Source organism: Heptranchias perlo, chromosome 9 (assembly GCF_035084215.1).
Source record: "Heptranchias perlo isolate sHepPer1 chromosome 9, sHepPer1.hap1, whole genome shotgun sequence".
Classification (NCBI taxonomy): Eukaryota; Metazoa; Chordata; class Chondrichthyes; order Hexanchiformes; family Hexanchidae; genus Heptranchias; species Heptranchias perlo.
In genome coordinates this window covers 56,937,114-57,225,471 of record NC_090333.1, presented here as the reverse complement: position 1 = coordinate 57,225,471, position 288,358 = coordinate 56,937,114, and the positions used below count along the sequence as shown (strand labels likewise).

The window sequence follows — 288,358 nt, the reverse complement described above, 5'->3', positions numbered from 1 at the left end:
TGGATGGATGGATGGATGGAAAAGTCTTCATGGTTAAGGACTATTAGTTTGTAGACTGTAGTTACTTGATGAAGTAAATGCTGACAGTTGAAACATTCAAAAAGAGCAATAGAACAATTCTTCATTCAGCAACTACAGTACAATAGGTTTGGGGTAGGAGAGAGATGTAAGTTAATCAATGTGGCACATCCAAATTATGGGAAGACGTGAATGGCCTTTTCTTGCTCTTGCCAGTATTCAGCCGGTAGTAGTAGCAGTTTACCTGGGTACTTCTCAGTGACTTTCTGCAATCGATATTGTTTGTAATCAGCACTTGTTAAATCTACTTCACAGCCCATCACTTCGTAAAGCTTCAGCTGCTTCACAAACTCATCATTTATCCTACAACACAAAATATAGAAACCTTTTAACTTTCCCATTAAAATATTATAACTAGTTAAAATAGTGGCATGGAATCAGAATCAACTCAAAAATGACTTACATGACATCAGGTTTAACAGCCTGGAGTTTACTGTACGCCTCTTCAAAGGTCAGGCCATCGGTTTTCATAATAAAAGCAGTTACTACAGCAGCACTCCTACTGACTCCTGCATGACTGAGAATTCATATTGGAGAAAAAAAGTTTTACAATAGGTTACAAATGGCTAATAAAAGCCAGCAAAGACATTCCCTCCCAACAAAGACTAAATGTTCAAAGGTTTGATTCTAACCCTGTCTTAAGTTGCTGCATCTAATTAAAACTAAATTAGGATAAAACTGCAAACAGCCAATAGAATCTGCTTCCTGGTGCCCTTAGTCTACTGTAGTAATTATTTTGCACCATTGAATTCTGGTTTCAACTAATATACAATAGAAACTTGATTATCTTCCCCTGGTGGATAATGGTAATTGGCAGATAATCCAGTGTCCCCACAATATGATCTAACAGGTAGAGCAACACCTCAGGCATGGGAATAAAGTGCTATACCAATATTGATGAAGAAGATGCAATATAGATAAAAGAAATATTAGCAGACTGTATAACAAGATGACATCTCTCTCATTTTTGTCCTAAAAAAAAGTCCTGGCAGATAATCAGAGCAAAGATAATGAGATAGGCTGTAGATCTGCCACAGATTACAAGTTTAGGCAAGGGAGGGTGGTGACAGCTGACAGTACTGCCAACCATCCGAGGCCTCCAACCTATGACAACTCAGCCTCTGCCCTTTTTGCTTTTAATTATTAATCAGATAGATTAGATACATAACAGAATGACATTTATCAATAAGGACCTTGGTTCCGGTTTGTATACAGATCCTGAGGGCTTTTTAAAAGAAACTACAATGCATTGTGACTTTCTGTCATCTATACTGGATATCTGTCAGTGAGCTGGAAGATAGTTGTCCAATGCAAGGGATTTAGATGACATAATAGAACTGGACAGTAGTTTGTTCACTGTGGAAAAAAACTGAAACTATTACTGGGATCAATCCACAGCAACCATCCTTTATAATTTGTAACACCAATGTCTATTCTGAAAATTGTGAATTTAGTTTTCTATTTTAATACATAAGGTAACTGCAGCCATGTTGTTTGTAGTGCTTTCATTAAAGTAGTGTCATAGATCCTTGCAGAAACTCATATTTGGTAGATGCCATTTTGGCTAAGGGTGGGTGCTATTACAACAGGCTAGCAATGCAATTGTTAACCTGTCTGTAAGGTTCTTACTGTGATATTGGGAAAGACCTCCTGACAAAAACCTCAAACTGTGAATGCCCAACATCAGTCAAAAAGGCTAAATCCGCAGTATAAACTGAAAACATGCTGGAGCGCTCTGAGATCTATACAAAAAAAAAATCACAAGTGTTATAATCATAATAACTCAACCCAAATATTCGTGAGGCGCACACTCAGCACCATTTGCTGATTTATTTTTAAGCTTTCTGATAACTACTCCAAAGATGAATTTCGAAATTAAATATAAAATCCAAAATAAAACATATAAAATGCAGTTATGAATTGCAATTCTAAGTGACAAGCAGTTACTTTCTATTAGGTGCAGGGAGCAATTCATCTCTTTGTACCGATGGGCAACTCATGGAAAGTACAACTCCAGTCACCTCAATGAAGTTCTTTGCGGGAACAGGTGCCAACGTCTTTAGCAACATACTTTGTGACTGCAGTTATACGTGTTTATTATACCTAAAGGAGTTCATTCTTTCTTTCTTAAGTTGTTTCACTTAAAAGTAAATGTGTTCCTTCTAAGGATGTTTTGGTTTAAACTTGGGAAGTTTTCTAATTCTGAACGTTGTGTTTTTTTGACACGTATTTGCTTGTAGCAGATTTCACCCAAATTTTAGTTCCAGATTCAAAAGTATAAAACCAGAAAGCCAGCTGCTAGTTATGAAAAATGAACCCAGCAGTGGAAGCACAATCCTCCAACACTAACACAGGCTGCTACATAAACTCGGATATCCTGCATTTTGCCTTATGTTGTTGTAGGAGCCACACTGCACTGGAAGCACCTATTATATAAGCGGTGACTGTACCAATGGACCAGCACGGCAGCACCGGCTGCAGTCAGCGCCTCCTGCACAAACCGCACGCATTCATCCAGAAAGCTCAGTAGGTCGGTGCAGGGCTCGTCCAGCGCCTGCACGAATTTCGTGTGACGGTCCCCCAGAGGCGGGGGCTCCTGCGAGTCCACGGTAAGCACATGGAAGATACCGGAGTCCGAGAGGCTCTGGGTATCGGCCAAATCACTGGCCGCACCGATATACAGGCCGCTCCGCACTAAGATCATTTCCCCAGCAACAGCCTCCAGGCCCACCGGCGTGCCGACGAAGATTGAACGTACGTAGCATGATACATTACGCACGCTGACGCAGAGCCTCTATTGGTTTGATGGACCGAAGCACGAGCGCCAGCTTCAGAGCACGCGCTGGCAGTAACGGGCCGGGCGCGATCCAGTGTGCGCGCGTCGGCAGTAACCGGGGGCGAGCGCGGGTTGGCAGTAACTGTCTGGGCGCGAGCCCGAGTGCGCGAGTTGGCAGTAACTGTCTGGGCGCGAGCCCGAGTGCGCGGGTTGGCAGTAACTGTCTGGGCGCGAGCCCGAGTGCGCGGGTTGGCAGTAACTGTCTGGGCGCGAGCCCGAGTGCGCGGGTTGGCAGTAACTGTCTGGGCGCGAGCCCGAGTGCGCGGGTTGGCAGTAACTGGGCGCGAGCCCGAGTGCGCGGGTTGGCAGTAACTGGGCGCGAGCCCGAGTGCGCAGGTTGGCAGTAACTGTCTGGGCGCGAGCCCGAGTGCGCGGGTTGGCAGTAACTGTCTGGGCGCGAGCCCGAGTGCGCGGGTTGGCAGTAACTGGGCGCGAGCCCGAGTGCGCGGGTTGGCAGTAACTGGGCGCGAGCCCGAGTGCGCGGGTTGGCAGTAACTGGGCGCGAGCCCGAGTGCGCGAGTTGGCAGTAACTGTCTGGGCGCGAGCCCGAGTGCGCGGGTTGGCAGTAACTGTCTGGGCGCGAGCCCGAGTGCGCGAGTTGGCAGTAACTGTCTGGGCGCGAGCCCGAGTGCGCGGGTTGGCAGTAACTGTCTGGGCGCGAGCCCGAGTGCGCGGGTTGGCAGTAACTGTCTGGGCGCGAGCCCCCGGCAGTTTTACGCTGCGTTTCTAAACCCCTGTTGTGCAGGCCAGTGGACTGGCAAATTGACTGATGTGGATTCAGGAAGAGAAGCCGAGACCTGTTGGGCATTTCTGCAATAAAAGGTCCACGATCCGGATTGTCAGCATAAAACTGACAGGGTTTGAGAAATCCTTGTTTATCTTGTTCGGGATGGGAGTGGGGCATAGAATCATAGAATCTTACAGCACCGAAGGAGGCCATTCGGCCCGTTGTGCTTGTGCCAGCTCTTTGAAAGAGCTGTCCAATTTAGTCCCACACCCAGCTTTTTCCCCATAACCTTGCAAATTAGTCCTCTTCAAGTATATGTCCAATTGACTTTTGACAGTTCCTATGGATTCTGCTTCCTTTCGGGTAGTATGTTCCATGTCTTAACAACCCTCTATATGAAAAAAACTCCTTATTTCCCCTCTAGTTCTTTTGCCAATTATTTTAAATCTATTACCTCTCTACTGACCCATATGCCACTGGAAACAGTTTCTCCCTATTTGCTCTATCAAAACTGACATCAAGGCAGCATTTGACCGAGTGTGGCACCAAGGAGCCCTAGTAAATTTGAAGTCAATGGGAATCAGGGGGAAAACTCTCCAGTGGCTGGAGTCATACCTAGCACAAAGGAAGATGGTAGTGGTTGTTGGAGGCCAATCATCTCAGCCCCAGGGCATTGCTGCAGGAGTTCCTCAGGGCAGTGTCCTAGGCCCAACCATCTTCAGCTGCTTCATCAATGACCTTCCCCTCCATCATAAGGTCAGAAATGAGGATGTTCGCTGATGACTGCACAGTGTTCAGTTCCATTCGCAACCCCTCAGATAATGAAGCAGTCCGAGCCTGCATGCAGCAAGACCTGGACAACATCCAGGCTTGGGCTCATAAGTGGCAAGTAACATTCGCGCCAGATAAGTGCCAGGCAATGACCATCTCCAACAAGAGAGAGTCTAACCACCTCCCCTTGACATTCAACGGCATTACCATCGCCGAATCCCCCACCATCAACATCCTGGGGGTCACCATTGACCAGAAACTTAATTGGACCAGCCATATAAATACTGTGGCTATGAGAGCAGGTCAGAGGCTGGGTATTCTGCGGCGAGTGACTCACCTCCTGACTCCCCAAAGCCTTTCCACCATCTACAAGGCACAAGTCAGGAGTGTGATGGAATACTCTCCACTTGCCTGGATGAGTGCAGCTCCAACAACACTCAAGAAGCTCGACACCATCCAAGATAAAGCAGCCCGCTTGATTGGCACCCCATCCACCACCCTAAACATTCACTCCCTTCACCACCAGCGCACTGTGGCTGCAGTGTGTACCATCCACAGGATGCACTGCAGCAACTCGCCAAGGCTTCTTCGACAGCACCTCCCAAACCCGCGACCTCTACCACCTAGAAGGACAAGGGCAGCAGGCGCATGGGAACAACACCACCTGCACATTCCCCTCCAAGTCACACACCATCCCGACTTGGAAATATATCGCTGTTCCTTCATTGGCGCTGGGTCAAAATCCTGGAACTCCCTTCCTAACAGCACTGTGGGAGAACCGTCACCACACGGACTGCAGCGGTTCAAGAAGGCGGCTCACCACCACCTTCTCGAGGGCAATTAGGGATGGGCAATAAATGCCGGCCTTGCCAGCGACGCCCACATCCCATGAACGAATAAAAAAAAAACCCTTCCATGATTTTGAATACCTCGATTAGGTCTCCATTTAACCTTCTCTGCTCCAAGGAGAACAATCCCAGCTTCTCCAACCTCTCCACATAACTGAAGTCCCTCATCTCTGGTATCATCGTGGTAAACCTCCTCTGTACCCTCTCCAAGGCCTTGGGATCCTTCCTAAAGTGCCCAGAGTTGTATACAATACCCCAACTGAGGTCTAACCAGTGAATTGTAAAGATTTAGCTTGACTTCCTTGTTTTTGTATTTAACGCCTTTATTTACAAAGCCAAGTATTCCATATGCTTTCTTATCCACATATCAACTTGCCCTACCACCTTCAAAGATTTATGAATAAGAACATAAGAAATAGGAGCAGGAGTAGGCCAATCGGCCCCTCGAGCCTGCTCCGCCATTCAATAAGATCATGGCTGATCTGATCCTAAACTCAAATCTAAATTCATGTCCAATTTCCTGCCCAATCCCCGTAACCCCTAATTCTCTTTACTTCTAGGAAACTGTCTATTTCTGTTTTAACTTTATTTAATGATGTAGCTTCCACAGCTTCCTGGGGCAGCAAATTCCACAGACCTACTACCCTCTGAGTGAAGAAGTTTCTCCTCATCTCAGTTTTGAAAGAGCAGCCCCTTATTCTAAGATTATGCCCCCTAGTTCTAGTTTCACCCATCCTTGGGAACATCATTACTGCATCCACCCGATCAAGCCCCTTCACAATCTTATATGTTTCAATAAGATCGCCTCTCATTCTTCTGAACTCCAATGAGTAGAGTCCCAATCGACTGAACCTCTCCTCATATGTCCGCCCCCTCATCCCCAAGTGAACCTTCTTTGTACTGCCTCGAGAGCAAGTATGTCTTTTCTTAAGTATGGACACCAAAACTGTATGCAGTATTCCGGGTGCGGTCTCACCAATACCTTATATAACTGCAGCAATACCTCCCTGTTTTTATATTCTATCCCCCTAGCAATAAAAGCCAACATTCCGTTGGCCTTCTTGATCACCTGCTGCACCTGCATACTAACTTTTTGATCTTCTTGCACTGGGACCCCCAGATCCCTTTGTACTGCAGTACTTTCCAGTTTCTCGCCATTAAGATAATAACTTGCTCTCTGATTTTTCCTGCCAAAGTGCATAACCTCACATTTTCCAATATTGTATTGCATCTGCCAAATCTCCGCCCACTCACCCAGCCTGCCTACATCCCCCTGTAGGTTTTTTATGTCCTCCTCACTCTCCACTTTCCCTCCCATCTTTGTATCATCTGCAAACTTTGATATGTTACACTCGGTCCCCTCCTCCAAATCGTTAATATAGATTGTAAAGAGTTGGGGACCCAGCACCGACCCCTGCGGAACACCACTGGCTACTGGTTGCCAGTCCGAGAATGAACCATTTATCCCAACTCTCTGCTTCCTGTTAGATAACCAATCCTCCACCCATGCCAGAATATTACCCCCAATCCAGTGATTCTTTATCTTGAGCAATAATCTTTTATGTGGCACCTTGTCGAATGCCTTCTGGAAGTCTAAATACACTACGTCCACTGGTTCCCCTTTATCCACCTTGTACGTTATGTCCTCAAAGAACTCAAGCAAATTTGTCAGACATGACTTCCCCTTCGTAAAGCCATGCTGACTTTGTCCTATTAAATTATATTTATCCAAATGTTCTACTACTGTCTCCTTAATAATAGATTCCAAAATTTTACCCACCACAGATGTTAGGCTAACTGGTCTATAATTTCCAGCCTTCTGCCTACTACCCTTTTTAAATAAGGGTGTTACATTGGCAGTTTTCCAATCTGCCGAGACCTTTGCCGAGTCCAGAGAATTTTGGAAAATTATTACCAAAGCATCCACAATCCCAACTGCCACTTCCCTCAAGACCCTAGGATGTAAGCCATCAGGTCCAGGGGATTTATCCGCCTTAAGTCCCATTAATTTACTGAGTACCAATTCCTTAGTGATTTTAATCGTATTTAGCTCCTCCCTCCCCAGAGCCCCCTGTTTGTCCAGTGTTGGGATATTCTTAGTGTCCTCTACCGTAAAGACTGAAACAAAATATTTGTTCAGCATTTTTGCCATCTCCATGTTTCCCACCACTAATTTCCTGGTCTCATCCTCTAAGGGACCTATGTTTGCCTTAGCTACCCTTTTTCTTTTTATATAACTAGAAACTCTTGCTATCTGTTTTTATATTTTTTGCTAGTTTATTTTCATAATCTATCTTCCCTTTCTTAATCAATCCTTTAGTTACTTTTTGCTGTCTTTTGAAGACTTCCCAATCTTCTATCCTCCCACTAAGTTTGGCTACCTTATGTGTCCTTGTTTTTAGTCGGATACTATCCTTAATTTCTTTACTTAGCCACGGATGGCTGTCATTTCTTTTACACCCTTTTTTCCTCAGTGGAATATATATTTTTTGAAAGTTGTAAAATAACTCCTTGAATGAACACCACTGCTCATGTACCGTCTTACCCTTTAATCTATTTTCCCAGTCCAGTTTAATCAATTCAGCTCTCATACCATCATAGTCTCCTTTATTCAAGCTCAGTACGCTTGTTTGAGAACCAACCTTCTCACCCTCTAATTGGATATGGAATGTAACCATGTTATGGTCACTCATTCCAAGGGGATCCTTAACTAGGACATTATTAATTAATCCTGGCTCATTACACAGGACCAGGTCCAAGGCTGCTTGCCCCCTTGTAGGATCAGTTACATACTGCTCAAGAAATCCATCCCTAATACACTCAATAAACTCTTCCTCATGGCTGCCCTGCCCTATTTGATTTGTCCAGTTAATATGATAGTTAAAATCCCCCATAATTATAGCTGTTCCCTTATTACATGCCCAGACTATTTCCTGATTAATACTTCTTCCAGCAGAGTTGCAACTATTAGGAGGCCTATATACTACGCCCACTAGTGTTTTTTCCCCTTATTATTCCTTATCTCTACCCAAACTGTTTCATTATCCTGATCCTTTGTCCCAATATCATTTCTCTGTATTACAGTGATTCCTTCCTTTATTAACATAGCCACCCCACCTCCCCTTCCTTCCTGCCTGTCCTTCCTGATTGTTAAATACCCTGGCATATTTAATTCCCAGTCGTTGTCACTCTGCAGCCATGTTTCTGTAATGGCCACAAGATCATACCCATATGTAGTTATTTGTGCCGTTAACTCGTCCATTTTGTTACGAATGCTACGTGCATTCAGATAAAGAACTTTCAAATATGCACCCCCAGGTCCCTTTGCTCTTGCACCCCCCTCAAAATAGTACCATTTAGATTATACTGCCTCTCCATGTTGTTCCTCCCATAGTGCATCATTTCACACTTATCCGCATTAAATTGCATCTGCCATGTGTCTGCCCATTTCACCAGCCTGTCTATGTCCTCCTGAAGTCTGCTTCTACCCTCCTCATTATTTTCTACATTGCCAAGTTTTGTATCATCCACAAACTTTGAAATTGTTCTCCCTATACTCAACTCCAGATCATTTATATATACCACCGTCCCTTTAATCCTATGTGCTATTTTCCGAATAAGTCTGTTATGTGGTACTTTATCAAATGCCTATTGAAGGACCATATATACAACATCTACTACACTACCTTCATCAACCATCTCTGTTACTTCATCAAAGAACTCTCTCAGGTTAATCAGACATAATTTGCCTTTAACAAATCCGTGCTCGTTGTACCTTATTAACCCATGCTTCTCCAAATGAGAATTAATTTTGTCCTTGATAATGTTCTCTAGAAGTTTTCCCACCACTGGCATTAGACTGATTGGCCTGTAGTTACCAGATTGAATTTTTTGAGCCGGTAACAAGGAGGGTCGATGAGGGTAACGCGTTTGATGTAGTGTACATGGATTTTAGCAAGGCTTTTGACAAGATCCCACATGGCAGACTGGTCAAAAAAGTAAAAGCCCATGGGATCCAAGGGAAAGTGGCAAGTTGGATCCAAATTGGCTCAGTGGCCGTTTGACACTAATGTTTGACAGGTGTTTTTGCAACTGGAAGGCTGTTTCCGGTAAGGTTCAGCAAGGCTCAGTACTAGGTACCTTGCTTTTTGTGGTATGTATTAATAATTTGGACTTGAATAGGGGGGGCTTGATCAAGAAGTTTGCAGACAATACAAAAATTGGCCGTGTGGTTGATAGTGAGGAGGAAAGCTGTAGACTGCAGGAAGATATCAATGGACTGGTCAGGTGGGCAGAAAAGTGGCAAGTGGAATTCATTCCAGAGAAGTGTGAGGTAATGCATTTTGGGAGGGCAAACAAGGCAAGAGAGTACACAATAAATGGGAGGATACTGAGAAGTGTAGAGGAATAAAGGGATCTTGGAGTGCATGTCCACAGATCCCTGAAGATAGCAGGACAGGTGGATAAGGTGGTTAAAAAGGCATATGGGATACTTTATTAGCTGAGGCATAGAATATAAGAGCAGGGAGGTTATGCTAGAACTGTATAAAACATTCGTTAGGCCGCATCTTGAGTACTGCGTACAGTTCGGGTCACCACGTTACAGGAAAGATGTGATTGCACTAGAGAGGGTACAGAGAAGATTTACGAGGATGTTGCCAGGGCTGGAGAATTTTACCCATGGGGAAAGATTGGATAGGCTGGGGCTGTTTTCTTTGGAACAAAGGAGGTTGGGGGGAGATTTAATTGAGGTATATAAAATTATGACGGGACTAGATAGAGTGGATCAGAAGGACCTATTTCCCATAGCAGAAGGGTCAGTGACCAGGGGGCATACATTTAAAGTAATTGGTAGAAGGATTAGAGGGGAGCTGAGGAGAATTTTTTTCACCCAGAGGGTGGTGGGGGTCTGGAACTCACTGCCTGAAAGGGTGGTAGAGGCAGGAACCCTCAACTCATTTAAAAAGTACTTGGATGTGTTCTTGAAGTTCAGTAACCTACAGGGCTACGGACCAAATGCTGGAAAGTAGGTTTAAGCTGGATAGCTCTTTTTCGGCTGGCACGGACATGATGGGCCAAATGGCCTCCTTCTATGCTGTAATTTTCTATGATTTATCTGTCTCCCCTTTTTTGAATAGGGGTATAACATTTGCAGCCCTCCTTACCAAATAAGCATAGCATCAACCTGATATAATTTTAATCCACCACTATTATTACCATAGGACAGATCCAAAAGGATTGGGTCAAAAACAATTCTTAAATGCAAGTGGGAGTGTCAGGGCTAGGATCAAACATAAAAAAAGGATGCCGAGTCAAAGAAGGAGATGTTGGGAGGGGTGACCGAAAGCTTGGCCAAAGAGGTGGGTTTTAAGGAGGATCTTAAAGAAAGAGAGAGAGGTTTAGGGAGCGAATCCTGAGCATGGGGCCGAGATAGCTGAAGGCATGAACGTCAACGAGGGGTGAAGGGATGGGGAGATGCATAAGAGGCCAGAGTCAGGAATGGAAAGTTTGGGGTGGGGGTTGCAGGGTTGGAAGAGGCTACAGAGATAGGGAGGGGTGAGGCTACAAAGGAATTTAAACACAAGGATGAGAATTTTAAAGTTGAGGTTAGAGGATCGGGAGCCAATGTAGGTCAGCAAGGATAGGATTGAAACATAGAAACATAGAAAATAGGAGCAGGAGTAGGCCATTCAGCCCTTCGAGCCTGCTCCGCCATTCAATATGATCATGGCCGATCCTCTATCTCAATACCATATTCCCTCTTTCTCCCCATAATCCTTGATGCCTTTTGTGTCTGGAAATCTATCTAGCTCCTTCTTAAATATATTCAGTGACTTGGCCTCCACAGCCTTCTGTGGTAGAGAATTCCACAGTTTCACTACCCTCTGAGTAAAGAAATTTCTCCTCATCTCAGTCCTAAATGTCCTTCCCCGTATCCTGAGACTGTGACCCCTCGTTCTGGACCCCCCAGCCAGGGGAAACATCCTCCCTGCATCCAGTGTGTCTAGCCGTGTCAGAATTTTATATGTTTCAATGAGATCCCCTCTCATTCTTCTAAACTCGAGTGAGTGCAGGCCGAGTCGACCCAATTTCTTCTCATACAACAGTCCTGCCATCGCAGGAATCAGCCTGGTGAACCTTCGCTGCACTCCATCTATGGCGATCGGCGAGTGCGATAGATTCCAGGCACCAGAGTTTTGGATGAGTTGAAGTTTACGGAGGGAAGAGGAGGAGGAGAGTCTGGCCAGGAGATAAGTGGAATAGTCAAGTTTAGAGGTGACAAAGGCATAGATGAGGGCTTGAGTAGCAAATGAGCTGAGGTAGGAAAGGAGACGGGTTATGTTATGGAGGTGCAATTAGGCAGTCTTTGTGACAGAGGAGATATGGGGTCAGAAGCTTAGCTTGGGATCGAATAGGACATGGAGATTGTGTGCAGTCTGGTTCAGCCTGAGACTAGCCGGGGAGGGGGATGGAATTGGTGGTAAAGGTACAGAGTTTGTGGCAGGGGCTGAAGACAATGGGCAGCATTTTAGCACCCGCTATCGGGTGCGTTCCTGGCGGGGGGTCCCCGAAAATCGTGAAATCCCTGGGCGGGACTGGAGCCCACCTCGAACCCGCGCACTTCCGGGTTCCCCGCTGACGCGCGGCATGCGTGCACAGCCCCCGCTGGTGGGAATCCCGCAGGCAATTAAAGCCAGCGGGATGCCACTTGAAAGTATTTATTTGGCTTGTTCAGGTCATTAACTGACCTGATTAAGGGATTATGTGAGGAGGGGTGGGATTTTAGAGCAACCTGGGACTGTTTCCCACACTGGGGGAAACACTCCCAGTTCAAATGGACCTGTTGCAGCCATCAGCCTGTGGCAGCTGCAAAGGTCCATTTGACAGGTGGGGTGGGGGTGGGGGGGAGACCCTCACCCATTGCAGGAGGCCACTCTGTCACTTGGGACAAAGTTTGGCCTCCACCACCCTCCTCCTGACAATCAAAGTCACCAACTTGCACACTTACCCCGGTGTCCAGACACATGTACCTACCTTGCGGACCCCCTCAGATGTACATCTTCCGGATGGGGGCCGCCGTAGCTGCAGTCATGACCTCCTCGGAGGGCGAACAGCATCACCAGCCTCGCCATCCACACCGTCCACCTCTGACACGTGGAGCTCCACAACACAGTGCTGTGACACATCCACATGCACAGCAGGAGGGAGGGCTACCGCAGAGAGAGATGCGTCGCAGAGGGCACTACCCTCGCCACAGGGTCCACAGACCGAGGCTCAGCTTCCTGGACCTCTCTGAGCAGCAGTGCACACGGAGGCTCAGAGTCACTCGACATGTAGTCGTGGACATCTGCAGCCTCCTTCATGCCAAGCTGCTCCTGGCTGGCCCGAGCACCATCTTCTTACCTGTCGCTGTCAAAGTCACCACTGCCCTCAACAACCTCCCCTCGGCATCGCCGACGTCTCTCAGCCGTCTGCACAAAAGAGCCCTGCAAATACACCCACACCCACTCTGCAGTGACACAATGGGTGGCATCAGTTGTGGGTCTTCATAGTGATCCTCAGGAAAGGGCATTATTGCACAGACCAGACAAGATTCGCGAAGACATGGCAGTAGTGGCGCCAATATAATATGTAATGTGAGTTGGTCAGAAATTCAATATAAGTAACAACCATGACAAACCCTCAAACACCCTTGTGCATCCCCTTCATGCTCACGACACGTTTGCCTTACGCTGCCTACTGCACATATGTGATGCATGCCCTGTGGCTGCAGCACAGGTAGTGGCAGGTTGAGTGAGGCTGGGCGTGAAAGAGATGCATGAGAGGGTGAGTACGAGATAGAGCCATGAGATTGTATGAGGATTGGGTTGAGTGGTAGTGGCGGGATGAGTACTGGCGAGGTGAGTAGGTGCAGGTGAGGATGAGGTTTGAGTGGGTGTGAGGGGTGATGTGACAGAGTAGTGTTGGCTGTGCAGAAGGAGATGTGGGTTGGGGGCGGTGATGTGGCAGACAGAGTGTAGGGGAAAGAGCAAGTGTACTCACTGTGGCTGACCTACTGACGTCATTGGAGCACTGTATGCAGGTGGGCGATATGTTGGTGGTACTGGTGACCTCCTCTGCCACCTCGAGCCAGGCCTTCCTGGTGGCAGAGGCAGGCCGCTTCCTCCCGCCCGCCGGGAGGAAGATCTCTGTCCTCCCCCTCCTCCTCACCCCATGTATTGATACCTGGATTGAGGCATCATTAAACTGGGAGCAGCCTTTCCCCTGGGCTGCTCTATGCTGTGATTTTTTCTGTTTGTTGCAGCATCTGTCAGTGCAGGACTGCCGCTTTAAATAGAGCTCCTCCAGCTGACTGACCTTACTGCGCATGCGCAGTCCGCCCGACGCGCAGATCAGCAGTGGGGAACCCAGAAGACCAGGTAAGCGAATCCAATTAGTGGATTGTATGCTACAATCGCGCGGGGAGCTGACTAATTTCACCGGGCGCGTTACCCACAGAACCCGCAGCCCTGGTAACATCGGGCCCGATATCTTTGGTCTTCCCAATGTTTAGTCATCTATTGTGCTCTGTTACATTGGAGATTGCATTTGTTGCACCACTACACTTTCTGAGCATGGCGGAAGTAGTCTCTTAAAGGGGCACCCCTCCTAACATCGCCTTCTTTGATGCGTTGATTTCATTATCAGCTATAATTTTGGATTTACTGGACCGATTTCAAATTTTTATTTTGATGGGCACACTCAAGTTGAGGAGATGATTAATTTATGAAATTGAAAAATTCATACTGACTTAGTAGTGGGAGCTGTTCTGAAAGGGGGGTGGCGGGGCCATGGAATATTAAAGGGTCTGCATCTAACTATACTACAGTAGCATGTCACTTATAATGCACTAATTGGGCCTGACCTCCTCACGGTTGTTGCAACAATGTGGTTAATAAGTACTCTTCCAAAATTGCTCTGGGTAGTGGCAAATTGATATAAATTGGGATTTTTTTTTTGTGATGCTTAATTAAGTTGAGAGATATCAGCACAAGAGAACTGAAAACATTCCATTTTAGACACCCACCTTCATCGTCGAGAACTTCTGGGTCAGGCATAGCACAGTTAGATTATAAGTAAACCTTCTCCTAAATTGGCTCAATCCCAACCTCAGAAAAGCACTTCCTACTGCGCTGTTATGGTATTTTTCATTTCCATTTCCCACACCAACTGTCCTGGGACTTCTGTGGTTAAGTTGCCGAAGTGTCATTCTCTTTGGTTCAGTAGGGTGAATTTTCCTCTTTATTTTGCCTGGAGAACACTGATTTCCCAGACACATGAAGAGGGAAAAGAGTGGAAACCCATTACATCAGGTTTCTGCCCCCAGTGCGCTGCCCCGGGGTATTGTGCGCTATCCATGATAGGCAGTACTGGGTCTGAAGTAGATGCAGGCCCAGCTTAAATATATAAATGAGGTGGGAGGGGGCATTCACAGCCTCCCACCTTGCCTTCTTAATCGCACAACCATTAGGCACCTGAGGAGAAGGACACCTGAAGAAAGCTGGTGCTTGGGCTTATGCCTGGAACCCCGCAGGGATGAAGGGTCTGTGAGGGATCCCAGGGGCTTCATGGAGATCAAAGAGGAGCCATCAAGAAATATTTTTAAGTTAACCTCCTCCCCCAGGATGATCTGTGGCCTCGAGGCAGCCAGACAGCCCCAATGCCAATGGCCAGGAGTCCATGAAAATGGTCCAGGACAGGAACATCTTAGGATCCTTCTGCAGATGCAGTGCGCTTCCCACATGCTGCACCTGTCAGGAGCCCAGAAATGAAAATTTACTCTACTTTCTGCCTGTAGAGCAAGGGAAGAGAAGACAATTGACTCCAGTAATGTGTTATCATTTATTTAAAAAGCATGTATGGAGAAAAGAACAGTGGAAATCAGGATCATACTTTCACAGGTATGACACCACAGTGACAAAGTGACAGCTGTGTGGGATAATCTTTCTAGGCAAAAAACACAATAGTCAATACTTTTTAATTGAAAACATTGCAATCATCATAAGTAAATGTGATGATAAATATCTCCACTGAACAGGTCATAACCAACTTGTTATTTTGTCACCTGTAATTCAAACTGGATGTAGAATTTCTTGCTAATTTAAAGCACAGTGTTTCCTGATAAACCTACAACAGGCACACCACAATCATGAATAAATGTTCACACTGCATTAAGGACAAGGATCATACATTCAATATTTACACTCACAGCAATACTGGTACAAAAACTGACCTAAAAGAGAGCATCACCCCCAGCATATGTTTACCCACCTGCGTATGCAAAATTTACTACATATCAAATTAGAACAATTACCAAGGAAGGAATTCAGGCTGCAGTCTAATCTTAGGGCTTAGCTAACTGAACTTCTGACCCCTCAATTAGATTTTAGCCCATAACTCGCTCCAAGATACCCATTATTCACCATATATATAAACCATCTGAACCATTTGGAGAGGCAGGGACTGATTAGGAACAGTCAGCATGGTTTTGTGAGAGGAAAATTATGTCTCACAAATTTGATTGAGTTTTTTGAAGGGGTAACCAAGAAGATAGATGAGGGCTGTGCAGTAGACGTGGTCTACATGGACTTTAGCAAAGCCTTTGACAAGGTACCGCATGGTAGGTTGTTACATAAGGTTAAATCTCACGGGATCCAAGGTGAGGTAGCCAATTGGATACAAAATTGGATTGACGGCAGAAGACAGAGGGTGGTTGTAGAGGGTTGTTTTTCAAACTGGAGGCCTGTGACCAGCGGTGTGCCTCAGGGATCGGTGCTGGGTCCGCTGTTATTTGTTATTTATATTAATGATTTGGATGAGAATTTAGGAGGCATGGTTAGTAAGTTTGCAGATGACACCAAGATTGGTGGCATTGTGGACAGTGAAGAAGGTTGTCTAGGATTGCAACGGGATCTTGATAAATTGGGCCAGTGGGCCGATGAATGGCAGATGGAGTTTAATTTAGATAAATGTGAGGTGATGCATTTTGGTAGATCAAATCGGGCCAGGACCTACTCCGTTAATGGTAGGGCATTGGGGAGAGTTATAGAACAAAGAGATCTAGGAGTACAGGTTCATAGCTCCTTGAATGTGGAGTCACAGGTGGATAGGGTGGTGAAGAAGGCATTCAGCATGCTTGGTTTCATTGGTCAGAACACTGAATACAGGAGTTGGGATGTCTTGTTGAAGTTGTACAAGACATTAGTAAGGCCACACTTGGAATACTGTGTACAGTTCTGGTCACCCTATTATAGAAAGGATATTATTAAACTAGAAAGAGTGCAGAAAAGATTTACTAGGATGCTACCGGGACTTGATGGTTTGACTTATAGGGAGAGGTTGGATAGGCTGAGACTTTTTTCCCTGGAGAGTAGGAGGTTTCGGGGTGATCTTATAGAAGTCTATAAAATAATGAGGGGCATAGATAAGGTCGATAGTCAAAATCTTTTCCCAAAGGTAGGGGAGTCTATAACGAGGGGGCATAGATTTAAGGTGAGAGGGGAGAGATACAAAAGGGTCCAGAGGGGCAATTTTTTCACTCAAAGGGTGGTGAGTGTCTGGAACGAGCTGCCAGAGGCAGTAGTAGAGGCGGGTACAATTTTGTCTTTTAAAAAGCATTTGGACAGTTACATGGGTAAGATGGGTATAGAGGGATATGGGCCAAGTGCAGGCAATTGGGACTAGCTTAGTGGTATAAACTGGACGACATGGACATGTTGGGCCGAAGGGCCTGTTTCCATGTTGTAAACTTCTATGATTCTATGATTCTATTTGATAGAATTAGAACATAAAAGTTTTAGAAACATGAAAGGCCAATAGGCCTGACAAGCTTACCACTTTTTAAAATACCTCAGCCCAACCTACCTGCGCTTCCATCTCAGCACATCCCTCAATCCCCCTTTTTTACAAAAATCTATCCAATTGCTCAAGTCAATTTAATGGCCTTCCTTGGTAAATGTTTTGTGGTGACATCTCAATATAAACCATCACAAGCCTTTCAAATAGATCATTGCTTTGTTATCATTCCCTGGTGTCCATTATTCTCTCTCTGGCATTTCTCTTTCACAACGACACCAATGATAAATTCTTATTCTAAAGTCCATCTAGCCGCTGCTCTGTCACAGGGTCCAGTGGCATGATGAAGACCCATGTCTGTTACAACAGTGATGCTTTTTATCCCGCTCTTGCATCATCCCTAGGCTGGTCCATCAAGAGCCGGTTATGCGCAGTTGACCCCACCACCCAACATGGGAGCACATCTGGGCCAAAACTTACCAGTTAATGTTGCAAATAATCAAAACACATTGGCCCGGAATTTGCTCTGAGTGGCAAATGAACAACACCCTCTGCTCATTAGATTTAAACTTGCCCACAAACGATCCACGGGCTTTAGTGTGGGAACTTCCTGTAATCGTGAGCTGCAAAAAGTGCAGCATCCTCTCCCGGGCATCTGTGAGCAGTGTGAACAGGGAAAGGATCTCTCTATCCCCTCAACCAATCAGATTGAAGCATCCTTGACAAGCCGCGCAGAGTCAGAACCAGGAAGAGGAAGCTACAACAATTAATTCAATGTAAAATCAGTTTGAGAAAGCAAAATAAAGAGAGGGTAAGAAATATTGAATTAAAAGACAGAGATAAAAGGGACAGAAGTAAAAAGTTAAAAAATAAAAATTACATTTTAAAAAAAAATCTCCAACAACAATTAAAATCAGCAGGAATGTGACTCCACATTTTTAAAAGTTAATTTTCAGTGCCAGAGAGGTTATTTGGCAGTCATTAAGACTTACGATGCCATTAAAAGTTAGTTTAGACCTAGAAAACCTAGTGTATCTTTTTCTGTGTTGATTAGTTAGTTTCCAGCTGGGCAGAGCAGCAACTTCATGCTGGTCCATTCATTTCGCCGGTGAGCTGTCCTTCCCATGCAGCTTTCAAATGAGCAAGGAATCGGGTAGAGCAACTTCCGATTTGCACGTTTGACTGCGCATGTGCACTCGTCGGAAGTTGCTCTTCCATTTGTCCTTAAATAACGGTGAGCGCTATCTGTTATTTTCAGAATCATAGAATGGTTTCAGCACAGAAGGAGGCTATTTGGCCCATCAAGCCCATGCCGGCTCTTTGTAAGAGCAATCCAGTTAGTCCCATTCCCCCGCTCTTTCCCCATGGCCCTGCAAATTCTTTCCTTTCAAGTATTTATCCAATTCCTTCTTGAAAGCCACAATTGAATCTGCTTCCACCACCCTCTCAGGCAGCGCATTCCAGATCATAACCACTCGCTGCGTAAAAAGGTTTTTCCTCACGTCGCCTTTGGTTCTTTTGCCAATCACCTTAAATCTGCGTCCTCTGGTTCTCAACCTTTCCGCCAATTATTTTCTTTATCTAAACCCTTCATGATTTTGAACACTTCTATCAAATCTCCTCTCAACCTTCTCTGCTCTAAGGAGAACAACCCCAGCTTCTCCAGTCCATCCATGTAACTGAAGTCCCTCATCCCTTTTCTCCCATTTTTGGAGTAAATTCTGGGCCATTGTTTAGCTGAACCAGAATGGAAAGAATTGCCCACTTATGCTGCATCTCTCACATTGTGACTGATTATCTGGGCCGGTTTAAAATACTACACCCCAGCAACAGAAGAAAACAAAATAAGAAAGACTTGCATTTACACTGCGCCTTTCATGACCTCAGGATGCTCCAAAGTGCTTTACAACCAATGAAGTACTTTTTGAAGTGTAGTCCTGTTGTAATGTAGGAAACATATTGTAACATTTGGCTCACGACACATTGGTTGTTCACTAGTACAAATCTATCGCTGAACTACAAGATGTTGACATAACAAAGGGCTTTGGTTAAGCTCTTAAACTGTGAATGTGTAGCTGAGGCATTGTCTGTACCCCATCATTTATGTAACTGCCTTGCATGCACCTGTTGTTTAGGTAATCTGTAATGATACAAGATTTTTTTTAACCACAGTTCAACAAAGTAGGGTTTGTGCAGTGGAATGTTCGCTTACTGTGATGCACTCATGAGTGAAAGTTGATGATAGAATAAGCCATGAAAATGAAAAGGTTTGGCCGTGTGGCTGTTTTGGTCATTTGAAATGACAGTGGCTCCTTAAATGCACCATTAACTGAATTTTAATTGATCAAGGGAATTACATGGTTATTCCATCCGCTGTATATATTGTAAACATCTTATTGCAAACTTTGCTTGGGAAGCCTGAAACCATTGATTCTGTTAGAATGGTTTAACATCTCATGAACTCTGATAAAAAAAATTTAAAAGAAAAAGAAAGAAGAATCTGTTAAGTGTGAAGGTAATACCCTGAGCACCTTGCTGTTCAAATGTACAGAAATCAACAACAAATTACATTTTTATATGCTCTCTGCTTACAGACACATCTCAGACCACTTTGCAGAGTCGTGGGCAATAAATGAACAATGTGCAGGAGGGAGAAGAGGAAGAAATGGGCCTACTACAGGGGGCAAAACCATGATCGAAGAGAAGCATTTTTAAGATGGCTCTTGAAGGCAGGGAGAAAGGTGACAGAGGAGGTGCTGAAGGATGGAGCTCCAGGGGGCAGGGACATAGTGGCTAAAGAAGAAGCTACTGATGGTCAAGCGGAGGAAGTGGGGAATGAGAAACAGGCCGGCGTTGGAGGAGTGGAGGGTGCATTCAGGGACACAGAGCTGGAGATCAGCAGAAGTAAGGAGGGACAAGGTTAAGGGGGATTTGGTGAAGTTGATTCTCTGGGACACAAAGCACCAGTGGACCTTGGCAAAGATAGAGGTAATGAGGATGTGGCTTTTGTACTAGTGAGAATTTGAGAAACATCATTATGGATGAATTGTAGCTTATTGATGATAGAAGGAGTAAGTTGGAGCTGTGGATTATGGTTTCAGCAAGGATGGTGGGGAAGGTGGGGGGAGACAAGCAATGTCACAAAGATGAAAGAAAGCGGTCAGATATAAGCGGTCAGGGATGAGCAGAATGACAAGATTCTGCATTTCTGGTCTTAGTCCAAGATGACCGTTGGGCAGATTGATGGAAAAGAAGCTGATGGTAAATGGGTGTTTGTGGGAGCTAAAGGGGTTGCCTTTGGTTTTGCTGACATTTAGCTGGAGGAAGTTTTAGCTCATTCAGTTCTTAATGTTGGAGGGGCAGTTGGAGAAAGTGGCAAGACCCCTGGGGGCAATGGAGGAAGCAAGGAGGTAGAGCTGTGTTTTGTTGGCATATTAAAAAAGTTGGCTCGCAACATAAAATCAACCAATTGAACAGAGCCAAAAATCCAGTCTAAACTGTTGGTTTGCCCCCCTCCTCCACTGTCAGGTTAACACGTTACAGAGTATAGTTATGAAGTACATGCTCGAGGTACAACACACCATCCATTCATTTGCCATCCTATTTCTTTTTTGTATTTGTACTGATGGTAATTGTCCTATTCATGTGGATCCTGTTGAGAAAAAAAGATTTACCACAAAATTATACTCGGGTTTCAAACCTAAAGAAGTTGGCTTCTAAGGAGTTATTCTATGATTTGGTGCTCCCATTGGGGAGTGGCACTCACAGGGAATCACCCCCCGTCTACCCCACAGGAAGGTGCACCCGCAGGTACTAATGGTACCCTTTCATTTACGTTCATATTATTACATCGCTTTCTAACTATCTAAAGAGCATGGTTTATGTACAAGGCAAGAGTATATGCCATAAATCCACAAGGTGAATGAGCTGAAGGATGGAGTTCCAGGGGGCAGCAACATAGTGGCTGAAGAAGAATCCTGTAATAGATGAACAAACATTGCTGTCTCCCCCTGCCCCCCCAACACCTATGTATCAGGTGTGGGAGAACCTCCATTGAAACTTTGAGCCCTTCCTAAAATGTTCACTCAACCTGTTGGGTTCAGAGGGGCAGAACATTGGTCACAGATCCTACACTTCTTCACCAGCACACTGTCAACTAGTCAGATCACTGAATTGTAATCGATGATCAGAGATAACAGTCATGATTTGTTGCAGATAATCTAGCCCTTTCCAATACCGTACAGAGATTTCCAGAACTGGAAAGGATGTCAATCCCTGTTTATACCACCAGAGCCATTCATTGTTCTAGTATCAAGTGGAAGAGAGTTTAAACTATGGTGTATTAACAAATGAGAGGGGGGGTGGTGGATGTCTTTACACTGAAAGTGCTCTCCCAAACTTTCCCAGTCACAGCATTGCAATTGGCCCTGGACTAGGGAGGAGAGAAATCAGCAGGATTCTTGCTCCTGGACACTATCCTGTGACCCTGCTTAAGAGTGACTTCAAGTTGGGTGGCTGTGAATGTAGACAGTGTCAGCAGAGTTTTCACCGACCGACCGACAGAGATGAGCCCACTCCTGTCCTCACTGGCTCTCCACATTGGCTGTCGACACATGTACATTTTACTGAGTTTCAGGTCTGACAGTCATTAAACAAATGTAAGGAATCTTACAACACCAGGTTATAGTCCAACAGTTTTATTTGAAAATCACAAGCTTCGGAGGCTTTCTCCTTCGTCAGGTGACTCACGAAGGCTATAAGGCTATATTGTATGAATTATACATGATATTTAAGGGACCCTTTTAAATTTACATTCATTACATTCCAGCCTTCTCATTAATTACTTGGTTTAATTTTAATTATCTGGGTTTAAAAAGATCATGCCTTTGAGAGAATGAATAACTACAGACAATAGATTACTGAAATCAGAATGGTAAATAAGAACCCCAAGATGCCAGGTCCCCAGCGATCCGAGGTAGGGCTGTAATTTTCAATTTATTACTTTTCTAAACAGTGGCAGGCCGATTTTCCTCATCACAGTGCTTGGGGAATGCTCAATTCTTAAGTGCTGTGGAGAAGAAAAAAAGGGTGGAGACATGTGACATCAGGTCCTCCTCCCCCACTACACTAGTTTCTAGTGAAGAGATACAAGGGCTGATTTTCCTCTCCCTAAATGAAGCAGAAGGGGGCATTCCTGGTATTCCCTCCACAATTTCTTCTATATCCATCAATGAGATTCCCAAACACAGGGCACTCCAAAAAAAAACTGGCGGTGGTGCTTATGCTGGGATCCTCCTCAGAGCTGAGGGGGCCCTGGGAGCAACTTGAAGACGACAAGGACCAGCTTAGTAATTTTTCTTCTTCGTCCAGCAGGATCTTTGGGCCTTGGAGTCTTCTGGCTGCTGCTGAAGAGCATCAACCAGACGGCCTCTCGAGCCCGCAGCAGTACTCGTTTCCACCTCTGGTTCCCAGTGCAAGTACCAGACCAACAGCAGACAGCATCTTCTGCAGAGCAAAAAGCGTTCTCATCCTCCTTCAGAAATGTTCCGCTTTTAAGATTGGTTACATACTATAGTTTCTACTTAAACAGTACAGTATGTTGATGATGTTTATAGTCTTACCTGCAGGAGCATTGCTGAACGCCGGATTCTCAAACATATCTCCCGTGCCTTCAGTACTGGAAGACAAATATAGCGGTTTAATTCCATAATAGTTGACCTTGCATGGTGTTGCTCATTAAAAAAAATTAGAATTGAGTACGCCTCAGGAATCAACACTTCTGATTGGACTTGTTCAGAAATTGAGACCATTTGTTCAAGTGCTCAGGCCTTGACCAGCCCCAAGGCTTCAATTTAGAACTTAATTTTTTATGGTGTTTACAGTTAATTCAATGTACTTTGTTAAATTCATTTGGAATTTTAAATAATTAGAGTTATTTCAACTTGAGTATTTTCAGTATTAGCGTGGAAGTGTTTGTTGGTTCGTCCCTAGACCAAGGTCTTTTTTCTCTGTTGTGTTTGGCTCTTCTGTTACATTTTCCAATTATAATTGCAACGACATTCGACAAATACCATAGAGGAGCCTAACATAATGGAGAGGACCAGCTTCAGGCTGAGGCAGGCCATAAATAGGTCAGAGCTTGGGAATTCGTTTCAGCAGGATAGGAAGAGGCTAGGAAAGATTCAGGCTAGGCATGCTTAGCCTGGTTGGTTGGAAAACAGTTTGTGCAGGTGAATAAGCAGGTGGGCTGGGAAGCATTTGGGGCTAATGTGTAAGCTGATTGGTCATTCAGGATCGGCTCTTTTCATACAATTCTGGTCGTTTTTCATTGAAAGTTGCCTGTTTCTTTTCACATTCAATTGGTATGTTTCCTACCTAATCAGGTGCAAATGTCACATATATTTTCATTATCAAGTGTAATGTCTGAGATGTGACAAAAATGGTGATGCCTGGAGTGTTATGGATAAAATGCACACTACGTTTATATACACGCTAGCAAATCTCCCATGGCATTGCTCATCGTGAGTTGTAGGATATGCTTTTTTTCCCATGTAACGTACGAGGGTCTCTTCCATATGCCTCTGCAATTAGCAATTCCTCATCCTCGGCGATTTCAATCTGATCTATGTTCCCCTTGCTCCTCTGAATTCTGCTCCTTCCTGTTCTCTCCTTCCACATATATTCTCCTACCCATATTCATGGCCATCCCCTCAATCTGCTTGGTTTTCATTCAGTTTTTTCCCTAGTTAACAGCCTGCCTGAGATCAGGAAACTGTCCAATGGAGCTGCAAGACTCTCCTACTCCATCTGCTGGTTTTGTGTTGTATCAATAGGGCATCTACAATAATACAACAGCTTCGAATTGAACCACAGCTTAAAAAATGTTTATTGGGGACTGAATGGCTCAGTAGGTCAGTGCACTGTCTCTTTACTCCAAAACCTGTGTTTGAATCCAGTCCGTAGAGATGTGATGAAAGTCTCCTCTCTACTGGCTAGAAGGGTTATACGTGAAATACTTTTGAGCAGCCTCAGCCCAATTGGCAGAGGGCACGGACCCACAGCATAAACCTGACACTAATTGACATTTTTACTCAGAAAGGCTACAGGCTTAGTTCATATGGGCAAAATATTACTATGGCGTAGTAAGTGGTGCTCTTCCAAAACTGGGGAGAAGGCACTTTTTGGATAGAGTAAAAGGAGCTGTACCTTGAAGCCACTGAGCAGTATTTGTCCAGGGAACTTGGCAATGACACTGGGCACCCAAAATAAAAAAAGTGTTCCATTTCTCAGGTTAACATTCCCACTTTGATAAGCACAAAGATTCACAGAAAATGTAACATTTATTTTGAAGTTAGGAGAAAATACAGAGAAATTGAAGTTACCTGTGAGGGTTTAGTTCTTTTGTATCATCTTCTGAAAACAATTGAAAACATGCGGAATATTAAGGTTTATAGTCAGCTCATAGAAAAATAAACTATTCAACTCTTGGACAGCTGTCAGACCTAGTTACCTTGTTTTTTCAGTTTCTTTCTAATCCAGGCCACAATCATACCAATGGTAACAGCAAGTACGACAGCTGCTCCAATTCCACCTATGTAAGTCAGAAAACTCATTGTGGGGGGCAATCCGCCAAGTACTAAACAGAAAAAGGGAATTAGTCTGTCACCATGGTATAACTGGTAACCTCTGTCACATCATTAGATTGAATATCTATGCGTTACTATTGTTACAGAGCCTGATAGTGCTGCACCAGCAAAATTTAAAATACTACATTTGTAAGTTATTGCTCTCTGTTCATACTACGTTCATTTGTTTCACATCAATGTAACATAACACTTCAATGCTCCTGTGCAGTGTGCTATATAGGGACAGGTTGCATGTTTGTGTCCGTGATTTGTACATGGTGCAGTGTTTGTCCTTGCCAGTGTTATTGTGAAGAGGAAGCGAGAACTTTATAAAGATTGGTGGTTTAAAACATTTATTGATAAAATATTCTAGTTTATTGGTTTTTGGAAACCTCCCACCTTACCACTAGCTATTTCTTAATCCCAAAGCTAATGTTGATGATGCCACTTGACCTTGGAAGTGTAAAATGATTAATTAAATTAACTCACAAACACATGATATCAATGTCAGGAGTTTGAAACTGAAACACACCATTGGAATTATTGACGAAATGATCATGGGGAAGATGCCAGCATTCAGCCTTGATGAGAGTGGTACAAAGGAGGATTTCCCTCGTCAAGGCAGAAAGCTCCCCCTCACCAAAACCAGAGACTCAAGGGACCACATAGAAAGAAATTTTGTGGCATCAGAAGAAGTGTCAAGATAAATGTACTCACTGAGGCATACATGCATACTCAAGCTGTGGTCCCAGTGTAACTATCAATTTGCTGGACCTTCTGAAAGAGCAGCTACAGAAGGTTCCTCAATGTATTATCCCCTTGATGTTACAGACCTTCATTCTACAGAGCCTGTAAGGCACATTGAAATGAGGACACAAGATTTCTATGCACAGAGCACTTCACATGACACCCGGAAAAGAGAACAGACAAATGAGCAGTTTGCAAATTACTGGGAGAAGTCTGGGCCATAGGGTGGGGGAGGGGGGCCCTCAATGCACAGCGTGCTACTTCCATTACTCATTCACAAACAAAACACGCCAGAAATGTGCGCTCTTTACAGGCCAAGGCTGCCCACAACCTTCGGGAGCAAATGCGGGCAAGAAGTTGGCCAGCCATCCTGAAGGTGGCACTGGCCCTATGTGGTTCAAAAGCTGTGGAGAGTTTGGAGTCAAGGTGGCACCATCCAGCAAGCATCCTTCAATTGTTGTGATCTTTCATATAGTTACAGCATTGCCCAATCCTCAAGACAGGGTGTGCATGTGCATGTTTGCGTGAATCATTAAAGTTGTATCACCTTACCTTATTTTACTAGAATCACAAAATTAGGGCACACAAGTAAGTGTTAGCAGTGAATGTGGGCAGATTATTTGATTGTGGAAGGCATCACAATAAGCCCAACCCTGTACTTACATGATGTGTGTACTTTCTAGTTGGGGGTCTGTAGATAGCTGTCGGGAGTGAAAACTGGAGTCCAAGGGACTGAGGTGAATTGTAGCACCTCTCCTCAACCCTAACTGGAATTAGCTGAGCACAAATCAGGGATCTAACCTGGGACCTTTCTGGTCTATTGGGGTCAGCATAACATTGAGCTGTTCATTTACTAACAGAGCCACCCTCTCTCACTTTATATTTCTTTCTCTCCTGTAGTCCATCTCTCAACAGATCAACATATAAAACCTGTTCTGGACTATTACATAAATGACATGTTGCATTCTTATATTAATTCTCAAAGGAGTATTCAAATGGCTTTAGATCACTGTGAATAACTAGATTTTCTAAATAGTACCGTTACAAGATGGAATCTCCTGTGTCCATTGTCCAGATTCATTGCACTGGAGTCTCACAGGTCCTTCCAACATAAAGCCCTTGATGCAGTCAAAGTCACATAGTGAGCTGAAGCTGAAGTTCCCAAGAGGATGTGAACAGTTCATGATCACTGGCCGATAAATATTCAGTTCCTGACATTTCACCACTGTGTTGGATTTCAAAGAGCAGTATCATTAAGGCTCAGTACATCACTGGCCAATAATTATTGATAGAGTCAATGTTTTTTAACATTTACTATATTGCAAAAAGAATTTGGCAGAAATCAACAATATAAAATATAGTCAATATAAATAACCTTAAACTTAAAAATCTCTTCTGTATATATTTGTATTAAACATCCTTTTTTTAAAAAAAGAAGCCATCAGGGTAAATTCTATGCTCGCAACAGAGAACTGCTTGAACAGAGCACTGGCTGGAGATGGGGCTACAGCAGTGTAGTGCCAATTCTCCAATGCACATTCAGGAGTGAAGTTAGGAAACACTTCTTCACACAAAGGGTGGTAGAAGTGTGGAACTCTCTCCCACAAAAAGCAATAGATGCTAGCTCATTTAATAATTTCAAATCTGAGATCGATAGATTTTTTTCTAGCCAAGGGTATTAAGGGATAAGGGGGGAAAAAAATTCAATAGGGCCTAATATTGGGCGTAGGTAGCGTGATCCGCTATTAACCCATGCCCAATGGCCAAGAATTTCGTCCTGCCACAGTACTCACCTGCAAGCTGTATTCAAATCCAGGCCTTGCACGTGGATTCGATGCAATTTGCACTTTCCACTAGCAGGGGGAGCCTGAATCTCTTAAAGAGAGGATATCTCTTAAAATCTCTTAAAGGTAGACGGTACCTGTTATTTGCTAAAAATAACAGTCTGCTGTCTGCACGGAGTCTGAACGGAGATCAGATATCACACATGTAAAAGATGCAGGTCCCATCCCTTTGTTTACATTGAAACATTGAATAAAGGTTGCACACTACTAAATCCCATATCCTCCAATCTACATGCCAGACCTCACCAATCTGCCGATCTGAGTTTGTACCACGCCTTCAAGAGTATGTGCACCAAGGTTCTCTGATGATGCACTAGAGGCCTTGGTGCAAGAGGTGGACAGAAGGAGGGACATCCTATATCCACCGGGGTGAGGGGGGGGAGGGCGCAAAAGACCCTCCAGACATATGCCCAAAAGGCAGTGGGAGGCAGTAGAGGAGAACATGGATGCAATGCAGGAACAAATTCAATGCTTTGACACAAGTGGTCAAGGTGAGTGAGGTAAACTGTCAAGTGGCGTCTCCTACCAACTGCACCACTGCTCCCTTTAAGAGATTCAGGCCCTCCATCACTGCCCCCCATTATTCACATACCAACAAACTCTTTCCATCAGTACTCAACTCTTCCAATCAGATGCTTTCCTCTCACCCTTACACATTACCACTGTTGCAAGCTGCCTACTCACAACTCACAGGCCACACACACTGGCAGCTATTCAACCATGACAGGCATATCACCCAGACACACGTCCCACTTTCTTGCAGGAGAAGGTGGCGCATATCAGGAGACAGCAAGTGGCAGTGGCATTTAGCTCCTCGAGCCTGTTTCGCCATTCAATGAGATCATAGCAGACCTGTGACCTAACTCCATATACCTGCCTTAGCCCCATATCCCTTAATACCCTTAGTTCACAGAAATCTATCAATCTCAGATTTAGAATTCACAATTGAGCTAGCATCAACTGCCGTTTACAGAAGACCATTCCAAACTTCTCCCACCCTTTGTGTGTGGAAGCATTTCCTAAATTCACTCCTGCAATTCCTCGCTCCAAATGTTAGGTTATGTCCCCGCGTCCTAGTATTCAAGTATAGGAGAACTCCAAAAACAGTTGGCAGCCAGAAGCAATAATCCAGCCACTAACCTGTAAATCCTGCATGGTCCCTTTAAATAGTGCCGGGAGGGGTTCCTCCAGACACTCTAAGACACGTTCAGATGGTCAGGGTTAAGACTGTGCTTTGAGTTGAGCGTCAAGTGCTAAAATGGTGTCTATCCCTTTAAATCAGCACTGCACACTGATTGTATCCATTTTCTCCTTACTTTACATGCAGCCGGCATTCGATATTTGTGTATGCGCTAACTCCTATACCAAGATGGCGTCCATCACACGTCACGCTGGAAACGTGCATGCGCAGCCAAGACGTCATCTTGGCACTTCGAGAGGCTGCATAGCTGGTGCTACATGGCCCAATTTAGTGCCCATGGAGTCAAGGCAGGTAAATGGAGTTAGATCAGCCATGATCTAATTGAATAGCAGAACAGGCTGGAGGGGCTGAATGTCTACTCCAGTTCCTATGTTCAAACATGGCTTCCTGTCGAGAGTGCAGAAGTGCCAAATTTACTCTATTGTATCGTAATTAGAAAATGTATTAGCATCAACGTTTTCCACATCACAAAGGTACTCAATCAGAAATCATTTCTTTTTTAATAATCTTTGGGTTAGATTTTGCTGACACAAATTCACTGCCTGGTTTTTGAGAGGGCTTCATCAGTTGGTTGGTAATGGCTAATTCATGGTAGTGCTGGCATTAATGCTGGTGCTATTCAGTTGTTACAAAAAGGACAGATTAGGGTAACTGGTTTGATTCCCAGTCTGTAATGAGTTAGCTGAGGCAGCAATGGGAAGCTTCAGTTGGCCTCAGTGCTCCTGGCCGGTGGTGGTGGGGGGGGGGGGGCGGGGGCGAGGAGGAGTAAAGCAGTCGAGATTGCTGTCCAGTGGTTTCAGCTGGAAACTACATGTGTAGTTGTTGGGTGATAACAGGATGGGATGGGCTGTTATGCCCCACATCAACTGGGTTCCTGACACTCACTATCTAGGTTCACACATAAAGAACCGGCAATCTACCAGCTCCCAGTTTACTAGTTTTGAAAAGTCCACAGAGATGAGGAAAGCTAAGGTTAGCCTTGACTGCACACCAGTGATATTTAAAACAGGAAAAAAAAAATAGGTCCTTCCCCTGCGTGTAGTTAGAGGCTTGCCACAGCAAAGCAGGACTTAAGTCATGCATCAAAACAGCATTCAGGAAAGGAGATATTCAATAAAGAAACCTGCTTTGCTGAAACTCAGCCTTCACTTATTGGTTTAACGCTACTTCCCATCTTCTCAGTGCCAGTGGCTACATTTATGCCCCGAGCGCTACCACTGTGCTGCTGGGGAGTCATTCAAATATTCCATTCTGTTGATTTTTGTCAGTAGTAGAAGACAGACCAAGTGGTAACAATTACCACTGGTAATAATCCATAAACAAAGGAAAACTCCAAGCCTTATTTTTTTTGTCCAAGTTAATTTACTTTCTTTGCGCTTTCTTTGCCAAGTGCAATTCCCCAACTGACGGGGCTGACAAATAATCTACTCTTAGGCCTTTGCCCGTGCCACTCTTGGGACAGCCAGCAGGAAATAAGAGAAAACAGGCAAGGGTCAAAAGCTGTCAAATCTTCCCCCTCTCCCTTGGGGAAATGCCATGTCTCAATTCACATGCAGCTCTAGTGGCAAAATCTTGAGGGCAAGTTGGTTACCTGCCCTCTCAACTGGACACTGGTGCACAGAGGAACATAAAAGGAGGAAATTTTAATGATTAAAGAGCAAAAGAACCAAATAACCAAATACTTCAGTATTAAATGATTTTAAGTAATCATGTACCTATGCAACCTGGCATCTCATTTGTCCACCTTCCTGAAGCTGTACACTCAAGCCCATCTGTTCCATTCAAAATGAAGCCCTCCACACAGCCAAGGTCACATGCCGAGTGGTAACTAAACTCTCCAATAGGATGGGAGCAGCTCATGATGCCATGGTTCGGAGTCTTCAATATGTTGCATTTCACAGCTGGAATAATGGAGATTTTTTTTTAATTACTGAATTACATTCCTTCACTCCCACCTGTTGATAATGTCAGCCATTACTAGGGAAGGTCTAAGTGCCATAATGTTTCCGTGTCAACATTCTGCAGAGCCAACAGGCCAAACCCAACCTAAAGACTTCACATTGATTTTCTATCTAATTCATTCAATTAAAGAAAAAAATAATAAGCTTGAACCAAATATTCTTGTTTCATTAAAAAGAAAATTATTGGATAAGTAATACCTTCTTCAATTCAACATAAGTATTTTTGGAACAGGAAAAATCCATTAGGTCCAAGAGGCTTGTCCATTTTTATACATCCGGCCAACCTACCTATAATCTCACCATATCACTCAATTATTTCTATCTTCAGAAATACATCTAATGTTTTCTTAAACCCATTTATACTGTTCACTTCAGTGGCCTTCTGCGGTAGTTTATTCTACAACTATCACCCCTTTGGGTGAAAATGTTCCTCCTGACTTTTCTCATTTTTAATTCCTGCATCCTAGTATTTGAACTCTTCCCGATAGTGAACAATTTTCCTGGTCGCCTTTGTGAATTCCCTCCATAATCTTGAACATTTCAGTTAGGTCACCTTGAATCTTTGCTTTTCAAAGAAAACATACTATATTTCTTTAACTTTTCCTCTTTAACTTAAATTCCTGATACTCTTATACATCTTTACTGCTCACCTCTTTAACCTCTCAAGGGCAATAATGTTCTGGCTGAAGATAATTGCTTTAATAAGAATATTTTTAAAACTTGAGATAACAAAGTTTTTAATTTAAAAGAAAATACTATTCTTACAATTTGCCTATTTTGTTTTCTATCGTTTTTCACTCTTAATAAGATCCCAACTGCCACCTTTACAACTGTTCTGATAGTTGGGATGATGGACTGGTCTTTACCACAAACCCCTCCAGCACTACCAGTATACTACCTTGTGGCTGGTCAAACAGAAAGAAGGAAAGAACTTGCATTTATAAAGCACCTTTCACATCCTCAGAATGTCCCATGCACTTCACAGCCAATTAATTACTTTTAAAGTTTAGTCACTGCTGTTATGTAGCTGCAGCCAATTTGCAGCAAGATCCCACAGACAGCAGTGAGATAAATGACCAGTTAACCTGTTTTGGTGGTGTTGGAAGTGCACTTTCACATGGTGCACCCTCTGTAACAAAAGGTGACAGCAGTTTACTAGTTTCTTTATTGCCCAGTATATTAACAGTAACTACAATTGGACAGAGCGCTGTTATCTCAATGGTTCTGCTGTCAGCATGTAACAGTTTTCATGCACTTTCTCATTCACATTTTTCCTGTCTCCTTTCCTCCATCTATCCAGCAACAGAGCTTCCAATGACACCCAGTACAGCACATCCAGCAGCCTATTCCCAATTAATGAAAAAAGGTTATCTGAATACAAACAACAGATTGAGATTTTAAAGCACAGCTCTCTATGTCGAGAGTCCAATGATTAACCAGAGCAAAGGGGCAGTCCTTGCAAGGCATATGTTTAAAATTATATCTTTATTAAGTACAACGACATTGACGAGAAAAAATATCAGCCACCAAATGTGTAGTGTAAAGTGTTTTCCTCTGCTGCTAATGTGAGTGGAAAAGTTGGGAGATCATTTTATATTCTCATTAACTTTCATCCACATTAACAACTTTCACTCACATTAACAACTGCGAGAAAATATAGCCTGAATCGTAATTCCTCGCAGGCGAATAATGGCTTTTTCCAGCCCAGCGCGTTCCTTTGTTCTTATTCAACAGAACAAATTGCTCAAAGGGCCCAACACTTGATGGATGTTGCAGCATTGGTGTACATTCTACCTTTACAGCTGGGGGTCAGGGCTGTCCACTGTCCGTTAGCTCGACATTGAAGCCTGTCTAACCCATGCAGTACAAATCCTTCAGCACATTTGAAGCCACATGTTGAGTTGTAATGGAAATCTCCAATGGGATGGGAGCAAGCCATCATTCCTTGTTCAGGCTGTGTTAATTTCTGACAGCTTACAGCTGAAACACACGTTTCAAATTTTAAGATGAGCATGTTTAGATATAAAACATATATTCTCTAAAGTAAGGTATAGCTTCAAATATTGTAGAACAGCTTTACGTATGATTTAAAAATGTAATGTTCCTCAGTACCTTTACAGCTAGGGGGCAGTGCTGTCCATTGCCGATTGGCTTGACACTGAAGCATGTCTGACCCTTGCAGTACAAATCCCTCATTGCAGCTAAAGTGACAAGTTGAGTTGTAACTGAAGTCTCTGATGGGATGGGCGCAGTTCACTGCCCCTCGTTCAGGCTGTATCAGCGTCTGACAGTTTATAACTGAAATACAAGATTAGAACTTAAAATTAGTACTTTGAAAGATGGCATATACTATATATTTTCTCAACTTTAAATATTGCAGCTTTTATTGAAAGTTTTGCATATCTGTAACTGAAGTCTCCAATGGGATTGGAGCAGTTTATTGCCCCTCTTTCAGGCTGTGTCAGTGTCTGACAGCTTACAGCTGAAGTACGAGTTTGAATTTCAATGTACATTTGTAAAGGTGAAACACAGCATATCTCTTTTATGTGTATAAATAGCTTACATTATTATAGAAATTAAACCAGTTTTTGACTGAAGAGTTCAGCACAAATCACAAATGTGTGTTCATTTGATGCAATACCTTTACAAGTGGGGGTCTGTGCTGTCCATTGTCCAGAAGCTCCACACTCTAGTCTGTCTGATCCCGTTAATATAAACCCTTCAGCGCAGCTAAAATCACACAATGAGTTGTAACTGAAGTCTCCATTGCGATGGGAGCAGTTAAAGGTTCCTCTGTCTGGACTCCTCAGCACGTCACACTTCATGGCTGGAATATTAGTGACAATATTCACGTTGGTTCTATTTATACAAGACTGGAATTTCAAAGTGTATTTTGAAACGTGAGACACAGCATATGCATGTGTGTAAGGATATATAACTTACAACACTGTGGAGATGAAGCCAGCTTTTACTGAAGAGTTTAAAACCAAATTGATAAATAAGCATTAATTTAGTGAGTGACAGCTTTATCAATTGAGGTTTTTACTGTTCATTGCTAGAGTTTATCCACTTCCCTTAAAATAAAGCCTGCAGTGCAGCTGATGTCTTATGTTGAGCTGTAATTGAAGTCTCCAATGAGATGAGAGCAATTCATTGGCCCTCTTTCAGGCTGTGTCAGTGTCTCACAGTTTATAGCTGAAATATAAGTTCTTAGTTTCATGAAAGAGATGTGAATGTTTTGAAAGCTGTACAGGTTTTCCAATGCTCATAGCTCTGCAGGAATGCAGACAGGTTTTGGGGAATTGTTGCTTTATTACACCATTTTAATATTTGATAGTTCACCTAATGTTCCTCAGTACCTTTACAGCTGGGAGTGTCTGCAGTCTACTGCCCATTGACTTGACACTGAAGCCTGTCTGATCCGTTCAGTGCAAACCCTTCAGCACAGTTAAAATCACATGTTGAACTGTAACTGAAGTCTCCAATGGGATTGGAGCAGTTTATTGCCCCTCTTTCAGGCTGTGTCAGTGTCTAACAGCTTACAGCCGAAGTATGAGTTTGAATTTCAATGTACATTTGTAAAGGTGAAACACAGCATATCTCTTTTATGTGTATAAATAGCTTACATTATTATAGAAATTAAACCAGTTTTTGACTGAAGAGTTCAGCGCAAATCACAAATGTGTGTTCACTTGATGCAATACCTTTACAAGTGGGGGTCTGTGCTGTCCATTGTCCAGAAGCTCCACACTCTAGTCTGTCTGATCCCGTTAATATAAATCCTTCAGCGCAGCTAAAATCACACAATGAGTTGTAACTGAAGTCTCCATTGCGATGGGAGCAGTTAAAGGTTCCTCTGTCTGGACTCCTCAGCACGTCACACTTCATGGCTGGAATATTAGTGACAATATTCACGTTGGTTCTATTTATGCACAAGCGGCAAAGACGAATAGTCAAGTGGAAACTAGAATGTCGCCTGATTTTTCTGGATTGCCCCTAACTCACAAAATCATGTCATATGGTGGAAGTGGCAGAATTTATCTCATCTTGTGATTGGCAGCCATGTGCCTGACTTCATGGCATTCTGCATCTTCACATTCTCTAAAATACAAAACTCCGGTAAAGAACATCTCATTAGTAATTGGTCTGTTCATATTGGGAAAAATTGTGTACTCCCAGCCTGTGATTTTCTGTCCATTAACTTTAATGGATTGAAAATTACAGGCTGTAAGTGTGCAGTTTCCCGATATCCATTCCCCAGTGAGCGCAGAAGAATTTTTAACCCTATGCATCAGCAACATCATAAACACAGTGAGAAGATAACCTCTAATTAAATCATCAACCCTTTCTTTTAGAGTGGTTTTACAATTTTGCTGGAAATAGTGAACATGGGAAATTTTCACTGGGAAAGGAGAAGGGAAGCAATTAGAATGGAGCAGCTCCATTTCCCAGTTCAATCCCCTCGATTCCCCATTTTAACGCAGCTGGTTTTGGCAGCAGACGAGACGTCAGGCGTCAGCTTCATAATAAATGCAAGTTGGAGTCCTATGATGTACATGGGTCCCCGATGACATTTTAGTCCGCGCCCGAGCAGGTAAAGCTGTCAGGAAGCCAGCGAGGCCCTCTAATGTAAGTTAAAATACTTTCCATAGTGGGGCCAGGAGAAAGGTCCGGGCCTCTGCTGCCCCAGGTCCGCCCGCCACAACACCCCTCTCCCAGACTTACCTTGCTGCCAGCAGCTTCTCGGTGCCAGTGGGCAGACTTTTGGCAGCATGATCGTCGTTCCCCACACCCCCTCTCCCCCTGCCGACCAACTGCCACTTTCTGCCTGAAATGGGCGAGCAGCCGACTTCGGCATTCAAACGAGGCCCAGCAGTTGTAATCTGCTGAGCCTCTGAGGAAGACTCCTGTGTGGGATTGATGTCTGCTCCCGCTGGCTTCCTGCTGGGAGTTAAAATCGGCTCTAACATTTCCGATGTCAACAACACCCAGAGGAAATCTTCCACCAACATGGTCATTAGAGAGGAAAAGTAAATATAAGGGTGAACCATTCATTATTAGCATGTAGGGTACTTATCCATAGGCAGCTCTGAGTCAAATATGCTTTAAACAACAGGCTGTGCACCACTGCTCATCAATGTTAAGCATGATGTGGCAGCATCTCACATGGTCTTATGTGTTTGTTGTATGTCAATTAAAAAAACACTCATCAACAACTCCCTGGCAGCACCGTATTACTGAGCTCTAAGTAGAAGTGGATCTACCTGAGTTATTTAAGCAGCTACATGGCTAAGTGGATTCGCAGCATCACTGGCAACACAAAAACAACTGATTACTCACAGCTTGAATGTCACAAACGTGGGTGCTAACCCTTCCTGATGCCTGGGGAAGGTTCATGCATTGCTACTACGTGCAAGTATGCTGAGCATTCAGCTTATTTGCAGTTGGAAAAATTGATGGCTATTGCTGGCAACATTTATATTTCCCATTGTTAGCGCTGCTGCCTCTGGAGGAGCTAAAAGAAACCATCTTTAAAGGAGGGTTCTCTGCGCCGCAGAAGGCAGTCGCATCCCCAATTTACTTTACAGAGATATTTATGGAGTCAGAATGCTGTCTGCAGCAGTACTGTGAGACAAAGGGGCCAGTAATTTATCTTCTTCATTTCTCCAATCGAGAACATGAAAAAAATCAGGGCCAAGAAAAGATCATTTGGCCCATTAAGGTTGATCCCTCGAGTGCCCCAACTCTTATTATTTAATCTAGCCTCATTTTAAAAGTCCCCAAGGTAACCTCTGCTACTATTCTTTCCTCACTACCTCCTTCCCCAACAGATGATTTCAATTGTTTATCTTTGAGAAAAAAAGTTCTTCCTAATATCTTGACTTAGTTGGTTGCACTCTTGCCTCTGGGTCACAAGGTATAGCTTCAAGTCCAACACCAGGACTTAAGTGTATAATCCATACTGACATTCAATTGTAGTAACGAAGCAGTGCTACATTGTTGGAGGTGCTAACCTTTGGAATGGCACATTAAACTGATACATATCTGCCCTTTGAAATGGACATTAAGAATCCTATGGCACTATTGAAAAAGATCAGGAATTCTTGTCGTGTCCTGGTCAACATTCTTTCCTCAATTAATACCATCTAACAACAGATTAACTAGTTATACCCCGATTGGTGTCTACAGGACATTACGTGTGCAGAATCTTCTAGGTTTGCCCATGTAACAACAGTCAAAAAGCAATGCATTGAATGATGGCTGTCAGATGCTTTGGCATCTAGATACAAGTATTATCTATATGTCCCACTTCATTATTTTCAAACAATAAATTGTTGTGATTCTTGATGATTGAGGGGATGGAGCGTTTGGATTATAAGGGATGATTTTATAAATTGGGCACGTTCTTCTTGGAAAAGAGAAGGTTGAGAGGTGATATGATTGCTGTTTTTAAGATTCTAAAGAGACTAGATCATTTAGACCACGACAAGCTGTTTCACCTTGTCCAGAATAGTAGAACCAGAGAACACAGCCTGCGCTTGAAGGAGGGTAAATTCAAAACTAATCTGCAGAAACATTATTTCAGTGAGTGAGTGGTAAATCTATGGAACAGGCTCCCTAGGAAGATGGTGGAAGCAGATAGTGTTGATTCATTCAAATGCAAAGTAGACACATTTCTTTCAAAAAATAATATTTTGAGATATAGTATATGATTAATTTGAGACATGACATATGGTAAGGGTAGCAAGCTTGGGAGGAACAGATAACTTTGGACCTATGGTTCCCAAAGCTTTCCACAACTGGGGTTTTCCTCACCCCATGTCTGGGTCTGTTGTAGACTAATTGATAGAGATTGTTTGACATGATTAGTCAACTACTACATTACTGTTGTATTCAGCAACTTCAGGTAGAATACAAACTAGATGGACCTTGGTCTTTTTCTTAATCTAGCAATTCCTAGGTTCTTATGTTTTTACTATATTCCAGTCTATAAGCCTCAGCGATGTTTCATGGATTTTTTTTTTATTCGTTCATGGGATGTGGGTGTCGCTGGCGAGGCCGGCATTTATTGCGCATCCCTAATTGCCCTTGAAAGGTGGTGGTGAGCCGCCTTCTTGAACCGCTGCAGTCCGTGTGGTGAAGGTTCTCCCACAGTACTGTTAGGAAGGGAGTTCCAGGATTTCGACCCAGCGACGATGAAGAAATGGCGATATATTTCCAAGTCAGGATGGTGTGTGACTTGGAGGGGAACATGCAGGTGGTGTTGTTCCCATGTGCTGGCTGCTCTTGTCCTTCTAGGTGGTAGAGGTCGCGGGTTTGGGAGGTGCTGTCGAAGAAGCCTTGGCAAGTTGCTGCAGTGCATTCTCTAGATGGTACACACTGCAGCCACAGTGCGCCGGTGAAGGGAGTGAATGTTTCGGATGGTAGATGGGGTGCCAATCAAGCAGGCTGCTTTGTCCTGGATGGTGTCGAGCTTCTTGAGTGTTGTTGGAGCTGCACTCATCCAAGCAAGTGGAGAGTATTCCATCACACTCCTGACTTGTGCCTTGTAGATGGTGGAAAGGCTTTGGGGAGTCAGGATGTGAGTCACTCACCACAGAATACCCAGCCTCTGACCTGCTCTTGTAGCCACAGTATTTATATGGCTGGTCCAGTTAAGTTTCTGGTCAATGGTGACCCCCAGGATGGGGGTCACCATTGACCAGAAACTTAACTGGACCAAGGTCCATCTAGTTTGTATTCTACCTGGTGGGGGATTCGGCGATGGTAATGCCGTTGAATGTCAAGGGGATGTGGTTAGATTCTCTCTTGTTGGAGATGGTCATTGCCTGGCACTTGTCTGGCGCAAATGTTACTTGCCACTTATGAGCCCAAGCCTGGATGTTGTCCAGGTCCTGCAGCATGCGGGCTCAGACTGGTTGCGAATGGAACTGAACACTGTGCAATCATCAGCGAACATCCCCATTTCTGACCTTATGATGGAGGGAAGGTCATTGATGAAGCAGCTGAAGATGGTTGGGCCTAGGACCCTGCCCTGAGGAACTCCTGCAACAATGCCCTGGGGCTGAGATGATTGGCCTCCAACAACCACTACCATCTTCCTTTGTGCTGGGTATGACTCCAGCCACTGGAGAGTTTTCCCCCTGATTCCCATTGACTTCAATTTTACTAGGGCTCCTTGGTGCCACACTCGGTCAAATGCTGCCTTGATGTCAAGGGCAGTCACTCTCACCTCAACTAACTACAGCTGTTTTAATTTACACCTTAATCAAGGAAGTAATCTCCAGTAACTGGGACATAACAGGACCGATGGCAGAAATACAACAAAAATCACTGCTTCTCAATATATAGGGGTACACAAGGGATAACATATCATATTTGTATATGTGTTAGCAATAATTTAGTAACAAATTTGTAACAAATTTTACTTCCATTTCTTCTAAATTTGAGTGACATTTCTGCATTATAGTTGAAGGATAATAACTGTTGATAGATAAAATTACATAGAATGTACAGTACAGAAACAGGCTATTGGGCTCAAAGATTTATGCCAGCGTTTATGCTCCACACGAGCCTCCTCCTACCTTACTTCACCTCACCCTATCAACATATCCTTTGATTCCATTCTCCCTCGTGTTTATCTAGCTTCCCCATAAATGTGTCTATGCTATTCACCTCAACTACTCCATGTGGTAGCAGGTTCCACATTCTAACCTCTGAATAAAGAAGTTTCTCCTGAATTCCTTATTGGATTTATTAGTGACTATCTTATATTTATGGCCCCCAAGTTTTGGACTCCCCCACAAGTGGAAACATCTTCTCCACATCTACCCTATCGAACCTCTTCATAATTTTAAAGACCTTAATCAGGTCAACCCTCAGCTTTCTCTTTTCTAGAGAAAAGAGCCACAATGTACTTTACACCAATAGCAGCCTGAACTTCCATGGCAGGACTGCAAACGAATGAGAACCACCTAAAAAGGTAGCTTCCCAGTAGCAATATAAACAGTGCCACCTCCAGTGTGGGCAGCCATCTTTTTTGGTAACCAGTGGCTGAGTGGCTCAGCCTGACCAGACTGTGCAATAATGCAGGTATGTTTGACCAGATAATTATGTCGCAAATTATGACTTATAAACAACAGCGCATGTTCCAATACTAAGAAATTTGCAGTGTAAATGGGACTTATTCTACAGCACCGATAACCTCAGACAATTCTGCACTCCCGAAGCAGTTCTGGAACATAAATAGGCCATAACGCTGCACGGTACCTTCACAGGAGGGTACTTGTGTTGTCCATTGTCCAGAAGCTCCACACTGAACTCGGTCTGGTCCATTTAATCTAAATCCCTCTTCACAGCTGAAGTCACATGTTGAGTTGTAACTGAAGGGTCGAAAGGGATGAGAGCAGTTTATTGTCCCTTGCTCAGGATTCTCCAGTATTGTGCATTTTTCAGCTGAAACAATAATTTTGTGATTTTGGTATGCATTCAAACAACTTTGACATGTAAACTCAGCTTTAACCTTATAAGTTTCTATCCTAAAACACCTTAGGTCACCACCAATGTCTAGGAAATGAGGATTGACCCCCACCCATAGTTGTTCTAAATACATTGGGGGTAATTTTGACTTTGGGCGATAGCGTAATACAGGTGATATCGGACCAGCCGCCCGTTTTACAGCTCTCCTGATTTTGACTTCAATGAAAATGAAAATGGGGAGAGATGTATAATGGACGACTGATCCAAAATCACCCGTTTTACATTATCATCCAAAGTTAAAATTACCCCCATTGAGTTGATATTGTCATTAGCCATTTCACTTGGCTCAGTGTCAGAGTCAGAATGTTGTGGGTTCAAGCCCCATTCCAGAGACTTGAGCAATTATCTAGGCTGATGAGGGAGTGCTGTATTTTGGATGAAACGTCAAATCAAGGCCCTGTCTGCCCTCTCAGTGTAAAGGATATAAAGGATCCCTTGGCACTTTTTGAAGAAGAGCAAGGGAGTTCTCCCGGTGCCCTGGTTAACATATATCTCTCAACCAACACCATAAAAACAGATTATCTGGTCATTGATCTCATTGCTGTCTGTGGGAATTTGCAGTGGAAGCTCTATTGCTGGGTGGAAGCAGGAAAGGAGACAGAAAAATATGAATGGGAAAATGCATAAAAACTGTTATGTGCTGACAGCAGAACCATTGGGATAACAGGGCTCTGTCCAATTGTAGTTACTGTTGTAATATACTGGGCAGTAAAGAAACCAGTAAACTGCTCTCACTTTGTGGTACAGAGGGTGCACCATGCGAAAGTGCCCTTCCAACACCACCAAAACAGGCTAACTGGTCATTTATCTCACTGCTGTCTGTGGGGCCTTGCTCTACGTAAATTGGTTGCAGGATTTGCCTACAGAACAGCGGTGATTAAACTTCAAAGGTAATTCATTGGCTGTGAAGCACTTTAGGACATCCTGAGGTTGTGAAATGCTCTATATAAATACAAGATTTTTCCTTCTTCTTTTCATACAGGATCCATAAATAAAATGATAGCTTTAGTGGTACAGTTTGTCACATTTTCCCTGGAGTTGAACAATAAAATAGTGCTGCTTATTGCTTTAGCACATATTGATCTAAAATTGTAAAAGTAATCAAATGCAAAGAGGGACTTTAATTATTAGTGTTAATTGCAAATAAAAAATATATGGCCAATTGTCTCAAATATAGGAAGTAAGCTATTGATCAGATCATAAGCAGGAATCTCCACATTAGCTATGACAGTAAATATTCTGTGACTACCCAATGGTTCAATAAGGTTACACAATGAATAACTAAGCCTCTAGATCAGGAACACTCCAGGTTCCATTCCCAGCTTGAGCTGAGTTAGCTGATCTCAACCAAGGCGATGGCTGGGGTGCTACAGTTGGTCTCTGTGCTCCTGAATTAGTGAGCAAAGTTGGGGGAGGGAAATTTGCCACTATCCTGGAAGTAGCATAGAAACATAGAAAATAGGAGCAGGAGTAGGCCACTCAGCCCCTCGAGCCTACTCTGCCACTCAATATGATCATGGCCGATCCTCTATCTCAATACCATATTCCCGCTCTCTCCCCATACCCCGTGATGCCTTTTGGGTCTAGAAATCTACCTAGCTCCTTCTTAAATTTATTCAGTGACTTGGCCTCCACAGCCTTCTGTGGTAGAGAATTCCACAGGTGAAGAAATTTCTCCTCATCTCAGTCCTAAATGGCCTACCCCATATCCTGAGACTGTGACCCCTCGTTCTGGACCCCCCAGCTAAGGGAAACATTCTTCCTGCATCCAGTCTGTCTAGCCCTGTCAGAATTTTATATATTTCAATGAGATCCCCTCTCATTCTTCTAAACTCGAGTGAATACAGGCTGAGTCGACCCAATCTCTCCTCATATGACAGTCCTGCCATCCCAGGAATCAGTCTGGTGAACCTTCGCTGCACTCCCTCCAAGGCAAGTGTATCCTTTCTTAGGTAAGGAGACCAAAACTGCACACAATACTCCAGGTGTGGTCTCACCAAGGCCCTCTATAACTGCAGTAAGATATCCTTGCTCCTGTACTCAAATCCTCTTGCAATGAAGGCCAACATACCATTTGCCTTCCTTAACTGCTCGCTGCACCTGCATGTTTGCTTTCAGTGACTGGTGTACAAGGGCACCCAGATCCCTTTGTACATCAACATTTCCCAATCTATCACCATTTAAATAATACTCTGCCTTTCTGTTTTTCCGTCCGAAGTGGATAATTTCACATTTATCCACGTTATACTGCATCTGCCATGTATTTGCCCACTCACTCAACTTGTCTAAATCGCCTTGAAGTCTCTTTGCATCCTCCTCACAACTCACAATCCCACCTAGTTTTGTGTCATCATCAAACTTGGAAATATTACATTTGGTTCCCTCATCCAAATCATTGATATATATTGTGAATAGCTGGGGCCCAAGCACTGATCCCTGCAGTACCCCACTAGTCACTGCCTGCCACCCCAAAAAAGATCCATTTATTCCTACTCTCTGTTTCCTGTCTATTAACCAATTTTCAATTCATGCCAGTACATTACCCCCAATCCCATGTGCTTTAATTTTGCACACTAACCTCTTATGTGGGACTTCATCAAAGGCCTTCTGAAAATCCAAATAAACCACATCCACTGGTTCTCTCTTAGCTATTGTACCAGTTACCTCCTCAAAAAACTCCAGTAGGTTTGTCAAACATGATTTCCCTTTCATAAATCCATGTTGACTTTGTCTAATCCCGTTGATATTTTCTATGTGTCCTGTTATCGGATCCTTTATAATAGACTCTAGCATTTTCCCTACTACTGATGTTAGGCTAACCAGTCTTTTCTGTCTCTCTCCTTTTTTAAATAGTGGGGTTACATTTGCCACCCTCCAGTCTGCAGGAACTGTTCCATAATCTATAGAATTTTGGAAGATGACAACTAATGCATCCACTATTACCATGGCTACCTCTTTTAGTACTCTGGGATGCAGATTATCAGGCCCTGGGGACTTATTGGCTTTCAGTCCCATTAATTTCTCCAGCTCTATTTTTTTACTAATACTAATTTCCTTTAATTCCTCCTTCTTACTGGACCCTTGGTCCCTAGCATTTCTGGGAAGTTATTTGTGTCCTCTTCTGTGAAGACAGAACCAAAGTATTTGTTTAATTGCTCTGCCATTTCCTTGTTCCCCATTGTAAATTCTCCCGTTTCTGACTAAGAGACCTACATTTGTCTTCACTTATCTTTTTCTTTTTACATACTTGTAGCATGTGTGTAGATGCTGGGAAATGACAGGATTAGTCTGTGATAAACTCTCTCTGTTGAACAGCTCACTGACTAGACTCACACATGAGGAATGGCCACTTGGGTAAGGTATCAGAAGGCTACCAACAACCATAGAACTGTACCCCAGTATGAATCTGTGCCTTTAAAAGAAAAGGGGAAAACACGGGTAGAACTGTTGTCTTCATATTTCAGCGTAGCAACTACTATTAATTAAAAAAAGTGTCATTTTAGATTTTATGATACCTTCACAGGTAGGGACCTGAGCTGTCCATTGTCTAGAGGCTTGACACTGAAGACTGCCCGATCCATACAGTACAAACCCCTCTGTGCAGTTGAAGACACATGTTGAGTAGTAACTGAAGTCTCCAAAGGGATTTCTGCAGTTCATGATACCTCGTTTAGGAATCTTCAATAACTCGCATTGAACAACTAAAACATGAATTCACATATATTGTGTAAAACTGATAAATGAAATCCATTGTACATAAAACATTTTTGAGAGATACTGCAATTGCAATTGTTTGTACTTTAACTCATTTATATGAAGACATCAGGAGCCAGTTCCACTGATAGCTCAGTTCATAAATATATCCTGTGGTGTAGTTCAGGGCCAGACAGACCAGAAGGATTCTAGGCTGAATTCCTATTCTATGCTGTTAGCTGATCTCAGCTGCAGCACCATTTGAACCATTACAATTGATGTCAGCCTCCCTGGACTAGGGAGGGGAAAAGAATCAGCCAGGATTCCGATTCTTGTTCACTATCCTGTGACACCTACTGGGAGGAGCATCTGTGGGACTATCAGGTGAGGATAGGGTCAGATTTGGTCATCATGCCGCCCATGGAAAATATCCTATCGACATTAACAGTCTAGGCTCATAGATGAACAATGGCAATTTGAATGAGATACCAGAGGGCTGTCATCACCATAGAAATTGTATCCCAGCAAAAGACAGGGAGAAACCTGGGGGAAGATTCCTCAGGAGACATGAATCTATGCTAGTTAGCAACAAATGATCAGCAGGACTGACAGGTCACATAACTGCTATAACCAAAGGTCAAAATTAATGTTCAAATGTTTGTCTGATTCATTGCTCCAATACAAAAGCTTTACATTTTAAAACTTGTCCATGGAGAGAACACGTGCTCCTCCTGCGACAGCTGCAACTGGCAGTCCTCCCCATTCAAGTCCCAACGCTTGCACTGCAACCTAGTGGATTTACACTTTGTAATATTGTTACATGAAAATGTACAATTAATGCACTGATGAGATTTTAATCTCATTTGTATAGTGATTCTGCTGTCAGTTTCACGAATAGTCCCTCATTTTAAATGTAGAGAACTGATTAACAATACTTTGAGGAAGGGAAGTTTATTTTAAACTTTCATTTATCATGGGGTATTTTTTAGTATTTTTCTTTCCTTTTTCCTTGTCCACCTGGCCTGACACCTTCCCGCTGAAGGGACGGATGGATGGATAGCTATTAAATCTGCCATCAATGCCTATTGTAGCCCACCACCAGGAGGTGGCAGGAGCCGACCAAATGACCCTTTCCTCTCTGCTCCCATCTCCCTCCCCCCCCACCCCACCTCACACACACATGTTGGGCAACGCCACATTCAGGTCAGGAAAAGAGGCCAATTTTCTTTTTAAGAACTAATAATCATAACTAATGCTGCTAACATTCAGTTATTTATTATACCTTTGCAGGTGGGAATCTTTGCTGTCCATTGTCCAGAAGCTTCACACTGGAGTCTGTCCGACCCCTGTAAGATAAACCCATCCTTGCAGACAAAGTCACATGTTGAGCTGTAACTAAAAGGTCTAAAGGGGTCAGAACAGTTCATGAGGTGGCTGTGAGGAATCTTCAGTTCACCGCATTCTACAGCTGCAATAAGAAGTTTTCAGGTGTTATTACGTACTGTGTAAGTAAGTCAAACGATTCCCTTAAGTTATGATATTGAATTTTCTATCAGGCTGCATTGGTCCAGCCTTGCAAACAAGGACAATACTTTTAAAGTCAATGTGCTGGGAGACAGGGAAACCGTATAGGTCAGTGAGGTAATGGTTATGGGCGAATAAGACTTAGTGTGGGATAGGATATGAATGGCTGAATTTTGGAGTTGGAGGATGGTAGGCCAGCAAGGAAGACATTTGAGAAATTAAGTCTAGTTTCACTTGTGGTAGAGCTGAAGGAGGGGTGGAGGTGGTTAATGTTGCTGAGATGATAGTAAGTGGTGTAGATGATGGGTAGGATGTGAGATGTGAAACTCAGTTCTGAGTCAAACAGAACGCCAAGGTTTCCCACAGTCAGTTTCAACTTGACCAAGTAGCCAGGGAGGGGGGTAGAATCAGTGGCAAAAGAGCACAGTTTACGGCGGAGTCCAAAAATTATGGCTTCAGTCTTCCCGCCGTTCAGTTGAAAAAAATTATGACTCATTCATGGTTTAACGTCAGGCAGGCAGCCTGACAGCACAACACTTGTCATGGGGTTGAAGTGGTGGAAAGGTAGAGCTCGGTGTCATTAACAGACATGTGGGAAGCCGATCTCATGCAGCAGATTAAGTCAATTTTCAGCTACACCACCCTTCACCCCACCATTGGCAGCCATGCCTTTAGCCACCTAGGTCTTACTCTCTGGAATTCTCTCCCTAAATCCATCCAGCTCTCAAACTCAATCTTTTCCTTTAAGACCTTCGTTTAAACCCATGTCTTTAACTAAGCTTTTGGATACCCCTCCTAATCTCTGTCTTGTCATCCATTTTCCTTATGCCTCTGTGAGGCACCGTGGGACTTATTTTTAACACTATACATGCTTGTGATTTTGTGAACAACACACAGATACAGAAATGGGCTCAGCTGTGAAACTCACACAGAAGAATAGCCTGCCATTACTCAATGTTTGGGTTCAAACATGAAGAAACAGCCACTTGGACAAGATACTCGAGTGCTGCTGGTGGGAAAAATAAAGACCCAAAATGGATTAAAAGCAAATACACTCAGATGTCAATAAACATGTTATGCATTTCCAGCACTTTGTGTTTTCTCTTTTTATTTCAGATTTCCGATATTCCCATGTTTTCTTTTTGTCCCTCAATCAGATAACTGTGTTGTAACCACTCCCAGGTATCCATTATTGTCTGTACCATCTACAGACAGATCATTAGTAAAACAGTCGACTCGCACTGTACCTTCACATGTTGGCTTTTGCGCTGTCCACTGTCCAGAAACTTTGCACTGGAGCCTGCTCAGTCCACTTAATGCAAACCCTTCTCTACAGCTAAAGTCACATGTGGAGTTGTAATGGAAGTCTGCGATGGGATGGATGCAACTCATGTTGCCATAGTCAGGGACTGTCAAGGTTTCACATATTTGGACTGCAAGAAATTTAACAGAAGGATATTAAGGAAGTTGTTACCTTGAAAAATGGCAAAATAACAATTCGTTCCCATTTTAGGGTAGTTAAAATGGCCGGATTATAAAATAAAGGCATACCTTTGCAGAAGGGGGTCCGCTCTGTCCATTCACCAGAAGCTAGACACTGGACCCTGTCTGATCCATGCAGTACATACCCTTCTCTACAGCCAAAAGTGCAGGTTGAGTTGTAACTGAAGCGTCCAAGTGGATGGGAACAGTTCATGACATCCTTATTAGGAATCTCCAACGGTCTACAACGCATAGCTGAAATTTATATGCAGATATCAAGTGGTGCTGACACACAAAATTAAATGTAAGAACTAGCTTTCATTTCAAGAGTTCTTATTAAAGAGGGAATTGAGGTCCCTTTGGACTTCTAGTGAATGTTGTGCATCTCAAGGTGAGGAATATCAGTACTGGGGAATGGAACACTTTCTAGTTTTCAAATCAGCATCAAGGATTCCCAGCTCAGGTGTATACAGCTTTGTTGTGGGGTAAAGTTCTCTCTGCTCTGCCCCAACAATGTGCCTTAACACAGAAAATATTCCACGATAAGCTACCCAGAGGATGACTAGGCTACACCATTGCACTCTTATATGGCCACCTGTCATTTACATTCAGCAATGTCTATTGATAGTACACTGCAGTAAAGACTGTCCTAGAGTAAAGCATATTTGGAATATGAACCTGTACTGTACCTTTGCACACTGGAAGGGGTGCAGTCCAATCTGCAAAAGCTGAACATCGGAGCCTCCTTTCCTCACGTATTTGAAATCCTTCTACACAGCTAAAGTCGCACATTGAGTTGTAACTGAAATTTCCATAAGGGTGGGAACAGTTCATAAGGCCTCTGTCAGGAGTCTCCAGTCCAAGACATTTAATAACTGAAAATAATATCAAGATAAGTTATTTGGGAAACTATATAGGGATTAGAAAAAGTTATGGAGAGCAACATATATTTAGATCTTTAAATGTATATCAAAGATATGTTTTTCTTTTTAAAATGTTTTAGCTATTTCATACAGACATATCTTACAATAGCAGAAAAGTAAAAACAGAGAATGCTGGATATACACAGCTGATCAGTCACCATCTGTAAAGAGAAATTACAGCTTAATATTTTGGGTGTTCAGTTCTGAGGAAGGGTGGTATACATGAAATATTAACCTGTCTTTTCTCGTTACAGATTCTGACTGACCCACTGTATATTTCCAGCATTGTCTGTTTTTATTTCAGATTTCTAGCATCTGCAGTTTTTAAAATTTGTTTTATTTGTACAAGAAAATATTATTATGGAATGGTTCAATATGGAAACAATAACTTCAACCCCCAAAATAGATCAATCAAAAGGGAATAAATCAAAAAGAGAAGGAAAGGGGGAGTTGCACAAAAGGAAAGAACACTGTAGTACTTGTAGTTATATGTAATCCAAAATCTGTGCCATGTACTGTACAGGTGCAGACCAGCTCTGGTGCAGCCTGACTTGCCTGATATTGCCCTTTTGATCCTCCTCTTCTGCCAAAAAGCTAGATATAGAGAATTTCCAATGGCAAGCCCATTGTGGCATTATGGGTGCACCATAGCAATAAGCACAAAGGCTCTGCAAAGTACTTCATTGGCTGCAGAGTGCTTTGGGGCATCCTGAGGTCGTGAAAGGCGTTATCTAAAGGCAAGCCTTTCTTTCATTTTCTTCAAAAACCTCAGCAGCAGCTGGGACAAAACAAAGAAACAGGAGAAAAGCTTCAGCCAGGGCATGATAATGTGCAATCCTATTACTGGTCTCTTTCCACTAATTTTCATACGGAGCTAAGATCTAGCAGCCCCAAATCCACAGTTTATAAGGTGAATAAAAGAAACAGCATTGAAATGGTGGAAATGATGAAAAAAATCTACAAATAATTTTATTTACAAATGTGCTTATTTACATATGCCTGACCACAAGCTGATGAGGGCTTCCTGCACCAATTAAACTCCAGATCACTTCATAGTGCACCACATACAAGCCAGCTGTTTCATTTTGTAATTTCTGCCAATTGTGCTCTTATGTCAGATATTTGCAGTTCTGTATTTGAGCATTCTGTTCTTAACCTTACTGTGTGCATTTTATGTTTTTTTTTAAAACCTGTTTATGTCTTCTTTCAAGCATAACAGTTGTATTAAGGGCTCACCATTTTCACAACTGCCTCCATAGAATCCTTCACTGCAGTCACACTTATGATCACCAATAGTTTCCACACATTCTCCATGGCCACTGCAAGAATCAGGATTGCATGAAGCTGTCAAAAGATTATGTAAAGATAGATTTTTGGTATTTACTTTATGCAACAAAACATTACTAAATGCTAAAGTAAACTTTAGTGCTCAGTTTATCACAGCATCAGAAGGTAATTATGGATGAGGAAGGCCATTCGGCTCATCTTAGTTCAGAATGGACCTAAAGCTCCCCCCCACAACTGCAGCATTAAACTGGGTTTTAAATGATTCCAGGGTTTTTGCCCCATTGTTCTCTCTGGAAGTCCATTCCATGTGTTCATCATTCTTTGTGTAAAGAACTTCCTGAAATTAGTCCTAAATTTGCCTTTTACTGTTTTGAATCTGTATGTTCATATGCTACTCTTGCAAATTAATTTAAAGTAATTTTCTGTAATTACCTTATCCATACCATTTATTATCTTATATACCTCAATAAGATCACCTCTCAGGTGCCTCCTTTCTAGAATGAAAAAGCCCAAGTTTCTCCAGTCTTTCCTCATAACCTGGATCATTAACATTAGGGATCAGCCTTCTGGCTTTCGCTGCACTGCCTCCAATGTCTGAATGTCTCCTTTATAATAAAATCTCTGCTGCAACAAGCATTGCTAACGGCTTAGAGATAAAGATAAAGGTAAACTTTGTTGGGAATCAGAAAAATCAAAACACAAAATGCTGGGAATGCACAGCACCTGGAAAAGAAAGATAGAAAAACATTGCAGGTGGGGCCCTTCATCAGAACAATTTCATAGGAGGTGATTTTTTTGTTTTAAAGTCAAACAAACTGCACTGAGTTTTGGTTGTGATAGAGCCAGCTACCAGCACCGTTAATCACATGAACGATATCCCTGTTTTACTCAACCCTATGTATATCAGAGTGTTTCTGCCAGAAAGGCAACGTCTGTAGGGTGTTCACATGACTCAACACATGTGGGTACAGTAGCATAGTGGTTATGTTACCAGACTAGTAATCCGGAGACCTGAATCAATAATCTGGAGTCATGAGTTCAATCCCGCCACGGCAGCTGGGGAATTTAAATGCAATTAATTAAATAAAATCTGGAATTAAAAAAAACTAGTATCAGTAATGGTGGCCATGAAATGACAGGATTGTTGTAAAAATCCATCTGGTTCACCAATATCCATTAGGAAAGGAAACCTGCCATCTGTACCCCGTCTGGCCCAGAGCAATGTGGTTGATTCTTAATCGCCCTCTGAAATGGCCTAGTCAAGCCACTCAGTTGTACAATCTCGCTACAGAAAGTCACAATAAGAATAAAACCAGACGGACCATTAGGCACTGGACACGACAAAGGCAAACCAAGCCCAGTCGAACTTGCAAAGTCCTCCTCACTAATATCTGGGGACTTGTGCCAAAATTGGGAGAGCTGTCCCACAGACTAGTCAAGCAACAGCCTGACATAGCCATACTCACAGAATCATACCTTTCAGCCAACGTCCCAGACTCTTCCATCACCATCCCTGGGTATGTCCTGACCCACCGGCAGGACAGACCCACCAGAGGTGGCAGTACAGTGATATACAGTCAGGAGGGAGTGGTCCTGGGAGTCCTCAACATTGACTCCGGACCCTGTGAAATCTCATGGCATCAGGTCAAACATGGGCAAGGAAATCTCCTGCTGATTACCACCTACCACCCTCCGTCAGCTGATGAATCAGTCCTTATCCATGTTGAGCACCACTTGGAGGAAACACTGAGGGTAGCAAGGGCACAGAATGTACTCTGGGTGGGGGACTTCAGTGTCCATCACCATGAGTGGCTCGGTAACACCACTACTGGCTGAGCCCTGAAGGACATAGCTGCCAGACTGGGCCTGTGGCAGGTGGTGAGTGAACCAACATGAGGGAAAAACCTACTTGACCATGTGCTCACCAATCTACCTGTAACAGATGCATCTGTCCATGACAGTATTGGTAGGACTGACCACCGCACAGTCCTTGTGGAGACGAAGTTCAGTCTTCACACTGAGGACACCATCCAACGTGTTGTGTGGCACTATCACCATGCTAAATGGGATAGATTCAGAACAGATCTAGCAGCTTAAAACTGGGCATCAATGAGGCTCTGTGGGCCATCAGCAGCAGCAGGATTGTATTCCAGCACCATCTGTAACCTCATGGCCCAGAATATTCCTCACTCTACCATTACCATACAAGCCAGGGGATCAACCCTGGTTCAATGAGGAGTGTAGAAGAGCATGCCAGGAGCACTTTATGATGGAGGAAGATCATTGATGAAGCAGCTGAAGATGGTTGGGCCTAGGACACTGCCCTGAGGAACTCCTGCAGTAATGTCCTGGGGCTGAGATGATTGGCCTCCAACAACCACTACCATCTTCCTTTGTGCTAGGTATGACTCCAGCCACGTAACTGGACCAGCCACATAAATACTGTGGCTATAAGAGCAGGTCAGAGGCTGGGTATTCTGCAGTGAGTGCCTCACCTCCTGACTCCCCAAAGCCTTTCCACCATCTACAAGGCACAAGTCAGGAATGTGATGGAATACTCTTCACTTGCCTGGATGAGTGCAGCTGCAACAACACTCAAGAAGCTCGACACCATCCAGGACAAATCAGCCCGCTTGATTGGCACCCCATCCACCATCCTAAACATTCACTCCCTTCACCATCGGCACACAGTGGCTGCAGTGTGTACCATCCACAGGACACACTGCAGCAACTCGCCAAGGCTTCTTCGACAGCATCTCCAAAACCTGCGACCTCTATCACCTAGAAGAACAAGGGCAGCAGGCACATGGGAACAACACCACCTGCACGTTCCCCTCCAAGTCACACTCCATCCCGACTTAGAAATATATCGCCGTTCCTTTATCGTCGCTGGGTCAAAATCCTGGAACTCCCTACCTAACAGCACTGGGGGAGAACCTTCACCACACGGACTGCAGCGGTTCAAGAAGTCGGCTCACCACCACCTTCTCAAGGGCAATTAGGGATGGGCAATAAATGCTGGCCTTGCCAGTGATGCCCACATCCCATAAACGAATAAAAAAGAACTTTCAAAAGCCAAGTAAGACAAATCAAGGTCTCGCATTATCTACCTTTTTCATGATATTTTGATGAAGTGTCCCACTGAAACAATAACCTTTTTTTTTTAAGAATTTGACTGACCCACTGTGCATGTCTGGCATTTCTGTTTTTATTTCAGATTTCCAACATTTATGCTTATTCTTTTCACCTCATCAAGCTCAGCTCAGTTGGTAGCACTGTTGCCTCTGGGTCAGAAGTTGTGGGTTCAAGTCTCACTGCAGACCCAAGTATATAATTTAGGCCAGTGCTTCTGTGCAGTGCTGAAAGACTGCTGCAGCGTCAGGGCTGCTCCGTTTTCGGATGAGTTGTTAAATTAGGCCCTGTCTGCATATTCAGGTGCATGATAAAGATCCCGAGGCAACATTCGAAGAAGAGCAAAGAGTTAGCCCGTTGTTCTGAGCAACATTCCTCCCTTAACCAACACCCCCTTCAAATCTCATAGATGAATTGATCCTCGGAGGAATCTTATACCATCATTCATTTGCTGTTTGTGGGAATTTGCTGTGTACAAATTGGCTGCTGTGTTTTCTCACATAACAATAATGACTGCACTTCAAACATAACCCACTGGTTGTAAAGCCCTTTGGGATGTCTTGAGAAAGTGATAAGGAGCTAGATCTATAAATGCAAGTTCTTTCTTATTACTTAATAATTTTTAACGTTACCTTGGAAACACAGTGGCCTTTTCTTTCTACGGCAGGGTTCATCATTCCATTTTCCTGAATTCACAAGTCTCTTTATATACATTTCCACACAGTCTTCATTGTTCTTTCCATTGTTGGGTTCATTAGGAGCCCAGTTCATAGCAAAATCGTCTAATGTCCGATTCGTTCCAATCCAGGTCCAGATATTGTTTATTTTCCTCAAACCAATCCAGACGTGTGTTTTTGCTTTTGGCAAATATTTACTCAGGTGCTCATTTTCTTCTTTATTCTGTATCGCCACCATGTCAGTGTAGTCATTTTGACAGTACCGTCTTGCCTTGGCCCATGTCATGGTAATATTGGAATAATGGTATATCCAGCCATGAGCTCCTTCTAACATCAGTATTTCTGAAAAGGAAAAAAGCCTGGGTTTTTATGTGTCATAATACTTATTTAGGAATCGTGACTATTTATAGCGTTGCTTATTGCATGAAGTACTCTGGAGGGAAGTGAAAAGATTTAGTCCCTTCATTTTAAAGCAAAGACAAACTAAAACCCAGTGGATGAACAAAAGTTGGCAGGACATTTAGCCTGTGGTTACAGTCTGTCATATGGCAAGCTAAGAGGTGATGAACTATAGGAAGCAGGTCAAATATTATTTGAACAGCACCTTACTTTTAGGTAGCAACAGCGCTGCGGCACACTCTGCACCATAAACTGGCAGAATGTAGGTTTGTGCCTGTGATTCCCCACATAGAGCAACTGACTTTATCCATTCCATTGTAGGAGAAAGACTGACTCAAGACCAGGCACTTCCTTACAGGGAGGAAGAAAAAATTGGAAGGCAAGCTACCGTAGGTTGCAGTTGTGCACTGTTACCAATTCAGCTCTGCCACAGATATCTACTCAGGTTCAATGGTGCCCTTGAAGTCAATGGAAATAAAAATGTGGAGAGATGTAAAACGGGCTGTGGATACGCTATCACCTGTTTTACACTCTTGCACAAAGTCAAAATTACCCCCATAGAGAATAAAGTGCAGAGTACAGAGGACTGCTTGTTAGATAAACGTTATCAGAAGATGATTATCAGGGCAGGGCTGTTTGTCATGTTCAGAAAGTGTTATCAATCCATCTACTTACAGGCGTATGAAACCTGATGATCCCTTCTACGAGCTAATTAAACAAGTAACACATTGACAGTGTTGCTGCCTGTGTCAGGCCAGACATTTAGTAGGTAACTGGGGATTATCTGAAGAATCTGGGATGTCATTAGTAGAATAAAGAGTTTGTTGTGACCTTTACAGTAGGACTGTTATTGAAATTCCAAAATAAACAGCTGGGGCACGATTTTAAAATGAAAGTGCGGGTGTGTTGGGGGCAGGGGGCAAAGAAAATCGGGATTGTCTGGAGCGGGAAGGAATCCCGGCTCCAACCCGCCGAAAAATGCACACGACCCAGAGTCATCTGGGCCTGCGCACCATTCCCAAACCCAGAAGTCCGGCGGGACGATATTTAAAGCAGCAATTCAAATACTTAAAGTACTTGAAATGTGGATAAATGCAATTAAAAATGGTGGCAAGCGATTTCAACGCTGCCTCAACGTGTTTCCCGTGGCATGGAAAGTAGTCGAGTTTTAGCCAGCAGCCATTTGGACATTTAAATACCTGTTTGACAGATGGGGATAAAAGGTGAGTTACTGCAGCAGGGCACTCAGTTCTCTCAGACAAACTTTTGGCTGGGAGATCTTTGTGTTCACACTCAGAATTGTTCTGTTTACACATATTTACCTACTTTTTGGACCCCCTCAAACTGACACCATCAGGATGGGGGTGCTCAATGGCTGCATTCACAAGTACATCCGAGAAGGAGGAACATCACCACCCTCGCCAGGCATGGTGTGCACTTCTGCCACTTGCAGCTCCGCAACACAGTGGAGTGTTGCAGGCACCTGCACAAGAGCACAGAGGGGAACAACAGAGAGACCGACGTCGCAGGAGGCACTACCCTCGCCAGAGGGTCTACAGACCGAGGCTGAGCTTCTTGGATCTCTCTGAGGAGCAACAGCTGCAGCCTCTTTCACGCCGAGCTGCTTCCAGCTGGGCCTAGCGGCATCTCATTCCCCCTCACAGTTAAAGTGACCACTGCCCTCAACTTCTTCGCCTCCGGATCATTCCAGGGTGCCACTGGGGACATTGTCGGTCTCTCAGTCGTCTGCCCACAAGTGCATAAGGCAGGTCACCACGGGTGGTTTGTTTCGCAGGACCTCGCAATATGTCAACTTCCCCATGGATGACCTCAGCCAGACAGAGAGGGCAATGGGTTTCCACTCTGTGGCTGGCTTCCCACGGGTACATGGTGCAATCAATTGCACGCATATAGCAATCCAAGCACCTCCACACGAACCAGGACTGTTCATCAACAGAAATGGGTATGACTCTCAGCTCGTTCGTGACCACCGCAGAAGATTCCTTCACGTGTGTGCCAGATTCTCTGGCAGCTGCCATGTTTCATTCATTCTGAGGGAATCCAACATCCCGGCCCTCTTCCACGCACCAAACATCCTTAAGGGCTGGCTCCTCGGAGACAAGGGATACCCCCTGCACAAGTGGCTCATGACACCTCTGAGGAACCCCATCAGCGAGGAACAGAATTGATACAATGACAGTCATATCACCACCAGGTCTGTCACTGATTATGCAATAGGACTGCTGAAGATGCGATTTCGGTGCTTGATTCAGTCTGGGGGAACGCTTCAATACGTACTATCAAGAGTGGGTCAAATTATAGTCGTCTGTTGTGTCCTGAACAACATGCGCAACAGAGAGGGTTACTGGTTGGTGAGGCCCCATGCCTTCATCCAGCATCCACATCTGCCATGAACATTGAGGAGCAGCAGGAGGAGTAGGAACAGGAGGAGGAGGAGGAGGAGGAGGAACCCATCGGCAGAGCAGCGGCTCACCTGGCTGCTCGTGGGGCCAGGGAGTCACTAATATTTGAGCGATTCTCATAAGGAGATCACAAAGTGAGAATAGTCGAGTCCTCAGACCACCTGGAAAGAGCAGTGCCAACACCATCCCCCTCCCCCGCCTCGCACACAAAACAGGCCTGCAACTACACATACGCCCACTGTAAAGTCAACCACTGTGTGGCATCAAGTCTCGCCATTCATAATGAAGCACATGAAAGGGCACTATCACAAAAGGTAGTCAAGAATGGGCAAGACGTGGCAGTAGTGGTGAGAATGATAACATTTAATGTGACTTTAACAGAAACCAAACATAAATGAAAAACATGACAGTCTGTCAGACACCCTTGTGCATACTCTCTGTGATCACTAAACCTTCGCCTTTCTCTTCCTACTACTTCTACGTGGTGCATTCCCTGTGGCTGCAGCAGAGCTAGTGGCAGATTGCTCATCTTCATGCCGTGATGGCTTAGATGCTTTCAGCCTACGCCCTCTTGGTTTTGGAGCCGGTGAGGGCCCCTCCAAAGATTGCTCCACCTGCACCTGTGCAGGGGCAGACCCAACGACCTGGAGAGGAGGCAGCATTGCAGGTACTGGTTGAAAGGGGGGCAACGGGTGAGACGTGGGAACGCTTTGAGTGGCGTCCCCACTTCCATGTCCCCTTTCGCCATCATCCCTCTCCTGGGCCAGACCCACATCACTGCTACCATCCTGCTGGAGAACAGTTTGGAGGATATGTATGATGCCTTGGAAGCCCAGTTGTAAAGTTTCTGTCTGCCTATTTAAGGCGGCAGAATGTTGTTCACCCTGAGTCTGAACGGCCGTCGTTTGGGCCTGAATGGGCTTATTTGTGAGCCGTGCTTGAAGGTCAATGGAGGCTAGCCTTCTCTCCATCGCAGACATTCCCGCACGTCCCTGTGCAACCATTCCACTAATGCAGGAGTTGGACTCCTCCATCCTCTGGGCTATTGTGGAGAGTGTGCATGGCACCTGTTCGAGTACCTCACAAATGTGCTGCTGTCCCTCAATCATTCTCCTTTCAAAGGATGGCCCCCTGGGTTCAGCATCTGCGTCCAGCTGAGCAGAGCCTGGAGAGGAGTGTGGCCACCGACGCGGACTCTCCACAGCTGCCCCTGTCACCAGTGTCTGCTCGTGCCCACTTGTGTGTGGTGACTCACCAGGTGCCAACCCAATTAACAGACGACTAGGACCCACCAAGGTGTGAGTATCTGCGCTGGTGGATGGCTCGCTATGATGTGATGTTGCACCCTCAGAGGCCGGGAGCTCCTCTGAGGAATCGCCCTTCCTATCACTGCAGTTGAAGGGCCTGGAAGAGAACAGAAGGCAATGTTAAACATCATCACAGATGTGTCATGTTGCAATGAGCATCCTGAGGTGTTCAACATGGCAAGCATTACTAACATCAATTCATCTTGTGTGTGATGAATGTTAAAGTTGTGTCACCAGACATTTGTGGGGTGCCAGTCTCGGCGTCCCCGATGGACAGGCACTCGAGGGTACGGCTGATCTCCAGGGCCTCCTCCTCCACGTCTGTGGGGACCACTATTTGTTGAGGCCCCCCTCCAGTTCTTGCCCTCTCCCGTGCATTTTGCTCTCCTCCTACAAGAGGAGAAAGTACAGACGTGTGAGTGAGAGAGGGTGAAATGGTCAGCTGATAAATGCATTGCTTTGGGTGAGGCTGACCATGAAAAAGATGCATCAGAGGGTAACTATCAGACAGAGACATCACATTGGATCAGGATTGGGGTGAGTGGTCGTAGTGGGTTCACACATGAGGAGGTGAGGAAGTGCTCAGGAAGTGAAGGTAAGTTGAGGATGAGCTTTAAGTGGGTGTGAGGAGTGATGTGATGGAGTAGTCTTGGCATTGCACAATGATGTGGGGGGGGAGGTGGTGTTGTGCACCACGGAATGCAGGAGACTTGGAAATATATTGCCGTACCTTCATTGTCGCTGGGTCAAAATCCTGGAACTCCCTTCCTAACAGCACTGTGGGAGAACCTTCACCACACGGACTGCAGCGGTTCAAGAAGGCGGCTCACCACAACCTTCTCAAGGGCAATTAGGGATGGGCAATAAATGCCGGCCTCGCCAGCGACGCCCACATCCCATGAACGAATAAAAAAAAAGAATCAGTAAGTGTACTCACTTTTGCTGACCTAGTTAGGTCATTGAAACGCTTCCTGCACTAGACTCAAGTGCGGCAGATGTTGCTCCTGCTGGTGACCTCTCTGCCACCTCGAGCCAGGCCTTCTTGGTGGCAGAGGCAGGGCGCTTCCTCCTGTCGGCTGGGTAAAATAATTCCCTCCTCCTCCTCCTCACCCTGGCCAGCAGCACCTCAAGTGAGGCGTCACTGAACCTTGAGGCTTGGCTTGCCCCTCTGCTGCTCCATTCTGTCTCCTCGCTTCTTGTTTCAGCAAAAGCCATTGTATCATTGGCCCTTTAAATCCAGACGCTCTAGCTGACAGCAGGTCATGCGGGTGTGCAGTCCGCCCACTATACAGCTTTCGGACGGCAAACCCGGAAACAAGGTTAATGGCCACCAATTAAGTCACGATCGCGTGGGGAACGGTAAGTTTTTATTATTCGGGCTACCTGAGCGCCCATTATTTACAGGTTTTTCAGGAGCTTTCCAGCTTCCAGCTAGACCATGAAAGCTCTGGCCTGAAATTCGATGATGCCGTGCCTAATGAAGGCTTTAAACTAAATAATGGGGGCGAGGGTTCAAGTAAGAGAAGATGTGACAAATTAAAGAAAGAAAACAAGGTAAGTGAGCAAGGTAGCAATAAGGGAAATGATAATCAGAGAGTAGCAGGAAGGGACAGAGCATGCAAACTTAAGAGTGCACCAGCAGATAAGGCAAAAATAGTAAAAAGTTGGCACTAAAGGCTTTGCATCTGAATGTATGTAGCATTCGTAACAAAATAGGTGAATTGACAGCTCAAATAGAAATAAATATGTACGATCTGATAGCCATTACAGAGACATGGAGCAAGATGACAAAGGCTGGAACCTGAATATTCAAGGATACTTGACATTTCGGAAGGACAGGAAGCTAGGAAAAGGTGGAGGGGTAGTTCTGTTATTAAGGATGACATGAGTATAATAGAGAGAAATGACCTTAGTTCTAAAGACCAAGATGTAGAATCAGTTTGGGTAGAGATAAGAAATAGTAAAGGCAAGAAGTCACTTGTGGGAGTAGTTTATAGGCCCCCTAACAGTAACCACACTGTAGGACAGGGTATACAGGAAGAAATAATGGGGGCTTGTGAGAAAGGAACAGCAATAATCATGGGTGATTTTAATCTACATCTAATAATGGAGAATAAGGAAATGGCGGATGAATTGAACAGATATTTTGCATTTGTCTTCACTGTAGAGGATACAAATAACATGCCAGAAATAATTGTGAATCAAGAGGTGAAAGGGAGGGAGGAACTTAAAACATTTACAATCACCACGGAAAGGGTTTTGAAAAAATTATTGGAACTAAAAGCTGACAAGTCCCCAAGCTGACGGACTTCAATCTAGGGTCTTAAATGAAGCAGCTGCAGAGATAGTAGATGCACTGGTATTAATTTTCCAAAATTCCCTAGATTCTGGAAGGGTCCCATCAGATTGGAAAATAGCGAATGTAACTCCTCTATTCAAGAAAGGAGGGAGACAGAAAGCAGGAAACTACAGGCCAGTTAGCTTAACTTCTGTCATAGGGAAAATGCTAGAATCTATTTTTAAGGAGGTTATAGCAGAGCACTTAGAAAATCTCAATGCAATCAGGCAAAGTCAACACAGCTTTGTGAAGGGGAAATCGTGTTTGACTAATTTATTAGAGTTCTTTGAGGAAGTAACAAGCAACATGGATAAAGGGGATCCTGTAGATGTGGTGTACTTGGATTCCCAGAAGGCTTTTGACAAGGTGCCACATCAAAGGCTACTACACAAAATAAGAGCTCAAGGTGTAGGGGGTAACATATTAGCATGGATAAAGGATTGGTTAGCTAACAGGAAACAGAGAGTAGACATAAATGGGTCATTTTCAGGTTGGCAAGATGTAACGAGTGGAGTGCCACAGGGATCACTGCTTGGGCCTCAACTATTTACAATCTATATCAACGACTTGGATGAAGGGACCGAATGTATGGTCACTAAATTTGCTGATGACACAAAGGTAGGTAGGAAAGTAAGTTGTGAAGAGGACATAAGGAGTCTGCAAAGGGATATAGAGAGGTTAAGTGAGTGGGCAAAAATTTAGCAGAGTGGGAAAATGTGAACTTGTCCACTTTGGCAGGAGGAATAGAAAAGCAGTATATTATTTAAATGGAGAGAGGTTGCAGAATTCTGAGGTACAGAGGGAGCTGGGTGTCCTAGTACATGAATCACAAAAAGTTAGTATGCAGGTACAGCAAGTGATTAGGAAGGCAAATGGAATGTTGTCATTTATTGCAAGGGGAATGGAATATAAAAGTAGAGATGTTTTGTTGCAGTTGTACAGGGCATTGGTGAGACCACATCTAGAATACTGTGTTCAGTTTTGGTCTCCTTATTTAAGAAAGGACATAATTGCTTTGGAGGTGGTTCAGAGAAGGTTCACTCGACTGATTCCTGGGATGAGGGGATTATCTTATGAGGAAAGGTTGGACAAGTTGGGCCTGTATACATTGGAGTTTAGAAGAATGAGAGGTGATCATATTGAAACATATAAGATCCTGAGGGGACTTGAAGGGTTCGATGCTGAGAGGATGTTTCCCCTTGTGGGAGAGAGTAGAACTAGGGGCCACAGTTTAAAAATAAGGGTCTCCAATATAAGACGGAGATGAGGAGAAATTTTTTCTCTCAGAGGGTCGTGAGTCTGTGGAACTCCCTTCCCCAGAGAGCGGTGGAGGCAGGGTCATTGAATATTTTTAAGGCTGAGTTAGATAGATTCCTGATTAACAAGGGAGTCAAAGGTTATAGTAGGTAGACGGGAAAGTAGGGTTGAGGTCACAATCAGATCAGCCATGATCTTATCAAATAGCAGAGCAGGCTCGAGGGGCCGAAAGGCCCACTCCTGCTCTTAATTTGTACCTTTGTATGTATTTTCAGGCATTAAACAGATGCCTAAGCCTCTGATATGGCAGGCAGGAAGTGTACCCTCGTTACAAGCTATATATAGGCTCTTTATATATGCAAAAAAGGAGTCTCATGGCTGTTTGAGGCCCCCTCTGCAATACTGGTTTGCTCTGAGGCAGCCGGCGCTGGCTGCATCCAGGAAAACCTAATCTATGTGTGGCCTAACAGGCAATTCTTAAAGGGACCGCTGCAGACTGGCACCAAAAAGGTATGTTTGTTAAAAATACTTACCTGAATGCAGCCCGATCTTCAAGGCTTCTTATCCAGTAAGCTGCCTGAGGATGCTCATTAAATGGCGGAACCAGCTTGCTGGTTCGATGATAATGAGGTCAAAGGCCCAATGTTAGCTGTGCCTCGGGCCTGTCCATTCAGGCCGGCGCTACATACCGCCCAAAACTGGATTATACCCCTTTCTTCTATCTTTACCGTGACTCAACACTCCCTCTGCTGGTCTTTATTTGCATCACACATACATAACAGTAGCTAACCCTGCAGAAACTATCATAGCTGGACAATTCCAACAAGGGGAGCAGAAGTCAGAGTTAGGTTCTGTCTCAGCAGTGGCTCCGCAACAAATTCCACCTCCACAATTCAGTTCCCCGCCAAAATCTCCCTTAAAAGTTTAAATGCTTTGCGTGCCCCGATACATATATCCCCTCCCTCCAAATACAGTCGTATGGTGAGGACCACTCTTCTCACCCTCAACTCCTCTGATCCACTCAACTCAACTTTTATGTCCTCGCTTCTGAGCTCGGCCATGTGGCAAGATACCAGTCCAAGACTCGGCATTCCTGCTGTCCCTGACCTTGCTTCTCTCGGGCCCACCTGACTGAGTCCATATGTCTGCTCCGTGACTCCCCATTCTTTTCTGCAGAGCAAGAACTGCCTGATCCCAGATTTTGAGGGAGTCAAAAAAAATCTTAAGGTACATGGTTTAAAAAAAACTGGTGGTTTCTTTTCGGGTTATATTGTGCCAATTTACTTAAATTGCAGGATTATATTCATTAAAATAATTTGCTTCTTTAAAAAATCTTCTGGCAATGTAGGATTCAATTTCATTATTAACTTTTGCCATTAAATTCAGATTGTAAGGGTGGATTTTATGAATTCACATTCCCAACATGTGAAGCACATTTTGCAAATTTAAGTGCAAATGTCAACGGACCCACAAGAATTTGCTCATTTTATTTAAAGGAAAGAATATGTAATGGTTTTATTTTGGAGTGGGGACAGAGAGAGAGAGAGAGAGAGAGAGCAACTCTGTTTAGGAGGGAGAAGACGACCTTGTTGAGGGGGTGGGGTGGGGTGGGGGGGTGGAAAGAGGCCGAGATCTTGTTGAAGGGGGGATGAGAAAGAGAGAGACTCTGCTAAAAGGGGGCTTAGAGAAGGACTGTTGATGAAGTAAATGGGAGAGATCCTGTTAATGGGGATGGGGAAAAGTGAGAAACAATGTTGGAGGGAATACAATTAAGAAAAGTAAACATTGTGCTGGAACTCTGACTGATGGCTTTACAAAATCTGAATTATGTACCAAAAATGAAGTGCTTTCTCTTGAAATCAATTGTTAGAGCAGGAAAATAGTCCTTACAGCGTCACAATGTAGCGAACCAGTCAAATAAAGGATAGAGGAAGTGCAATCTTACCATAGGTCACCACAGCTAAAGCCAACAATCTGAACATGTTTCCCTGTACCAGTGGGCATCGTCTGTATGGACAGTTCATGTCATCATGAGATACCTGTATGTGACAGAATAGATCAAATGGCATCAATTTTAAAAAGAATCTACGCAAGAATAAAACCCATTATTGCAAAAATCCCGATGACAGCCACATCCTAGTTGCTAAATAAAATTGTGCAAGTAAGGCAGACCCAGCAGTTGGCTTTACAAATACTGAGCTATGCTGTATATGATAGATTGTCTGGCTGGTGATTTATTGTTTCTATAACACTCACTATTTTTCCCACTCATTTTCTCCTCTCCTTTTACAAAGGCTTATACCAGGGTACGGTACTGCTGTGCCACAAGCCCTTCACTACCTTGCCCAAATCATCATTCCTCTTAGGTGAGTCCTAGTGAACTATTTGAGGAGGGGAGGAAGGGGAGAGAGGATATCAGAGCCACACCTGACCCTGTTCTCATCCAACACCCATACACTCAACCTGCAAAGGTGAAAATCAGGGACATTTTACTGTGCCTTGCTTCATGAATATTAAAATTGCCTAATAGTTATACTTTTGTACTATTATTTTATGTGCTTCTAATGAATTTAATACATTGTTATAGTTTCTACAATTACAAATATAAAATAAGGGAGCTTCAGTTTGCCATGCAATTAATCTGTTTCCAATGTGTTTGGACAGCACCAAGAGCAGTGGTCCTGCTGACAATGTGCAAGTCTCATTAAGATCCCCAGAAATTATTTAAACTAGGGGGCCTCCTATAACATGACAAGCGCATATTAAGAATGCACCCGTCCTTACTCCGGGGCCTGCATTTACTGGCCCAGACATTCATTCCTGGGCAAGTCCATGGATGCATGTCTTCACAAAGGAGCTGCCGCCGAGCGATGACACTTCCTAGAGGCCGACTTGCAGATTACTTGTACCACAAGGATTACTCTTCCTGTGGCCATGAAGATCAAGGGTAGCAATCTCCTTGTGGTACAAGTTCTATTAAAGTTTAAATTCACCAGATCCTTCAAAGCCACCAACTATGGCATGTGCCAAATAAGTCAGTCAGCTGTCCACAAGATGCATCAAGTGACAGGCCTTATTTGCAAGAGAAAATACATTTATTATTTTCCCTGTGGAAAGGAAGCATCAGCTTTACAGGGCACAGAACTCTTATTAGGGGTTCCCAAGAAAACAAAGGACAGCACCTATTTCTGACCGGCCATCACCTGGTGACATGACGACTGCTGTCATCCGGGGAGAGTGCCCTGAGTTTCAAACAGAGAAATCCTTCCTATCAGGCAACAGCATGTCCGCTTTGCCAGCTATCAAACATGTGGTCAGGTGCTGCTCTGCTCTATCACTCACACACAGACTCTGTTTCGAGTCTCTACATTGGGTTTCCCCTCAGTTTATTTTTGTCCAGCAACTCTTCCCGCCCCACAGCCCGGGCAGAGGTTGACAAATATTTCAAATCGATTTTGAGCCTTTATAAAAGTTGGAACAAAATTAGCCCTCATTCGTACCCATTTATCATTGAGTGGGCACATCCCTCTAAATCTGCGCTGTTAAACAGATTTTCCACTTGTCCCATTAAGCTAGCTGCTAGTTCAAGGCTAAAGTTGTGCTGAGAACTTATGATAATTATTCGAATGACCTGACCTTGTAAAATTGCATGCAGTTAGCTCAATGCACTGTGAGCTAGCTCATTCCCAGCACATATTTCGCAGCGAGTAAAATTGGGGGCTTAGATATTTTTAAAATGAGCTATACCCGTCATTTGTGTCTAATTATAATACGCCCGCCCAAATATGGTCCAATAACCATTCTGGTAGAAAATACTAGAAGTGGCAGGTAGCAGGGAGCCAGCTGAACAGCTCCTGGCCAATTTTCTTCCCCTGCCCATCTAAGCTACACCAGCAGGTAAAGGGAGTTGAGGTACAGATCAACCATAATCTAATTAAATGGCAGAATTGGCTCGAGGAGCTTGATGGCCTACTGCTGTTCCCATGCTCCTATCCACTTGCATTTGCACTTTCAGTGATTATGGGTTCGAAATTTGTCCGCATAGCGCCCATTGTGCAGGCACGATGCAGCCTCCCGAAATTCCAAAATGGCGTCCGGAATGCGCGCACATGCTTCTAGCGTGACATGCGCTGGACGCCATCTTGGTAAAGGGGTTTGCACAGTCGCAGATAATGAATGCCGGCAGCATGTAAAGTAGGGAGAATATGCATTCGATCAGTAGGCAATGCTGATTTAAAGGGATAGATACAATTTTGGCACTCAATGCTCCAGCCAACAACCAGCTGAACATGCCCTAGACGGCCTGGAGGACCCCCAGCCAATGCCATTTAAAGGGACCATGCGAGATTTACAGGTTAGTTGCTAGATTATTGTTTATGGCTGCTGATGCATTTGTAACTGTTTTTGGAGGTCTCCTAGACTTGAATACTAGGACTGGGGGACATAGCCTAACACTTAGAGCCAGGATTTGCAGGAGTGAATTTAGGAAATGCTTCTACACGCAAGGGGTGATAGAAGTTTGGAACACTCTTCTTCAAACGGCAGTTGATGCTAGCTCAATTGTGAATTTTCAATCTGAGATTGATAGATTTCTGCGAACCAAGGGTATTAAGGGAAATGGGGCTAAAGCGGGTATATAGAGTTAGGTCACAGGTCAACCATGATCTCATTGAATGGCGGAACCGGCTCGAGGGGCTAAATGCCACTGCCACTTTCTGCCGTCTGTTATGCGCCACCTTCTCCTACAAGAAAGCGAGAAGTGTGCCAGAGAGTGTCCTGCAGGCTGTTAGGGTGATGTGCCTGTCATGGTTGAATAGCTGCCAGTGTGTGTGGCCTGTGAGTTGTGGGGTTTGTGGCTTGCAACATTGGTAATGTGTAAGGGTCTGATTGGAAGAGTTGAGTACTGATTGAAAGAGTTTGTTGGTAGGTGGGTGATGGGGGGTGTAGTGCGTGGAGCAGTGGATGCAGCTAGTGGTGTAGTTGACCTCAATCACCTTGACCACTCGTGTCAAAGCATTGAACGTCTTCCTGCACTGCATCCATGTTTGTGGTGCTGTGCGCCTGGCATTGACTGCGTCCCCTACTGCCTCTTAAATATATGGGCTGGAGGGCCTCTTGCCCTCCCCGCCACCCCCCCCCCCCCCCCCACCGTGGATATAGGATGCCCCACCTGCTGTTCACCTCTTGCACCAAGGCCTCTAGTACATCAGCAGAGAACCTTGATGCACGCACTCTCACAGGCCTGGTACAAACTCAGATCGGCAGATTGGTGAGGTCTGGCATGCAGATTGGAGGATGTGGGATTTAGTAGTGCGCAACCTTTATTCAATGTTTTAACATAACTTAATAGTTTGTAAACATAGGGATGGGACCTACATCTGTGCAATGTCTGATCTCCGTTCAGACTCCGTGCGGACCCATATCTTATTTTTTGCAAATAAGAGGTGCAGGCTGCCTTTAAGAGGTGCAGCCAGCCTTTAAGAGGTGTGAGAAAATCACACGATATTTGGGCTCCCCCCGCTGGTGAGAAGTGCAAACTTGGCGAGAGCATCACAGCTAGGCATGACTGCTGCACTTCTATCAGGTAAGTGACCAGGCAACATATGTCGTGCTGCCTGCATCGGAACCACCAGGTGCGGGTTAATCACGCACCGCGATGCCCGCGCCTGGATTTGGGGGTTAACCAATTTAACCCCCTAAGTATTTAGACCCCTGTTCATCTGCAACCTTCAGCGTCTTTCGATTGAGTATACTTCCACTCCTTGTTCCACCCACAACATATTTAATTTAATTCCCCATTAATTTTTATCTGCCACTTGTCTGCCCATTCCACCATCCTGTCTTATATCTTCCTGAAGTCTTTTACTGTCCTCCTTTTGTGCCATCAGCAAATTTTGAAGTTATGTTCCCTAAAACAAGTCCAAATCCAAATCACCTGCATATGCTGAGAACAAGAACGGACCCAGCACTGAACCTTCTCCAATCTAAGCACGACCCTAACTCTTTATTTTCTGTCAACCACCTTTGTGTCGATGCTACAACATTTCCTATTATACCATATACTTGAAGTTTCCTAAGCATCTTATGAGGCACTTTATAAAATGCTTTCTGAAAATCTACATACACTATTACGTCTACTTCATTCCCCTCACTTATCCAATTGGTCACTTCTTCAAAAAGCTCTATTAAATGCTTTAAACACAATTTGCTTTTAACAAATTTATGCTGGCTATCCTTGAATGGATTTCTAAATGTTCACTAATTTTATCTCGAATAATGGGTTCTAAGAGTTTGCCCACGAATGATGTTAGACTAAATGATCTATAATTACTTGATTTATCCTCTCTCCCTTCTTGATCAAGGATGTTGCATTGCCTACTCTCCAGTCCAACAGCACAATTTGCAGACTTAAGGAGTAACTTTAGCACAAAAATGAATTATTAAGCATCGCTGCTAACATTGCTTAGTTTTTGCTATTTCTGTGAACCTGGTGGATATTGATGACTTCATCAGTTGGGGGAGCTATGTGGACCAATCATGTGAGGAAACTGAATTAATATGGAATAGCTACAGCATGCAAACTAATTCAACTGTCTCACACTGTCAAGTTCAGTTCAGTCCAATGACACCATCAGCATTCATCTTTCTTCAATGTAAATTTTTTTTTCTCCTCATCCAGTCGCATGCCATACCCTCGCCAAAAAGGTGGGCAGGTTTCCTGTTGCCAGGCACTGCCAATTTTACTGGGAAGAGTTGCTGGGAAGTTCACAAAAGTGATCTAGGATGTCAATGTCATTTGGCAGACATGATGGACGTGCTCTCCAAAATGGGGTTTGGGGAGGGAATTCGCAATTGGATCCAACTGCTCTACACAGACATCAGTAGCGCAGTTTCAATCAACCGGTGGGAATCAGAAAGCTTTCCGATCAAATCTGGAGTCAGGCAGGGCTGTCCTCTCTCCGTCTTGTTTGTGTGTTGCATCAAATCCTTTACCGAGTCCATCAGGAGGGATGTGGGCATAAGAGGGGTGACGATCCCAGGCAGCGGAGGCACTCAGGTCAAGGCCTCCCTGTACATGGACGACGTCGCCGTCTTTTGCTCGGATCAGCTGTCGGTCCGCAGATTGATGAGCATCTGCGACCAGTTTGAACTGGCCTCAGGGGCCAGGGTAAATCATACCAAGAGCGAGGCCATGTTCTTTGGGAACTGGACCGACCGATCCTTTGTCCCCTTCACCATCAGGTCAGATTACCTGAAAGTGCTGGGGATCTGGTTCGGGGGGGCCGGGGCGTGCACCAAAAACTAGGAGGAGTGGATTGCCAAGGTGAAGCAGAAACTGGGACTGTGGGATCGACGATCCTTCTCGATCGTGGGCAAGAGCCTGGTCATCAGGTGCGAGGTGCTTCCGGTGTTGCTGTACGTGGTGCAGGTCTGGCCCATACCTCGCTCCTGCACCACAACAGTCACCCGAGCCATCTTCCACTTTATCTGGAGATCAAAAATGGACCATGGCCACAGGGACACGATGTACAAATCTCCAGAGAAAGGGGGGAAAGGCATGCTCAACTTGGCCCTCATCCTGATGGCCACCTTTGTGTGCGGCTGCATTAAGCTGTGCCGAGACCCTCGGTACGCAAACACAAAGTGTCACTACATGCTGAGGTTCTACCTGTCCCCGGTGTTGAGAAGGATGGGCCTGGCCATGCTGCCACGGAACGCTCCATCCAGTTGGACCGTTCCGACTTTTCCACGACCTGTCCTTCGTGGAAAAGTTTGTGCAAAAAAACACCTTTGACCACAAGGCAATCAGCAAGTGGTTCGCATGTAATGTCCTCGAGACCCTGCGGGAAAAGGAGATGGTGGATCCCGTCGGTTGGTTCCCCGAGCAGACGGTCAATGTCATTTGGCAGAATGCCTCATCGCCAGAGCTTTCAAACAAGCACCAAGACCTAGCTTGGCTGGTGGTGAGAAGGGCCCTTCCCGTCAGATCCTTCATGCACTCCCGGAGTCTCAGCGCCACCGCGCACTGTCCCAGAGGATGCTGTGGTGGAGACGAGACCGTCACCTATCTCCTTCTGGAATGTGCCTTTGCAAAGAAGGTCTGGAGAGGATACAGTGGTATCTGTCCAGGTTCGTAACACAGGACTCTGTGCTCTACGGGCTTTGCAAGTACATAGTTAGCTTTCACATGTACCCTGATGACATCCAACTGCATCTCTCTACCATCGCAGTAGGCTCCAACGTTTTACTCTTTTTCAACATCAAATGCTGGATGACTTGATTTCCTTCAGCTCAATGTTGGAAAAACTGAAGTCATCCTCTTCAGTTCACACCAGTAACTGCATGGCTCTAACTCCAGATCCATCAGCCTGCTGGGCTGCTTGCTCAGGCTGAACCAGTCAGTGCTCAGCTTCTGTGTTCAGCTCAACCTCGATCTGGTCTGCTTACTCCAGAACTAATTAGTTTACAAGATTACATTTTCCCACCTCTGGAATATTGCCCATTTCAGTTGACTGCCTCTCTGCCTCTGCTGCTTAATCTACGCCCTTCATTACCTTGAAGATTGATTTCTCAAATGTTCTCCTTAGTCTCCCCTCCTCTACCCTTCACAAACTTAAATTAATACAGAACTCTGAGGCTGAAGTTCTTTCTCACATAAAGCCCTGCATTCCCATCAGACTTGTCCTTGTTAAGCTCCAATGGCTCCCTGTCCTCCAGTGCATTAACTTCAATGTCTCAGTCTTCAAATCCTGTCATTGTCTCACCCCACATTATCCAACTGATCTTCTCCACTTTGCACCCTCCATTCCCCAAACTCGGGATTATTGCTTGTCCTCTGTTTTCCTGGCTCCACCATTAATAGCCAATGTTTCAGTGACTACACCCCAGCTCTTTTGGAATACTCTCCCAAAACCATGTCATCTTGCTACCTTTCTCCTTTCTTTCAAAAACTTACAAAGGAACCTTTCCCTTGGACCCTACTTTTGACTGCCCCCATTAACTTTCCCATCTCCTGTTTGCCATCCTCCTCTCTCCATTATAAGGAATCATTCTTCAATGTTGTGATCTATGTAAATACAAGTTATTGCTGGTCCAATATGTTACGCCACTATGATGCCTGGTAATCACTCTATAAACAACATTCAAAAAAATCTGCATGATTTTAAAATACCTTACTCATTAATCTTCTCTTAGACTGATCATAGACTTACACTAAATACAATGTGAATACGTACGATCAGTTGTACCGATAATTAAATGCCTTTGAAATTGACAAATTAACTTAGTTACACTATCAAATATACCACAATTTGCCAAAAGGAAAGATATTACTAATGCAGTAAATTGTTCATCTATATCATATGTAATGTAAATACAGCACTAGGACCAGTGTATTTTGTTTTTGATGTTTTTTTGTTTTATCAATGTATATTCAGTTACAGTTCATTTCCTTTGACAAATTCATGAGTTACCAGTGTTTTTACCACCCGTCTCGCTTCAGTCTCTCTCTTAAAACCAGTAGAATAAAACTGCACTAGGCAATTGTTGTATGAGTTTCCCTCTAGTGTAAGAAGAGCCAGAGAACTTTACTCACCATCTTCGTTAAGTGAGAGAATCCTCAGACTTGTGTTTGTCACTGCTCTCAGCTTTGGTGTTACCCAACTTCTGCGCGTAGTTCTGTAACAGCAGGAAAATAAAGTAGAACTTATCGTGCTGGATTTCCTGAAGAGCTGTTGATTAGGAACTCGCCCACTTCTGTTTCTTGTCTGACAAATCTCCTGTGTATATGGATTACTGAAGCTGAATTTATACAACCCCTATCCATCTATTCAATGCTGGAAGAAATTCACCAAACTCTCCAGGGCAGAAAAGGTAACAGGAGGCAATCACAAAAAAGAAAGACTTGCATTTATATAGTGCCTTTTATGACCTCAGGGCTTCCCAAAGCACTTTGCAGCCAATGAAGCACTTTTTGAAATGTAATCACTGTTGTAATGTAGGAAACTTGGCAGCCAATTTGCGCACAGCGAGGACTCACAAACCGCAATATGGTAATGACCAGATAATCTGTTTTAGTGATGTTGGTTGAGGGATAAATATTGGCCAGGACACCAGGAGAACTCCCCTGCTCTTCTTTGAAATAGTGCCATGGGATCTTTTAAGTCCACCTGAGAGGGCCTCAGCTTGATGTCTCATCTGAAAGACTACACCTCTGATACTGAGGGAGTGCTGCACTACTGCACTAGAGTGTCAGCCTGGATTTTGTGCTCAAGTCTCTGGAGTGGGACTATGAATCCACAACCTCTGACTCAGAGGCAAGAGTGCTACCAACTGAGCCACAGCTGATTACCTTGCAACAATGCACTATAAAAAGCATGTTTCCCAATTGAATCCACCTTGCCCTCACTCAATTCAACACCCTCTGCAATTTACCACCTGCGTGCAGGAGGTGCCAACCTTCCCTTCATACTCCCTTGCTGCTCCTGCAGGTGTTCCTTTACTCATAGCCAAACACATTGGGAAGCTGTGGAAGACTCAGACAATCGATTATTAATTGCATAATTTTCCACTTTTTGCTCACTAGACAGTGCTTCCAGTACCGGGTTCGCACTTTTTCTGCAGGGGCTGAGAAGTCAGTTATTTTGGGGTGCTGAAATTGCCCCATAACCAAACACGCAACCAATCAACCATTGATGGCTCAGGTGAGTGAGAGTTGTGAGTGTAGCTTGCCTGAGATTGTTTTGACAATTGTGCAAACGGAACAATAGGAGACAAGCACAGGCAGTGGGAAAAGGGTATTCACAGAGAAAATGAGGAAGACAATGTGGCAACAGTGATGGCAATAGAAGGAGGATGGACACAGCAACACTGGTGACTTCTGTCCCTTTTGATAAGGGAGGAACATATTGCTGTCCAGTGTATTGTGAACAGCCCTTGAAAATACACAGCTATGAAGCAGATGGGACTAGGCCGGGAAAACTCACCACAGTGCAGTGCCAATATTGTGTCTTGTAATTGCTACCAGGGATAGCACTGAGATTTTTTTTTTAAATGAACTTTCATGGCTCAAAGTTGGTCTAGAAAGCCACCCAACCTTTTTCCAGAATGTAAGCCATATCTATTCTCCACAGCACCAACTCACAATATATTTGTGTGTAGTCCACTCATACTTTGTCGCAACATATTCATACATGCCAACTGCGTTTTATGCAAACAAGTCAGTGTTTCTGAGGCACAGTCTTGTGAAGCATTGCTGAGGAATCACAGTGAAGCAGCCCCTCTGGATCTTCTGACAGGGAGGTACGATAACAACCGGCAGAGGGCAGGAGGCCATCTAAGCGGCAGTCTGGCATCTATTCTTGTAGCAGAGGAACAAGAAAAGGTCAAAGAGAGACCCCACTGGTTCCCAAGACCCAGTATGCAACGATAAACTTAAAAAACTTTTTAAAATACATTTTTTTTAAACTTATAGAAACATTAAAAAATTTTCAAAAACATAAATATAAATTAAAATAAACACATAATAAACTTGTCTGCAGATTGCTCCAGATTCCTTCTTGTTTGTGGAATGACTCTGGCTGTCACAAGTAGGCACCAACGTGTGTTCTGCAGTCCCTGAGAGGGTAGGGAGGGAACTTGGGCCCTGAGCAAACGACCCTTCCAGTCATTTGCATATGGCCAGGTAGGGATGCAGGGAGCAAATAAATACACCCCAGCAGGGGTGGAGGAAAATCTCCCAAGCAGCGTTTTAGGGCAAGAATCTGGGGGCAGGTCACCTTTTTTTTATTCGTTCGTGGGATGTGGGCGTCGCTGGCGAGGCCAGCATTTATTGCCCATCCCTAATTGCCCTTGAGAAGGTGGTGGTGAGCCGCCTTCTTGAACCGCTGCAGTCCATGTGGTGAAGGTTCTCCCACAGTGCTGTTAGGTAGGGAGTTCCAGGATTTTGACCCAGCGACGATGAAGGAACGACGATATATTTCCAAGTCGGGATGGTGTGTGACTTGGAGGGGAACGTGCAGGTGGTGGTGTTCCTGTTGCTCCGATTTCGCTAGATGTTCGAAAGATCGAACAAATAGGTTAGCAACCTTTCCTTTTAGGGTTCAAATGTAAGTTTGGGCTGAACAACCACACTGGCAACAGATTTTGTGTACAAAGATTTATCTTTAATAAATGCTTAACAAACACCGTTCATAGTTTAAAGTACAATTCCAAAATATAAGACTCACAACTTATATTGATATTACCCGGTTTGGTCCGAGGTGATCAATCTCTGTCCAAACTTCTATGGAGGGTTTCTGTCCCCAGGTCCCTGCTGTCAAGTGTTGCTCCTAGGTTCTCGCTGCTATCTGGGGTTTTTCCTCCTGGTTTATACTATCCTATAGTCTGTCCCATCTCCTTGATTAGACATTTGTTCCCTTTTCCTGCGCCCTGATGATTAGTTTATCCTATTCTACAACCTGTCCCATCTCCTTGATTAGTTTACATCTTACTTCATCCATTGACCCATTGTTTGTTAACTGGTATCTGACAAGGTTACCTATGAGCCCTCTGTTTCAGAACATTACTGAACCTCTGCATCATTTATCCACTATCCCTTACACATGGTGACTCCTTCATTTTATTTCAGTTTTACACTACTTCTTCCATTTCCACATTCCCATGTGCCTGCTGCCCTTCTCCTTCTTGGTGGTAGAGGTCGTGGGTTTGGGAGGTGCTGTTGAAGAAGCCTTGGCGAGTTGCTGCAGTGCATCCTCTAGATGGTACACACTGCAGCCACAGTGCGCCGGTGGTGAAGGGAGTGAATGTTTAGGGTGGTGGATGGGGTGCCAATCAAGCGGGCTGCTTTATCTTGGATGGTATCGAGTGTCTTGAGTGTTGTTGGAGCTGCACTCATCCAGGCAAGTGGAGAGTATTCCATCACACTCCTGACTTGTGCCTTGTAGATGGTGGAAAGGCATTGGGGAGTCAGGAGGTGAGTCACTCGCTGCAGAATACCCAGCCTCTGACCTGCTCTTGTAGCCACAGTATTTATGTGGCTGGTCCAGTTAAGTTTCTGGTCAATGGTGACCGCCAGGATGTTGATGGTGGGGGATTCTGCGATGGTAATGCCGTTGAATGTCAAGGGGAGATGGTTAGACTCTCTCTTGTTGCCTGGCACTTGTCTGACGCGAATGTTACTTGCCACTTATCAGCCCAAGCCTAAATGTTGTCCAGATCTTGCTATATGTGGGCATGGACTGCTTCATTATCTGAGGGGTTGCGAATGGAACTGAACACTGTGCAATCATCAGCGAACATCCCCATTTCTGACCTTATGATGGAGGGAAGGTCATTGATGAAGCAGCTGAAGATGGTTGGGCCTAGGACACTACCTTGTGGAACCCCTGCAGCAATGTCCTGGGACTGAGATGATTGGCCTCCAACAACCACTGCCATCTTCCTATTTGCTAGGGATGACTCCAGCCACTGGAGAGTTTTCCCCCGATTTCCGCATTGACTTCAATTTTACTAGGGCTCCTTCATGCCATACTCGGTCAAATGCTGCCTTGATGTCATGGGCAGTCACTCTCACCTCACCTCTGGAATTCAGCTCTTTTGCCCATGTTTGGACCAAGGCTGGAGCCGAGTGGTCCTGGCAGAACCCAAATTGAGCATTGGCGGGCAGGGTATTGGTGAGTAAGTGTCGCTTAATAGCACTGTCGACGCCACCTTCCATCACTTTTCTGATGATTGAGAGTAGACTGATGGGGCGGTAATTGGCCAGATTGGATTTGTCCTGTTTTTTGTGGACAGGACATACCTGGGCAATTTTGTCATGTAGATGTCAGTTTTGTAGCTGTACTGGAACAGCTTGGCTAGAGGCGCATCTAGTTCTGGAGCACAAGTCTTCATCACTACAGCCGGGATGTTATCGGGGCCCATAGCCTTTGCTGTATCCAGTGCACTCAGCTCTTTCTTGATATCACGTGGAGGGAATCGAATTGGCTGAAGACTGGCGTCTGTGATGGTGGGGATATCGGGAGGAGGCTGAGATGGATCATCCACTCGACACTTCTGGCTGAAGATGGATGCAAACGCTTCAGCCTTGTCTTTTGCACTCACGTGCCGGACTCTGCCGTCATTGAGGATGGGGATGTTTACAGAGCCTCCTCCTCCCGTTAGTTGTTTAATTGTCCACCACCATTCACGACTGGATGTGACAGGACTGCAGAGCTTTGATCTGATCCGTTGGTTGTGGAATCGCTTAGCTCTGTCTATGGCATGCTGCTTCCGCCATTTAGCATGCATGTAGTCCTGAGTTGTAGCTTCACCAGGTTGGCACCTCATTTTTAGGTATGCCTGGTGCTGCTCCTGGCATGCTCTTCTACACTCCTCATTGAACCAGGGTTGATTCCCTGGCTTGTTGGTAATGGTAGAGTGAGGAATATGCCGGGCTGTGAGGTTACAGATTGTGCTGGAATACAATTCTGCTGCTGCTGATGGCCCACAGTGCCTCATGGATGCCCAGTTTTGAGCTGCCAGATCTGTTTTGAATCTATCCCATTTAGCACGGTGGTAGTGCCACACAACACGTTGGATGGTATCCTCAGTGCGAAGACGGGACTTCGTCTCCACAAGGACTCTCCTACCAATACTGTCATGGACAGATGCATTTGCGACAGGTAGATTGGTGAGGACGAGGTCAAGTAGGTTTTTCCCTCGTGTTGGTTTGCTCACCATCTGCCGCAGGCCCAGTCTGGCAGCTATATCCTTCAGGACTCGGCCAGCTCGGTCAGTAGTGGTGCTACCGAGCCACTCTTGGTGATGGACATTGAAGTCCCCCACCCAGAGTACATTCTGTGCCCTTGCTACCCTCAGTGCTTCCTCCAAGTGGTGCTCAACATGGAGGAGGACTAATTCATCAGCTGAGAGAAGGCAGTAGGTGGTAATCAGCAGGAGCTGGCTCCATTATAAAATTGTACACATTCTTTGTTGCCATTAAGAACTGGCATTTCCTGAACAGACCTGGAGGTGGGCAATCCCACATGATGGAACAGGGTAGATGTCTGCTATAGGTTTGAAGGAGAGTCCATGACTAAGCTGGTGGTCCAGCAGGTGCGGGAGGTAATTAGACAATCAACGGCAGCTGATCAGGTGGGACAAGTGAGACCCAGCACAGCTTCACCTGGAATTGTCAGACTTGTCATGACTGTAGTATACCTCCTCCAGGATCTAATCCTGGCAGGCAAACATTATGCGACATACTTTGTGATGGAGGCAAGTGTGGCAAAACTGGTTGGATTTCTGACATGATATCATCCCACCACAGTGGCGCCTCTTCCAGGTTTGCTTTGAGTGGGGGAGGTTGCCAACTCTAGTTGGACATATTCCTGGAGGTGACATCACATGACCTCCTGTCTCCAATCGCCCTGCCCTCACACTCCTGCCATTGGTTGCCCAATATGGCCATCCTCGCGATACACCGTCTTCCCACACCAATTGGAAAGCAAATAGCCTCTTTATTACCCAATTGGATGATTCTTGACCATCAGTCAAACAGCCTTTTCCCATGTCGATATTTATAGAACTAGTAAACAAAAGTGTTCAATTTTTTTTAATGCCCCTATGATTTTTCTCCTGCGTTGTTTGCAGCAGTGCCCTGGAGATTAGTCTTTAATTCCTGGAGACTCCAGGGCAATCCTGGAGGGGTGGCAACCTTAATGTGGGGCGGGGGGAGGCGGGTGGCGATGGAAGAAGCGCCTGCCCCCATTTCTGGCGGAATTTCGTTAGATGATAAGAAAGGGGAATCGACCAGGTAGAACCAAGTCCTGCCCAAGTTTCTGGCACGCCTGCCCTATTTACACTGAAAATGCATCCCCCTGTAGGACCAAGAATTTCAGGGCCTGTGCATCCATTATAGTGCTCTTGCTGCTGATATAATTATCTGCTTGGCAGTGGCACTTTATTAGTCTGTCCAGTGGTTTCTATTGTGGCCCTTAGCGGTGCAAAATGCGACTTCTCAATTTCCACACCTGAAGGTAAGCAGCAGATTAGAAAAATTACTTTCTCACAAATATAAAGACGCTTTTAAAGCAGGCTACAGAATAGAAACCTTTTAATATGAATCTTGAATTACCTCCCTAACCTCATATACTGATTCGATTGACATTTTTCTGTGGTTTCAGTAATGAGCAGCCTTTCATCCTGTTAAATGCTTTCATGTATCACCAAGCTCCATCATCAAAGGGCTGACAGTTGGTGAGCTCTTTACTTGTTGAAGAATATTTCTCTCACTACCATAGCACCCACCACCCTAAGTCAGCAGATAGTTTACTGTCTTAGGGGAGTATTTTGTTTATGTGTGATGCTCCCTACTTTGTACTCACAACTACATTTTTATTCAAGTTATTAAATGGAGAAAAATAAAACTCTTTAGTTCTTCCAAGTTTTGCCTTCTTCCTATCATTGCAAATCATTTACCTACTGTTCACAACACAAAGGTATAGAGCCTTCCTTTTTTGTCATGCCTAATTTTTGTGTAGCCATTTCTAACTCTTGAAAGCCAGAAGGAGCAGACTCAGCACACAGCTAGGGATTGCATGCCTTGACATCCCATTTAAAGTATCTGTTTCATACAAATGATGGGATAATTATGCAATCCCACTGGCAGAAGAGAGTCTCATGCTTTCAGGGAATGCAGGCCGTACAATCGGGTACAATGTCGTAGCCCCATCTCTGGCCCGCAATCCTTGCGAGCGCAACTCTGTGCAGGAGGTGCTGAATTACCCTTAATTTTTCCTTCTGTTTGCTGATGTTAGGGAAAAGTTGGTATGAATATAAAGTGCATTTCTCTGCTTTCGCAGTGACTTTTTTGCTAACATTACACAAAAATTCTCAGATATTTTAAACAGATCTGTTTGTGGATGAGTTTCCATCAATTCTATCTGAACAGGATCTCCAAGTAAAGAGATCTTTTTATTACTATTTTGATGCCCGAGAGAAGCTAACGGACGTATCACAGAAACAGAAGGCAACAACCCAAGATCATCCATCTGCGTCTAGAATTTTGTATTGCTTACTTCAGTGCCAAACTACATCTGCTTCAATGTGAACTGAAACAACAACTCTTTTTGAATTGTTTCTTTAAAAAAATTCTTGCTGATTTTCACCCTTTCCTGCCTGAAGGTGTTGACTTCTTGCTGTCTAATTTATGTGTGGCCTTTTCTAATTCTTGAAAGCCAGAAGAAGGAACAGACTCAGCACACAGCTGGAGGTTGCATTATGTGGTATTCCATTTAACAATCTGTTTTATACTAAATGATGGGGTGTCTGGAGTAATTCCGCGATCCCAGCGCTGGGCACCCTCCGGTACCATTATTCGCGTGTTAGTCATGACTGAGTCTTGCAGGATATTCAACCATTGGGCAAGAAGGAGACATCACAGCTAGGCCCTTACCCACTGTTCACGTGCACACACTTCCAGCAGTGGCCACTCAATAGCAATCAGATGTGGGAACCACTGTCAAATTTCTCCTCCCCAACCTAGTGGTGCCAATTGTAACACACCTACTGCCACTGTGGCTGAGATCAGCTAACTCAGCACAGAGAAAGGATTGAACTGGGGATCTTCCTTGACCGTATGAATCAACTACGCATTAGCTAAACTCACTGTGCCATTCAAGGAAACACAACTGTTTGACCTCAGTGCTTCTGGACTAAGGAAGGGAAAAACAACCAAGATTTCCACTCCTGATCCCTTTTGGAAAATGCAATTGTGTGGTCGTTAAGTGGGAATAGGATTAGGTTTAGCTGTGATGCCTGCCGACCCCCCAATTTCAACTAGCATTCTGATTCTCTCAGTCTACGTGACACACCATATAACTTGTAAACAAAATGTTTTCACTGATATTGAATATTATTTTTCAAATCAATAATTAAAATTTAGGGTAGAATGTGCTTTTCCACATTGTAGTCACCATGGAGCCTTAACTCTTCAGCTGTGCTATAGCTGATCCGAGAGTGCCTGATACTGCCACCGGATGCCTACTCCACCATCTACACTCTTCACCCTTATGAGCACACAAATTCAACAAAAAACAGAGAAAAATAGAAGAAATGTGATTCCAGGTGTCCCAGGTATCTGCATAATCTTGTTCCAGGACCTTGCAAGGTTGTCAGTCCTCATCAGACATCTCCCCCATAGTACTCTGCAAGGTTTTCAATTTTTGTAGGATGCAACAAGCAACCAAGTATTCACACAATTTCTTGTCTCTCCATCATTGTTACTGTGAATGTGTGAGCTCTAGTGTAAAAAGTACATGTCCTATTGTATCTCTGTTGTATCACAAACAACATGCTCTGTGACTGTGACCGTAGTACATTGTCCCACCTTGTTCTTCTTCATCTCTCTGCGGTGTTTAATAGGGCATTATGCAATTCTCCATTATCTAGATCCATGGGATTACATTAGCATGGTTCCATTCCTATCTACTGTGATACAGTCCTGTAGCACACAGGCAGCCATCTGTTACTTTCTGTATATAATTTGTGGAAGTGATATTGCATTGTACACACCAATGTGGCAAGACTGTTTAGGAATATGTTGCATATTGCTCAACATTACGTCACTGTTGATGAAATTGCTGTTACTGCAACCACAGTTCCTCTAAATTTAATCTACAAACGTGAACTGAACTCTTGGACAGATTTAATGAAAAATAACTCCTGCCTTGTTCCATTGGGAGATCATACTGCTTTGTTTAAAAATTATTATAATTATTATGACCAGAACATATCAGCTACTAGATATTTTTCAAAATTAATTTTCGTGGTAATTTTCTTCCCATATGGTAATATGTTTTTTTTTAAATGAAACTATTGGCGAGTTTTGGTCAAGATACAAGAACAAAACATTACTTTAACCTAACCCACCCTCCGGGACACTGAAGGGATCAGGTCGGCTGCCCGTTTTACACCCTGTCCGATTTTACTTTCTGTTGACCTCAGTGGAGAGTAAAATCGGGTGGTGTGTAAATCGAGCGGCTGACCTGATCCCGCTAGATGGGTTAGGTTAAAATTACCCCCATAGTTTAAACAAACTGAACACAACCCAGTCAGTGTTTGTTTAACAGTTTTACAGTTTGGACTTTTCCCAAATGCTCATAGCGATAAGGCAGTTTCCATGGGCAGGCCCCTGATTCTAATGTTCCAAAACTTGTAAACCTTGTGAGTGGATTGAATGGGTTAGCATGCAACAGCAGTAACAATGACCCTATTCTCAAGTTACATGGAAAGATGCATTGAATGCCCACTGCACTCTGTTGCTTGCACCAATAGGTGGGAAAACATCATGCTGGCAAATTATATATTTCAGGCAAATCTACATTGTACTTATTATAAGACATAAAATGATACAAAAGCAAGGCAAATCACTAGATTAAAGAAAGACTTGTATTTATATAGTGCCTTTCACAACCTCAGGATGTCCCACAGCGCTTTACAGCAATGAAGTACTTTTGAAGTGTAGTCGCTGTTGTAAAGTAGGAAACGTGGCAGTCAATTTGCATACAGCAAGCTCCCACAAACAGTAACGTGATAATGACCAGATGATCTGTTTTAGTGATGTTAGTTGAGGGATAAATGTTGGCCAGAACTCCAGGGAGAACTCCCCTACTCGTCTTCGAAATAGTGCCATTGGATCATTAACGTTCACCTGAGAGGGCTGACGGGACCTCGGTTTAATGTCTCATCGGAAAGACGGCAGTTCCAACAGTGCAGCACTCCTTCGGTACTGCACTGTAGTATCAGCCTGGATTTTATGCTCAAGTCCCTAGAACCCACAATCTTCTGACTCAGAGGCGAGAGTGCTACCAACTGCGCCACAGCTGACAAATAGCAATATTGTCCTTAACTCTCACTGATACTTAAGATGGTCCTCTGAAAGAAAAAAAGAAAAAAGCTTTTTGGCATCTTAGAGTTCTTTTTTCTTAGATCTTTAGATGAATCTTGGATTTATGTACAATGCCACTTCAGCTCCATGGAGTTCTGCCTTGCCACCATGATGTAATTTGGGTTTGGCAAAGCAAACTAAAGATATGGTGAAAGACTTAAATATACCTGATCCAGGCAGCTTCTTATACCTTACATCAAAGGCTGATCTTCACATGAGGCAAGTGCCTTTGAAAAAAAATCAAATTGTCTTGCAATAGCCTTGTAACAGTATTAATTAATGTTATAACCCCGAGTAGATAGGAAGTGAAAAACAACTCCCTTGCCTGCCTGATGAAATAATTATGTTAGGCTCTGTGGCAACACTCTTGCCTCACAAGGTTGTGGGTTCAAGTCCCACTCCAGAGACTTGAGCATAAAATCTAGGTTGACACTCCAGTGCAGTACTGAGGGAGTGCTGCATTGTCGGAAGTCCTGTCTTTTGGATGAAACGTTAAACCGAGGCCCTGTCAGTCCTTTCAAGTGAAGGTAAAAGGTCCCATGGCACTATTTTGAAGAAGAGCAGTTGAATTCTCCTTGGTGTCCTGGCCAATATTTATCCCTCAACCAACATCACTAAAACAGATTATCTGGTCATTATCACATTACTGTTTGTGGGACCTTGCTGTGTGCAAATTGGCTGCTGCGTTTCCTACATTACAATAGGAACAACATTACAAAAATACTTCATTGACTGTAAAGTGCTTTGGGACGTCCTCAGGTCGTGACAGGTGCTATATAAATGAAAGTCTTCCTTTTTTTCCTAGGCTCAAGACAAAGCCAATTGGAATTTACATCAGGGCAGACCATCCCCTCCTTTTTTCGAGAAACATTATGCATCAACATAAAATCAAATATCATATCGAGAGAATTTCTGCACTATTAACATATAATGCCTCCAGACATAATTGTGTATTTGCTCTATCTATAGTTTCTCCATCTAAAAGGACAAAGAAAAACTAAACAGATACGGCAACCATAGCTTGCATTTCAAAAATCTCAGTACCCTTCCCAACTACAATTTAAATTTAAATGAAATTATGTGAGTAAATTTTACAAGGCTCCACTGGTGGTGCAGAAACTTATAAGAAGTGTGTGGCGTTTGGAAAATCAGTCCCAATTCACGGTGTGCAATTCCTGAAGTGACCTTCTTTGGTGCAAAAATGAGTCTGTGCTACAAACATGTTCCATCGGCCAGCCACCCAAAGTCCACTCAGGGGAGAAGGTCCACCCCATTACTTCCCTTTTCTATTTTGTTCTGTTAGCAGACTTCCTTTGGGCTAAGGTTTAAACAATATAGAGCACCCCTGATGGGTTCAGCCTCATAAATCCGCAGTGTGGTGTGCAGCTGAGGTCTGTAGACCAGGAAGGTCTGGTGTTGAGTGTGTGGTCTGTGCTCAGTTAGGTGACTTCAGCTGAAGCAGCAGTGGGGCAATGAAAACAGGGGGTGGGCATACAAATAAAGAATGGCCACTTGGGCGAGATAGTGCTACTAATGCCAGTGTAACCATCTCCCAGTATGAATCAATATCTTTGGGAGTGCTCTCAGCCTGACTTGGCCCAAACCCACCTATATTTCTCGCTTCAGGCCATTGTAATAGGCAGATATTCCCCAGTCACATGCCTTCCTTTAGTAGGGCCTTGTGTCTGAAAATGGAAGAGGGAAGTCAACCACTGCTGCAGGCCGAGAGTCATGCAACAGCAGTGATAGCGGCCGATTACGGGGCCATCTGGCTGCAGACCAAAAACAGCAGGCATAAGACTCCCAGCCCTGATTACACTTTATTGTGGACTGTAGGGAAAAATAAACCTACCTGGTTTCAGCCTCCATCTACTTGCTGCCTGCTGTTGCTCAGATTCTCAATCAAAGCAGGGCTGGGTGCCATCCCCAAGACCCACTTGTTAAGGGCAAACTTCCTTTGGGGCCTCCATCATGCAGCGATCCAGGAGGTGCTATGACATAATTTCCATCTAATTTTAATTCTCGCATCTATTGTAAGGGCAATTGGTCCAACCCTCCCACTCAGGAGAATCCCTGTAAGTCCCAGAGTAGAATTAAGGGGTGGAAGCCAAGCTTCATGGGTCTGAACCCCTTTTTCCTCCGCTTTGCACCCGGGAAATAAGCATTCTCCAGATGTGCTGCCGAGAAAATTTGTCCCGTAGATCTTGGGTGCTGTTGCTGCATTGTGTGTTTTGTCATATGAGCTGTTCTAGTACAGTGGGGCTACAACCATGGCCTACTGGAGCAGTTCTCTTAATAAAATTGTACAACACAAATGGTATGGGAGGAGATTTTCAGCTTCCATACAAAACAGTCGTGAAGTCGGCAGAGCCCTGTGCCACTTGCCTGAAGCCAACGCTGGTAGGCCCGAACCATTTACAGGTTTGGGCCTCATTTAAATGCAACCAAAAAGATGTAGATGCCAAACGGGTGCTCCGATGCAGCTTGTCTGGTCGTGGGACGGTGGGAAATCAGCCGGCTGGCAGGTTGAGCCTTGGTGGGGTGGAAGGGGGATGTTACAGGATTGGGGTGACTACAGGCCGGCAGCGAGCTGCAGTACTTTTGTGCAGCCAGGAGGAACACCCTTGCTCCTCCTGGCAAAACAAAAATAAAAGACAAAAAGCCTTGGGGCCTTTTTGTGGAGCAGCCGCCGGCAGTCTGATACAAATGGACGACACCAAAACAATTTAAGAAGCATTAAATACAAAAATAATGATAACATTTTCTATAGTAGGATGTCTTTTGAAAGTTACCAAGGGTGCTGCTACAGAGAATATCATTTTAGGAAGGAAATCCATTCATGCTTAACTTGAGATGCACATTGTGTAATATATTTGTTCTTTTTCTGTAGGTTGCCAGAATTAATCTTTCTTGAACTTACTGGGACTCCTAATTAACAATGGAGACTTACAACAGCACAAGTGAGCATTAAAGACAACGATTTGTACTTAATATAATATTTTTGATGATGAGGTGAAAATAGCAGTGGGGGGGAGAAAAATTAGAGGGGGTAACTGAAAGCATGGGCAAAGAGATAGGTTCTGAGGAGACCACTTGAAGAAGGAAAGCGATTTAGCAAGGTGGTGGGTTTAGGGAGAGACTTCCAGAGCATGTGATCAGGACAGCTGAAGGCTCTGTAATCAAAAGTGGAGTGAAGAAAGGGAGATGGATGTGAAGGAGACCAGGGCTGGAAGAGTGGAGGGCACATGTTGACACAGAGAGCTGGAGGAAGTTTCAGAGGTAGGAACAGGTAGAGCCATGGGGGGCTTGTAGACAAGAACAAGGATTTTGAATTCAGCTCATCAGGGGATTGGGAACCAATCAAAATTGGTGATGATAGAGGAAGAAGTATTAGGGGAGCAGGATAAGATGTAGGCAGTAGAGTTGTAGATTATGTAGTGTAGAAATTAGGAGGCCAGCAAGGAGACCATTGGAATTTTTGGGCCTGGAGGAGACAAAGGTAATGGATGAGGCTTCCAGCAGTACTGAGGATGAGTTAGAGGCAGAAGTGGGCAATGTCGTGGAGTTGGAAAATGCAGTCTTGGTGATGGCTCAGAGCCAAACAAGATACTGAGGTTATGCACCATTGGGTTCAACCTGAACGAATAACTAGAGAGGGAAATGGAATCAGGGCTAGAGTGTGGAGTTTTTGGTGAGAAGCTTCAGTCTTGAGACTGAATGAGACTGGATGAGACTGAATCTGGCCCGGGTAAATTGGAATCAAAGATTGGCAGGCAAAACTGTAACTGAACAATGGGCAGCCTTTAAAGAGGAGATGGTTCGGGTACAGTCTAGGTACATTCCCATGAGGGAGAAAGGAAGGGCAACTAAAACTAGAGCTCCCTGGATGACAAAAGATATAGAGAGTAAGATGAAGCAGAAAAAAGGAGCGTATGACAGATGTCAGGTTGATAATACAAGTGAGAAACAAGCTAAATATAAAAAGTTCAGAGGGGACGTGAAAATGGAAATAAGAGGGCAAAGAGAGAATATGAGAATAGACTGGCAGCCAACATAAAAGGGAATCCAAAAGTCTTCCATAGGCATGTAAACAGTAAACGGGTAGTAAGAGGAGGGGTAGGAACGATTAGGGACCAAAATGGAGATCTACGCTTGGAAGCACAGGGCATGGCTGAGGTATTAAATGAGTACTTTACATCTGTCTTTACCAAGGAAGAAGATGCTGCCAAAGTCACAGTAAAAGAAGAGGTAATTTAGATACTGGATGGGCTAAAAATTGACAAAGAAGAGGTACTAGAAAGGCTGGCTGTATTTAAAGTAGATAAGTCACCTGGTCCAGATCGGATGCATCCTAGGTTGCCGAGGGAAGTAAGGGTGGAAATTGCAGAGATACTGGCCATAATCTTCCAATCATCCTTAGATACGGGGGTGGTGCCAGAGGACTGGAGAATTGCAAATATTACACCCTTGTTCAAAAAAGGATGTAAGGATAAACCCAGCAACTATAGGCCAGTCAGTTTAACCTCGGTGGTAGGGAAACTTTTAGAAACGATAATCCGGGACAGAATTAACAGTCAACTGGACAAATGTGGATTAATTAAGGAAAGTTAGCACTGATTTGTTAAAGGCAATTCCTGTTTAACTAACTTGATTGAGTTTTTGATGAGGTAACAGAGAGTGTCGATGAGGGCAATGCAGTTGATGTGGTGTATATGGACTTCCAAAAGGCATTTGATAAAGTGCTGCATAATAGGCTTGTCATCAAAGTTGAAGCCTCTAGAATAAAGGGGGCAGTGGCAGCATGGATATGGAATTGGCTAAGTAACAGGAAACAGAGAATAGTGGTGAACGGTTGTTTTTCGGACTGGAGGGAGGTATACAGTGGTGTTCCCCAGGGGTCAGTACTGGGACCACTGCTTTTCTTGATTTCTATGTTAATGACTTGGACATGGGTGTACAGGGCACAACTTCAAAATTTGCAGATGGCATAAAACTTGGAGGGGTAGTAAACAGTGAGGAGGATAGTGATAGACTTCAAGAGGATATAGACAGGCTGGTGGAATGGGCGGACACATGGCAGATGAAATTTAACGCAGGAAAGAGTGAAGTGATACATTTTGGTAGGAAGAACGAGGAGAGGTAATATAAACTAAAGGGCACAATTCTAAAAAGGGTGCAGGAACAGAGAGATCTGGGGGTATATGTGCACAAATCGTTGGAGGTGGCAGGGCAGGTTGAGAAAGCGGTTAAGAAAGCATACGGGATCCTGGGCTTTATAAATAGAGGCATAGAGTACAAAAATAAGGGGGTTATGATGAACCTTTATAAAACACTGGTTCGGCCACAAATGGAGTATTGTGTCCAGTTCTGGGCACTGCACTTTAGGAAGGATGTGAAGGCCTTAAAGAGGGTGCAGAAGAGATTTACTAGAATGATTCCAGGAATGAGGGACTTCAGTTACGTGGATAGAATGGAGAAGCTGGGGTTGTTCTCCTTAGAGCAGAGAAGGTTGAGTGGAGATTTGATAGAGGTATTCAAAATCATGAAGGGTCGAGACAGAGTAGATAGAGAGAAACTGTTCCCATTGGCGGAAGGGTCAAGAACCAGAGGACATAGATTTAAAGTGATTGGTAAAAGAACCAAAGGTGACATGAGGAAAAACTTTTTTACACAGTGAGTGGTTAGGATCTGGAATGCCCTGCCTGAGGGGGTGGCGGAGACAGATTCAATCATGGCCTTCAAAAAGGAATTGGATAAGTACTTGAAGGGAAAAAATTTGCAGGGCTACAGGGATAGGGCGGGGGATGGGACTAGCTGGATTGCTCTTGCAGAGAGCCGGCACAGACTCCCTGGGCCGAATGGCCTTCTTCCGTGCTGTAACCATTCTATGAATCTATGTTAATTTGAAGTAAGTTCTTGCTCATCCACGAGTAAGCTGTCAGACAGCGCAGTGGTGAGCATGTATTTGACATAGTAGAGAACAGATAGAGCACCTTGTGGCACACCTGAGGTGACAATGTCACTGGGAGAAGATGTGCTTGTTGCTTTGAGCCAGGTAGGAGTGAAACCAATGAAGGCAGTGCTATGGAGATGGATCACAGAGGAGTAACACTGGAGGATGGAGAAGTAACCTTATTGAACACTATAAAGACGACATGGAGGACAAGGAAGGATTGTGCACCACAACTTCAGTCACAAGAAATGTCATTAGTGTCTTTGACAAGGCAGTCTCGGTGCTGTAAGCAGAGTGGAAACCAAACTTAACAGCGACTGATGGGAGAGAGGTGCATGGAGCTAGGTGGTGATGACAGGTTCAAGGGGCTTAGAAGCCTCTGAATCTTCTGACGGTTAGATAGTTAAGCAATCTAGTTCTGTGTGACTGATGTGTCACCTCCAGTCAGTCTCTCAGCACATAGTTTTAATATATTAGTCAATCTCCCATTGCTTAGAAAGCTTGTGAACAAAGTGGAGCGAGGCAGTGATGTAAGTGAATAGGAGCAGGTGTTTTTTGATTGATTCCTGGGAAATTTGAGCCAATCAGAAAGCATAACGGGTCTTTTGTTCTACAGACACAATTACAGGGTGACACACCCTGCACACCAGAATTTTAAAACATTACCTATATAATTAAAGGTTTTGCATCTGAAAGTGTGGCCTCAGAAGTATCATACAGTGAAAGTATTACCCTTTAAGGTATCACATCACGAGATCATGTTATGCAGGAAGGGCAGAAATTTGTGATTAGTTGAAATAAGCACTTATCTGTACCCAATCAGATATCTGATTGACGAAGTGGGCGATCAGTGCTGCACTTGCCAGCATCGCCCACATCCAGAGAATGAATAACAAAAACATGAACAAACCAAAAAGCAGCAAAATATATCATTGAGAAACAGATCACCTGCAGCAACAAGTAATTAGATACCTCCGTTCCTCATATATATCACAGAAACCTATGGCCAGAAGTTTAAATTCACTAGTACATTAGTAGCATTCTGATATGTTTTTATTTTGAATATTTCAGATATTCAACTTCCATGTGGGCCAATTAAAAATGAATTTGCACTCTTTCCCTTTTTTGAGAAGGTCACTTCCTGTTTTCTTGAAATTGTGCAAAACTTTCACTCGTGACATTTCCTATGTGGCACAACTAAAAATATTTAAACTGATAGCCAGCATCTACCAATTGGCGATGTGCAACGTAAAGCTCCATCCTGCTTATCCTATCTCACACTTTACAGGAAAATTAGAAGTAACAACATTGAATGGTAGGGGTATTGTAAAACAAATGTGAATGCTGAAAATCTGGAATAATAATAGAAAATGCTGGAAATACACAGCAGGTCAGTCACAAGGAGAAAGAAAGGTTATTGTTTTAAATGGGAACACTTCATTGAGACATTAATAGGTGAACCTTATTACCTAATATATAAGGGGTGATTCAGCGATGGTGCCCTCAGAGAGTGTACCCATGCATTGCAGAGGGCATCTCATTGAATTGGGAAAGTAGGACCAGAACCTCAATGCAGCAAAACTAGTACCGCCAAGTTTTTTCACCTTTTTAGAGGTATAACAAGGAGCATGTAAATGTCTCATTACTCCCCTCAATTTCATCACTCCCAAGCAAATTAGTCCCAAGCTGGTCACCAATTGCTTTCATGATTTAGCACTCCTCACCCATATAAAACGGGTCCTGCTAGGATGGGCCCAGGGAATGTTATTTCTTAAGTATATCGGATTGTTTATTACTGTATCTAAAGTTATGTTTTCTTTTGCAATTTTGGATATCTGTTTCAGTATTGTCCCTGCAATAGTAATTACTACGAGTGTTTGGTGCTTTTTTTTTGGCTGTTATTTCACCAAAAGCAAACAAGTTTTTCAGCAGAGGAATTCCTTTGCACATTCTTTTGGCATGTTTAGGTTTGGAAGAGGAGGAGGAGTTTATGCTCACCCTCATTCCAGGGGTCACATGTTTTGACCTACAGTACACAGTGACAACATTCCAAAAGTACTTTGATGGCTCTGAAGTGCTTTGGAACGTCCTAAGGTCATGAAAGGCGCTATATAAACACAAGTACTCACTTTCTTCTAGGCACATCTTGATGAGATCTGCCTTCATCATCTTCGATTCTCGTGGAGGTTGTGACTGAGTTATGCAATCACTCCAACAAGTTCCACCACAGGAACAGCCCCACCCGTGGCCATGAAGGTTACCAATGCAATAAATTGCTACGCAAACAAATCCTTCCACCACCAGAGACATTTGCCAGGTCAGTTTTTCATTCACTGATACATCAAACAAGTGACAGAAGCCTCGTTTGCCAAGAGAAAAAAGTTTCATTGTTGCCCCAAGGAAAGGAGGCAGCAGCACAAGAGTGCATAGTATTTTTACAAGGTGGCAGGGACTCATGGATGATACACATGTGGTCAACCAGGCCCGTAGCAACAACCCCATGGCTTATGTGAATACTATCAGATTAGTTATAGATGAGGCATCACCATCAAACCCAAGCAAAAGACTCATGAAGTGCCAGGTAGCAACAAAAGTGGCTAGTGTTGTAACAAAAGAACCAAATCATCCAAGGGAATGATTGATACTCTGGCAGCAGCTATGATTCCTTCATTTTGCATCAGTTCACCGAGGCACTATTATTTGAAGGAACGGACAGGTTAGTTTGGGTGGCTTCTAAGGACCACGGATACCCTTTGCAGCCCTCACTACTAACCTCCCTGAGAAACTCACAAACAGATGAGGAATGCAGGTGCAATGCAGCTCACGCCTTCACCTGAATTCTGGTGGAACATATCACTGGCACAATGAAGCAGAAATTCCACTATTTGGGCAGACTGAAGGGTGAGTCCAGCTCTATAACTGGAGAAGGTGTCAAAATTATTAGTGTTTGCTGTCTGTTGCACAATTTTGCAGTCAAGAGAGGGGTAGCCATGGAGCCAGAAGACCCAGAAGGCACAGCATCAACCTGTGGCAGGGTAGGAAGACATTTTTGAAGGTGACATGCAGCCAGGTTAATGTGTTAATCACTGATTGACAGAAGAGGGTGACAGACTACAGTTTGTGGCATGTGCCATCGACCTGGTATATGATGCTATTGTTAGTCTTACCTTACCAGATCCCTTAATGTGTCGTGTTCTCTTGCATATGTTCCCAGATATTGCAGGCAGTGTTCAATCTGGCCATCATTTCCCATCAGATATGGTGCACTGTTGTATTCTTGGGTGTGTGTCCTGGAATGATAACGGACATGCGGCTATTTGTACATCAAGCCAGCTTCTTCCACCCACCATATATAATCTACCCTACACTGAACGCTACCCCAACCATTTAATCATCAGAGAGAAAGCTCTGCAATTAATTGGCCTTGGTCCAAAAGGGCAATCAAGTAAAACTTCAGAATATACATGCAGACCCACATATTCAACCCTGCCCTCCACAGGCAACATTTCCCTCCCCAACCTCAGAAGCACAGGGAGGATTATGCTGGGTTATTTATACCACCATTGAGTATAGTCATGTTACATTCCTGGTCAATGATTTATTTACTGGGACCTGGTGAACATAAGAACATAAGAGATAGGAGCAGGAGTAGGCCATTTGGCCCTTCGAACCTGCTCCGCCATTCAATGAGATCATGGCTGATCTGATTCTGGCCTCAACTCCACTTTCCCGCCTGTTCCTCATACCCTTTGACTCCCTTGCTGATCAAAAATTTGTCTAACTCAGCCTTGAATATATTCAATGACTCAGCCTCCACCGTTCTTTGGGGCAAAGAATTTCAAAGGTTCACAACCCCGAGAGAAGAAATTTCTCCTCATCTCCGTCTTAAATGGGCGACCCCTTATTCAGAGACTATGCCCCCTAGTTCTAGATTTCTCTATGAGGGGTAACAATCTCTCAGCATTTACCCTGTCAGGCTCCCTCAGAATCTTATATGTTTCAATAAGATCTCTTCTCATTCTTCTAAACTCCAGTGAGTATAGGCCCAATTTGCTCAATCTTTCCTCATGAGGAAACCCTTCCATACCCGGAATCAACCGAGTGAACCTTCTCTGAACCGCCTCCAATGCAAGTATATCCTTCCTTAAATAAGGGGACCAAAACTATACGCAGTACTCTAGGTGTGGTCTTACCGGCACCCTGTACAGTTGTAGCAAGACTTCCCTGCTTTTAAACTCCACCCCCCTTGAAATAAAGGCCAATATTCCATTTGCCCTCCCAATTAACTGCTGCACCTGTGTGCTAACTTTTTGTGTTTCATGTACGGGGAAACCCAAATCCCTCTGTACCGCAGCATTCTGTAGTCTTTCTCCATTTATATAATATTTTGCTTTTTTATTCTTCCTACCAAAGTGGATGACTTCACATTTTCCCACATTATACTCCATCTGCCAAATTTTTGCCCACTTGCTTAACCTATCTATAATCCCTTTGCAGACACTTTGTGTCCTCCTCACAACTTACTTTTCCACCTATCTTTGTACCATCAGCAAATTTGGCCACAGTACACTTGCTTCCTTCATCCAAATCATTGATATAGATTGTAAATAGCTGAGGTCTCAGCACCGATCCCTGCGGCACCCCACTAGTTACAGATTGCCATCCTGAAAATGACTCCTTTATTCTGACTCTCTGTTTTCTGTTAGTTAGCCAATCCTCCATCCATGCTAATATATTAACCCCAACACCATGAGCTCTTACCTTGTGCAGTAACCTTTTATGTGGCACCTTATCGAATACCTTTTGGAAATCCAAATACATTACATTTACTGGTTCCCCTATATCCACCCCGCTCATTACTTCCTCAAAGAACTCTAATAAATTTGTCAAACACGATTTCCCTTTCATAAAACCATGTTGAATCTCCTTGATTTTATTTTGAGTCTCTAAATGTCCTGCTTCCTTAATAATCGATTCTAGCATTTTCCCAATGACCGATGTGAGGATTATTGGCCTATAGTTACCTGCTTTCTGTCTCCCTCCTTTCTTGAATAGAGGCGTTACAGCCTTCAATGTATCGAATGGCTGCTAGCAACTCACTATGCCATTTTATTCAATGCAAAGATATTTACATGCATTCAATTTCTGTATTAGCTAAAATACAGTTTAGAAACCATTAAGATACAGTAGCATTCCAAATGATTCCCCCTCCCCTGATCCAAACCCAATAGAAACTGGAAAAATACACTGTCAGAGGTTATTTTAAAATTATATATTTGTGATGGAACTCTTTTCCTCTGCAACCTGTTGTTGCCAATTCTCAGGATTTGGAGCCAAGTATTCTATACTATTTGAGAGCAAACAGCAGTGAGGGTGGTCACACAGATTTCCCATGTCAAGTGGCTGTGCGGCCTTCCTTTGTCATGGAAAAAGGAAGAAGTATTAAGTGAATGATCCTTCTGTGCCTCCTGCTGAGGTCTACACCATCACAGATGCCAGTGACATCAAGAAATGGCTTGATGCCCTGGACACAGCAAAGGCTATGGGCCCCAACAATATCCCAGCTGTAGCGCTCAAGACCTGTGCCCCAGAACTAGCTAAGCTGTTCCCATAGAGCTACAAAATTGGTAGCAGCCTGACAATGCGGAAAATTCCCCAGTTATGTCATGTCCACAAAGCAGGACAAATCGAACCCAGCCAATTACTGTAATATAACCCTCCTCTCAATCATCAGCAAAGTGATGGACAGAGTCGTCAACAGTGCTGTCAAATGGCACTTACTCACCAATAACTTGCTCATTGATGCTCAGTTTGGGTTCCAACAGAACCTCTCGGCTCCAGACCTCATTATAGCTTTGGTCCAAATATGGACACAAGAGCTGAATTCCAGAGGTGAGGTGTGCGATTGCCCTTGACATCAAGGCAGCATTTGACCAAGTGTGGGACCAAGGAGCCCTCGTAAAACTGAAGTTAATGGGGATCTCCAGTGGCTGGAATCATTCCTAGCACAAAGGACCATGGTTGTGGTTGTTGGAGACAAATCATCTCAGCCACAGGACATTGCTGCAGGAGTTCCTCAGGGCTGTGTCGGAGGCCCAACTATCTTCAATGATGTTCCCTCCATCACATCGGAAATGGCGCTGCTCACTGATCATTGCACAGTGTTCAGCTCCATTCGCAATTCCTCAGATAATGAAGTGGTCCATGCCCACATGCAATAAGACCTGGACAACATCCAGACTTGGGTTGATAAGTGGTAACATTCATGCCACACAAGCATCAGGCAATGACCATCTCCAACAAGAGAGAGCATACTCATCTCCCCTTGACATTCAGTGGCAATATCATTGCCGAGTCCCCCACCAATAAACATCCTGGGGGTCACCATTGACCACAAACTCAACTGGACCAGCCACATAAATGCAGTGGCTACTCTCTCTCTACAAGGCATAAATCATGAGTGTTATAGAATACTCTCCACTTGCCTGGATGAGTGCAGCTCCAACAGCGCTCAAGAAGCTTGACACCATCCAGGACAAAGCAATCTGCTTGATTGGCATCCCATCCACTGTTTTAAACATCCACTCCTTCCATCATCGGTACAATGTGGCTGCAGTGTGTACCATCTACAGGATACACTGCAGCAACTTGCCAAAGATTCTTTGGCGGCTCCTTCCAAACCCGCGATCTTTACCATCTAGAAGGACAAGGGCAGCAGGTGCATGGGAACAACACCACCATCAAGTTCCCCTTCAAGTCACAAACCATCCTGACTTGGACATATATCGCCATTCCTTCACTGTCGCTGGGTCAAAGTCCTAGAACTCCCTACCTAACAGCATTGTGGGAGCACTTTCACCACAACGGATTCAACCATTCAACAAGAAGGCCCACCACCACCTTCTCAAGGGAAACTAGGGATGGATAATAAAAGTTGACCTTTGCACTGACACCCATATTCCAAGAATTAATTAAAAAAAAACACAGAAGCCCAGACATCACGGTGTTCCAGTGAAAAACACGAATTTCAGAGTCCAAATAAATTGCTTGAGATAGATTTTGGCTTTGTGCAATAATGTAAAATGGATGAAAGTGAATTGGCAGCCTGATTTACTTCTCTCCCAATTTTTATTTTCATTGACTATCATCCGTTATACACTATCGCACAAAGTCAAAATCTACCCCCTTCACGCCCCAGAAACACATCTTGGGAAAGTATTGTTTAGGTTGCCAAATGTGGTGAAACTGCAAGCACATTCTTTCCGAACATTGTGAGGATGGATTTTAACTTTCACCACCGGCGGAAAACTCGTGGTAGTGGATAGACCACCCATTACACACTGCCAGATTTTACCTTTCCTTTGACTTTAATGGTAGAAAAAAGGGAAGTGGGAAGGTGTCAGCTGTAGGTTGGTGATACCATTTATTTTCTTCTCTTCTGCTCCTGCAGCACACATTGGGGGGCAATTTTCCTTTTCAGCCTCTGCCTAACCGCAAGTCAAGCAAAGTATGGCAGAACTGCATATGACTGGAGTGAAGCTCAATGTAGGAACATCCCTGGGAATGGATTTGTGCTCCAGGTCAGAGGAGGAATCTTGGTCATTGTTGTAGGCCAGAGCTTTCTGGCTGCTATAAAAACAGAAGACAGAAGACAGATGGCTTCCTGCCTCACTGCCATTCCTTGCTGGCCCAGAGGAACTCTAAGCTGACCTATCTGGAAGTGGTAAGAGGGTGCCACCAGCCCTCGTTGACATCCTCCAATCTGTAGGTGTTAGGCACAATCCCAGAGGCCCATTTTTAATTGGCACACTACCAGTTGGGCCTCCGCCAGGCAGAAACCCAGACAACAATCCAGGAAGTTCAAAATTAATTCATACACATGTCTGGTGGAAAAGCACAATCACCATTCTGGTGGGAGAGGATGTGATGTAACATGTCCCCACAGCGCTTCACGCATGCACCGATCCCAATGCCGTCCGAAATCAAGTGCAACATTATCAAGTGCTGCTTGTGCCTTCAGGAGAGGTGGGGACAAAACATTTTTTTACACTTAAACCTTCAGTCTGTGACAATGTGTTGCTTCGTGTTCCATTGTTCAGATTTAAAATGCCCAAAGTTCCAAGCAGGATGTCCACCACCTCAGGGTTGTGGGAACCCAGACGATGAGATCTTATTGACTCTCACATGCCTGTGTTGTTCCACTCAGAGAATTCCGGGCACACAGCACATCACAGTCCAAACATTACATGTTTCAATACTCAGAATTAGGAGAGACTGTGCCAATGGAATGTAATTCCTCATTGGGAGTTTTGCCCTGGCATCAGTGTACACCTCCGGTTGGTTCCTTCTGATAAGGAAATGCATTACTGTGCTGTTTTATACTCTCTTGAATTCAATCTAATTTTATTCAGTCTCGCACATTAACAGCAAATGCAAACTACATGTCTCCTGATACATTAGGAATAATTACACAAATTCACCTTGTCAGCATTCGGCTTCCTTGGCCTTCTGTTGTTGCAGCACTGATGGAAGTGCTTCCCTTTCTGGTCTGACATTACACGTGAGTTTTAAGTGGGAACCATTAAACTGATAGACTACTGACTGCATTTTCTGATCAAAAGCAAAATACTACAGATGCTGGAAATTTGAAATAAAAACAGAAAATGGTGGAAATACGCAGCAAGTCAGGCAGCATCTGTGGAGAAAGAAACAGAATTAACGTTTCAGATCAATGACCCTTTGATAGAACTGGAAGAAGTTGAAGATTAAACAGTTTTTAAGCAAGTACTGAGGCAGGGAAAGTGGGGGGGGGGGAAGGAAGGGGAGGGGAGGAAAGAACAAAAGGGTAGGTCTCTGATAGGGTGGAGGGTAGGAATGGTTAAATGACAAAAGGGATGATGGTGCAAGGCAAGGGAGGTGGTAATGGGACAAGTAAAGAAACAAAAGATGGGTCTAGAGGAGCTGTAAATGGCAACATCAGAACCATTACCAGCACTTGCTGTGCGAAAAAATGGGAGCAGTGGTTATGATCTGAAGTTATTGAAATTAATGTTGAGTCCAGAAGGTTGTAAAGTGACTAATCAAAAGATGAGGTGCTGTTCCTTGGGTTCCCAATGAAGCTCAACGGAAGCTCGAGGAACACCTCTGCTTCTTTCGATTAGATGAATGGTCATCGACCTGAAACGTTAACTCTGTTTCTTTCTCCACAGATGCTGCCTGACTTGCTGAATATGTCCAGCATTTTCTGTTTTTATTGCATTTTCTGATCTGTCACTATCACAGTCCATATCCATTTCATCAACTATTCCCTCAGTTTTATATTTTCAAGACAGAAAAATACCAGTAGCCAACCTCTGCATAGTTTTGTCCTCATAATTCGTAAATTAATCGAAAAGCCCTACTTTGTACTCCCTCCAATAACTTAATAGCCTTTATAAAATACAGAGACAAAAGGAGTGACCACCGCACAGTTCTCGTGGAGACGAAGTCCCGTCTTCGCACTGAGGACACCTCCAACGTGTTGTGTGGCACTATCACCGTGCTAAATGGGATAGATTCAAAACAGATCGAGCAGCTCAAAACTGGGCATCCATGGGGCACTGTGGGCCATCAGCAGCAGCAGAATTGTATTCCAGCACAATCTGTAACCTCATGGCCCGGCATATTCCTCACTCTACCATTACCAACAAGCCGGGGATCAACCCTGGTTCAATGAGGAGTGCAGAAGAGCATGCCAGGAGCAGCACCAGGTGTACCTAAAAATGAGGTGCCAACCTGGTGAAGCTACAACACAGGACAACATGCATGCTAAACAGCGGAAGCAACATGCTATAGACAGAGCTAAGCGATTCCACAACCAATGGATCAGATCAAAGCTCTGCAGTCCCGCCACATCCAGTCGTGAATGGTGGTGGACAATTAAACAACTAACGGGAGGAGGAGGCTTTAATGATGGCGGAGTCCAGCATGTGAGTGCAAAAGACAAGGCTGACGCATTTGCAACCATCTTCAGCCAGAAGTGCCGAGTGAATGATCTGCCTCGGCCTCCTCCCGATATCCCCACCATCACAGAAGCCAGTCTTCAGCCAATTCGATTCACTCCACGTGATATCAAGAAACGGCTGAGTGCACTAGATACAGCAAAGGCTATGGGCCCCTACAACATCCCGACCGTAGTGCTGAAGACTTGTGCTCCAGAACTAGCTGCGCCTCTAGCCAAGCTGTTCCAGTACAGCTACAACACTGGCATCTACCCGACAATGTGGAAAATTGTCCAGGTATGTCCTGTCCACAAAAAGCAGGACAAATCCAATCCGGCCAATTACCGCCCCATCAGTCTACTCTCAATCATCAGCAAAGTGATGGAAGGTGTCGTCGACAGTGCTATCAAGTGGCACTTACTCACCAATAACCTGCTCACTGATGCTCAGTTTGGGTTCTGCCAGGAACACTCGGCTCCAGACCGCATTACAGCCTTGGTTCAAACGTGGACAAAAAGGCTGAATTCCAGACATCAAGGAAGCATTTGACAGAGTGTGGCACCAAGGAGCCCCAGTAAAATTGAAGTCAACGGGAATCAGGGGGAAAACTCTCCAGTGGCTGGTGTCATACCTAGTACAAAGGAAGATGGTAGTGGTTGTTGGAGGCCAATCATCTCAGCCCCAGGACATTGCTGCAGGAGTTCCTCAGGGCAGTGTCCTAGGCCCAACCATCTTCAGCTGCTTCATCAATGACCTTCCCTCCATCATAAGGTCAGAAATGGGGATGTTCGCTGATGATTGCACAGTGTTCAGTTCCATTCGGAAACCCTCAGATAATGAAGCAGTCCGTGCCCGCATGCAGCAAGACCTGGACAACATCCAGGCTTGGGCTGATAAGTGGCAAGTAACATTCACGCCAGTCAAGTGCCAGGCAATGACCATCTCCAACAAGAGAGAGTCTAACCACCTCCCCTTGACATTCAACGGCATTACCATCGCCGAATCCCCCACCATCAACATCCTGGGGGTCACCATTGACCAGAAACTTAACTGGACCAGCCATATAAATACTGTGGCTACAAGAGCAGGTCAGAGGCTGGGTATTCTGCAGCGAGTGACTCACCTCCTGACTCCCCAAAGCCTTTCCACCATCTACAAGGCACAAGTCAGGAGTGTGATTGAATACTCTCCACTTGCCTGGATGAGTGCAGCTCCAACAACACTCAAGAAGCTCGACACCATCCAAGATAAAGCAGCCCGCTTGATTGGCACCCCATCCACCACCCTAAACATTCATTCCCTTCACCACCGGCGCACAGTGGCTGCAGTGTGTACCATCTAGAGGATGCACTGCAGCAACTCGCCAAGGCTTCTTCGACAGCACCTCCCAAACCCGCGATCTCTACCACCTAGAAGGACAAGGGCAGCAGGCGCATGGGAACAACACCACCTGCACGTTCCCCTCCAAGTCACACACCATCCCGACTTGGAAATATATCGCCGTTCCTTCATTGTCGCTGGGTCAAAATCCTGGAACTCCCTTCCTAACAGCACTGTGGGAGAACCGTCACCACGCGGACTGCAGCGGTTCAAGAAGGCGGCTCACCACCACCTTCTCGAGGGCAATTAGGGATGGGCAATAAATGCTGGCCTCACTAGCGACGCCCACATCCCGCGAACGAATAAAAAAAAAGATCGCGCCACGATCCCGACCACTTCCGGGTTCCCCGATGACGTGCAGGGCTGCGTGCGCGGCCCCCGCTGGTGGGAATCCCGCAGGCAATTAAAGCCAGTGGGGTTCCACTTGAGTGTACTTACCTTGCTTGTTGAGGTCATTAAATGAGCTGAATCAGCTGTCAAAACAGGAAGTGTGGGATTTTACCTTCAACGCAGAGTGTTTCACACACTGGGGGAAACAGTCTCCCTCCAACCAGGCGTGTTGCAGCCAGCAGCCAGTGGCAGCTGCCAAGGTGCACTCCACGGGGGGGGGGGGAGAGCCCTCACCCACGCAGGAGGCCACCGCGTCACATAGGGCAACCCCTGCCCCCCACCACCCCCCACCAAGCCAGAGGACAGACCGACGCGAAACCGCAGCCCCAGTCCGAGGAACCACCCACCTACCCTGCACAACCCCTCAGACCAACACCTGCCAGATGGGTGGTGCGTGGACACCCTCGGAGGACAAACAGCATGACCAGCCCCAGCAGCCTCGCAGTCCACGCCGTCCGCCGCAGAGACGTGGAGCCCCCAACACGGTGCTGTTGCACGCCCACCTGCACAGCAGGAGGGAGGGCAACCGCAGAGAGAGATGCGTCGCAGAGGGCACTACCCTCGCCACAGGGTCCACAGACCGAGGCGCAGCTCCCCGGACCTCTCCGAGCAGCAGTGCACACGGAGGCGCAGATTCACTCGACATGTAGTCGTGGAGATCTGCAGGCTCTTTTATGCGGAGCTGCTCCTGCCTGGCCCCAGCACCATCTGCTTACCTGTCACTGTCAAAGTCACCACTGCCCTCCACAACTTCTCCTCCGCATCCTTCCAGGGTGCAGCCAGGTACACCACCGATGTCTCTCAGTCGTTTGCGCGGAAGAGCCCTGCAAATACACCTGCACCTACTCTGCAGTAACACAATGGGTGGCATCAGTGGTGGGTCCTCATAGTGATACCCAGGAGCGGGCATTATTGGACACAACAGACAGGATTCGCGGAGACATGGCAGTGTTGGTGCCAATATAATGTGTGATGTTTGTTGCTCTGAAATTCAATATAGGTAACACCCATGGCAAACCCTCAGACACCCTTGTGCATCCCCTTCATGCTCACGACACGTTTGCCTTACGCTGCCTACTGCACATATGTGATGCATGCCCTGTGGCTGCAGCACAGGTGGTGGCAGGTTGAGTGAGGCTGGCCGTGAGGGAGATGCACGAGAGGGTGAGTATGGGATAGAGCCATGAGATTGTATGAGGATTGGGTTGCGTGTTAGTGGCGGGGTGAGTACTGGCGAGGTGAGTAGGTGCAGGTAAGATGAGGATGGGGTTTGAGTGGGTATGAGGGGTGATGTGACAGAGTAGTGTTGGCGGTGCCGAAGGAGATGTGGGGTGGGGGCAGTGTTGTGGCAGACGGAGTGTAGGGGAAAGACTACGCGTTCTCACTGTGGCTGACCTACTGCGGTCATTGGAGCGCCTCCTGCACCGTATGCAGGTGGGCGATATGTTGGTGGCGCAGGTGACCCCCTCTGCCACCTCGAGCCAGGCCTTCTTGGTGGCAGAGGCAGGCCGCTTCCTCCCGCCTGCCGGGTGGAAGATCTCTGTCCTCCCCCTCCTCCTCACCCCATCTGATGATACCTGGGGTGAGGCATCATTAAACTGGGAGCAGCCTTCCCCCTGGGCTGCTCCATGCTGTAATTTGTTCCATTGTTTGCAGCATCTGTCAATGGAAGACTGCCCCTTTAACTAGAGAGCCTCCAGCTGACAGATCGTACTGCGCATGTGCAGCCCGCCCGACGCGCAGAGCAGCAGCACGGACCCCGGAGGAGCAGGTAAGTGATTCCAATTAGTGGATTGCCTGCTACGATCGTGCGGGCAACCCACTAATTTCACTGAGCGTGTTTACCACGCTCCCGAAACCCAACCCGCCGGAAACCCGCAGGCCTGGTAAAATCGGGCCCAATGTGTTGCTTCGTGTTCCATTGTTCAGATTTAAAATGCCCAAAGTTCCAAGCAGGATGTCCACCACCTCAGGGTTGTGGGAACCCAGACGATGAGATCTTATTGACTCTCACATGCCTGTGTTGTTCCACTCAGAGAATTCCGGGCACACAGCACATCACAGTCCAAACATTACATGTTTCAATACTCAGAATTAGGAGAGACTGTGCCAATGGAATGTAATTCCTCATTGGGAGTTTTGCCCTGGCATCAGTGTACACCTCCGGTTGGTTCCTTCTGATAAGGAAATGCATTACTGTGCTGTTTTATACTCTCTTGAATTCAATCTAATTTTATTCAGTCTCGCACATTAACAGCAAATGCAAACTACATGTCTCCTGATACATTAGGAATAATTACACAAATTCACCTTGTCAGCATTCGGCTTCCTTGGCCTTCTGTTGTTGCAGCACTGATGGAAGTGCTTCCCTTTCTGGTCTGACATTACACGTGAGTTTTAAGTGGGAACCATTAAACTGATAGACTACTGACTGCATTTTCTGATCAAAAGCAAAATACTACAGATGCTGGAAATTTGAAATAAAAACAGAAAATGGTGGAAATACGCAGCAAGTCAGGCAGCATCTGTGGAGAAAGAAACAGAATTAACGTTTCAGGTCAATGACCCTTTGATAGAACTGGAAGAAGTTGAAGATTAAACAGTTTTTAAGCAAGTACTGAGGCAGGGAAAGTGGGGGGGGGGAAGGAAGGGGAGGGGAGGAAAGAACAAAAGGGTAGGTCTCTGATAGGGCGGAGGGCAGGAATGGTTAAATGACAAAAGGGATGATGGTGCAAGGCAAGGGAGGTGGTAATGGGACAAGTAAAGAAACAAAAGATGGGTCTAGAGGAGCTGTAAATGGCAACATCAGAACCATTACCAGCACTTGCTGTGCGAAGAAATGGGAGCAGTGGTTATGATCTGAAGTTATTGAAATCAATGTTGAGTCCAGAAGGTTGTAAAGTGACTAATCAAAAGATGAGGTGCTGTTCCTTGAGCTTCCCAATGAAGCTCAACGGAAGCTCGAGGAACAGCTCTGCATCTTTCGATTAGATGAAAGGTCATCGACCTGAAACGTTAACTCTGTTTCTTTCTCCACAGATGCTGCCTGACTTGCTGAATATGTCCAGCATTTTCTGTTTTTATTGCATTTTCTGATCTGTCACTATCACAGTCCATATCCATTTCATCAACTATTCCCTCAGTTTTGTATTTTCAAGACAGAAAAATACCAGTAGCCAACCTCCTCATAGTTTTGTCCTCATAATTCAGAAATTAATCTAATAGCCCTACTTTGTACTCCCTCCAATAACTTAATAGCCTTTATAAAATACGGAGACAAAAGGTGTGACCACCGCACAGTTCTCGTGGAGACGAAGTCCTGTCTTCGCACTGAGGACACCTCCAACGTGTTGTGTGGCACTATCACCGTGCTAAATGGGATAGATTCAAAACAGATCGAGCAGCTCAAAACTGGGCATCCATGGGGCACTGTGGGCCATCAGCAGCAGCAGAATTGTATGCCAGCACAATCTGTAACCTCATGGCCCGGCATATTCCTCACTCTACCATTACCAACAAGCCGGGGATCAACCCTGGTTCAATGAGGAGTGCAGAAGAGCATGCCAGGAGCAGCACCAGGCGTACCTAAAAATGAGGTGCCAACCTGGTGAAGCTACAACACAGGACAACATGCATGCTAAACAGCGGAAGCAACATCCTATAGACAGAGCTAAGCGATTCCACAACCAACGGATCAGATCAAAGCTCTGCAGTCCCGCCACATCCAGTCGTGAATGGTGGTGGACAATTAAACAACTAACGGGAGGAGGAGGCTTTAATGATGGCGGAGTCCAGCATGTGAGTGCAAAAGACAAGGCTGACGCATTTGCAACCATCTTCAGCCAGAAGTGCCGAGTGGATGATCTGCCTCGGCCTCCTCCCAATACCCCCACCATCACAGAAGCCAGTCTTCAGCCAATTCGATTCACTCCACGTGATATCAAGAAATGGCTGAGTGCACTAGATACAGCAAAGGCTATGGGCCCCTACAACATCCCGACCGTAGTGCTGAAGACTTGTGCTCCAGAACTAGCTGCGCCTCTAGCCAAGCTGTTCCAGTACAGCTGCAACACTGGCATCTACTCGACAATGTGGAAAATTGTCCAGGTATGTCCTGTCCACAAAAAGCAGGACAAATCCAATCCGACCAATTACCGCCCCATCAGTCTACTCTCAATCATCAGCAAAGTGATGGAAGGTGTCGTCGACAGTGCTATCAAGTGGCACTTACTCACCAATAACCTGCTCACCGATGCTCAGTTTGGGTTCTGCCAGGAACACTCAGCTCCAGACCGCATTACAGCCTTGGTTCAAACGTGGACAAAAAGGCTGAATTCCAAACATCAAGGAAGCATTTGACAGAGTGTGGCACCAAGGAGCCCCAGTAAAATTGAAGTCAACGGGAATCAGGGGGAAAACTCTCCAGTGGCTGGAGTCATAGCACAAAGGAAGATGGTAGTGGTTGTTGGAGGCCGATCATCTCAGCCCCAGGACATTGCTGCAGGAGTTCCTCAGGGCAGTGTCCTAGGCCCAACCATCTTCAGCTGCTTCATCAATGACCTTCCCTGCATCATAAGGTCAGAAATGGGGATGTTCGCTGATGATTGCACAGTGTTCAGTTCCATTCGGAAACCCTCAGATAATGAAGCAGTCCGTGCCCGCATGCAGCAAGACCTGGACAACATCCAGGCTTGGGCTGATAAGTGGCAAGTAACATTCACGCCAGTCAAGTGCCAGGAAATGACCATCTCCAACAAGAGAGAGTCTAACCACCTCCCCTTGACATTCAACGGCATTACCATCGCCGAATCCCCCACCATCAACATCCTGGGGGTCACCATTGACCAGAAACTTAACTGGACCAGCCATATAAATACTGTGGCTACAAGAGCAGGTCAGAGGCTGGGTATTCTGCGGCGAGTGACTCACCTCCTGACTCCCCAAAGCCTTTCCACCGTCTACAAGGCACAAGTCAGGAGTGTGATGGAATACTCTCCACTTGCCTGGATGAGTGCAGCTCCAACAATACTCAAGAAGCTCGACACCATCCAGGACAAAGCAGCCCGCATGATTGGCACCTCATCCACCACCCGAAACATTCACTCCCTTCACCACCAGCGCACTGTGGCTGCAGTGTGCACCATCCACAGGATGCACTGCAGCAACTCGCCAAGGCTTCTTCGACAGCACCTCCCAAACCTGCGACCTCTACCACCTAGAAGGACAAGAGCAGCAGGCACATGGGAACAACACCACCTGCACGTTCCCCTCCAAGTCATACACCATCCCGACTTGGAAAAATATCGCCGTTCCTTCATCGTCGCTGGGTCAAAATCCTGGAACTCCCTTCCTAACAGCACTGTGGGAGAACCTTCACCACACGGACTGCAGCGGTTCAAGAAGGCGGTTCATCACCACCACCTTCTCGAGGGTAATTAGGGATGGGCAATAAATGCTGGCCTTGCCAGCGACGCCCACATCCCATGAATGAATAAAAAAAAACTATATGCAGTACTCCAGACGTGGTCTCACCAAGGCCAGATTATAGTTTTAGAAGTACCTCTCACCTTGTAAGTTACACCCTCAGCTATACCTCCCAGCATTCTTTCCTAACTGCTTGTGAACATCAAAGCGACAGTTTTAGCAGCCTGTCCACCCAACGGCCCAAGATCCTTTCTCTGTTGCACCACAATCACATTTCTATTTACTACATACCACGCTCTCCTTTTCGCTGACAAATCTCATATCTTTACAGTTTTCTGCATTAAACTGCTTTGCTACTTCTCTGTTCACAGACCTAGGCCCTGAAATTGTACAGAGGTTCTCCTTGGCTCCCGCTGTGACTTCAGCAGGAGACCAGTGGAACAGCCAGTGAAATGGTGTAAAAGACCATTTTAGGCCATTTATGCCGCTTCTTTGGGTGTTCTGCCAGACTCCCACCAAAGTTATGGCAGTGGACTGGGAAAACCCTTACAGACTCTCAGGGCACGAGTTGCTCTATATCTTTTGGGATGTGCGCACATTGATAATCATCATTTGTCACTATTCCTATTTTGGTGTCATCTCCAAATTTGATCCCTTGGAAAAGATTTTCCAAATCAATTATTTAAAAATATAAAGAATAGCAATCTAACACTGACCTCTATTGACCCTTGCTGCTGTCTAACAACCAGCCAATTATTTACACAGTTTAACACATTGCTACCTAGTCCATGGGCCAAAACCTTTTGTAGTTGCTTATTATATAGGACAGTGTCAAATACCCTCCCTAAAATCCAGATATACAATATCCACTCTCTCATCCCAATCCACTAGATTCGTAACCTCTTCTAAGGAATCCAATAACTTGTTTAAGCATGACCTGCCAATCCTAAAACAATATTGGTTATCTCTAATTAATCCTTGTCCCTCAAGATGATCCACAGAAACATAGCAACATAGAAAATAGGAGCAAGAGTAGGCCATTCAACCCTTTGGGCCTGCTCTGCCATTCAAAATGATCATGGCTGATCGTCTAACTCAGCACCCTGTTCCCGCTTTTTCCCCATATCCCTTGATCCCTTTAGCATTAAGAAATATATCTATCTCCTTCTTGAATACATCAAATGACTTGGCCCCCACTGGTTTACCACCCTCTGAGAGAAGAAATTTCTCCTCACCTCGGTTCTAAATGGCATACCCCGTATCCTGAGACTGAGACCCCTGGTTCTGGACTCCCCAGTCATCGGGAATATCCTCCCTGCATCTAGTCTCTCTAGTCCTGTTAGAATTTTATATGTTTCGATGAGATCACCTCTCATTCTTCTAAACTGTAGTGAATGTAGGCCTAGTCGACCCAAACTCTCCTCATACGTCAGTCCTGCCATCCCAGGAATCAGTCTGGTAATCCTTCGTTGCACACCCTCCATGACAAGGACATCCTTCCTCAGATAAGGAGATCAAAACTGCACACAATACTCCAGATGTGGTCTCACCAAGGCCCTGTATAACTGCAGTAAGACATCCCTGCTCCTGTACTCAAATCCTCTTGCAATGAACGCCAATATACAATTCACCTTCCTAACTGCTTGCTGCACCTGAATGCTCGCTTTCAGCGACTGGTGTACAAGGACACCCAGTTCTCGTTGCACCTCCCCTTTTATGACCATTCAGATAATAATCTGCCTTTCTGTTTTTACAACCAAAGTGGATAACCTCACATTTATCCACGTTATACTGCATCTGCCATGTTCTTGCCCACTCACCCAACTTGTCTAAATCACATTGGAGCCTCTTTGCATCCTCCTCACAGCTCACATTCCACCCCAGCTTTGTGTCGTCTGCAAACTTGGAAATGTTACATTAAGTTCCTTCATCCAAATCATTGATATATATTGTGAATAGCTGGGGCCCAAGCGCTGATCCCTGCGGTACCCCACTAGTGACTGCCTACCACCCGGAAAAAGACCCGTTTATTACTACTCTCTGTTTGCTGTCTATCAACCAATTTTCAATCCATGCCAGTATATTCCCCCCAATCCCATGTGCTTTAATTTTGCACACTAACCTCTTGTGTGGGGCCTGATCAAAAGCCTTCTGAAAATCTAAATACACCACATCCACTGGTTCTCCCCCATCTATTATACATATTAGTTACATCCTCAAATACCTCCAGTAGATTTGTTAAGCATGATTTCCCTTTCATAAACCCATGCTGACTTTGTCCAATCCCATTAATGCCCTCCAAGTGTTCTGTTATCACATCCTTTATAATAGACTCTAGCATTTTCCCCACCACTGATGTTAGGCTAACTGGTCTGTAATTCCCTGTTTTTTCTCTCCCTCCTTTTTTAAATAGTGGGGTTACATGTGCTACCCTCCAATCTGTCGGAACTGTTCCAGAGTCTATAGAATTTTGGAAGATGATCACCAATGCATCCACTATTTCCAGGGCCACTTCCTTTAGTACTCTGGAATGTAGATTATCAGGCCCTGGGGATTTGTCAGCCTTTAGCCCCATTAATTTCCCTAGCGCTATTTTTTTACGAATACTGGTTTCCTTCAGTTCCTCCCTCTCACTAGACCCTTGGTTCCTTAACATTTCTGGTAGGTTATTTGTGTCCTCCTTTGTGAAGACAGAACCAAAGTATGTGTTTAATTGTTCTGCCATTTCGTTGTTCCCCATTATAATTTCCCCCATTTCTGACTGTAAGGGACCTACATTTGTCTTCACTAATCTTTTTCTCTTGACATATTTATAGAAGCTTTTACAGTCAGCTTTTATGTTCCCTGCTAGTTTACTCACATACTCTATTTTTCCCCTCTTAATCAATCTCTTTGTTCTCCTTTGTTGAATTCTGAACTGTTCTCAATCCTCAGGCTTGCCGCTTTTTCTGGCAATTTTATATGTCTCCTCTTTGGATCTAATACTATCCCTAATTTCTTTTGTAAGCCATGGTTGAGCCACCTTTCCTGTTTTATTTTTGTGCCAAACAGGAATGAATAATTGTTGTAATTCCTGCACACGTTCTTTAAATATTAGCCATTGCCAATCCACCATCATCCCTTTTAGTAAAGTTCCCCAATCTATCATAGCCAACTCGCACCTCATACTTTCGTAATTTCCTTTATTTAGATTCAGGACCCTAGTTTCGGTTTCAAATACTTCACTCTCCATCTTAATGAGGAATTTTATCATGTTATGGTCGCTCTTCCCTAAGGGACCCCGCACAACAAGATTGTTAATTAATCCTTTCTCATTGCACAATACCCAGTCTAGGATCGCCTGTTCTCTAGTTGGTTTCTCAACGTATTGGTCTAGAAAACCATCACATACACACTCCAGGATTTCCTCCCCCACAGTATGATTGCTAATTTGGTTTGACCAATCTATATGTATATTAAAGTCACCCATGATTATAGTTGTACCCTTCTTGCATGCGTCTCTAATTTCCTGTTTAATGCCCTCCCCTACATCTCCACTACTGTTTGGACAACCCGCACCAATGTTTTCTGCCCCTGGGTGTTTCTTAGCTCCACCCATACAGATTCCACATCGTGATTTTCAGAGCCAATATCCTTCCTCGCTATTGCACTGATTTCCTCCTTTACGAACAACACTACCCCACCTCCTTTCCCTTTTTGCCTGTCCTTCCTAAATATTGAATACCGCTGGATGTCCAGTTCCCATCCTTGGTCACCCTGCAGCCATGTCTCCGTAATTGCAGACTATATCATAACCAGTAATATCTATCTGCGCTGTTAATTCATCTATCTTATTGCGAATGCTCCGCGCATTAAGACACAATGCCTTTAGACTTGTCTTTTTAAGATTGCTAGTCATCTTGGTTTTATTTTGCACTGTGGCCCTATTTGTTTTTTGCCCTTGTTTTCTCTGCCTTCCACTATTGCTTCTCCCCTTTCTGTCTTTTGTTTCTATCCTTGTTTCCCTCTCCTCTGTCTCCCTGCTCAGGTTCCCATCCCCCTGCCATTCTAGTTCAAACCTTCCCCAATAGCACTAGCAAACACCCCCGTAAGGACATCGGTCCCGGTCCTGCTCGGGTGTAACCCATCCTGCTTGTACAGGTCCCACCTTCACCAGACCCAGTCCCAGTCCCAATGTCCCAGGAATCTAAATCCCTCCCTCCTACACCATCCCTACAGCCACACATTCATCTGGTCCATTCTCCTGTTCCTATACTCACTAGAACGTGGCACTGGTAGTAATCCTGAGATCACTACCTTTGAGGTCCTGCTTTTTAATTTATCTCCTAACTCCTTAAATTCACCTTGCAGGACCTCATCCCTTTTTTTACCTATGTCGTTGGTACCGATATGGACCACGAGTATTGGCTGTTCACCCTCCCCCTTCAGAATGCCCTGCAGCTGCTCCACGACATCCTTGACCCTACCACCAGGGAGGCAACATACCATCCTGGAGTCACGTTTGCAGCCACAGGAAACATAGGAAAAGGAGTAGGCCATTCAGCCCCTCGTGCCTGCTCCGCCATTTGATAAGATCATGGCTGATCTGTGATCTAACTCCATATACCCGCCTTTGGCCCATATCCCTTAATACCTTCGATTGCCAAAAAGCTATCTATCACAGATTTAAATTTAGCAATTGAGCTGGTATCAATTGCCTTTTGCGGAAGAGAGTTCCAAACTTCTACCACCCTTTGTGTGTAGAAATGTTTTCTAATCTCACTCCTGAAAGGTCTGGCTCTAATTTTTAGACTGTGCCCCCTACTCCTAGAATCCCCAACCAGCGGAAATAGTTTCTCTCTATCCACCCTATCTGTTCCCCTTAATATCTTATAAACTTCAATCAGATCACCCCTTAACCTTCTAAACTCTAGAGAATACAACCCCAATTTGTGTAATCTCTCCTCATAACTTAACTCTTGAAGTCTGGGTATCATTCTAGTAAACCTCTGCTGCATCCCTCCGAAGCCAATATGTCCTTCCGAAGGTGCGGTGCCCAGAACTGCTCACAGTACTCCAGGTGTGGTCTAACCAGGGTTTTGTATAGCTGCAGCATAACTTCTGCCCCCTTGTACTCCAGTCCTCTGGATATAAAGGCCAGAATTCCATTTGCCTTATTGATTATTTTCTGCACCTGTTCATGACACTTCAAAGATCTATGTACCTGAACCACTAAGTCCCTTTGGACATCCACTGTTTTTAACTTTTTACCATTTAGAAAGTACCCTGTTCTATCCTTTCTTGATCCAAAGTGGATGACCTCACATTTGTCTACACTGAATTCCATTTGCCACAGTTTTGCCCATTCACCTAATCTATCAATATCGCTTTGTAATTTTATGTTTTCATCTACACTGCTTACAATGCCACCAATCTTTGTGTCATCGGCAAACTTAGATATGAGACTTTCTATGTCTTTATCTAAGTCGTTAATAAATATTGTGAATAATTGAGGCCCCAAGACAGATCCCTGCGGGACTCCATTAGTCATATCCTGCCAATGTGAGTACTGACCCATTATCCCTACTCTCTGTCGCCTTTCGCTCAGCCAACTTCCTAACCAAGTCCATACTTTTCCCTCGATTCCATGGGCTTCTATCTTAGCTAACAGTCTCTTATGTGGGACCTTATCAAATGCCTTCTGGAAGTCCATATAAATAACATCCATTGACATTCCCCTGTCCACTACTTTAGTCACCTCTTCAAAAAATTCAATCAGGTTTGTCAGGCACGACCTACCTTTCACAAATCCATGCTGGCTCTCTCTGATTAACTGAAAATTCTCGACGTGTTCAGTCACCCTATCCTTAATTATAGACTCCAGCATTTTCCCCACAACAGATGTTAGGCTAACTGGTCTATAATTCCCTGGTTTCCCTCTCTCTCCTTTCTTAAAAAACAGAGTGACGTGCAATTTTCCAATCCAGAGGGACAGTTCCTGAATCTAGAGAACTTTGAAAGATTATAGTTAGGGCATCTGCAATGTGCTCACCTACTTCCTTTAAAACCCTGGGATGGAAACCATCTGGTCCTGGGGATTTGTCACTCTTTAGTGCTATTATTTTCTTCATTACTGTTGCTTTACTGTTATTAATTTTATCGAGTCCCTGTCCCCGATTCAATATTAGCTTTCTTGGGATTTCCAGCATGCTATCCTCTTTTTCTACTGTAAATACTGACGCAAAGTAATCGTTCAACATGTCCGGCATTTCCCCATTGTCAATGACAATATCCCCACTTTCAGTTTTTAAGGGGCTAACACTGCTTCTGACCACCCTCTTTTTCCTAATGTAACTATAAAAGTTCTTCGTATTGGTTTTGATATCCCTTGCAAGTTTCTTTTCATACTCTCTTTTTGTAGCTCTTACTATCTGTTTTGTGACCCTTTGTTGATCTTTTTATCTTTCCCATTCGCCAGGATCTTTGCCATTTTTTGCCTTTTTGTATGCCTTTTCCTTATGTCTTATACTGTCCCTTACCTCTTTAGTTGTCCATGGCTGTTTTTTTTGGCAAGTAGAGTTCTTGCCCCTCAGGGCTATAAACCGATTCTGTATCATGTTAAATGTTTCTTTAAACATTTCCCACTGATCATCAGTCGTTTTACCCATTAACAGATTTGCCCAGTTTACTGTGGACAGTCTCTGTCTCATCCCATTGAAGTCGGCCTTACCCAAGTCTAGAATCTTAGCAGCTGATTCACTTTTTTCCCTTTCACACTCTACATTGAACTCGATCATGTTATGATCGCTATTGGATAGATGTTCGCGTACAGTTAAGCCGTTAACTAAATCTGGTTCATTACTCATTACTAAATCTAGTATGGCTTGCCCCCTTGTTGCCTCCAGGACATACTGCTGTAGAAAACTATCCCGAATACGCTCAAGAAATTCACTACCTTTCTGACAGTTGCTGGTCTGCTTTTCCCAATCTATGTGAAGTTTAAAGTCCCCCATTAAGACCACTATGCCTTTCTTACACGCTTGTCTAATCTCTGCATTTATACAATCTAGCACTTCAGAGCTGCTGCTAGGGGTCCTATATACAACGCCCACTATAGTCTTAGATTCTTTCCTATTTCTCAATTCAACCCTCGTTATATCCTCCTTTATCATTGAAGTGATTTCATCTCTGATCATTCAGGCTACACCTCCCCCTCTTCCATTTTCCCTGTCTCTACTGTAGACCTTATATCCCGGTATATTTAGTTCCCAATCCTGACCATCCTGCAGCCATGTCTCAGTAATAGCTATCATGTCATACCCTCCAATTTGAATTTTAACCTGCAGTTCATTTAATTTATTCCTTATACTCCGTGCATTTGTATATAGAACTCTTAGTTGGGCCACACACCCTAGCCTGACCTTCAGCTTTGATGCTGGGTTAATCGCCTTACACCTTCTAGTTTTCACTTTATCTGTAGTGTCTAAAGTACACTTTCTTTCTGCTGCTCTACGCTTTTCCCTTTCACTTGTTCTTGAACAACTGTTTGAACTATTTGTATTGTAAATTTCCCCTGGGTCTTCCCCTCTCTTGCTGCTCTCTACTTTCCTCCCTTCTGACTCCCCGCTCAGGTTCCCATCCCCCTGCCACTCTAGTTTAAACCTTCCCCAACAGCACTAGCAAACACTCCCGCGAGGACATTGGTCCCGGTCCTGCTCGGCTGTAACCCGTCCCTCTTGTCCAGGTCCCACCTTCCCCAGAACCGGTCCCAATGCCCCCGGAATGTCAATCCCTCCCTCCACGCATTCATCCGGTCTATTCTCCTGTTCCTATACTCACCAGCACATGGCACTGGTAGTAATCCTGAGATCACTACCTTTGAAGTCCTGCTTTTTAATTTATCTTCTAACTCCTTAAATTCACCTTGCAGAACCTCATCCCTTTTTTTAACCTATGTCGTTGGTACCGATGTGGACCACGACTACTGGCTGTTCACCCTCCCCCTCCAGAATGTCCTGCAGCCGCTCTGCAACATCCTTGACCCGAGCACCAGGGAGGCAACATACCATCCTGGAGTCACATTTGCGGCCACAGAAACGCCTATCTGCTCTCCTTACAATTGAATCCCCTATCACTATAGCCCTGCCACTCGTCTTCCTCCCCTCCTGTGCAGCTGAGCCACCCGTGGTGTCACAAACATGGCTCTTGCTGCTCCCCCAAAAGTATCCAAAGTGGTCTATCTGTTTGAGAGGGAGATGGCCGCAGGGAACTCCTGCTCTACCTGCTCCACAGCAAAACCACCCGCAGCTCCAGCTCCGAAATGTGGTTAGCCAGTAGCTGCAGCTGGACACACTTCCTGCACACATGGTCGTCAGGGACACTGGTGGTGTCCATGACTTCCCACATAGTGCAGGAGGAGCATATCATGGGTGCGAGCTGTGCTGCCATGACTTGCCTTCGATTTACCCTGCGTTCACCTCTCAGACTCTCCTCCCGCTCTCGGTCTCTCCTTTTATACTGTGCTCACCTCTCGGACTCTCCTGCCTCACCTGTGACTGCTGCTGCTTTTATTCCCCACTCTCAGTCTTCTGCTGCTCAGGTCCACCGCCGCTCTGCGGGAAAAGTTAGGAAAAGCAAGGCAAAGCAGCACCTCCTTCCCCCACTTCCCTGAACTCCCACACTCACCAAACTCTCAGCTGCTCACTCTGTGCTCCGTTGCACTCCATCATATACTTATACTATCCTTCACACTTGCTACTTCCCCACAATTGAATTCAGACTTACTGGTCTGTAATTTAATGATATGTCTGTAACCCACTTTTTAGAACGAGCAATCACATTTGCTACTTTTTAATCCACTGGTATGTGACCCGAGTCCCGTGAGCTGTGGTGAGGGGATTCACAATGTCCTGAGCCAGTAAGTGACCAGAATACAATGAGTCAGACAGAGGCACTGCTATCACAAGGGTGCTTGCCACTCCTCTGCCACTTGAACGCTTTAATGGGGAGGGGGATTTCTGTCATTGTACATTTGTCCCATTTAATCTCTGGTAGTCTGGTGGGGAGAGCAGTTGTCAACCTCATGGTATTGATTTCCCCATTCAGTTCTTGGAAGTCTACAAACAGCAAAGTAGACGACCTTGTGTGATTGAAACATCCATTTGATGTACAGCTACAAAGCAAAATAGCTGCAGTGATAAAACCTCCTCCTTTGCAATGTAGAGGGTGAGGTAGGTGGAGAGACATATGGATGGATGTAGATAGGTAAAGAGATCTCAAAATCAGGAGTGTCCAAGCTTTTTGTATTCATGGGCTATTTAGTTGCATATCAGGTATTACCTTGGGCCACATAAAAAGTTTAAATCCACATTCCCATTCATTTACATCTATCTGAAGCTGCAGCTACTAACATCCTGGTATTTTGATCCAGGAATTATGCATCAGTGAAGCAGCATTGCTAAAAACAGTTCTTTCCAAACTTCCAGGTCCATTAAAATCAAACAGTAAGCAATATAAGTGCAAGAATTGAGTCGCCTTGGCTTTGCGGGCTGTATTGAGAGGGCTCCAGGGCAGCATGTAGCCCAGAGGCTGTAGTTTGAACACCCCAGTTCTCGATCATAGCAACAATTGTCATGTAAAAGTTATTGCTAGAACCTGAGCATTTCCCAAATATTCAGGCTGGGATTTCCACAGAAAAAAAGAAAAGGATATTTTCACTTTCCTGACCTATGGTTACGGTAAAGTTACAGTCCTGGCTACATATTAAAGAATAAAACTCTAAATCCAGATACAGCTTCTCGTAACAAATTGGCAGGTTAGCACCAACATTTCCTGTTCAGATTCTCAAGAGGAAGCACTGCCTTTATTATTTTCTATGTGACAGTCCTGATAACTGACTCCGTTTACCTTTGTCAGCAAAGTCCTAAAATAATATGATACACATGCAAATTTCAGAATATTTATTGGGAATGTGTTTCTTTTAGTTATGGTTTGCATGTAAAGGGACAATGGGGATTATTTTCAGTTTTGGACCAGTGCTGACTGCAAACAACAACCATATCAAAATATACTTTGAATTTTAAACGCAAATGTGCCTTTGGTGTTCGTGGAGGACACTGTAGAAATTGTACATCATGCAAATAGTTTCACTGAACATATGATGCATTTAAGGGGAATCTAGATAAAACATGAGGGAGAAAGGAATAGAAGGGTGTGTTGATAAGGTTAGATGAAGTTGGGGGGTGGGCTCGTGTAGAGCATAAACACTGGCATGGACTTGTTCGGCCGAATGGCCTGTTTCTGTGCTGTACATTCTATCTAATTCTATGTAACCCCTTCAGAACCCTGGGATAAAGGTTGTGAGATTCTGTAATATCTGTTCGAATTTAGAAGGTTTCAGTCTACATTCATCATCATGCTGACGCCTCAATTGTGGCATTTCTGCCCTTATTTTATTTGTGAACTCGATTGCAAAGTGGTGGTTTAGTATTTCAGCAACTTCCCTGTCCTCAGACATCACCTTCCAATCATCATTTCTTACTGGCCCAATATCTCTGTATTGTTAGCTTGTTTCTGACATACATGAAAAAGGCTTTGCTGTTCTCCTCGTGTTTGCAGCTAGATTTAATTCTCATTTTCTTTGCATTTATCAGCCTGTCTTTATAGATTTCCATATGCTGTTCCTTTCCTCAACATTAAAAATTTTGTACACTTTCCTTCAAAAAAGTTCTTAGTTGTTGACATTGGCTTTACTTTTTTATTTCACCCACTACTTATTTCAGGGATAAATTATTTTGTCATCTTTAAAAAATTCCCTGTAAAACCTTTTCCATTTCCCTTTCACCTCCTTTTTTCCAAATATTTCCTCCTATTTTTATGTTTTCATCCATTCCTTCATATCCTTAAAGTTGACTTTGTCTAATGTTTAGCTTCTTCACAGGCTTCCTTTTATATTCCACACTTTCCGATGCAGAAAGCAACAATGTTATATTATAATCAGTAGATCCCAGGTGTTTCCTGACTTCTACCTGGCTTAATTCCCTCTGATCATTAGTTGCTGCCAAATCCAATCACGCACTTTCCTTCACAAATTCCCTCACATGCTGTTTCAGAAACAGGTCCTGCATAACTTCAATAAGTTCCCATTCACAAGCAGATTGTCCCCATTGTACATCCCAGTCAATGTTGGGGAGATTGAACCTTCCCCCATGATCACAGCTAAGAAGCTAGTACTCTCCTGTTCGATGGCCATAAGACCATAAGAGATAGGAGCAGGAGTAGGCCATTTGGCCCCTCGAGCCTGCTCCGCCATTCAATGAGATCATGGCTGATCTGATTTTTACCTCAACTCCACTTTCCCACCCTTTCCCCCATATCCCTTGACTCCCTTGCTGATCAAAAATTTGTCTAACTCAGCCTTGAATGTATTCAATGACTCAGCCTCCACAGCTTTTTGGGGTAAAGAATTCCAAAGATTCACGACCCTCTGGGAGAAGAAATTCCTCCTCATTTCCGTCTTAAACGGGCAACCCCTTATTCTGAGACTATGCCCCCTAGTTTTAGATACCCCCATGAGGGATAACATCCTCTCAGCATCTACCCTATCGAGTCCCCTCAGAATCTTGTATGTTTCAATAAGATCTCCTCTCGTTCTTCTAAACTCCAATGAGTATAGACCCATCCTGTTCAATCTTTCCTCCGAAGACAACCCTTCCATACCCGGAATCAACCTAGTGAACCTTCTCTGAACTGCCTCCAATGCAAGTATGTTCTTCCTTAAATAAAGGCACCTGAACTGTACGCAGTACTCCAGGTGTGGTCTCACCAGCACCCTGTACAGTTGTAGCATGACTTCCCTGCTTTTATACTCCATCCCTCTAGGAATAAAGGCCAATATTCCGTTTGCCTTCCGGATGACCTGCTGCACCTGTATGTTGACTTTTTGTGTTTCATGTACGAGGACACCCAGATCCCTCTGTACCGCAGCATTTTGTAGTATTTCTCCATTCAAATAATATTTTGCTTTTTATTTTTCCTCCCAAAGTGGATGACTTCACATTTTCCCACATTATATTCCATCTGCCAAATTTTTGCCCATTCGCTTAACCTGTCAATATCCCTTTGCAGAAACTTTGTGTCCTCATCGCAACTTGCTTTTCCACCTATCTTTGTATGATCTGCAAATTTCGCCACAAGACACTCTGTTCCTTCATCCAAGTCATTGATATATATTGTAAATAGTTGAGGCCCCAGCACTGATCCCTGCGGCACACCACTAGTTACAGATTGCCATTTTGAAAATGACCCTTTTATCCCGACTCTTTGTTTTCTGTTAGTTAGCCAATCCTCTATCCATGCCAGTATATTACCCCCAACACCATGAGCTCTTATCTTGTGCAGTAATCTTTTAGTGGCACCTTATCGAATGCCTTTTGGAAATCCAAATATACTGCATCCATTGGTTCCCCTTTATCCACCCTGCCCATTACTTCCTCAAAGAACTCTAATAAATTTGTCAGACATGATTTCCCCTTCATAAAACCATGTTGACTCTCTTTGGCTGTATTATGAGTCTCCAAATGTCCTGCTACTACTTCCTTAATAATGGACTCTAGCATTTTCCCAATGACAGATGTTAGGCTAACTGGTCCATAGTTACCTGCTTTCTGTCTCACTCACTTCTTGAATAGGGATGTTACGTTTGCGGTTTTCCAATCCGCTGGGACCTTTCCAGAATCTAGCGAATTCTGGAAGATTACAACCAATGCATCCACTATCTCTGTAGCCACTTCCTTTAAGACCCTCAGATGCAAGCCATCAGGTCCAGGGGACTTGTCAGCCTTTAGATCCATTAGTTTACCTAGTACTTTTTCTCTAGTGATTGTTTTTAGTTCCTCCCTCCCCTTTGCCCCTTGATTTTCTACTATTATTGGTATATTATTAGTGCCTTCTACTGTGAAGACAGATACAAAATATCTGTTCAATTCTTCTGCCATTTCCTTGTTTTCCATTATTATTTCCCTAGTCTCATCCTCTAAGGGACAAATGTTTATTTTAGCTACCTACTTCCTTTTTATATACTTGTAGAAGCTTTTACTATCAGTTTTTATATTTTGTGCTAGTTTACTCTCATAATTTATTTTCTCCCACTTTATTATTCTTTTAGTCATCCTTTGCTGTTTTTTAAAGTTTTCCCAATCTTCGGGCTTACCAGTAATCTTTGCCATGTTGTATGCTTTTTCTTTTAACCTGATACCATCCTTGACTTCCTTAGTTAGCCATGGTTGGTTCACCCTTTTTGTGGAGTCTTTCCTCCTCACAGGGATATATTTTTGTTGCGAGTCATAAAATATCTTTTTAAATGTTTTCCACTGCTTATCCACCATCATACCATCTAATCTGTTTACCCAGTATACTTTAGCCAATTATGCCCTCAATCCTTTATAATTGCCCTTATTTAAGTTTAATACAGTTTCAGGCCCAAGATCCTCACACTCAAACTGGATGTGAAATTCTATCATGTTATGATCACTGCTTCCCAAGGGATCCTTTACTTTGAGATCATTAATTAATCCTGTTTTGTTACCCATTACCAGATCCAAAATGGCCTGTTCCCTGGTTGGTTCCCCGACATAGTGGTCTAAGAAACAGTCCCTAATACATTCTATGAACTCATCCTCAGGGCTATTTTTGCCAATTTGATTTGTCCAATCTATGTGAAAGTTAAAATCGCCCATGATTATTGCATTACCTTTTTTACAAGCCCCCCCCCCTTATTTCCTGATTAATATTTTGCCCTACAGTGTAGCTACTGTTAGGGGGCCTATATACTACTCCCACCAATGATTTCTTTCCCTTGCTATTTCTTACCTCCACCCAAATTGATTTGACATCTTGATCTTCTGAGTCAAGATCATTTCTCACTATTATACCAATTTCATCCTTTATTAACAGAGCTACCCCATCACCTTTACCTTTTTTCCTATCCTTCCGAAATGTTAAATAACCCTGAATATTTAGCTCCCAACCTTGGTCACCTTCCAACCACATCTCTGTAATGGCCACGAGATCATACCCATTTGTGTCTATTTGTGCCGTCAATTCATCTATCTTATTACGAATGCTGCGTGCATTCAGATAAAAAACCTTTAATTTTGTCTTTTTACCATTCTTTCCTACCCCGGTCCCATTTGCTAGTGCACTCTTATGTTTGTACGCTCTGTCCCTTCCTGACACACTCTGTTTATCATTTCCTGTACTTTCCTGTACTACTTCCTCGTCTTTTCTCTATCAATCTAAACTTCGCCCCACCTGAGCCTTCCCCCCTTTATTTAGTTTAAAGCCTTCTCTATCACCCTAGTTATTCGGTTTGCCAGAACACTGGTCCCAGCATGGTTCAGGTGAAGACGGTCCCAACGGAACAGCTCCCTCTTTCCCCAGTACTGGTCACAGTGCCCCATGAATCAAAACCCACTTCTCCCACACCAATCTTTGAGCCACGCATTTATCTCTCTGATCTGATTCACCCTGTGCCAATTTGCTCGTGGCTCAGGTAATAATCTGGAAATTATCACCTTTGTGGTTCTTCTTTTTAATTTAGTCCCTAGCTGCTCAAACTCCCTCGGCAGAACCTCTTTCTTAGTCCTACCTATGTCATTGGTACCTACATGGACCACGACAACTGGATCCTCCCCCTCCCACTCCAAGTTTCTCTCCAGCCCTGAGGAGATGTCCTTAACCCTGGCACAGGGTAGGCAACAGAGTCTTCGGGACTCTCGCTCTTGGCTGCAGAGAACAGTGTCTATCCCTCTAACTATACTGTCACCTACTACAACCACGTTCCTTTTTACTCCCCCCACTTGAATGGCCCCCTGTTCCACGGTGCCGTGGCCAGGTTGCTCATCCTCCCTGCAGTCCCTGCACTCGTCCACAAGGGCTGCAAGAACCTCTTATCTATTGGACAAGTGGAGAGGCTGAGGCTCCTGCAATGCTACCTCCTGGATCCCCATACCTGCCTCACTCGCAGTCACACCCTCCTGTCCCTGACCACGTGCCAATTCTACAGTATTTAGTCTAAGGGGCGTGACTGCCTCCTGGATCAAAGTGTCCAGGTAACTTTCTCCCTCCCTGATGCATTGCAATGTCTGCAGCTCGGACTCCAGCTCCTCAACTCAGAGCCGAAATTCCTCGAGCTGCAGACACTTACCGCAGATGTAGTCACCCTTGACAAAACTGTCCAGTAGCTCCCACATATTGCAGCTGCAACACATCTCGTGCCCTGTCATAACTATTTTATTTATTTAATTGAATACTACAATGCCAATCAAATTATTTTTAGGTTGAACCAAGTACTGGCCTTGTTTAATTAAGTTTAGTTTTTTTTTAAAAAATTAGTTTTATGCTATAAGTTACTTAGCACACAGTCCTAAGAAAGAAGAAAACAGAAGAGATACTCACCACCAACCACCTATCTGCCTTACCTTTGACGTCACACTGCAGTTTGGTTTTGTTGTTGCTGTGACCCGCTCTCGGTACGCTCTCTACAACGGCCTCTTACAGCAGCACATCTATCCCCTTTGGAATGTGTGTGGCATATTCTTATCAATAACTTTTCCCTTTTCTGTCTTTTAAATCTAACCAAAGAGACTGAGTACCATTTCTAACATTCTTTTTCTCGGTTACAGGTGATTGTTCCTTGATAAATAGTGCCAGCCCCCCAGCCCTGTCTTTCCTTCTTTGTAAAGCATATATAACCCTGCAGGTTCACTCCCTGCCCATCTTCCTTCACATAATCCAGTAGGGCAATCACGGGTAAGTTTAATCAATGTATGAGTACTACCTAGCTTGGAGCCCTGTATAATAAATAGGAACATTCAAAAATGACAGAAAAGTGCAACAAAAGTAATGTACGACAAAAACAATGTACAAAATACTGTGACAGAAAAAGCGTTACAAGTATGACACTTCAAGGAATTGCATGTTGTACATAAGATATATACAACCACAAGTCTTAGATTTAGTGCTTCTAAGTGTCAAAAGTACTGTATTAAAAAAAGAAAAATATGCTGGTTTAATTTGACCTGGAGCCAGGAATTTATAAACAGTTGCCAATGTGCAAACTTTCCTCACCAACAGCAATTAACCTATAATTCATCATTGTAACCTTTCCAGTGCACTCGTAATGAATCATAGTCATGAAATCCCAAAACTTGTATTGTTCAAAACCTTACAGTAACTAAGACACTTACCAAAAATGTGCAGGAAAAGAACTTTAAATGAACTACATATAAATGTGCCTGGGATTGGGGGAAACTCAATAATATCAAATACCTTGGCTGGGGATGACTAGCCATTACATTTGATTACAATGTGCCATGGTTTGTGAAAGATTAAAGTAATTTGAAATTATTGTAATCACAGGTATCAAAATAAGATAACTTTAACTCAAGGTTTATAACCAAATATTACTACCATTGGTGTATGTACACCAAATTACAAAACACAAGCATTCATGAGCAGGTTTAAACACAGTAACAATCCTCCAAGAAGTCTGTGTTCCTCCAACTCTGGTATCTTGTGCATCCCCCAAGCCTTTCGTCCCACCATACCTTCAGCCGTCTAGGTCCTAAGCTCTAGAATTCCCTCCCCAAACCTCTCCACCTCTCTCTCCTCCTTGAAGATGCTCCTTAAAAAGTGCTTTGGGATGTCCTGAGGTTGTGAAAAGCACCATATAAATGCAAGTTCTTTCTTTGACCCCTTGTCCCAATATCCCCTTCTTTGGCTCAGTGTCAATTTTCCTCTGATTACATTCCCATGATATACCTTGGGACGTTTTACCACAATTTAGGCGTTATATAAATGCAAGTAGTAGTTGTTGATAATGTCATGGAAGCACAATTGAACTGTGCTGTAAACTCTTATCTTTCTTCCCTTCTCCCATCATCTCTCGTTTCTTTTACACTCACTTGGTTAAAAATTTCTTTTTAAGATTTGCTGTTGCGCGAACTGAGCACATTGAATGAATGAGCTGTTCATTCATCATTGGATGGTATGCAAAACTAATTTAACACATGTTAACAGGTCATCTGTATGACTTATTAAAACACACAGGCCAACTAAATAAAACCATATCCATCAAAGCATAGCATTGCAAGACTCAGAGGGGACATTAATAGAGCTCTACAAAATACATAGCAGTATATGAAAAAGTACACTTGGAACAAAACCTTCAGATACATCAAGGCTGCAGGATAAGAGGTTCAGGGTAGCAAAGGGTAAAAAGGCATAAGTACAGAAAGTGGGGGGAGTTTGCAAGATGCTCAGTAAGTCAGAAGTGGATAAATGCTAACTGCTGAAAAAAACTACACTTCAACACTAACGGACACCAATGTTACAAATTTTCAGTCTGCCTTAGATATTCTTTCAGATTCAGCGGTGTTGGTCACTCCTGTTAGTGGTCCCTGCATATTACATTCTGGACCGTGCCCATACTACCCAATATCTAATCATATGACAGCATAACCTAGGGCACAACAATAGTACCCTCTGGTGATCTGAACTGGATATTATGAAAAGAAAAAGAAAAAAAAAGAACTGGATCTTGTGGCTTTTGCTCATGCCCTCACATATATTTCTCCAATCTTTTAATAGGCAGACTAATAATACTTTAGTGAGACAAGGCCAGATACGAATCATTAAGCTACTTTACAGAAAGCAAGTGAGCTGTGAATACAGAATTAACAGTTATAAACAAAACTCACATGCCACACTTAACTTCAAACGTCTCCTCGTATATAAGAAAAATAATAAATCCTGCCGCCCTGTCTCAGTTAGTAGGCTAAATACACTTGTTTTCTCATCTTAGCATTGAAACAGGCCAAGGCTTAATGGGTTTGGTCAGCATTACTCTCACAATGAACTGCCGATCCCTTGCCTGCCTTTCTTTCAGCAGACCATCCCAACTAACTTCCACATATGGGTCTTTGCCTCCTTTTTGTTTGTTACTCTGACCCCAGGAAGTGGAGGAGGGGGGGGGGAGGGGGGGAGGGGTGTTGGCTGTCCCTCCAACTTCTTCTCCATTCAGAAATTCACCAGTAGGCCTTCCCTCCACCCCTACCCCCTCACTACCTCTCCCCCTCTACCTCAATTATATCACCCCTCAACCTTCCAAACTCAAGGGAATACACCCAAAGTTTATGCAACCTGCGTTCATAACTTAATTCTTTAAGCTCCGGTATCATTCTGGTAAACCTTCACTGTATCCCGTCCGAGGCCAATATATTCTTCCTGAGGTGCGGTGCCCAGAACTGAATACAGTACTCCAGATGGGGGCTGACCAAGGCTCTGTATAACTGAAGCATAACTTCCTCCCCTTTATATTCCAGCCCCCTTAAGATAAAGACAAACATTCCAATAGTCTTTTTGATTACTTTTTCCTCCACAGTTTCTAGTCTCTCGCCATTATGAAAATATTTCAATTTGCCTTTGTTGGATCGAAAGTGGATGACCTCACACTTCCCCACAATGAGCTCCAGCTGACACATTTAATCTATGTTCCTTTGCAACTTCCTGCTCCCTTTTACACAATTTACTGTTTCCTGACTTAGTGTCATCTGCAAACTTTGATATACAACTTTATTTCTTCATCCAAGTCATTGGTGTCCTGGCCAATATTTATCCCTCAACCAACATCACTAAAACAGATTATCTGGTCATTATCACATTGCTGTTTATGGGACCTTGCTGTGTGCAAATTGGCTGCCGCGTTTCCTACATTACAACAGTGACTGCACTAAAAAAGTACTTAATTAGCTGTAAAGTGCTTTGGGACGTCCTGAGGTCGTGAAAGGCGCTGTATAAATGCAAGTCTTTCTTTTTGATATATATATGGTGAAAAGCTTAAGCCCCAGTACAGATCCCTAGAGAACACCACTTATCACATTCTGCCAATCAGAGTACATTCCCTTTATCCCTACTCTCTGTCTCCTACCTCCTAACCAATTATCAACCCATGTCCAAGGTTATCTCCAATTCCATGGACTCTCATTTTTGCCAATAATCTCTTGTGCAGAATCTTATCAAATGCCTTCTGGAAGTTCATGTGGACAACATTCAGAGACATTCCCCGGTCCACCATGTTAGTGACCTCCTCAAAAAATTCAACAAGATTAGTGAGACATGACCTACCATTCACAAATTCTTGCTGACTCTCTTTGATCAGCTCATACTTGTTCAAACGCACTGTCACTCTGTCACAAAATATTCAGCATGAAACCACGTTTCCATAACTTAGGTGTGTGTGCAGGTTTGTTTTGCCTCCAGCGCTGCCTCCTTTGTGGCCCCAAAATTGTTCTCACAAAATTGGCCGCACTAGAAATCAGGTGCATGAGATCTGGAGCCCAATTTTCTGACCTGTGACCATCGTCATCAACAACAACAACTTGCATTTATATAGTGCCTTTAACGTAGCAAAATATCCCAAAGCACTTCACAGGAGCGTTATCAAACAAAATTTGACACTGAACCACACACAGACGTATTAGGACAGGAGATCAAAAGCTTGGTCAAAGAGGTAGCCAGCGAGGCTACATGCCATTCAGGAGTTTTGTGAAATTAGCCTTCCAAAGTTTGATTTTTAAAATAAAAATGGATTCTTTCCACTTAAGTCTGATGATGTGGAGGTATTAGTTATTAGAGTTTTTTGTTGAATACTCACCATCAATCAAAATTTAAGCTGTGATCCTGCCTCCTATCCAGGTGCCAATATACCCAATGTTTGGTTTGGGCTTACCAAAAGGTGGGAAACACCCATATGTGTCTGGGGTGGAGTCTGACCATAGGGCTCGATTTTGCGATCGCGTTTCCGGCGGGTTCCCAGCGGGGTGGCCCCGAAAATCCCGATATCCGGTCACGTGACCGGATCACGACGAAATCCCGGCCACTTCCGGGTACCGCGCTGACGTGCGGGGCTGCGCGCGCAAGCCCCGCTGGTGGGAATCCCGCAGGCAATTAAAGCCAGCGGGGTTCCACTTGAGTGTACTTAACTTGCTCGTTGTGGTCAGTTAATGAGCTGAAGCAGCTGTCAAAAGAGGAAGTGTGGGATTTTAGGTTCAAGGCAGTGAGTTTCACACACTGGGGGAAACAGTCCCTTTCCAACCAGGCGTGTTGCAGCCAGCAGCCTGTGGCAGGTGCCAAGGTGCACTCCACGGGGGAGAGCCCTCACCCACGCAGGAGGCCACCGCATCACATAGGGCAACCCCTGCCCTCCACCACCCCCCGCCAAGCCAGAGGACACACCGACACGAAACCGCAGCCCCAGTCCGAGGACCCACCCACCTACCCTGCACAACCCCTCACACCAACACCTGCCAGATGGGTGGTGCGTTGACATCGTCGGAGGACGAACAGGATGACCAGCCCCAGCAGCCTCGCAGTCCACGCCGTCCGCCTCGGAGACGTGGGGCTCCCCAACACGGTGCTGCGGCACACCCACCTGCACAGCAGGAGGGAGGGCAACCGCAGAGAGAGATGCGTCGCAGGAGGCACTACCCTCCGCACAGGGTGTACAGAGCGAGGCTCAGCTTCATGGACCTCTCCGAGGAGCAGTGCATACGGAGGCTCAGAGTCAATCGCCAGGTAGTCGCCGACATCTGCAGCCTCCTTAACGACGAGCTGCTCCCTGATGGACCAAGCAGCATCTTCCTACCTGTCGCCGTCAAAGTCACCACTGCCCTCAACTTCTTCGCATCCGGTTCCTTCCAGGGTGCCACCGGGGACATCACCGGGGTCTGTCAGTCCTCTGCACACAAGTGCATAAGGCAGGTCACTGATGGGTTGTTCCGCAGGGCCTCGCACTACATCAACTTCGCCATGGACGAGCGCAGCCAGATGGAGAGGGCGGTTGGATTCCATGCCATGGCCGGCTTCCCACGGGTGCAGGGTGTAATCGACTGCACCCACATCGCAATACAGGCACCTCCGCATGAGCCAGGGCTGTTCATCAACAGGAAGGGGTATCACTCCATGAACGCCCAGCTCATCTGTGACCACCGCCAGAGATTCCTACACGTGTGCGCCAGATACCCCGGCAGCTGCCACGATGCCTTCGTCCTCAGGGAGTCCGCCGTCCCGCCCATCCTGCAGGCACCCAACGCCGGCAACGGCTGGCTCCTCGGCGACAAGGGGTATCCCCTACACACGTGGCTCATGACACCTCTGAGGAACCCCATCACCGAGCCGGAGCGTCGGTACAATGACAGCCACACTGCTACCAGGTCTACAATTGAGCAGACCATAGGGCTTCTCAAGATGCGCTTCAGGTGCCTTGATCGTTCTGGGGGAGCGCTCCAATACACACCATTCAGAGTGGGACGAATCATAGTTGTCTGCTGTGCCCTGCACAACATGGCCCAACAGAGGGGGGTGCCGCTGGAGGAGGCCCCATCCACACCCGCCACCCACATTGAGGAAGGCGAGGGCGAGGAGGAGGAGGAGGAGGAGGAGGAGGCGGAGGAGGAGGACGCGCAGGAGGATGTTGGACGACCCATGCGCCGAGCCGCGACTCACCGGGATGGTCGCCGGGCCAGGGAGGCACTCATACGTCAACGGTTCTCCTAGAGTCAGACACTGCGAGGCGCTCGCATCTCCTCACCTGCACATGCGAGCGGCCATACCAGCCCCCTCCACTGAAGAGTGCTGCCAGTAATCCTGCACCCACAGCAGTGTGCCCAATGGGTGGCAGCAGGTGTTCGCCGTCATGATGGCCTCCACGGAACGCACCTATTGCACAAGCCGCGGAAGAATGGACGAGAGGTGGCAGGAGTGGTGAGAATAGAGTATTTAATATCTCGAATGTGACATTATATATATAAAAAAAGTACAAATTAATAAACACCCTGGTGTATTCCCTTTGTGATTATAAGGCCTTTGCAATTCTTTTCCGGGAACCCCTACGTGGTGCTACCCCTTTGGCTCCAGCAGAGGTAGTGGCAGGTTGCTCGTCTTCTTGCCTTGACCGGGTAGATGCTTTTGGCGGACGGCCCCTGGGTTTCGGTGCCCGTGACGGCACCTCCACAGACTGCTCCTCCTGCACCGGGGCAGGGGCAGACTCGGCCACCTGGAGAGGAGGCACCATTGCGGGTACTGGTTGAGAGGTGGGCGACGGGTGGGACGTGGGGGCGCCTTGAGAAGCGTCCCCGCTTCCATGTCCCCGGTCACCATCATCCCTCTCTTGGCCTCGGCCCACATCACCCCTTCCACCCTGCTGGACGGCAGTTTGGATGGCATGTGTGAGGCCTTGCAAGACCACCCCTAGTGTATCCCTCAGCCTGTTGATGGCGTCGGAATGTTGCTCACCCTGAATCCGTACAGACGTTGTCAGGGCCTGCATGGACTCGATCTGGAGCTGTGCATGACGCTCGAGGGAGGCCAGCCTGTCCTCCACCGCAGACAGTCCCGCACCTACCCGCGACACTGTGTCGCCGGTACCCTCCTGTACATGCGCCACCAATGCCCACATGCAGGAGTTGGACTCCTCCATCGCCTGCGCTATTGTGGACAATGCGCGCGGCACCTCTGCCAGTACCTCAGCAATTAGCTGGTGGCCCTCGACGACTCTCCTTTTCACTGGTGGCCCCCTGGGTTCAGCATCTGGGTCCGGCTGAGCAGAGCCTGGAGAGGAGTGCTCCCTCCGTCGCGGACCCTCCGCGGCTGCCCCTGCCACCAGGGTCTGCTCATGCTCACTCGTGCGCGGTGACTCACCAAGTGCTACCCCAACTAGTTGGTGAGGGGGACCCACCGAGGTGCGTGTCTCTGCGCTGGTGGATGGTTGGCTCTGATGTGACGATGCACCCTTAGAGACCGCCATGTCCTCTGAGGAATCGCCCTCCACGATCGCTTCACACAAAGACGGACCTGCAAGAGAACAGAGGGCACTTTGAGGCATGTGGACCAACTTGACAGTGCGCCTGATGGCAGGTGATGATACGGTAACTCGCGCTCATGGGTGTTGAGTGTCAGCTTTCCCTTACCGGCCGTTTCGGCAGCGACACACTCGCCATCGGCCACCGACAGGCAATGTCGCGTGCGGGCGAGGTCGAGCGCCTCCACCTCGGCGTCGGTGAGCTCCACCACTTGCGGCGGCCCACCTCCGGTGCGTGCCCTTTCCCTATTGTTCTTGCTTCTCTTCTCCTGTGAAGGCAAAACACAGATGTGTGAGTGGGTGCGTATTGCATCGTGAGACGCATCGAGCATCGGTGTGGTTGGGTTGAGCGTGGCGCGGATGGATGGGAGGATGCGTGGGCCACGTGCCCATCCCATTGCATGGGGATTGGGGTGTGTGGTAGTGTTCGGGTGGGGTCAGGGACGGTGGGTACTTGCGTGCACGGCGAGGATGGTGAATGAGTGGCTGTGAGGATTGCTGATGGAGCGCAGTGGTGGCTGTGCAGGAGGGGTTGTGATCTGTTTGGCGTGATGGTGGGGACGGGATGTGGGAGGGTGCGTTGGTGTACTCACCTTGCCAGACCTAGTCAGGTCATTGAAGCGCTTGCGGCACTGCTCCCAAGTCCTTGGGGTGTTGCCCCTGCTGCTCACCTCCGCCGCCACCTCTGCCCATGCCTTCCTGGTTGCGATGGCAGGGAACTTGCGTCCATCTTCTGGGAAGAGTGTTTCCCTCCTCCTCACGCCTTCCAGCATCAGCTGCAGTGCCAGGTCTGAAAAACGGGGCGCAGCCTTTCCCCTTTGCTGAGCCATCGTCTCAAACCGCTTGCTTGTAGCAGGAGGGGCTTTGGGAGACTGCCCCTTTAACTGGAGCTCCTACATCGCGTCGACGGTACTGCGCATGCGCAGCCGGCCGGCACGCAGCTGGGGAGCGGAGAACCCAGAAGCAGGGCTTAATCAGTTCAATTATCCCGCGATCGCGTGGGGGACGCACACGATTAGCCGTCCGCGTTTTCCACGCTCCCGGAGGACCACCCGCTGGGAACCCGCAGGCCTGCTAAATTCGAGCCCATAGTGTCACAGACTTGAGTTCAATTTTCTCATTTCATTTCCAACAGTGGAATATCCTTTTCATCGGTCCAATCATGGCATAGCCTTTTAATAAATACTAAGTCTCAAGAAACTGGCAGCAGTAAGTATATTTTAAAAACATTTACATTGTTCTTTACAGGACCTTCTCACTCTGACCTTTATATTGATTTCCAGAACATTGGCAGCCAGCTGTTGAAACAGTTACCCAATTAACCCAACATCCCTTGTAGGCAGCGCTGGACTGATTACATGAAATTTCCCATCCCCCTATTGTGAGGTTCCTATGCCAGGCCCAGTATAGGCTAGGAGCTCACCCACAGTGTCAGCTTGTGGTAGCACTCTCGCATCTATCAGAAGGTTGTGGGTTTAAAGGATAAAGTATAGGCTCAAAGCTGTACCCAAAAAGCCCTGATAAGTGTGTATTATGACATTATTTGACAACCCAGTTAAATATACTTCTCTTAGACAGCAGGTGTTCTGCTCATGTGCACATCAGCCTAATCCACACTCAAGTTCACGTAAAATTTATTAGCACAGCCCAACCATGCATGATTATTTCTGTCAACCAGCACTATTAGTGCAGCAGTGGAGGCCCACTATCTCAGAAGGGTGACTTTAATTAAATCTGAGGAGGCAGTCACTCCCTTTCACATCAGTGAAGTATTTAGAAAAACACTAATCTGGGTATTTAATAAATCAAATATGACTCTTGGCATCTTACCAGTTCAGGGAGGAGAGTCTGAGATGCCTTTGAAAAATGCGGCAAACCCCAAATATAAATAGCAAGGATATATTTAATTTTCACAGAGGGTAAGCTTTCGACCAGTGGATCTGTAAGAAGAATGGAAAGGAACTCCAGGACTTTATCCCGATCCTCAAAGAATTCACAAAAAAGACACAAAAATTTTTCCACTGGGGAAAAAAGCGTGCAAAACAATGACATGAGAAACAGCAGAAGGAGCTCCAGTATGAACAAGGGCAAAACTATCCTAGTGAGAAACACAGCGAAACAGGACTCAAAGAGGAAAACAGGGAGAAACGAGAAGATACAGCTAGAGAGCACCCTCAGCGCTGATGGAAAGGTGACTAGCTCCACCGTAGTGGATGTGGACGATGTAGTGAGCTCAGATGAGAATGAGGACGAGGAGTGCATTGCCCTGATTGAAATGGAAACACACGAGGAAGGTAAGTTGGTGGGGGGGTGGGGGGTGGAGAAGAGCAATGGATTGTACTTTAAAAATAACAAAAAAATTGTTGGGTCAGAACTAGATTTTGTGTCTTTCCCCTTCCCCCAACAAAAGATGTTTGCCCTTTACGTGTTATTTTCAATCCTTTGCACTACGAGTCCACAAGGCTCTTGTATCATATTCAAATTGAGAATGGTTGTCTAATGCAAGAATTAAATGTAGTTATTATCAAATGGTACAACCCAGCAGCCTTTTTTGGTGCACCAAATTTTTCATCCAACAACTGTAAAGGGCACTTTAAGGTAAAAAATATTGTATAAAAATATATATTACCTGACTACTCTCCTTAATGCCCAGCAGCCGGGTTCACGAAGATTGTTTATTTAAAGTTAGTTCCCCTCTTTTTGGTCTCCTACGAGAGGGTGGCCTCTATCCAACTCTGTACTAGAAAACATGAATATGTACAATGACCTCCCATTATACACGTGTGAAGACATCACTTTTTTCTCTTTTTTTTAATATGAGGAAATAATGAAAGGATAAAGGTTAGGTTCTGATTCACATTCTTGCAGACTGCTCCCTGGTCTATTTCTTTAAGGACTGCTCTGTAGATTCTCACTAGTTCTCCAGTGGAGCAAATATATTCCCATTCTGTCAGCCCATGGAATTCATTATTATCCTATTAGTGTTAGTTCTGATTACAGGACAACTGAGGAACCCTTAAAAGCTCAGGATATTATGTCTCCTCCACTTACATCTGTGCACTTGACTTAAAATATCAGGTTAAGACGGTGGTTGTGGTGTAGTATTAGTTACTAATATTTCACATTAGTTAGTAATATTTACCACACGGACTGCAGCGGTTCAAGAAGGCAGCTCACCACCACCTTCTCAAGGGCGATTAGGGATGGCAATAAATGCTGGTCTTGCCAGCGACGCACACATCCCATGAACAAATAAAAAAAAATTATGTTTAAGTTGTTTTTTAATAGATGGAAGTGCTTAAAATTGCAATAGCTCCACTGTTGAATATCCTTCCCTTTAAATTATAATTACTTTCAGATAAACCTTTAAGTTATAGATTTTTAAATTTGTCTTTACCTAAGGTGTATTTTATCACTGGAACTATAAATCCTATTTTGCACTTCTATACAGGATATGAAAAATGTTTGCAGGCTGATAGGTGATCTTTTTTACTTTCAGTCTCTCTTTCTCCGTTACAACTTTTCTTTCCTTTCTCTATTTTAAATTAACACTTGTATTTATATAGTACTTTATCAGCCACGATCTTATTGAATGGCGGAGCAGGCTCGAGGAGCCGTATAGCCTACTCCTGTTCCTATTTCTTAAGTCTCTCAGAAATATGCCAATCATTTCAGGTACAATTAATTATTTTAGAGTGCCACAACTGCTACTGTGCAGCCACATTTGACAGCTAATTTGTACATGGCAAGATCCCACGGACAGTCATTTGATGAATAACCAGTTAACATGTTTTTGGTGACATTGCTTGAGACAGAAATGTTGGCCAGGACACGTGGACAACTCTCTACTCTTCTTTAAAAAGTGCCTTGAAGTCTTTAGTGTCCACTTGTACCACAGGAATAGGTAGACAGGGCCATAGTTTAACCTCTCATCCAAAAGACAGGACCTCTGACTATGCAGTAATCTTTCAGAATAGAATTGAGGGCCTCAAAACTGCGAATCTTCTTACCTCCCTTAGTTTCCTTTCCTGCTACAATCTACAGGTTTTTAAAACCCTGGCTTGGCTTCATCTAACTGCGACCACTGCCACCACCTCACTTCTCTCCTAATTGTGGCAGAGTCCCATGAGATGGGCCTTAGCCTTTCATTAAGAAATCTCAATAAAAATGCAAACAGTTTTTACATTTTATTAGTTTATTCTAAAAACACTCCTTGCCGTTCTGATCTGATCCAAGTGTTGGTACTTTGTGACCTAATCTGTTTAAATTTTTGGTCATCAGGGTTCCATTGCTTCTCCTTCATACAAAGCATTCTAATAATGGTGAATCATTACAGTGGAAGATCGGAATGTACAGGATCAGAGACAATTGAGTCCATTTGGCCTATCCCAAAGTTTGAAGAACTGCTTCAGCCCTCATATCCTTCAGTTCTTTCCTGTGCTAAATATCTTTCAGTCCTCTTTTGAATTTGTTGGTACTGTCTCCATTGCCTTCCTGAGCAATCCATTCTGTACATTAATCATCCTCTATGTAAAGTAATGGCGATGGTTGGCTTCTGCTCTGTACTTGCACTATAAAGCTCTGAAATTTGGCTCATATAATTATTAGCATTTGGTATTTTTTGAATGAGACAATGGGAGAATTTTAATCCCCATGATGGGTGGGAGAGAGGCGGGTTAAAAATTCAAAAATGGGAAACCCAACCCCCAACCTGCCCACTTCCGGTTTTAACGGAGGCGGGCAACTAACTTGCTCTCCAGAGGTGGGTCCCTAATTTAAATATTTTAATGCCGCTGTATGTCTCAAATTTTACCTCTGTTTCAACGTTAACAGCTGCGGGCCGGGTTTCCCAGCGCTCAGGAAACCCAGCAGCTAAAGGGAGGCGAGAAGGGCTGGATACAGCAGGTAAGTGCTTTTCCAGCTCTGTTTGTGGGCCAGGAGGAGCAGGAGTGCTTCTCCCCAACCCCTCAAGCGTACCTGATCCCCCCCCACCTCCGCGCTTGGACCCCCGCGATCTACCCATGGCCCCCTCGCCCTGATATCTCTGGCCCCCGCCAGATTTATCCACAGCCCCCCCACCGATCTCTCTGGCCTTCAATCCATCTCTCCACACCCACTCCCGCCTCTCCAATCTATCCACGCCCACCCCCCATGTACCCCCCACCCCCGACCCATAATCTCTCCACGGAGTCCAAAAATTTAAATCACATTCTGCCGTTAAATTCGGCAGGACCTCCAGGAAACCCATATTTCCAGGTTTCCCAGCCGTTACAACTCCCCCACTCCCCGTCAATATCAGGGCCAATGTTTCTGTAACGTTTTATAAACACATCTACAAATTACAAGTTGCCTACAAACAATATCCTTTCCAAATATACAGAACAGGAAGGAGAAGCAATTGTCTCCTTTATTGTTGAGAAAAATATTTTGCCAGAATGGAAACACGGAGAGCACCCTTAATAGCTCAGAAGTAGATGGAACAACAGTGATGGTATTGAGCCATTCATACTAGGAAGCTCCCTGATTTGATCACTGGCTTGTGCTGAGTTAGTTGATCTCAAATGGGGCAGCAGTAACTGTGCTGTAAATGGGTTCTGCCCCAGACTACAGATAGGGAAAAAATCAACCTATGAGTTCCAATCATAAGAAGGTATTCAAGAAGGAGATAGATATATTTCTTAATGCTAAAGGGATCAAGGGATATGGGGAAAAAGCAGGAACAGGGTACTGAGTTAGACAATCAGCCATGATCATTTTGAATGGCGGAGCAGGCCCAAAGGGCTGAATGGCCTACTCTTGCTCCTATTTCCTATGTTTCTAAGAACATAAGAAGTAGGAGCAAGAGTAGGCCATACGGCCCCTCGAGCCTGCTCCGCCATTCAATCAGATCATGGCTGATCTTCAACCTCAACTCCACTTTCCTGCCCGATCCCCATATCCCTTGATTCCCCTAGAGTCCAAAAATTTATCTTTCTCAGCCTTGAATATACTCAACGACTCAGCTTCCACAGCCCTCTGGGATAGAGAATTCCAAAGATATGTTCACTATCTAATCATCCTGAAGCCTCGCATGGTAAGATAGCCTTCTAACAGTGACTGAGTAACTTCACATATGAAATGACACCTTAAGTAATGTATTGGAGGATTGTTAATACCCAAAGAACTGTACCCCAATAAGAGTCAGGAAAGGAGAGAACAAATTTGGGGAGAAAAAAAAAAGGACAAATAGAGCATAATACAGGAAACTTGGCTGATAACTCTTGCATGATGTTTAAGATAGGTATAGTTTCACTTCAATGGAAAGAGACTGTAGTGAAAATAATTTGATATGCCTGTCTGCTCTTTTTAATCAGGTATCAAGCACCAAAGTCCAGGAATCTGCGAGTGTATTCTTACATTCCTCTCTTTACTGCTGGTCCTTCTCTCATTCCCAGTCTCTGTCTGGTTCTGTGTTAAGGCAAGTACGTTGCTATCAAAGGACTGCAAACTGCATTTTTGGGAGAACTGGTTGCGTGTGTCGCAAGGTATCTCTAGGGGTTGAGCACTTGACTCTCAACTAGTAAGTCAGTAGAGTTTAAGTCTAAGTGGTGGTCATCATTTGCCTGGGTTGGGTGCATTCAGTAATTCCTAAGCTGTACGCCGCATTATGGAGTGCTACACATGAACCAAACATTAGCATCCCAGAGAGAAGAAAACTGATATAAAAACAGAAAATATTGGAAACATTGTAGTCAGCATCTAAAAGGGAGCGAATATTGTGGAAATCTTGTGATTTGCTGAACATGAAATGGCTGGATTATATGCCAGTAACTAATACTCTCTAGTGTGATAAACATCCTTTCTTTTGTGGTGCAGATAGTCCAAGAATACGAGCGTGCTGTGATATTCAGACTGGGACGACTGCTACCAGGGAGAGCCAGGGGTCCTGGTAGGTGTCTATACATTAAGATTACTGTAGATATAAAGCTGCCTCGCTCCAGTCACATTAGGAGTTGTCTGTCACAAATGACAGAAGGTCATATGTATGTGATATACATAGCTGAATTTATTTTACAGATGTTAGCCATAACAGAAAAGGACAAAACTAAATGTCAATGTTGGATGAATGGGCAATTTCCTTTTACTAATTGTCCTGTGTCAATGCAATTGTTTCAAGCAGACTCAGTTCCTGTTAATGGCCAGGAACAGTGTGCTCTGCCAGCATGTCACCATTGCCAGCTGCACTGATGCCTCCCATGGAAGTATGTCCACTTCAGGACAAAGATTTTCAATGTACCTAGTTTATTTTTAATCTTTGGTTGTATCAAAACCAAATAATTAACACTCAGTGGCACATTCGGTTGGTGACACATTGATGTCAATCATATCACGGCACCTTTTGTTTCTAAACAAGATGAAGTTTAGGCATTTTGCCTTGATGATACTGGCTTTTAAAAGAGGAAGCATCATACAATGAATTATCAGCCAGCACCTCAGTTTCGGTGTACAGAATTTCAAGGAGAAGAACCACTATCACCTTCTCAGGGCAACAAGTCAATTCTCCAGTTCTGACGAAAGATCATCGCCCTGAAACGTTAACTCTGTTTCTTTCACCACAGATGCTGCCTCACTTGTTGAGTATTTCCAGCATTTTCTGTTTTTATTTCAGATTTCCAGCATCCACAGTATTTTGCTTTTAATTTTAGGGATAGTCAATAATTGCCAATGGTGCCCGCATCCCAAAAACAAATATTTTTAATAATCTGCAGCTGACTGAAGGAGGTGGAGGTTGAATTGCTGTTTTGCACAGCACACCTCAACTCCCTTCCACTGTAGGAACCACTGGTGTTAGCCAGAGGATCCATGAGGGCGTGCACGATTTGAATCATATATATTGGAGCTCAGGGATAAACTTCAATGGGCCGGACTGCATTTTCTCAAATCTTAACTCTTCCTGTGATCATATTTCCATCCGTTCAACCATTCTGGATATTGATTCTATACGAGAAAAATCATTAAAAGCATATAAATCCTGATAGAATTAGACCCCATTTCCTTATCTGTCTCTTACAGTGACGGAAATGTAAAAACCCTCCCACTAGAAACATACAGCTATGCCGTCAACGGTGGTAGCACAGTCATACTCATTAAGGTGGTTGGAAAGTAGGTTTTTCTCCATTCCTGCTGTCAGATTACTGGAGAGGGGAAACTGGGATTAGATTGAACGAATTTAAAACTGGTTCTGCGCGCATAATTCAGTGAGTCCTTAGGATCTGGCATTACTACACGAAGCATTGTAACTTGCCAATTTTAGGTGTCCACTAGAATGCATTTTGATAAAATCAATTTATCTCTGGATTTTAAGTGGACATCTAGATTTTAATAGGCATAGATAAGTGGGAGTGATATTATTTTAAACTGAGTCAGTTTTAGTAGGATTTAGCAACAGCAACTTGAATTTATATAGCGCCTTTAACGTAGTAAAATGTCCGAAAGCGCTTCACAGGAGTGATTATCAAACAAAATTTGACGCTGAGCCACATAAGGAGATATTAGGACAGGTGACCAAAAACTTGGTCAAAGAGATGGGTTTTAAGGAGCGTCTTAAAGAAGGAGAGTTGGAGAAGCAGAGAGGTTTAGGGAGGGAATTCTAGAGCTTAGGGCCGAGGCAGCTGTAGGCACGGCCACCAATAGTGGAGCGATTAAAATCGGGGCTGCACAAGAGGCAAAAATTGGAGGAGCGCAGAGATCTCGGAGGGTTGTCGGGCTGGGGGAGGTTACAGAAATAGAGAGGGGCGAGGCCATGGAGGGATTTGAGAACAAGGATGAGAATTTTAAAATCCTGGCATTCCTGGACTGGAATCCAATGTTGGTCGACGAGCACAGGGGTGATGAGTGAATGGGACTTGGTGCAATTTAAGATACAGGCAGCAGAGTTTTGGATGGGCTCATGTTTATGGAGGGTGGAAGATGGGAGGCCAACCAGGAGACCATTGGAATTGTCAAGTCTAGAGGTAACAAAGGCATGGATGAGGGTTTCAGCAGCAGATGAGCTGAGGCAGGGGCGGAGACAGGCAATGTTACGGAGGTGGAAGTAAGTGGTCTTGGTGATGGAGCAGATATGTGGTCGGAAGCTCATCTCAGGGTCAAATAGGACACCAAGGTTGCAAATGGTCTAGTTCAGCCTCAGATAATGGCCAGGGAGAGGGATGGAGTCGGTGAGTAGGGAAGGGAGGTTGTGGCGGGATTGAAGACATTGGGCTCGATTTTCGCACCCCCGATCGGGTGCGTTCATGGCGGGGGGGCTGCAAATATCGAGGATTCCCGGGGCGAGTCTGAAGCCCGGCTCCAACCCGCCCACTTCCGGTTTCCCCAGTGACGCGCTGACATGTGCGCGCAGCCCCCGCACGTGGGACTCCCGCCGGCAAATAAAGCCAGCGGGATGCCACTTAAAGTACTTAAACAGGTACTTCAGGTCGTTTACAGACCTGATTGACCTGATATTTTAGCAGGGCTGGGATTTTGAAATTAACTGAGACTGTTTCCCATACTGGGGAAACACTCCCAGTTCAAATGGACGTGTTGCAACCATCAGCCTGTGGCAGCTGCAAAGGTCAATTTGACAGGTTGGGGGGGGGAGACCCTCACTTATTGCAGGAGGCCACTCTGTCACTTTGGACAAAGTTTGGCCTCCACCACCCTCCTCCTAGCAGTAAAATTCACAATCCTGCACACTTACCCCGGTGTCCAGACACATTTACCTACCTTGCGGACCCCCTCAAATGTGCATCTTCTGGATGGGGGCCGACGTAGCTGCAGTCATGACCTCCTCGGAGGGGGAACAGCATCACCAGCCTCGCCGGCCACACCGTCCACCTCTGACACATGGAGCTCCACAACACAGTGCTGTGACACATCCACCTGCACAGCTGGAGGGAGGGCAACCGCAGAGAGAGATGCGTCGCAGAGGGCACTACCCTCGCCACAGGGTCTACAGACCGAGGCTCAGCTTCCTGGACCTCTCTGAGCAGCAGTGCACACGGAGGCTCAGAGTCATTCAACATGTAGTCGTGGACATCTGCAGCCTCCTTCATGCCGAGCTGCTCCCGGCTGGCCCGAGCACCATCTCCTTACCTGTCGCTGTCAAAGTCACCACTGCCCTCAACAACTTCTCCTCCGCATCTTTCCAGGGTGCCACCGGGGACATCGCCGACGTCTCTCAGTCATCTGCACAAAAGAGCCCTGCAAATACGCCTACACTCACTCTGTAGTGACACAATGGGTGGCATCAAGTGTGCGTGTTCATGGTGAACCCCATGAAAGGAACCTATTCCACAAGCCAGTCAGGAATGGACAAGACGTGACAGTAGTGGTGATAATAATAATATTTATTGTGCATGTGAAAGAAAACAAATATAAATAAAAAGTATGACAAATCGTCAGACACCCTTGTGCATTCCCTTTGTGCTCACAAAACCTTCGCCTTGCGTTTCCGGGAGCCCCTACGTTGTGCTATCCCTGTGGTTTCAGCAGAGGTAATGGCAGGTTGCTCTTGTCCAGGCCCTGACCGATGAGATGCTTTGGGCCGACGCCCTCTGGGTTTCGGTGCCTGTGAGGGCCCCTCCAAAGACTGCTCCACCTGCAACTGTGCAGGGGCAGACTCAGCCACCTGGAGAGGGGGCAGCATTGCGGGTACTGGTTAAGAGGGGGGCAACGGGAGAGACATGGGAGCGCCTTGAGTGGCGTCCCCACTTCCATGTCCCCTTTCACCATCATCCCTCTCCTGGCCCAGGCCCACATCACTCCTTCCACCCTGCTGGACGGCGGTTTGGAGGACTTGTGTGAGGCCTTGGAAGGCCACTTGTAAAGTATCTGTCAGCCTGTTCAAGGAAGCAGAATGTTGCTCACCCTGAATCCGAACGGCCGTTGTCAGGGCCTAAATGCACTCATAGTTGAGCCGTGCTTGACGCTCGAGGGTGGCTAACCTTTCCTCCATCGCACCTACCTGCGACACTATCTCAGAGATGCCTTCACGTCTCTGCGACACTATCTCGGAGATACCCTCCTGTACCTGTGCCACCATTCCCCTCATGCTGGAGTTGGACTCCTCCATCCTTTGCGTGATTGTGGAGCGTGCGCGTGGCACCTGTTCCAGTACCTCGGCAATGTGCTGCTGCCCCTCGACGACTCTCCTTTTCACGGCTGGCCCCCAGGGTTCAGCATCTGGGTCCAGCTGAGCAGAGCCTGGAGAAGAGTGCTCCCACCGACGCGGACTCTCCACGGCTGCCCCTGCCACCAGGGTCTGCTCGTGCTCACATGTGCGTGGTGACTCACCATGTGCAAGCCCAACTAAGTGAGGACGGGGACCCACCGAGGTGTGTGTATCTGCACTGGTGGATGCATGGCTCAGAGGTGATGATGGACCCTCAGAGGCCGGCAGGTCCTCTGAGGAATCGCCCTCCACGGTCACGGCGCTCGCAGATGGCACTGAAAGAGAACAGAAAGCAATATTAGGCATGTGGACAGATGTTGAGGTGCTGCAGATGACAAGTGATGCTAAGATCAATCGCTATCATGAGTGCTGAGTGTTAGCTTTCTGTCACCGGCCACTTGTGCAATCCCAGCCTCGGCATCCGCCACGGACAGGCACTCCAACGTGCGGCTGATGTCCAATGCCTGCTGCTCTGCGTCTATTAGTGCCACCTGGTGTGGCGGGCCCCCTCCAGTCCGTGCCCTCTCCCGGGCATTCTGGCATCTCTTCTCCTATCAAGGCAAAACACAGAGGCGTGATTGAGTGATGGTTGCATGGTGAGCTGCTGCATGCATTGGTGTGGGTGGGGTTGAGCGTGAGGGAGATGCATGGGAGGGTGCGTGTGCAACATAGCCATGATATTGTATGAGGATTGGGTTGCGTGGTAGTGTTCGAATGGGGACAGGTGCAGTGAGTACGTGCAGGCAAGGTGAGGATGATAGTTGAGTGGATGTGAGAAGTGATGCGAGAGCGTTGTGGTGGCAGTGCAGAAGGAGTTGTGTGGTGGTGCAGGTGATGTGGGAGAATGCGTAAGTATACTCACTTTGGCTGACCTGGTTAGGTCATTAAATCTCTTCCTGCACTGGACCCAGGTTCGTGGCACATTTCCGCTGCTGGTGACCTCCTCGGCCACCTCCAGCCAGGCTTTCTTGGTGGTGGAGGGACGACACTTCCTCCCATCAGACGGTAAAAGGATTTCCCTCCTCCTCCTCACCCCATCCAGCAGCACCTGGAGTGAGGAGTCTGAAAATCTTGGGACAGCCTTCCCTCTGGCCTGCTCCATGGTTCAGCATTGGTTGTTTGCTGCAGGAGGAGAATTGCTGGACTGCCCCTTTAAATAGGGCTCCTCCAGCTGACAGACCTTGCTGCGCATGCGCAGTCCGCCCGCCGCGCAGCTTACCAGCGGGAAACCCGGAAACACAGGTAAGTGGCTCCAATTAGCCTGCGATTCCGTGCGGAGCACACTGATTTCACCGGGTGCGATACCCACGCACCCAGTCGACCCCCCGCTGAGAACCCGCCGCCCTGCTAATATCGGGCCCATTGTCTTCAGTCTTCCCAATATTTAATTGGAGGAAATTTTTGGACAAGCAGTGTAACAAATCAGAGACAGTGGAGGGGTCGAGGGAGGTGGTGGTGAGGTAGGGCTGAGCAAAGACTGGTCCCATGGGACAATCAACAAGGCCCTCCTCTTTTAGGGGAGTGCACCCCAGTATTCAGGGAACTGACAGAGGGCCATGTAAAGGCAGCTGTAATATTTCTCAATGACTGTTAATCCATTGGATAAAAGTGTAAATTCACTGATCCCCTGCTCCCAGTGGGCGATTGGACATGAAGGGAGTGCAGGTTGAATACTTGTTGCTACAATGTTGTAGCTGTATCTTCAACCCATGCCTCTTTTAAAGGTAGAACCCTACTGGGAGCATGGGATCTGTAAATTTATGCTAAGATTAATTGGCAATATTACTTGGGTTTCTCTTCAAGTAATCGAAAAGTGCTGCACTACTGATTCAAAAGATCAGTGAAACAGGGAGATTTTTTTTTTAATGGTCCTTCATTGGTTCTCATTCTAGGTCTCTTCTTCTTCATGCCATGTCTGGACACTTATCACAAAGTGGATCTTCGTGTCAAAACCTTGGAAATTCCATTTCATGAAGTAAGTACACAAAAGGCAGAGATGTTAAAAACGTGGTGAATAAAGCATAGGCCCCCAGACAATGCAGGAGCTGAGCTACCTATTTCTTTAGCTGAAGAGTTATCAGCATCTGAAATAAACTGTCAGTGCAAGTGGTTGAACAAGGAACTTTAAGTGGTTTCAAAAAGGAAATAGACAACTTCCTGGCATCTGAAGGGATTCATAGTTATTACATTTTGTAAATGATAGAGATTTTTTACAGGGTCATGAGAGAATAATTGGTTTGACAGGCTAAATGGACCAGTGGTTCTTCTCTTACCTAACATATTGTTATGTTCATCTACCTCTCTAAGCAAAGCTGCAGCTTGACAACTGAAACATTGGTGGGATTAAACAAATTGCATTTAATCAGATTCTCCTGATAAAATAAAATCTATTTTCTGCTTGCATTCACCCAATTTTACATCAGGTGTCTGCCCACTTATGCATTGCATGCATTTCTGGTAGAAGAAATGCAGGGGCAGGAAGCACCAGCCTGAAGCAGATGAGAGCTACATTAAAATATGCATGATGTGGAGATGCCGGTGATGGACTAGGGTGGACAAATGTAAGGAGTCGTACAACACCTGGTTATAGTCCAACAGCTTTATTTGAAATCACAAGCTTTCGGAGCTTTCCTCCTTCGTCAAATATACTGCATCCACTTGTTCCTCTTTATCTACGCTGCTAGTTACATCCTCAAAAACTCTAATAAATTTGTCAAACATGATTCCTCACCTGACGAAGGAGGAAAGCTCCGAAAGCTTGTGATTTCAAATAAAGCTGTTGGACTGTAACCTGGTGTTGTAAGACTCCTTACATTTAAAATATGCAGTCAGCTGTTAACAAATATCATGGGTCTACAAATGATATTGTCTTGGACTCAATGTCACTGAACACTCCTATAAATGGATCTCATGTCTTCTTCAATTAAGAGGACACTTTCACTTCCCAATATTTAATTAAATGATAGCATGGCCTGGGGATCGTAACATAGATCCCTTGTCACATGTATAATGATCTTGCACATGCCGCCACATGCATTCTCTCTTAAATCTTCTCTAGGTTCAGTTCTACACTTGTATCATTATTCAAATTGGTGTCAATAAAAATGCCCTTCTCCCCCCTAATTATAATGGGGAATCAGGAAATGGCAGATGCATTAAACAAATATTTTGTATCTGTCTTCACAGTAGAAGACACAAAAAGCATAACAGAAATATTGGGGAACTAAGGGGTTAATGAGAGTGAGGAACTTAAAGTAATTATTATCCGTAGAGAAAAAGTATTTGAGAAATTAATGGGACTAAAAGCCGATAAATCCCCTGGACCTGATGGCTTTCATCCTAGGGTTCGAAAAGAGGTGGCTGCAGAGATAGTGGATGCATTGGTTATGATCTTTCAAAATTCCCTAGATTCTAGAACAGTCCCCTTGGATTGGAAGGTAGCAAATGTAACCCCGCTAGTCAAGAAAGGAAGGAGTGAGAAAACAGGGAACTATAGGCCAGTTAGCCTGACATCAATCGTCAGGAAAATGCTGGAATCCATTATTAAGGAAGTGGTAAAAGGGCACTTAGAATATCATAATATGATTAGGCAGAGTCAACATGGTTTTATGAAAGGGAAATCATGTTTGACACATTTATTAGAGTTTTTGAGGATGTAACTAGCAGCGTAGATAAAGAGGAACAAGTGGATGCAGTATATTTGGTGCCACATAAAAGGTTGTTACACAAGATAAGGGCTCATTGGGTTGCGGGTAACATATTAGCATGGATAGAGGATTGGTTAACAGACAGAAAACAGAGAGTATGGATAAATGGGTCATTTTCAGGTTGGCAGGCTTTAACAAGTGGGGTACCGCAAGGATCAGTGCTTGGCCCTCAGCTATTTACAATCTATGTTAATGGCTTGGATGAAGGGACTGAGTGTAATGTATCCAAGTTTGCTGACAATGTAAAGCTAGGTGGGAAAGTAATCTGTGAGGAGGACACAAAGAGTCTGCAAAGTGATATAGACAGGTTAAGTGAGTGGGCAAGAAGGTGGCAGATGGAGTATAATGTGGGGAAAAGTGAGATTATTCACTCTGGTAGGAAGAATAGAAAAACAGAATATTTTTTAAATGGTGAGAAACTATTAAATGTTGATGTCCAGAGATACTTGGGTGTCCTGGTACAAGAAACACAAAAAGTTAGCATGCAGGCACAGCAAGCATTTAGGAAGGCAAATGGCATGTTAGCCTTTATTACAAGGGGGTTAGAGTACGAGAGTAAGGAAGTCTTACGACAATTGTACGGAGCTTTGGTGAGACCTCACCTGGAGTACTGTGTACAGTTTTGGTCTCCTTATCTAAGGAAGGGTATACTTGCCTTAGAGGCGGTGCAACAAAGGTTCACTACATTAATTCCTGGGATGAGAGGGTTGTCCTATATGGAGAGGTTGAGTAGAATGGGCCTATACTCTCTGGAGTTTAGAAGAATGAGAAGATCTCATTGAAACATATAAGATTCTGAGGGGATTTGACAGGATAGAGGATGGAGAATCTAGAACTAGAGGGCATTGTCACAGGATAAGGGGTCGGCCATTTAAGACTGAGATTAGGAGGAATTTCTTCACACAGAGGATTGTGAATCTTTTGAATTTTCTACCCCAGAGGGTTGTGGATGTTGGGTCATTGAGTATATTCAAGGCTGAGACAGATAGATTTTTGGACTCTAGGGGAATCAAGGGATATGGGGATCGGGGAGGAAAGTGGAGTTGAGGTCGAAGATCAGTCATGATCTTATTGAATGGCGGAGCAGGCTTGAGAGGCCTTATGGCCTACTCCTGCTCTTATTTCTTATGTTCTAATACTTGCCACAGGATTTTTTTTTTTAATTATGCACACCTGACTCCTCATTGCTGAACAAGTTCCCATCTCGACGAATGCCATTTCCCAGTCCCTGTTGCTCCCCTCTGAGTGATGCTTCTTTGCACTTCTCGATACCACTCCACATTGCTGTGCACAATTGCTGTGACTGCTCAATCGACAACAGTCAGCAGATGACACCAGTATCAGTTCAGCCAATAACATAGGGAGAGTTGCATTGCAGGCGATTTGAATACAGAGAAAGAGCTGCATCTCAGGAACAGAAGAGCTGTGTGCAGTCCATGGGACGTGGGGTGGCATGAGTTAGCTGCACAGCAGACATTTCAAAACAACTTGCTGCTGGTTGTTCCAGGAAGTGTCCTTGCTGAAAACTTCCCTTCATAAGTCACTTTTTATTTAAGGGGCACAAAATTGAAAAAGAAAGTGTAATTTTGCAGATTATTAGTTATACAGTTGCAATATTAGTGGTTCACCAGAAACAAAATATACCTCAGGCACACCCCTCCTTTTATGTTGAGATAATAAGAAAAACTTCAAATCCACAATAAAAATAGAAAATGTTGGAAATGCACAGCAGGTCAAACCAATCAGCATCTGAAAGAGCATCAAGCAGGCTATTCGACTGCATAGAGCATCATGGCCATTCTCAATCCTACCGGACATTCATACATGCATGCAGGGGCCACCTGATATCAACAAGGAATGGGAACCCCAATCCAATTAGAATGCTGCAACTGAAATGAACACATGACTAGAGATCAAACTGGAACCTTCTGGAATTAAACTGGGCATCAAACCTGGGACCTTCCTGGTTTTTATGGCTCAGCTACTAAGAATAAATTTGCTGATCCTTAAGAATAACTTCTAAATGTAGAGTTATTGGTATTGAACAGGATTTGATTGGTTCCACTTAGTGTTTAGTTGATGTCGAGTGGTCTCCACTGTAATAGCTGGAGTTCTAACACTCAAGTTACTGGCATTTATTTTGCAGATTATATCCAAGGACATGGTGACTGCTGAGGTGAATGCCATCTGCTATTATCGGATAGAGAATGCCTCCCTCTCATTAACAAGTGTCACCAACTCTTCTGTCTCAGTGTTACTGCTGGTACAAACTATTATTAAACGGAGCTTAGCACATCGGAATTTCAATGAAATTCTCCTGGAAAGAAAAAACATTGGTGATGAAATCAAGGTATATAAAAATGGTGCTTCATTTCCAAGTTTAGGATTTATCCCAATTTATCCTCCCCTCTTCTTCAAAACTGCTATTCACGCCCCCAAAAAAACCTCACCGTGACTGTTTCCATCTACTGTCTCCTACCTAACCTCCCTTTCCTCTCTTGAATGTTTTGTCACTACCCACCTGAAGATTCACCTCTCCTAAAATGTTCTATTCGAATCCCTTCAGTTCAGCTTTCATTCTGTCCTCAGCACTGACAAATCACCAATGAAATCTTTTGTGACTGCAACTGTTGTGCATTATCCATCCTTGTCCTGCTCAGCCTCTCTGTTATGTTCGACACAGTTGGCCACTTCATCCTCATTCACTGCTTCTTTTGCGTGGTCCACCTCCAAGGAACTACCCTTGCTTGGTTCTCCTCCAGCCCCTGTACAGCCATCTCAGGGATACCCTAAGGTTCCATCGTTGGCCTCCTCCTTTTCCTCATTTACATGTTACAACATTATGTGTGGACATGGAGTAAGCTTCCACATATATGCTATCAATAATCTGCTCTGCGTTTCCACCACCACCGCTGCCCTCAACTCCACAACCTTCACGAGCCAGATTTCTTGTCCAAAATCAACCTGTGGATGAGCCAGAACTCTTCCAAATTCATCACTGCCAAGATCAAAGCCAACCTATTCTCTTCCTGCCAACAACTCTGTACCCTTTCTTCCACTCCATCCCCATTCCCTGCCTGTTCACTCATACTGAAGCATACAGTGTGCAATCTTGATATCCTATTTGACCCCAAGCTGTGCTCCAAACTCCATATTCTATCCATCACCAAGACCACCTGCTTCCATCTCCAACATCATGCAGCTCGACACTTACCTCCACCCTACCAACGTTGAAAATCTTACCCATATTTTTGCTACCTTGACTTCTGTAATGCCCTCACCAACCTCCCAAGCTCCATTCAATACAAACTCCAAATTGTCCAAATCTGTGCTGTCTATTCAGCACTATATTACACTTGCCCATCACTGCTGTCCTCACTAACCTCCATTGATTATTTCATCACCCAATGAATTTAATTCAAAATCATCCTCACTGACAAATTAGTCCACAGCCTTGCCCATCCTATTTCTGCAATTTCCTCCAGCTATACATGCCATTCTATGCTGTTCAATTCTTCAACTCTAACATCGTGTGCATCCTCCCTTTAATGTTTGCTAAATTAAAGACACTGTATAAATGAAAGTTATTGTAGTACCACTTGATCCTGTGCCTTCACAAAGCCTCCTTCAGCTGGGAGAGCAGATTGGTAGGGTAGGATTTCTCCACAAACTCCTACAGATTTTCTACTTTTCATTCTGGTTTAATACCGTAGCTTTCCAATACAGTAGACCCTCCAATATACTAGAACTTCTAGATAAAATGCAATGTTAATGGCAATCTATGGACTCAGGATTCCTACAAAGCTCATATTAATTCACACTTCTGCAACATTTTTGAAAGCCATTTTATGTTGTTGCTAAAGCCAACATCATAAAATGTAACAGTATTTAATTGTACATTAATGTAACGTTATTATACAGACATTGTGGTCTGTGATACATGGGATTGATTGTTGAACAAGGCTTAGAGTACAGCAAGCAATCATAAGCTTAGCCCCATGGGTTTCTGTACGATACGTTTTTGATTTTAATAACATTACTATAACATTAAAAATGTGTGTTTCCTTAAAATGGTTGCTATGCTCCTCTATCAAATCATTTTCTTTCTCACACATCAGTTCTTGTGACAGTATACTGGATTATGCATCATTAACAGCCATGCAAACAATCATACTATATCAAGTGTGGCCAACTTTTCAAAGTTCAAGCGCTCGACAAAGAAACTATATACCAAAAAGGAGCCACAAGATTTAGCATACAAATTGATATTATCACTAACTACAACTAGCACAAGTATACTACCCCCCATTCCTTTTTCAATTCTTGATTATTCTCTCCCTCAATCCCTTCTGTCATTCCCTCTCACAGTTCCTTTATTCCATAAACCTGAGTTGTTCCTTCACTCCAGGTAACCTCATCTTGCTTCTTTTCTGCTGCAGGGGCAAGTGTGCTGAAAGCCTGTGCTTGTTGTTTCCCATTTACCAGGTTCCAAGTCAGTTTATTATTTGAGGGCCAAGCATGCATGGAAGGCCCTGCTGCCTGATATGGTGGCACATTGCAGCTAAAATTAATTGGTTTATACTGTGATTGATTCAAAATATATTTTTAGCCATGTCAGAATAGAAAGAAAAGCTGCCACTTTTAACGTAGTTGATCACATCCTTCATCTCTCATATCGGGAAAGAATCTATGAGGTGGTGAAAACAGCCAGACTTCAGCAATTGAAGAGCAACATGACTCAGGAGAGGCGACTTGTCCATTCTCATCAAGCCAAGTATGTCCCCGACACTGTCTTATTCAGCAAAGTGCAGAAATGACATCTTCAGAACTCTGAGCAGAGGATACAATTTACTCTGGACTGGCCCAAGAGCAGTACCCAGCAGGCAGTGTTTTTCTAGCGGCAGGCTTCTCCAGGTCAAATCTCAGTCCAAAGTGCTAACCCCTGTTGAAATGAAAGGAGCTGAACCAGGACAACGCCAGTGAGTTGTTATGATCTGGAATGCACTGCCTGAAAGGGTGGTACAATAGTAACTTTCAAGAGGGAACTGGATATATACTTGAAAAGGAAAATTTTGCAGGACTATGAGGAAAGAGTGGGGGTGTGGGACGAATTAGATAGCACTTTCAAAGAGCTGGCGCAGGCGTGATAGGCCAAATGGCCTCCTTCTGTGCTGTGAGCTTCCATGATTCTATGAAAAATTGACACTGATTATCGACAGTACATCCAGGTAAATATGTTATGCTTGCAACATTTCAGTAATGAAAATTGAGAAAGGAGTCTAAATGGACTCCATATCAGAATTGTAGATTTGAGAGACCATGCTAGTGTACTAGATTATACAACGATCTTGCCATTCATCTGTCCTAGTCACCTGGCCACTATACTTACGTAATAAACTGGTCATTTTATATATTATAAATTCTAATCTAATCATGGCTACATTTTGTTTTGCAGATAGCACTGGATGCAGTAACTTGCAACTGGGGAATCAAGGTGGAACATGCTGAAATGTAGGTTTAAAGGAGGAGATTCACCATGGAATCATGTTCAGAAATCAATCGTAAATAAATATCATTAATTTCAAGTGCCAGCCTTCACTCAGTGGTAGCACTCTTCCCTCTGAGTTGGAAGGTTGTGGTTTCAAGCCCCATTCCAGGAGTTGAGTACATAAACTAAACTAACTAGTAATCAGGGAATGCTGCATTGACAAAGGCATCATCTTTAAAGGAGGCATTAATGAGGCCCCATCTACCTGTTGCAGGTGGACCTAAAAGGTCCCATGGCACTTTTGCAAAGAAGAGCAGGGGTTTGTCCTGGCCAACATTCACTATCTGGTCTTATCTTGTTGCTGTTTATGGAAACTTGCTATGTGCAAATTGACTATTGAATCTGCCTATGGAACAAGTACAGTTTAAAAAGTAATTAATTGGCTGCAAAGGGCTTTGGGATATCCTGAGAACATGAAAGGCTCTATATAAATGTAAGTCTGCCTTTCTTCTATTTGCAAAAATGTCTTTATTCTTGGAAGGGTGGATTTCAATTTCTGTTGATTTTTGTGTTTGAAAGAATACTCCAGAATAAGACCCTACAATATCTTCAAATATTCTTTCTAAAAATTAAATCCCTTTTTTTTTTAAATTCCAATTAATTTTTATTTAAGTTGAAAATCTGTATGCACCATAGCTCAACTGTGACACATAGAGGGTCAGGGTCAAGTTACCTTTATGTACCAAGCTGTAGCCAACCACGAGGAGGTTCTTAAGGACAGCCTGAGTTGTATCTGACTTTTTTTTTCATGTTTTGCTTTGTGGTTAAGTGCCTCGTCTCCACTGAGTAATTCCCCACAAGAAGCACAGCTGAGAAGAGGAATTCCATCTGATTGCACTGTTAAACCCCATCCCAAGAAATAAAACGGGTCCAATCCACTGTGAATCTGTTCAGGTTTTCACAGCAGAGGTCAGTTTGAAGAATGAGTAGTTTGCGAACATTATGCTGCTGCTCTGAGCCCTTCACCTATGCTTTCCTGTGAATCCCAGAGCCAGAATTCATGGTGATATGCATGGGATAGTGGCGTACATCTGTACTTACTGTTTGTTAAATTAGCTTCTGTTGTGAAAAGTTCAATATAATGACTGTCCCTGAGAAGCATGGCCACTTAAGCACACTCAGTTGAGTTGGGTAACAATCTTCAGCCAGGTTGCTAGATGACACAATATGAAAGACATTCTATTATGGCAGGGAGAGAGGCTAGGAAAAGTTACATCACCTGAATGTTCAAACTTCGGTAGCGTTCCATCTGAAGGTAGGATAGATTTATATTTCTTTCTTAAACACTGAGGTTAATATTGGACTGAAATTTCATGGCTTCGGATGTAGTGAAGGATAACATCCTGTTCATGATTATCTACCTCTGGTCACAGTAAAGATGTCCACCTGCCAGCAGAACTCCAGCACTCATTAGCGGTGGAAGCAGAGGCAAATAGACAAGCCAAAGCCAAGGTAAGGAAATGCTGAATTAATCACACGAGATCATAAACCATCAAAGTTAATTCATCAGTTGTGTCTAATTCATAAACAGAAGGAAACCATTTTAAACTTGGAGCCATTGCTTGAAGAGAGCGAGAGAGAGGGGTGTAGAATTGTCATGGAACTCCACCTCCATTAGAGATAAATGTCTATTGGGTGGGGTTACCCATCCCTGTTTGTATTTCCAAACAAAACGGGGTATCCAAAGACAGATCCTATGACAGTATAGCAAGCACCTACTTTACTTAATTCAGAAAAATGAAAAGATAAGCGAGCCATTTTGGATCTAAACCCAGAACCTACTGGTACTCAACTGACTGGGATACCCAGCTCTACCAAATTGTCACATCATTTGAAATATAACACCAGCTTGTTACGTAAAACATTCAATATTCTAGCTGTTCATTTAATACAGAATTGCATATATATGTATACACAATACCTCAAAAGTGCTCCTTCAATACTCTTTTGCACCCTACTCTGAATAGAATAGTATCACCTTGATTCTGCTCAAATATAAAACATCAGTCATTTCATCATAAATGGAATTGTCATTACAATTTCTGGCTCAGAGAATGAGGTGATACAAGTTTATGGGACGAGGGTAGAGCAGCAGTCAAAATGGAGGTGCAGCATAGAGGAAGCTGAAGCAATGATCATGGGAGGAGCAGCAAAGATGTAATGGTAATGCCACTCATATGGAGAATATAACAGAAACTCACCCGCTACAACTGCACATCAGAAAATTGTAGATGCACTGCCAATAATTTACATCCATTGAAATCAGGTGCATGGTACACAGGAACAGGAGCCAAATAGAATTTACAGCACAAAAACAAGCCTTTCGGCTATGCTGGTGTTTATGTTCCACACGAGCCTCCTCCAACTCTATTTACTTCATCTTACCCCATCAGCATATCCTTCTATTCCTTTCTCCCTCATATACTTATCTAGCTTCCCCTTAAAGGCATCTGTTCGCATTAATCACTCCATGTGGTAGCGAGTTCCACATTCTCACCACTGCAAGGGTTCCCAGTGCTCACTTGGAAAATTATCCCCCAATGTAAATTAGTAATTTGTTTGTATCGGGAGAATGGTAATATTATAGAGCTACACTGGAATTAAATTAGAACATTTCAAACCATTTATTATAGATGGGGATTGGGAAAAACTGGGTAGTCAATGAAGACCACTATAACTGCTGAAAGGGTCTCTCTCAATCATCCTTTGTCACCCTTTTTGTAGGTGCTACCATAGTCATTGTTCCTGTGAAGTTTCCTGTTTTGTTCTTTGTAAAATACAAATACTTCATCTGGCATGCTTTTCCTCTTCCGTGCATCCTCACTGTGTTGAAATCACAGCCAATCGCACCTTTTCCTACTCTAACTCATTCCTTCTCAGGACCTAACATTGAAATCTCGAAGTTCTTAGCTCCCCTAAATGATTCCTGCCTCTTACAATCTACAGACTTTTAAAATGCATGCTTGGCATCATATAACCACTACTTGTTGGTTTATCTCAGCATGTGGCATGATGAAGTTCCACTCTGGTAACATGAATGGGGACAATGGAATGTAGGCAGCACTCCTTGTACAAGTTGTCACCACTGGACTGGAGGTTGTACAATAATTCTCTGTTCCCAAGCCACCTTAAGATAGCATAAAACATGGTAATAGGAGAACTGAGAAATGCCAACATGTACCCTCTTTCTATTTATAACACTTAAAAGATTTGGGAACAAATTTTCCCTTAAGGCCCCTTGCAGCTATATTTAAAAGAAAAATAATTAGAGGCGTTTTTGTCTCTCTAGAAACAAAATATGTCTCTTGTATGAATCAGAGTTGGACTGAATTCCTTTTACCTTACAGATGGACCAATTTAATGAAGTATCCTTCATCCTAAGAACTAAGGAAAGCATGAATTTCTGCAATCGAAGTGATTTATAGCGAGCCTAACTCTTAAACCCTTGTAAATGAATTGCAGGTGATTGCAGCTGAAGCTGAGAAGCAGGCCTCAGAAGCCCTGAAAACTGCAGCGGACATTATGTCTGGATCTTCTACTGCTGTCCAGCTGCGCTACCTCCAGACACTGCATACACTCTCTGCTAAGAAAACATCTACCGTCATTTTACCTCTGCCTTTTGATCTCCTTAATGTCATGTCAACTGTTATCCAGAAATCTTTAGTGGCCACTACTGTGACAGAAACACAGAAAATGGCAGAGCCTCAGCAGCAGGAAACCAAGACTGACTCTCCAATGTTATAGACTCAATTCCAGTTGACAAGAATTGTATGTCATTTCTTTCTGCCAGATATATAGATACCTTTGTCACCAGAGAGGTGCACAGCTAGCCTTCAGTATTGTGGAAGAATCATCTGCAAATAAATTATGAGTTATGGCAACAAAATGCATGTATCAACATTTTATTGCAAGTACTTTGCATGAAGTGTTCAGTGTTCATGGAAGTTAAAAAAAAAATTGTGGTTAATACTTAGTGAAGTCAGGCAATAGAAAGCAATGTGTTTGCACTCCAAAATGATGGAACATTAAGATGCAGATCCTTTACAACAGAATATTATCAAATCTTATCAATTAGAATGCCTGGCACATTTGTATAAGTGCAAGTTGTTCTTGTTACCATCATAAATGCTATGTCTGCTACAATATATAGATGCCTACAGGAAGACGGGGGTAAGAGTAAACATGATTTTAAGAGCTTTGTTCTAAAACCAATAGTGACTAAAAAAAAATCATAGGTCCTCTGCAAGCCAATACCTGTAAGAGGTCACAAGGTCCTGTGTAGTCATGTTACTATTAGACTTCTATCTATCTTGAATTCTTCCTGTATCTTTCTTCAGTGTTCCCCTTCCCCTGTGCTTAATGGTGACAATTCTTCTCCACAATTCTTAATATTGGGTAAAAGTTTTTTTTAAAGAATGGTTTGTTCCAATGGTTATATCTGTGCTATCAATGCATAACAACTAATACCATTTGGACCCATGCATTGCAGTCATGACTTATGGTTCCCCAGCAAAATATATAGAATGTGCTGGACTATCAAACTTGAAGATCATAAAACTGATTTGTTTCCCCTGTATATTTTTAGTCTTAGATCTCAGACTACTGGAATACTTCACCTCTGAGGAGACTACAAACTCATGGTTAGGTTTGTTTAATTACCTTCCATAGGGTGGAATTTCTTGTGTATTTGCACCCAGAGACACATGTAATCAAGGCATAAAACAAATGCCCAACATAAAAGATTGAGTAAACTCAGGTGTAAGTGTGTTACGTACGTAATAATGCTGCACCCAAATTTCCTTGACCTTTAATGCCCATCGATCAATCCCTGCTCATTTATAATGCCTCCATCTACATGCTAAACAACAACTTGCATTTATATAGCACCTTTAACCTAGTAAAAAATCCCAAGGCACTTCACAGGAGCGGAATCAGACAAAAATTGACACCGAGCCAAAAAGGGAGACATTAGGACAGGTGACCAAATGCTTCGTCAAAGAGGTAGGTTTTAAGTAGCATAGTAAAAGGAAGAGAGAAGTGGAGAGGTGTAGAGGTTTGGGGAGGGAATTTTAGAGCTTGGGGCTTAGACAGCTGAAGCCGCAGCCACCACCAAGTGTGGCGAAGAGACATACACACGAGTTTCTTGCAATTACGCTGGTTCAAAAGGGGTGTAAAATCACGCCCAGAATTTCAGGCACAGCAGGAAACAAATTTTTCTGGTGTGTTATTGCAATTTTTTTTAATTAATCCTCACTGAAACTTGCACTGTATTTTTTATTTCTTTGAAGGCATTTTTATGGCATCAGTATGAGTCACATTAAAAATTGCTAAGCTTTGACAATTGCATGTTCTTAAACATACTAGCCTGGAGTTTCCGCATTATTTCCGCCCAGATAACAGCTTCACCTGGGCGGAATCAAATCAAATAGCACAAAAGATCGCAGAATTTCAAGTGTGAATTGCAACCATATCTACTTTATGCTCAAGTATCCGCAATCTTTTACATTAGTTCACCAGTCCCTTCGCTCGAACCAGTCCCCGTCTACAAAACTGGCCACGTCCCCAGGTTGGAAAGGCGAGATTACACCAATTGCACTCGATCGGGGGGGGGGGGGGGGGGGGGGGTCGGGGGTCATCACATCGTGCCCAGATTCTTAGGCGCACGGGCACCCGTGGTCACATTACTCCAGCGTTAATCACCTGACCAGCAGTCAACTGAAGCCACAGGTCTGCCCTGCTGCTGCAGAAATCATCAATTAGTTTAAACAGAGAAAAAACTGCTGCTTACCTTGTGGTCTCCAGCCTCACTCTGAAGGGGAAATTTTTTTCCCTTGCCTTTTATACTATCCCACCCTAGCACCTTGAGACCCCATTGGCCGTATTCCAGTCACAAATCGTTTACAATGCTTGATTTCACTGATTCTTGGGAGATTTTACATTCAGGCTTAAGATAATGAGTTTGCTTGGAAACTTGGACGTATCTTCACCTCGGCAAAATTATCGCAGTGTCAGGCATTTTCTGGGTTCAATTTGTCGATTGCGCCCCTATTCATACACATTAGGCCACTGTGAGTCTAATTAGATTGGCAGGAAATTGACATTGGCAAAAAGGGTGTCCAAATGGGCATACCTTTGGGCGTAACCTCACGATTATGTCCACACAGGAAATTACACCCACATATTACAACTTCATAAGGCAAATATGAATCACATATTGTGCAATAAAAATTATCATGCCCATCAATTAGCGGTTATCCACAGTTATCTATGTGAAACATCTGTAGCTGATTAAAGCTGTACTTGCAAGGAGAGATAGGCTAGTCTTATGTTAATTGTATCCTGAATAATTTATATACTCTAATCATTTTGTTAAATGGACTAGTTGAACTGAAAGATTCTAAGTGACTGATTTAATTGCTGTGCTTTATGAAACTTTGTACTTTAATGAACACATCATTTGCTAAGGATACAACACTTACTCTTGTAGGTTTGATGTTAAAACACAGGATTATCTTTACAACACTAAAAAAGTTGTTGTGTTTTACAACTGCATTGTGAAGAAGGTGAAATATGTTGAGTAATTAATTTCCTAAGGCTGATAATGATTTGATTAGTATTCCTTTATCATGGGAGAGAACAGGAATGGTACATTGAAATTCTATGTGTAGGTCAGACCCACTGTATTGCTTTGATGTTTCATTGGTGTTGCCTAAATAACAATATTCACTATTATGAATTTCATTGTGATGTAAATGCAAATATTATAATGGTGTGAGTTAATTGCTTCATGGGTCAGGAATGTTATTTGCTCCCCAAAGAATAATCAACAGAAATTGAGCTTTGATTAAAATCATTGGCACCATAAAGAGGTCTTTCCAAAAATACACAAAGGATAAATGGTAATGATGAAATCATGAGCTTACCATACAAATTCATATTGTGCTACACTTTGTGGCACAACTCATTGGAATTGGCATGTGATATTCAGTAATTCATTATTAAATGGCCATGGACAATAGGATCTACATGGCACCATCTTCCTTGGCTACCATTGGAATTACCGACCATTCGTCTGGTCATTGTCTGACAGAACGTGTATTAAGGTTTTTCATGTAATTTTATTCTACCTCTTTCCTCATGTATGACATTGTACTGATAGTGACTAGTCAGCTGCATCTGTTAATGTGTCTTATTCCTGATATACTGCTGGTATTACATCTTGCTTTTTTATTATATATACTGTCATGTTCCCTTGACTTTTTTCTTTGTTCATATGAAAAAAATCCTAAATTAACTTATGTACAAAATAGCAACAATTAGCATATTATCAAAATATTAATGATTAGAACAGAAAATTAAGCTTTGAAATTCCTGGGGCCTGGGAGCGAAAACCTATGTTTCTTAGGATTTTAGGGCAGGACCCAATTACACTAAGCCGCCACCCCTTTTTCTACCTGTTTAAAAATCTACCAGAAGTGGGGGCAGCAGGATGAAAATTTTTTGACTGATTTTCCCATGGCCCATGAGTCTACTAACGCTATGACAAGATACCACATTGGAATTTCCTCTCTCTCTCACACAAGGTGGACACCTTGTATATGATGCAGGCATCCATCAGAAATATGTAAATACCCCAGGAGATGGGCCAGGGTCAGAGGCACATCCACACCCATAAGTTAGAGTTAATTCCACCCGACCAGAGATTCACTCCCAATAGGTCATTTCTGGAATTTGAGGCCCTTAATCTTTAAGGGTCAGTTCAACAAACAAAGAAATTGCTTTATTTTAAATTAAGAGTGCTTAATATTGGTTTGAATTGTTTTCTGAGAGATCTACTTTTTTGACAATATGGCCAAAATTGGAACAGATGCTCACTTATGGCACAATTTCAACTTTACTTCAAAACAATGCTGCTGACTAGCATTCGAAACATGTTCTGCATCATTGGGAAGAAAAACACAACTTAACACAGAATTTCTGAAAAGATTTTTTTTTGTAGTAAAGGTGTAACATCATGTCATAATAATAAGGCAATGACCATCATTTTTTGGTCTTTGTTTTTGTGGTTTTGGTGCCTTTGGGTTTGGTAGATGCTGTTGACTTTGTGACCTTCACAGCAGGTTTAACAGGTGCAGTTCTGGTTGGCAGAGGACCTAGAAGAAAGATGAAATAGTTGTCGTCAAACACATCATCAAATCAGAGATTAAAAAAACATGGGGGTAAAAGTGGTCTTAAGCTGTAGTGCAGAACGGGCGACAGCAAATTGGCCGCCCATTTCACACTCCGCCCAATTTTCTTTTTAGAGGTGAGCAGGAATATTTTCTATCAGTGTCTAGTGAAAAGGTGGCTCTCCAACCATAAGTGCAACAATTTAAAGTAATATTTTGGGCCTCCTGCTGTATTGTGCAATGCTTAAACTCTGATTTGGAAAAATATAAATACATCAATAAAATTGCCTAATCAATCCTAAACATCTAAACCTTTACAATGTATCAGAAATGGTTCAGCCAGTCTTCAGTGACATTCATTGTTTTGCTATTCCTGGCACAATTTTACCATTGCTCTTCCTTTTCTGCGTCAGTCTGAGTTTTCTTGTTCCTGTTCCTATCTTCCAACACTAGCCGTTATTTTATGAATTTTTAAAAATAAATTATTAAACCTAAATTGTAGAGCATTGCTCATAAAGCAGGATACTGCCATGATACAGAAAATTGGAGAAGATGCATCCCTTGCTCTTCCTTTGATGAGTCAATCGAGTTTTACTGCTTCTGTTTGTATTTTACAACTAAAGCCTGCATTTTAGGAACTTTGTAACTTGTGAAACCTAGATGAAAAGCCAATAGCCATAATGCAGGACACTAAGAAGGATTAAGAAAGTAGGAGAAATGAGGGAAATCAAAAGCAGCAATTAGGTGACTCCCTGCTTTCTGCCACTTCCAACCTTTCACTATTGCTTTTTAAAAAAAAAATCTATACAATTAAAAATGACCTGTGGCTAGCGCATGTCTGCAGTAGCACATTTCTTAGGCATCGTACCTAAAAAGTATCACTAGGGTAAAGACAGCGGCTGGGTCAAGTAACCACTATCTTTTAAATTAACCATGCCAACTGATTAAAATAGGCTTAAACGCTAACCAGTCAAAATTCAATTCCATTCCGTGGATGTGTAGGAAAAGATACTCATCAACAATCAGCAAACACCAAAGAAACAATAATAATATTCAATTTTTTTCCCCAAAGCTACCATCTAGAGTCCACAAGCTGCAAGTTCCATAAAACTGACTAAAGTGTTCAATTTTCTTTGAGCAAGCATGTTATTTCCTCACATTCCACAATACAAGTACCTAAAAAATAAATTTACATCATAATAAATTAAAAGTTACATAATTTTAGAAAAAACTCTAAACTTACTCATAAGATTTTCCACTGTATGTTAGAAATGCTTCCAACAAGCTTCTTCCGCACAAGCCTACCCTTCTGTGTGGCCTGGGACTTGGGTTCTGCTCTGTTCCCAGAGCTTGAATTCTTTAACTAGGCCTGTTGATAAATTCTGTGAGCATGAGAGAAATGCATCATAGGAGTTGTGGTTTTCACCTCTCCTGTAGAACGATAATATCCAGTGCGCACTGACAGCCCACACGACATGACAAGCAGGTGGAAAATTTACAAATAACAGTGAGTGGTGGGGATAAAACAAGCAAAAATAAAGATTTCATTTTTTTCCAGCACTTCATGCAGTTGTATCACTGAGCAGGATTGATGTTTGCGCTGAGACCAGAGGGGGAATGTTTATGAGGTGCTTTCGTGCTGAACTCACAACTTTGTAACCAAAATCAATCGATGAAGCCCGAACCATGGCAAATGACCTATTGCTCAAGTAATTGGAGATTTGATGGTGGGAATAAGAATTCCTGCTGCAATGCTACATCAAGAACAACTTTAGCAAGAACTGCAATCCACTGTGAAAAGTAGACTGAGAAAAAAAGATTTGGAGGAGGGTAGCAAATGCTGCAAATGCAGTGTAGGAGGTAGAGTAAACGTATATATTTTTAAATGTAAATAACTGAGACTATAAGGTTTTAGTGTTGAAGAGCAAACACAATTACTTGCACGTTAAACATGTTTTCTAAAGTGGTAGGGAAATAGTATTGCAAATATATTTCTGATGCCTGTATCTTTCAGTATCAGCAATTTGTAATATTCTTACCTCGTGTCCATCAGGTGATACATCACATCAGTAAATTCGTTGTATCAGCGATGGGAAAAGCTGTGTTGACGAACCTGACGAAGGAGGAAGCCTCTGAAAGCTTGTGATTTTAAATAAAGCTGTTGGACTATAACCTGGTGTTGTAAGACTCCTTACATTTTTTTATTCGTTCATGGGATGTGGGTGTCGCTGGCAAGGCCAGCATTTATTGCCCATCCCTAATTGCCTTTGAGAAGGTGGTGGTGAGCCGCCTTCTTGAACCGCTGCAGTCCGTGTGGCGAAGGTTCTCCCAGTGCTGTTAGGTAGGAAGTTCCGGGATTTTGACCCAGCGACGATGAAGGAACGGCTATATATTTCGTAGGCTGCTGCTGACCATGTTAAGCAAGCAGAAACCATGCTCCAGATCCTGGCTACGCAAGGAGAATGATATGGGAGGTGCTAAGCGTTTGTAAAGTTTTAACCAATATACAAGGATACATAACCACACTGAGGTTATAGGTGTAACTAATAGCTACCACCTCTTACCTTTGAATACTCTATCCTTCTTCACCCATTGACTTTCTTGGCATCACTATCTCCCATGACCTAAAATGGAACTCCCACATCACCTCAACTAATAATGCTGCACCCAACAAGCTTGTTTTTCTCTTGTGCTCCAAACACTTCTTTCCCCTAAAACTCAACTCTCTATAAAGCCCTTAAGTTAAATACTGCTGACATATTTGGACAGGCTTTTCAAACATCTTGCTCGAGTCACTGGACAGGACACAAGTAAAGGCCCGTTGGCAGATAGGTGATTCCCATTTTAATTCTAGCTTCCAATTTCTCTCTCCATCACAATTTTTTTAATCTGTTTTATTGATACAACTATGATCAGTGCTGCTCTGAACTTTCCTCTCTTGTTCCTGTGAACCTAGAATTATTAAGTCCTACATGCTGTTGCTCCTCCTAAAAACCTTACTGTTTTTCAAATCATTCCACAATTTCCTAACATAACTTATTAATTCCCAGGACCTCAAGTCCAGACCTCCATCAGCCTTTCATTCTTCCTACAATTTTGTGGCTTTTAAAGCCAAAATTTGACATCACCTAATCACTACTTCCTGAATTATTCCACCCCTTCTATTCTTTTCAACCTTGGTAGTATCTTGCACTATGGACCTTAGCAATTGACCATAGCTTTTCAATAAAATGTAAGAATTGGAACACTAGCTTCCTAATGGTCCTATTGTTCAAGGTATCATGAACTGTGCCATAGAGACCAGAAGGTACCAGCTTCAAATCCTGGTTTCTGCTGAATTAGTAGGTTTCAGCCAGGGCAGGAATTGAAGTGCTACAATTGGACTCTGACCCAGGATAGGAGAGAGGAAAATCTGCCATGGTTCCCATTCCAACCAATTGATCTCTGCTGGATTGTGAGGGCATGGGGTTTGGGTTTGGCTGCAATGCCTCTCCTGGTAGAATACCCTACCAACCCAGTGTCTAAGCATTCATTTGAATAACGGACACTTATGCAAGGTAAAAAGGTTTGTTGGCACATGAGGAGCTACACACTGATCAGTCAATGTATTCAGGAGAAGAGGGCAACAAAGGAGAGAATCTTCAAAAAAAAAATCCAAAAGTGCATCAAACTACCCCGAGAAATTCCATAGTGCATATTATAAAAAATAATAGATATTGACTGCAGCCGAGCACACTGCTTTGCGGCACCAATGCCAGTGTCATGGAGTCATGAAATGTAGTTTCAAAGTCTGCACCTTCCAGACTGATGAAATCCCATTCTCAACCCTTTTGCCGTAGATGTGCCAAGTAGAAGCCAGGTATCTCCCCCTTGGGGAAAAGAGAAAATCAGAAGGATTATCATGAACATACTACTCTCATTCATCTCCTAGGAGCCGTCTCACAGCAGCATCGACAAATCTCATTCTCTTTCTCCCTCCACCAGCCCCTTCGGCCATAGTTGGTGCACAGCCAAGGGAAATCAGGAAAGGCAAGGGTGAAAAAAATAATTAGAAATAGAAGGGTTCATACCCTTACAAAGGAAATAAAAATAGGAATAGCAAAATAGTAATAGCCTCTGTGGGAATAACTTGTGTAACCTCAACTTGGGAGTCACATTATTGTTAGCAGCCCGTGCTTGTGTTTTATGATTTTATATGAACTCTGACTCGATTACAACCAATTTAGATATCCACCTTCCTTTAATTTTCAAATTTGAGTTTCTGATTGTATGCCAGCCACAAAAATCAGTGCAGATATCAGTTGTGAGTGAATTCTGCAATGTTGCAGAAGAAGGGTTAGGAGAAAAGGCATGATCCAAGTCTTCAGAATCCTACAAGGCACAGATGATGTTTATGCAAGCATGATATTTGATTTGGACTGTGAGCTCAGATTTAAAGGACATTACAAATTTAACAAGTGAGAAGAGATTAGAAAATAAAATCCCTTAGAAACAAAGGGATATAGAATTGACTTCCAGAAAAGCAGTTTCTGCCGTGTCGATTAACTCCTTCAAGAAATGGTGGGATAAAAATATGGTTGGCAATGGGATTGAATATTATAAAGACAGACACAGATTGAAATGATCAACTACTCCAGGAGACTGATGGATCCTGCGCCAATGAGGTCAGACGAGGAGGGAGAAGTTCTCATCTGTGGATGTCAAGATTGAATAATGGAGATAAGGGGGATGGAGAGATAGATTGGAGCATCACTTGATTATTTTTGAGTATTAGGCAGTGTTTATGCAGAACTTTCTGTCAGGAAATTAAATGGGTGAGGTAGAGCCCAGAAAATGATGGATTTTCATATGGCTGTGGAAGGAGTGGGGTTGATAGTAAGAATAGCCTTTTCACATTTACAGTTTCTTATGTTCATGCTGAAGGACGGTCGGAAGAGTGAAATCAAAAAGCTCATACAATGGCCACAATTATATAAGAATTAGATCAAGATTTACCATTTACGTGTGATGTGATTTAGTTCGGAAATTGACCTACATAAACCTACAATTACAGAAACTCTCTCAGCCAGCAGTTAAAGTGAATATAACTTGTCACTGTGGAAATTACACGTAGCGCACTTAGAAGTCTTAAGGGACTTGACACATCACTCAATATATTACTAACAACTGCTTTATTTAACTACAACTATAAAACTAGAGATAGCAGCAATATAAGGTTCAGTAGCAGTAATCATCATAGCAGGGATTAGCCCAAACATATTAATATTTAATTTTTAAGATATCAGCATGTACTTGGCAAAACTCAGAGTTCAAAAGAGGGTTAGTATGCTTTCAGGTCATCTCTAACTTTGATTTACAAAAGATACAATCTCTTTTATGCAAAAGAACATTAGGTGGAGCACTGAACTGTTCAGCAAGCTTTAATGATGTGCTGATTTGGGTTTCATCAACTTATCTTTCGTTGTCTTCTTGCTTGAGAATCATCTTCTTTTCTTCCCAAAATTTTCAACGTTCCAAAACCACCTGATTTATGTGAATGGTGTTCAACCTTAAATAACTTAATCTACTACAACTGAACATCACTTCTGACAATCAGACCAATCATAGCAAACATTATTGTCAATCATTTCAAGAATTCGCTCAGCTAGAAATGGGATATCAGCAAAATTGTAGGCGCCAAAATAATTAACACCATAGCATAATAATGCTGATTATTTTGTTTTGTTTGAAAGATTTTATTACTCTGTGTTGTAGGCCTCAACAACCATGGGGAATTAATCCCTCTTTTATTTGTTTTTCCTCAGCTTGAGAGGTGTACCAGAAATGATTAACTTGTATCTACATAAATTTCAACATTATTGGCCATATTACCAAAGACAATCAGTACCTTTATCTTTCATTTAGATTAACAGACATTTCCTAGAAAAAAAACAGCCTTTCCATTCACTCTATTTGAAATTATTTTGTGTGTTCATTATTCTTGACAGTACAATTTCAGTATTGACTGCACTATAGCATCAATATTAACTGAATTAATTTGAAAGAATTAATCTCCCTAATTAAACCTGTAATTTGAGGTTCTCCAACAGCAATGAACAACAGTGATGTAATGAATAACAGCTTAGTACCTGTATGACACTACCAGCAAATTCCATGGGCAATACATAGAGTTAATGGTGACTAAGAAACTTCTTCCTGTTGAATGAAAACTCACTTTTTACTTGAATCGGAACCACTTCCTTTTGTTCTTTTGTCTCCAGCTCCAGTGTCAGGTCCGTAATTTTATCCAAAGCCTCCTGCAGGCTACCATCCAGAGAACTTGCCCGTTCCTCTGCATTCAGGGCTCGCTGCTCTGTTTCTCTGCCAAAGATCAAGATGTAGAGGTAATTGTCAAAAAAGAACTAAAAGTGGTCATAGGCAATTAACAGCTCAGATAAAATGGGCCTGTGGGAGCATGGATTAGACTTGACCAGATTGTTGCTAAAAGACCAGATTTAAAAGGAAGTGCACTAAGCTATAAAATAACTTACAAAAGGTATGTCTGAATTCAGTGTCATGTTATATAATTCGTATAGAATGGTTCAAAAATACAATTCTTGAGGCTTTTCTGCAATAGTCCTTTAACTGTCTACCAGATCCCCAATGGCTCAATTGATTAAGGAAGTGAGCAGCTGAGCCATACAAACCAGAATAGTCCCAGGTTCTATGCTATGTTTGTGCTGAGTTATCTGATGTAACCGTGAAGGCAGCAAAAGCACTAAAATTGATCTCAGCACCCCTACTATGTTAGGGGCACAAACATTGACCACAATTTCTGCTCCCGATTGCTATAAAGCAATCCCTACTAGAAATGCATGTGTGAACGTTGTGTGATTTAATCCGTCCGCTAGTTGAAAAGCCTACTGACACTGACTGTCTAGAGTCATGCATGAAGAATGGCCACTTGGGCAAAGTACGCAGGCACCCAATGCCTGTGGAAATGTACCCCAGGAAAAAGTCAAAGCTTTTAGGAGACAAATAAGACAGGGGAGAAAAGTCAGCGGAGATAAAAAGGAAAAACATGATAAATATTGAAAGCAAACAAGCAAAAACAAATGTATTCCCAGTACAGTCTAATCCTCTTATTTCAAAGTTGCTTAATTCAACTTGAAATTGTGCAAGATATGTCTCCTGTGAAATCAGACTAGAATCATACAGCAGAGGAGGCCACTCGGCCCATCGTGCCTGTGCTAGCTCTTTGAAAGAGCCATCCAATTAGTCCCGCTCACCTGCTCTTTTCCCCATAGCCCTGTAAATTTTTCCTTTTCAATTATATATCAAATTCCCTTTTGAAAGTTACTACTGAATCTGCTTCCAACACCCTTTCAGGCTGTGCATTCGAGATAATAACAACTCGCTGCATTAAAAAAAAATTCTCATCTCCCTGCTTGTTCTTTTGCCAATTATCGCCCGGTTACCGACCCACCTGCCAGTGGAAACAGTTTCTCCTTATTTACTCTATCAAAAGCCTTCATAAATTTGAACACCTGTATTAAATCTCCCTTTAACCTTCTCTGTTCTAAGGAGAACAATCCCAGCTTCTCCAGTCCCTCCACATAACTGAAATCCCTCATCGCTGGTATAATTCTAGTAAATCTCCTCTGCACCCTCTCCAAGGTCTTGACATCCTTCCAGAATTGGACACAATAGGCTCTATTTTAGCACCTGCGATTGGGTGCGTTCCTGGCGGGGGGGGCTCCGAAAATTGGGAGCCCGGCTCCAACCCGCCCACTTCCGGGTTCCCGCATGTGGGACTCCCGCAGGCAATTAAAGCTGGCAGGGTGCCACTTAACAGTATTTATCTTGCTATTTCAGGTCATTAACAGACCTGATTAAGGGAATATTTCAGGAGGGGTGGGATTTTAGAAACAACTGGGACTGTTTCCCATACTGGGGGAAACACTCCCACTTGAAATGGACGTGTTGCAGCCATCAGCCTATGGCAGCTGCAAAGGTCCATTTGACGTGTGGGCGTGTGGGGGTGTGGGGGGGGAGACCCTCACTCATTGCAGGAGGCCACTCTGTCACTTTGGACAAAGTTTGGCCTCCACCACCCTCCTCCTAACAATCAAATTCACAAACTTGCACTTACCCCGGGGTCCAGACACATGTACCTACCTTGCGGAACCCCTCAGATGTACATCTTCCGGATGGGGGCCTCCGTAGCTGCAGTCATGACCTCTTCAGAGGGCGAACAGCATCACCAGCCTTGCCGGCCACGCCGTCCACCTCTGACATGTGGAGCTCCACAACACAGTGCTGTGACACATCCACCTGTACAGCATGAGGGAGGGCAACCGCAGAGAGAGATGCGTCGCAGAGGGCACTACCCTCGCCACAGGGTCCACAGACCGAGGCTCAGCTTCCTGGATCTCTGAGCAGCAGTGCACACGGAGGCTCGGCTCAGAGTCACTCGACATGTAGTCGTGGACATCTGCAGCCTCCTTCATGCCGAGCTGCTCCCGGCTGGCCCGAGCACCATCTTCTTACCTGTCGCTGTCAAAGTCACCACTGCCCTCAATAACTTCTCCTCCGCATCCTTCCAGGGTGCCACCAGGGACATCGCTGACGTCTCTCAGTCGTCTGCACAAAGAGCCCTGCAAATACACCTACACCCACCCTGCAGTGACACAATGGGCGGCATCAGGTGTGGGTCTTCATTGTGATCCTCAGGAAAGGGCATTATTGCACAAACCAGACAAGATTCACAAAGACGTGGCAGTAGTGGTGTCAATATAATATGTAATGTGAGTTGATCAGAAATTAAATATAAGTAAAAACCATGACAAACCCTCAAACACCCTTGTGCATCCCCTTCATGCTCAGAACAGGTTTGCCTTACGTTTCCTACTGCACATATGTGATGCATGCCCTGTGGCTGCAGCACAGGTAGTGGCAGGTTGAGTGAAGCTGACTGTGAAAGAGATGCATGAGAGGGTGAGTATGAGATAGAGCCATGAGATTGTATGAGGATTGGGTTGAGTGGTAGTGGCGGGATGAGTACTGGCGAGGTGAGTAAGTGCAGGTAAGATGAGGATGAGGTTTGAGTGGGTGTGAGGAGTGATGTGATAGAGTAGTGTTGGCAGTGCAGAAGGAGATGTGGGGTGGGGGCGGTGATGTGGCAGACGGAGTGTAGGGGAAAGAGTAAGTGTACTCACTTTGGCTGACCAACTTAGGTCATTGCAGCGCCTCCTGCACTTTTTGCAGGTGGGCGATATGTTGGTGGTGCAGGTGACCTCCTCTGCCAACTCGAGCCAGGCCTTCTTGGTGGCAGAGGCAGGCCGCTTCCTCCCGCCCGCCTGGGGGAATATCTCTGTCCTCCCCCTATCCAATGATACCTGGAGTGAGGCATCATTAACCTGGGAGCAGCCTTCCCCCTGGGCTGCTCCATGCTGTATTTTTTCCTATTTGTTGCAGCATCAGTCAGTGGAGGACTGCCCCTTTAAATAGAGCTCCTCCAGCTGACAGACCTTACTGCGCATGAACAGTCCGCCCGACGCGCAGCTCAGCAGTGGGGAACCCGGAAGACCAGGTAAGTAGATCCAATTAGGCGGGGCAGACTGATTTCACCGGGCGCGTTACCCACGCGCCCAGTCGCCCCCCCCCCCCGCCGCGAACCCGCAGCCCTGGTAATATCGAACCCAATACTCCAGCTGAGGCCTAATCAGCGATTTCTAAAGGTTAGCATAACTTCCTTGCTTTCATACTCTATGCCTCTATTTATAAAGCCAAGGATCCCGTATGCCTTTTTAACAGCAGTAGCAACTTGTCCTGCCACCTTCAAAGATTTGTCTATGTGAACACCCTGTTCTTGCACAACCTTTAAAGTTGTACCATTTAATTTATATTGCCTCTCCTTATTCTTCTTTCCACAATGTATCACTTCACACTTCTCTGCATTAAATTTCATTTGCCATTTGTCTGCCCATTTCACCAGTCTATGTCCCCCTTAAGTCTGTCACTATCTTCCTCACTGTTTACTACATTTCCAAGTTTTGTCGCATCTACTAACTGAAATGATGTCCTGTATAACCAAGTCCAGGTCATTAATATATATCAAAAAGAGCAGTGGTCCTAATATCAACCCCTGGGGGACAGGACTGTATACTTCCCTCCAGTCTAAAAAACAACCCCTCACCACTACTTTGCTTTCTGTCCCTTAGCCAATTTTGTATCCATGCTAAGAACATTGAACATAAGAACTAGGAGCAGGAGTAGGCCATATAGCCCCTCGAGCCTGCTGCTCCATTCAATCAGATCATGGCTGATCTTCGACCTCAACTCCATTTTCCCACCCGATCCCCATATCCCTTGATTCCCTTAGTGTCCAAATATCCATCGATTTAAGTCTTGAATATACTCAACGACTGAGCATCCACAGTCCTCTGGGGTAGAGAATTCCAAAGATTCACAATCCCCTGACTGAAGAAATTTTTCCTCATCTTGGTCCTAAATGGCTGCTCCCTTATTATGGGACCACGACCCTCTAGTTCTAGACCCTCCAGCCAGGAGAACAGCCTCTCAGCAACTGCCCTGTCAAGCCCTCTAAGAATTTTATACGTTTCAATTAGATCACTTTTCATTCTTCTACACTCCAGAAAATATAGGCCCAATCTACTCAATCTCTCCTCATAGGACAACACTCTCATCCTAGGAATCAATCTAGTGAACCTTCATGCACCCCCTCTAAGGCAAGTATATCCTTCCTTAGGCAAGGAGACCAAAACTGTACAGGTACTCCAGGTGTGGTCTCACCAGAGCCCTATATAATTGCAGCAAGACCTCCTTACTCTTATACTCCAACCCCCTTGCAATAAAGGCTAACATACTATTTGCCTTCCTAATTGCTTGCTGTATCTGCATGTTAACTTTCTGTGATTCATGTACAAGGACACCCAAATCCCTCTGACTACCAACATTTCTTAGTCTCTCACCTTTTAAAAAATATTCTGCTTTTCTATTCTTCCTACCAAAGTGGATAATTTCACATTTCCTCACATTATACTCCATCTGCCACCTTCTCACCCACTCACTTAATCTGTCTATATCCCTTTACAGCCTCTTTGCGTCCTCCTGACAGCTTACTTTCCCATCTAGCTTTGTATCGTCAGCAAACTTGGATACATTACACTCGGTCCTCTCATCTAATTCATTGATATAGATTGTGGCCTCAGCCCCAGTAGTGATCCTTGCGGCACCCCACTAGTTACAACCTGCCAATCCAAAAATGACCCATTTATTCCTACTGTCTGTTTTCTGTCCATTAACCAATCCTCAATGCTAATATTTTACCCCTAATCCCATGAGCCCTAATCTCGTGTGGCACCTTATCGAAAGCCTTTTCAAAATCCAAATATACTACATCCACTGGTTCCCCTTTACCTACACTGCTTGTTACACCCTCAAAAATCTCCAATAGATTTCCCTTTCATAAAACCGTGTTGACTCTGCCTAATCATATTATGATTTTCTAAGTGCCCTGCTACTACTTCCTTAATAATAGATTCTAGCATTTTCCCGACTACTGATGTCAGGCTATCTGGCCTGTAGTTCCCTGTTTTCTCTCTTCCTCCTTTCTTGAATAGCGGGGTTACATTTGCTACCTTCCAATCCAAGGGGATGGTTCTAGAATCTAGGGAATTCTGGAAGATCAAAACCAAAACCTGCACTACCTCTGCAGCCACCTCTTTTAAAACCCTAGGATGTAGGCCATCAGGTCCAGGGGATATGTCGGTTTTTAGTCCCAATAATTTCTCCAGTACTTTTTCTTCACTAATATTAATTACTTTAAGTTCCTCACTCTCATTAGACCCTGGGTCCCCCACTATTTCCGGTATGTTTTTTGTGTCTTCTACTGAAGACAGATACAAAGTATTTGTTTAACATCTCTGCCATTTCCTTATTCCCCATTATAATTTCTCCTGTCTCTGCCTCTAAGGGACCCACATTTACTTTCACTAATCTCTTTCTTTTTACATACTTGTAGAAGCTCTTACAATCTTTTTATATTTCTTGCTAGTTTACTCTCATATTCAACTTTCTCCCTCTTTATCAATTTTTTGGTCATCCTTTGCTGATTTCTAAAATCCTCCCAATCCTCAGGCTTACTACTCTTTTTGGCAACATTGTACGCCTCTTCTTTTAATCTAATACTATCCTTCTCTAGTTGGCTACGGTTGGATCACTTTTCCAATGGAGTTTTTATTCCTCAAGGGAATGTATATTCGTTGAGAATTATGAATTATTTCTTTAAATGTTCACCATTGCTTATCTATCATCATATCTTTTAATCAAATTTCCCAATCTACCTTAGTCAACTCGCTCCTCACACCTACATAATTGGCTTTGTTTAAATTTAAAACCCTAGTTTCGGACTTAACTATATCACCCTCAAACTCAATATGAAATTCTGTCATATTATGATCACTCTTCTGCCACTGCCCCTTTAATCCCATGGGCTTCAATTCTGCTAACAAATATATTATGTGGCACTTTATCAAACGTCTTTTCAAAGTCCATATACTCATCAATCGCACTACCCTCCTCAACCCTCTCCGTTACTTTATCGAAGAACCCAATCAAATTTGTTGGATATGATTTGTCTTTAACAAATCCATGTTAGCTATCATTTATTAACCCATGTTTTTCCAAGTGACAATTAATTTTGTCCTGGATTGTAGTCTCTAGAAGGTTCCCCACCACCAACATTAAGCTGACTTAGCCTGTAGTTACTGGGTTTATCCCTCTCCCCTTTTTTGAACAGGGGTGTAATATTTGCAACCCTATGGCACCACTCCCATATCAATGGAGGATTGAAAGATTGTAGCCAGAGCCTCTGCTATTGTCAACCCCAGTCCATCACCGGCATCTCCACATCAAAAGATCCAGACATCATCTGGCCTCAAACTGGGCAGGTCATTCTTAATGTTGCAAAGTGCCACATTTCACACTAGCAGCTAAACACTGGCTTCAGCATACAGCCCTAGCTTGATGAAAGATGTGGAGATGCCGGTGATGGACTGGGGTTGACAATTGTAAACAATTTTACAACACCAAGTTATAGTCCAACAAGTGTGAAAGAAAGAAGTGTGCAAAGTCAATCATCGCTTGCTTAACCAGGGTTGTTGAAGTACGGATCAGGCTACAAGAAATATATTGCCCTTTGGAACTCCAATGCAATATTTCCAAGTCTCCCTGTGCTCTCAGCAATAACAAGGGGCAACTACATAAGCATCTATTCTTGTTAAAGGTTGTCTGTGGCTGCACTCTGGTTATGCCATCTGAAATATTGGATTAAACAACTCAACACATGAAAACAAGCTTTGCTAGTAGTGAAGTTGAATCCAGGAGAAGTATAAACAGCTACTCACATAAGCTGCTGCTGTAACAATGCCATAGCAGCCAGTGCCTCATATGCCTTCATTGACTTGGGGTTTACAGGAACAACAGCCTTGAGGTCACTCTGCAATAAAAGTTCTGTATTAAGCGAACAGGAAACAAGTTCAATATATCGAGGGTAGAACATGAAGCATTAGACCAGGTTCATCTTTCCATAGTGAAACAAAAATATCACACTTGGAATCCTTCTTTGTTTTATTTATTCTGAGTGTATCAATTTCCTTCATATAATATAGATGTATTTTGTTAATCTTCTAATATTTTTAAATAGTAGAGTTTGGGCCCGTGACATGTAGCTTTAAAAAAAACTAGAGAACCAGAACTAGCATCTAGTTTCTTCTTTGACCAGCTTCAGCTCCCCCATCAAATTATGACACCCTCCCCTCATGCCCCCCAACCAGCCCAGAACAACCAGCTTATGGTTCATCTCCCAACGTGTGCCCTTGCAATGGCCCCTTTTTATCTGAGCCTGTGCTTCTCCTAAATCACCAGACTCTTCTATGTAGTATTTGAAGTTTTTTTGACATGTATGCTCAAAAACAGTGAACCTGCATAACAATCTTATTCGGATCAGCCAATACTTTAGTAATAAACTTTCTCACAGGCATTTGAGTTCCACTTGTGAGAGCCATAGTCCTGTTTAAAGTCTCCTCACACAGGCCAATCGCAAATTGAAGACTGTGGGCCCAGGAAACTTGTGCATCTGTCCTAGGGTTGTTAACCCTCCAGGAATTAAAGAATTAAACTCCTGAACACTGCTGTGAGCAATCAGAGAGAAAATTGATAGGAGCATTAAAAAAAGCATGCTTTTTTTTCATTTTCTTTGAACACTTTCATTTATTAGTTATAAAAAATGGCAGCATATAGGGACACCGCTATTCCTGGCCATAATGGAGATGATTGGGTAATTCCCCCGTCAACATGGATAAGTGTGAGGTGGTGCATTTTGATAGGAAGAATAAGGAGGCGACATACTGCTTGGATAATAAGAGTCTAAATGGAGCAGAGGAGCAAAGGGATCAATAAAAGTAGTGACGCAGGTTAAAAAGGTCATAAATAAAGCAAACCTAGCATTGGGGTTCATTTCTAGAGGAATAGAATTGAAAAGCAGGGAAGTTACATTAAACTTGTATAGAACCTTGGTTAGACCACACTGGAGTACTGTGCATAGTTCTGGTCTCCATATTATAAAAAGGATATAGAGGCATTTGAGAAGGTGCAAAAAAGATTCACAAGGATGATACCGGAACTGAAAGGATATACTTGTCAGGAATGGATGAAAAGGCTGGGGCTCTTTTCTCTAGAAAAGAGAAGGCTGAGGGGTGACCTGGCAGAGGTCTTTAAGATAACGAAAGGGTTTGATAGGGCAGACATAGAAAACATATTTCCTCTTGTGAGGGTGTCCAAAACTTGAGGTCATAAATATAAGATAATCACTAATAAATCCAATAGGAAATTCAGGAGAAACTTCTTTACCCAGGGAGTGGTAAGGATGTGGAATGCACTGCCACATGGAGTAGTTGAGGCAAATAGCATAGACGCATTTAAGGAGAAGCTAGGTAAGCACATGAGGGAGAAAGGAATAGAAGGATATGTTGATAGGGTTAGATGAAGAGGGGTAAGGAGGAGGCTCATGTGGAGCATCAACGCCGGCATAGACAAGTTGGGCCGAATGGCCTGTTTCTGTGCTGTAAAATTGATGCAATTCCATGTAATCATGCCAGGAGACCACACTGCTGTAAGTGACCGGGATTGGTTTTACGCAGGGTTTTGTTTGCTGAAGTCCGTAGAGATGCTTTTTAAATAGACCTTGTTTGCTTTGCTGTTAGGGAGCAGAATATCCTGCCTCTAGACTCCATAAAATGTTCATTATGTTGAATTCATAAAACAGTTCAATGTACTGGGGAAATTAAGTATTGTATTGACATTTTTTATCTGCTGATATAACTTGCTTCTGTGTATCTTCCTTTCTCATGCTACATTTGAATTAATAGTTTTAGCCTGAGCTAGACAGTCTGTCAGCATAATATTTTCCTGTCCATCAAAGAAATGAGGAATATATTGTGGCATCCCATCTATTTCCAATGTAGAACCCGATGGGATAAGGATAAGCTGTTTGCCCTGAGGTACATCATCTTGTATACATCATGCATAAGGTCAAGTTTCAATTCATTGGAATTGTGGGCTTGCTAATGGAAGTTGACTTTTCAGTGATGCTGCTATATTTTCCATGATGATGATAATAACAGCTTTATACTGTAAAGTGGGTATCAATTCAAAACACAAGACTGCAGCAAATATGCAGTGTAATGCAACATTCAATATTCAAGTGCAGTTGTAAGTGACTTGAGGGAGAGTTTTTTTCCAGGGGCAGACACAGAAAGAAGTGTGTTTGGGAGGGAGAAGGGGAACCTGGGTGGAGCGGGATACAAGGAAGTGGTCAGAGATGGCTTTATCCATGATTGACATGATGTGAATAGAGAGGGCATGTGAGATTGCAAGGTCAAGGGGTGGCTGTGAATATGGGTAGGGGAGTTTATATGGGGGGAGAGATTAAGGGAGGACAGGATGGCAGTGAACTCAGAGGAGAGGCTCTCCCTGGCCCCCCAAGCAAACCTTCTGCCAATCGTGGCTTCTCATCGCTGCCGCAATCAGCCGACTGCCTCCCTCCAACCCCTGATCTTTGCCTCCCTCCCTCTTGATTAACGTGCTCTGATCTCCCCTCCAACCCCCAATCTTTCGCCCCCTCCCTCCCGATCACCGTGCACCAATCCCCCCCCGCAACCTCTAATCTTTCCCTTCCTCCCTCCCTCCAGATCACCGTGCTCCAACCCCCTCCTACCAACTCCCGAACTTCCCCTTCTCCCTCCCGATCACAGTGCTCCAATCCCCCCCAACCCCCAATCGTTTCCTCCTGATTACCGTGTTCGGACCCCCCCCCCCCCCCGCCAACCCCCTTCTTCCCCTCCCTCCCTCCTGATTACCGTGCTCCGATCCCCCCTACCAACCCCCAATTGTTCCCTCCTGAATACTGTGCTCCAATCCCCCCCCAACCCCCACCCCCCACGATCGTTCCCTCCTGATAACCGTGCTCCGATCCCCCCTCCAATCCCGATCTTTCCCTCCCTCCCTCCTGATTACCATGTTCTGAACCCCCCCCCCTCCAATCTCCCATCTTTGCCGATTGCCGGGGTCCACCCCCAACTGCCTTCTGCCACTGACTTTCCTGCTGGCATCTGGCGCATCTCGTTGTGTGAGTCAAAATCCTCAGCAATCACTCTGATGGTCAATGTACGGCTTGCAACTGCTGGACAAAAATCTAGAAGCTGCACTAAGATGTGCTGTGTCTGAAGTTCATGCCAGCATTCTGAACTTTGGTGAAAGAGAAAGACTGCAAAGTTTCACACTGAATAGTGGTAGATGATTATTAACTAAATATACACATGAAGTATCAAATACAACTTCTGGTCAGGTCTATGCCCAAACCTTTCTCTTTACAGATGTTGATGGGCTTGCAGTGTATAGCTGGCATTTTCTGTTTTTATTTTAAATTATTCGAGTTAGGCACAGTTTCCAGCACCAATGATTTTTGAGTAATCCAATGAACACATTTATCCTTTTTGTAATACAACATATATTTTTCTTACGTTCAAACCAAAATGTAAGTCATCATGATATGGATAAGGCTCTTTAATAGCATTACATGATTACAATAATATGATTAACTTATTAGTTGCTTGAGCATTCTTTTACTAACCCTTAAGATTAAAAGGACAATTCTTTTAATAGCCCTTAAGATTTAAAAAAATATATTTCTTTCACATTTAAGAATTACTTAGTTAATTATAGCTCTGCATTTTGATAATCCAGGAAAATGTATGGGCCTTCTGAATGCAAATATGGACTAAATTGAAAGAGACTTGCACTTGCCTCACAACATCTCACAGAAATCTCAGTTTCACATATACAATGAAATTACTTTGAAGTGCAGTGACTGTTACGTGGAACTGTTTATACAGATTGCAAAATGCTGAAAAATACCCTCGAGTTTAAAATCCAACTAGTGTGAAGAATAGCAGACAGTTCCTTATAGTCTGGAGGCTAAATTGGCTAAAATCTAATATATCCTTCAGCAGGGTAAGAGGGAAAAGGAGGAGGAGAAATCGTTCAATATTTCCCGTATTTTACTTCTCCTCTTCAAGATGTTGCCGCCTTGCTGTGGTATGTTTTCACATGCCCTGGGCACCATCCTGAACCTTGCTCAAATGACCATTCTTCACATATAAGCCTAAACAGCAAATGTCAAGCTCTGCGACCACATGGGGAATCACATTCAAGGCCAACCCTGTCCTCACCCATCATCCACATCTATGTGGAGTTGCTAGATAGCAATTAGAAGTGGGTTTTAATATATTATAAATAAATAATATCCTTTCATTCATTTATTTCCCTACAAGGTTCTCATTTTCTTTCTGTGTGTGTGCGGTTCCACTGGAAGTAGTGGCCCTCTAGCGTTTCAAATAAGTAAGAGTGAGTAGGGATTAGCCTTTTTTGGACAGCAAAGAATTGAAATGTTCTTTACACCTGCTTTCCGAGCAGAAAACATGGGCAAAAATGACCAATTTTGCAGAGCTATGCCCTGCATCCCAAGGATGCCTGGAAAACGACCAACGGTCTCGGACAATGTTGAAGCGGCTGCCTAAAACCAGCATTTAGCCCTTTGCCTACGCTACTGAGGAGCTTAATGCCAGTTTTAAGACCCCTCAGGGAAATTGGGCTGTTGTGTATGCGGCCGCCACACAAAAAGGAAAGTAAGAATTTTTTTTTAAATTGTGGAATCTGGTGCAGTGTGAGTGCTCCTTCTGCTCAACAGCACTCTTCACAGACACTGTCAGTCACGATCGCTCCCTTGCCCCTCCACCCCCAACTTGATGTCCTATTCCCACCCCCCCCCCCCCCCCCCAACCCCAAACCTCCTGGAACTGACCTGAGGCTGCTGCCGCTGAGGCAGGCAGCGCAAAATTCAATCTTCCTGAAGGATGAACTGCCTTTGAAGGCACAACAGATGCCAGCAGCTCGCTCAGAATATGTAGATGAGGCCTAAAGCACAATTTCTGCCCAGCCTCGGGCCACTTGGTTCGGGTGCACAAATTTCTTCCCCTTGGTGTCAGTGAATTAATTGATAAAGGAGATATCAATGTCAAGTCTGACCCTCTTCCCATCCAGCATGTAATCAAGAGCAGGCAGATTTTGCTTTCCCTAACCTGTGGATGTTAAGGCCAATTGTGTCTCACCAAATTTCAGCTGAGTTTGGCTAATTCAAAAGGTGAAACTTAAAACTTTCCTGGTATATATGGCTCAGTTCCATATCAAGCAGTATATTTAGTAACAGCCTTAAAAGCATTTCTTTTCTTTCCTTCTTCACCATGAAAGTCTGGTCAAATAGATCACAATGTCTGCATTTGTTTGTAATCATCATTAGTAATAGTTATGTTCTTACCTTTCCAACAGGCACAGCGGTTTCTTTCAGGTCTTTCTCATGGATGTTGGTATCATCACCAATGTAATTCATGATGGCTTTGGTGTGGCCCGGAAATTCTTGAACTTCCTCCGTTGTAACACTTCGGTCCTGTACAAAGTGATACAATTGTTAGAATTCAACAAACTTTTGTTCTAAATTTTCCTTTGGACTGAAAATATATGTCAGAAGTTATTGATGATTGTTTAATGTTTATTGTACAAATCTTACAATTGTTTAATGTTTATATATTTTGTAATGTATTATAAATAGTATTTGTTTTACATTTGTACATTTGTAAAAGAACTCAAAATCAAACAGCAAAAAAAATACAAGACGTTATGGAAGAACTGTACCATCATTCAAGCTAGGAGGGAAGTGCTGAATAAAAGTCCATAATATGTTTTCTTAATTAGATGCTAAGTCCTGCTGCAGAGTTATTTGGCAAAGAAGAACATATGAAAATTAGTTGAATTTTTACTGAAGTTTCATTTTTATGATCTTAGCAACTCAGGTATCAGATCGTAAACAAATGATGCAGGCTGCTGAGCTGATATACTAGGTAATGAACTGATGTAATCAAGTCTCTCCCAAAAAATGTTTTAAAGCAAATATAATTTGTATTATTTTTGCTCAAAACATTGAATTGGTCCTGTGTGGTCCTTGAGGGGAATGAACCAATATGATATGGATCATCATCCACAAGTTACTTGAGAATAGAGTTTTATAGGTTAGTATGAATGTTATATTTCAATGAATTGGAGGCTGAATTTATCCACCTCATCTGATCTCTTCTCCTGCAGATGCAGAAAGGTAAAGTTACAATAGCTGGAAGTCTTTGTGCAGGTTTAATTGTATTAGTTGGTGGCTTCTTTTGTTTTTAATATATACTGCATGTCAGTTTTAAAAATCTTAAATAAAAAGTAGCAAAAAGAAGAGACAAAGTAGAACAGTACATCTTTAGCAGTGTGGTGTTTTCAGGTGAGTAAACAATGGCTGTAGGGCTTCGGTGAGATCTCACTGGAGTACTGCGTACAGTTTTGGTCTCCTTATCCAAGGAAGGATATACTTGCCTTAGAAATGGTGCAATGAAGGTTCACTAGATTAATTCCTGGGATGAGAGGGTTGTCCTATGAGGAGAGGTTGAGTTGAATGGGCCTATACTCTCTGGAGTTTAGAAGAATGAGAGGTGATCTCATATAAGATTCTGAGGGGGCTTGACAGGGTAGATGCTGAGAGGTTGTTTCCCCTGGCTGGAGAGTCTAGAACTAGGGGGCATCATCGCAGGATAAGGGGTCAGCCATTTAAGACTGAGATGAGGAGGAATTTCTTCACTCAGAGGGTTGTGAATCTTTGAAATTCTCTACACCAGAGGGCTGTGGATGCTGAGTCATTGAGTATATTCAAGGCTGAGATAGATAGATTTTTGGACTCTAAGGGAACCAAGGAGTATGGGGATCGGGCAGGAAAGTGTAGTTGAGGTCGAAGATCAGCCATGATCTGATTCAATGCCGGAACAGGGGCCGTATGGCCTACTCCTGCTCCTATTCCTTATGTTCTTATGTAAAAGTCACCATTAGGTGCATCTACTGCAGAACACATGACTTGTTGGTCACATTCAAGGCTTTTTGTCTAAAACATCGAATCATAGAATGGTTACAGCACAGAAGGTGGCCATTCAGCCCATCGAGCCCATGCCAGCTCCTTGTAAGAGCAATTCAGTTAGTCCTAGTCCCCCGTTCTTTCCCCATAGCCTGCAATTTTTTTCCCTTCAAGTATTTATCCAATTCCTTTTTGAAAGCCACAATTGAATCTGCTTCCACCATCCTTTCAGGCAGTGCATTCCAGATCATAACTACTCGCTGCGTAAAAATGGTTTTCCCAATGTCGCCTTTGGTTCTTTTGCCAGTCACCTTAAATCTGTGTCCTCTGGTTCTCGACCCTTCCGCCAATGGGAACAGTTTCTCTTTATTTACTTTATCTAAACCTTTCATGATTTTGAACACTTCTATCAAATCTCCTCTCAACCTTCTCGCTCGAAGGAGAATAACCCCAGCTTCTCCAGTCTATCCACGTAACTGAAGTCCCTCGTCCCTGGTATCATTCAAGTAAATCTTTTCTGCACCCTCTCTAAGGCCTTCACATCTTTCCTAAAGTGCAGTGCGCAGAATTGGACACAATACTCAGTTGTGGCCGAACCAGTGTTTTATAAAGGTTCATCATAACTTCCTTGCTTTTGTATTCTATGCCTCTATTTATAAAGCCCAGGATCCCGTATGCTTTTTTAACTGCTTTCTCAACCTGTCCTGCCACCTTCAAAGATTTGTGCACATATACTCTCAGGTCTCTCTGTTCCTGCATCCCCTTTAGAATTGTACCATTTAGTTTATATTGCCTCTCTTCATTCTTCCTGCCAAATTGTATCACTTCGCACTTCTCTGCGTTAAATTTCATCTGCCATATATCCGCCCATTCCACCAGCCTGTCTATGTCCTTTTGAAGTCTGTTACTATCCTCCTCAACGTTTACTACACTTCCAAGTTTTGTGTCATCTGCAAATTTTGAAATTGTGCCCTGCACACCAAAGTCCAAGTCTTTAATATACATCAAAAAAAGCAGTGGTCCTAGTACCAGTCCCTGGGAACACCACTATTCTTCTCCATTCTGAAAAACAACCGTTCACCACTACTCTCTGTTTCCTGTCACTTGGTCAATTTCATATCCATGCTGCCAGTACCCCTTTTATTTCGTGGGCTTCAATTTTGCTGACAAGCCTATTATGTAGCACTTTACCAAACTCCTTTTGAAATTCCATATATACATCAATCGTATTGTCCTCATCAACATTCTCTGTTACCTCATCAACAAACTCGATCAAGTTAGTTAAACACAATTTGCCTTTAACAAATCCGTGTTGACTTTCCTTTATTAATCCATACTTTTCCAAGTGACTATTAATTTTGTCACAGATTATCGTTTCTAAATGCTTCCCCACCACCGAGATTAAACTTACTGGCCTGTAGTTAACGGGTTTATCCTTACACCCTTTTTTGAACAAGGGTGTAACATTTGCAATTCTCCAGTCCTCTGGCACCACTTCCATGTCTAAGGAGGATTGCAAGATTATGGCCAGCACCTCTGCAATTTCCATCCTTACTTCCCTCAGCAACCTCAGATGCATCGCATCTGGACCGGGTGACTTATCTATTTTAAGTAGAGCCAGCCTTTCTAGTAACTCCTCTATCCCATCTAGTACCTCAACTACCTCCTCTTTTACTATGACTTTGGTAGCATCTTCTTCCTTGATAAAGACAGATGCAAAGTAGTAATTTAATACCTCAGCCATGCCCTCTGCCTCCATGCGTAGATCTCCTTTTTGGTCCCTAATTAGCCCCACCCCTCCTCTTACTACCCGTTTATTTATATGCCTATCGAAGACTTTTGGATTCCCTTTTACGTTAGCTGCCAGTCTATTCTCATACTCTTCCTTTGACCCTTTTATTTCCTTGTACTTTTTACATTCAGCCTGGTTCACACTAGTATTATCATCCTGGCATCTGTCATATGCCCCCTTTTGCTGCTTCATCTTACTTTCTATCTCTTTCGTCATCCAGGAAGCTCTGGCTTCGGTTGCCCTACCTTTCTCCCTCGTGGGAATGTACCTCGACTGTACCCGAACCATCTCCTCTTTAAAGGCAGCCCATTGTTCGATTACAGTTTTGCCTGCCAATCTTTTGGCCTGCCAATTTACCCAGGCCAGATCCGTTCTCAACCCACTGAAATTGGCCCTCCTCCAATTAAGTATTTTTACTCCAGATTGTTCCTTGTCCTTTTCCATAACGAATCTAAACTTTATGATACTATGATCACTGTTCCCTAAATGTTCCCCACACTGACACTTGCTCCACTTGACCCACTTCATTCCCCAGAACTAGATCCAGCAACGCCTCCTTCCTCATTGGGCTGGAAACATACTGATCAAGAAAGTTCTCTTGAACATACTTCAGAAATTCCTCCCCATCTTTGCCCTTTACACTATTCCTATCCCAGTCTATATTAGAATAGTTGAAGTCCCCCCATTATCACTACTCTATAGTTCTTGCACCTCTCTGTAATTTCCCTGCAAATTTGCTCCTCTATATCCTTCCCACTAGTTGGTGGCCTATAGAATACACCCAGCAGTGTAATGGTACCCCTATCATTTCTTAACTCTAACCAAATTGATTCTATCTTTGACCCCTCAAGGACATCCTCTCTCTCCAGCACTGCAATATTCTCTTTAATCAATACTACCACCACGCCCCATTTCTTTTTTTCCTTCCCTATCTTTTCTGAACACCTTGTATCCAGGAAAATTTAGTACCCAATTCTGCACTTTTTTGAGCCAGGACTCAGTTATGGCCGCTACATCATATTCCCATGTGGCTGTTTGTGCCTGCAGCTCACCAACCTTACTTACTATGCTTTGTGTGTTTACACACATGCACTCTAAACCTATCTTAGGCCGTCTCGTATTCTCTCTTAGTCTGATCCCACCTAATACAATATTATTTCTTACTCTAGTGCTATCTGTCTCTCCCAATCCTTTGTACACCTTGTTTCTCCTTTCTAATGCTACATCCTGGTACCCATTCCCCTGCCAAATTTGTTTAAACCCTCCCTCACAGCACTAGTGAACCTCCCCACAAGGACATTGGCCCCTGCCCTGTTGAGGAGCGTCATAACATAAAGTCACATTAACATAAAATCATCTGAAAAGAAAGTGTTCATGGTTTGACATTACCTCAATACCTGTAACTCCCTCAGCTCCATCGTAACTTTCAGTTGTTGTTGAAGACTGTGAATGTTCTCCAGGCTCAGTGGCCTCCCCAACAATTTGCACGGTATCCGGCTTCTGCAATGTGAAGTGAGGAAGGAAAAGTAAGAATAACACAGCATTCTCATTAACTGACACAGTCAAATACATTGCACTGAGGGACACAGCACAACAGAAAGACATACTTTGGCAACATTCCTCCAGGGAACATGTGGTATACGGATTCAAGTAGAGCATAAAGGGATTTTCTTGTGTAGCAGATTTCCTGGCAGCTACTTTATCTGTATAATTCAAAGTCTTGTTAATATTAAACCTTCAGAAAGCGTGACATCTCAAAGCCATCACATATTCATTGGTCAAAAGATCTTGATTGTCTCAAATAGCCACTTTCTTTTAAGTTAATCATGATGATTAACTTAAATTGCTTACAAGTATACCAAAGAACACTTCAATTCGCTGGACAGCTAGAAATCAAGAAAAATAAGTGCAACTAAACCACTCAATTTTTTTCAAGCACAACAATTTGCAAAAAGCAATTACCACAAACTAATCCAATCACTCACTTTTTTCAAACTGCTATATGACTGCCATATATAACATAACAAACATATAAAAATTACACAATTATAATTTAAAGAAACACAAACCCTGTCCATAAAATTTGTAAAAATAAAACGCAAAAAACTGAAAATCTGAAACAAAAACAGGAAATGCGGGCAGCACTCAACAGGTCAGTCAACATCTGTGGAGAGAATAGGCAAGTTACATGTCAGGTGTAGACTCTTCAATGGAACTGGGAAAAATTACAGTTGAACATAATTTAAAAAAGGAACAGAACAAAGGGAAAGGGGGAGGGGAAAAACAAATACACACATCTACGAGAGTGGAAGTGGAATGACATATAAAGTACTTAAATGAAAAATAGATGGTTAAGTGATATTAACACGAGACAATAGGAAGAAACATAATAAAAAATATTAAAGGCATTTAAGAGAAACATAGTGGGGGTAAGGCAAGTTTGAAATAGAAAAAGGAAGAGTTGGCAAAATGGAACAGTATAAGAAAAAAAAGCAGGCCGACACCAAGTGTGCAGACTGCCCCACCAGCACGGTGCTCCAACTGAGGGTCACCATTCAAGCGCCAACCCATCTTTCCCCACCCCAAAGTGCTGACTCATCCACGCCACATCGCCAGTATCCCCTGCTAAAAAGAAAGTTCAGATCTGAAATCATTCAAGGCAATATTAAGGGCAAAGTGCTTAATAGAATGATACAGTTCTGTTCCTCAAGCTTGCATGGAGCTTCATTGGAAAAATGTAGAAGGCCAGAAAGTGAGATCGGAGTGGAACGGGGAACTTAAGTGACGAGGAGCTTGGGGTTGCACTTGCAGACGAATGGCAAAATAGTCACCTAATCTGCGTTTGGTCTTCCCAGTGTACAGTAGACATCATGTGAGCAATGGATACAATATACTAGGTTGGAGGAGCAATACCTATGTTGTTGCCTTAGACAGAAGAAGTGCCTGGGGTTTGGGACAGATGATGCATCTCCTCACTTGCATGGGAAGGTGCCAGAGGAAGGACAATAAGTGATCAGAATGATGGAAGAGTGAACCAGGGTGTTACGGAGGGAATGGTTCCTTTGGGAGGGGAAGCTATGTTTGGCGGTGGGATCATGTTGGAGATGATCGGTGAAAGTGCAGGCTTGGATGGTGGAAGGTAAGGACAAGGAGGACCTGAAGGGTGAGAGAAGAAGCACGGGAAATGGGACAGACCCAGTTGAGGTCCTGTCTGCCATGGTGGAGGGGAGTCCGCCGTTGAAGAGAATGGAAGACATTTTGGAAGCTGGGATGTGGAAGGTGGCATCAACAGAGCTGATGTAACAGAGACTGGGAGAAAGGGCTGGAGTCTTTACAGGAAGCAGAATGGGAAGAAGTATAATCAAGGTAGTTGTGGGAATCAGTGGCCTTGTCATAGATCTCTGTGGAAAGACCATCTCTGCAGTTAGAGACAGAAGCCCAGGAATGGACCATGTAAAGGGTGGAAATTTGGAGCATAGTTAGAACATTCTCTAGATCAGAGCTCAGAGAATAAGCGCAAAGGGAGCAATGAATTGGAAAAGCTGGCCCTGCACCAAGTTCTTTTCAGCCTGCAAGTCAGCATTCTTCCTTTTTCAGTTAGGTGACGTGTTTTTATTCATTCCATGTGCTAGGCTTGCTAAGGCCTAGATTTGATGCAAACGGATATGGATAGGGCCGCTAAGGGATACACACGATAAACTCACAAATAATGGCAATGAAATGGCAGAAATATTAAATAATTACTTTGCCGAAGTATTTACCAGGGAGACTAACATGATGGACATGACATTAGAAGAAGAGATCAAAAAAGATATAAAGACATTTAAGATAGAAAGGAAGGTAATAATTGATAAACTAATCAAACTTAGACAGGGTAAATCCCCTGGTCCGGATGGATTGCATCCGCGCATATTAAAAGAAGTTAGGGAAGAAATAGCAGAGGCACTATTACACACACACACACAATTAGAAAAGGGAAGAGTGCCAGAAGACTGGCGGACAGCCAATGTGATTCCTATATTTAAAAAGGGAGATAGATCCAGTCCAGGGAACAATAGACCAATTAGATTAACATTGGTGGTAGGAAAGATAATGGAATCCTTACTCAAAGATGTAATAGAAAGACACCGAGAAACCAAAAATATAATAAAGAATAGTCAGCACAGATTTCAAAAGGGAAGGTCATGCTTGAATTCTTTGAAGAAGTAACACAAAAGGATAGACAAGGGTAATATATTTGGATTTTCAAAAGGCCTTCGAAAAGGTACTGCATAGTATACTCATGACTAACGTTAAAACATGTGGAGTCAGGGGACAAGTAGCAGAATGGATAGCAAGTTGGCTACAAAACAGAAAACAGAAAGTAGGGGTTAAAGGTAGTTACTCAGGCTGGCAAAAGGTAGGAAGTGGTGATCCACAAGGATCGGTGCTGGGACCACTGTTGTTCACCATTTACATAAACGATTTGGACTTGGGAATCAGAAATACAATTACAAAAATTGCAGGCGACACCAAATTGGGAAGTATAGTTAATACTGAGGAGGACAGCAACAAAATACAAGACGACATTAATAAATTTGCAGAATGGGCATGAAATTGGCAAATGAATTTCAATATAGGTAAGTTTGAGGTGGTACATTTTGGTGGGAAATATAAGGAGGCCACATACTCCCTGGAAAATAAGAGTCTAAATGGGGTAGAGGAGCAGAGGGATCTGGGGGTACACATACAAAAATGACTAAAAATAGTGACACGAGTTAATAAAGCCATAAAAAAGCAAACAAAGCACTGGGGTTCATTTCTAGAGCGATAGATTTGAAAAGCAGGGAAGTTATGTTAAACTTATATAGAACCTTGGTTAGACCACACTTGGAGTACTGTGAACAGTTCTGGTCTCCATATTATAAAAAGGATATAAAGGCACTGGAAAAGGTGCAAAAAGATTTACTAGGATGATACCAGAACTGAGAGGTTATACCTATCAGGAAAGATTGAACCGGCTGGGGCTCTTTTCTCTGAAAAAGAGAAGACTGAGGGGTGACCTGATAGAGGTCTTTAAGATTATGACAGGGTAGACATAGAGAAGATGTTTCCATTTGCTGGGAAACTAGAACTAGGGGCCATAAATATAAGTAATAAATCCAACAGAAAGTGGTTAGAATGTGGAACTTGCTACCACAAGGAGCACTTGAGGCAACTAGCATAGATGCATTTAAGGGGAAGCTAGATAAACAAATGAGGAAGAAAGGAATAGAAGAATATGTTGACAGGGTTAGATGAAGAAAGGTGGGAGGAGGCTTGTGTGGAGCATAAACACCGGCATGCATCTGTTGGGTCAAATGACCTGTTTCTGTGCTGTACATTATATGTAATTCTATGTAATATTTAAATATACAACCAGCACACTTCAGTGGTACCTGTTAGGTTTGTTTCCTTTTTTCCTTATGCATGTATTTGGAATTGGAGCAAGGAAAGCTCCATGGGCAAAGGAACTCTTAAATTGTCATTGTATGGTTTTCCATAATGTTTTGTTGGACATTTTTCATTTTCTGGAAACTTTTCTTAATATTTATTTTTCAGAAAAATTTGGTGGGGAAGGGGGGCTTTTTTATTCCTTGATGTAAGTTTACTTTTAATGCACTTAGAATCATAGAAAGGTTACAGCACGAAAGGAGGCCACACAGCCCATCGAGTCCGCACCGGCTCGACGCAAGAGCAATCCAACTCGTCCCACTCCCCCACCCTTTCCCCTAGCCCTGCAAATTTTTTCCTTTCAAGTACTTATCCAGTTCCCTTTTGAAGGCCATGATTGAATCTGCCTCCACCACCCCCTCAGGCAGGGCATTCCAGATCCTAACCACTCGCTGTGTAAAAAGTTTTTCCTCATGTAACCTTTGGTTCTTTTGCCAATCACCTTAAAGCTATGTCCTCTGGTCCTTGACCCTTCCACCAATGGGAACAGTTTCTCTCTACTCTGTCTAGACCCTTCATGATTTTGAATACCTCTATCAAATCTCCTCGCAGCCATCTCTGTTCCAAGGAGAACAACCTTAGCTTCTCTAGTCTATCCATGTAACTAAAGTCCCTTATCGCTGGAATCATTCTAGTAAATCTCTTCTGCACCCTCTCTAAGGCCTTCACATCTTTCCTGAAGTGTGGTGCCCAGAACTGGACACAATACTCCAGTTGAGGCCAAACCAGTGTTTTATAAAAGTGCATCATGACTTCCATACTTTTGTACTCTATGCCTTTATTTATAAAGCCCAGGATCCCGTATGCTTTTTTAACCACTTTCTCAACTTGCCCTGCCATTTTCAATGATCTGTGCACATATACCCCCGATCTCTCTGTTCCTGTACCCCTTTTAGAGTTGTGCCCTCTAGTTTATATTGCCTCTCCTTGTTCTTCCTACCGAAATGTATCACTTAACATTTTTCTGCGTTAAATTTCATCTACCACATGTCCGCCCGTGCCACTAGCCTGTCTATATCCTCTTGAAGTCTATCATTATCCTCCACACTGTTTACTACCCTTCCAAGTTTTGTATCATCTGTAAATTTTGAAATTGTGCCCTGTACACCCAAGTCCAAATCATTAATATATATCAAGAAAAGCAGTGGTCCCAGCATTGACCCCTGGGGAACACCACTATACACCTCCCTCCAGTCTGAAAAACAACTGTTCACCACTACTCTCTGTTTCCTGTCCCTTAGCCAATTCTGTATCCATGTTGCTACTGCCCTGCCCCCTTTATTCGATGGGGGCTGCAATCTTGATGATAAGCCTACTGTGCGGCACTTTATCAAACGCCTTTTGAAAGTCCATATACACCACATCAACTGCATTGCCCTCATCTACCCTCCTTGTTACCTCATCAAAAAACTCTATCAGGTTAGTTAAACACGGTTTGCCTTTAACAAATCTGTGCTGGCTTTCCCTAATCAATCCACCCTCGTCCAAGTAACCGTTAATTTTATCCCAGATTGCCATTTCTAAAAGGTTCCCAACCACTGAGGTTAAACTGACTGGCCTATAGTTGCTGGGTTTATCCTTACACTCTTTTTTGAACAAGGGTGTAATATTTGCAATTCTCCAGTCCTCTGGCACCATGTCAAATGCAGTATTTCATAGCTGAAGAGGTACAAAATGAAAGAAGGCATGCCCGGGAGATCAGGAGGTGCCAAACCCTATCTGTACACCTTGGCACTTAGCTGCCAATGACTGATGAGGACAAATGCCTCAACTTGCTACAGGTCAGATGGGCACAGCTTTACTACTTTTGCAAGGATATCTGCAATCAACTTTCAACATAAAACTGGCACTCCTAAGCAAAATTTATGGGTAAATGGCAGAACAGTGTTGCTCCTGTTTGGCGAGCAAAGTGGACATTCTGCTTTATTAGGTAAATAAGTAGAGAAGTGCCCTGTTTGGCACTCGAGGGCACCCTTCCCAGACAACAGCAGTGCACCACACCTGAGAGAAGATGCTAACAGACTGAATGCTGTTTATAGTACTGGCAGGACCTGGGAACAGATGCAGCAAAAGATGGCACATTGGTTGGCAAGGTCATCACTGCCCACAACTATTATGCGTATGGCTTATTTAAAGCTACCACTACAATATTAGGTAATATGCTGTCCACATGTGGATCAAATAGGTGAACAATGCATTGGTCAGCATGGCCAGTACTTTCATTTCCTTTTCCACAGAATAGCATGATAAAACTGTCCACACTGGTACACTGCCCAAAGTACAGAAGGCCCTGAAGGCTGCCATGTGTCATGAAGGCTATCCTGGGTATCAGTAAGTGACCACGTTACAATTACAATGATTTAATGAGAGAAGGCTTTCGAAGATGAGTGTGGCAAGATTTTCAAATGTACTCTACATCTTGACTGTGTGCCCTGGTGAAATATGGGTATGCATAAGATGCAGCGAAAGAGCTGTTCGGTTGTATGAGAGCTTGGCATGTAAATGTGGAACTGATTTATAAGAAGTACTTTGTGGGACATACCATCTACCTGGTACATGGTACCATTGATTAGTTCAACCTGCCAGATTCCTTAAAATGTACCTTCTTCTGCTGCATTGTTCGTTTATGAACTGTAGACACCATTCAGTGAGGTCACATCTCCTCTCAGGCATGGTGTACCGCTGTGCTCTGGGGAGAGTGCTCTGGAGTGTCAAACAGTGCACATTCCCTCTCATTCACGTTGAATGCCCACCTTGCCAGCAATCAAAAACGATAGGGGCAATGCCAGTCTTTCATTTGCCCATAGACTCCACATCGTGCATCCACATTGGGATGTCCATTATTTCCCCTCTCCTGCCCCTCCCCCACTCCGGTACAACTTTTGTGAGGCTGAAAACTTGAAACTTGTCTGAACCATTTTGAGTGTTTAAAAAAGCCTCCAATATTCTTATCCCCATATATGCAGCCACTAATTTTTAATTTTGAGCAGAAGTCCTTTAAGGAACTCCTTTATTAAGCTCCCTGCACAAGGCTCAAACCGCATGCGGAATGTTTGGTAATTAATTCTGTGCTAATACCACAGCATTTGATTGCAACAAGGCTTGAGCCTCATGCAGCCATCCCGATGAAATTTTAGCCAGGACTGCTGAATCAGCCCGATAAGTTAATTAACTGAGAATACGTGGTTTGGCGATGTGAAAAACAAGTTACTTGCATCGTAAGCACATCTTGTAAAGTTAGGTAAATAGTATTACAAATGTTTTATTTGTGGGGCCCTGTATCTTTCAGTATTGGTAAGATGATCACTGTCCTCAGTGGAAAAGGTAGCTTTAAAATTCTGAAATTAGAACAATAGCATGCTGTACAATTTTATTTATTAATACCTTTCAGCCAACGTCCCAGACTCTTCCATCACAATCCCTGGGTATGTCCTGTCCCACCAGCAGGACAGACCAACCAGAGGTGGCGGTACAGTGATATACAGTCAGGAGGGAGTGGCCATGGGAGTCCTCAACATTGACTCCGGACCCCATGAAATCCCATAGCATCAGGTCAAACATGGGCAAGGAAACCTCCTGCTGGTTAACACCTAGCGCCCTCCCTCAGCTGATGAATCAATCCTCCTTCATGTTGAGCACACTTGGAGGAAGCACTGAGGGTAGCAAGGGCACAGAATGTACTCTGGGTGGGGGACTTCAATGTCCATCACCAAGAGTGGCTCGGCAACACCACTACTGACCGGGCTGGCAGAGTCCTGAAGGACATAGCTGCCAGACTGGGCCTGCGGCAGGTGGTGAGCGAACGAACACGAGGGAAAAACCTACTTGACCTTGTCCTCACCAATCTACCTGTTGCAGATGCATCTGTCCATGACAGTATCGGTAGGAGTGACCACCACACAGTCCTCATGGAGACGAAGTCCCGTCTTCGCACTGGGGACACCATCCAACGTGTTGTGTGGCACTATCATCGTGCTAAATGGGATAGATTCAGAACAGATCTAGCAGCTCAAAACTAGGCATCCATGAGGCGCTGTGGGCCATCAGCAGCAGCAGAACTGTATTCCAGCACAATCTGTACCCTCATGGCCCGGCATTTTCCTCACTCTACCATTACCAACAAGCCAGGGGATCAACCCTGGTTCAATGAGGAGTGTAGAAGAGCATGCCAGGAGCAGCACCAGGCGTATCTAAAAATGAGGTGCCAACCTGGTGAAGCTACAACTCAGGACTACATGCATGCTAAACAGCGGAAGCAACATGCTATAGACAGAGCTAAGCGATTCCACAACCAACGGATCAGATCAAAGCTCTGCAGTCCTGCCACATCCAATCGTGAATGGTGGTGGACAATTAAACAACTAACGGGAGGAGAAGGCTCTGTAAATATCCCCATCCTCAATGATGGCGGAGTCCAGCACGCGAGTGCAAAAGACAAGGCTGAAGCGTTTGCAACCATCTTCAGCCAGAAGTGCCAAGTGGATGATCCATCTCGGCCTTCTCCTGATATCCCCATCATCACAGAAGTCAGTCTTCAGCCAATTCGATTCACTCCACGTGATATCAAGAAACGGCTGAGTGCAATGGATACAGCAAAGGCTATGGGACCCGACAACATCCCAGCTGTAGTGCTGAAGACTTGTGCTCCAGACTTGTGCTCCAGAACTAGCCACGCCTCTAGCCAAGCTGTTCCTGTAGAGCTACAACACTGGCATCTACCCAACAATGTGGAAAATTGTCCAAGTATGTCATGTCCACAAAAAGCAGGACAAATCCAATCCGGCCAATTACCGCCCCATCAGTCTATTCTCAATCATCAGCAAAGTGATAGAAAGTGTCGTCGACAGTGCTATCAAGCGGCACTTACTCACCAATAACCTGCTCACCGATGCTCAGTTTGGGTTCCGCCAGGACCACTCGGCTCCAGACCTCATTACAGCCTTGGTCCAAACATGGACAAAAGAGCTGAATTCCAGAGGTGAGGTGAGAGTGACTGCCATTGACATCAAGGCAGCATTTGACCAAGTGTGGCACCAAATAGCCCTAGTAAAATTGAAGTCATTGGGAATCAAGGGGAAAACTCTCTAGTGGCTGGAGTCATACGTCGCACAAAGGAAGATGGTAGTGGTTGTTGGAAGCCAATCATCTCAGCCCCAGGACATTGCTGCAGGAGTTCTTCAGGGCAGTGTCCTTGGCCCAACCATCTTCAGCTGCTTCATCAATGACCTTCCCTCCATAAGGTCAGAAATGGGGATGTTCGCTGATGACTGCACAGTGCTCAGTTCCATTCGCAACCCCTCAGATAATGAAGCAGTCCTTGCCCGCATGCAGCAAGACCTGGACAACATCCAAGCTTGGGCTGATAAGTGGCAAGTAACATTCGCACCAGACAAGTGCCAGGCAATAACCATCACCAACAAGAGAGAGTCTAACCACCTCCCCTTAACATTCAATGGCATTACCATCGCTGAATCCCCCCCAATCAACATCCTGGGGGTCACCATTGACCAGAAACTTAACTGGACCAGCCACATAAATACTGTGGCTACAAGAGCAGAGCAGAGGCTGGGTATTCTGCGGCAAGTGACTCACCTTTTGACTCCCCAAAGCCTTTCCAACATCTACAAGGCACAAGTCAGGAGTGTGATGGAATACTCTCCACTTGCCTGGATGAGTGCAGCTCCAACAACACTCCAGAAGCTCGACACCATCCAGGACAAAGCAGTCCGCTTGATTGGCACCCCATCCACCACCCTAAACATTCACTCCCTTCACCACCGGAGCACTGTGGCTGTAGTGTGTACCATTCAGCTGAGAGGAGCGGATCGGAGCAGAGGGAGCATCGCATAAAAAGGTGGGATTTCAGAGCGCTGAGAACAGCTGAGAGGAGCGGATCGGAGCAGAGGGAGCATCGCATAAAAAGGCGGGATTTCAGAGCGCTGAGAACAGCTGAGAGGAGCGGATCGGAGCAGAGGGAGCTGCGACGGAGTTCGAAGTGACGTCAGGAATCAGAAAGGGACGCGACACAGGGGAGGCACCTGATTGGTGAGTAGGTTCAGGTGAGTATTTCTACTTATCTACAGTAACTAAAGTAAAAAGAAAGGTAAGGTCTGCAGGTCTTACAGCAAGTAGCGTTTTTTTTAAGTGAATCAAGGTCCCTAGTGTAGTTAACATTCTCGAAATTAAGAATAATTTAAAGGAGTAAACTCCTTAAAGGGAGTGGTAAGTAGTTTTTCTTTCCTTTTTTTTCTCTTGACATTGTAGTTGTTGTTAAGCTAACTTAAGGGTTAAGTCATGGCAGGAGATCCCAGAGCCGTGTCATGTTCCTCTTGTGGGATGTGGGAATTCAGGGATCCTTCCTGTGTCCCTGATTCCTTCACCTGCGGGAAGTGTGTCCAGCTGCAGCTACTGTTTGACCGCTTGACGGCTCTGGAGCTGCGGATGTACTCACTTTGGAGCATCCGCGATGCTGAGAAAGTCGTGGATAGCACGTTCAGTGAGTTGGTCACACCACAGATAAAAATTACTGAGGGAGTTAGTGAATGGGTGACCAACAGACAGAGGAAGAGTAGGAAGGCAGTGCAGGGGTCCCCTGCGGTCATCTCCCTCCAAAACAGGTGTACCGTTTTGGATACTGTTGGGGGAGATGGCTCACCAGGGGAAGGTGGCAGTGGCCAGGTTCATGGCACCGTGGCTGGCTCTGCTGCACAGGAGGGCAGGAAAAAGAGTGGCAGAGCTATAGTGATAGGGGACTCGATTGTAAGGGGAATAGACAGGCGTTTCTGCGGACGCAACCGAGACTCCAGGATGGTATGTTGCCTCCCTGGTGCAAGGGTCAGGGATGTCTCGGAGTGGCTGCAGGACATTCTGGAGGGGGAGGGTGAACAGCCAGTTGTCGTGGTGCATATAGGCACCAACGATATAGGTGAAAAACAGGATGAGGTCCTACAAGCTGAATTTAGGGAGTTAGGAGTTAAACTAAAGAGTAGGACCTCAAAGGTAGTAATCTCAGGATTGCTACCAGTGCCACGGGCTAGTCAGAGTAGGAATGACAGGATAGCTAAGATGAATACGTGGCTTGAGAGATGGTGCAAGAGGGAGGGATTCAAATTCCTGGGCCATTGGAACCGGTTCTGGGGGAGGTGGGACCAGTACAAATTGGACGGTCTGCATCTGGGCAGGACTGGAACCAATGTCCTAGGGGGAGTGTTTGCTAGTGCTGTTGGGGAGGGTTTAAACTAATGTGGCAGGGGGATGGGAATCGATGCAGGAAGTCAGTGGGAAGTAAAGTGGTGACAGAAACAAAAGGCAGTAAGGGAGAGTGTACAGAACATGACCGGACAGATGGTCTGAGAAAGCAGGGCAATGACCAAGGGAAGTCTAGATTAAACTGCATTTATTTCAATGCAAGAAGTCTGATGGGCACGGCAGATGAACTCAGGGCATGGATGGGTACATGGGACTGGGATGTTATAGCTATTACTGAAACATGGCTAAGGGAGGGGCAGGACTGGCAGCTCAATGTTCCAGGGTACAGATGCTATAGGAAAGATAGAGCAGGAGGTAAGAGAGGAGGAGGAGTTGCGTTCTTGATTAGGGAGAACATCACGGCAGTAGTGAGAGGGGATATATCCGAGGGTTCGCCCACTGAGTCTATGTGGGTAGAACTGAAAAATAAGAAGGGAGAGATCACTTTGATAGGATTGTACTACAGACCCCCAAATAGTCAACGGGAAATTGAGGAGCAAATATGTAAGGAGATTACAGACAGCTGCAAGAAAAATAGGGTGGTAATAGTAGGGGACTTTAACTTTCCCAACATTGACTGGGACAGCCATAGCATTAGGGGCTTGGATGGAGAGAAATTTGTTGAGTGTATTCAGGAGGAATTTCTCATTCAGTATGTGGATGGCCCGACTAGAGACGGGGCAAAACTTGACCTCCTCTTGGGAAATAAGGAAGGGCAGGTGACAGAAATGTTAGTGAGGGATCACTTTGGGACCAGTGATCATAATTCCATTAGTTTTAAGATAGCTATGGAGAATGATAGGTCTGGCCCAAAAGTTAAAATTCTAAATTGGGGAAAGGTCAATTTTGATGGTATTAGACAGGAACTTTCAGAAGTTGATTGGGAGAGTCTGTTGGCAGGCAAAGGGACGTCTGGTAAGTGGGAGGCTTTCAAAAGTGTGTTAACCAGGGTTCAGGGTAAGCACATTCCTTATAAAGTGAAGGGCAAGGCTGGTAGAAGTAGGGAACCTTGGATGACTCGGGAGATTGAGGCCCTAGTCAAAAAGAAGAAGGAGGCATATGACATGCATAGGCAGCTGGGATCAAGTGGATCCCTTGAAGAGTATAGAGATTGCCGGAGTAGAGTTAAGAGAGAAATCAGGAGGGCAAAAAGGGGACATGAGATTGCTTTGGCAGATAAGGCAAAGGAGAATCCAAAGAGCTTCTACAAATACATAAAGGGCAAAAGAGTAACTAGGGAGAGAGTAGGGCCTCTTAAGGATCAACAAGGTCATCTATGTGCGGAACCACAAGAGATGGGTGAGATCCTAAATGAATATTTCACATCGGTATTTACGGTTGAGAAAGGCATGGATGTTAGGGAACTTGGGGAAATAAATAGTGATGTCTTGAGGAGTGTACATATTACAGAGAGGGAGGTGCTGGAAGTCTTAACGCGCATCAAGGTAGATAAATCTCCGGGACCTGATGAAATGTATCCCAGGACGTTATGGGAGGTTAGGGAGGAAATTGCGGGTCCCCTAGCAGAGATATTTGAATCATCGACAGCTACAGGTGAGGTGCCTGAAGATTGGAGGGTAGCAAATGTTGTGCCTTTGTTTAAGAAGGGAGGCAGGGAAAAGCCTGAGAACTACAGACCGTTGAGCCTGACATCTGTAGTGGGTAAGTTGTTAGAGGGTATTCTGAGAGACAGGATCTACAGGCATTTGGAGAGGCAGGGACTGATTAGGAACAGTCAGCATGGTTTTGTGAGAGGAAAATCATGTCTCACAAATTTGATTGAGTTTTTTGAAGGGGTAACCAAGAAGATAGATGAGGGCTGTGCAGTAGACGTGGTCTACATGGACTTCAGCAAAGCCTTTGACAAGGTACCGCATGGTAGGTTGTTACATAAGGTTAAATCTCACGGGATCCAAGGTGAGGTAGCCAATTGGATACAAAATTGGCTTGACGACAGAAGACAGAGGGTGGTTGTAGAGGGTTGTTTTTCAAACTGGAGGCCTGTGTCCAGCGGTGTGCCTCAGGGATCGGTGCTGGGTCCACTGTTATTTGTTATTTATATTAATGATTTGGATGAGAATTTAGGAGGCATGGTTAGTAAGTTTGCAGATGACACCAAGATTGGTGGCATTGTGGACAGTGAAGAAGGTTATCTAGGATTGCAACGGGATCTTGATAAATTGGGCCAGTGGGCCGATGAATGGCAGATGGAGTTTAATTTAGATAAATGTGAGGTGATGCATTTTGGGAGATCGAATCGGGCCAGGACCTACTCCGTTAATGGTAGGGCGTTGGGGAGAGTTATAGAACAAAGAGATCTAGGAGTACAGGTTCATAGCTCCTTGAAAGTAGAGTCACAGGTGGATAGGGTGGTGAAGAAGGCATTCGGCATGCTTGGTTTCATTGGTCAGAACATTGAATACAGGAATTGGGATGTCTTGTTGAAGTTGTACAAGACATTAGTAAGGCCACACTTGGAATACTGTGTACAGTTCTGGTCACCCTATTATAGAAAGGATATTATTAAACTAGAAAGAGTGCAGAAAAGATTTACTAGGATGCTACCGGGACTTGATGGTTTGACTTATAGGGAGAGGTTAGACAGACTGGGACTTTTTTCCCTGGAGCGTAGGAGGTTAAGGGGTGATCTTATAGAAGTCTATAAAATAATGAGGGGCATAGATAAGGTAGATAGTCAAAATCTTTTCCCAAAGGTAGAGGAGTCTATAACGAGGGGACATAGATTTAAGGTGAGAGGGGAGAGATACAAAAGGGTCCAGAGGGGCAATTTTTTCACTCAAAGGGTGGTGAGTGTCTGGAACGAGCTGCCAGAGGCAGTAGTAGAGGCGGGTACAATTTTGTCTTTTAAAAAGCATTTGGACAGTTACATGGGTAAGATGGGTATAGAGGGATATGGGCCAAGTGCAGGCAATTGGGACTAGCTTAGTGGTATAAACAGGGCGACATGGACATGATGGGCCGAAGGGCCTGTTTCCATGTTGTAACTTCTATGATTCTATGATTCACAGGATGAACTGCAGCAACTCTCCAAGGTTTCTTCGACAGCACCTCCCAAACCCGTGACCTCCACCACCTGGAAGGACAAGGGCAGCAGGCATATGGGAACAACACCACCTGCACGTTCCCTCCAAGTCACACACCATCGCAACTTGGAAATATATCGCCGTTCCTTCATCGTCGCTGGGTCAAAATCCTGGAACTCCCTTCCTAAAAGCACTGTGGGAGAACAGTCACCACACGGACTGCAGTGGTTCAAGAAGGCGGCTCACCATCACCTTCTCAAGGGCAATTAGGGATGGGCAATAAATGCTGGCCTCGCCAGCAATGCCCACATCCCGTGGGCGAATAAAAAAAGACTTCCCTACAAGAGTCACTACACTTCAAAAGTTCTTCATTTCTTTCTCAATTAACTCAGCACAAACCGGGAAACAAAGCAGGAGTATTATGCGACACAGTAACCCACAAAGTCATCAAAGAAGCTACCGGATGAGTTTACTCAGTTTCAGTTTTCTCGCTGGATTTATGAATATTTCTGTTTATATTTCTGTAGGCAGTGTAGATGGAAGCATAAAATTGCAGAGAAATATTAATAGATTAAGTGAATGGGCAAAACTGTGGCAAATGGATTTCAATGTCGGCAAGTGTGACGTCATCCACTTTGGACCTAAAAAGGATAGATCAGAGTACTTTCTCATGGTGAAAAGCTCAAAACAGTGGAAATCCAAAGAGATTTAGGGATCCATGTACATCGATCATTAAAATAACATGGACAGGTACAGAAAATAATCAATAAGGCTAATGGAATGCTGGCTTTTATATCTGGAGGACTAGAATACAAGGGGGTAGAAGTTTTGCTACAGCTATACAAAGCCCTCACCTGGAGTACTGTGTTCAGTTCTGGGCACCACACCTTAGGAAGGATATATTGGCCTTGGAGGAAGTGCAGCGTAGATTTACTAGAATGATACCTGGACCCCAAGGGTTAAATTCAGAGGAGAGATTACACAAACTAGGGTTGTATTCCCTGGAATTTAGAAGATTAAAGGGTGATTTGATCGAAGTTTTCAAGATATTAAGGGGAACTGATAGAGTAGATAGATAGAAACTGTTTCCGCTGGTTGGGGAGTCTAGGACTAGGGCGCATACCCTAAAAATTAGAGTCAGGAGTGAAGTTAGGAAACACTTCTACACACAAAGGGTGGTAGAAGTTTGGAACTCTCTTCTGCAAACGGCAGTTGATGCTAGCTCAATTGTTAATTCTAAATCTGAGAATGATAGATTTTTGTTAATCAAAGGTATTAAGGGATATGGGGCTAAGGCGGGTATATGGAGTTAGGTCACAGATCAGCCATGATCTCAATGAATGGCGGAACAGGCTCGAGAGACTAAATGGCCTACCCCTGTTCCTGTGTTCCTATGTTTTAGTTTTAGTCTGATTTGAAGGGGAAGTGAATGATGCATTTATTCTCTGTTCAATGAAGTGTTAGAATGTATGAATGGTTGATGATTTCCTCAACTTTTCAACTAAAACATAATATCATCCTAAAGAAAGCACTTGTGTGACATTATCACACTAGACAGAGATATCATAGCGACTACAATTATTGTATATCCTCGGGAGCTCCAAACTTACTCCAGTCTCGGTGTCCTCAGTGGTGATCAATTTCTGTAATATATGAAGGGAGGAAGAAGGAGTTAGAATAACACAGTAATCTCATTAGTTGATACAGTATAAAAACCAAGACTGAGGCACACAGCATAACAGAAAAAAACAAATAACAATTAGCAACATTCCTCAAAGTTTATGAATTCAAGCTGGCAATAGGATATGAAAGAAGGAATTTTCTCTGCGCAGCAAATTTCATGCAATTTCAAGCAAATAACTTTGCTTGTACAGCAAATGTAACAAAAAAGACTGCAGAGCAACTAGATAAAAACTGCAATGGCTGTCTCCTTTGCAGTGCCTAGATGAGATCCCTGAAAGGATCTCCAATGCAGGCATTTACACCCTGTATATATATAATGAGTTTGCCACCCACAGTGCCATTTCAGTTTCAGTCTAACTAGAAATAGGAATGAAAAACTTTCCTCTACGATGGCTTTTGAAGGTTCAAAGCAAAATTAATTTTGGAAATTTCAGTCTAGTTCCCATTGGGTTAAGGAGCAAAGCAAAAACTGCCACAAGAATTCACTATCCGTACCTTCAATAGCTCAACAGGCATGGAACTGAATTAGACCAGAAGGTCCCAGGTTTGAGTTAGCTGATCTCACCTGGGGTGGTAGTAGAGGTGCTACAAATAGCATGACAGAATTCCCTTCCTGAACCCTACTCGAAAGTAGATGTGTGTGGACTCCGGGTTCTCGGCTGTGCTGACCCCTTAGTTTTATTTACTACTGGCATTAAAATAATGCTGATCAGAAAATCCAGCCTTCACTGTCTAGGTTCATGTGAAGAATTACCACTTGAATGAGGGCAACTGACATCTGCTAAGCCATACGCCAAAATGCGTTAGCAACTTCAAGACAGAAGGGGAGAAAATCGATGGGGAAAGAGTTGAAAGAGAAGCCCTGTTCTCATTCTGATCACCACCTAGTGACTCTCTCTGGAAAATGAGTGCATGGATATAGATGAATACAGGATCGAGTGCAGCTATGATATCCCACTGTCCTCTCTGCACCTCCCCCCCACCCCCATTGCCAAAACTTGCTGACACTAAAGGTAGTGTTTTTAAATTTGTGCTACTGGATCCAGAAGGTTTAAAAACATAACTCCATATATTTATTGATAAACCCTAAAATTTATGTAAATCTCTTGGCACATATCCCACTTATCTCAAAATAAGTAGAATAGCATGGCTCTGACAGTGCAACAGATTGTGTAATTCAGCACTGCACTATTATTACTTTCTCAAAATAAATTTAGAGCTAACAATTGGCTAATGATATATCTTTTCAATTAAAACAGGCATTCACCCTTAAGAAAAAGCACATGTTGTTTGACTTCACCTGGTAAGATGCAATGCTCGTCGGCCCATCAACTTTTTCTAATTCTCCTGGCAGTAGCACTGATAGTTCAGAGTCAGACATGCTGAGTAATTTGGTGGCCGAGCCCTGCAATATGAAGGAGAAATGAGGAATAAAAACAACATAGCAATCTCATTACGTTAAAAAGAAACTATGGAACGCAGTACAACAGAAAAACATCAATAGCTGGCATTCCTCACGCACATGCATTGTATACAAATTCAAACTTGAGAGCCAGCGCATGCGGAATTTTCTTTGTATCGAAAGTGCTACATAATTATGGGCTATATTTTCCTCTATTTACTGGTTCTAATGAAAAAACAAACATGAATATTCACCCACTTCTTTGCTCAAGTTAGCAAACAAAGGAAAATACACCTATATACTTGTCTAGCAATTGAAAAAGGAGAACTGCAGTCATGGATAGTTTACAGTGACAACGGCTGTCTACTTTGCAATATCAAGATGAAATGGTCTGATGCCAAAGTTACTTAATTATAAACATTGAGTTGAATGTATATCGATGATGCCAAAGATAATGAAGCTAGAAAGACTTGCATTTTTATAGTGCCTTTCGATGATCTCAGGATGTCTCAAAGTGCTTTACAGATGGAGTTTAAATGGTAAGGCCCGTGGGACTGAGTAGTAGAGTCAGTTAAAACACTTTCCTTTCACCACAGAATTCAAATCTAGCTCAGAATGATGGCATGAAAGTCTTCCCATTGCCAACTGTAAGGCTCCAATGTAAAAAGTGTTTGGGGCCATTTCAACTCAGTTCCAAGTGAGTGCTAGTCTATAATAAAAAATGGCAGATAATTTACCACTAACTGGTCGTATCATTCAAGGAAATCAACTACTGTCACAGTAGTGGGGATTAAGCAATGTGCTCTTCCAGAAGTTTGAATTATTTTTGGATAGAGACCGTTTGGCAGAACTAGACTCTTCTAAGTACTCTCTTCTAAATGAAGAGGTTGTAAATTCAAAACCCAGCCCAAGCTTTCAGCACAAAGAATCATAGAATCATAGAAGTTACAACATGGAAACAGGCCCTTCGGCCCATCATGTCCATGTCGCCCAGTTTATACCACTAAGCTAGTCCCAATTGCCTGCACTTGGCCCATATCCCTCTATACCCATCTTACCCATGTAACTGTCCAAATGCTTTTTAAAAGACAAAATTGTACCCGCCTCTACTACTGCCTCTGGCAGCTCATTCCAGACACTCACCACCCTTTGAGTGAAAAAACTGCCCCTCTGGACCCTTTTGTATCTCTCCCCTCTCACCTTAAATCTATGTCCCCTCGTTATAGACTCCTCTACCTTTGGGAAAAGATTTTGACTATCTACCTTATCTATGCCCCTCATTATTTTATAGACTTCTATAAGATCACCCTTTAACCTCCTACTCTCCAGGGGAAAAAGTCCCAGTCTGTCTAACCTCTCCCTATAAGTCAAACCATCAAGTCCCGGTAGCATCCTAGTAAATCTTTTCTGCACTCTTTCTAGTTTAATAATATCCTTTCTATAATAGGGTGACCAGAACTGTACACAGTATTCCAAGTGTGACCTCACCAATGTCCTGTACAACTTCAACAAGACATCCCAACTCCTGTATTCAATGTTCTGACCAATGAAACCAAGCATGCTGAATGCCTTCTTCACCACCCTATCCACCTGTGACTCTACTTTCAAGGAGCTATGAACCTGTACTCCTAGATCTCTTTGTTCTATAACTCTCCCCAACGCCCTACCATTAACGGAGTAGGTCCTGGCCCGATTCGATCGACCAAAATGCATCACCTCACATTTATCTAAATTAAACTCCATCTGCCATTCATCGGCCCACTGGCCCAATTTATCAAGGTCCCGTTGCATATTCTTGAAACTACATTATTGTACTAAGAAAATGCTACATTGTTATACGTGCTGTCCTTCAGATGGGATGTCAAATGAGAGGACAAAAGAGTCAGTTTGTGGAGCAAATTTGCTCGAAATTGGAGTAAACAACCATATTGATAAATAGTTAAATTCACCACTTAGATTTTTATACAGTTTATGTTTAAATTTTTACACTTTGTGTAGCATAAATTCAAGTTTAAAGGCTCTATAATGGCAGGAGAGCAGCAACCTAAGCTGGCTGATCTTTCTGGATGTGGGAGCTCCAGCGTGTAAACACTGGTAGGAAGAGTCTCCAGCATATTCATTCAAGCTCCCTCAGTTACTGAGCTTAGTAATAGTGGGAGACACATATGGAAGGCAGATGGGTTTCTTGCAACATGCATTCCAACAGGTGACTACCTCACAATGCAGTCAATTATGTTGCTGCTCCGACATGGAAGGAAGCATATCCGAGGTATGGGTACTTGACTGAAAAAGCAAATTATAATAAGATAAAAAAGGACCTTGCCCAGATTAAATTGAAGGTAAAATGGCAAATAGAATTATGGATCAGCAATGGGAACTATTAAACAGGAGTTGGAAGGGGTATAAATCAAGTATACTCCAGTAGGGAAAATGGGAAAGCATCAAAGCGTACAGTGGATTAACAGGGAGGTTAGATCAAATTTGAAACTAAAAGCAGCAGCAACATTTAGCACTCATTACAAAGAGAGAGAGAAGAAAGGCTGTGAGGGACTATGAGAGAAAATTAACAAAAAACATTAACAGTAAGAAGGCTTTCTATAGGCAAAATAATAATAAGAAGATAGTCAAGGTTGAGTTGGGCTGTCAAGAGATAAAAGAGGCAAAGCTTGTACTTTGCATCAGTGTTCAAAGAGCAGGTGGATTTTGAGATTCTAGAACCACCAAAGGTGGGCATAGTACATTTAGTTAGTATGCAGGTGCAGCAGGTGATCAAGAAGACCAACGGAATGTTGGCTTTTATTGCTAGGGGGATAGAATATAAAAACAGGGAGGTACTGCTGCAGTTATATAAGGTATTGGTGAGACCGCACCTGGAATACTGCATACAGTTTTGGTCTCCATACTTAAGAAAAGACATACTTGCTCTCGAGGCAGTACAAAGAAGGTTCACTCGGTTAATCCTGGGGATGAGGGGGTGGACATATGAGGAGAGGTTGAGTAGATTGGGACTCTACTCATTGGAGTTCAGAAGAATGAGAGGCGATCTTATTGAAACATATAAGATTGTGAAGGGGCTTGATCGGGTGGATGCGGTAAGGATGTTCCCAAGGATGGGTGAAACTAGAACTAGGGGGCATAATCTTAGAATAAGGGGCTGCTCTTTCAAAACTGAGATGAGGAGAAACTTCTTCACTCAGAGGATAGTAGGTCTGTGGAATTTGCTGCCCCAGGAAGCTGTGGAAGCTACATCATTAAATAAATTTAAAACAGAAATAGACAGTTTCCTAGAAGTAAAGGGAATTAGGGGTTACGGGGAGCAGGCAGGAAATTGGACATGAATTTAGATTTGAGGTTAGGATCAGATCAGCCATGATCTTATTGAATGGCGGAGCAGGCTCGAGGGGCCGATTGGCCTACTCCTGCTCCTATTTCTTATGTTCTTATGTACATTTAGTGGGAGCTATTTTTCAAAGAGAGCTTGCATTAAAGAAGTTACTCAACTTAAGGTAGACAATTCATTGTCAGATGATGGTGCACATCTGAGAAAAACTAGGGAAGAAAAAGCAAAGGTTTTGACTATAATTTACCAAAATTCTTTGGAAAGGAAAATTGTGCAAGATGACTGGAGGGTAATAAACATGGCACCACTCTTCAAAAAAAGACAGATAGCCAGGGAATTATAGGCCGGTTAGTATGGCTTCAGTTGAAGACAAATGACTATTACAGTCTATAATACAGAATTAAATTACTAAGTATTAAGAGAAACATTCGTTAATGAGGGCCATCAATGCAGAATTCTAAAAGGCAGGTTATATTTGATGAACCTTAAATAATTCGTCAAAGGAATAATAGATAATAAATAAAAGAATTCTGATGGAAGTGATTTGTATTGATTTTAAAAAGCACTTGATAACGTAACATATAAGAAATTTATGGCAAAGATGAGAGTACATGGACAGAGAGACTGTTGGAGTGTCTAAAGAATCACCAGAATGATACGAGGACAGGTTGCATAAACTTGGCTTGCATTCACTTGAGTTTAGTAGATTGAGGGGTGATCAAGGTGTTTAAAATATTAAAATTCTGGGCACCACACTTTAGGAAGGATATCAAGGCCTTGGAGAGGAGATCTAGGAAAGGAGATTTCCTAGAATGGTACCAGGCATGAGGGACTTCAGTTACATGAAGAGACTAGAGAAGCTGGAATTGTTCTCCTTACAGCAGAGAAAGTTAAGGGGAGATTTAATAGAGATGTTCAAAATCATGGGAGGGATTTGATAGAGTAAATAAGGAGAAACTGTTTCCAGTGGCAGAAGGATCGGTAACTAGAGGACACAGATTTAAGGTGATTGGCAAAAGAACCAGAGGCAACATGAAGAAAAAAATTTTTAACGCAGCGAGTTATTATGATCTAGAATGCACTGCCTGATGGAGTGGTGGAACAGATTCAATAGTAACTTTCAAAAGGGAATCGGATAAATACTTGAAGGGAAGAAAATTGCAGGGCACAATGGGCCAAAAGACCTCCTTCTGTGTTGTGAGATTCTATGATTTGATAGGATAGATACAGGGAAAGTATTTCCTCTGGTGGGGGAATCAAGAACAAGGAGCATAATCTTAAAATTAGAGCTAGGCCATTCAGCAGCAAAATCAAGAAGTACCTTTTCCACAGAAAGGGCAGTAGAAATCTGGAAAGGCTGTGTGGATGCCGGGAGAATTGGAACTTTCAAGACCGAGATTGATAGATTTTTGTTAGGTAAGGGCATCAAGGGATATGGAGCAATAGCAGGCAAATGGAGTTGAGGTACAGATCAGCCATGAGCTAATTGAATGGCGGAGCAAGCTCGAGGGGCTGAATGGCCTACTCCTGTTGATAATGTTCCTCTAGTGAAGAGTTGATGTAAAAGGAAGTTTCTTGGATTGGAAAGTGTGGCGACTGGTCTGTGTGGGAGCCTCTCAGATATACTCTGTACTATCTATAAATACATCTACTTATGTATGTATCATTAAAACTCTGAAGTCTGCATGCACATCCTGTTTACAAAGTGCTACTTCCCACTGCCATATTCTGTGTTGTATTTTTGTATCAGAGCTTCTGGACACGAGAGGATTGCTGCGCCACCAGATGGACACTGTCGGTAAATGCTGGATCCTTAACTTAGATCGGCTTTCAAAATCACATTGGGCCAAATTTAGGAGAAACATACAACCTTTCCTTCCAGGTTTCCAATTTGCCCTTACTGTGAAGGGTGAGGTTTGGATATACTTTCCATTTCCCCAGTGGTAGAAATTCCTCTCACTGAAGGGAAAATGCCCCAAGATTTTTCAGTTCAATGCCATAAGAGTCACTTCAGTTTAGTAGGCCTGAAGGTTGTTATGCCTCCAATTCAGGTTTGGAAATTTGTTTCATGTGGAAGGCGACATTATCATTTCAATCTCCGGACGTGTTAGTCGTGTCCGTGTGGAGGGCATCTACCATTAGTTAGACTTGCCCCTGCACCCTTCAGCTGAAAAAATGTTTGCCCACAAAGTTGCTGAAAGTGTGAGCGAGGGAAACATGGCATCTGGAATCTGAGTGAACAGGGTAATAACAGGGTATCTCCTTAACCAATCAGATTTAAGGATTGGGAAATTAACACAGGAAGGACTGAGAAGGAGGGCGAATTAAAGGGGTGAATTCAATGTCAAGTCAGGTAGAGAAAGAGAAATAGAGAGGGAAAGAAAAATTGGATTAAGAGAGAGAGAAAAAGAGAGAGAGAAAAAGAGACAGAAAGGAAAAGAAAGAAAAAATAATGTAAATTTAAAATTTGACATTTTTAAAATCTCCCTGAAGAATTCAATACCTGAAGGAATGAGACTCCACACTTGTCGTGGTAAATTTTCGGTGCCAAAGAGGTTGATTGGCAGTCATTAACGTTTATCTGTTGTTAAAAGGGTACTTACTCTTGTAATGACAAAATTAACTTTGTGGTGAATTTAATGGGCAAATATAGCAAGTTCCTAAAAAGAACGGGGAGGCTAAGGCTGCAATGCTGTTTTCACGAGGCCTGGCATAGGAGCTTTCAATGCATTTTGAAATGCAATGCTGCGACCAACTCACCGAATTTACTACATAATAGATAGTTTATTATAAGAAAGAAATAGAAGAATGGGAAATTAGAGATCAAAAAATGCCAATCCATTTCCTCTCAGTCCCATCCCCCACTCCCAAAAGAAAAATCCATCTATCTTTGAGAACTACTAGTTTGTAAGAATTTTTTTAAAACTCAAAATAAGAATCAGAAAAAAAAAAATCTAAAAAGATTGTACAGGATTAGAAACTTTACTGCAAAATTTACAGATATTGAAATTGCAGTGAAAAAAAGATTGCCACATTTCCTCCCCCTCCCCGCGAAAGAAATACACATTAAAGTGGCAACTATCAGAGTGGAACGCTTGTTAGGTGTAATTTTAGTATGAGAATGTCTGAGTCCCACTAAGAGCTGGGATCCAGAAAAGGTACTACAATTCTATCACAGCTATCATATCAAATATGGTTTAGTTCTGTCCTGTTGCATTCTATGATTTGATGAAACCGAGGTACCATCTGCCTGTTCCAGTGTTTTAGGTGGATACTAAATATCCAATGGCACAATTTGAAGGGAAGCAGGAAGTTTTTCTGGTGTCCTGGCACAACGTTCCTCACTCAACCGACATCAATGAAATCAGCGTAACTGGTCATTTGTCTCATGGTGGCTTGTGGGTCCTTGTATGTGTAAAATGGCTCCCACAATTACCCAAATAATATAAGCAACTGCACAATATAATTCATTCTGTGCAAAGCACTTTGGGACATTTGTATCAGAGATGACAAGGTTATTTCTCCAATAATTCAGTATGAATTAAACTGTAACCTTGAAAGTCACATAAATAGCTCATAATTCTTGTATTATTACAGATATGAGAGTCAATACAATAAAAATAATATCCTGATATTCAGATGGCGTTTAGCCAGAGACGGACCTGACAGATACATTCCGCTAATCTGCTTTTGAACAGGCAGGAGAACCTACAGGGCTGGTCTTGTGAGGCATTCTTTCAGCTCACACAAATGTAAAAATATAGATATGTTTTTACATTATTCTAATACAGAACAAAGACAGAACAGTAATGTAGACAGAATTGGTTTAAACTGTGTTCTCGCAAATCCTGTCTTTTCCCCTCAATGATGCTGATAACATCGGAGAAGGATAAATTTCAGGGCCGAAGACATTGTACTGTAAGGATAGGCATTATATTGAGCTAAAAGGGTTGTTAGAATTAAAACACATAGGCTTTTAATCAAAGCAGGGTGAGTGCAAGAGAAGAAATTACTGCAATATTAAAAGGCAATAGGTTCCTTTTACTTTAGAGCAGGCAATCAAAGGGCTGTACAACAAAGCTATGGCTCGGAAGAAGCAAGCATGGTAAGTGACAAGGGTCATAAAACACCTGGTAGTGTTGCATCCAGCAGGAAATGGACCATAAAAGAAAATGGTATAAAAATATACACAACATTTCACTCAGTAGGAACTTTGCTTTGCCGACCTTCAAGACCAGGTAATGTGAATAGGTTTGGACAAGCCATTCTCGCGGTTCACCCCTAGAAGTTCCCTGAACAGATGGTTTCAGACATGGGGCTAAATGCGTACTATTCTGTATGAAATGTTTAATGATGAATGTTTTGAAGCAAAGATAAATGAAATTAATTCTCGGACATATTACTGTCTCTAGCTTTTGTTAAAAGGATAAGGAAGGAATTATCCCAACACAAACAGGTAATTCTTCACCTTTAGGACATGTTTTCAGCATTTTTCTATAGTGGTTCAGGGGAGTACTTTAAATTGAAAGTATTTCCCCACTGTTTTTATAACATTCCCCTGAAAGGGAAAAATACAGCTCCCCAATCACTCAGTTGGTAAAGGTGGTGTGTAACTGAGCCATACAGAACAGAAGGTCCCAGGTTCCATTCTTGTGCCGAGTTAGCTGTTCTCAGATGGGGCACTCAGCACTCCTGAGATAAAGAGGATAAATCAACCTATTTGCTTTATCCAGTTAGGACCACCCTACCTGTTTGAGGCATTAGCTTGCAAGTTATCTGGAGCTAAGTGTGAAGAATCCTGGCCCCTACTAGCAGGTCTACCCTCCAGGTACCACCAGTGAGCTAGGCTGGGCAGTCAAGGGGTACGGCAGACCTGTTTGGTTCAGATAGTAGATTACTGAGTCTACAGAGGGTTGATTTGGTTCCAAGTTCCGTTATTAGATGTGTCATCTTGGAGCAACATAGAGCCCAAAGAGACCACACTTACCTCCTCCTCAAGGAAGACGCTCACTGTTTGCTCATTAGAGAACTTACAAGCCCTCAACTAGATGGACTGCAGGTATCATGAGCTATTCACAAGTAGCATGGTAAGCAGCACGACTCATCATAAAATGTGAGAGCGCATTGCAACCAATCTACTGACAAAGCATGGTTACACACCACATCATATTAAGCAATGGTTCTACCAGCTGGAAGTGCAGAGATCTGAACAGGTGTTTAGCTCTCTGCAACCCAATCATGATGTGCACTAAGCCTTGGATAGTATTCCTACACCAGATACCGTCATTCAACACTTTTAGTCACAAGTGTCAGTTTCTTTGGCTATAATTACTCTGAGAAATCTAGTGGAAGAATAAACCTCTTTAAAGTAATGCTCAACCATTGCCCTGGGAAACTGGTATCATTAGCAGAGGTAGTCTTGACCTCGCAGGAGCCAGAGACTTGCATTTCTGGATGAAAGAGTGCTGGCACAGTGGACTGCCTTAAAATGGAGGAGTTATGGCAAGTCCCAGGAAAGCAAGCACGCATTTGTTTGATACAGTGCTACTGGTCATAATCGAGCTGGATATTCATACAGTGGGATCCTTCCCTCTTGATGTAGATGACAGCATGGATCACGGGGACATTTATGGCCCAATGAGTGCAATTTATGATCTCTGAAAAGTCCTGCCACTCTGTAAAATTGCAGCGTTCTGTCAGGCTACCAGGATCTATCCATGGGGAAGTGAATTATCTGGATTGCTCTAATCTGAGAATCGCTTTATGCATCTGTGCAGAGCTGATTCAATAATGTTACAATATTTCAGTGGCAGCCTGGAACGATCCACTGAATAAAAGTTCAGCACAGCTATGAGTTTTACAGCCAGTGGCAGTACAGTGCCTGAGCTGGAGGTGGACTAAAGGTAGTTATGGTAAACCCAGCTGGTTCACTAATATCCTTCCCTGCCCGATCTGGCCAACACATGACTCCAGTAGCATAATACGTGGTTGACTCTTAATGCCCTCTGAAGTGATCTATTAGGCCATTCAATTGTAAATAATTGCTACAGAACACAATCAGAAATAATGTATGGAGTTTTTAAAAAATTCATTCTCAGGATGTGGGCGTTGCAGGCAAGGCCGGCATTTATTGCCCATCCCTAGTTGCTCGAGAAGGTGGTGGTGGGATTTCTTCAAATCGGACCTATCGGCAATGACCCAGGAATTGGTTCAGGACAAACTCAGGCAATCCCAGCCCAATCGATGTTGCAAAGTCATTCTCATTAGCATCTGGTGACTAGTGTCCAAGTTGGGAGAGCTGTCCTAGATTAATCAAGCAACTGCCTATATTCGTCAGACTCACAGAATCATAACTATCAACCAACATCCAAGACTCCTCCATCACCAACCTTGGATATATTCTGTCTCCTGGCAGGATAGACCATCAGAAGTGGGGGCACGGTGGTATACCATCAGGTGAGCATGGCCCTAGGAGTCCTCAATATTGACTCCAGACTCTATAAAGTCTTATGACTTCAGGTGAACAAAGCCAAGGACACCTCCTACTGATTACTAATTACTTCCCATCCCCTTAACTGACAAATCAGTACTCCATGTTGAACACCACTTGGAGGAAGCACTGAGTAAAGCACTCTGGCTTGGGGGGTTTCAATACCCAACACCAATATTAGCTGGGTAGTACCATCACTGACGGAGCAGGCAGAGTCTTAAAGGATAAAAGTGCCAAATGGACAATCCTACTTGGCTCCCACCAAATGCTAGTGTCCAGCCAATTCAGTTGATTCCATGTGACATCCAGAAATGGCTGAATGCACAGGACACAGCAAAGTTCAGGAACACTGACAACATCTCAGTTGTAGAGCTCAAAGGCCTGCACAATAAAATTGCATCCCCCACCCGCCTCCTCAGACAAGCTAACCCAGTGCAGCTACGAAACTGGCATCTACACAACAATGTGGAAAATTACCCAGCTATGCCCTATCCACAAAAGCAGGAAAAATCTAATCTGGCCAATCACTACTCTATAAGCCTCCTCCCAATCATCAGCGAAGTGATGGAAGGAGTCTTCAACAGTACCATCAATTAGCTCACTGGCTCAGTTTGAGTATCAGAACCATTCAACTCCAGACCTCATCATAGTTTCGATCCATACATGGACACAAGAGCTGAATGCTAGAGGGGAGGTGTGTAGCTGCCCCTGAGATCAAGGCAGCATTTGACCACATATGGCACCAAGGACCCCAGACAAAAGTGAAGTCTGTGGAGGGTTAAAGGGAAAATCCTCCAGTGGATACAGTCATACTGATACAAAGAAAGATGGTAATGATTGTTGGAGGCCAATCATCACTTTTCCCAGCAGGTTCCATGGTAGCTATTCCATCAATGACATTTGGCACATAGGTATGTGGTAAAGCATTTGTCAGCAGTATACAAAAAAAATGAACTAGATTGTGTCTGAAATAAGCTGTGAATCCTTGTGAAGCACCTGTTGGGACGCTTAAATGCACTTCCACTTTTACTGAAGGCCCTAGCAACAATGGACGCCTATTTTATACAGACATGAATGGCGCTGAACATAAATGAGGTAGCAAGACAGAAAATGGGATGCATGACATTATTATGTCCCACTTAAATACGCCCATTTTATCGAAAGCACTTTTGCCATCCGCCTGATGTAACAGTGAAAAATTGGGCGGGCACTAAAATGGAAGGGCACTAAAATGGAAGGGCACTAAAATGGAAGGGCACTAAAATAGGTAGTATTCATTAGAAAATCTGAGCTCCCTGTTGGAAAGTTGCATGTATAGACAGTGGATGTCCGGTTTTGCCCAGCTGTGAGATCCTCCTCCCCACCAAGGTCAAATAGCTTGCTGACACACATTAGCTAGATTTTAATCATGAAAAAGAGCCACTGGGCTAGGTGACAAAAGCCAACTGTGGAACCATACTCAGCACATCAGCATCTTCAGCAGAATAGGGGAGACGACCAGAAGGAAAGCATGCTTAATATTTTTAAGAATGATCCCTTATAGTCCTTCTTACCCGTAAGCAGGCACTGCATAGGTCACGGGTCAGATTGATGTGTGACTGTAATTCTTCGCTTCTAGATGTCAACAATTGGACTGGCTGGTGTTTAATTTTTGAAAGCAGAATCTCACAGATTTTTATCCACTCAGCGCATTCCATCTGGTGAATACAAAGAAAGAATTCAGAGTGGTTATGTAGCAAATATTATCTGATAATTTTGAAGAGAGGCTCAAAAGGGACCAAATGTCCTCTTATTGGAGAAAGAAAATTGAAAGGAAACATGATCCAGGTTTTTAAAATGCTGTGAAGATAATGCAGATACCATAAACTGGTCCCATATAAAATGTGTTACCTTGTACTTGGCTAACATTGCTGTCACCTACTTCTGCAATAGAAAATGCTACCTTGACTTTGTCAAGCTCCTTCAGTTCACGGTCAGGATCATCTAAGTGCATGGCCACCCGTTGCTTAACCTCTGTCTCAACTATATCCTTGCACCAGCTGTAAAAACAAACATAATAGGTAAGGAATGGATAAGAACTACATACACCAACCAGCTGAAGACCACAGAAATATTTCATCACAGCAACAAAAAAAAATCAAAACCTTCCACAATGGCTCAGCCAGGCAATAGCTGAACTGTAAAGGCCAAAAAGGTCCCAGCTTCAATGTTCAGTCTCTGCCCAGGTAGCTGATCCTACAATTCGCCTCAATTGTCCTAGATTAAAGAGGGGGAAATTATTTATCCAGTGCATATACTGGAAGTATGTGTGCACAGATGTTGAACAGGATTGGGCTCAGTTGTGCTATCTCCTTCCCTTCCATGGTAGAACAGTCTGTCAACACTAGACATCAAGGCTCATACATGAATAACGGCCAACTGAATGAGCTAGGAGAGGGCACCCCACCCCTGAACCAGTACTCGGGCATGGAATAGTTTTTGGGGAAGAGGAGGAAATAAATAAATAAACACAATCGATTCAGTTTGATCTCAAAGGAGCCCAAGAACGAGTATATTAGTAGGGGCCATAAATATAAGATAGTCACTAATAAATCCAATAAAGAATTCAGGAAAATCTTATTTACCCATAGAGTGGTTAGAATGTGGAACTTGCTACCATATGGAATAGTTGAGGTGAATAACACAGATGCCTTTAAGGGGAAGCTAGATAAATACATGAGGGAGAAAGGAATAGAAGGATATGCAAGCTGCAAGCGAAAGCGCCAGTGAACCCAACTCAGTGAAAGTACCAAATACAGCAGCTTTGCAAGAGGCTGTATTCCGTGTTTTGTTGTAAAAGGGCTTGGTGCATTGAAGGCTGTCCGTAGTTGCTAATTTGCGAGTGTCCGTGGTTTTAGAGTGCCTCTTGTATATTTTACAAGGCAAGTTATTTGGGTGCCTCAACAAGCATACGTTTTTTGCAGGGGTCCGTTTTTTGGGCGTGTCAGTTTATACGGGTTTCATTGTACTTTTTATTTGCTGGATGATCCTGTTTAAATTTTGTGGGCCTGGAAGTTTGGAAAGAACTCATGGTGAACAAACCCCAAATCAGAACACCAAGTTTGTTGTATCCGCGCTGTGTGATATGTGCAAATTAATGTATTTATACTTGATGTTAGCCTTACTCCAGACTTGAGTGCATAATCTAGGCTGACACTGCAGCGCAGTACTGTTAGAGGTGCCGTCTTTCAGACATGATGCTAAAATGAGGCTCCATCTGCCCTCTCGTGAATGTAAAAGATCACAAGGCTCTATTCGAAGAAGAGCTGGGCAGTTCTCCCGGTGTCCTGGCCAACATCTACCCCTCAACTGACAGCTAAAACAGATGATCTGATCATTTATTTCATTGCTGTTTGAGAGACTTTGTTGTGCAGAAATTGGCTGCTGCGTTTCCTAAATTATAACAATGATTACACTTCAAAAGTACTTAATTGGCTTTAAAGTGCTTTGGGCCATCCTGAGGTCGTGAAAAGTGCTATATAAATGCTAATGCTTTCTTTCCAGAATATAATAGCAAACATTGTCATATATTTGCCTATACAATAAAGTCAAAGAAGATAAATTTTAGAAACTGCCACATTATTTCTGAACAGTTAAAGAACTTCTGGTAATTCAGGCCAACTCTGTTCCTACTTGTACATTTGTGTTGATAGGATATTCAGCTGACTAGCCAACAACAGAGCTTTCTCCTCCAGTTTTGCTGCTGTATCCGGTCCAGATAGGTATTGGAAGTGTTTTTTACTGATGTTGATTTCTGGGTCGTGCACCATGTGAAGCAATAAGTCTACCAGCAAGTGGCTCATTGCACTTTGCATGATGGAAACCTGGATGGAGAAGAAATAAAAGGGTATGGTTCGACTATATAAATATATTAAAAATGTTGCAATTCCTCCAAGTATAATGCTTACTTCCTATAAAAATTTCTTGCAATTCTTTTTGTGTCATGCTTTTGTGTCACACTTGTCACTTTTTTTTGTTGCTGTTTACTTTGAATCAACAAAGTGTAACAAACCAGAAGTTAAGAGGCAGAAAACATGCAGTCAGACCATTTGTGGTTTTCAAGCAATAATAGGCAGACTCATGGAATTCAATTTGCTAAGCACCAGAGGTTCCAGAAAACCACACAATAAAAATTGAATTTGGCTTATTCAAACATTGTAAATCCTTGGCCTTGATAATATATTGTGCATTATATGGCATAACAGCCCTGTTATAAAACAGTGTATCCCCTGGATCACTGTGAGCAGCTCTGGTTTGTAAGAGCCCCCCATGGATACACTGGGGGACTAATTCCATGTCACTACCACCTATTTGCACTTAAAATAATGTGGCAGGTAGTTGTGGCAACTTACTGCCGAGTTGCTGTCTGTCCCAATTTTTGGGCAGACCTCCATCCAGGCAGCTGGAGCTCCTGTCAGAAACAGGCGGGAGGCTCATTAATATATGCAAATTGGGATCAGATATCAAAATTAAGACCCCAATGCCATTTTCCTCCCCTGCCCACTTGAACATAAGAACACAAGAAATAGGAGCAGGAGTAGGCCATATGGCTCCTCTAGCCTGCTCCGCCATTCAATAAGATCACGGCCGATCTACACTTTGTGTCCGATCCCCTTGATTCCGTTAAAGTCCAAAGATCTATCAATCTCAGCCTTGAATATACTCAACGACTGAGCAGCCACAGCCCTCTGGGGTAGAGAATTCCAAAGATTTACAACCCTCTGAGTGAAGAAATTTGTCCTCATCTCAGAAATGGCCGACCCCTTACCCTGAGGCTATGTCCCCTAGTTCTAGATTCTCCAGCCAGAGGAAACAGCCTCTCAGCATCTACCCTGTTAAGCCCTCTCAGAATCTTGTATGTCTCAATGAGATCACCTCTCATTCTTCTAAACTCCAGAGTATAGGCTCATTCTACTCAATCTCTCCTCATCGGACAACCCTCACATCCCAGGAATCAATCTAGTGAACTTTCATTGCACTGCCTCAAAGGCAAGTATATCCTTCCTTAGGTAAGGAGACCAAAACTGTACATGGTACTCCATGTGCGGTCTCACCACAGCCCTGTACAGTTGCAGCAAGACCTCCCTACTCTTGTACTCCAACCCCTTTGCAATAAAGGCTAACATACCATTTGCTTTCCTAATTGCTTGCTGTGCCTGCATATTAACTTTGTGTTTCATATACGAGGACACCCAAGTCCTTCTGAATACTGCTATTTCCTGCTTCCACCCATCAACCATAGACAGTACATCAGACGGAAGCCTCTCCCAGTGAAAATTAAAGGGATCTTTAGCTGCAGTCAGGGAAAGCTGGGTGGAGACTATTTATGACAGGTTGCTTATGAGTTTTGTGCCTTAAAGGCTTCCAAAATGTAATATATTTGCTTCTGTAGGTTCTATGCACCGGATTCCTGCTGCTCTAAGGTTTTAATTGTCATTCCCAATGGTTATCACTCTCCCCTTTAAGATGCTCCTGCGGGCCTTAACATTTGTTTGCCCTGCCCAATTTCCCACCTCCAGATCAGCAAGTTGCCTGTTCTGGAGCACATTTCATGCTGGCAACTCGCTGACCACATTATAATGAGGACCCAAAATCAAATGGATCAGGTTCCATTTCACTCCTACAGGCAACGCATACAGGAAATGCATGTTACTTATAATGGGGAGGAGGGGGGAGGCTGTACCACACCTGTACTGGGAAGGGAGGAGTCTCCATACCTGTACTAGGTTGATCTGATTGGCTTAAAGTAAAACAGAAGTAAATCAATTAATAATGAAAGGAAAAGCGCAACGGAAAATGCATTACAGAAAGTAAATATATACATTATTAGAGACACTGATTTATGGTGATTAATGATGTCAGGCTGCACCTTTATTACCGAGTATTGTGGGAGTGTCAGTAGTATTTTCAGGCTTAAATTTCACGATTGAGCATATATTTTCACATAATGGGTTGTTGGATAAGGGGAGGAAGATTATATGCTCTAATGGAAAACGTATTGGTATGTGTTAGGTGTTGGGAATTAAAGCAATGTTAGTTACAAATGAATTAATGTAAAATAAATGGTAGAGAAAAATTAAATTGAAATTGAAATTAAACTAATTTGAAATATCTGATGAAACTGTATATTGGAAGCTTTTGTCTAATTGTAGAAGTTTTGGAATAAAGAGAATGGCAGTTAAAATAAATTAATGTGAAATATATCAAATATTATGTTAAAATACAGGCAAATAATCTGGCTCTTGGACAGCGCTGCTGGCGCCAATGCTCCAGCACTCCACGCACCTCTGCAGGATTGAGCTGATGTTACCTGATAACCAGAGATCCACTCATTGAATAATTCTCTGGTGCTCTGGGTGCATCAACCTTGAAACGGCAGGGCTGGAATTTCGGACATCAACAGCTAGTAAAAGGGCTGCTGGTGGCCTATTCAACTCCAGGAGACTTTTCCAGTGTGATAGGGAGAGGCGCCGGGCAATTGGACAGTGGTACCATGGCTGCTTTTTTAAAAAATAGGGCATTCTCTTCAATTCCTTGTTTTGAATGCAAAGCACCTCTAAGTTGTGTAGCAAGCGTTGACCTTCCACGTCTGATCAAGTTGGAAGCGGACGCACAATGCACTGATCAGATTGTTGGCCCCACAATGTGTAATTTGAGAAGATTCATCTTTTATATAATGTGAGTGCTAAATATAATTTTAAGGAGTATTTTGTATACAGATATAAAGAAGATTGAATAGAATTTTATATTTCTACAAATGTCCGTTGTGCACGAACCTTCCCCTACCATTCCCCCTATGCTCCCATCCCTGTCCCGTCCCTCCCACCCTATGCTTCCTCTGCCCCGCCTCCCCTCTCTGCTATTCCCATCCCCTGTCATCGCCACTCTAATACGCCTTCCTGCTTTCCAACACCCTCACCCACCCTCCACTCCCCTCTCCCCTGAGGAGTCAGTCATACTTGGTGAGATCACCACAATCTGACTGACATTTGCTCGCCCTTTCAAACCACTTTCTGGCATCTGACAGGTCACTGCTAACCACACAATTGTTAATGTATTTTTCGTCATGCGGTGGGCAGGGTGCAATCTCCGTCCTCCCGGTCCAACTCTGCAGCCAGTCTTCCCACTCCCAGCCGGACTCTGTAACCAACCTCCTCCATCCCGGTAAGATAGACAACCACTCCTTCCATGCACCAACTTGACCCTGAAGCCAGCCTTCCCGCTCCTGGCTAGAATCCGCAATCTCCCTTCTCCTGGTGAACTCTGCAGCCAGACTCCTCACCCCTAGCTCGACCCTGCAGCCAATCTCCTCACCCCTAACGTGACTGCAGCATGCCTTCGCGCCCTCCTTTAACTGAGCATATGTCCAATTGCTTACCTGCTGTGCGAGCTTGGTGTCCTTGTGGGTTATCATCTTAAATACTGCCAACAACCAGTCTTGAATCATCTGAATCACTTCTCCAAGTTCCAGGCTAGAAACAGGAAAATAAGGAAGTTTTTTATGTTTCATAGTAGAAAACAATAATATCGTTTCAATTTGCTTACTGTTTTATCAATAGAAAACAATATTTTCTCCCCATATTTGTTGAAACTTGGGTATTAGACTCACCCAATTTAACTTACTACCCCCAAAGTGGTACAGTGCATTGCTCTAATAATGCATCAGACCACAGAGCATTGGGATTGAGGTTTGATTCAAAACCCACTCTGGTGAGTTCATTATTTGATCTGAGCTGCACTGCTTTAGGAAGCCATTAAGCACAGAGCAGGCACCTCCTCACAGCGGCATAAATGCCAATCATCAGATTTCACATTGACAATCAACATCTTGGAGGTCGAGTCAGTATGTCAGCATTTGTTGACAACACAAAAAATCAGCACAGACTGGGCCCTCTACGCTAATTCCTGCTTCCACTCGCATCTGGCTGCTACAGGCCCCGTTCCTAACGCTAATGGAAATGATTCCACCCTTTGTATATTGTACACAGGAATTCTTATGAAAACAGGGAACCTTGCCTAAAGTATAAAGACACCAGAATTCACTGCCATTAGCATTGTGTGGCATTGAGGAGAGGGGGATCTGGTTTGGTCTATTAGCAGCAGGACTCCAGTAGGAGCAGACTCGGAGGGGGTATGGGTGGCAATCAAGGAAGGTGAAAGGGAGAAATGGATGGTAATAAAGGAGAGGGGAAAGGGGGGAAATGGATGGCCATGAAGGGGAGAAGAAAGTGGACTGTAGCTAGATGTTGTGCTTTGGGTAAGAGAGAAAGGAGAATGCCATCATTGACAGGGGGGAAGGGGAAAAATGCCAGATTGAACTGAGGGGGAGAGGGAGAGGGTGGCCAATATGGACCAAAAGCATTGAAGGAAGAGAGAGAGTCTCTGCAAAAGGTTGAGGAGTTGGATGGAGTACAATGTCTCTGTAAACTTGGTCTGGGTGTGGGAGAGTGACTGTTGAAATATTTTGAGAAAGTGATGGTCTGGTTAGTTTGTTTTTCCTTTTTTTGATTAATAATCTATTGATTGTGTACAAAAGTGCTTAAAATAAACTAGAATGCACCATTATTAATGTAAAAATTCAAAATTTTCCAGGGAAGTATGCCTGACTTCCCATGAAAGGCATTCATCATTTGCATTTCTACCTTCTGGTTTACTTCTCATATACTTGTTTTTTCCTCCAAGACAAGTGAAGGAATGTTGTGGCTAATTCCATGATTCCATACGGTGCTTGTAGGGAGTCCAAATTGGCAAATCACAGGCTGTGGGCCCATGACTGCCCGACCTGCACTCTCTGGCTGCACCTGATCATAGATCACTCTTGTTGCGTTTACTTGCAGCTCACGTTACAAAGCCAATGTAACAGCTTGTTTTTGCACGTTATGGGCTTATAATCAAGGCTGTTGTCAAGTTGTAAGCTTTTTGGGGGCTGTCAGATTTTTTGAAGCAATTGGTCAGCTTTTGCTAGTTTTGTAGGCTGGTATTTATGCAGGGAAAAGGAAAATTCAAGGGGGAAATCATTCCCGAGATGGTTTTGTGCACTTCCCAGCTCAGGGTAGAGATTTGGGAGCAGGTTACCTGCTCATTCACTTCAGCCAGGCAATAAATGACCTGAAGGGGCCAAATGAGTCTAGTAAGGAAATGAAGGGATTTTGTCCCTTCAAGAATAAATGGCCAATCCTAAAATTTTTATTTTTTGTGCTCATGTCAAATGACATCAGTGATGAGCACTAGAACACTTTCTATTTGGGACATCTAGGGGACGATAATTTTATAATTGGCACCTGTCGCACTGAGAGATATTGGGTGTTGCCTCCTTGTATTATTGAGCACAGATGCACTATGTGTCCCCGAAGGCAGGCCTAAAGCACTGCTGGCACTCAAAATCTGCGCACAAAACTCATTAAGAGCCTGAAATACATTTGAATGAGGCCAAAGCCCCATAATATGACTGGAGCGTGTGAGCAATACTCCAGTTGCTCAGCACTCATTAAAAACAGGTGCTAAAGGGAGACCCAAAGTAATAAAAACAATTTCCTTGGTGGTACTAACTCAGCCACCCAGTTTACTTTCTCTTATACTATTAGGCCCAAAAGGCTGCTTTTTCCTCTAGCAAGGTGCTCCTCCCCCCATCAAAAGATCTTTCTTCCTTAGATGCCAGCAGCTATTTAGGCTGCTGGTGCCCAACGTCCTGTCGTATTATACTTGGAGTACACCCAGTGCAGGCACTGCCACAATTCCATAATCGGCCTCCTAGTGTTCCTTAGTCAGGTAAAACTTCCTCTAAGCCTGCATAACAATGTACTTTAATCTCAGTTTCAGAAGAAGACCCTCCACTCAACCAAGCTAAAGTTTATCATATCCTCAGACTCTGATTCAGATTGCCAGTTTTGTGCTGTGAGCCCAAGCCCACCAGAAACCAGACCACTCCAAAGCCGAAAGACGTTCATTTCACTCCACTGGATTCAAACCCATTTCCAAGGGTGAGGTAACAGAGGTAATCATTTTGAAATGTATGATCAGAAATCACACAAGCAGTACGATCTATGGCTGCAAGGACAGGACAATCAAACCAGTGTTGAATGCTAACTATGAATTAGGTAATGCAGAAAGATGTGGTTTGTCACGTAGGAAGGTTTGAATAAAAGGTTTAAAAAGTGGGTGTTGGAACAGATTCTTGGGAATTCAAAGGTCTGGCCAACCAAGTACACCGAGCTCAGAACTGTAATGTGTTTTGAATTTCCCGGCTAAAACGCACAAGGTTTTGTTGTAATTGTTGCTGTTAAGTGTATGTTTAATTATTGTCAATAACAATTATTGTATGCTTAATTAATCTGAGAACCTCTACATTCAATGCTGTGAACCCTATTAATTTGAGTAACTTATAAGAAAGAACACCCATCCCCTAACATGATGTTTAGCTAAACAAATGGGCTTTTCTCACAGCGGAATATGTTCTCTTGTTTACTGTCACACAAGGCTGTCTGTGCTTCTCAGACTTCCTTATCCTCTTATGCAAATTATGTCACTATCTGGTTACACTGCAGCTCTGTGTCTGAGTTTTGTATTTCTACTTGTAAAAGTGTCAACTTGCGTCATCTCACAACTCCAAAGTAGTCACCCATACGTCTGTAGACAAACACAACTAACAATTAAATTATTTTCTCTGTGGCTCCCATGATAGCTTAAAACAGTAAATATACTATTCATTATAGTTGTAAACAATTTTACAACACCAAGTTATAGTCCAACAATTTTATTTGGACTATAACTTGGTGTTGTAAAATTGTTTACAATTGTCAACCCCAGTCCATCACCGGCATCTCCACATCATATTCATTATAGAAGTGAGCCACAGACCAGTTTGCACTGAGTTAGCTGGTCTGAGTCTGGGTGGGAGGATTACTATTAGTTGTCGGAATTCTCTTGTACAGATCCCAATTGGACATCCTTCACGTGCAAGTCAAGACAGTTGGTGTTGGCAAGGTATTTGAATGTAGAGGTATTATAGACCAGACTGATCTGGTCTTCACCTGACATCCACACATTTTGACACTTTCCAGCACGGATCATTGGATAACAATCAGGAACAGGAATCTCTTGTCTTATTTTCTCCTCTTTTCTGTAGGGCACTGAGATCAATTGTACTGTTATCCTGGCTGAGATCAGTTAACCCAACATAGACTGGGAACTGAACCTGGAAAGTTCCTGGCTCAATATCACACTGATGGTAGATTTACACCTATACCATTTGGGGAAGTTGTGGTCAGAATAATGTTTAAGTAACATAAAGCTTGAGTAGCTAGGTGGTGCAATGGCATAGCCGTTGTTGAGAAGATCAATGCATTGTGTCATATAGTAGCCCACGTTCATAATTCTACACGTACTGATTTCCAATCTCAGCCAATACTACATTGGCAGAAGCCAAATGCTCGCCCACAGGAGGGACAGGAAATCAGAAGGAAAGTCAATTGAAAGAGCTATCATGCAACACTCGATGCCTGGCTTCAGAATGCACTGAAGAAAGCCTAGGAGTAGGGTTTGGACCTGTGAGACCAGACAGTGCATACCATTACCAGAAGAAAATAGAAAACAGGTAGGAGAATCTAAATACCTTTAAACAGTCAGCCAGACCCACTGGTTTAAAGTTAGTAAATAAATCAAATTTCATTTGACATCATGATGTTCTGGGACTTCTTTTAAACCAGTGTTTTGGAAATGGCATTCTGTGATTAAATCTGTTTATGATTAAGCCTACTTATTTATACGAACATACGAATTAAGAGCAGGAGTTGGCCATTCGGCCCCTCGAGCCTGCTTTGCCATTTGATAAGATCATGGCTGATCTGATTGTGACCTCAACCCTACTTTCCCATCTACTGACTACTACCTTTGACTCCCTTGTTAATCAGGAATCTATCTAACTCAGCCTTCAAAATATTCAATGACCCTGCCTCCACCGTTCTCTGGGGAAGGGAGTTCTACAGACTCACAACCCACATCTCCGTCTTAAATGGGAGACCCCTTATTTTTAAACTGTGGCCCCTAGTTATAGTCTCTCCCACAAAGAGGAACATCCTCTCAGCATCTACCCTTTCTAGTCCCCTCAGGATCTTATACGTTTCAATAAGATCACCTCTCATTCTTCTAAACTCCAGTGTATACAGGCCCAACTTGTCCAACCTTTCCTCATAAGATAACCCCCTCATCCCAGGGATCAGTCAAGTGAACCTTCTCTGAACTGCCTCCAAAGCAATTATGTCCTTTCTTAAATGAGACGACCAAAACTGCACACAGTATTCTAGATGTGGTCTCACCAATGCCCTGTACAACTGTCGCAAAACATCTCTACTTTTATATTCCATTCCCCTTGCAATAAATGACAACATTCCATTTGCCTTCCTGGTTATGGTTACCAAGTCAATTCTGGTTTTGTTGCATAGGATTCTAGGATTTTTCATCAGAGTTTTGGGAATTGCACTCTGTGACTCCATTCATTTTTCTGAGAAAACCGTTAACCAGTGATCTTGAAAATAAGTAGATGAATCTGTGCAGTTGGTAATACCTGACATAAGGCTGCTTATTCTTTCTCTCTTCCTCGGTTTGAGGGGTTGCTGCCAGCTTCACTGCATCTTCCAGTAGGTTTATCAAAGTGGGAAACTGCTCGTTAAGCTTCAGCAAATCAAATTCTACCGATCCTATATCTTCCATATTGGCAAAGTCGAATTTAACCCGGCAGGATTCAAGCATGTCTTGTAGCTTCATTAAACACCAAGCAGTGCCTGTTAAAATGACTGCAGGTAAAATTCTCTGCAATATTAATAATAATTCTGTGTGTACTATGAACTGAATTGAAATTGCCTGAGCTCATTTCATATAGCATCCTTACAATTGGTACAAAGAGGAAGCTTTTGTTCCATTTGTGTAGCCTGAGTCAAACCCAAATCAAAGCGGTGAAAGAACAGTGCTCCAATTCACTGCATTACCTGATCCCTATTTTGTTGTAACATATTCAAACTGTTATCAAAACTGTTAATATCAATGTACTTAAGATCAAGATCTTAGAGTAGATCAAAATATTAGGTGCCAGTCTTGGCTCAGTGGTAGCACTCTCGCCTCGAAGTTAGATGGTCGTGAGTTTAAGCCCCACTTCAGAGACATAAGTAGATAGTGCGGGCTGACGCTTCAGTGCAGTACTGAAGGAGTGCTGTACTGTCGAAGGTGCCATCTTTCAGATGAGATGTTATACCGAGGCCCCATCCGACTTCTCAGGAGGATGTAAAAGATCCCATGACACTATTCAAAGAAGAGCAGGGTGCTCTGGCTAATATCTATCCCTCAAGCAACATCACTAAAACAGATTATCTGGTCATTGTCGCATTACTGTTTGTGGGCTGTGCACAAAATGGCTGCTGTGTTTCCTACATTACAACGGTGACTACACTTCAAAAGTACTTCATTGGTAGTAAAGTGCTTTGGGGCTACCTGAGGTCGTAAAAGGCACTATATAAATACAAGTGTTTCTTTTTAGAGTACAGATAAAGATGGAGCAATAATCTAAACACTATGAATACGTTATGCAATTATTTTTTGGTTATTTTTACTGTGCTTACAACCGTATGGTGCTCAGTTGATGAGTATATTCAAGAATGAGATCGATGGATTTTTGGACACTAAAGGAAATCAAGGGATATGGGAATAAGGCAGGAAAGTGGAGTTGAGGTATAAGATCAGCCATGATCTTATTGAATGGCAGAGCAGGCTAGAGGGGCTGTTTGGCCTACTCCTGCTCCTATTTGTTATGTTCTTATAAATGGCAGTCCAGGTGTTAAGTTACTTTAAATGATGTTAACGCCAGTTTTTCTTTTCGCAGTAGGATTTAACACAGCAATGAATGTCTTATGCCTATGAACTAAAATATTCGCTGAATACTTATTGGCAGGGGATGGGAGGAGGGAAGGGGAGGCAGATCAAACTTAAATCATGTTGCATACTCTAAATTTTAAAATACTGTAATCCACTAGTGCTCCTGACCATGGTACAGTACCTAAGGTTTCTCTTGTGCAACTCCTGACATCCATTAAAGCCACATTGGCAGAGGTCTGTGAGCAGAGCACCTGCCTACTGACAGAGTTAGATTTAAGTACAAAAGCCAGAAATCCATTTGGTTTCTCATGGCCAAATTCTGGTAATTCTTTAGTAAAAGGAAGGAATGTCCATATCACCGAATTATTAGTCTCGGCATGTTGGTGTAGGAAAGCACCTAGCAGCAAACAGATGGTTCTTTACTAGAAAGCCCAAGTCTGTCCAAGATTTAAATATTGCACACATGGGGAGTTGTTGGAATTCTTCTCAACACACCTGTACAGGGTCCAACAGATAGCTTGTCAGCTGATGGGCAATCCCTCTCTCATCTTTGGCCTCCAACCTTCATCTCCTTGTTCCACTCTTTATTTTATTAATACTGCTATAAGTCAGTGCTCTACTAAACTTTCCTCTTTTTGTCCATCTAAAATACAAATACATCTTCATGATCTTTTTCTCCCTACATCCTCACTATATTGAAATGAAGACTCACCACACAGTCTGCTAATCTAATTCTTTTCCAGGTTCTCAAAACTGTAGAACTCCTTAACCCTCTTCAGTCGTTCCTTCTTGCTATTATCTTTAGGTTTTTAAAATCCAAGCTAGGTATTACCATATCATACTATTTTCCAATTTTGTTACCAGTAATATGGACCCTGGTACTTCATCTTGGTTTCTCAAAAAAAGGCATGAGAGGCGAAAAATGAAACGATGGGGAAGCCCAACAGAAAATGATGGGAGAGGGAGAATTACCAGAGATATATCAAGGACTGACAACGCTTACTTTTGTTCATTAGCAATAATAAACTCTATTCTTCTCCTAACTTAGATGGCTTACAACTCTCTGTTCACATCACCTGGGGTGATAAGTAATTAAATGGAAATCATCCATTGGACTGTTGGGCTATGGACTATGCATTTCAGTATGTTGTGCAGGGAAACTAAAGGACATGCAGAATTTATCAAGGATTCAATTTCCCTTTTTTTGAGTATTTTCTCCCCTACTTTAACTTTGTCTCCTCATGCCATATCCTGCTTAGGAGAGAAGGCCTAGGCAGGTGATCCTGTTCATGGGCTTCTACCGACAACACTTCATACTGGCCATCTGGATGTGTGCAATAACGATCAGCACTTCTGTGTGTTGGTGCCCAAAAGACCTGTGCCTATTGGGAGAAAAATAGATTTAAATGGTGGGGAAGCAGGAAAGGGGAAAAAAAAACTTTGCAGATCTTGTTTTCCCAAAATTTCACATCAAACACGATCACGTTAAATGGATATAGACTAGGTTAAAGGTAAGCAGATAAAGAATAGATTGAGTCCCACCATTGTTCTTCACGAGAGCCAAACAGGATCAGAATATTACAGTAAAGCAAATGGAGCTGTATGATAATGAACAATGTACAATACCATCTCTTGACTAAACTCATTCTAATAACTTGTGCTCCATTGTTATATGCAAGAAGCCTCATGTACAAAAGCTGATGTATACTTGTACGATGGTGAAATTCCTGTTTTGGATGCTTCGCCTACAGCTTTCAGAAAGCATGCGGACCAAGTGATTTTTCTGTGAGGGCCATTCATTGATGGTCCCTTTGGCTGACATTAATTGAACTGCTGATAAGAAATCTGAGGTAACTCCTTAACCTTCAGCTGTAGATATTCCATAAAGGCAGGAACCTTTGAATGGAAATATGTGTACATAAAATAATTCCAGTAATACCGTTTTCCCCTGTCAGCATGATGGTGTATCGTTCAGAGAGTGTTTTCACAGTGCTGTTTAATTCTTCCATTCTTATCTTCTCAGGAATTCTCTCATCAAAGGACCACCGGTGACGTTCAAACAGAGTCAGGCTGAGCTCTGTCCAATTGCTTTGCAGTTCGACTATCTCCAATAGGGTTTCTTGAGTAGTTAAGAATAATGAACCCTCATATCGTTCATAATCTTGAGTAATCATCTAAAGTATAAAAAAATTAGAGTCCACTTCAGAAAAATTAGAAGAATTTATTCACATTTCTAATTTACACAATATTTTTCTTGCAGACCAAGAATGGATTACCTCAGCTGTCACACTTAAGTTTGCATGTACATGCCATTGATTGAAGTGTCATAATGGAAAATAAAGTACAAAATGCTGTGACAAAATATAGCCGACCCTAATAATTCTAACCTGTTGGTTCCTAGTAAAGTTAGGGGACTCAATCCTACTGATGTTTGAGCCCCTATACTGACTACAATTGAATGCATACCACGTTCATGCTTTGGGATTTATGATAATGTTTTCCCTCATGGAAAGGTTTTGGGATTGAGTTATGTTTAAGTATTGTGTTTTTAAAACAGAGTGAAATTGCACAGGTTTAAAAAAAACCACAGGCTGTCAGCATTGAAGATGTGCATTAAGGTTAAACGAGCCAGTTTGTGGTATGTCATGGCTCACAGTCTATTTCACACTGAGACAATGAGGCTCAAGGAGGTAGAGGGGGAAGGGCGGGTTGTTGGTGTCATTGGCAGGCCTAGTGGTGAATCACCAACAGGGAAATAATCAGTGGGACAGCCCTCCAACTGGCTGGGTACACAGAGAGGGTAACGGACAAGGAAGACATTCGGGGAATAAGCAAGCTAAGTCTAGGGAGGAAATATGCCCTAGCAAGGGGAAACTCACTCATCTCAAGCCCAGAGATGGTCAGAATCAGAAAGATTGACCAGGAGAAGTTAAGGAAGCCCATTAATAGGGATAGTGTGGCATATTTTTATTATTTTTCTTGTTCTCGGGGAGGGTTCTGGAGTTCATTGAATCGGAACTAGTGCTCTGTACATTCACTTGTCTATAAAATAAAGCAGCTTTGTAACTGTCCTTATCTCATTAAGTGTTTCTCAGTCCACCTTTGCTGGAAAAGCACATATGAGGGCACGTGTGAAAGATACAACATCCAGTTCAGATCACAGGGGGTCCTATTATTACACCACCAGGTTACACTATTGTATAATTAGGTATTGGGCATTACAGGCACACTCCAATATGCAAGATACTCTAGGCACTAAATTGGGCCGTGTAGCGCTCGTTGTTTTGGCGCTACACGGACTCTCCGACATCCAAGATGGCGTCTTGGATGCGCACGCACATTTCCAGCGTGACGTGCGCCAGACACCATCTTAGTATAGGAGTTAGCACAGGAGCAGATAACGTATGCTGGAATCATGTAAAGTAGGGAGAAAATGGCTTCAAACAGTGTGCAACGCTGATTTAAAGCAATAGACACCATTTTGGGACTTAACATTTAACTCAACGCACAGTCTTAACCCCAATCATCTGAACATGTCTTAGAGTGCGTGGAGAACCCCCCCACTGGCGCTATTTAAAGGGACCATGCAGGATTTACAGATTAGTGGCTGGATTATTGCTTCTGGCTGCCAAGACATTTGTAACTGTTTTTGGAGGTTTCCTATACTTGAATACTAGGGCTAGGGAACATAGCCTAGCATTTAGAGCCAGGACGTACAGTAGTGAAGTTAGGAAATGCTTCTACACGCAAAGGCTGGGAGAAGTTTGGGAAGCTCTTCTGCAAACGGCAGTTGATGCTAGTTCACTTGTGAATTCTAAATCTGAGATTGGTAAATTTCTGTGAACCAAGGGTATTAAGGGATATGGGGCTAAGGCAGGTACATGGAGTTAGGTCACAGGTCCACCATGATCTCTTTGAATGGCGGAACAGGCTCTAGGGACTGAATGCCACTGCCACTTGCTGCCTACTGATATGCGCTACCTTCTCCTGCAAGAAAGCCGAACGTGTATCTGGGTGATGTGCCTTTCATGTATGAATAGCTGCCAGTGTGTGTGGCCTGTGAGTTGTGGGTCGGCAGCTTGCAACAGTGGTAATGTGTGAGGGTGAGAGGAAGTATCTGATTGGTAGAGTTGAGTATTGATGGAAAGAGTTGTTGGTATGTGGGTGTTGGGGGGTTTAGTGTGTGGAGTAGTGGATGCGGCTAGTGGTGCAGTTGGTAGGAGGTCCCACTTGACAGTTGACCTCACTCACCTTGACCCACTCATATCAAAGCACTGAACTTCTTCCTGCACTGCATCCATGTTCATGATGCTGCGTGCCTGGCATTGACTTCGTCCCCTACTGCCTCCCACTGCCTTTTGGGTAGATGTGTGGAGGGCCACTTGCCCGCTTCCCACCCCCTGCGGATATAGGATGTCCCTCCTTCTGTCCACCTCTTGTACCAAGGCTTCTGGAGCATCAGCAGAGACACTCTCACAGACCTGGTACAAACTCAGATTGGCAGATTGGTGAGATCTGGCATGCAGATTGGAAGATGTGGGATTTAGTGGTGCGCAACCTTTATTCAATGTTTTAACATAATTCAACAGTGTGTAAACATAGAGACGGGACCTGCATCTGTGCTTTACGTGTGCGATCGCTGATCTCCGTTCAGACTCTGTGCAGACAGTAGACTGTTATTTTCAGCAAATAACAGTCTACTTTCAGGGATTTCGAACAGACAGCCTGCCTTTAAGAGATTGGAGCTCCCCCTGCTGATGGAAAGTGCAAACTGCATGGAATCCTCGTTCAACATTGATTTCCAACGCAGATTGCAGGTAAGTCCCCAGGCCTAACGAAAATCTCGTCCTGCCTGCACAGGGACCATTGAGCGCGGGATAATAGCGGATCATGCTACCCCCGCCCTAAAACAGGCCCTATCCAATTTTTCCCTCTCTGACTGCTAATGGGAGAGAGCAGCAAACTGAAAACTTATAATAAAATATTTTTTATTGTGGTTATTACAAGGATACTTTTCACATCTAACAATTTTATAAATAAGTAATTTTCTGAATTATTTTCACCCCTTCCCCAACTGGGTTCCCTTTCATCAAGATCATTCCTGACCAAGATGTCAAAAGTAAACAAAAACTGCAGTGTCCATAGGAAAGAGAATTTTTCAGCATTTCTATATTCAACCCACCAGAAAGTTTTAACTTAAGCCAGCCATTGTTCTGATCACCATGGAAAGAAATTTTTTCACATTTTAGAGCTGTGTGAGCTTCACAAAGAAGTCGGTGATGTACAGAACAGCCCTCTTGTTTATGATATGGGACAAGAAACACATTTATAATGCTTTTGTAACTGAGTCAGAAGGTCAAAAAAACTATGAAACAGTGATGCAAAGACTTGATGAATACTTTGGTTCCAAAACTTAAAATAATTTACAAAAGGGGATTTTTCTATTGGAACAGTCAAAAAGTGGGTGATTTGAATAAGTATGAGCTGGTCAAAGAGAGTCAGCATGGATTTGTGAAGGGTAGGTCATGTCTGACTAATCTAGTTGAATTCTTTGAGGAGGTCACTAACAAGATTACAGGGCAGCGTCTATGGGTGCTGTCGATACGGACTTCCATTAGGCTTTTGATAAGGTTCCACACAAGAGATTATTAGCAAAAATGAGGGCATATGGAATTGGAGGCAATCTTAAGACATGAGTTAAAAATTGCTTGGGGAGTACAAATCAGAGGAAGTCACGCTCAAACTGTATTGTGCACTGTGAACAGTTCTTGTCACCAAGATACAGGAAGATCATTCAAGCACTGGAAGCAATGTAGACAGAGCCTCAAGTCTGATCTCTCATATTAGAAGTCTGAGTTATGAGGAAAGATTGGAGAAACTTGGGATATTCAGCCTGGAAAAGAGGCAACTGAGAGGTGATCTTACAAATGTATACGCGATAGTAAACAGTATTAAAAAGGTAAATCCCAAAAATTACTTTAAATTAAATTACAAGTAGAAGACATAGATTCAAACTAGTAAAAGGCAAATGTAGGACCAATATCAGAAAATTCATCTTCACACAAAGAGCGATAAATATGTGGAACGGACTTCCAGATGGAGTACCTGGAGGTGAAAAGCCTGAAATTATTTAAGAAACAATTGAATGCAACAATGGGGGACTGTAGGATCTTTCTGGATGGATGACCTAAAATGGACCAAATGGTTTTCCTCATCCATAATTACCTTGCAATCAGTACAAGTCAAACATTGACTGAGATTATCCCTTTATGAGAACGAGTTAAAGACTTGTGACCAAGACCAGAATGTTTATTGTAAGGAGTCTTACAACACCAGGTTATAGTCCAACAGTCCAACTATAACCTGGTGTTGTAAGACTCCTTACATTTGTCCACCCCAGTCCATCACCAGCATCTCCACATCAAGAATGTTTATTGTTTACTCAAACAGTAGCTAGATCCTTCTGTTAGACATCGTTGAAGAAGTGAAGTCAAAATGCTCTTAGTTTCTTCTTGTAAATAAACCTGTTTAAAAACCAAGACAAACCTAGGAATCATATCCACAGAGGACTGTTCTATAAAGTATGCAGCGGTCATCAAAATCAGAAATGCTGGGAACAGGACTCATTTCCACCTTCAGCATTAAACACTGCCAGGTCAGATACAGACTGAACCTCCTTTTACTCTTCATCAACTATATCCATTACTTTCAATCTCAGAATAGCATGCTTCACTACAGAGACTTCCAAACTTTTGTCTTCGTGGGCTGCATAGGTTGCTCAGGGGCCACATACAAAGTTTAAATCTGTTTCCATTAATTTGCATATGTTTTAAGCAGAAAAGGCTAACAGATTTAGATGTTATGATTTAGAATTTAACCACCACCAATGCAACAGCACTGAAAACAGCACTTTACAAACCACCTGAACCACAATATTGAAACAGGACAAACCAACAAATGAGAAAAATAAATATAAATAGAACCAAGTTATCTGGGCTTTAAGAACCAGATTGCTAGCAAAGTGAGGAGATGTTTAGAACAGGTTTGATTTCAGTGACGAAAAGAGGTACCCCAGTCTCCCCCTTTCCAATGATCTGACCGATTGTTGCCGGACATCCCTACTTTGCAACACCATTATGCCATTCTTGTGGTCTCACTGACAGTACAATGTGCCCTAAATTTGGGGCAGTTTGGTGCTGTGTAGCTTATGCCCACTGGGAGCTGAGTTGTGACTGTTCAAACTCATTTTACAAAGGATTCTTATAGCCATCAAGGACAGGAAACATTCATTCCATCAGTTCAGGCCAAATTTGGCTCCAGTGATGAAAGGGCAGTCCCCCTTTTTCCAGGGTTCTAACCATCTGTTTTAGGACGTTTTGTATTCTGATAGATAGTGATAGACAATCAGTGTCTTATGGTCTTATGGTCAGTGACAGAGAGACAGGCAATCAGAAAGGCAGAAGATAATCTGTGAAAAAGAGAACTTGTGACAAATTCTGAAAGGGAAATATAACCAGAATGATAGAATAAGATGTGCATATGAAGAGATTTTAGGCATGACACAATTTGGAAATTTAATAATCTGGCCACCTTATCGGTGAGGTGTACCAATTAGTTTGAAGGCTGACAAAGCTTACTGTAAACATGGTTATTGCCTGAATTCATTCAGTGGATCATGATTTTATGAAACAATCATCTTATCTACTGAATCTGACTGCATCTTAGTGAAAAAACCCTGAGAAAATTAAATTATTCAAATGAACTGCTCACCTCATGCCAGTCTTTTAGATCATTTCTCAGCATATACAACATGTCTTTAGGAACAGACTTGATTCCTTCAGTCCTAAAAAACATAAAATATCAGAAATATCAGTGTAGTTCAAAATAATCTATAGGTGGCCTTTTCACAAGCAATAATAGCTGAATAAAATATATTTTATTAAGGGTTTCACCGCAGTATGTTCATCGTGTTATACAGCAAACCAATGCTGAAACCGGTTATGATGTAATAGAAAATAAATTAACCAGATAGGTAGTGCCAGGGTGGGAAAAAATACTTGAAGAGTGAAAGTACTTTTTGTCCTTCTCCTGAACCAGTACATCGGAATGCCAGCTTGGCTCAGTAGTTGTGCATTCAAGCTCCACTTTAGGACTTGAGCTCATAACCTGGGCTGACAATTCAATGCAGTGCAAAGGGAGTGCTGCAGTGTCAGAGGTGATATTAAAACTAGCCCCATCCACTGATTCAGGTAGCTTTAACTGTGCACAAATTGGCTGCCATGCTAGTCTACAAAATAACAATGACTAAACTTCAAAAGTTATTGATTGGCTGTAAAGCACTTTGAGCATGTGAAACATTCTACATAAATGCAAGTTATTTCTTTAATTACTGATGCGGATTCTGGACCATCTGACCTGCACTATAACTGGAGTTAGAGCCTGAGAATGGGAAAAAAATGAGGGATAAAATATAATTTTGAATAGGTAGAATTTTGGAAGGATTTTTTATTTCAGGTGTTAAGGACTCAGTACCAACATCGTATCCAATACATCCCATTGGTTGATAATACTTACGCAATCTTTTCAGAAAAATATTTGTGCCATTTCTTGAAGCCAGATAGAACTGGTTTTCGTTTTTCCAAACTTGAATTCTCTGCGTCTTCCAGATTTTTAGTGAACTTAGTCATCAGCTCTCTCCAGGACGCAGTGATTTTCTGTAGTTCCGTCTGGTCTTCTGCACTCTAAAAACATGGAGAAAAAACAGCAAATAAGTTGGGTATTTATAAACAGTATCAGACACTGGTAGGCTACTTAAAGAGGTGCAACTCTGCAAAAACAACTGATTCGGCATAATATAACAAGCCAATCAAATTGTGTTGCTGAACAAGCTAATTGTTCCATGGGGACAATGCAACTGAAAAATCCCATCTGAAATTGGTCAGTGGTCCCTGGTAACCTTTTGACCATTTCCATGGTAACTGCTGCTCATTAGTCCCTGATTATTCAGCAAATAACTACCCCTTTACATTTTTTCCTCATTCTATATAATATTCCAATCAACTTATTTAAGGTTCTAAGCATTTTATGAAACTTATTGAAAATCCTACTCATTCTTCCAATTATTCTGTGAAATGTTCAATGCATTCAATGGACAGTTCCAAGATTCCATGAAACATCCTAAGCATTGCACGAGAAGTTTCAACCATTCCATGTAAAGTTCCAAATATTCGAAGAAAAGTTCTCACTGTCCTATTTGAAATTTTAAAGTATTCTATGCCAAGTTTGAAGTGTTGTATGAAAAGCTCAAAATATTATATGGAATATTCCAAGTTTGTATAACATCTTTTTGAATATTTTCAATGTTGCAATATAAGCACAATTCTTGCAAGCAGCAGCTGTAAAGGATACTCAGTCCACAGAAGACCTGTGGTATTATGCCAATGTGATCTACAGCCCAAGCATTTTGGAGCACATATCATTGTGAATCACAGAGTGGGCATTATGGGCACTTTTCACTAAAGTACGTGCAGCGGATCACTGATGAATGATTTGTAGAATGGACAATATATACCATTGCCATTTGATTTTATACTTTGTGTCTCAAGGATTTGTTATTCAATGCCTGAGCTCTAAAAAAAAATCGGCACCATTTTTACTTCCACCCTCAAAAGTGATCATAATAATCATGAAAAATTCCAGCTCATGAGTTGTGAATTTCGGTCCAAAGCTGGTCCAGGCATCTAGACTGAAACTGAATGCAATTTCTATAACTTTTTACAGTTAAGTGCGGATGATAAATTTGTGAATTAACTGGCTGAGCTGTAAGTTATTACATTAAATCAAAAAACTACCTTCATGCCGAGCAGTACAACAAAGTGTCGTGCAACTTTAGCCCAGAGTTTTTCACTGATTTCGAGATCATGAACCAGTTTCAGACTCTGCTCCTTAATCACCTGCAAAGAGAGTAATGTGTAAGGATTGCTTAAGAAAGATTCGGGGTTTCACCAAGGTGTAACATTCTAACACCAAAGCTGATATATGGCCCAGTCATCTAAAATGGAGATATTTGTTTTGCACATCAGCAGTTAAGAGGTTAAAGACACTTTTACATTCTGGTTCGGTGCTGTCCGGGTCAGGGAGGCCCTTCACCTGTTATACCTTATTTGGTCCCATGACAAATTCCCCATTTTTTCCTGGTTCCTCTCTGTGCACGGTTCATCCATTTAAACCAGGCACTTCTCGGATTCCATGCTGCTCAGTGACAAACTTCCATGTTTAAAGCTGAGACAGACTGGTATTTGAAAGTTTGATTTTGCCGCGCTGTTTTAATTCTCATAATTGTTATATAGAGCAAAATAAAATAGCTCAATACAATTAAAATTTGTTCAGGAACTTGTTTTAACCATTTTGGTCTGATTTACTTCATTTACTTATATTTTTAAAAAGTAGAATAGTAGAATAGGGGTCCAAGCCCATGTGGTCTTTGCAGTACCCGCTTTGAATTAGACCAAGCCATTGCTAGAGGTTATTTGCATACAGCCAAGAATAAAATGCTGAGTGACACAAAGGTGGTGAAATTGTTCTTCAGCGGTAGCGCAAAAATGGGCAATAGCAAATCGGCAGCCCGTTTTACACTCCGCCCGATATTCTTTTCCATTGAATTTGAATGAGGGAACAGGAATGTGTTATCTGGCCATCATACAGACACAATAGAGAGATGCAAGTTAAATTTTCCTGCCCATCTGCTGCCATTACGTTCCCTGCGCATTGGAAAACATGCTGGGAGAATATTACAATTATTTAAACGAGCTGAACTCGCCAAATTGGAGAGGTTAGCTCCACCATTCTACTAGCGCAGGAGCACTGGCACACACTGCAATCTTGTAGCCATTTTTCCTGCAATCGAGGAATTTGGCCTCTTGTGTTAAATCTGTGAAGGAACCACAGAACGAACCCACATCCAACCAATTGTATACTAAATGTACTGTACCACACATCTTGGGTGCTTTGGATGTAACAACCCCTTATCAGCCAGCACAATTTGATTAAGAGATCCACGACACTTTGGATAAACCCCAGATATTGCTGTTCTTACAATGTCTATCTAACAAATGTCATAGTAACAGAATGTAAAAGGGAATGGATGTGTGTTATGCAGTGTTTGAGAGGCTTTACTCACTAATGAAGCACATAACTTGCGTGAACAATTACTTAGAATACACAAGGCGGCTCACTAGACAGGCAAACAGCCCCATGGACCAAAATGTACAAATAGGCGTGTGGGAGGTTGGGGTGAGGGGGGGAGGAAGGAAAGCAATTCAACTATCACAGATAAAGGATAATGTGCAAACATGCAGTGTGATTAATTACCTTCAATGCTAGGCTATAGGCTGCTCCAGTCCACCATTCTTTCTCCTGGGTTAAGGTACCTACTTGTGCAATTAATCTTTTTCTCTGCAACTCGTACAACTGGTGATACTCATCCAGCATACTAAGGGTATAAAAATAGTCAGTGTAATTTCTTTCTTTTTCTCATCCATAATCATATAAGCCTTTAGTTGTGAGTTGCTACTGCCGGTCATTCTAACAGATCAGCTGCAAGTGTCATGAATTTTGTAGTTCTTGGCCAAGTAAGAAATGATGGTAGCATGTCTACCTCAGAGAAGGGCAAACTGCAGAACACAGTTGATTCACTTGGACATTGCAAAAGCTTATGGTTTGCATATGACCTCTCTTGTCTAGAGCTACAGGATTTGGGAGAGGGAGAGGGGGAAGAGGAAGTATGAACATAAGAACTAGCAAACAAAGAAAAAAATACTTTTGTCTGCAACACCAGACGGACAGTCACAATATCTACAGATCTCAACCAGAGGTTATTATAACTAGGACTCCACCTCTGAAGGGGCACAGTGAGATTCCTAACATTTCAAAAATAGCATTCTTTTATTAATTAATGCCAAGTTCAAGGTAAGTGGAACTTACGAATATACAAAGGGTGACAAAAGACCATTAGGGAAATCAATGCTCACCCTGTTGATTAGTGAAACCTTGTGCACCACCCTCCCCAACTGCAAGGAATGCTTATTCCTGCCAAAGGCAAAAACAATGGAGATTTTAAAAATGGCCAATTTTAGGGGGAAAAACCTGAGAAATTCTTCCCCAACTGCCAAAGACAATCAAACAAAATCATAGCTGCTCACTATGCATCGCTAAACATACTTAAGTAACCTACCATTACCCTCCATATGCCTCATGGACCAAAATGTACAAATAGGCGTATGGGACGAAGGGAGGGAGGAAAGGCATTCAGCTATCACAGATAAAGTATAATGTGCAAATGTGCAGTGTCCTTCAGAAGACATTACTGGAAGCTAATTTTTTTCTATTCATTGGGCCAGTTCCAAAGGTCAGAGAGTTCATACCCTACTTTATCTCCAATTACTCTCAACATATTCACCAACATCTACCTAAAGCAGTTACGGCAGAGGTTTTCTGCTTCAGCACTCTCCAGCCTGTGTTTCTCTGCCCATTCACTAACAGGAGAAAAATCGCAGCTTGGCAAACACAGAAGCAAAAAACCCTGGCCTATATGGTAACCGATTCTCATCTAAGCTTATCCATGTCCTATTGTCTTGGAGCTTGTGTTGATATGGAATGTCTCTCTGGGATCCAGTTTATCTATTCTCTTGAAACAATAAGATTACTTTTAAGCTACCTATTTATCACAACCCTTAGATCCTCCTCATAGAACAGGTACCCAATCGCATTTATCAGTTTAGTTGCCCTTCATTGTACTCTTTCCAAAAGAGAAGCACCAATATCTTGCTTCAGGAAGTGGAGCACAGAAGCAAACTTTTATTTCTCCACTATAGCCACAGGATGTCCAAGGCAGTCAGATGACGATCATGGCAGAAGTTACCAGACTTGATAAATGCCAGAAGCACAGTGCAGAGAATTTGGCAGCACTGCAAAAATCCAACGGCCTTACCAGGCAGGCATGATAGCCAGCTCATGTTTAGGCATTCTACCAACTAGTATTAGCACAATCACTTTCCCTCACTTTCTGTTCAGTCACATTCGCCAGCTGCTCTTTTGTGGGCTCTTGCTGCAGCAGCTCCATGTGAATGCCTCTTTTAATCCCGATGTTGTGAAGAATGCACAGACCATGATGATCCTCAAAACTTTAGCTGACTTGTACTACAGGACGCTTACTGGCTTGTCACTGTGCTGCATCAGCATTCCCATGGTGTATTCTTTGACAGATTTGATGGAGGCACATGCCTCATTGTATCGGTGTTCACTGGTGGGCAGTAATGCTGCAGAGCGGTCATAAGCCAAGGCAGCAGTGGGTATCCTTGCGCATCTAGGAGCCAAAGCTTCATTCACTGGGTATCAGTAAATAAAGGTGGTGCAAGATAAAGGTACCATGAATGCTGCCTGGTAATCTGGCACTGATCTGTGCTATTCATTGAAGATTGTCATACACAATCTGAACATTTAAAAATAGACACCCTTACAGTTCAAGTAGAGGGCATGCTTGTCGGCAGAAGCATGATGGGGTACATGGGTGCCATCTATTGCTCAATGGACATTTGGGAATTCTGCCATTCAAAAGAACCTTACAGCTCAGGCCTGTTGCTCCCTGATGTCCATGGTGTCGTTTGCTCTTGCAAACAATGAATCAGTTACCTGTTTAATTCAACAATGTACTGCAGACTGACTGGTGTTGCTGATGTCCCCAGTGGCCTCTTGGAAAGACCCTGAGGAAAAAAGTTGAAGATAATGGTCACCTTGGCTGCCACTAGCAATGCTGTGCCTGCCTTGGTATATGCCAACAGCATGTTGGATAGCTCAGCCACAGCCTCCCTGGTGAGTCTTAGCTTGTGAAGGCACTGGCCCTAAGTGAGGTCCAGCTAATTCCTACGGTTCCACTAGATTCAAGTGGCAGGATAATGCTGCTTGTTGCTCCCCTCTTCTGATGATGTCTCAGTTCCCAGTCATCTAAACATGCTTCTGCTTGATCCTACTCCTCCTCCTGCAAGTAACATACGAATGCAGGTACACCCATTCTGCTAAGGGAGATAATGAGGCAGAAGAAATCCCCAGATCTCTATAAAAGCTTCTGCCCACTGCACATTTTCTACTGGAACAGGAACTTGCAATTGTTATCAGCACAATGGCTATAAAATCAATTTATACATTTTTTACCAAGTCATTGCTTCTCCTGAAACTTGTCAGCATTTAAATGCAGTATAAAGACACTGATTATCTAGTTTATATGGGGGCTGTTTGCACCTATGACCAGTGGAAATGGAGAGATCCCAGTTGGTGTCCACAATAACATTACTCAAACTTCCGAGAAATAAAATTCAAGCACAATGGAATGGCTCCTGCCTGACCTGCAACCAGAAATGTGCATGAAGTCAAAATGGGGAAAGACACCCAGTATAATAGATCTCTATCCCTTTCTCCCCAATGTTGCGCACCAGAATGCAACACAGAGGAAAATCAACCCCAATCTGTTTTTATTACAGTTAACAGTGACTCCCCCCACCCCCAAGATTGTAGTCTGAGACTACATGTAGGAAAATGATCTGCATTATGGTGACAAAGTTATTGTTCTTCTGTGCATGCAGGAGAACTGTTTTCACAGTAGCATACTCTGTGTGGCACACTATTCTTCACTGATTTACAGGGGATGATAGCAGATATGTTTAAATTAGTCTCAAATCTGTATGGATCCATGCCTTCCACTGAGGAATCTGAGATTCACCTTACAGGGCCAGAGCCTTTGTCTGCCCATTATAGGACCATTGGTGTAAGGGGGTGTGGGGCCAGGGAAGAAATTTCTGTACATTTGGCTTTCAGAGGGACCCAGAGTATCATCACGGTGGCACAACCCGTCACTTACGCTGCGATGTGCCATCGAATGGATCTTCAGGGCCACTATTTATACGTGTAATTGAACGGGTTGGAAAGCTCACCATAAATCTCATGAGATTCAAAATATTGAGAGTTACTAAGTCTTTTAATTGTTGGGTGTTGATCAGTAAAAACTGATTTGGAATAATCTTTATAACCTGGAAATTTATGCACAGAATGGTGTAAAGACTGAAAATGAAGTACCTTAGCTGTATTAGAGGTGCTACCTCCTTATTCCCCTTTACTAAAAATATTTCTTCTGTACATTCAATAACACCATACGAGCACCTTTTAAAAAGTATTAGCAAAGAAACAGAATTAATCTTTGCAAACTTCTGTGCCCCCTCCCATTGTTCTATCGCTTTGACTATTTTAAGATATTGAATGTTGTTGATTGCATTGGAGGCAGGTTGGTTTGGAGGTATTGATGTGATGGACAGTGCAGATTGATGAACATGCACATATTGAATTCAGAACAACACCAAGTTATTCTGAAGGCAGTTTAACATTAGTGCATGTTCTGGCGAGCTAGCTTCCTACCTGTACACTGCTAAATGCAGTGGCAGAATTGTAGACACATGAAAACCAGTTTTAGCAGTGTAATCCATTACTTCATCCTGGAAGAATCTATTGATTTCCTGGCTGACAGAAATCTGCTTACCAGCAGCAACTGCTTCCACCTCACCAAAGACACTCTGTCTGGCAACACCATCCATCACTTGGCGAAGCTCTTATTGACAGTCCTCCAACTCATCTGGCCATTTCTCCTCCCTTCGAACAGCTCACCGTCTGGCATCCATCCTGCTTCTCATTAAAAATCCACATCATGTACTGCCCTCCCAAGCCCCATACAAATTTCATCACTGAGATTCTGCTTCGCTACACAGAACTGCCCTTGCATGTTTCTACATCTACTTATCCGAAAAAGCCAGCACATCTGGCTTCTCTTCATATCCAGAGTTCCCCCCAAAGATCAATCCTTGACCTTCTCCTCTTTTGCATCAATATGCTGCCCCTCAGTAACATCATCTGCATATATGTGGTCAGCTTGTATATATATGCTGATGAGTCATACCTAGCACAAAGGACGATGGTAGTGGTTGTTGGAGGCCAATCATCTCAGCCCCAGAATATTGCTGCAGAAGTTCCTCGGGACAGTGTCCAAGGCCCAACCATCTTCAGCTGCTTCATCAATGACCTTCCCTCCATCATAAGGTCAGAAATGGGGATGTTTGCTGATGAATGCACAGTGTTCAGTTCCACTCGCAGCCCCTCAGATAATGAAGCAGTCCGTGCCAGCATGCAGCAAGACCTGGACAACATCCAGGCTTGGGCTCATAAGTGGCAAGTAACATTCGCGCTAGATAAGTGCCAGGCAATGACCATCACCAACAAGGGAGAGTCTGACCACCTCCCCTCGACATTCAACGGCATTACCATCAACATCCTGGGGGTCACTATTGAACAGAAACTTAACTGGACCAGCCACGTAAATACTGTGGCTACAAGAGCAGGTCAGAGGCTGGGTATTCTGCGGCAAGTGACTCACCTCCTGACTCCCCAAAGCCTTTCCACCATCCACAAGGCACAAGTCAGGAGTGTGATGGAATACTCTCCACTTGCCTGGATGAGTGCAGCTTCAATAACACTCCAGAAGCTCGACACCATCCAGGACAAAGCAGCCCGCTTGATTGGCATCCCATGCACCACCCTAAACATTCACTCCCTTCACCACCAGCGCACAGTGACTGCAGTGTGTACCATCCACAGGATGCACTGCAGCAATTCGCCAAGGCTTGTTCGACAGCACCCCCCCAAACCCGTGACCTCTACCACCTAGAAAGACAAGGGCAGCAGGTACATGGGAACAACACCACCTGCACGTTCCCCTCCAAGTCACACACCATCCCGACTTGGAAATATATAATCGTTCCTTCATCGTCGCTGGGTCAAAATCCTGGAACTCCCTTCCTAACAGCACTGTGGAAGAACCTTTACCACACGGACTGTAGCGGTTCAAGAAGGCAGCTCACCACCACCTTCTCAAGAGCAATTAGGGATGGGCAATAAATGCCGGCCTTCCCATGAACAAATTTTTTAAAAAAACATCTCCACCTCTCCGCCATACCCCTTGAACACTTCCGTGCTATCAGATCGCCTATCCAACATTAAACCGTGGATCATAGAATTATACAGCACAGCAGGACGCCATTTGTCCCATCATGTCTGTGCCGGCTCTTTGACAAGGTATCCAATTCGTCCCACTCCCCTGCGCTTTCCCCATAGCACAGCAAATTTTTCCCCTTCAAGTATTTATCCAATTCCCTTTTGAAAGTTATTATTGAATCTACCACCTAGATTTACCACCCATTTGAGGCAGTGCGTTCCAGATTATAAAAACTGGCTGCATAAAAAAAATTCTCCTCATCTCCCCTCTGGTTCTTTTGCCATCTGTGTCCTCTGGTTACCGACCCTCCTGCCAGTGGAAAGAGTTTCTCCATATTTACTCTATCAAAACCCATCATAATTTTGAACACCTCTATTAAATCTCCCCTTAACCTTCTCTGCTCTAAGGAGAACAATCCCAGCTTCTCTGGTCTCCCAACATAACTCAAAATATGTAAACATTTCCACCGACTTAATATCAAGAAGACAGAAACCTTTATTTTCAGCCCGACTATAAACTCAGCTCCCTTGCCACTGACTCAATTCTTCTCCCCAGCCACTCGCTCAGTTTGAAGTAGACCATGTGAAACCTAGGCATCCTGTTCAACCTAGAGCTAAGCGTCAAACCCCATATCCTTTCCATCATTAAGACTGCTTACTTCCATCTCCACAACAATGCATGCCTCCACCCCATTGCCTCTGAAACCCTGAGCCATATTTTGTCTCCCATACGCTCTAAAAAACAATCTTCCTTGCTGGCCTCCCATCTTCAAATTTACAGCATTCATAGTTTATCTTTTTAATCTACCATTTATCCAAATATCTCTGTCAGAACACTGCAAACTCACTTGGCATTTTTCTGGGCTTCAATCAGTGCATTACTTAGCTCCTCCTGTGTTTTTTCTATGGTCTTTGTTGCCTTGCGATCATGTTCTTGAAGTTCACCAAGTTCACTGGAAACAAGACACAGAGTTGGCATATTCCACATGATCGGAGATAAAGGAGTTAATTACAGTCTGTAGGACCAGACCACTTCAAAGCATTCTGCCTGTACGCCTAAACTTAATGTCCACTTTAGCAATTTAAAATATCTATGTCTCCCAAAATATTTTGCCCATTTTCAATAGCTGGGAACTGAAAGTAATGATTTACATGTCACTACATTTTATTTACAGTAAAAATGTTCATTTTGCAAAGTGATATAAGTACCAGATTTTTCCCAGACTTTATCCTTGGTCTGTGCGGAGTTAGTTGATACCAGTTGGGGTGGTAGGGGAACTACATTAGGCCCTAGTGTCCATGGGCTGGGGATATCAGCCTGAATTCTTATCCCTGATAATTGTCCATTGTTTTCAGCTGGAAGCACATGTACAGATGTCAGGGGAGGATAGGATCAGCAGCGGTAGCGGATTGGCCGTTTGTTATACACCTCGCCCGATTTTACTTTCCATTGAATGGAAAGGAAAATCGCGCATAGTGTATAATGGGCGGTTGATCCACTACCGCCAGTTTTCCTCCCGGCTGTGAAAGTTAAAATCTACCCCTTTGATGTCACCCCCTCCCATACATTATCCATACTCACACATGAAAAATGTGTATCTGGGCAAAGTACCAGCACCCATGTATCTGGACCCTGGTGTAAGCCACGCAGGAGTGGATATCAGGAAATAGCACACCTCCAGCCCATCACTTTTCATCATTCATTTTAACAAGCATAAAATTTATGCTTAAATGCTTTAAGGTAGGAACTGGCTGATGATGGTGAAAGATGGGTTACTGACAGGCTGGTACACATGGGGAATGATATTCTGAAGGGGCCAAAAGCAGTTTAGGTTCCATATTACTGGGCACCATTCTCCCACAAAAGGTATTAGATCCTGTTTCCATTATGGTCAGATCCCAACAACCTCTAATGTTCCAAAACTCCATCCTGATTTCTGCTGGACTTTAGTATCTCCCTCCTTAGACTTCCTCCCCATATTAGCAAAACTCAGTGCACTGAGAATTGTTGCTCCATCCATAGCAAAGGATTTGCAATTATGACATAATCTGTAAGTTTATTAGATGATAACCAGTAATTGATTAGAGGCCAGTGTATCTCCTAAATAATGTGCCTTTACCACAATATGATGACTGGGTCTCTGCCCTAGTGCCTGTCTATTTTATTTTCCTTTGTCAATTTTTCTCCACCAACTTTCTTCCCTTCCTTCCCTCCCTGAAGGCACTGACTCCTTGTTGGGTATGGTTTCATTGGCACCAGTTGCTCTCCAGTCGGTCACCCACGTGGCCACTTAAGTGGAAAGGCTGTTCAATTGTTGGGAATGTCACAGCCAAGTCCAATCTTGTCCTCACCCAACATTCACAGACATGCATCTTCTAACATAGGCTACTGAATAGGGACTAGGAGTGCAAACCCTGGCTGATTTTTCCCCCTTCCCTAACCCAAGAGCTCTGGGATCGCTACTTCTGTACTGGCTGAGGGCAGCTAACTCAGCACCAACTGAGGAATCAAACCAGGGATTTTCCTGCTCTGTATGACTCAGCTATTCACTGAATAAACTTGCTGAGCCATCAGGTGTACTGCATCTATATAGTCCTTCAGTACTATTCTTGAGTTTCCATACAAATTGGAAATTATTAATTCATTTGCAAACTGACTATTCTTGGCATCCTGTAAGAAACAGAATTTCTGGATTGGCTCCATGATTAAAAATAATTACCCATTAAGTTTTTCAACAGCATTTTGGAAGAGAAACAGCTCCACAACAAGTTGCCTGTCCAACACCCGCTGCATCATGATTTCATTGTGCATGCTTCTTAGTTGGCGAGGAATGTGGTCCAATAAACTTACATACCTCTCTCTGGGTGAAAAAGTAATCAAGATATTACAGCATTCTTCAAACTGAAACATCAAACATCATTATACCTGCTTTTTAAAATATGATCTCTGTCTAGTTTTAATTCATTTTTCTTTCTACTTTAGATCTTTTTTCCCCTCCCACCACAACTCACAAATATATCACATGACATTCCCAGCCAAGTGTGTGGGTGAGTGTTTTGTTCTAGGTTTCTGCCAATTCCATTCTACAATCAGCCACTATTTTTCATGTCACAGTACCCTCATGCAGTTGCTCTCTAATTTACCTTCCTTACTAATGGATTGAGCTGCCAAGTGGACATAAGTTGATTATCCAGGAGTAAATAGTAACTAAGTGTTAAGAGTAAAAGACCAGTGCGAGATAGTGGCAGAGTTTGTACACTTTCTTTTGGGAGATAAATGGCTACCTTCTTACCATCTCGAGACGGTGACGAGCTCTTCAGTGACCACTACCCAAGAAGATATTTTTGCCTTGCATCTAGTACCAGAAAAGGGACAATGCCACTAGCCCCAACACCCACAATGAATGTTGCTTTTGTATCTCTATTCTCACTCTGCCCAAAGACAATGGAACCTTCTGTTGCATGGCCATGAAACAATCCAATGGTAAGGGCAATATATCCAGATTCAGGCATCTCTGAAGAATAGATCCTGCACCAATGTAACAGGGATTTATTTCAGGAAAAAACAGCTTCTGTAGGATAGCCAAAGTCAAGACTGTAATGCTTGCATAGTGAGGGAGCTCAGAGGAGTCAATGATCTAGATATAGGTTCACACAAAACTGGTGCAATCAAAGGAAGGCATTCACCGTTGATAAGCATATTCTGAAAACCCCAAGAGCTGCTGACTAGCTAAATAAGAGTGTATTTGACTGATGCATGCACTATATTGAATGGGGAAAGAAAGCAATTTTATTTCCCAAGTGCTCACTTATTTTATAGAAGAAAATAGCAGTCTTAGCAGAAATTTCTTTGGTGGTGCTGAGCAACTCCAATGACACCCTTTAAAGCAAACAGTGTAAGGCCACAGGTGTGCAACTGAAAGCTGCCCTGGACTCAGATGAGAATCTGAATTACCAATCTGCAATGCTTTTCTCCCTCAGGGTTAGGCATCTCTGCAGCAGCTGTCAGGCTGGTTTGAATTTGCACCTCTCCTCCACCATCGCTCCCCCCACACGCCCCAGATTTGCCAAAGACCCACTCCAGATGCACAGTGTACTTCTCACAATTGATATATCATGATTTTCTTTAGTATTGTTAGCCTCAACTTGATGACATGTTTCCCATCAAGTTGCAGTTCAATTGTAATCACTCTATTTATCCGCAGAATTCCATCCCTTGATGTACTCCTTTCACCTCACATGAATATATTTACTTTGTAATCTAATCGTCTCATTTGAAGATTCCCCACTGCTGATCAATCATTCTTTTTGCTAAATTTTCTCTCCAGCTAATTTCGGCCTTGTGCTTGCTGGCCTACATTAGCTCCCAGTCCACCAATGCCCCAAATTTAAAATTCTCATCCTCATGTTCAAATCCCTCCATGGCCTCACCCCTTCCTATCTCTGTAACCTCTTCTGGCCCTACAATCCTCCAAAAACTGCATTCCTCCACCTCTGGCCTCTTACGCAACTCCCGCTTCCTTTGCGCCACCATCGGCAGCTGTGCCTTCACCCATCTACACCCTAGGCTCTGGGATTCTCTCCATAAACCCCTCTGCTTCTCCACCTCTCTCCCCTCCTTGAAGACCCTCCTTAAAACCTACTTCTTTGACCCAGCTTTTAGTCACCCCTCCTAATATCTCCTTCTTTGGCTCAATGTCAATTTCTGTCCAATACGCTCCCATGAAGCTCCTTGGGATATTTTCCTACGTTGAAGGGGCTATGTAACTGCAAGTTATTGTTGTCACTATTTCCCAATTGTTCTCCCACTATCACATCAGTTATTGGTCCCATTTCATTTCCTCGAACCTTCATGGAAGAGAAATTCACTTAGTGCATTACTGAGGGTGTCCTATCAGATGGATATAAAAGATCCCATGGCAATATTCAAAGAAGAGCAGAGAAATTCTCCCAGTGTCCTGGCCAACATGATCCCTCAATCAACACTACCAAAAATGTTATCTGATCATTATTTCACTACTGTTTTGGGGACTCTGCTATGCACAAACTGGAGCCGCATTTATCTACATTAGCAGTGACTACATTGTGAAAATAATTAATTGTCTGTAAAGCACTTTGAGACCTCCTGGGGACATGAATGGTGATATACAAGTGCAAACTCTTTCTTTCTTTAACCCTTCCCTCCTGCACCGGCCAGCAGCCATACATGGATCTTCCTAACCACCTTCTTCTTAAACTGTTCAATGCCAGCACAGGAAGCAATCCAGGGATTACCACCCTTATAGGGTGGGTGGGGGGGACTGAGGTGAGCGATAACCTCCTCCCCCCCAGCCAACCTCAGCAGCATGAGGCCCATGCGATTTCAACTCCTGGTCTCATCTTCATGCTGCTGGTCAGTTTCCAGACAGGAAGCAGCAGCTGGTCGGTAAGTGGGAGTGGAATTTCAGGTGGGTGTCATGGGAGGGAAGCGGGGGTGATGGGGAGCCCAGGGCAAGGGAAGCTTAAACTCCTGCTCCTCCTGACCCCACAAGGAATTTTTTTTTTAAAAGAAGTTTTTAACAATATTACCTGTTTGGGCCTCTTCTAGCCCTGGATCCCCTTCCCACTGTCTTTACCTGGCGGGAAAGCCACAATGCTCAGGCCACAGTTAACATTGCAGTCGGGGTCCGATGATATCAACTGTATGTTTAAAGAAGGACCCCACTGGCTTTAGGTGGGTGTCTTTACCACTTGCTCAGAAGAGCAGGTTCAAATTGAAGACATCAGGATTTGTTCAGGACTTAACGGGTAAATCACCCAGCCAATTTAACTGTTCAGGATTAAAACTGCGGCTGTCTCCATTATTTATTGCAATGCTTCAAGTACCTTTTCATTATGGGAAGGGATGCCCATCTGAGCCATAAATTATGTTTTTTTCCCCACTGTATTACACCCTTTACTATTACTTTAAAGAAAATATCAAATCTAATTTCCCTCCGACTCTTGCTGTGCTGTTACAATATTTCTCACACAGCAGCAGGATTATTCAGCATTCCCCCATTTAAGTGGTTAATTTACTCATTATTACAGCTGCAATCTGATTGGCTGTTTGAGTATGAATTACCAATAATGAACCAGTGCTACAAAGAACAAAAATGAGCACAAGTGCATATTTTTGCTTCTAGCCTACAGCCCACAACTAACATAAGCAATGCACTCTTAACACACATGCTAAGGAATGTCTAGGCTGTAAAATTTAGGAAGAAGTGATAATTAGTAGAATACAGCAAGTTTCTAATCAGCAATCACCTGTAGCGATGACAAACCTGATTTTGGCAAGAAGTTCTCCTCGCTCTGCACAGTCCACACTGATCTGACGGATAAGCTCATGGAACACAATATTGTAAACGTCTTGCTCCTTTTTCACCAGGGCCAGCAAGTGATGCATCTGTGCAAATGAATATCACAACGTAGTTGGAAAATGGAGTTAAACAAATGCCAAATATGTGGATTCTGTTCAATTAGTATCATGATACAAGCAGCTTTACAGATCCAGCCACCCAATCTACCATTGTTTTATTAAAACAATTACCAAGGTTTACTAAAAGCAGTAAATTGCAGATGTTACCAGCATCGTAAGTAGGGTGGGAAGCAGCCCTCTGTTGGGCAGCTCATCTTAATGATGCAGTTAAGCCAAAACCGTACCACATTGCAATTCGTTTTAAAATTAAATGTTACTGATCTCTTTTATAGCATTGAAAATAACAGTGTGAGGGAACTGTAATCTTGCTCTTTAAGGTTATGCATACAAGGGGTAATTCTACATTCCCAGAAGGGAAACGTCGGTCAAAGGCAGCACAAGTCGGATGCAGGGCTACAACATTACAGCCCTGAATCTCCAATCTCACTCCCTTCGATCATAGCTCCCACTTGGAACACAGGATTGCAGAATTAGCCCTATACTATCAATATCAACAAGATCTGTCACTTTCAATAGCCTGCGCCTCCCTCCCATTGGGAAAACAAAACAAAAAATATATAAAATCAGGTTTAGTGTATAACAGAGCCTTGAAGAATGATTCTTTTTTTTTTGTTTGCTTTTTCTCCTTTCTTCTCAAGTCTCCCTGGCGACATATTACATTCTTGACTGAGAATGGAAGCAGAGGCCAGGCCTCCACCAATGATGCTCCATCAATAACTACTGGTAGATGTGCAAGGGCACTCAGACTCAACTCAACACCTTCTCACAACAGCATTGCAGAGATCAGTAACTCTTCATGTGGGGTGCTGTGGCCACTAACACTTGTTGGTGATATGTATTCAACATGTTGTGCTACATTGCCACCCATTTTGGACTCTGTTTTTATATTTGCGATGATTTTAAGTTTAAAAGTAGACCAACAAAATTGATTTTTTTTCTTGGTTTAGTGTTGGTTTGGTAGTTGTTACTTAAACCTAGTTATAATCCAAGTGGACTTTAGCAGCCAACTAAAGTGGGCCTATCTTGCTCTGGAAGTTTCATCCGTGAGAGAGCGAGCGAGCGAGAGAGAATTAATTCAAACTTATACAATGCTGTGTGATTGATTCAGTTTATAATTGACCTTTTTGAATTTGAGAGAGCAGGTACTCAAAATCCAAAAATCCCGGTCAACTCTTTTACAGGATATAAAAAATAATGTTCTCTTTAAATCAAGGGTCATTGGAAAATCCCATGAGGAGAGGCAGTTTGAAATCTCGGAGAAGCAACCTATCAATATTAGTAGATTTGATATTCCTGAAAGAAAGCAAAACCCTTTTCTATTTACAGGTTAGGTAGAAAGAATTGGCTTGGTTCTTAGAATTGTGTTCTTTTTAATATTGTGTCTCCTAGAGGAGTCAGGTTGTCTATTGTAGGTAAATAACTGCATTATATGACTGTTCCTTATATGCTTGTTCATCTTTTGTAAAATAAATTAATTTGATGTTTTTAAACTTAAAACGAGTTCTGATGTGGTGCTGTATCACTTTTGAAGACTGGTGTGAAATCTTATGAAGGCATAAGGCAATCCAATAGCTAAGAAGAATTACCAGACAGGTGTACTGCTCATTTCCAGGGCACGCTATCAAAAGCTCACCTAGATCCCAAGGCAAGGATAGACATCAAAAGTGTGGGGAGTTGGGACTCACCCATGAGAGTGTTCGAAGTGCTGAAATAATCTAGGGTAAGGAGGTTAGTAAAGACCTAAAAGTGCAACAAATAGGTACAGGTTAATTATTAATGTTATAGAAGATGGGACCTGAAGGGGAACAATCCAGTGATGTGTGCGTGAGTGAGTGGGCGAGAGAGAGAGAGAAAGAGAGAGAATGATGGAGAATGAGTAAGTGTGAGAGTGAGTAATTATCTTGTACTGTACCAATGGGAGATTCATTCCAGGATTTTTAGATCTTATCTCAACTCAAGATACAACATTTTGTATACACAAGTCACCATAAAGTTTTTAGATTTTTCTATTTAATCTGACTTTGGCAAGTCAGTACCCAAATCTCTATGGGTACTTAAACTTAAGAGAAACATTTCCCCTGCATGTTTGTACTGCTTGTGTCACAGTTATAGAACTACTGTTTCTAAATCGTTCTGACAGTACCTGAGATTCTCCTTTTAATTCCCGTTTGTCGTCATCATTAAACCCAACCTTTTCCAGCATTGTATCCATCACCTGAGACAGCTGAATGACCTCGACTCTCCCACTAGGTTTCCTGACAATATAGATACAATGACCAAATTACATAATTTTATGAGAACAGCAGCTTTTTTTTTTTGAGTGGCGGTGACTTTTTGTGCTCATCAGGGTGAGGGATGTATGTGATGGCGAATGCAATGGTTTCCCACTTGTTGCCATCCAGTGTCACAATCGAAGGTTTCCAAGTCAGGTACAGAGCATACCAAGCATTCCTCTGTATTTTGGGGCAAGCGATTTGATAAAGAACAATAAATTGATTTTTACTTCCTTGATAAAGAACAAAAAATTGATTTTTACTTCCTTGTAATTCACTCTAACAGAGTGAATTACAAGGAAGTAAAAATCAATTGAGTGATTCTTATGATAATGCAATCTATGTGAATGAAGCTTGAAAGCAAAACCCTGAGATCAATTATTACTGTATAATTCAGTCATCTCTTATCCTTTGGTCAAGATTCCTCACTCCTGGGTTGGTGGTGGGCAATTTCCCAATAGACGCTCCCAGTATGTGCCAAAAGCACTAAAGTGGAAAATCTCACCAGTACACAACAATGCTGAGACACTAAGCCTGTGATCATCAGCTGCTCGTAGGGGACACAGTTTAGTCAGGTAATCAGCCCTCAACCGGGTTCCTATAAGTCCAACAAATCACAGAATCATAGAAAATTGCAGCACAGAAGGAGGACATTCGGCCCATCATGTCCGTGCCAGCCGAAAAAGAGCTATCCAGCTTAATCCCACTTTCCAGCACTTGGTCCATTTCCCTGTAGGTTACGGCATTTCAAGTTCACATCCAAGTACTTTTTAAATGAGTTGAGGGTTTCTGCCTCAACCACCCTTTCAGGCAATGAGTTCCAGACCCCCACCACCCTCTGGGTGAAAAAAATTTCTCCTCAGCTCCCCTCGAATCCTTTTACCAATTACTTTAAATCTATGCCCCCTGGTTCACTGACTCCTCTGCTAAGGGAAATAGGTCCTCCCTATCCACTCTATCTAGGCCCCTCATAATCTTATATACCTCAATTAAATCTCCCCTCAGCCTCCTTTGTTCCAAAGAAAACAACCCCAGCCTATCCAATCTTTCCTCATGGCTAAAATTCTCAAACCCTGGCAACATCCTCGTAAATCTCCTCTGAAACCTCTCTAGTGCAATCACATCTTTCCTGTAATGTGGTGAGCAGAACTGTGCGCAGTACTCAAGCTGTGGCCTAACCAATGTTTTATACAGTTCTAGCATAACCTCCTTGCTCTTATATTCTATGCTTCGGCTAATAAAGGAAAGTATCCCGTATACCTTTTTAACCACATTATCTACCTGTCCTGCTACCTTCAGGGATCTGTGGACATGCACTCCAAGGCCCCTTTGTTCCCCTACACCGCTCAGTATCCTCCCATTTATTGTGTATTCTCTTTCCTTGTTTGCCCTCCCCAAATGCATTACCTCACACTTCTCTGGATTGAATTCCATTTGCCACTTTTCTGTCCATTGATATTTTCCTGCAGTTGAAGCTTTCCTCCTCACTATCAACCATACAGCCAATTTTTGTATCATCTACAAACTTATTGATCAACCCCCCCACATTCAAGTCCAAATCATTAATATATACCACAAAAAGCAAAGGACCTAGTACTGAGCCTTGCGGGACCCCACTGGAAACAGCCTTCCAGTTGCAAAAACATCCGTCAATCATTAACCTTTCCTTCCTGCCACTGAGCCAATTTTGGATCCAACTAGCCACTTTCCCTTGGACCTCATGGGCTTTTACTTTTTTGACCAGTCTGCCACATGGGACCTTGTCAAAAGCCTTGCTAAAATCCATGTACACTACATCAAACACGTTACCCTCATCAACCCTTCTTGTTATCTGCTCAAAAAATTCAAACAAGTTAGTCAGACACGACCTTCCCTTAACAAATCCATGCTGACTGTCCTTGATTAACCCGTGCCTTTTTAAGTGATGATTTATGCTGTCCCTCAGAATCAATTCCGATAATTTGCCCACCACCAAGTTTAGACCGACTGGCATATAATTACTCGGTCTATCTCTTTCTCCCTTTGTAAACAACGGTATAACATTAGCAGTCCTCCAATCTTCCGACACATTGCCTGTAGCCAGGGAGGGTCGGAAAATGATGGTCAGAGCCTCCGTTATTTCCTCCCTTGCTTCTCTTAGCAGCCTGGGATACATTCCATCCGGACCTGGTAATTTATCTACTTTCAAAGATGCTAAACCCCTTAATACTTCCTCTCTCACTATGTTTATACCATCCAATATTTCACACTTCTTCTCCTTAACTACAATCTCTGCATCATCCCCCTCTTTTGTGAAGGCAGACGCAAAGTATTCATTAAAACCATAACCACATCTTCCGCCTCAACCCATAGGTTACCTTTTTAGTCTCTGATAGACACCACTCTTTCCTTAGTTATCCTCTTGGTCTTTACGTATTTATAAAACATTTTTAGGTTTTCCTTAATTTTACTTGCCAGTATTTTTTCATGCCCTCTCTTTGCTTTCCTAATTTTCTTTTTAATTTCACCCCTGCAATTTCTATACTCCTCTAGGCTTTCTACTGTGTTGAGCTCTTGGTGTCCGACATAAGCTTCCCTTTTTTACCTTATCTTAACCTGTGTGCTCTTTGTCACCCTGGGAGCTCTAGATTTGGCAGTCTCACCCTTTTTCTTTGTGGGAACATGTTTACTCTGAACCCCTTGAATCTCCCCCTTGAATGCCTCCCACTGCTCTGACACTGATTTACCTTCAAGTAGCTGTTTCCAGTCTACTTTTGCTAAACCACTTCTCAGCTTAGCAAAATTGGCCTTTCCCCAATTTAGAACTTTTACTCCTGTTCTATCTCTGTCCTTTTCCATAACTATGCTAATACTCCTTGCAACTGCCCAGCTTCATTCCCCCTGCCAATACAGTGGCACAGTGCATTAAGATGATAACACATTGCCTCCGATTTTGCAATGCTGTAAGCCAACAGCACAAATACCAATCAGATAAATGTGGTGTGCATTATTGGACACATAGGCCTTAGGCTAGCTAACTGCACGAAGTGCAGAGTGCACACAATAACATGGCAAGAAAATGCCAGAGAAGCAGAGGGCAAGCACACATGTGCATGCTAAATATATTTAAATCAGTTACTCCTCCCAGCTGATAACCCTGTGTCCAGTAGCCTAGAGCAAATTTTTACTCCCACTGTTTATTTCCCTTCACCAGTCTCTTTACCTTACATTTGTCTATAGTAAATGCAATTTCCCACCTCTTATCTCAACTTCCCAAATTTTCTAGAACCCTTTGTATTTGTTCCTCTCCTCAATTTGTCATAATGTGCAAACTTAAGCAGCTTTATTTCTGAACCCAGCTCCAAATCATTTACTTACACTGAACAGCAACGGTCTAGCAATAATCTCAGGGAAATGCCACTGGTGACCTCTTGCCATGTCAATATTGCAGCTGCATTCACAGCTGATCTTGACTTTCTCTGGTTTAGACAATTTTCAGTCCACCTCAGTGCCTTGCTTCCTATTCCTTCCTACCTTGTTACTAATTGCTTCTGTGACATACTATGAAAAGCACTGCTGCAATCTAAGTATATCACATCCACAGAATTTCCATCATCAACAAAGTCATAATTTCTTTGTGGACTCCAGTAATTATGTTAGACAAGACCTCCTGCCCATAAATCCATGCTGACTCCCTTTTTCTATACCTATCTAGGTGCTTCATTATCCCATACTTTATAAACAAGATGTTAGGTGCACTGGTAAGTAGTTCCTGGGGTCATCCCTATGCCCCTTTTAATAGTTTGGCGTTTGGGTCACTATTTCCATTTCTAATGATTCCCTAAAGATGTGATCGCTCGCACTGCTCACTTCCTTAAGTACCCTTGTATGAAGTCTATCTTCCACTTGCCTTGGCTTGGCTTCCTTTAAATTCCTCAACCCATCAGTGACCTTTCATTGGGATCTTTCAATGTCCACATCAATTCCTTTTTTACCTGCTTGCTGTGAATATATTTATAGAAATGTTTGCCATTTCTTTTAATAGTTCTGACCATTCTGACCTCATTTTATATTTTGGCTCGCCGGATTAGTTTCTTTAACTCCATTACCTTGTTTTGATAATTGTCTTGGGTCACCTTACTACCTGTAGTTTTGTACTTGAGGAACAATCTTTTTTGCCCTCATTACCCACATGACTTCCATTGTTGCCCATATCAGTCTTTTTCCTCTGTTCTCCTTCTTCCCTGCTGCTATGTCTCTGTTCTGTACTCTTGTGTACAGTATTGCTAAACATGATCCACTATTCTTTCATGTGCTTTTACTCTCTAACAGTGCTTTCTTAACCAGTTTCCTTAGCTTTTTTCTCACACCCTCAAAATCAGCTTTTCTCAAGTTGAATGTTTCTATTGTGCTAATTCTCTTTTTCTTCTCCAACCGAACCTGAAACCCCACCATATTATGGTCACCTTAACTGTAAGAAGCATTAATTATTCACTCTGAGGCACGTTATTCCCAATTATTTCATGTGTAAAATTATATTTTGGTTTGTAGAAAGTGAGGACTTGCCTCTGGAAATGGACTTTTGCATTAGACATGAGAAAAAGTATCTGGAGTGAATTTGAATTGTATTACAGGTTACACCCCCACTTTCTCAGCTAATACTGGTGGATAGATGGGGGGAGACCAGGGAATGGGGAAAAAATATAGGCAGTGTGTTCTTGCTTATAAAAAAACCTCGCTGGATACTCAGATAGAAGGGCTTTCTTGATGGCTATGCTGGTAAAGGCGGTGAGTAACAGCCGTACAGAATAGAAAGGCCACATTCGATTCCCAGTTCATGTTGAATTAGCTAAATGGAGCTGCATTGACATGGCATAGGGATTACTTGTGGGGTTTCACAGGGATTATTACTGGGATAGTGCTGTTCACAATGTAAATAAACGAGAGGCAGATACGGTGCTACAACTGGCCTCAGCACCCTTGGGCTAAGGAGAAGGGAATCAGCCAGGATTCTCACTCTTGAATGGCATCTAGTGATCCCTGCTGAAAAGTGTGCATACATAGACATCAGGTGAGGACGGAATCAGGCTCACTTCTCATGTTTCACACAAATAGCCAGCCAACACTCACCATCTAGGTTCACACACAAGAATGGCCACCTGGGTGAGGGACTGGGAGACATTGGCACTTACAGAACTGGCACCAATAATACTGGCACAATCAGGAGACAAAACCTTCAGGACAGGAGGATTAGGGGAGAAAATTAACAAAAAAAATGACCATATTGGTGAGGTATCAGAAAGCTGCCAGGACCTCTGGCACTGTACTGCAGCAAGAGTCAGGAGAAATGGGAGAAGACTGGAAAAACCAACATAAAATGTAATTAGTGTAAAAGGATATTGTGGCAGATAGTGAAATTGCAATAGTTATTAAAAGGAAGAAGTAAAACAAATTTGTTTGCAAACTACAATGAAATTCAGAGACTTTAAAAACAGTCTCCATATCTTTGTAAGAATGTCATTAAACACATTGGTTCATTCAAGGAGTCGGAGATAGCAACTACTCACATGGATGGAAATACCCTCAGTTTCTTCTCATGGTCCTGCAGCAGGGTTGTGTACTTACTACAAGAAAGATCAGGCACACATCATTAGTTACTCTGGTGGATTCTTTAGAGGTAACATTATGCATTAAAGGGGTGAACATATGACCTCATGCTCCTTGGAGAGAGGTGCACTCACAGGGAAGGTAGGCTAGAGAATCAGGGCTACCATGTTGTAGCCTTATTTCAAACCATACTCCCTGAAAACTATTGTTAATACATCAGTTTATATTGCCATAGTAACACAGTAAATTAGAGCTTCAGTGTGCTGTACCATGAAGTGTAGGTTGTGGATTGATACCCAATGATACGCCACGAGGCATACCAATCTCAGCCATGCCATTGTTGAAAAGTGTTAGGCAGAAGTCAGGTACTTTTTTTTAAAAAAACATGGAAGGAAGGGAAATTAGGAGAAAGGGTCATCTAAAATTGCTCTCTCAGATTTCCTCGCAACTAATCATATGAATAGCCCATCAAAACCCATGGCCTGGGACCTCTCAGCCTATCATGTTACGTAACACATGAAGAAGAAAACATTCACTTCTAAGCAAAAGCAGCACTTTATGTCAAAGAGTTAAGATATTAGAGGGCTACTTACTCCTCATAGTATTCCAATCCCAGGACACTCTTGTTCTTCACAATGTGATACTCATCTGGTATCAGGCTCTCAGGCAATTCCAACGGCTTCTGTTGAGAGAAATAATGACTCACTCACAATCTCAGCTCTATCAGCTGAAAGCATTAATTACTCACTCCAGTGCTCAGAGACAACAGAGCACAAACATCACAAAGGATACCTCAACCCAACAATATAGCGGTAAGATCCTTGCCTCGCAACTTTCTGCCACTGAAGCACACAAATCAATCAGCCTTACTTATGATGAGTTCCACCAGCCCCGTGGAGGCACTAACAGGGATGTGGAGTGGTGCTGCTAACCAAGCACATAATTGAATAAACCCTCAAGATATTTGTATTTGAATTGAATGGTTTTGGCCCTCCCTAAGACATTAGGCACAGACAAACTTGGCTAAAATCTGTAACAATTTATCAATTTAAGACGGAATATAATTTGTATGAATGAAGCTGGTTCTTAACCTGCTATGTACCATGACAAAATTATAGAAATTTTAAGCAAAAATACTTAATTTGCAAGCTGAAAAATATAGCACACTACAATAATCCTGATTGCAGGACACAAGATCTATCCAGGCACCTGAAGAACAGCTTCAACATTCCAATGGTGTACTTGATGATAGTCCAGGTGGATGCTGTGTTCAGCTGGTGTTCTTGGATACTGCAGAGGTATCATGGCTTCTGAATAGAGCCTTGCTCACTCAGGAGCCACCTTGAGACTTCCGTTTCTCGGTCAAATATTGGCAGGGGGTTGACTGCCATAAAGTGAAGGCATTGCAACATTTGCTCAAGAAGAAAACAGTGAAGTGCAATAATGCAGTACTGATGATTGCAAACAAGTTTTATGTTCGCATAAGGAAATCCTTTCCTGTTCCTGTAGATAGTAACATTGGGCAAGGGGGTATGCGCGACCACATGGGTGCAATCTATTACTCCACTGTTGGAGGTGTCGTCTTTCAGATGAGGCGTTAAACCGAGGCCCCGTCTGCCCTCTCGGGTGGACGTAAAAGATCCCATGGCACTATTTCAAAGAAGAGCAGGAGAGTTCTCCCCAGTGTCCTGGTCAATATTTAGCCCTCAACAAACATCACCAAAAAAGATTATCTGGTCATCAGCACATCGCGGGACCTTACTGTGCGCAAATTGGCTGCCGTGATTCCTACGTTACAACACTGACTACACTTCAAAAGTGCTTCATTGGTTGTAAAGTGCTTTGGAACATCCTGAGGTTCATGAAAGGCACTATATAAATGCAAGTCTTTCTTTCTTTAGGATCTTTTAGAATCTTGCCACTTTGAAAAATTGCACAATTCTCTCATGTGGCTGTCAGTTGGCCATGGGGAAGGAGGTAAATTTGCTTGCTCAAACAAACTGGACATGGGTCATTTGTTTTATGCACCTACGAACAATTGTTTGGCTTTGTTGTTAATGTCTGCAGTTGTAGCCTGGAATGAGCCCAAAGCATAAAAGTTAAGGGAAGTTGTGACCTTGACGCCCACTGGCAGTAATGTACCTGCTGAGGAGTTTGGCTGCAGGTCAGCTTGGAGCATAGGCACAACTCTGTCACAGCATTCCTTGTAAATTGAAGCCTCCAGAAACACTTCTAATAGCAGTTGGAAAATATAGGCTAATATCTACAGGAGTAAATTCCAGACAGTAGTAGGATTTGAGGTCAATAGATTGAATGTTGTAGAACACTAAATTAAACTAAATTAAAGTGGGTGGATGACATTTCATCCTTGTTCATTAAAAAGAATTGTGTACTCGTTATTTAAAGTAATACTCCAGTATATAGGTCCTAAAATAGCATCATTCTGAAATGTTGGGTCAAAAATATAACACTACATTTTTGGATTTTTAAAAGAAATATTATTTGTTTTTTGTTAATTTTTTTCTCTCTCTGTTGACTCCTTGCTAGGATACGCTTCCACAGGCACCAGGCATCCTCTCGAACCTGCAGGTGTCCATTTTTTACGTTTGGCGCTTGACAGTGAATTCAACTACAGGGGGCATCACTCAGAATCTCTAATCCTGCACTTTACTCGGCATCTAGACATGCACACTTCCATGAGGGGTCACTTGATAGTGATTAGGAAAAGGAACCTTGGGGTATTTTCACCTCCCTGGCACTGAGGTACTCCGGCTAAATGCTGCAGCACCCCTGCCGTTACCTCAGCTGAGATTAGCTAACTCAGCATAGACCAAGGAATTTTTTGCATTTTTTTTAATATTTGAAAACTTACCTAGAAGCATGGAATTTTTTGTGACTTTTCCATTCTTAAAAAGGGGTTGACAATGACATTCACTCTTTAAAGGGGCACGATCTTCATGAAAATATTTTTGGCAAACTCATCACTTTTGGTTTTTTTTAGAAACAAGGTGATAACTCATGGTAAGTATAATTTCAAGGATGGTGGCAGCACTCCAGTAACGCTCTCTTTAAAGGGGTCCACGTAATGGAACTCCCTCTTTCAAAGAGCTCAAGTTGGGAAGATTCCCTCTTTTATGTAGCAATGTGTATTACAAATAAAGACCTCAAATAGAAATGTAGTTTCTCAATATCAGGAAATTTTATTTGAGATCTCCAAAATTGAAATAAAGTCACATCAGTGCCAGAGATATTTAAACACTGCTGACTGGAAGTAAAACATAATAAGCTTTGCCACAAAACCAGTCAGTCTCTCAATATCTATAATTTACTCACTGTGGCAGGTTGTTGTTCAAGCTGAGCCCGAACAGCACTCTTGTCCATGGTTGTTGATACAGGAGGCACTGCCAGTATGGGACATTTGGGTGATACGGCATCATGTAAAAACGAGATATCCCTGCATTAAGGTTGGGAAGGGTGAAAATCATTACACAATTATCAAAGAAAACCACAGAGGAAAAAAAATCCAAATATACTTAGATTTTAAAATAATAATCAAAAATGCTCATCTTCCCTGTGTTGAGGACAGTAAAAGACCTATAGGTAAAAGGTTTAACAGTTTGATTTTTATGTTCTCAAACTGGGCTACAACTTGACAAAACAGCTCCTTTAAACTCTAGCTAAAGTAATCTCAGCCTTTCTCCCAATCTAAATTTTGTTTTTGCCATATCATGATAAACTGATTTTAGAGCATTAAGGAGTTCTACCTCCCAGCTGTGTTCCCACAACTTTTCCTTTAGTGAGAGATTGAGAGCAGAAGGGAGTAATAAAGGCAAATGGAGCAGACAAGAAGAGAAACTGAGGCACATTCAGAAGAATCATAGAATCATAGAATCATAGAAGTTACAACATGGAAACAGGCCCTTCGGCCCAACATGTCCATGTCGCCCAGTTTATACCACTAAGCTAGTCCCAATTGCCTGCACTTGGCCCATATCCCTCTATACCCATCTTACCCATGTAACTGTCCAAATGCTTTTTAAAAGACAAAATTGTACCCGCCTCTACTACTGCCTCTGGCAGCTCGTTCCAGACACTCACCACCCTTTGAGTGAAAAAGAGGGCAGGCAGGAAATCAAAAGCTTGGAAGGTATCAGGGGAATGGTTCAAGAGCTTGGGGGGACTCAGATCAGAACAAATCCAACCCGGCCAATTACTGCCCAATCAGCCTACTCTCAATCATCAGCATAAATGATGGAAGGAGTCATCAACAGTCCTTTCAAGCGGCACTTACTCGATCTTAATTCCAGAGATGCAGTGAAAGTGACTACCCTTTACATCAAGGCAGCACTCATCAGTGTGTAGCACTAAGGAGCCCTCATAAAACTGAAGTCAATGGGAATCAGGGGGAAACTCTCCAGTGGCTGGAGTCATACCTGGCACAAAGGACAATGGTCGTGGTTGTTGGAGGCCAATCATCTCGGCCCCAGAACATCGCTGCAGAAGTTCCTTAGGGCAGCGTTCCTAGGCCCAACTATCTTCAGCTGCTTCATCAATGACCTTACCTGCATCATAAGGTCAAAAATGAGGCTGTTCGCTGATGACTGCCTAGTGTTCAGCTTCATTTTCAATTCCTCAGAGAATGAAGCAATCCATGCCTGCATGCAGCAAGACCTGGACAACATCCAGACTTGGGCTGGATAAGTGGAGTAACACAAGTGGAAGGCAATGACCATCTCCAACAAGAGAGAAACTAACCACCTACCCTTGACATTCAGTGGCATTACCATCACTGAATTCCCCACCATCAATATCATGAGAGTCACCACTGACCAGAAACTCAACTGGACCAGACACATAAATGCCATAGCTACTCGAACAGATCAAAGGCTGGGTATTTTGTGATGAGTGGCTCACCTCCTGACTACCCAAAGCCTCTCCACCACCTACAATGCATAAGTCAAGAGTGTGATGGAATACTCTCCACTTGCCTGGATGGGTGCAACTGGACATATAATTGCCATTCCTTCATCATCGCTGGGTCAAAATCCTGGAACTCCCGACTTAACAGCATTGTGGGAGTAACTTCACCACTTGGACTGCATCAGTTCAAGACAGTGGACCACCACCACCTTCTCCAGGGAAACCAGGGATGGCAATAAATGCTGGCCTTGCTAGTGACACCCATATCCAGAGAAAGAATTTTTTAAAAGTCAATAGCATCATTCATTACTTTTGCCAATGAATTAACATTCAAATGTAGCTTCTTGTTACTATTTTCACAGCAATACAAATACCACAGATGTTGCTGAAACAGTAAATTGTTGTGTTTCAGAATTCCAAGGCCCTCATCCTCACAAAGTCTCATGTCCATTTTCCAGCCTTCAATGGCTCCCCGTGCCCTAATGAATTGACTTCAATAGCCTTGTTCTCACTTTCAAATTCCTCCATAGTTTCACCCCACCCCAATGTTAGTAAGGCACATATGGTTGGAGGCTAAGTTCTGCTCCTCCTTGTTCCGTGCTCCCTCTGCACCAACATTGGTCACACCTAGTTTCTTCCCCTCTCTGCTCCACCAGTAGGAGTGTACTGCCCTTTGGAATTCTTTCCTCAGATGTCTCTGCCCAGCCACCTCCCTTCCCACTTTCAAAAATCTCCTCAAAACTCTTCTCTTTGACCATGGCTTTGTCCCCCCAGTGTTTTCCCTTCTGCTTGGTGCTCAGTGCTTTTCCTCCTCAATGTAAAGCATTTTCTCTACAAGTGATAGTAAAATGTAAGTTGTTGTTCCATTTGAATGGTGACATTTAATTCATTGGTTAAAAAACTAATAAGGAATGGGTTCTCAGTTTTGAGTCAAGCAGATAAAACAGGCATTTAGGGATATAAATTTTCTTGAGCATTTCAGAAAAATATATGATGGGCAACATCTAGGACATGCTATTTATCTATACTGAATGATATGCCCATCCTATTTCCCCACCACCACCACCGCCCCCCCCCCCCAAACAATGTGCACTCTTCACTCACAGCATCATTCTCAACTATTTTGCTTCTAACCATCAGAAATAATATTGCTATACTTTTAATAAAAAAAGAGCAATATTTCAGGTGGAGCTTCTCCACAATAAAGCAGCACATCATGTGAGTGGATCAGTGAGCCATGTTAGTAAATAAACTATTGTAATGACTATTAAAAATTTTACACAAGGTTCACTCTAAGTCCCTGAGCAAGTAAGCTGGACTTTTCCAATATAGTGCAACATATTCCACTTAAACTTCCCCACCTCAAGTAGTTCTATAAATGTACCTTCCAGCTCGAGACAGAGAGACGGGCTGATCTATCAAATGCTTGAATCTTGATCTCCGAATTGGGTGATGCCATACAGGATCAGTTGGTCGGATGCCATGTAACTGAGGAGACAGAATATAGATCATTTGGATGCAGGACAGGGCCCAATGTAACTGCAATAAAGGAATCATAGAATGTGCCAGAATAAAATTCTAACATGCATTTTATTTTTCCTTGCATACTTAAATTAAATAACCTTCATGTATAGTTTCTTTTAAATAATCTATCTGTGGGCAAAAAAATGCTATGAACGCACTATAACTGCTCCCTCAATCAAGGCCACATCATGATGGTGTTTCTCTAAACTGGCTGCAAAAAACAAAATATCTTTACTTATCTGCAACAGCACCCTTAAAGCTCCATTGAAACCAGTAGCATCAAGGGAGTGGGTTACAGTGAAGTAAGGTTAAACGAAGAAACGTCATATTTCCACACCCAGCCTTGGAGTCGCACTGAAGATGGTGGCCGCGACTGGTAAAATGGCTACCACATGGTGGGTTTTTAAAGGGACGCTGCCTTCATCAAAAAGATTTTGGAAAACCCATTTGTTGGTGTTCTTTGAAGAGACCAACAAAAAGAATATTGTATCAAGGATGTCACGGAGCGGCTGCAGGGCATTCTGGAGGGGGAGGGTGAACAGCCAGTAGTCGTGGTCCATATTGGTACCAACGACATAGGTAAAAAAAGGGATGAGGTCCTGCAAGGTGAGTTTAAGGAGTTAGGAGATAAATTAAAAAGCGGGACTTCAAAGGTAGTGATCTCAGGATTACTACCAGTGCCACGTGCTAGTGAGTATAGGAACAGGAGAATAGACAGGATGAATGTGTGGCTGCAGGGATGGTGTAGGAGGGAGGGATTGAGATTCCTGGGACATTGGGACCGGTTCTGGGGAAGGTGGGACCTGTACAAGTGGGACGGGTTACACCAGAGCAGGACCGGGATCAATGTCCTCGCGGGAGTGTTTGCTAGTGCTGTTGGGGAAGGTTTAAACTAGAGTGGCAGGGGGATGGAAACCTGAGAGGGGAGTCAGAAGGGAATAAAGTTGAGAGCAGCAAGAAAGGGGAAGACCCAGGGGAAATTTACAATACAAACAGTACAAACAGTTGTTCAAGAACAAGTGAAAGGGAAAAGCGTAGAGCAGCGGAAAGCAAGTGTACTTTAGGCACGACAGATAAAATAAAAACGAGAAGGCGTAAGGCGATTAACCCAGCATCAAAGCTGAAGGTCAGGTTAGGGTGTGTGGCCCAACTAAGAGTTCCATATACAAATGCACGGAGTATAAGGAAGAAATTAAATGAACTACAGGTTCAAATTCAAATTGGAGGGAATGACATGATAGCTATTACTGAGACATGGCTGCAGGATGGTCAGGATTGGGAACGAAACATACCAGGTTATAAGGTCTACAGGAGAGATAGGGAAAATGGAAGAGGGGGAGGAGTAGCCTTAATGATTAGAGATGAAATCACTTCAATGATAAAGGGGGATATAATGTGAGGTAAGCAGCCAACAGAGACCTTATGGGTTGAATTGAGAAATAGCAAAGGATCTAAGACTATAGTGGGAGTTGTATCCCTGGCAGCAGCTCTGAAGTGCTAGATTGTATAAATGCAGAGATTAGACAAGCGTGTAAGAAAGGCATAGTGGTCTTAATGGGGGACTTTAACCTTCACATAGATTGGGAAAAGCAGACTAGCAACTGTCAGAAAGGTAGTGAATTTCTTGAGTGTGTCCGGGATAGTTTTCTATAGCAGTATGTCCTAGAGGCAACAAGGGGGCAAGCCATATTAGATTTAGTAATGAGTAATGAACCAGATTTAGTTAACGGCTTAACTGTGTGTGAACATCTATCCAATAGTGATCATAACATGATCGAGTTCAATGTGGTGTTTGAAAGGGAAAAAAGTGAATCAGCTGCTAAGATTCTAGACTTGGGTAAGGCCGACTTCAATGGGATGAGACAGAGACTGTCCACAGTAAACTGGGCAAATCTGTTAATGGGTAAAACGACTGATGATCAGTGGGAAATGTTTAAAGGAACATTTCACGTGATACAGAATCGGTTAATACCCCTGAGGGGCAAGAACTCTACTTGCCAAAAAAAACAGCCATGGACAACTAAAGAGGTAAGGGACAGTATAAGACATAAGGAAAGGGCATACAAAAAGGCAAAAAATGGCACAGATCCTGACAAATGGGAAAGATACAAAGATACAAAGATACAAAGAGAGTATGAAAAGAAACTCGCAAGGGATATCAAAACCAATACGAAGAACTTTTATAGTTATATTAGGAAAAAGAGGGTGGTCAGGAGCAGTGTTGGCCCCTTAAAAACTGAAAGTGGGGATATTGTCATTGACAATGAGGAAATGGCGGACATATTGAACGATTACTTTGCATCAGTATTTACAGTCGAAAAAGAGGATAGCATGCCGGAAATCCCAAGAAAACTAATATTGAATCGGGGACAGGGACTCGATAAAATTAACGTAAGTAAAGCTACAGTAATGAAGAAAATAATAGCACTAAAGAGTGACAATTCCCCAGGACCAGATGGTTTCTATCCCAGGGATTTAAAGGAAGTTGGTGAGCACATTGCGGATGCCCTAACTATAATCTTTCAAAGTTCTCTAGATTCAGGAACTGTCCCTCTGGATTGGAAAATTGCACATAGCACTCCGCTTTTTAAGAAAGGAGAGAGAGGGAAACTGGGGAATTATAGACCAGTTAGCCTAACATCTGTTGTGGGGAAAATGCTGGAGTCTATAATTAAGGATAGGGTGACTGAACACGTCGAGAATTTTCAGTTAATCAGAGAGAGCCAGCATGGATTTGTGAAAGATAGGTCATGCCTGACAAACCTGATTGAATTTTTTGAAGAGGTGACTAAAGTAATGGACAGGGGAATGTCAATGGATGTTATTTATATGGACTTCCAGAAGGCATTTGATAAGGTCCCACATAAGAGACTGTTGGCTAAGATAGAAGCCCATGGAATCGAGGGAAAAGTATGGACTTGGTTAGGAAGTTGGCTGAGCGAAAGGCGACAGAGAGTAGGGATAATGGGAAGGTACTCACATTGGCAGGATGTGACTAGTGGAGTCCCGCAGGGATCTGTCTTGGGGCCTCAATTATTCACAATATTTATTAACGACTTAGATGAAGCCATAGAAAGTCTCATATCTAAGTTTGCCGATGACACAAAGATTGGTGGCGTTGTAAGCAGTGTAGATAAAAACATAAAATTACAAAGCGATATTGATAGATTAGGTGAATGGGCAAGACTGTGGCAAATGGAATTCAGTGTAGACAAATGTGAGGTCATCCACTTTGGATCAAAAAAGGATAGAACAGGGTACTTTCTAAATGGTAAAAAGTTAAAAAATAGTGGATGTCCAAAGGGACTTAGGGGTTCAGGTACATAGATCTTTGAAGTGTCATGAACAGGTGCAGAAAATAATCAAGAAGGCAAATGGAATGTTGGCCTTTATATCTGGAGGACTGGAGTACAAGGGGGCAGAAGTTATGCTGCAGCTATACAAAACCCTGGTTAGACCGCACCTGGAGTACTGTGAGCAGTTCTGGGCACCGCACCTTCGGAAGGACATATTGGCCTTGGAGGGAGTGCAGCGTAGGTTTACTAGAATGATACCCGGACTTCAAGGGTTAAGTTACGAGGAGAGATTACACAAATTGGGGTTGTATTCTCTGGAGTTTCGAAGGTTAAGGGGTGATCTGATCGAAGTTTATAAGATATTAAGGGGAACGGATAGGGTGGATAGAGAGAAACTATTTCCGCTGGTTGGGGATTCTAGGAGTAGGGGGCACAGTCTAAAAATTAGAGCCAGACCTTTCAGGAGCGAGATTAGAAAACATTTCTACACACAAAGGGTGGTAGAAGTTTGGAACTCTCTTCCGCAAACAGCAATTGATACTAGCTCAATTGCTAAATTTAAATCTGAGATAGATAGCTTTTTGGCAACCAAAGATATTAAGGGATATGGGCCAAAGGCAGGTATATGGAGTTAGATCACAGATCAGCCATGATCTTATCAAATGGCAGAGCAGGCATGAGGGGCTGAATGGCCTACTCCTCTTCCTATGTTCCTATGTTTCCTATTTATGTCATGACCCTATTATGCAAGTGACGCACTGATGCATTTTGATGTGATTTACATTGCTGTATTGCGCATTTCTGAACAAAGAGAAGTTTGACTTTTTTTGTAAAAGCAGTGGATCTTGAAGAAAACATTTTTACAAAAATATTTATATTTAATTTGCACATTTGATGCACTTAACAGAAGAAAACTCGTAGATAAGGTTATATTGGGATTCTTTTAAAGACATCTTTTCTCTTTGCTACAGAGCATAGAATCGTGAATGATGGTGGACAATTAAATAACTAATGGGAGGAGGAGGCTCTGTAAACATCCCCATCTTCAATGATGGCAGAGTCCAGCACGTGAGTACAAAAGACAAGGCTGAAGCGTTTGCAACCGACTTCAGCCAGAAGTGCCGAGTAGATGATCCATCTCGGCCTCCTCCCGATATCCCCACCATCACAGAAGCCAGTCTTCAGCCAATTCGATTCACTCCACGTGATATCAAGAAACGGCTGAGTGCACTCGAAACAACAAAGGCTATGGGCCCCGACAACATCCCGGCTATAGTGCTAAAGACTTGTACTCCAGAACTAGCCGCGCCTCTAGCCAAACTGTTCCAGTACAGCTACAACACTAGCATTTACCCGGCAATGCGGCAAATTGCCCAGGTATGTCCTGTCCACAAAAAGGAGGATTAATCCAATTCGGCCAATTACCGCCCCATCAGTCTGCTCTCAATCATCAACAAAGCGATGGAAGGTGTCATCGGCAGTGCTATCAAGCAGCACTTACTCACCAATAACCTGCTCACCGATGCTCTGTTTGGGTTTCGCCAGGACCACCTCATTACAGCCTTGGTCCAAAAATGGACAAAAGAGCTGAATTCCAGAGGTGAGGTGAAAGTAACTGCCCTTGACATCAAGGCAGCATTTGACCAAGTGTGGCATCAAGGAGCCCTAGTAATATTGAAGTCAATGGGAATCAGGGGGAAAACTCTCTAGTGGCTGGAGTCATACCTAGCACAAAGGAAGATGGTAGTGGTTGTTGGAGGCCAATCATCTCAGCCCCAGGACATTGCTGCAGGAGTTCCTCAGGGCAGTGTCCAAGGCCCAACCATCTTCAGCTGCTTCATCAGTGACCTTCCCTCCATCATTAGGTCAGAAATGGGGATGTTTGCAGATGATTGCACAGTGTTCAGTTCCATTCGCAACCCCTCAGATAATGAAGCAGACCGTGCCCGCATGCAGCAAGACCTGGATAATATCCAGGCTTAGGCTGATAAGTGGCAAGTAACATTCGCACCAGACAAGTGCCAGGTAATGACCATCTCCAACAAGAGAGAATCTAATCACCTCCCCTTGATATTCAACGGCATTACCATCGCCAAATCCCCCACCATTAACATCCTGGGGGTCACCATTGACCAGAAACTGAACTGGACCAGCCACATAAATACTGTGGCTACGAGAGCAGGTCAGAGGCTGGGTATTCTGCGGCGAGTGACTCACCTTCTGACTCCCCAAAGCCTTTCCACCATCTACACGGCACAAGTCAGGAGTGTGATGGAATACTCTTCACTTGCCTGGATAAGTGCAGCTCCAACAACACTCAAGAAGTTCGACACCATCCAGGACAAAGCAGCCTGCTTGATTGGCACCCCATCCACCACCCTAAACATTCACTCCCTTCACCACTGGCGCATCGTGGCTGCAGTGTGTATCATCCACAGGATGCACTGCAGCAACTTGCCAAGGCTTCTTCGACAGCACCTTCCAAACCCACGACCTCTACCACCTAGAAGGACAAGGGCAGCAGGCACATGGGAACAACACCACCTGCACATTCCCCTCCAAGTCACATACCATCCCGACTTGGAAATATATTGCCGTTCCTTCATTGTCGCTGGGTCAAAATCCTGGAACTCCCTTCCTAACAGCACTGTGGGAGAACCTTCAGCACACGGACTTTCTCCAGGACATCCTCTCTTTCCAGCACTGCAATATTCTCCTTAATCAATACTGCCACCCCCCCCTCCTTTCTTCCCTTCCCGATCTTTCCTGAACACTTTGTATCCAGGAATATTTAGTACCCAATCCTGCCCTTTTTTGAGTCAGGTCTCCATTATCGCCACATCATATTCCCATGTGGCTAATTGCATCTGCAGGTCTCCAACCTTGTTTACCACGCTTCATGCGTTTACACATATGCACTGTAAACCTATCTTAGACTTTCTTGTACTCTCTCTTAGTCTGATCCCATCTACTACCAAACTATTTCTTGCTCGAGTGCTAACTTTCTCTCCCAATCCTGTGTGCACCTTGCTTCTCCTTTCCAATGCTACATCCTGCCAAATTAGTTTAAACTCCACAAGGACATTGATCCCATAGGAAGACCAAGTAATGTCACACTAACATGTTAAACATTCATGCACTAAAATTACATAAGGAAATTTCTACGTTGACATTTCTTGACCTAAAAACAATTCATGCAACAAGAACAAGCTGACAGGATTTTTGCTAGCTTTATAATGAATCTCCTATTGTTAGTAATTTATCTATTTTATGGAAAAAAATTACAAAGTTTTGGGCAAGAGGTTAAATAAGGCATCATCTTTCATGGAAATGTGTTTTTTTTATATATAGAGTCTACAGCACAGAAACAGGCCATCTGGCCTAACTGGTCTATGCTGGTGTTTATGCTCCACATGAGCCTCCCCCACCCTTCTTCATCTAACCGCATCAGCATATCCTTCTATTCCTTTTTCCCTCATGTGTTTTCCCCTTAAATACATCTATGCTATTCGCCTCAACTACTGCTTGGGGTAACAAGTTCCACATTCTTACCTCTCTTTGGGTAAATAAATTTCTCCTGAATTCCCTATTGGATTTATTAATGACTACCTTATATTTATGGCCCCTAGTTTTGGTCTAGCCCACAAGTGGAAACATCTTCTCTACGTCTACCTTGTCTAACCTCTTCATCATTTTAAGGCGGCTATTAGGCCAGCCCTCAGCCTTCTCTTTTCTAGAGAAAAAAGCCCCAGCCTGTTCAGCCTTTCCTGATAAGTATATCCTCTCAGTTCTGGTATCATCCTTAGTGCAAAAAAGTGCCTCTGTATCCTTTTTATATTCGGGAGACCAGAACTGCGCACAGTATTTCAAGTGTGGTCTAACCAAGGTTCGCTAAAAGTCTAACATAACTTCTCTGCTTTTCAATTCTATCCCTCCAGAAATGAACCCCAGTGCTTGGTTTGCTTTTTTTTAAAATGGCCTTATTAACCTGAGTTGCTACTTTTAGTGATTTGTGTATCTGTAGGCCTGGATCCTTTTGCTCCTCTACACTATTTGGACTACTATCCAAGCAGTATGTGGCCTCCTTATTCTTCCTACCAAAATGCATAACCTCACACTTATCTATATTGAAATTAATTTGCTAATTACACACCTAACATGGTAAATGTTTACTCATTATTGTTTCTAAGCACACAATGCAATGACATATATCTTGTTGAAGCTTCACCTGCACATAGCGTCGTTGTAGTGTAAATTACATTTCTTTTCCAGATCAGCCAGAGAATGCAAGTGCTCTTTAACTGAATGAATCATTAAAAGTGTATTTTCAGTTGGTAAGTAGCTGAGCCATGCAGACCAGGAAGGTTATAAGTTCAAACCTTAGTCTGTGCTGAGTTAGCTGATTTCAGCCAGGGCAGCAGTTGGACTCTACAATTGGCCTTAAAATCTTGAGCTATGAAGAGATTAATAAATCAGCATGAATCCCCATTGCTGATCACTACCCTGTGCACATGTGCACATGTTGGGCGAGGGTTTTTTTCCAGTTTTGCTATGATGCACCCTTATGGTCGAGTAACTTGCCAACACTATCTGGGTGGACACATGAAGAATAGTCCTTTGTGCATAGTTTTAGAGAGTGGATGGTGCCCATGGAACTGTATCTCAGTATGAATCACTGCTTCAATAGGGGAGACAATTGTAAACGATTTTACAACACCAAGTTATAGTCCAACAATTTTATTTGAAATTCACAAGCTTTCGGAGGCTTTCTCCTTCCTCAGGTGAATGTTGTGGAAATGAAATTTCCTGAGGAAGGAGGAAGCCTCCGAAAGCTTGTGAATTTCAAATAAAATTATTGGTCTATAACTTGGTGTTGTAAAATTGTTTACAATTGTCAACCCCAGTCCATCACCGGCATCTCCACATCACTAGGGGAGGGCAGAGAATTGGGTGGGAGAGTATAAAGAAAAACATTAACATTTGTGCTTACTATGTTTAGTTTTGAGGCATAAAACTGAATGATTTTCATTTGAAAGAGTTCCCTATACTTTTTTTTAAATCTCATTTTAAAATAATATTTTTTGAGAAAGAAATGTCAGTTTTGCAGATATTTCATTAGAAAACAGACTTTGCATTTGAATTGAGATCTAATTGCAATTATAGGTCAATAGGTACCCTCATATTTATGAGCCTTTCTAGTATTTTTCCTATAAATTATAATTTATTGTAGGGCAGTTAATACATCCACTGAATGAAAGGTTATTTTTTTAAATGTTTGTGCTTGTCAAGGTGAGAAATGATAGTGCTTGGAAATAAAGCTCTTGCCATTTCAGGCACCCACTGTCAGCACCAACCACTCCATTTCCCACACCTGCCATCCTGTAGCCTCTCTGTATGACATTGCCAATTAACATAGTGTCAGCCTTAGTGCAGTGGTAGCATTCTCGCCTTTGAGTCAGAAGGTTGTAGGTTCAAGTCCCACTACAGAGACTTGAGCACAAAATCCAGGCTGACGCTTCAATGTAGTACTGAGGGACTGTTGAAGATGCCGTCTTTCAGACGAGACGTTAAACCGGGGCCTCATATGCCCTCTCAGTTGGATGTTAAAAATCTCAATATTATTTAAAGAAGAGCAGCAGAGTTCTCCCCAGTGTGCTGGCAAATACTTATCGCTCAACCAACATCACTAAAACAGATTATCTGGTCGTTATCACATTGATGTTTATGGGACGTCGCTATGCATGAATTGGCTGCCATTTTTCCCACATTACAACAGCAACTACACTTCAAAAAGTACTTCATTGGATATTAAGCGCTTTAGGACGTCCTGAGGTCGTGAAAGGTGCTATATAAAATGCAAGTCTTTCTTTCTTCTTTCTCAGTCTCAAATCTGGGTTATTGAAATGGAACTTTGAAATGTTACAGAAAGGGATTCTGCACAAAAGTCTTCTTACAGGCTGTTTCAAATTAAATCCTAACACGTGTGGGACTGAGTCACCAAACAGTATACAGATATTATAATGTGGCAATTTGATAGAATTACCTTTAATTTTTTTAAACTGCAATATAGATTACATGAACATATCAAGTTCAGTCTTTCTTTAACGCTAAATTAGGGACAGTTTAATCCTATTCCACTATGAACTAGATGGAGGCTGTCCAAACTCATTTCAAATAGGACCCTTAATTGTAAACATTTGAAGATTTGGAGCATTTTTATGTTATTACCTTAAGGTCTTTTGTAGTTTTAGTTTTTGATGGTGGTCCAAGGGGCTCATCACGACAGCATGAACTCAAAGCCAGCAGGATTTCTTCTGGGATGAAGTCATTCTGGAGAGATGTTGGTAGAAGTTTAGATTGATCAATGGCATGTGACTTATCCTTCAGTTCAGGTAAATCTGCAAAGACAGAGGTGGAAGGAAATAATGAAACTACATACTGTCTCAGTTAGCAAATCAATCAGAAATTAAATATTATAAAATGTTATTTAATGGGTGAATATGAAATAGCTGCTTATACTTAGGAACTGGTTGGAATGATATTATGATTCTCAAACAACAAAGTTGGTGATTTGTGTAGCTGCTTCTCATCAGTGAGTTTATCAATAGGCATTTCACACTTGAAGGGGAAAGGGCCTTATTCATTTCAAAGCACGAAGCCAACAATCCACTCAATCCTCTCAAAGCCAATAAAGCACAAAGCCTCATTAGCACCGTCAATGTAGATGTATAAAATATTGTGTGAATAAGCTGTAGTGACTGAACTCAATATGTAAATCTATATTGAAGTTTAAGAAAATAAAAAAGGTATTCTATTAAATTGCCATATTATATTATAATCTGCATACTGATTAGAGACTCAGTCCCACACATGTTAGGATTTAATTTGAAACAGCCTGGGAGAAGCCTTTTGTGCAGAATCCCCTTCTGCAGCATTTCAAAGTTCCACTTCATTAACTCAGATTTGAAACTGTGACCCACAGTTAAATATTTTCATTTACGATAACACTGGAGAGAATCTTCAGCTCAAAATATTTGTTTCCAGACTGCCCCTGGCCAGCAGCAGAAAGCACAGCAATGTAAGAGGACTGACAGGCACATTGCTGCCACCCATGAGGTGGCGCTGCTGTCTCTGAAACTAGCATTAGGAACTATTTGACAGCAGCAGCGTCCCCTGGTGCAAATAATTAACAACCAGAGGGAGAGGCTGCCATCTTTTCTGGCCATGGGCAAATCACTTGCTGTCCATACAGACCTTCCTCAGCCACTGGTGAAGGCCCAACTGCCAGAAAACAAAATTGTAAACCATGCTATCAAACAACTGTACATGCACATCTGTTACTCCATTGCTGCATAATCGGCTCACAACAGAAAGTGATACATTCCAACACACAAGCAGCCTTATGTGACCTGACAGGTTATTTTCATTCTTTAGTGGTATAATAACCAACTATAATGACAATACAAATAGCACGTACCCACATGCAACCCCTTTAATACTTGTGAGTCAAAACCAATGAACACATTGGAGTGAATATAAGTTAAAGTGGAAATGTCCCTGAGCTTGAGATATCTAGTGTTAATTCAACTCAGCAATTTGTAGTGGATCCCCAATCTACAATCCCCAGTTAAACTGAAATATTTATATTTTACCAAAATTTTCTCTTGTTGGGATACAGATCCAGGGGTATCAACAGCATATATGTACCTTGCCCGAATAGCCATTCTTCATACGCGAGATGGGACGGAAGTATTGGCAGGCGATTAGGCCTTGGAGGGCATCATAGCCAAAATCGGTCCTGTTCTCAAACAACATCCACATGCAGATGTTTTCCTGCAAGGGTTACTTGATAGTGATCAGCAGCGGGAACAATGACGGATTTTCTCCCCCATCTGCAGTCCAGCTGCTCGAAGAGTAATTATAATATCCCAATCCATACCCTGGCTTAAATCAGCTAATTCAGCACACACTGAAAACCAAACCTGGTCTGTATGTCTTCGTCCAACACCAGGCAGTACCATTACCTACTAGGCTATCAGGACAAGAAGAAAGGTGTTGAAGAAAATCTAGGCAAAGGAAATGATTTTTTCTAGCAGTTTGGTTTAAAAAGTGATCATGATTGTAACTTCGCTCTTTAAATTCTGGTTTTGATAGATAACAAGTTTCAAAGTTTGCATTTCACCACGCACCTACCTGTTTGTTCCTTTAAAAGCATGCAAATTTCAGAGGCTGGCTTGTCGCTCACCCCAGGTTTTGCTCCTTCACCAAAACAAGCACATATGTTCAATAGCTGTTCAGCAGTTTGAGTGGAATCTATAGAAAACAAAGCATAAACGTGGCTTTCTTTAGATTCCAAGTTTCTTGAAACCTTCATTCTATATACAGTTATGCTATATACACTTAAACTGCTACGGTATGCACATTGAAGGCCGCATAGTGGCATATAGTCTTTGACTGTAATACACTGATCATAACACTCCAAAACATCAAACCATTTCCTGTTCAGTTTTCTATTTGATATACTTGCATTTATACAGCACTTGAACTGATATTGAATCATCTTAAAGCACTTATCGAATCATAGAGTCATACAATGGTTACAGCACGGAAGAAGGCCATTTGGCCCGTCAACTCTGTGCAGTGGTCCTAGTACCAACCCCTGGCGAACACCACTGTATACCGCCCTCCAGTCCGAAAAACAACCGTTCACCACTTCTCTGTTTCCTGTCACTTAGCCAATTTCATATCCATGCTGCCACTGCCCCTTTTATTCTGTGGGTTTCAACTTTGACGAAACGCCTATTATGTGGCACTTTATCAAACTCCTTTTGGAAGTCCATATACACCACATCAACCACATTGCCCTCATCGACCCTCTAGTACCCCATCAAAAAGCTCAATAGAGTTAGTTAAAGACAATTTGCCTTTAACAAATCCGTGCTGGCTTTCCTTAATTAATCCACACTGTCCAAGTGATTATTAACTTTGTCCCAGATTATTCATAGAATCATAGAAAATTTACGGCACAGGAGGCCATTTGGCCCATCGTGTCCGTGGTGGCTGAGAAAAGAGCCACCCAGCCTAATCCCACTTTCCCGCATTTGGTCCGTGGCCCTGCAGGTCACGGCTCTTCAGGTGCACATCCGGGTATTTTTTTTAAATGAGTTGAGGGTTTCTTCCTCCACCACCCTCTCAGGCAGTGAGTTCCAGACCCTCTGGGTGAAAAAAGTTTTCCTCATTTCTGCTCTAATCCTTCTATCAATCACTTTAAATCTATGCCGCCTGGTTATTGACCCCTCTGCTAAGGGAAATAAGTCCTTCCTAGCCATTCTGTCTAGGCCCCTCATAATTTTGTACACCTCAATCAAATCACCCCTCAGCCTCCTCTGTTCAAAGGAAAACAACCCCAGCCTATCCAATCTGTCATCATAGCTAAAATTCTCCAGTCCTGGCAACATCCTTGTAAATCTCCTCTGCACCCTCTCTAGTGCAATTACATTCTTCCTGTAATGTGGTGACCAGAACTGTGCACAGTACTCAAGCTGTGGCCTATCTAGTGTTTCAAAAAGTTTCTCCACCACCAAGGTTAAACTGGCCTGTAGTTGCTGGGTTTATCCTTGCACCTTTTTTGAACAAGGGTGTAACTTTGCAATTCTCCAGTCCTCTGGCACCACCCCCATATCTAAGGAGGATTGGAAGATTACGGCCATCACTTTCCATCCTTCCCTCCCTCAGCAACCTAGGATGCATCCCATCCGGACTGGGTGACTTAAGTACAGTTAGCCTTTCTAATACTTCCTCTTTATCAATTTTTAGCCCATCTAGTATCTCATCTACCTCTTCTTTTACTGTGGCTTTGGTAGCATCTTCTTCCTTGGTAAAGACATATGCAAAGTACTCATTTAGTACCTCAGCAATTCCCTCTGTCTCCATGTGCAGATCTTCTTTTTGGTCCCTAATCAATCCCACCCCTCCTCTTACTACCCGTTTACATGCCTATAGAAAACTTTTGGATTGCCTTTTATGTTAGCCGCCAGTCTATTCTCATACTCCCTCTTTATCCTTCTTGTTTCCTTTTTCATTTCCCCTCTGAACTTTCTATATTCAGCCTGGTTCTCAATTGTATCATTAATATCATTAACCTGACATCTGTCATACATGCCTTTTTGTTGCTTCATCTTACTCTCTATCTCTTTCGTCATCCAGAACCAGACCCAGCAATGCCTCCTTCATCATTGGGCCGAAAATGTACTGGTCAAGAAAGTTCTCCTGAACGCACTTCAAAAATTCCTCCCCCCTCTTCGCCCTTTACACTATTACTATCCCAGTCTATATTAGGATAGTTGAAGTCCCCCATTATCACTACTCTATGGTTCTTGAACCTCTCTGTAATTTCCCCATAAATTTGCTTCTCTATGTCCTTCCCACTAGTTGGTTGCCCATTTTGCGCAATAAATTACTTTTGTTACGTTGGAAGATGCTGCACCTAACCTGAGTCAGAAATGTCCTATAGACAGCAATAAGATGAATGACCTGTTAATTTGTTTTTCTTGCTGATATTCTTGAAGGGAGCAATACTTTTATTAGGTAAGGATATTAAGGGATATGGAACAAAGGCGGGTAAATAGAGTTGAGGTACAGCAATGATCTAATTGAATGGCAGAAGAGGCTTGAAGGGCTGAATGGCCTACTCTTGTTTCTATGCTTCGAATATTGGACAGGGCACCAGGAAAACTCCCTGCTCTTCTTTAAATAATGCTACAAGATTTTTAACATCCAACTGAACGATCCAAATAGCCATTTGGGACCTAGGTTTGTCTCATTTGAAGTGTGGCACCTCTGATAATGCAGCACTCTCAGTATTGCAGTGAAGTATTAGCCTAGATTCTTTACTGAAGTCTTGGCGTGGGCATCCTACAATCTTCTGGCCCAGAGACAAGAGTCCTATCAACAAAATCATATTTCTATATTGGATCAGCTCCTCCAATTGCTCAGCTTATAAATACATTGTCCACAGTGAAACTGATCAACACAGAGCAGAAGATCCAGCTTCAATACCAGCTGCATGCTACTTTATCTGATCTCAACTGAGATAACAGTCTAGGCTCTACATTTGGCTTCAGGACCCCTGAGCGAGGTTTTGGTTGTGCATATGCAAATGTCAGGATCAGAGTCAAATGTGACACCCTCTGCAGCCTGCTGACACTCACATATGAACAATGACCACTTGGTCAAGGTACTGTTGGTTGACCTGCGCCTGTGGAACTCTACCCTAGTGTGAGCCAGCAATTTCAGGAAAGGGAGAAAATAAAAGTCATAATGACATTTGCTCTTCAAATTCTAATCCTAATACATAGCAAGATTTTCCTTTTACCACAAGCTTGGCTCAATGTTAACATGATCAACTGAGTCAGAAGGTTGTGGGGTCGTTCCACTCCAGGACCACAGAAAGGTTAATACAGGGATGTGGAAACTGAGCAGGCTCATGAGATTTGGGCTACTTCTTGTGTGGAGAATGAAGCCCAACATGGACCGGTTGTCCTGTTTCAGTGTTGTAACTTCAATGAGGTTGAACTAGTTTTATAGATGATCTGTACTGCAAGATGGTTGTAAAAACAAACTTGTTATGCATGTTTAAAGAAAGTTCTACAAATATCAACTGCACTTTGGCCTTGGCTCAGTGGTAGCACTATCATCTGAATCAGAAGGTCATGGGTTCAAGCCCCACTCCGAAGATTTGAGCACATTATCTATTCTGATACCCCAATGCAGGACTGAGAGAGTGCTACATTGTTGGAGGTAGTTGATATGAGGCATTAAACCAAGGCCATGACACTTTTTCAAAGAACAGCAGGGAGTCTTCCCTCAAACAGTACAACCAAAACAAATTAACTGGCCATTCATCTCAATGCTGTTTGTGGGGTTTGCCACGTACAAAACTAACTGCCACATTTGCCTACAAAAACAACAGTGATTGCACATCAAAAGTAATTTATTCGCTGTGAAGCGCTTTGGAACATTCTGAGGATGTAAAAGGAGCTAAATAAATGCAAGTTCTTTCTTTGCTTACCTGGTTGCTCCTCCAAATATTTGCACACAATTGAAGTTGGCTTTCTGCTAGCCTCGTCGGGTTTTGGCACGACAGGAGGAACCGGAAATGTCACTTCAGTAACATCAGCACACATTTCCAACAGCTTTCCAGTATTTCTAACGGAATCTACAAGTAAAATTAGCTTTACAATCAGACCAATACCAACTATTCTTCTGCACACAGAGTAGATACTCAAAATGCCAATAATTACGTAGGTTTATCCAAGCTTTTTGTCTTTGTTGGCCACTTGAGTGCAGACTATGCAGCCTCGTGATCCACATATGAAGTTTAAAATCAACACTTACTAATCCGTATACAAGTTGCTGATAGTAAAAGGCCTCAGTATTCAGATTTAGGAATGGTCTGAGCTGAATTTCAAACCCATCTACTTTCTATCACAAACAACCCTTACTTCCATCGCCACATTATCCAACATCTTCCGTAAACTCCAACCTGTCTAAAACTCTGCTGCACATATTCTATCCTACATTAAGTCCCGCTGACCAATCACCCATGTCCTCTCTGACCGACATTGGCACCCAGTCCATCAACATGAAATTTAAAATCCTCATCCTTGTCTTTAAATCCATCCAAGGCGTTGGCCCACTTTATCTCTTCAATTTCCTCTGGTCCTATATCCCTATCCCCAAACACGCCGTTCTTCTTACTCAGGCCTATTGTGGACTTCTCTGCTCTTTGACCTAACAAAACATAGCCTTCAACCACCCCAGTCCTACACTCTCGTACGCCTTCCATAAACCTTTCTACCTTACCCCTTCGCTCTCTATCTTTAAAAATTTCTGACCCATTTTTTGATCAAGCTTTTGGTTAACCCTGCTGCTGTTGTTTTTAAAAAAATAAACCAGCACAAATTTCCCAATTTGTGGTATTTTCTATAAAATCTCATTAGTGCCCTCATAAAACCTGGTTCATTAAAAGGGTCTAAAACAGAACAGCCAAGGCATCTTTTCCGGGGGGGGGGGGGGGTTGCATTGCTAGCATTTTCTATTTTTCTTTCCAATTTCCCACCTTTACGGTTTTTCTTTTTACCTATACGATTATATGAAAATACTAGTGAAATGTAATGTGAGTTGTGAGGAGGATGCAAAGAGTGGGCAAGAACATGGCAGATGGAATATAATGTGGAAAAATGTGAAGTTATCCACTTTGGTAGGAAAAATAGAAATGCAGAGTATTTTTAAAATAGTGAGAGACTGGGAAATGTTGATGTTCAAAGGGACCTGGGTGTCCTTGTACATGAGTCACCTGAAAGCTAACATGCAGGTGCAGCAAGCTATTAGGAAGGCAAATGGTATGTTGGCCTTTACTACAAGAGGATTTGAGTACAGGAGTAAAGATGTCTTACTTCAATTATATAGGGCCTTGGTGAGACCGCACCTGGAGTATTGTGTACAATTTTGGTCTCCTCATCTAAGAAAGGATATACTTGCCATAGAGGGAGTGCAACGAAGGTTCACCAGACTGATTCCTGGGATGGCGGGATTGTCACTATGAGGAGAGATTGAGTAAACTAGGGTTGTATTCTCTAGAATTTAGAAGAATGAGAGGTGATCTGATTGAAACATACAAAATTCTTACAGGGCTCGACAGGGTAGATGCAGGGAGGATGTTTCCCCTGGTCGGGGAGTCTAGAACCAGGGTCACAGTCTCAGAATAAGTGGTAGGCCATTTTAGACTGAGATGAGGAGAAATTTCTTCACTCAGAGGATGGTGAATCTTTGGAATTCTCTACCCCAGACGGCTGTGGAGGCTCAGTCATTGAGTACATTCAAAACAGAGATCGATAGATTTCTATGTATTAAAGGCATCAAGGGACACGGGGATAGTGCAGGAAAATGGCGTTGAGGTAGAAGATCAGCTATGATCTTGTTGAATGGCGGAGCAGGCGCGAGGGGCCGGATGGCCTACTCCTGCTCCCATTTCAAATATTCCTAATGGGGGTGGGCGTGGGGCAGTAGACAGATATCACATTTCTTGATGGTACAAAAGCCAGCACCAATCAACCCAACATCCAAATCTTTAGTTTTTATCTTGTATGCAAACAACAGCAACTGGGATACAACAAAGTGACTGGCGAATGGACTATTAGTTGGTACCACCGACCTGGGTAACACTTACAGTAACTGCAGAGTCCGCGCACTGAGCCAGCACAGGTTTAGTCGCCTGTCCCCGGGCCGCACTCTGCCCGTTGCTAAGGACAGCGGCTCTCCGGGAACGCTATGTCGTTGTCAGGCACTGCGCGCGGGGGCGGGGGGGGGGGGAAGAGAAAAGAATCGCCTTGTTGCCACGGCAACAACTAAACAGCAACCAAACAATTTACCAATTTTTAAAAGAAATTATATGCATTTTTAAGTTCCGTCAGTTCGAATTACATTTAAAAGTAACAGCCTGGGCTTTGGCAAAACTAACCTTACCTCTGTGTAATGGTTTAGTCGCAGAAATCACAACCACTTCTCGCACTGACAGGGCCAGTGTTTGGCCTCCAGTCCTTGACGGAGTTTACCAGTAAATAAGCGGAGTGTGAAGGTAATTTAAAGTAATCGGGAACATTTATTTAATTTTTTAAAAATGTACCATTTCCTCGTATTTAACAGAGAGCCTGAGGCGGTTTGCAGCCAACAGGATGCGATAAGGAACGCGGCCTCCGCTCCTGGCTGAGCCCAGCTTGCTGTTGCCGTGGTTACGGTGCTGCGGCTCCGCACTGCCTTTCATTGAAGCCCAACTTTGTTTTGGCAGCTTTCTCCCTTCCTCGGCAGAAGGTGTTGATATTCGACAGCCGCTGGTCACCGTCTGCTACCTCGCCCAGTAATGATTATTCCTGACTGAATCTCGGCAGCAAGTAGCCGCAGAATATTGGAGAGCAGGGAGCATCACAGCTGATCCCACTGCTGTCCTCACTGAAGGTCCACAGACATGCACTGCCCATAGCCGGCACTGGACAGTGGCCACGACCAGGAACAATGGCTGATTTTACTTCGCCCTAGCCTAAGGACACCGAACCTAGTATAGTACCCCAACAGGGACTTTTGCATTAATGCTTCTCTAGTTTTTTCTCCAGCCGTCTCTCTGCTGATCTCCAAGCAAATTAATTGCGAGTAGTTGTTCAACAGCAGCAAGAGAGGACATTATACTAATAGTACAAGATAAATACTTATTAAGGAACAACTGTAAACTTATCAAATTAACAAATTCTTGAAAAGCGGAATAAGGAAGGTGAACAATCTCTACAATTCCTAAAGGGAGAAAAGTGAAGTGGTCCACTGAAAGGAATAAGAATATACAAAATATATTAAAAGGGAGGTCAGTAAAGAGTGAGCTGGGGGGGGGGGGTGAAAGCACAAAATAGAACAGCAAGATCGTCTTGCCTTGGGAATGAGCCTTAACTCAAAGGTAGCATTTCAGTCTTGGAGGCAGAAGGTTATGGGTTCAAGCCTCATCCCAGACAGTCCCACCAATCCGAGATAGGCATTCTGGTCTCTGAATAGCGGGTTGATAGCCAACGGGGTACTCGTGTTTGAATGGAGTGGAGTGATGAACTGCACCCCACCCCCAACCAAATTGCATCCAGAAGAGGAAGGGACCAAGAATAAATTCCTGGAGAGCTCCAAAGGTTACTGTAGGAGGGAAGGGGTGGAGATGTTATTGCTGGAGATGTGTTGACCATATTGGAATAGGTAGGAATGAAACTACAAAGCGAATCCTACAAGAGCTAGACAACAGGAGAGCGCAAAAAAAAGAGGGATAATACACTGGTCACAGATGTCATTTGTGACTTTAACCAGGGTAGTCTTGGTACTGTGAAAGCAGCAGAAGCCAAACTGAAAGCATTAAAATGGAGTTTTGGGAGAGGTAGGCACAGTTATGGAAGGTGGTGACACATTTGAGGACTTGGGGAAGGAAGCAAGTTCAAGCAAGTGTGGTAGTTGGTTATAGACACATAGGTCCAAGATGGTCTTTTTGAGAGGGTGGTGGCTTTTTGCAAGGGAGAGCAACAGTGATTAACAATGAGAAGCACTTGGGTGATGAAGAGTAATTGAATGGTCAGGAGTTGGGTGAGTAGGGGTTCGAGAGAGTATGGAAGACAGGAGCTTGGAGATGGTGGGAGGAGAGAGGAAGGAAACTAGAGGGTAATGGCAAAGACAACTGCAAGGATAGTCTAAATCTTACAAATGACATCAAAATTACCAATTACCACCCCATCAGTCTACTCTCAATCATCAGCAAAGTGATGGAAGGTGTCATCGACAGTGCTATCAAGCGGCACTTACTCACCAATAACTTGCTCACTGATGCTCAGATTGGGTTCCGCCAGGACCACTCGGCTCCAGACCTCATTACAGCCTTGGTCCAAACATGGACAAAAGAGCTGAATTCCAGAGGTGAGGTGAGAGTGACTGACATTGATATCAAGGCAGCATTTGACCGAGTGTGGCACCAAGGAGCCCGAGTAAAATTGAAGTCAATGGGAATCAGGGGGAAAACTCTCCAGTGGCTGGAGTCATACGTCGCACAAAGGAAGATGGTAGTGGTTGTTGGAGGCCAATCATCTCAGCCCCAGGGCATTGCTGCAGGAGTTCCTCAGGGCTGTGTCCAAGGCCCAAACATCTTCAGCTGCTTCATCAATGACCTTCCCTCCATCATAAAGTCAGAAATGGGGACGTTCGCTGATGATTGCACAATGTTCAGTTCCATTCGCAATCCCTCAAATAATGAAGCAGTCCGAGCCATCATGCAGCAAGACCTGGACAACATCCAGTCTTGGGCTGATAAGTGGCAAGTAACATTCGCGCCAGACAAGTGCCAGGCAATGGCCATCTCCAACAGGAGAGGGTCTAACCACCTCCCCTTTACATTCAACGGCATTACCATCGCCGAATCCCCCACCATCAACATCCTGGGGGTCACCATTGACCAGAAACTGAACTGGACCAGCCACATAAATACTGTGGCTACAAGAGCAGATCAGAGGCTGGGTATTCTGCGGCAAGTGACTCACCTCCTGACTCCCCAAAGCCTTTCCACCATCTACAAGGCACAAGTCAGGAATGTGATGGAATACTCTTCATTTGCTTGGATGAGTGCAGCTCCACCAACACTCAAGAAGCTGAACACCATGCAGGACAACGCAACCCACTTGATTGGCACCCCATTCACCACCCTAAACATTCGCTCCCTTCACCACCGGCACATCGTGGCTGCAGTGTGTACCATCCACAGGATGCACAGCAGCAACTCGCCAAGGCTTCTTCGACAGCACCTCCCAAACCCGCGACCTCTACCACCTTGAAGGACAAGAGCAGCAGGTACATGGGAACAACACCACCTGCACGTTCCCCTCCAAGTCACACACCATCCCGACTTGGAAATATATCGCCGTTCCTTCATCGTCGCTGGGTCAAAATCCTGGAACTCCCTTCCTAACAGCACCGTGGGAGAACCTTCACCACACAGACTGCAGCGGTTCAAGAAGGCGGCTCACCACCACCACCTTCTCAAAGGCAATTAGGGATGGGCAATAAATGCTGGCCTTGCCAGCGACGCCCACATCCCATGAACAATTTTAAAAAAACAAACAACTTAATTTATATGGCATTTTTAACATAGAAAATGTCCCAAGGCACTTAGTAGCAAAAGGAATGGAGCACTGATCCAGGGAGTGTGTTTAGGAGAGGTGAATGAAGATGAGAACGTTTTTCGAGGTCAGATAAGTGGAGGCATTTAGGGGTGGAATTCCACAGAGCAGACCTAGACAGCTGAAAGTTCTGCCACCAATACTGTGGCAAAGGGAGAACACCAGAGAAGACCAAAGGGTACAAGAGGAAATATAAGCCTGAAGAAGATTTCAGACATAGAATGAACAGAAGCCATGGAGGGAATGGAAGACAAGAATGAGGATTTTAAATTTAATGTTTGATTGAGAAGCCAGGAAGAGGGATGGAATCAGTATCAAAGGAGTGGACTTTTTGGTCGGCTTCAACAACAATGGCTTCAGTCCTCCTGATGTTCAGCTAAAGGAAATTGAAATCAAATCTCTGATGAGCTACAAACAGGCAGTGAGACAGGATGGAAATGATCATGGGAGTCAAAAAAAGTGGTGGAGAAATAGAGCTGTGTTGTGTCAGCATAGACATTGAAGCTATCAATGATGTCACCGAGGGACAGCACATAGATCAGGAAAAGGAGGAAGCCGAGGACAGATAGATCCTGATGAACAGTGTGGGCACGGCCAGAGAAGCCATTGCTAGTGATAACTGGCTGCACCGGATGCAGGAGTTGACCCATGCAACGGTAGTCACACTGAAGTAGACAACGAAGAAGACAGTGGTGGAGGAGCATAATTAACCTTTGCTGATCAAAGAGGACAAGAAGGGACAGCACACTATGGTCACAGACACAGAGGAAGTCAATCATGGCTTTGGTCAGGGTAGTGTCAGAGCTGTGACATTGGTGGAAGCCAGACTGAAGAGATTTGAACAGGAAGTTTATGGAAAGATGGGCACAAAGCTGGGTGGTGATGACATGCTTCTTGACTTTAGAGATGAAAATGGGGTCAGAACTGGTGCAATAATTAGAGGGGACAAATGGGTCAAAAGTGAGTTTTTGAATGGGGACAACAACAGCAGTTTTGAAGAGGAAAGTGATGGTATCTATAGAAAGGGAATCTCTAATGTCAGTGGCATAGGGCCAGGGGTGGTAGTTGATGTTGGTTGGGGAGGGAACCACGCAACTGGAGGTGGGACTCATTTACTTCCAAATGTGTGTTCAAAGGGGAGATCGGAGGAAACTGCAAGGTGACAAATTATTCCATGCTCCAACAACTGTGCATAAAAGAAAATAATCTTCATTCTCTTGGTAATGATTTTAAATAGATGACCCCTCGTCACTGACCCCCAACTAGAAGAAATAGTCTTTCACTATTCACCCTCTCAAAACACTTCGTAATTTTAACAGCCTACTAAATCTTCTTTTAGCTTTCTCTGTTCTCGTGGAAATAGTCCCAGTATCGCATGTCTCTCCACGTAACTATAGTTTCCTATCCCTGGCATCATCTTAGTGAATCTACAATGTATACTCTCTATGGCTTAAAATATCTTTCCAATATAGGGTACCTAAAACTACACACCGTAATTAATCATTGCCTTGTACAAACATATCATAACCTCTTTACTCTGTACTTATATTTACAAAACCCCAAATTAATTGGCCTTCATTGTTTTAACTATCTGCACCCTTGAATAGGTGTGTTACATTGGCTATTCACCAAATCTCTGGTATAATTTGCATATCTAAAGTGGATTGCTTTCTTCTGACTTTCTTCAAACAGCCTAGGTGCACGGGCATCAGGACTCTCACTTATCCATCGAGTTACAATTTTTCAGAATCTATTCCTTTTCTACGGTTATTGTGAACAACTTTCCCACATCCTCCTCTAGTACAACTTTCTAACTTCCATCATTTATAAATACTGACAAATTATTTTTATATATCTGCCATACCTTCATCCTCCATGACTATATTCCCTCCCTCTCAATCCCTGAGCATTTCTACCCTCTCGAATTATTCTTCCGTTGATTAAGATACCAGGAGAACCCTTTGTTCCTCTTTGAAGAGTGCCATGAATCCACAACCTTCTGACTCACCGGTGAGAATGTTACTGAGTTATTGTCATAAACTGAAGAGTGTATGGCAAGCTTGAGGGGAGCAAGCAGTCAAGAGGAGGCCAGAAAATGTAGGTATGGTGGAAAAGAAATAGAAATAGAGATTGGAGTGTTGAGGTTCAGAGGGAAACTCTGGCAAATTGGAGTGGTTGTGAAGAGGGAATTACCAGTAATATAAAATTAAAATGAGTGGATATTTGTAGTAGTGAATAACAAACTTGGTCCTGAGGCTAAAGTAGGAAGTAAAGGATTCAGGACAATATGGATAAAACATCAGGTTGTTAATAAAATGATATAAATGCAAGTTTTACCTGTTAACCAGCTTGCTACTGTTAAGGACAGATTCATTGTTTTTTGATAGTGAGATTTTATTTTTTATTCGTTCATGGGATGTGGGCGTCGCTGGCAAGGCCAGCATTTATTGCCCATCCCTAATTGCCCTTGAGAAGGTGGTGGTGAGCCGCCTTCTTGAACCGCTGCAGTCCATGTGGTGAACATTCTCCCACAGTGCTGTTAGGGAGTTCCAGGATTTTGACGCAGCGACGATGAAGGAATGGCGATATATTTCCAAGTCGGGATGGTGTGTGACTTGGAGGGGAATGTGCAGGTGGTGTTGTTCCCATGTACCTGCTGCTCTTGTCCTTCTAGGCAGTAGAGGTCGCGGGTTTGGGAGGTGCTGTCGAAGAAGCCTTGGCGAGTTGCTGCAGTGCATCCTGTGGATAGTACACATTACAGCCACTGTGGGCCGGTGGTGAAAGGAGTGAATGTTTAGGGTGGTGGATGGGGTGCCAATCAAGCAGGCTGCTTTATCCTGGATGGTGTTGAGCTTCTTGAGTGTTGTTGGAGCTGCACTCATCCAGGCACGTGGAGAGTATTCCATCACACTCCTGACTTGTGCCTTGTAGATGGTGGAAAGGCTTTCGGGAGTCAGGAGGTGAGTCACTCACTGCAGAATACCCAGCCTCTGACCTACTCTTGAAGCCACGGTATTTATGTGGCAGGTCCAGTTAAGTTTCTGGTCAATGGTGACCCCCAGGATGTTGATGGTGGGGGATTCGGCAATGGTAATGTCATTGAATGTCAAGGGGAGGTGGTTAGACTCTCTCTTGTTGGAGATGGTCATTGCCTGGCGCGAACGTTACTTGCCACTTATGAGCCCAAGCCTGGATGTTGTCCATTAGTTGAGGGGCTGTGAATGGAACTGAACACTGTGCAATCATCACCATTTCTGACCTTATGATAGAGGGAAGGTCATTGATGAAGCAGCTGACGATGGTTGGGCCGAGGACACTGCCTTGCAGAACTCCTGCAGCAATGTCCTGGGGCTGAGATGATTGGCCTCCAACAACCACTACCATCTGCCTTTGTGCTAGGTATGACTCCAGTCACCGGGAGAGTTTTCCCCGATTCCCATTGACTTCAATTTTACTAGGGCTCCTTGGTACCACACTTGGTCAAATGCTGCCTTGATGTCAAGGGCAGTCACTCTCACCTCACCTCACCTCTGGAATTCAGCTCTTTTGTCCATGTTTGGACCAAGGCTATAATGAGGTCTGGAGCCGAGTGGTCCTGGCGGAACCCACACTGAGCATCGGTGAGCAGGTTATTGGTAAGTAAGTGCCGCTTGATAGCACTGTCGATGACACCTTCCATCACTTTGCTGATGATTGAGAGTAGACTGATGGGGCGGTAATTGGCCGGACTGGATTTGTCCTGCTTTTTGTGGACAGGACATACCTGGGCAATTTTCCACATTGTCGGGTAGATGCCAGTGTTGTAGCTGTACTGGAACAGCTTGGCTAGAGGCGCGGCTAGTTCTGGAGCACAATTCTTCAGCACTACAGCCAGGATGTTGTCAGGGCCCATAGCCTTTGCTGTATCCAATGCACTCAGCCGTTTCTTGATATCACATGGAGTGAATCGAATTGGCTGAAGACTGGCTTCTGTGATGGTGGGGATATCGGGAGGAGGCCGAGATGGATCATCCACTCGGCCCTTCTGGCTGAAGATGGTTGCAAATGCTTCAGCCTTGTCTTTTGCACTCACGTGCTGGACTCCGCCATCATTGAGATGGGGATGTTTAGAGAGCCTCCTCCTCCCGTTAGTTGTTTATTTGTCCACCACCATTCGCGACTGGATGTAGCAGGACTGCAGAGCTTTGATATGATCCGTTGGTTGTGGAATTGCTTAGCTCTGTCTATAGCACGCACGTAGTCCCGAGTTGTAGCTTCGCCAGGTTGACACCTCATTTTTAGGTACGCCTGGTGCTGCTCCTGGCATGCTCTTTTACACTCCTCATTGAACCAGGGTCAATCCCCTGGTTTGTTGGTAATGGTCGAGTGAGGAATATGCTGGGCCATGAGGGTACAGATTGTGCTGGAATACAATTCTGCTGCTGCTGATGGCCCACAGCATCTCATGGCTGCCCAGTTTTGAGCTGCTCGATCTGTTCTGACTCTATCCCATTTAGCACAGTAATAGTACCACACAACACGTTGGATGGTATCCTCAGTGCGAAGACAGGACTTGGTCTCCACAAGGACTATACGGTGGTCACTCCTACCACTACTGTCACGGACAGATGCATCTGCAACAGGTAGATTGGTGAGGACGAGGTCAAGTAAGTTTTCCCCTCGTGTTGGTTCGCTCACCACCTGCCGCAGGCCCAGTCTAGTAGCTGTGTCCTTCAGGACTTGGCCAGCTTGGGCAGTAGTGTTGCTACCGAGCCACTCGGTGATGGACATTGAAGTCCCCCACCCAGAGTACATTCTGTGCCCTTGCTACCCTCAGTGCAATAAAATGCATATGACCCAATTCGGTGGAAAGAGTTGTCCTTTGTTGACATTACTCCTAAGTAGAGGATTCTATTTTTTATTAAAAGTGTTCAATTTTTACAAGTGTATAAACATTTTTTTTTAAAACTCTTGCATGGACATCACACAAAAGAAAACTAGAAACAGCACAACTATTCACAATATTTGTGAGAAGGATTATAGGAGTTTTGATGCTGCATAAACTCCTATTATCTTGTGACAGATATGAAGCAGTTGTGTCTTGATTTGATCTGGTTGTTGTCCCTTTAAATTGGGTACAGTAAGAGTTCAAAAAGACACTTTCACAGCTTCAGCCTGCATAATTACATATGTTAGAAAGTTCATCATGATCTGCTCTCTGGCTTAAGAATGGATCTAACACACTTTTCAAATGTATACAGACTCCATGATCATAACTGAACTAAATATGATAACTGCCAGTTTCATTGAAAAAATAACAGGCTATGAATTTTTAACAGGCCTGGGCAACAGGTGGAGTTGATTGAACTCCACAGAAAGGCAGGTAGATTTCATCTAGCTCGCACAGCTTCTCAGGAGATAGGTGTATAACAGTTGTGGATCGAGAAACAGGTTAGCATATAGATTAGCAAACTTTTCTATTCCTTTTGAGATAGAAATTTTATATATCGTAAATACCTTGGTTAAAAACTTACATCTGCACACACTTCCTGTCTTTGTCCATTATAAAATGTGAACATAGGAATTTATAATGTAAACTGCAGACCATAATAAGCAGGAGGGTGTAATGACAACCTGATAGGTACTCAAATATGGATATAAAAATTTTATAGTGGTAATATAATAAAAAAGGACAGAATTTAGACTTCAAAATGGGGACATTATATCTGTGCACACTGGTCCAATTATTCCAACCTCTAACCCCGCTTCACTAGATTACTACACTTGATCTTGACTCCTAGTGTGCAATAGAATGGAAGAACGACTCATATATATATTTGATTCCTTGTTTAATAAATTTGCTTAACAGTTTAAAACTAAAACAAGGCCCCATGTGGTTCTGTTTATTAAGGACGACAGATCCCGTGGAAGCATACGGATAATTTCAATAGCTTAAAAATAATTGACACCAGAGTTTTCTTTTCATTTTTCTAGGCATATTACCAAACCTAAATACTCCTGAAGGTATAAGAAGTTGGGATCCACCTCCAAAAATAATCTAAGCAGAAAAATCTAGAATAAAAAAGGTAGAAAAAAAACAGCATCCATTTGAAGATTGAAGAAGATTTTCTCTCCTTAATAATTTGAACTTTGACTTCCATATCCTTCACATAACAAGTTTGATTGTCTGGACAGAGCGGTGCACCTACTTCTCAAAGCAGAATTGCTAAATTTCTGGTTATCTTCAGTTGATAGATCCATGCAATACTGTTTAGTATGGGTATTGAGATGATCCAGCTTTACATGCTGTGTAAAGTGGCTTTTTGAAGCATATATGGCAAATAGAAGATCTCATCAGTAGGATGACCAATCTTATTTTATAATCTGTTACCCGTTAAAAGATAGATTACTTACCTAGGTAGGGTAGTCTTCATTGTTTGAATGGAAGCATTCTCCATACACTATATTACTACCCATCCATTTCAGCAGGTTCTAATTTTCCTTCGAGTTTCAGGTGCTTCCTGTTAGTTACTGCAGCCATAGGCCAAAATAATCTGACATACAGAGACCCCCATCTGCCTTTTATAGTGAGCAGGAACAACAGGTTATGTAGCAACATGGATAATTTCTTCACACATTAAGCATGTGACTCCCCAGAACATAACTCCTATGATATGTAGTGTGCCGAATGAAGAACAAGATGCATTCAACCATTTTGCCACTATGGGAGGTACCAAAGTTCACAGATTTTACAAAAAACTTGTCTCTCAATAAATTAAAGTTTTTTCAGCATCACATAACAGAATCTTTGTTGCAATTCTGAATTGGAGGTGGCTAACAAGAAAAAAAAATGAAGTGCCTGGAGCACAGATTTATTAAAATCAAAAAAGATACCATAAGAATCATGTAAAAGATGGGTACAAATATCAAAGTTGAAATCTTTTGAGGTGGAGGAAAAATAGGTGGTGTTTTTTTTTAAAAACTAATCTTTTATAAATGATAAACACAATGCCTGCACTGAATGTACATTACATTCTACAAGGCAAATACCAGAGACAAACATTTTTATTTAGATTTTAAAAGTACAACTCACAAGAAATGACTGGACAGTATCAATGTCCTTCCTCTTTCACAGCAGAATAGGACCTGTTTCAAAAACAGTCCAAATTGGAAACTACTGGCACATTAAACCCCGATTAGCTTATTTGTGCCATGTCTGTAAATGTTTTATTGCACTTTCCCAACTGGCAAGTTAGCAATGAATGAACAAATATTGACGCAAAAAGTTACATGTGCACCCTCCCCCCCTCAAATGTGACCAGTTTCCTTACTTCCATTTTTCTCCCCACTTCCCTTTAGATGAAAACATTGCACAACTGTTGCAATGCCTTAATTTCAAGAGGATTGCAAGTGAAAGAACTGCATCCACTTGGCCCTGTGCAAAACATATACAGTAACAGTCAGTACACTAAAATATGCTGCAGCAGGTAAAAGCACGACATACACTGTTAAAACACACAAAGGTACACAACAGACCCAAATTTTGTTCCATAACAATGTCTTTCATCAATATGGGAAACAGGTTTATGATAATCTCAAAATGGTTTTGTTAATCTGTAAATTGTGCACCCTTTTACTTCCCTCATTGGAGGGTGGAACTCATGAAATGACAATTCCAACCAATTCCATGGCCCAGAGACATGAAGTTGGTTAAGTGCAGATCTGAGTCAAAAAGTGCAACAGGTGTATACTGAGAAATCAAACCTTTTCAATATAGAGCACTCAAATGATTTTAGCTCATTTCTGAACTGCTGATATCTTAATTGTATTATTAGTACAGAAGGTAATTTTCTATACAGCAAACAGTCATCTGCACATTGTTTGGTTTCCAACATTGTTTATTTTACATGCAAAGTTCCATTCAAAATGTGTAGAGTTACCGCAACAGATTTTTTGAACATGAACTTAATGCAGTTCTCCCCTTTGTAATATTTTTATTGCCTCCGTGTGGAGCAGGATAATATTGGTGAAATAACTCCCTCCATCAACACTTCCTTTCAAAAGGGAGTTGTTGGGTGGGAGGGAAAAAGGAAGCGAGAGGAAATGTGGTGGTTAGGAGGGAGAGAGGTTGCTTCACAAATTGCAGTAAATGAACTGCCTCAGTTCAAGACAAAATTTGTTCTATCCAATACCTGACCAGAGTATTTCCAGACAGAAATACGTCAATACTGGCCATCTTTACATTTGCAAAGTCTAACCAAGGAATGAGGTGTGGGTGTGGAGGAGAAAGATATGCAATTTAAAAGACAGCGCAGTGTGGAACCGCATTGGCACACCACCACAAATTGCCAGAGGTCAAATCACTGCCCAGAATATGAAATTTTTTCAGATGGGCCTACTAGGAAAATTTGGCAAGGATTGAGTAAAGAAAACAAGGCAGGTGGTCAAACTATGTTCTGCCGACATACCTCTAACTGGTTGCAGAGTGGCATTGGCAGAGACTTGGAAAAGGTCACGTGTCCTCTACTTTGGGTCAGGGATTGGCATGTGGTTACCGAAAGAAGTGAATAAAATAGGTATATTAATTCTACCACCCTGCACATAGCTAGTAATACTTAGACTCCAACCACAACTAGAGGAATGTGAAAGTGGCAATAAGACTACAACCTTTTTAAAAAAAGGTGCAAACCAAAATACAAGGTGCCAGAAATTGCAGGGAAGTCATGCCATTAGAATGACGCATTAACAGTGCTCACCGTAATTAATTTGTAAAAAAATCCAGGAATTTGTGGAGTCAGATAAGTAATGAGTTCCAATTCTGTGCAAATTGCTGGACGATTTGCACCCCTCCACTGTTAGCCTTGCCAAAGCTGATAAAAGTCCCTTCTCACCATAAGGCTCCCCATTGAACATAATGGCAATCATGAAATTGCTGGATTCACATTACTATGAATTATTCCCACCGCAGCCATGTAGGGCTGGTAATTAATGTGGTAGAGGACCCTGTTAATTACATGAATTATGGTCCTGACATGACACTCAACTTGAGGCCCATCTAGGGACCAATGAAATTGTGGAACCTCAATCCAGCAGGTAGTAAATTGTTCCTAGAGGATTTTTATTCTTTGTATCTGTCTTGGCAGTTGTTTTGTGCCAGTCTTGTCATCCACACTCCTGTTAGTGTGGGAAGGAAATAATTTTAAGAATGAAAAGTTGTTTCAGCACTCAGTCAAGGTTCACTCATTCAAATGCAAATTAGATAGATTTCTTTCAGAAAATAACATTTTGGGATTCAGTATGAGTATTTCAAGACATGACGTGGTAAGTGCAGCATGTGTGTGTGTGTGTGGGTGGGTGGAAAGACAGGTGACTTTGAACCTATGGTTCCCAAAGCTCTCCACTATTGTGGTTTTCCTGGGTCTATTGCAGATTAATTGATAGCTCTTATTGGCCAACAACTCCATTACCACTGTATCATGCGACTATCAGGGTGGAAGGTGGTGAATTAGATGGACCATGGTCTTATTTCAATTAG

General features: G+C 43.4%; 4 protein-coding genes and 1 long non-coding RNA gene across 11 annotated transcripts in view; 1 reads left to right on the top strand and 4 right to left on the bottom strand.

Annotated features, from left to right (window-relative positions):
* dusp12 (dual specificity phosphatase 12) overlaps positions 1-2,888 on the bottom strand; it is a 7,703-nt gene extending 4,815 nt beyond the window's left edge. The window contains exons 1-3 of one of the 2 annotated variants that reach the window (XM_067990525.1): positions 2,505-2,888; positions 482-595; positions 263-381 (exon numbers count right to left, since the gene is read on the bottom strand). In XM_067990525.1, coding sequence (XP_067846626.1) covers positions 263-381; positions 482-595; positions 2,505-2,782 — 511 coding nt within the window. In that variant the 5' untranslated portion in view covers positions 2,783-2,888. The remainder of the gene's footprint in view (positions 1-262; positions 382-481; positions 596-2,504) is intronic. The other variant, XM_067990526.1, reaches the window with a different exon arrangement.
* A 12,240-nt stretch (positions 2,889-15,128) lies between these two features.
* LOC137325422 (P-selectin-like) lies at positions 15,129-70,126 on the bottom strand. 4 transcript variants are annotated; one of them, XM_067990521.1, is made up of 20 exons: positions 70,051-70,126; positions 62,401-62,494; positions 52,687-53,073; positions 48,872-48,979; positions 47,402-47,587; positions 46,782-46,967; positions 46,478-46,663; positions 44,989-45,174; positions 43,529-43,714; positions 39,744-39,929; positions 34,178-34,363; positions 33,115-33,300; positions 32,586-32,771; positions 32,268-32,453; positions 30,228-30,413; positions 26,507-26,692; positions 24,606-24,731; positions 24,478-24,508; positions 22,717-22,772; positions 15,129-20,747 (listed from the first exon to the last, which is right to left on the bottom strand). In XM_067990521.1, the coding sequence occupies exons 1-20, from the start codon at positions 70,051-70,053 to the stop codon at positions 20,737-20,739; spliced, it is 3,048 nt and encodes a 1,015-aa protein (XP_067846622.1). In that variant the 5' UTR covers positions 70,054-70,126; the 3' UTR covers positions 15,129-20,736. The 4 variants fall into 4 exon arrangements, with proteins under 4 accessions (XP_067846622.1, XP_067846621.1, XP_067846623.1 ...); XM_067990520.1 differs by lacking the exon at positions 15,129-20,747 and adding an exon at positions 21,777-22,163; XM_067990522.1 differs by lacking the exon at positions 15,129-20,747 and adding an exon at positions 21,777-22,163 and having other exon boundaries at positions 24,478-24,505.
* Positions 70,127-89,522: 19,396 nt separating this feature from the next.
* Positions 89,523-94,845, bottom strand: LOC137325030 (uncharacterized). Its single transcript, XR_010963779.1, has 3 exons — positions 94,819-94,845; positions 91,100-91,138; positions 89,523-89,628 (listed from the first exon to the last, which is right to left on the bottom strand). It is a non-coding gene; the product is annotated as an uncharacterized lncRNA (long non-coding RNA).
* Positions 94,846-128,311: 33,466 nt separating this feature from the next.
* On the top strand, positions 128,312-152,445 carry LOC137325420 (podocin-like). 2 transcript variants are annotated; one of them, XM_067990518.1, is made up of 8 exons: positions 128,312-128,703; positions 132,763-132,866; positions 133,265-133,337; positions 139,493-139,575; positions 143,454-143,657; positions 146,763-146,818; positions 148,229-148,307; positions 150,318-152,445. In XM_067990518.1, the coding sequence occupies exons 1-8, from the start codon at positions 128,361-128,363 to the stop codon at positions 150,597-150,599; spliced, it is 1,224 nt and encodes a 407-aa protein (XP_067846619.1). In that variant the 5' UTR covers positions 128,312-128,360; the 3' UTR covers positions 150,600-152,445. The 2 variants fall into 2 exon arrangements, with proteins under 2 accessions (XP_067846619.1, XP_067846620.1); XM_067990519.1 differs by lacking the exon at positions 150,318-152,445 and adding an exon at positions 150,203-150,311.
* A 7,786-nt stretch (positions 152,446-160,231) lies between these two features.
* Positions 160,232-275,883, bottom strand: axdnd1 (axonemal dynein light chain domain containing 1). Of its 2 annotated transcripts, none has more exons than XM_067990517.1 (29): positions 275,627-275,883; positions 273,171-273,317; positions 269,294-269,413; positions 267,329-267,498; positions 257,665-257,768; positions 254,694-254,814; positions 251,954-252,042; positions 251,321-251,377; positions 245,645-245,756; positions 243,347-243,468; positions 239,762-239,902; positions 237,890-237,994; positions 231,324-231,444; positions 229,805-229,906; positions 228,528-228,694; positions 227,724-227,796; positions 221,893-222,127; positions 218,653-218,869; positions 213,469-213,562; positions 209,724-209,914; positions 207,994-208,090; positions 207,605-207,748; positions 196,120-196,224; positions 194,747-194,779; positions 178,762-178,872; positions 173,961-174,089; positions 168,433-168,524; positions 161,238-161,383; positions 160,232-160,546 (listed from the first exon to the last, which is right to left on the bottom strand). In XM_067990517.1, exons 2-29 carry the CDS (start codon positions 273,283-273,285, stop codon positions 160,470-160,472), a joined length of 3,390 nt encoding a protein of 1,129 aa, XP_067846618.1. In that variant the 5' UTR covers positions 273,286-273,317; positions 275,627-275,883; the 3' UTR covers positions 160,232-160,469. The 2 variants fall into 2 exon arrangements, with proteins under 2 accessions (XP_067846618.1, XP_067846617.1); XM_067990516.1 differs by lacking the exon at positions 275,627-275,883 and adding an exon at positions 275,331-275,395.
* Positions 275,884-288,358: the final 12,475 nt, after the last annotated feature.

Coding starts and splice junctions, on each gene's coding strand:
- LOC137325422 (XM_067990520.1), bottom strand. Junction 47,588..48,871: donor TGGAGGCAGTTGTGAAAATG/GTGAGCCCTTAA, acceptor TATTATTTTCAG/TTATTAAATGTCTTGGACTG. Junction 30,414..32,267: donor CCTGACCCCCAGCTGTAAAG/GTAGAATGTACA, acceptor CCATTATTCCAG/CTGTGAAATGCAACATATTG.
- axdnd1 (XM_067990517.1), bottom strand. CDS start 273,285: ATGTGTGCTGATGTTACTGAAGTGACATTTCCGGTTCCTCCTGTCGTG. Junction 252,043..254,693: donor TTGAACAACAACCTGCCACA/GTGAGTAAATTA, acceptor TTCTCTCAACAG/AAGCCGTTGGAATTGCCTGA. Junction 196,225..207,604: donor TATGCAGTGCCTGCTTACGG/GTAAGAAGGACT, acceptor TTCATATTGCAG/GGCTCGGCCACCAAATTACT.
- LOC137325420 (XM_067990518.1), top strand. CDS start 128,361: ATGGAAAGGAACTCCAGGACTTTATCCCGATCCTCAAAGAATTCACAA. Junction 128,704..132,762: donor AATGGAAACACACGAGGAAG/GTAAGTTGGTGG, acceptor CTTTTTAATCAG/GTATCAAGCACCAAAGTCCA. Junction 133,338..139,492: donor AGGGAGAGCCAGGGGTCCTG/GTAGGTGTCTAT, acceptor TTCTCATTCTAG/GTCTCTTCTTCTTCATGCCA.